Source organism: Protomyctophum bolini, assembly GCF_963924005.1.
Source record: "Protomyctophum bolini genome assembly, chromosome: 13".
NCBI lineage: Eukaryota > Metazoa > Chordata > Actinopteri > Myctophiformes > Myctophidae > Protomyctophum > Protomyctophum bolini.
Window position 1 is genome coordinate 10,843,152 of NC_137874.1, and position 288,358 is coordinate 11,131,509.

Sequence of the window (288,358 nt, forward strand, 5' to 3'; positions counted from 1 at the left end):
GCTACTGTATGTGCACGCGCGTGCACGCACGCACGCACGTACACATCTGTTCTCATTTACAATAACATTCTGTGTTTGTTTCCGCCTTTCTAGCAAACTATAATATGCATAATTATAATCTTCGCGCATCTGAACAAATGCAAACTTGTTTGTTTTGTCGACTGCAAAGTTGTGAATTGCCACCATTCGTGAAACTGCATAATATTTTGCAAGTGAAATGACCTAACACAGGCACATATGAACTGCCTGTTTGAGGCAGAACGTACTCATACAGGTACATGTACCGTATACAGTAAATTGGTTCCTCAAGTCAAGACTGTGCTGACAACAATCCAGACCAACCTTAATTGATCCCGAGGGATGTTGAGGTTCTCAGGAAAATAATCGATTATCAATAATCGATGATTATAAGGGAAAAGGTTAACAACTACAGTATCATTGGATGCAATACCTTAGAATGTGCTTCTGTACTCCCATACATACACGTACATTTAGTGCGCACACACACACACACACACACACACACACACACACAATAGGATTTCCTTCTTTTTATTACCTTAAAGGCTTTCATAATGTTGAGACTTCATAAATAACCCACCTTATGAAACAGTCGTGGGCCAGGGCCTCAGTGGGGTTTATGTAATAAAAGATATACTGTACATTTGGAACCTTTAAAATAATAAAAACAGAAATAACCCATTGGCACTGCAAAAAAAAAGAGGAAAAAAAAGGAAAAAAACTACACTCCTGCACACCATGCAGTAATATAAATGGAAATAGAGAACATATCCACAGGCAAAAAGTGCAAAAGCTGCCCTTGCTCTGAAGGGGACCTCGCTTTTCAAAACAGGAAACGTTGAACATCTACACCGCTCTGTTTGTGTTTCCTCATGATTTTCCATGACACGCTCAGTCATTTAACCCATTTTGATCGGGAACCCGTTTTGGTGTTAGCATCATGTTATGCTTTAGCTATTGAAAAATAGCAGATCTACAAGCTCATAGCGCGCCACCGAGTGGCGTGCTACGAGCTTGTAGGTCTGCTATTTTTGAAAAATCCAAGAGCGACTGACATAGAAGACATTTTTAGAATCTGATCTCAGGTCAGAATGAAAACTGTCAGGATGTAGAAAACATTTTTAGAATCTGATCTCAGGTCAGAATGGGTTAAAATCATACAACCAGAAGAGCCACTGGGGGCTGCTCCCAGCTGCCCAGGGGTGGATTATTTCAAAAATGATGATACGCAGGTAAAGGCAAATGCTGTGCAAGTGTGCATCTCTCTCTCCACTGGCTGAGGTCACCGACAGTACAATACAGTACAATGCACAGGAACTGCTGAAGGGATCATAGGGAAGTATAGGCTGAATATGATCACATTAGTGTTAACACCAATTAACACAATAATTCCCACCATACCGGTGTCGAGCAGGGCTGCAAATCACTCTCTGCCCAAGTAAAAGCCTCTACAGTACACCACATGTATCAAATTGGACTCCTGGTGAGGTAATAATCGTTTTGATGATAACTGATAATATCCCCTGATCTTGAAGTTGAGGTATAGATAGAGGGTATAATGCGCATGCATTAAGTAAATGGCAAAATCGAGTGGCAAATTCGAGTTTAACATTGTTTAATACATTCAGATGTCTGTTTGATGTATAGGGGCTGTCAATTCCATAAGTAAATGTTTTTGCCACTCAGTAGGTGTTCCGGCATAACTTCCGGGTATGATGATGATGTCACACACAACACCCTCTATTGTTGATCCATTTCTAGGGTCATTTGCTGTGTGAAATTAAAATTGCTAAAAATCACACCCGTGTGAAGTGAGGGGCGGTCTTATCGTCATACATCACATCATACATAATCTCATTCCGGCCAATCAGAATTTGCATTCGTCTTCAATGTTTGTGTTTACGCAATGTTTGCGTTTACACAAGACACTCAAAGCTGGCCATTCATTGTCAATGGCCTTTCATGTTTGTGTTAGGACAATGTTTGTGTTTACACACACCCTCAAAGCTGGACATAGGAGGGGCTAGCCCCATTTCAAATAATGAATGCAACATCTGATCTGACCCAGGGCCTCTAAACACGAACTAAGTCTGTACCATTTAACGGTCCTAATGCTCAGAAATGTCTACTGACGATCTAATCCGCCTGTTTGGGCAACGGATATATTGGACTTTTGAGCTGTACTGTACAACCCGAGGTTCTACCGAAGATTAACATCGCTTTAAAGTCTGGCTGCAAGTTGATTGCTTTCATCCGTCTTTCCATGGACCCAAAGAGATCCTCGTTGAATTTTGCATTATTCATGTTTTGGTTTTTGGCATCTCTCCACCGATGTGACTTTAGCAGATGATACTCCGCAAGATGATATTTGGTCCCTGGTGTCTCAGAAACCCTTTCTCCCCCACCCTGCAATCTGCATCTCTGCAAACAGCACAGCTTTGGGAGCCTGGCGGTGCATAGCTATAGGCATTGTTCATTGGAGCCTGACCATTTGGGTTAAGTCCAAGCAATTACAGTTCCAGGTGAGAAGATGCTCGCTTGCATAATGTGATAATTAGTTAGAAGACAATGGAAATGCACGTAGTTAGGAGTCTAACACCAACTGGTTTACGCATTGGGAGGGAGGTTAAATAATTGTTGTACCTTCAGGAGTCTCAAAACGGCTACACAAAAACACTGCCCCTCACAAATCACACTCGTGTGAAGTGAGGGGCGCCTTTGGGGGCCGCACACACATGACGTCATGGTGGGGCACGCCCAAAGGTAAACATAAAAAGTCCATAGACTTGGCTGCCACATGACGTCATGGGGGGCAAAAGGGCAAACAAAACATGACGTCACGGAGGGGGAACACACACTAGTGCCCCTTAAATAGTTAAATAATAATATGATGATGATGATTGATGATTATTTATTTCCGTGTACTGCACGCAAAGTGCCCAAACCTCATGGGGTTATAAGACAATTTTGTCCGAGTAGTCTGTCTTCTTTTCCAAGCTTGACAAATGAAATATGCCACAACAAAAGCTCCTTTAGCAAAACATATGTCTGAATTATTTCATAATCAATTAACTCACAAGGAAATCCCCACAGATAGAAGACATCTTGTTAACCAGTATTTCTCTTATGTTACCATACAGTATTTTAGGGCAATGGAACACAAAGTGAACCTCGTTTTCAATTTCACCAAGTTTACAGAACGAGCAGTATCTACACTGTACACCAGAAGAAGAGAGATACTGTAGATTCTACAGTATCTCTCTTCTTCTGGAGTGGCATTAAACCTGCCATTCTCCTGACCGACCGTATTTGAGAGATCGTTGTCTTTTGTTTAAATTATACTTCACATGGTTCTACCGTGTATCTGTCTTTCATGAGACAGTAGGTTTATACCATAAGTCACTATACAATTTTATTTATGTTTGGAGAACATTATGTTTCTAATTTGATGAACATCACATTGTAATTTATTTTGGAAAATAAAAAACAAATTATTAGAAAATAAAAAACGTCTCAGTTAATTTGTCCACGGGTGACCACCTCTAAGATCCCAGTTAATGCACCAAGTCTGTGTGTGTGTGTGTGTGTGTGTGTGTGTGTGTGTGTGTGTGTGTGTGTGTGCGACACATGCGTTCCACACCCCCAGGGAGTGCAGTATGGTTGTCCAGAACCGCCACAAAAGGCCTCTGCCCGGGCCAAGACTCCATATTTGGGCATGCCTAACAAAGAACTCCATAATGGGAATACAGGGGGACACAGCTGACATCACTTCTGACATCACTGCATATACTCGTCCCAACGACTTCTGACATCATTCTGACATCTGCATAGCCTCCATATATGGGCATGTCTGACAAAGAACTCTATGGGCATAAAAGCGGTTACAGCTGACATCACTTCTGACGCAGAAATTGGCTAATAGGTGGCAGTTACACGTCACCTTTTTTACATGCCAATATGCCCAAAGGTACCCAGGCCTAGCGCATCCGGATGTGTGACGCACACCAGCGTGCACGGAGAGCTGAGTCAGACCAAGCACGAGGTGCACGGCGAGCTGCGGATAATTATTGTAAAAGTTTAAACTTTATTCCCAATAGAAAAATTCACATTTGTTTGCAATTCTCTTAAATAAAAACAACATATTTGAGAAAATGTATTTTCATATAGGTTCCATTTTGAACCTATGGTATACATACAGTAGGTTAAAAATTGAACCTATACCATATAGAAGGAGGGATCATCCATCATCACAATGCTCCCTCATTCCAAATGATCGTGTTAATAGCAGGTGAAATGGGGTTCAGAACAGATGGCATTGGCTGGGTCTACTTCAAGGAGGAGGAGCAATAACTCATGCGTGATTAGTTAACATAAACAGGTAGAGTACCAGGGACAGCACCTGCTTGCAACAGAGGCAATTTGACAGACGTTTGCGTTTAACCTCAGATGTCATGTGAATGATGTGGCACACATTTTATTGTTTTCTTGTCTGCAAACATTTATTCATTAAAGAGGAATACCACTAATTTTCAACATTGAACTATGTCATAAGAGTTATGTGGAAATAATACAAAAGTCTCCCCACCTCCTACAAAAATGGGAAAAATAGCACATCCACAAACTTGCACTGTGACACTTTGCGACAGTGAGCTTTCGACAGTGTCTTTTTAAAACGGGGCTTATAAGTGGTCACTTTACTGCAACGCTCTATTTCTTTATGAACCGACGCCTCTGCTCCAGTGACTAATGACAGAGGTAAAGCGAGTCCTTGAATACAATATGACAGATTGATTCTGTCTCTTCTCTCTCTTTCCCATTTTCTGATGGATGTGCCACTGCAACAGCTCCCCCACGCCCCCGCCCCATTCAAAACACTGCAGCCATGAGGGAAGCCCAACGTTTGGAAAGTGAACCTGTATCAAGTGCACAGCTATACGATTCGACTGTCGCACAAAGAACATACTGCTCCATCTGGCAAAGGAAACTGGGCATGACATGGAGTGTGTCACATCCAATCTAATTCAAGGCAACACTGTACAGACATTGGAGGCTATACAGTGAGCCTTCTTTAACACTGCTGGCAAGCGGCTCAGGGTGTCTACTCTCTGGTTCCCCGCTTGACACAAATGAATTGCTTTCAGTCCTGCCTTGGTGGTTGAGAAAATAAGATTTGTAGTCCTGTTCCTTTGCTGCCCGCCAGCGACAATGAATAAGTGTCGCTTTACTGTACATGCTGAGAAACATCGGCGCAGTCCGTCACATTAAGACTCTGTCATATCTTGTGTGTTCGCGTTTCGCTCTCCCAGAAGAAGAAAAAAAGGTAACTGTAAATGAAAGAAATCCCAAATGCCGCTATCTATACGAACAGCATCTTGAAATAAAGAGCTATTGGAATTCTGTTTCCCGTGTTTGTTTTAAAGTACTGGCACACAGTCACCCTTGCTTATGGATGAGGACAGCTGATGGTCACGCCGCCTGCACTCGGCCACAGGACGTCAGTTTCCATTTGCAGTGCGGGCATGGTCAGCGGGTTACGTGGGGCGGCTGACCTCTGTGCTCGAATGGAGGGTTGTAGCACGAGCTGCTTGTTGATTGGCTGTGGTGCAGAATACTATACGAGCGAGTGAGCAACGCAGTGTTTGATCAGCACACAGGGAGGGCCCGTGGAGCGAGGCGACGCTGGCCGCTCACACAATTATTTTGGGGAGTGCGAACCTCATGTACAACCACACACACACACACACACACACACACACACACACACACACACACACACACAAATAGCGTAAGAACGCTCAATACACAAAGCACGTATAGTACCTTCACGCACACTAAGCAATGGGCAAAGTCGAATGAACGCATCAAACGATTGATTGTCAGGTTTGATGTGTACTGAACCTCTGGAGGTTGAAATTGAGTTTCCCCCCTTGTGAACCCCAGTCAGATAGCTTATATTAGCTTACTCGCTACATTCTGGTATATCCGAATATATGCTTAGGCAATCCTAAAGAAAGGAAATATCAAGGGCAGGACAGGTAATATAAGCACCTGAGCATCCATGCTTTCAATAGGAGAGATTGCACAGTCAGAGCCAAACCAACCAACCAACCTTGAAAAGTGTGTTTGTGTCTAACACGCTGGGAATCAGTTAACCCCAAGAAATAAATGTTGTCATGCTTGTACAGTATACATCCAAGCCTACGTTTGCATGTATATAACTGCAGTCACTGGCTGTGGAAGTACAATATGTATATTTGCACCCTCATACTGAGGGCTGAACACTACAACTTGAAACTCCTCCTCATTCCCCAATGTCAGAGAAAACCTGGAGGCACCAAAAGCTCCAAAGGTTTAGCATGACTAGAAATGAACAAGGACTCAAACCGTCCACCACTGACACTCCACTGACACAAAGTCTTCATGTGAGCCCAATTAAAAGCCGACGTCTAGAAAAGTTCCACTTCATATCATGCAGTAGCTGCTGCAGTGCCACCTTTAAGGATATCATATCACACCTCTAATTAGAAGTCACTTTGGTTGCACAAACCAAAGTGTTCCGACACAAAAAAGAAAGAAGAAAAACAAACACAAATACTATTTAGACTTGCTCAGGTCCAGTTTCAGATAATCTCTCTCCACATAAAGCCCCATTCAGACCGAAGAAGCAGAAGCTAGCTTCTGCTTCTTGGTCCCATGTTATCTCTATGCAGAACAGCTTCTGCGTTTAAAAGCTGGAAGAATAGCTTTTTTTTGTTTTTGCGTTTGTTTTTCCTCACCGAACCTGAACTTTAAAGCAGCTTTTAAAAGCTGGAGCTTTAAAAATCTGCGTGTAGCCAATCAGAGCACAGCGTGGTTTGAGGAGGCGGAGTTGAGCTCATTTTACAAAACCGAAAACCCTCTGGAAAGCTGTCCGACCCAATTGTCCGCATTAAAAAATAAACTTTTTGAATATGGGCTGTATATGAAATATGAATGGATATTTGGCAAGACCATAGCATATTTAGCGATAGAAATTAAAGTTTATATGAGAAACAAGTTGTCGAAGCGGTGAAAACAGGTTGTGTTCCGTGTTCCGTCGCGAGTGGCACGTTTCTGGGGACAAGTGATCGTGCATTCACCCCCCCCCCTCCGGTTCTCATCGAAGCTATGGATGGACTACTGAACTGAACTCTCCGGAACGCTATCCGTCGCTGACGCTGATTGTGGACTAAACAGTGCACACACACACGGTTGATAAATTAGCAGATATAGATAGATAGACAAACAACTAAACAATATAGTTGTGTCGGGAGTTTTCGCCAAAACCTTCCCCGAGAAGAGGGGCGGAGCAGCCCGCTCTCAGCGCGTTTCTGTGCCGATCCTCGTGTGTCTCTCGGTAGTATGTTGAAGCTTTTGCGCCGTCAATCAATACCTTTAAAATAAATAATTAATAGCCTTTATATCAGTTGTATGTACCCCCCCCCCCCCCACACACACACACACACACACACACACACACACACACAGTACACAGTACAGTAGTCCCCAGTACTGGAACGCCGAGGAGAGCTGTGCTCGGAGACGATTTGCGGGACGTTTCCTCGCACTAAAATTAATTGCCCTTGTCGCGGGACCTCGCCCTGAGCACAGGGCGTTGACCACTGGTGTACGCTCCTCGACACCCAGTCTCAACTTAGGGGGTCCTCCGCGGGCCGGGCCACAGGGTCCAGAAGTCGGTCCACTTTCGTGTGTGTGTGTGTGTGTGTGTGTGTGTGTGTGTATGTGTGTGTCGCTGCATTGTATGTTGATTGTTGAAACGTGGGCACCGTGAATCATACCTTTAAAAAATAATTAATAGCCTTTATATCAGTTGTATGTACCCCCTCTATTTATGCAATATGTTGCCCATGTTTTGTGATTGGTTTGCTGCGTTCTGAATCGATAAACCAATCGCATATATTTATTTGAGGGAATCATTTCAGACAGCGCCGAGATAGGAGCTCCCTTCCACGGGAGACTTGGGACTGAATGTCCGGAAATCGCACGTAAACATAAGCTGTTTTAATTGCTTTTACGACGTGCTGGATACATACAATTGTATTTCTACGGTATGCTCTTTCTAAATCAACATTAACATTACATACAGAGCCGCCATTTAAAACAATGCCCGGAGGGTTTCGCTCGTGGCATGGGGGAGACGAGAGCGGAGTGGGGGGGGGAGACATGAGCACTGAAGACGGAGGATTGAGATCCCGTCCGTTCGGTTATTTACAAACAAGTTTACCAAGATTATATTATTTATTCATCCATACATAGGTTATGATGTAACTAAATATATAAGTATGTCTCCTCTACAGTCGCTATTTTACATTTTAGACTTTCAAATGCGCATCTGCTCAAACTGCCCGTCTCTCGTCTCAAAGCCAGACAGCCAGTCCAGGCAGCTTGAGTGACAGGTACCTTGTACACGCCCACTTTCTCAAAAAAAAAGCTGCGTCTTTTAGAGTTCTGCTTTTGCTTTTTAAAGCAGCTTCTTCGGTCTGAACGGAGCTTTAGAGTCTAAATAAGGCAGAGAATTGCTAAAGAAAGAAAGCTAAGTCTGATGTTGCATGCAGGAACTGGCTCAATCATTCATCTAACCCAATGGTTGTCAAAGTGAGGTCCAGGGACCCCTATGGGTCCTTGACGGGGTTCCAGGAGGTCCCCAGTGAAATGAGAATATACTCTACTGTAGTATCAAAATCAGTTTAAAGGACCACTTCACCACTTTTCAACCTATCTTAATATAATAGGTCCTCACTAACAATCATGATAAAATGGCACAATTTTTTTCTACTCAGTCTGTGTCTCATAGGAGGGCTGTGGGCAGTTCAAAAACTGTCTTCCAGTGACATAATCATTATGCAGATCTTTGTTTAAACAAGATTTTTTGTACAAACATTTTTAGATTTTCATTATCGTGAGAACGCATTGCAACTTTTCAGGACTAGAAAGCCTGCAGTTTCTATTAGCTTGTATTCCCCATCTATGATGTCACTGGAAGACGGTTTCTGAACTGCCCACAGCCCTCCTATGAGACACAGACAGAGTAGAAATAAATTGCGCCATTTTTTCATGATTATTAGTGAGGATCTATGAAGATAGGTTGAAAAGTGGTGAAGTGGTCCTTTCAATCAAATGGACTCTATGCTATATTTAAAAATGGCAATATCTACAAGCTCACAAGGCATCACATTGCAACGCCTTGATCTGCTATTTCCCATTTGATCGGCTAGATTGGCTTTTTGCACCGAAAAAAAGTCTTGAACAAATATGAAACATTTTGATATTCTTAACACAAATTCCTTATTCAGATGGGGTTTCTTTGACATGAAAAAGTTTGAGAACCGCTGATCTAGGCAATATAAAAGGGGTTATGTGTGGTTGTGTGTGTGTGTGTGTGTGTGTGGGGGGGGGGGGGGGGGGGGGGGGGGAGGGGTCGGGACGACACTCTCTCTTACCTGGCTGCGTAAACTAAAACTCACACTGTATTATTCATCAAGCAGCAGATCCGTGCATTTCATGCCCCTCGGGCATGAAATGGCACCATGAATGCCTGGCACAGGCACAAACGGTTCTCACAGACTTTCCGTTGGTAATTATAATGGTGTAATGGGCCCCCGGAGAGGGGGCTGAAATGGCTGGCCAGGACACACGGTGTCAACAGAACAATCATTCGCCATAGATCACCGTTACTATACCGGTGCATCCAGGGGAGCCAAACCAACGCTTCAAAGTCACAAGGAGCATCAGTCAGCAGGACTCTGCGTGGGGCTAAAGACCCCACCCACCTTTGCAGGGGGGTGGGGGGACTTTTGAGCTATATAAGACCACAGTAAGGTTATCAGATCGCAGATGGAAGCTTTGCCTTGTATGCGACCAGAACACTGATCTATAAGGCTTTGTAATAATCTACGGCAGTGGTTTTCAACCTTTTTCATATTATTTATTCATCCATTATTTATTCAGCATTTAGCATTGAGATTTAGCCTAACTTAGACGATGTTGTTATCGTTGGATAATAGTTTGTCCACAATTCCATAGGAGAGAATGGGCAAACGATCAAAAAAAACTATTCTACATTTTTAATTGTGTAGAATTCTCATAAATTAAGTAGTGCAGATGTTTAACAATAAAATGTTTAACAGCGTAAAATGAAAATGTGCACTCTCAAGAGTTAAAGATATGCAAGGGTCCATTTGGTTATGAACTTTCCCATAATTTTGCTAGGGACCACCTGGAACCCCTCAAGGACCACTGGTGGTCCCCAGACCACTGGTTGCGAACCACTGATCCACGGTTTGAAATGCCACAATAGGCCTGTATATGACTTGAAAACGATTCCCCTGATGTATTGTCCCTGCTAGGCAGCATATTTGGAGGATGGACACTAGCAAACAAAATGCTCCATAAAAAGCACAGGCCATCTGGATGCAATGAAAAGTGAAACTTTCCTTGTGAAACACTTTCCTTTGACCACTTTCAACCAGGCACCCCCATTTCCCCATTGCTTAGGGCATGTCATTATAGGTGGCATTTAAAAGGAAATGTCAATTTTATTTTGTATTAAAAAACGACGTCAGCTTGCCAAAATGTTTGCATCTAGTAAAAACTGCAGATCTGCAAGCTGATAGTGTGTTAACTATGCAACACGGTGAGCTTGTAGATCACCATTAACTATACATTTCATACAAGCTCACGGCCAGCCACATATAGCGACAGATTATGACCTTGTACATCAGCTATTTTCAAATGTATCAAATTCAGTATAAAAGAATGCTTCACACCCTTGTGAAGTGAGGGGCGCTAACTTATGTTGATATGGTGATGTAATGGTGATTTAACGAACGGTGCCAACACAAACATTAAATGCCATTAACAATAAAGAGACAATATGACGTAATGAGGGACAATATGACGTAAATCTTCCATTCATTGTCAATGGCGTTTTTAAAACAAACATTGAACTAGAAACAAACATTAAACCTGTATATGGGAAACAAGTGCTCAAACTGTTCCTCATTTTGCTTGGAACGCCCTCAAGGATCCCTGAGGGTCCCCACACCCCACTTTGAGAACCACTGCTCTGTCGCCTCCTTTCCAAAAATAAATAACACGATAAAACGGCGAACAAGGTGACACAAGTTGGCATTCGGAAGACAAGCAATCAATCTGCCCACTTCTACTTGCTGTACAGCTGCAATGTGATGCCAAAGGCAATTTTCTACCTTCGATCCTAAGAACAAAGTATGCCTTGGTGAGGACAAACATCCTTCATGTCTCCCCACTCACTATTCTTCTCTGGTGGCTCTGTGGACATCATTAGAGTGACGGAAGGATGCCTGTGTGTGTGTGTGTGTGTGTGTGTGTGTGTGTGAGAGAGAGAGACAGAGAGAGACGTGCGTGCGGTCCAAATGTGGATTGGTTCTGCACCCCAGTGTAAGGTTCGACCATCCGCTGAACATATTTAACAATGATGATTGGGGCTGTCGGATAACTATATACTCAAGTGTTTCTGCTCCTGAAATATATACGAGATCCACTTGGTGAGGGATAGTGCCATTTGTGGGGTTCAGGAGGAAATCCAGAGGGAGGGTGAGCTCCAAAAGTGTTCTTGGGCATACCACTCTAAACAATAAGTGGTATACAGTATACCACTTTTCAAAGTGGTACTGTACAACCACTTTTCAAAGTGGTATATATACCAGCAGCATGCAGGGGGTGTTGAACGGATGGAGCTAGAATTTTTTCATTCTGTCAAAGTACATTTTGTTTATTCAATATTGTATTATCTTGTAATTATTATCTTTATTTATTTTTCACAGAATCAAATGTTTCACTATGAGCCTGGATGGCTTGATTCTATAGGCTTAAAATGATTGTTATCGATATTTTTGGAAATCCCTATTGGAAAATGGATGAGCTTTGGATCGGTGAAATCACAAATTTGATTTCACCGATCCAAAGCCCATCCATCCTGCAAAGCCCCAGTGGCAACACATAAATACATGGGGAGGCTTAATTGGCGTAATGTGGGAGAAAAAAAGGCAGCTACAAATAATTGGTTAATCAAAGAAAATATTAGGAAAAAGAAAAAAAACGAATAAAGACTTGACAAGATCTGAATGACCGGTGCTTGAACCATGGTGTCCCCCCAGAGGCAAGGTGTGAATCTGAGTGTAAGGCATTAGAACAGCTGCAAATGTAGAACCAGTTGTGTGCCTTGTTGTACACTAAGTAAAACCATGTGAACTTGTGTTGATGCATTGCTGTTGTGATCATGCTGTTTGTGTCCTTTGTAGCTCCATCACAGGATCGACTAATTCATTTAAGCCTACATGCATTAAAACCGGGACAGCATCGATAACATTTATATACCCGTGTGTGTCATATATATACACACACACACACACACACACCAGTAAGACGCCTGAGGTCGAGAAGTGAAAGGGCGAGGTCACGTGCACGCATCCGCCTAGGTGACAGCAGACTGCTGGGCGAGCGCTGGCGCTTTGGCATGGGAAGTCAGATCAACACATGGAATTCTGTACTGGCCATATTTGGAGCATGTATTGAGTGTACCGGGTTTGATGTAGTCAGATCAACATTATGGAATGTCAGAACAGGTCAGCTCCATATACATGGAGATCTAAGGGTAGGGCGAGGTTGCGTGCACGCATCCGCCTAGGTGACAGCAGACTGCTGGGCGAGTGCTGTCAGATTACGGTATACGAAAACGTCTACTCTGGAATTCTCCTTTAATGGGTTAGTTAAGGTTTGTGCCCGTGCACGCCTAGCTGCAGACGGCCTTCTTCTTTCGTGTATCGTCGTCATATGTCCACTCCAGCTCAGTGTCAGAAAGCCACGCCATTGTCTCTGGTCCCACTTGGAAGAGGCCAGCCTCTGAAGGAGGTCTGTACAGAGGACAGGTGGTAATTATGTGGTCGGCAGTCTGCTCAGGCTCGCCACACTCGCATGCTGCAGACGGCCTTTGCTCCCACAACCTTCACCGGGGCGTATGGTGCATGCATACGTGTGTGTTTGGGCCAGAGGACATGCAGAAGATTGAATGACACCAAGGCGCAGGGGGAGGTAGGGAGTAGGGAGCCGAGTGATTGGCAGGTGCTCCTGTTTAATGAGGGATTTCACATGAAGCTTCATGGCCAGGTTCACCATTACAATGGGCCCTAATTGAAGTACAAATTACCAGGCCTCCTCCAGTGGAGAGTCTGACCTCTGCTCGGTGCCGGAGATAAATGATTTTCACTCCTCATTTAGCACCTACTGGATAGGTGAACGTACTAATGATCAACAATGCCACAATAGATCCCCGCTGCCCTGGTTCCCACATGAGATGGTGTACAAATATAGAAGACTTTGGCTGTTGTTGAGGAGGTAAAGTTCTAGAACTATAGGCTGTTCTTGAAATTATTAGGGCATGCATTCACCTGATATGGCGAACATGCATTAAAGTTGGCGAACATGCATTAAGGTTGGCGAACATGCATTAAGGTTGGCGAACATGCAATAAGGATGGCGAACATGCATTAAGGTTAGCGAACATGCATTAAGGTTGGCGAACATGCATTAAGGTTGGCGAACATGCATTAAAGGGTAAGACCACTTTTTTTGAGGTTTGGGTTGTGTAGTTACTTTGCCATGATGCTACTCCAAATGTGGACAAGAAATAAAAAAATACTGCTCCAGTGATTAGAAATTGACAATTCAAAATATGCTCCTCATTGACTTGCATTGTAGCTCAAACAGCTCTCAAAGGCACTCTTTTAGTACGTATACAAACACAAACAAAGTTGATTCAGACAATATAGAGCATCACCAAAACTCATGCGGTTTTATTTTTTCATAAAAATGTTAGATTCCTGTTGATTTTACTATTTGAAGATCTGGATCCGGATCCACGGATCCAGTCCGGGTTTTCTTCCCAATAAAATGGACAAATCAACAGGAAGATAACATTTTTATGAAAAAATAAAACCGCATGAGTTTTGGTGATGCTCTACATTGTCTGAATCAACTTTGTTTCTGTTTGTTTACGTACTAAAAGAGTGACTTTGAGAGCTGTTTTAGCTACAATGTAAGTCAATGAGGAGCATATTTTGAATTATCAATTTCTAATCACTGGAGCAGTTATTTCTTATTTCTTGTCCACATTTGGAGTTGCATCATGGCAAAGTAACTACACAACCCAAACCTCAAAAAAAGTGGTCTTACCCTTTAAGGTTGGCGAACATGCACTGCTCCCGTGCTTGCGGTTATGTTTAGGTCAGTGTTAGAGATAGGGTTAGTAAGCTTAGTAATGGTCGAACTAACAGAAGGTCGTACCAATGCCAGTCTGTCCCGAGAGACTACTCTATGTCCAACACACAATCGACCCAAACCCTGTGGAATGCACTCCCCAATACTCTCCCCAGTCCCCAGATAGCTCATCCCACTGCTTTTATTGATTTTATTGCTTCATCCAATAAAATGGTTTTTATTTGCTTTTGTTTTCTCATGCTCCCCACGTAAAGCACATAAGTATTCATATAGACTACTTAACCACCTGCCCAATCCCGCCCACCCCCCTCTCCCACTGAGAGGGGGAGGGCAATATGACAATATGACTTTATATTGCCTCTTTCCTCTCGGTCAATCCATCCTGCTCATCTCCTCCTCCTCCTCCTCCTCTTGGGATTTGCTCCTGTTGGACAGGCTTCCGAACCAGATGGTGTTCAGGGCCGCGAGGTTCTGACTGACTGGCACCGCTTCTGAAGGCCTATCTGGCGGTGACCTGGCCAGCGTGTGCCGACCAAAACATCCGGGGGCAAATCATGGTTCACGTGTGTTTATCCGGAGCGAACTGGACCTTAGAGACCCACCCCACCCCCAGCTCCTTACAGTTCACTGTGCAGGGGGACAACCCCCCCCCCCCCCCCCCATTCAGTACGTACAGATGCAGCCCACAAACACCCAGCACAAACGTATTGTGCTTATACACCCCGTATACGGGATGCGGGATATTTAAACATAAACTGCATCACGTGCAGTTGAAACACTATAAAGTTGATACCGTGAGCTCGTGTGTGCGTTTATTTATTTCCAGAAATGTAACAGATGCAGTATGTTGCTTGCCAAACATACAACGGCAACATTTTGTTCTGGCAACAGGGTTGACAGTATACAAATTTTACCTGCATGCACACGAAATACAATCGCCACACGCACACACACACACACACACACACACACACACACACACACACACACACACACACACACACACACACACACACACACAGAGCGTATAAGTAGAGTTCTGACTCGACTCAAAGAGTAAACCACTGAAATGAATCAATTTAATATCATGCTCTCCTGCAGTTCTGAGTTTGTCTTATCTCTCTAGTCATGCAGGCTGCAGAATCGCAGTGGGTGGCTGCCTGTTTTCATAGCTCTCCTGTGTCCATATACTGTTTCTCTTTTTACAGCCCTTTTTCGATATTTCTATAACGTAGTTCTTTGTCTAAGTCAGTGGTTCCCAAACTAGGAGTCCCAAATTTATTTTGGGGGGTCCCCAGGTGATTTGCTTAATGTGCAACATAGTTAAAAGGATCCCTGACTAATATGACACATATGTCTTAAAACATTATAATTGCCCTCTATGTGACCAGGGACAGTGGTTTGATATACAAGGGGGCCCTGGTCATTTTTCAGTTATTTACATATTATGAAACTGCACACTGTAACCTTTCATATGATGTATTGCTCATTGAAATTGGGGTGGAAATGAAGAAGATATGACCATTTCATTTGAAACCTAGTGAATCAGAAATGTCAAAATAGAGCATTCCACCTTCAAAGAAGGAAGAACTCAAACTAGTGAAAATAGGCGAGGTGGCATACAGAGAGGAAGTCAGTGTGCTGGCTGTATGGCGCAAAGACATTAAGACAACGACCTGAACCTGAACAACAAAGAAGACTAAGGAGATCGTCATGGACTTCAGGAGGGCAAAGCCATGTCACAGGGGTCTGAGCACCGGAGGGGAGGAGGAGGTCGAGAGGGTTTCCAGTTTTACATTTCTTGGAGTGAACGTCTCAGAAGACCTGAGCTGGAGCCTTAACACCTCATGTCTGGTCAAGAAGGCCCAGAAACTCCCGCAGAACCTGCTCATCAACTATCGCTTCTATCGCTCTGCCATTGAGAGTATCCTGACCTACGCCTGCACAGCCTGGTGCTCCAGCTGCACCCATGTGGAGAGGAAGGACCTACAGCGAGTGGTCAAGACCATCGGCTCTCCATTACCACACCTGAGTGACATTGACTCAAGCCGTCTCCACAAGCGGGCCTTAAAGACATCCAAGGACCCCTCACACCCCGGACACCACCTGTCCGGGGTGGCATCCCGAAGGCTGAAGGTCATCAAGGCCAGAACCAACAGGCTGTCCAACAGCTTTTTTTTCCTAAGGCTGTGAAAACACTTCTCAGTTCACATACGCGCACACGTGCACTGCACACACACACACACACACGTGCATAGTGAAAACACTGCTCGGTTCGCATACACACACACACACACTCGCATATGACTGTCCTAACTGGCCAGTGCAATATAGACTATGGGCAAGTGCAATAGCATATGGGCAAATGCAATATGATATAGTATATCATATGCAATGGCATATGGGCAAGTGCAATAGTATATAGTATATAATATATTCCCCCATGGTGTCCCCCCCCCCCCCCCCCCCTACTGATGATGAATTTGCACATGAACTTCGGACTCTGTTCCATCTATTTAAAATTGTGATTGTGATTTGTGTGGTCCCCCTTATTTTATCTACTTGTGGAAGTGCATTTATTGGTGTATTTGACTACTATTTTAGCGGTGCACTGGAAATTCTGGAATTCTTATGAATAGATTGAGATGACTTGATTGGACTGGACTATGACGGTTGACGGACTAACAGTTTTATGCCATGAAGTTGCCCCATTTCTTGTGTCTCTTTGTGTTCTCTCTGTTGATACTGTTATATGTTGTGGTTGCACTAAATGGAATTTTGTTGTATGTCTCATACAGTGACAATAAAGATCTTATCTTATCTAGTCACCAAAATTAAACCTGCAGCAGCACAAGGTACTACCCAACCAAAACGTCTACCCGTGCCCTTGTGCTTTTTGTCACCTGCCTGTGATACAAGCGAGATTTGCTGCATTCCCCCCCACCTCAGCAGAACACAGCCTAATGACTAATGAGGCTCATACAGACATGCTAGTCAGTTGGTGTCAGGAGGCATTGCGCCACCTCCAGGGAAGGCCTATTCAATGGTGGTCTGGTTGAGGAGGAACTAATGTTCAACATCTGGCTCCGATGATGGAAAACAACGCACGTTACCATAATTATGGAGAAGACATGTACATTTACATACATTTACATAACGACGCGGGACGGGACTATGCTTCCATAATAGCACAATGTACATAAATACATTGAACAAATCGACGATTGGACGTGTCAGAATTTGCTTCACTTAAAATGAGCATGAACAAAACTGAGATGATATTGAGCCAAGGAAGAAACGATTTTAAAAGTCAATCCTCAGCTTTAAACGAGGGTAAAGTCAAATGCCCGCATAAAGACCCTAAAAAATAGATCAGAACAGCTGCAGTTGTACGGATATAACTAAACTTTGCTGTTTCATAGCTTCGCTTAATCACTGTTTCAACCCTCCGCAAGGGAGTTATAACAAACAGGTTTCTGAATGAACCAGGAAAGAACACATTCTGCATCATGCACTGTGTAAACACGCCTCTTCCTCCTTTCTCTGTCATCGGATACTTCCTGCCTCTCTGTCCCATACACCATGTCTTATAATGTGCACCAAGCATCCCCGATAGTAACACATTTTACCCCCCAATTAACCATATTAATATCTACATCCCTGAGATACTGTAATTGGTTGATAAGAGGATTTCTGTTCTTATATAACACAGAGTATTTACTGTATAGGCAGTGAACTTCTTAATAGCACCAACATCTATACATAAACGACACAAACATGAAGTTACAAATATTATAAGCTGGGTCGGCACTTGATATTATAATGAGGCCACTCGCGGAATAAACGCGACAGTTGATTCAAACACTGTTGCACTTATTAATACCAAGAAAGTGTATCATAGCCTACTCAAAGTTTTCAGATATTTACACTTGCTCCCTGCCTGTCAAATAATTCATTTCAAAATTCTACTTTAAGCATTGAATGGCTTCGGGCCAAAATACATTTCCAGTATAGATGATCAAGATGAGAGAGATTTTATGGGATGTCAGCATCCAGACTCATCTGGGACAGGTCTTCTTTTTTTAACCCAGTGTCTAAGCTAAAGAAGAAGAAGAAGCTGTGTGTTCAGTGACAGTTGTTATGCCCAACTCTTAAACACGCAAACTCTCTGTTCCTTTTTTACATCATCTGAAGACCTTTCCATTTGCCGCTGCCTGTTACTGAGGATTTGAACTTATATTCTGTGCTGTAACTGTATTATCTTATCTTTCAGTTTTATTTTAGGTAGTGAGGCGACATAGTACCCTAGCATTAATGTTGTGATAAACGTGTCCAAACAGGACACAGGTGACACAAACTAACCAAATGGACAGCTTGGAGAGCCAAGACTAGTAGTCACAGGTGAACTCATTGATCAATCAACACAAGATCGGCTGCGGACACAGTGGAAAGGAGGGTCCGGTCGATAGTCGAATAGTAATGTGGATCTTGCAGGGATCCTGGAGAAGGCCTGGGAGCATGCATAAATTGCATGCAAGCACCCCTTTTTGTCCGCGAGCCATGCTTGCGCCTCGCAACGCCTCCTCTGTCCTCTCACCCCTCACTCGTAGTAACAACAAGGAAGTCAACAAGAACGGCTGCAGCCTGCAGTCATGCCGTTCAAAAATAAATCAAAAGTATGGTTGCATTTTAAAATATGCCAAGATAACCGAGAAAAAGTGGTGTGTCAAATATGTGACAAGAAAATGGCGTATCACAAGTCCACGACGGGTTTGAAGAATCACTTGCAACACGTAAGTATCATAATAAACGAAACGTGCTTCGGAGGCGAAACATAATAGCCCATGGCTAATGTAAGGTTAGAAACGTGGCTAATTGTTATCATTATGCTTTTAGGTGCATGAGATAAATCTGGATGGTTCATCTGCCGGTTCCAGCATGACACAAACAACATTGGAGTCAACAGTGAGGACACTTACGGAACGCAGAAAGGGTGCCTTAACCGCTGGACGTGTCTCAATGATTGCCATGGACATGAGACCAATAAATAAAAGGAAAAGGGTTTAAACGTTTCATGAAAATAGTGGAGCCAGGGTATACTTTGCCCAAGAGAGAGTATGTCTCAAGTGAACTTACTGTAAAACACAAAGTCATAAAGAATCAAGTTGGTAGTGAAATTGATGAGTGCGCTGCAGTTAGTTTCACAACGGATATATGGTCCAGTATAAAAATGGAAGGATACAAGACGGTGACAGCTCACATGATAAGCAGGGACTGGGAAATGAAAAACTACGTGCTAGAGACCAAGATAATGGAGGAGTCTCACACCGGTGTAAACATTGCAACAAGACTTGGGTGTAGCCGACGCATACGGTATACCTGCAGAGAAGAGGGTCACTGTCGTTAGCGATAATGCATCTAATATGGTTGAGAAGAGAGTTGGGGGAATGTCAAGGGGGTCCGTTGCGCGGGGCACACAATGCAGCTTTGCATTAATGCCTTTAAAAAGAGTTGTACCAAAACTGCGGCCTTAAAGGGACACTTCACCCTTTTTGCAAAAAAATATATGTTAATGACGTTTAGGAGCTTTAGAACACTTTCCTGGGGGTCTTTATGTGTGTAATATGTGGTTTTAGATATTTTAGATTGTAGCAGTGAGCCTGTTGTCTCTGATGTCATGGACCCTGGGCTCACTTCCTTCCTGGACTACATGTTGTCTCAGTAAGACAGCTCTCCCCCCTATCCACAAGGAGGAGCAGTGCACCAAATAATTATGGGAATTGTAGTCCAGGAAGGTAGTGAGACCAGTGTCCATGACATCAGAGACAACAGGCTCACTGCTACAATCTAAAATATCTAAAACCACATATTACACACATAAATACCCCCAGGAAAGTGATCTAAAGCTTCTAAACGTCATTAACATATATTTTTTTGCAAAAAGGGTGAAGTGTCCCTTTAACAGAGAAACAGCAGAGTCAGAATGTCCTAGAACATTGCCTCATTCAAGATGTTGCAACACGCTGGAACTATACACGTATTCTAATTCTATGCTAGAGCGTCTCTGTGAACAAAGGTGGCCAATCTCCGCTGTCCGGTCTGATCTAAACATCACCAGAAGAGCAGACCGAGGTCTCGAACTGTTACATTTAGGCCTACCATTATTAGAATAGAAGTTGATAAAACTATAGCCAAATGCCATGTGTCATTGATTGATTTAAGAGTTCATTCATGTTACGGTCGGGTGGTGTTATTCATCTGAGTTTCACTTAAATTTTAAGAGAAGCAAAATGCCTTTCGTTTACAATTGCTGCTTTGGAATATATATTTTTTTATTTGAGAGGTAATGCCTGTGTCAGGCGCTAGTGTTTCATTGTTGACTTGTTAGCCCAATTCTTTGTGCGTCACTGCTTTCATGAAGGCTGCTACACATCTGTGAAACGAACATTTAGTTCATGTTTATTTTTTAATAAAATAAGCTTAATTTAATCAAAACCAATCCAAGTATGCGTTTCTCTGTAGTCTCTGTAGTCTGTACTATTTACCAGTATAAGTTCTAGTTCATGTTGTTTATTTTTAAATAAAATAAGCTTAATTGAATCAAGACCAATCCAAGTATGCGTTTCTCTGTAGTCTGTACTATTTGCATATTCTGCTATATCGTGCATCTTCTGCTATATCGCTGTTTTATTATAAGCCTATAATTCATTCATACTTATTTTGAAATTGTGTACTACTATAATGTGTTTTCATCTTTATGCTTTGTGAAAAGCACTAGAGTAGGTCAGGTGAGGGGAGCTTTGTAACCACCAAAACATTATGCTGCTTTTCCCACTGGAGCATTGGGGACATTAAAGTCTTGTTGAAGAAGAGGGAATTCAAGGCCGAGGACGCTACACTGAGGAGGCCAAATTTGTTCAGAAGGAGCTGAAGATGGAGATGGCCAATGACAGTGTGGTGTGCGTGTATCTGTCTGTCTGTCTGCGTGCACCCTCACAAGCACTGCTGTTGAGGGGAGTGTGGTACGTGCAATTGAACAGATTCTGAATTACCAACCGTTTTGACCAACCAATTCCCACATGCTCAGCATGGCAGCCCGAGTCCCCAGCACTCAACCATCACCAGTGGCCCCATTCACACCTCTGCCTGATCTCCTTCCCACGATTGGTTTGATATGCTGAGCTATGCCGCCTCACTGAAATACATCTTTTGAAATTGTGTACTATTATTTATAATGTGTTTTCATCTTCATGCTTTGTGAGAAGCACTACAGTAGGGGAGGTTCTATGAGGGGAGCTTTGTACGCACCAAAATATTATGCTGCTTTTCCCAAAGTCTTGTTGAAGAAGAGGGCATTCAAGGCCGAGGACGCTACACAGAGAAGGCCAGATTTGTTCAGAAGGAGCTGAAGAAGGAGCTGGCGGTGGCCAATGACAGTTACAAGGACAAACTGGGGGTCAGCTCAAGAGAGTGGTGTACCTGTCTGTCTGTGTGCACCCTCAAGCACTGCTGTTGAGGGGAGTCTGGTACGTGCAATTGAACCGATTCTGTTTTTCCCAACAGTTTTGACCAACCAATTCCCACAAGCGCAGCCCCAAGTCCCCAACACTCACCATCACCTGCAGTGGCCCCATTCGCACCTCTCCCTGATCCCCTTCCCCAGAACCCCTACCCCAGGAGGCATGCTGCCCGTCCTCTCCCGAGGATCACAGCCCTAGCATGTCTCCAGCACGTGGAGACAGACCGTCACCGGCCCACTCACCCGGTTAACGTGACCGAGTCCTGCCCAGGAAAGGTAAGCAACCAACTCAAGGGCAACGGTGTGCCTCTGACTCCCAAAATAGCACCGTCTTCCAACTGTGTGTGTGTGTGTGTGTGTGTGTGTGTGTGTGTGTGTGTGTGTGTGTGTGTGTGTGTGTGTGTGTGTGCGTGCGTGCACGTGTGTCTGCACAGCACAGCGGTTACCTACATTTTGACTCTGGCCTGATTCGCTCAGGTGCTCAGGCGTTAGCGTACTTGGCCGCTCCATGCATCAAGCCTAAGCGAAGCAGCCCATCTGATCTCACTGGAGCCGGGAAATAAATGGACTTTAAATGCCCTTCAGCAGAGCGACGCCTTATAGTGACAGACTCTGGACACACCCCGAAGTGGCTGAAATATACTCTGGCTTTCTCGAGGGGGCTGGATAAGCATGAAAGTGTGTGTGTGTGTGTGTGTGTGTGTGTGTGTGTGTGTGTGTGTGAGAGAGAGAGAGAGAGCGTGTGCATGTGCGTGTGAGTGTGCATGGATTGATGAGTGGGTGGTTGGGGTTTCATGCATGTGTGTTCACCGAGCTGTTAGAGTATTATGTGTAACGCATACGTGCTATTGTATCAGTGAGGGAGGATGGAAACATTGGTGGGGAGGGCGTGTCTCTGCTACCGCAGTGTGCAGGTTTGTCTGTGCATGCACTGCCTATTCATGAACGTCTGTCCCCTCAAATGGAGAACGATCACAGCTCACACTGCAACATCAATGAAACAAAAACAACCACAGCGTGGTGTGAGCCTGTACTGTAGATTTTGCACTAGTATACCGGTATACCTAAAGTTTGGACAGATACTGTAGGTCACACAGTACTTTGACTAACTGTATTGTTGTCTCCACCCGGCCGAAGGCATGGGGAGACAGTATGTTTTGACCTCCTTCCGTGTGTGTGTGTGTGTTTATGTGTCCCTCCGTCCGTCTGTGTACAGCTAATCTCTGGCACAGTTAACCCGGTCGATGCCAAATTTTGTACACACACTCCCTAGATGCCAACGATGTACCTCTGCCACAAAATTTTCCAGAACGGTCCATTATAGCGTCACCAGGAGGCCGACTTTTGTAAAACACATTTTTGGATATTACTCCTCCAGATTCTTTCCAAAAATCCCGCAAATCTATAGTCATGTGTTCAAGACAGATCTGTCTGATATTTCCTAGTCCATCCTAATTGGCTAACATTGGCTTTCAAAGTTTGCAGGATTGAACAAAAAGCAAATCATGAACGCAGCGTGCAATTTACGTGAAATCTTTTCACTACTACTAATATATAGATATACTAATATATCCCAACCTTTTCACATTGGCCTGTTATAGCACCACCAACAGGTGGATTTTTGCAAAACACATTTTTGGAACAAAATGCCTCAAATCATCCAATTGCCATCCAAGGCGTAAAAAGAAATGGCACCCTTTTCACATTGGCATAATAGTGCCACCAGGAGGCCACAACCTGACCTGCCCCGAGGGGCACTCCATCTAGTTTCATCTCTGCTCACAGTGTGTTCACGAGCGGGCGTGTGTGTGTATGTGTTCTTATACTGTATTGTATGCGTGTGTGCATGCTTGCGTAGACACATTTATGCTGGTCTGTTCCCTGAAGCATTGGCCCTCATTCTGTCAGCATGGCCTTCAGCTCTCAGCCCCAGACATACCGGTAGATATTTCTCCTTTCCCTCCATCCATTGGTGATCCATCCATCCATCCATCCCAGGTTAGCCTCATCTCCCCTACAGGCGTGCAGTCCATCTTCTACACTTTCCATCTCAGCCTCTAACGTTCCCTCTGCACATGCGCACACACGCACGCATGCACGAGCACACAAAACCTCAGTTTACCGCTTTATCTCTTTAAAACACACATACACACTCACACAGACATGAACACAAATAACCCATCATGGTTCAGTTAACTGCAAAAATTCCTTCACCATTAAAACACTTTGTGTGCCCACGCAACACTTTCAAAAAATCACTTTCACCTAGAAACTCCATTCACACTTTTTACAATTCAGCCGACTGTGGAGACACATGCTGGAACTTTTTACTTTCAAATGTTTTATAGTTTCTGAGTTATTTAACTTAAACGCCCAATGCATTCTCAATGGCAATAGCACAAACTTTGGAAACACGTTAAAAAAATAAAAATAAAAGTGTTAAACTAGGCCCACGAGTATTTCCCTCTAGAACAAAGCTCTTTGCCGAAAAATAGCTGTTCTACAAGCTCACAACGTATTAGGTAGTGATGTTTTGTTAGCTTGTAGATCTGCTGTTTTTGCTGAATGTTCACCCAAGAGTAGCGACGCAATGGGACATGTGGTTGAGACACTCGTGCACTGCACATATACACACGTGGGCTGGCCGTTATGACTTCAAATCAATATAACGAATCAAACGATTATTTCAAACCGTTATCGGTATCGGGAAAAGTATCGGATCGGCCCTTATTTGTCATATCGGGTCATATCGGTATCGGCGAATATGCCATGTGTAGTTTGCTTTGGAGTTGCCCAAACTGCAAGTGCACATTTGAGTGAGGAGTCTGCTACAAACACAACACAAGATATATAGCTAGATAGCTACAGTATAAACACAACATGAGATCACAACACTGGTATTCGGTATCGGCCAACACAGAAATTGAGGTATCGGGAACGGATCGGAAGTGAAAAAAGTGTATCGAGACAGCCCTACAATTAACTATTATTAAATGGTGACAATAGCAGATCTACAAGCTCACAACAACGCATTGCAGTGTGAGTGTATAGATCAGCTTTCCCACCAGTTATTGCTTCTAAATATCGGTTTCAATATATTTGTGGTTAATTGCCAGCACACGCACACACATGCACACACACACACACACACGCACACACGCACACACACACACACACACACACACACGCACACACGCACACACGCACACACACGACCATCATGGGCAGCATGTGCTTCATTCACCTTGGAGTAGTAGCTGAAGGTCACAGTAATGGGGCCAGTGGCAGGCCAATGGAATTACAATTTAACACAGGAGACAATTAGACAGTGATCAGAACACAGACCGGCCGTGTTCCCACAGGGACGTCAATCCATTCCCCTCCGCTCCCTGGCCTCATTCTCAGTCATTCTCTCTCTTTCGACTCCTTCTCGCTCACCCATTCCCTTTATTCCCCGTGGTCCCCCTCTCTCCTTCACTCAGTCGCACTGACCCGTTCCACTCATTAGCTTCTTAATCACAGTCAAACGCCAGGACGCCACACGCCGGGCTGACTCCCAATGACGGAGTCCCGGAGCTTGATCTGCAGCAATTCAAAAGGCAATTCAATGTTATGGTAGCACTTATCAGAGCCATCTCAAACTTGGCAAAAGCAAGTCTCGCTGGGCTGTGTGTGTGCGTGCGTGCGTGTATATATATATATACATATATATAAAACATAAAAAACGTTCTTTTGTGAGCCATGAATAATTTATTGAAACATTTATACCGGTATTTTCAATATCATTTTTGTATCATTTTTGCCTAGAACGCTCAAAAGAGGCACCAGGGTTAAAGTGGTTAATTACTGTAAATGTGTTCATTTCATCATTTTTATATATCTTCTTAGAAATGAGACTCCAGGTTTTCAAATGATCACATGATCAAGCAGACTGCTAAAGTACAGCCCCCGGTTCAACAACCCCAGAGTGTAGAGTAGGAGAGTATAGCGACACGCTTTGATCTCGCCGCAAAGCAGGCGCCTATAGGCTACAGTTCCAAACATTGCTCCTATGGCTCCAGTCAACCACGGCGTACCACAACGTTCCGTACCGCTCAGCTCCCCCCTCAGTCCCTTGTCAACTGCCTCACTGAAATAAAAGCTTGGATGACCACTAGCCTTCTCAAACTAAACAGCTCAAAGACAGAGCTCATGGTCGTGGCTCCCAAGGCACTGCTCCATAAAGTTGGACATTTCCTGCTTCATGTCGACCGCAGCTCCATAACTCCATCTCTGGAAGTCCGCAACCTGGGCATCATTCTGGATTCAACCCTCTCCTACCAGTCACATATCAAATCCAGAACCAAATCAGCATTCTACCACCTTGAGAACATCTCCAGACTCCGCCCTTCACTCTCCGACTCCGTGGCCGAGACCCTCATCCATGCATTTTGTTACCTCCCGCCTGGACTACTGCAATGGGGTCCTGTTTGGGGTCCCAAACAAGTACCTGGACAGGACTGCAGTATGTCCAAATACTGCACCAAGCCTTGGCAGCACATCACCCCCACCCTCAAACAACTGCACTGGCTTCCTGTCAAGTTCCGTATCAATTATAAACTCCTCCTTCTCACCTACAAATGTCAAAAAGCCCTGGCTCCACAGTACCTCTCAGGCCTCCTCCATAAACCTCCTGTGACACGGAACCTGCGGTCCACAAATTTGGACCTCCTCTCTGTCCCCAAGGCAGTCAAGCGAACCTTCGGGGACAGAGCGTTCAGTGTGGCAGCCCCCACCCTGTGGAACTACACTCGTTCTCTCAGGCTTATGGCATATAGTTTTTTATTGTTGTTGGTACATTTTGTAAAGCGTCCTTGGGTTCATGAAAGGCGCTATATAAATTCAAGCTAATGCTATCATTATTATTATGGCTGGAACGCTATTCTGTATTTAAGTCCGACGTCATTCACCTACTACTCGAAGGTGAATGAAGTGTCCATGACAAAGAAAATATATGATGTGGAGACAATAAAGACTATTATTATCATTATTTTTGAAGGTTATAACAGTCCATTTGCTCAGTAAAATATTCAGGGCCATATTTAGAATGTGTGCAGGAATGAGTGTGTTGAATCTAGTTTACAATTAATGAGGATTTAGTTGACACAATGAAATAAAATGGCCTGTCACAGCCACATTTGGGAGAGCAGCAGCTTTGTTGTTGCGAGGAAAGCGGTAAAATGAGACTTTCGTGGTTGTTTTCGTCTCAGATTTAGTCCGACGGGGAGTCACAGCATAACTCTATGGGGACACAAAAGCGACACAAAAGTAGGACCCGGAAGTATCTCTGGAGGGGGCGCTCACGTCACAGCTAAAATACTGAATAGTTCCAAACATTGCTCCTATGGCTGGAACTATCCCAATGAGATAGAATGAGCACTTCCGCATTCCATTGGAGTCAACGCCAGTGTCGCCACTCTCTTATACTACTCTGAACAACCCCATCCTCTGCCAATCGTTCTTTAAATGTCTATTATGTTGTTCAAAGATCTGAAAATGGGCAGGAGAGAGAGTGCCCCCCCCAACAGCAGGCCATGCCGTATGCGAAGGATTATTGCCCTCTATCACAAGCAGCCACTTTATCTATATCAATGAACGGTATAGTTTCTTCAGTATAGGGGTCTCCCCGTGTCTCCATCTCTTTAGTGAACAGAACACACACACACACACACACACACACACACACACAACCGGGAGGGAGAACTCATACACCGGATAAATAAGTGGAATTGGAGGTGATGAGTGATGACACAGCAAAAAAATAACTGACCAAATTGGAACTGGAACACTATCAAATTGATGCTGATGAATGGGGGTTCTCTCTCTCCTGATTGGATTAAATTGCCAACCCATCTGAAAATGTATTTTCTGTTCATTAAAGAGCTGGTGTGACGGGGAAACCCCTGTGACTGAATGAATAAACACTCTATAGCAACTATATTACAATCACAACATAATAGCCCTTAACTCTTTAACAAAGTTGTAACCATAAAATATCACTAAGAAAGAAATAGCCCAGTGGAGTTATTAGAGTGGTATAATGGTAGAGATATAATGAGTCAATGGAAGAGGGCAGAGAATGGATAAAGCAAGGAAGCCCAAAGGGGAGGAAAGTGTGAGGCTAAGCTTGTATGTGAGCGCATAGATCCTTATTGACTGCAGTCTTTTCGAGTGACTTAAACCTCTGTAGGCCATTTCTCATCTGGAAAGCCAGAGTGGCACGCAATCTAGTGTTTTCCGGAACAGCACTCAGACACGACTGTCTTCATTCGAAAGGCATCAAGGGAAGGAGGCAAGGACAAGGCTCTCACATTGTCAGACACTTGTGTGTGGGTGTGTGTGTGTGTGTGTGTGTGTGTGTGTGCGTGTGTGTGCGCGCGCGTGCGTACAGGCATGCGTGCCTGCGTGTCTGTCTACCTGATTGTGTGTCTGTGTCTCCATGTGTGCGCACGCGCATGCACTTAACATCGGCGTGTGGCTGATGAATAGTTTAGAGGAAGTTTCATTCCATCTCATTTAAAGGCATAACATGTCTCTCCCCAGTTCCGGATGCCTTCTAATTTCATTACGGCAGTCAAGACGACGGTCCGGAAGCACAGGAGCCTGAGAGATAAACCTGCCGTCGTAGCCCTTTATTGAATGAAACGGATGGCGTCTGGAAAAATACTTCACTCGTCCCCGCCGGAAAAGTGGTTTTCAGCACATTATTCACGCATAACATACACATTGTGTATGCCGCTATACCTGACATCTTGCAACAAATATGGCTTAAGGAGGGGAACAAATAGGTATGCTGGGGCAGACTATAGTCTCATATTAGCCACATGATTCGTACATAATGGATATGCAGTATCATATCTGGAGTATAAGAAATCAAATGTGACCATCATAAGCCAAAATATGAATGTCAGATGTAAATTGAACAACCTCAGACTTTCATTATAGCTCTGCCAGATTTTTCTCTTGCAAAACCTGGACATGTAATGATGACTTGTCATTCAGATCCGTCACAGGAACTGAAGACGTAACGCATCAATGACCACGTGGTACAAGGACCTCATTTATGTGCACAAGCAAGCTCTAAATGCACAGACAGAAGTCACGGTCATTATTTTTCTCCATCTACATCTCCTCACATCAGAATAACAGGTTCAAAATTGGCAAAGTGTACTGTTAACTCAGTAGCCTATACAAATGCATCTAATTGCTAGACCAGGGGTTCTCAACACGCGGGTCGCAACCCCTCGCGGGGTCGCCAAATTATTTTGCAACTGAATGGCTGGATGGCAACTGAATGGCTGGAAAATGGAAAGTTTACATAGTACACATAATACATGCATACACCTTTCCTAATGATTATATCTGGTTTCAGTATATATTTATGGCATATTGTCTCTATTATTAAGGTTATTGTAGCAGTCAATTTATATTGGGGGTCGGGAGGGGGCAAGGCGGGGGTCCCGAGACATTTCCAAAGCATGTCCGGTGGTCCCCGGCCAAAAACGTTGAGAACCCCTGTGACAGACCACCCTTATTGCCCTGTGTGTCATTGCGCATACATAATCAAATAGACATTAGACATAGGGTGCTCGGGCGTCTAGATTCTAAGTCCACTGTGGTGCATCCGGCTTGGCGAACGTCTATACTTTGGCCGTGTTCAGGGGGGAGAAGCCAGGAGGGGAGGGTGAGGTGCTACTGAAGCTCCCCCCTGGAGGCGAGCTAGTTGGGTACAACAGCAGTAGCAAGCATTGGGAGGAATGCATGGGCATAACGATTAAATTGGAAGAAAAGGCGATAAAACAAAATGGCTATTTCTCTAAATAGATCAGACAGACATATTTGCACTGACGATTTTAGGGGGTGATCAAACAAAGACACATTTCTAGAGGCACAGACGCTTCAAAACCCCGGAGGCAAAACAAAACAGTTGCATTAGGCAACAGTGTGGCACCTGTGGAGCTGACCTGTGTGCATAACCAAGTGCTCAGATAATGAATCATGGGGAAGAGATATTTAAACAGACTTTGAGTCTTTGCATTGTCCCACCGTTCCTACCCCATCTACTGACATCAACACAGGAAGGAGCAGTGCAAATCCATACTGTAGGTTACTGTGCAAGTGTGCATTATTATATTGCAACATTATAGCATTTATGTATACTTCACTTTGCAAACTCATCATCACAGGAACGCACCCAGGGTGCCGGCCCGATTTCGGCGAGCCGCCCCACGTCCGAAACGGTTGAGAAAAATGACAGAGTTACCGTGTGGGTAGTCTAGGAAAATTGGCCTCAGATCCTGTGCAGCAGGGGCGTGGCCCAGTGCGTTGCGTTTCAAATGAAATGCGAAACAAAAGACAGGGGCGGGTTCCACATGGAGTGGGTGCTACATCTAAATAAGACGGAACGGAAACAATTGCTCCTTGAGCGGTGGTGGCCTACTACAATTCAATTTGGAATTGGATTCCCTTCTGACTATTTTCATGGTATGCACAGTGCTTCAGACCGGAAAGGGGAGTGTCCGCTCAGATTCTGAGCGCAACGTACTTCCCTCACAGGGATACGTTCCTTTTTTCCCAGAAGTTCCTTTTTTCTCGCCCGCCTAGTGGCGAAAAATAAAACTTCTGGGAACTCAGATTACCGTGTGGGTGTCCCTCTACTGTACCCTCCACTGTACTGTACTGTCACTGTACTGTACTGTACTGGCACACACGAAATCACCATATATACAGTTAGTGCGTGTGTTTGTTAGGTTGCGCACAGGTGGTGAAAAACAATCATGCTGTTTTCATGCTCAGACGCACCCAGCCAGCCAGCCACCCACATACATTGTCACTTAAGGAAGTGGTTGCACCACTTAAAAAGTGTGGGCACCCCTGCTACAGTGTATATATATAGGAAAGAAGGAGAGGAAGGTAAAGACTGAATAGACTAGATATGATTTAAAGTAGAGAATATAATTTTTAATTGGAGAGGTTGTGGAGATGTCTCGTGTATTCTGAAAATACAGTGGCTATGTTAGTCACAAACTAATCTCCACTGCATTTAATCAAAACTCGTCTCCCCACTTGTAGACCTGTTTCCACAAGAGAGCTTTCCACCTCAAGAGACGTAATTATAGCTCAGTAAAAATGACTATGAGAATTGACTATGACTCACATAGCCTACTTGACATTACTGCCGACCATTTTCCAAAGCATACTGTGGCTTATTTGATCTTCAAAGAAACCACTGGATTGTATCAATTTCAGTATGGTAAGAAACTCAACTTAACACGCAATAACACACAGTTTAATTGTGTAGAATGAACTATGATTTTTCTTTTTTTCATGTGTTGTTAAACAATGCGTATGTGTAATGTTCTGAGTGATTGTGTATTCCAACATGTCAAAACAGCTAGCAAGCCTCATCTGAAACCAAGCTATATATACAGTACTATATCCCGGCTTTTCATGATTCACGAGCTGAGCCTTAGCATCAAACATAACTCAGTGACCTCCTGGTGTCATTCAGACACTCATAACGCAACCGTTGGATCTTTTATTCATTAATTTCTACATTGCTCATCCCAATCACTTTGTGTTTAACATCGACTGTAAATTACATTAATACTCCATTACATACCCATCAGCCAATAAATAATGAGAACATTTCAGCCAGTGCCTCTATTACATTTTTCCAAGCGAGAGAGAGAGAGAGAGACAGCTATTTAAAGGAAAATTGTCATCATAAAGCTGCTCATATTTTGTTCTCGTAATGCGGTGAAACAGTGATTAATGTTATGAATTTAGGCGTGTGAGAACATGTGTTATGTGACAATTCCAGTAACACACGCATGATGCACCACGGGCAACTATCCTCTAGTTGACCTTCAAACAACCAAGAGTGAAATAACAAGCCCCAGATGGTTATCTGCAAGCTCTGAGGAAAGAATGCCTTTGTACTATTGTACTGTATGGTGTATCAATGGGTGCTGCCTGTATTTGCAATTGCCAGGACGAGAGCATGTGGCAGCTGTGACCATACTGTACAGGTTACTCAGTAAGTTTCCTTGTGTATACAATTAGAGATCGAATTTAAAATACTGGAAAAAGACACAAGGGATACAAGGAAGAATCAAGCAACATTTCCAAAGACCTCTGGGGGTGCTTGAAACACACGTAATGTACTTCTCCTCTCAATGAGAAAGTCTAGATTAGTGAGAATGGGTCCTTCACAGTATTCTCTCAGCGTCACCATCTCACGGCCTTGTTCAAAGACACAATCTGCTACACTAGACTCTCTAGTCATACATTTACACTGATGGACTGTAACAAATGTACTTTTTTACATTGTACTATTTTACTTAAGTCGATTGTATGAGTAATCTGTATTTTATTTCGAATTTTTGGATACGTTTGATTCCACTACATTTCTAGGAAGGGAAAAGGTGCATTGTGAATGTTGATGACTTGAGTAGCTACAGTATATTTGACTGTGGTTGAGAGTACTTGGTTCCACCACCGTTAGGGGCTATGCATTTACCTGCTGCATTGTATTGATTTTAACATTGTGTTTTTGACCTGTACAGTAAGGATGCTGGTGTGCTACACATCCAGATAGATGCCCTCTCAGATCTGCTTTCAGCCAGCCGGTCAGCGAGCATGGTGATATGCACTAGAACACACACAAAAGGCCAAATCTGGGGTCCTTGAGCCGCTACCACCCAGCTGCCACTGCTCACCCACCCAATTCGACCCTTGACTCAGTGATTCATCCCCTCACCATTCCAACGTTTAGGTTAATCCTCGACTGACCCCTATAGACTTACAGTATACCACACCATCCATGACCCCCAATGGATCCATTCATTTTCAATCCCCATTTCATCCATCCTCGACCCCTTCTCATTCCTTCATCCCCTAGTCCTCGACCCAATTCCTCCCTCAATGCCGTTTTCAAAAAGGAACTAATATAAAGACATAGTGGTCTGGTCTTTGTTTAGTATATTCATATAACATATTCAAACTGGCTGACATTGATGCAGCGACATCTGTGCACATTACAGGATGCTTCAATATGAAATTGCAAAACATGCATAAAGAATGAACATGTAAAAGTGCACAAGCAGATATAACAAGAATAATTGCCTGTTTAAAGGGATTAACAGTGTATTCTGCAGTACAAAGGACAATGACCACATCTGCACAGTTTCCAACATGGCAGTGGACTTTAATTTACACTGAAAACACTTCTGGGCTTGTGTCAGCTCTCCACAGCCTGTGCAAGGCCTTAGGCCCTGAAAATAAATAAAAAGCACAGGCGGCTACGTGCTACGGTAGCTAAACATTAACTGTGTGGACCAGATAATCCAACCTGAAATGTGCAATTTGCAACTATGCCCCCAAGTGCTGGCTGATCCAAATGTTCATGAGAAATGCCAGCCGTGCTCACAGCAGTTGGCAAAACTCGGCCCTGAGCTCCCGCCTCGAGGTATGAAATAAATATGAATATTCTTAGACAAGTTCTTGGACAACATGTCAGGAAAATGCGGATAAAATAAACCCAAACGTGCGTTAACAACACCTGGTGCACCGATGGCCCCACTGAGCTCCACAGAGCCATTACAGGCTCTGGTATCTTGCCTGCACAGCTACAATCCTATCACTAGCTTAAACTGCACATTAGAATAATGCTCATGGAGGCACAATAAAATCTCTGAGGTCATTACGCACCATGTGGCTAAAGATGCCACGAAGGTCGATGAAGGTATTACGAAATGAAAACATATTATACCGCCACAAAAGCATCATTATCAATAATTGTGATAACCATTTCACACTGTCACACACCCATTCATGCAGGAAGCAACCATGCGAGGTATACTACTAACCTGCTCATTGGGAGAAGTTTCTGTATCTTTCTCACACTTCCGTCAAGCAGCCAGGATGAGTCAGGGATGGATCCCGGAAACCTTAAGATCACAAGATAGCCACAGTAAGGCATTGAACTGCATTTGTATAGCACATACATTTCAATAACAAGGCCATTAAATGTGCTTTACACAAAACATCAAGAAAAGAAAACACATTATATTGTACCTGCTGAGTCCCCCCCCCCCCCCCCCCCCGCACCTTTCTCGTGGCTGTACAAGTTGATTCAACACTTGATTCAATCTCGAGTCAACTGTCAAACAGTTGACTCGAACAGTTGACTTCTGTTCCAGTCAACTCAAACAGTTGACTTCTGTCAAACAGAAATGTTTGACAGAAAGACTTGCGCTGCTTTCCATCCAATCACCAAGTAAAACCAAAACAAACAATAGAAAAGCTCTGTATGGGTGGAGAAGACAATGATGCTCGGGATAAAATAATTTGGGAGATTACAGACGTGGCCTTCTGCCTGAAAGGTTTGCTAGATTGAATCTTCAACTTCAAGATCAAATCTGGGTCAAAAATAAAAATAAATAAAGAAATAGAAAGAATATCACAATTGCTTGTGCAAGTAAAGAGACAACACATAAAGTATACCGTTTAAATAGCAGCAGAATATCTGTCTTATGCAAGTAAGATACATACAGTAATATACAGGTGGGGTGGTACAATTCGGGAGTTTACCGGAGTTATATGTATCACGTATGTATATGTATCGCATACGTATGCATCGTATGTGTCACTTATACGTACAGTATAAGCCTATACGTACGGTATGTATTGCCTATTTGCCTGGTGGCAGGCAGCATGCAGGTAAACAGAATGTGTCTGTCTGGGGTGGTGAGCGCCCCTGATGATCCACTCAGCCTTTATACCCAACTCTTCTCTTATACAGTACATCCTGTATGGCTTTTTCATGCCCATGATTTTACAACAACAACATATTAATTAGGCTTAACCATCCCTCCCATCACTCCCAGAGTTGGTTAGAAACAAGGATTTGGAAGAATGTGGCTTGTGGAAGCCTTGATTTTTTTTTTTATCAGACCTGTCTGATTAAACTGTACTGTACTGTACTGTACTGTACTGTACTGTACTGTACTGTACTGTACTGTACTGTACTGTACTGTACTGTACTGTACTGCACTGTACTGTACTGTACAAGCCCTCCTCCCTGGCCTGTGTGTGTCTGTGTGTTAGGCTGTGCAACAGTGACACTTGGTGGTGAACAAAGGCTATAAAGCTATTTTCGTGCTCGGACACATTTTCGCGCTCAGACACAGGGACACAGCCACACACAAAGCTGTCTATACTATAGGAGTGGTTGCACCACTCAAAAATAATCGTGTAGGCCTAAACCCACAAATGGCATTTGATTCAGCACACTCGACGTAAACTATATGCACTCCGAAAAATATCTAGATCAGTCCTCAGCTCAGCATGACGCTGCAAGAAGATAACGATGAAGTCCATCCTCGTCAAGTCAGTGGGTGAAGGAAAGAGTGGGATTATTAATAGCAGGTTCGCCATCTACAGCCTGCCCTCAGTCAGGGGACTACATGCGATGTACAGTGGAGCTGAGGCAGATGTTATATGCATGTTCATCAACCACAGCACGCCTTCATGTGCCCTGGAAAGCACGTGTGGGAGATATACGAGTGCTCACTTACGCATGCACGCACGCACACACGCACAGTCAGACACATTACGCAGCGGTACACTCCTACACAGGTTAACTAATTCAACTTCTTCCAACTGGGAAGAAAACAAATCAATATGTTACCCTACTCTACAGGCAGAAGATCAGTAGCCAAGTTAAGGCGTAAATAGCAAGCAATGTACTGTACTGTACAAGCTCACAAGGTGTTTGTATGATGAAGTATAATTCGTCCTTGAGACAGAATAATGTGTGTGTGTGTGTGTGTGTGTGTGTGTGTGTGTGTGTGTGTGTGTGAGAGAGAGAGAGAGAGAGAGAGAGAGAGAGAGAGAGGCAGTAAGTGTGGGCAGGTGTGCAGCTGTATGCAAGCATGAGGGTTAACTGTAAATAAATATTACACAGAATGTTCAATAACTCTTTATGTTATTGTTTAGCGCTAATGTACTTAACCTTTATTTAACAAAGAAGTCACACTGAGATTAAAAATCAACTTTGGCTTAGCCAAAACGGAACCGAAGCAGTATATAAAACTAAACAACCAATAAAAACAACACTAGAAGTACACAACAGGCCGTGCACAGACTAAATTGATAAACTAAAAGTAGTGCAGGGTTTAAAAGCAGGTCATATCAGCAGCATATCATTTATAAGGTGCTCAAGTTGCCTGTAAATCATTCCATGTCCATGACGGAACACGCTCTTCTTGCCTGCGTCAGTTCTGACAACAGGTTCCTTACAATGCTAGCACTTATGAGATTGTAAGTCGTGACTACCTTTCAAAAATAAAAACGCAGAATTTATGGACATGGGCGGTGTACCAAGAATAGCGCTGTGCTGCATAATGCTTTACTATAGCTATAATGTAATGAAAGTCTGTGCTCCGCCAACACACTTTTGAAGAGGCAGCCAACAGCCCGTCATCATCATGTATTTGTGCTATTCTATTATGCCGTCATATCATTAAAATCCTATTTCCTGTGCTATGTGGTGACCGGAATGGAGAGCAGATGAATGAATCTTTTTTTTTATTGTTCTTTTTCCCCCCCAGTGGTGAAAATAGTCAAAAGAACGTTCAGGATGTTTACATTTATATTATTATAATTCTTCAAATTATTTTCCTTTTTCCATAAAAGAATGCCCTATTTTATACTGCAAGTGCATCATATCGTATATGGCAGTGTTGCACAAAAGGAGAGAGAATAGTCGATACAAGCTCACGTGTGGTGATCTCACTAAGTGGAGGAATGCTCTCACGTGGAGCACACTGTACATCAGAACCATCATATTCATTCCAACCTCAAGGCTTGAAACCCTTCCAAGAACCTCTGGCTCCCTCTTTCCCCTGATTCTCATCATCTCTCCACCTTTCATCTTGCTTGCCCTCCTCTGTTCTTTCTCCTCCTTGTCTCTAGCTCATCTTCATCCTCCCACTTCTCTCATCCCTCGCCAGCTGTGCAACAGTAGTGCAACAGTTAATCGAACAAATCGATTTAACATCATTTATGGATGTAATACATTTTTGTATGCCACGGTTTCATGACAAAAGTATTAACCGATGCCATGCCACCACTAGAGGCAGTATTGTGCAGCCAGTGCCAGTGAAATGCGCAATAAACCAAAAAGAAGAAGAGCCCCATGGCTACTCAGGAAGAGATGCAGTCCATCTCTCTCACACTCGTGAATCTATTTTGCGCATACTAGAGTATTAAAAGGATAGAGACTGATCTGGCGCGAAGCTCAGCAAGGGCGAAATCCATCTGAGCCGACCGGCATGTCGGTCCGTGGGTCCAAATGACTATTAAAGTGCACAGATTCGGATGTATAGGCTAAGTACATCTTGATGACATCATCAAGATGTACTTCACAATGTTAATGATTTTTTTCAGACCTTCTAGGAATCCCCCTTTAAGTCGTTACAATTTCAGACTAATCAATGTAGTCAATTTACTCATGGATATAATTATCACAAGAATATAAGGTTGCAGCCCTGCTTCTTCCCCTTATGCCAGTTTGTCCAGAGTGTGTGAGCTGAATGAGTCGAATTCAAACAAGCACCGCAGCTCTGCTACCCGTCCATCTGAACACAGGTCAGGTGTGAAATAAGAACAGCTCAGACAGAACTGTGTGTGTGTGTGTGTGTGTGTGTGCACACGCGCACATTTGTGCGTGCATGCGTGTACCATCATGGACGAGGCCTGCACCAGGCCAAGAAATGCACCTTTTTGAGTGTTGCAACCACTCCAAGGAACAGCAATGTCCGTGTTCAGTGTTCACCTATGTACCTATGTGGCCATGAGCACCAGTATAATGACTATTAGTACCAGTAGGGGCGCTGTTTGCCAGAAACAGAGAGAGAAAGATATAGTGCTGCACTGTTGCTTGCTAATGAGAGAGAGAGAGAGAGGAGAGGGGGGGGGGGGGGGGGAGAGAGGGGAGTTGCACCACTCAGTTCACACGGGTGTAATTTTTAATTTTAAACCTGTCTCATGGTGGTGCTCTAAGAGGCCAGTTTGCATTTACATATAACTGCAAAATTATATGTATTAACTATTTGTCCACCGACCCCATCTCAAAATATTCTGTTCCAGGGATCCCCAGAAGCAAAGATTTGAGTTTAAAATGTTTGCACATATATTTGCATACATTTTTAGAAAATGATTTGGTGAGCGATTTGGTGTACTGTAGAGTGAAAAAGGATAGAACCCCCAGGAACCCTGTCAGTGAAGTACAGTATAGGGTTGTTATAGCATTGTTCTTTACGTTAGGCATTTTCTACACTGGGTTCCCACAGTGCCATCACCCTGCCTGAGGTTATTGCAGTGTGAAAGGTTTATTGATTGATTAGTTGTTTTCATATGTCCCAAGACGGTATGACCTTATGTTCCTCCCTCTGCTGCTCCGACAATGAAAGGCAAAGTCACCCACAGTCAGTCAAATCGTTAAAATAGGAATGGGGGTGGTTGTCAATTCGCAATCTGTATTGATTCTTTGACATCAATAATCAATCGGGGCTGTGAAAAATAGGCATAAATTACTTGTTCATTACGCTTATGCAAATCCTTAATTATGGTGTAGTCAGAGGGTGGGTAAGAAAAGCGACGCACATCCTCCATTGGTACTGAGCCAAAATTGTAGAAACAGTGAACAATGAAAAGAAAAGCAGGGGCTCGCCAGTCGCAACTCACTTTATGATGCTCCATTATTTAGCGATAGGCAGGCAAAAGATATATATACAACGTTTCGTTTCAAGTATATAGTATATAGTATAGTAGTCAGAGAGTGAACTCTCAGAACGGAGACCACAGCTAAGCTCATAGGTGGCTACTGCAGAAGAACACAGCAGAGCCAGACCTGGATATTAATAATTTTACTGCTAAGTACGAACAGTTTTCCATATTCCCTACATTCACAGACTACATATACACTGAACGAGATGGACATGCTGAGGATGTATCCAGAGCTCTAAAGCAGATGCTACAGGTTACAACCATGTCAGAGGAGAAGAATCTGGTCGTTTCAGTTATTGCTCTGCTACACACCCAGCTGTATAGTGTCGAGTGACACACAGGACTGGTCTGCTTGTGAGAGGCCTTAAACAGTGTAGAACAACCTGCACACAGCTGCTGCTTTGTAACCTGACGCTGCCAGATGAGGGCGGTATTGCGGAAACATATTCCCCAACACAACACTCATCTGGGATCTCTGACGGAGTTGAGCCCTGAGTCAGATCTGCTTCGTACCGAACCAATCAGCGTGAGCTAAAGGCGGGATGCGGATGTGACGGTATATAGACACGTCGATATGATTGGTTGTGTTTGCACGCCCACACGGTGATAGACAGACGCTCCCATCCAATCATCTACCATGTATCTTGAAAAAAAGGAACAGCCCCGTCATCGAATTTGCTTCCGCGATCCCAGATCCAAATAAGCTGTGAAACAAATTTGTGTAGCAAGCTTTTTGGATCTGGCAGCGTCAGGTTAGCTGCTTTGGACCCAAGGTTCAAAACCTTAACATTTGTGTCCACAGAACAAGCCCAGGCTTAGGTCTTCAGGTAATTTCATATGTGAGAGAGAGAGAGAGAGAGAGAGAGAGAGAGAGATGTATAATTTATTATTTAGTTTCATACTGTATTTGTACCAATGTACCATTCATACTGTATGTAATGCTTTGGCAATATAAGAATGCTTGTCATGCCAATAAAGTATATTTGAATTGAATTGAAAGAAAGAAAGAAAGAAAGAATAATGCAATCTGAGAACCCATCAGAAAAAAATAAAGGAAAAACAGCGCCCTCTTCGAGTCAACAGTCTCGAGAGACTACTATAAGGCCGCGCAAAATAATACATAAGTCTCCGGTTGCCGACCGACTCTATTAAATATGTGCAACCCAGATGATTTTATTGGCATTTGGTGAAAAAAGAAAAGTCAAAATCCGACCGAGTCACTCAGGCCAAAAAGGTCTTATTATATATGGATATATATGCAGCCCAACAAAACGTAGCCTACACCTGCCCAAAGCCAAAGTTTTTCAAGTTGTTTAACGACGTCCTCGACTTAGGCTACTACGAGAGAGGGCAGTCCGCCCTCTATCCTTTATAACTCTATGAGTGAGCTTCGTCAAGGGCCACTGAGCAGCCTTTACTAATTACACTACTTAATGCACAACGGAATTCGGGTGGGCGCTCGTATTTGATATTCCGATTCTCTCCAAAGTTGAAATTTGTCACCACTGTTGAAGCAGCCATAAACTAAACAGGATTGTCCGGATGTTCTGGGCATCTTTATGAAGCTAGTGTTAGTAAAGAGCAGGTAACTTTGAGTAACTTGAGAAGACGAACAGCTGTCACTCCCACTTCCCATTGACTCTAGCTGTAGCTGCAGTGTTTTTCACTGCAGCCGCCTACAGGAAATAGCGACTTTAAGCAACGACGGCTACGGCTGTCGGATACGGCAACCGGGAAATGGATCAGTGCTCGATACATAAACCTGCTCTCCGTCGCAGCCCTTTCTACTACGGGAGAAGCTACACTTACACGTAGTGTCTACAACGCCATGTCATAACCATGTTTATTGAAATTATAGCTGTCATACATTTACACCGATTGCTCCATCACCTCTCTTATGCTGTGTAATGTGTTGGCATGCTCTGAATGAAGAGATAACACTAATACCATATATGTCATATTAACCACTTTTATTAAAACGGGTTTAGAATAATCCAGCACCTTCCTCTTTCCACTGCTGTCCAGCGCATGTAAGAATTAAGCAATATCGGCAAGTTAGCTGACGTGCGACGGGGTATTTTTTTAAATAATAATAATGTGTTTATGTTTGACACATGCTGCATGGACGCGTCACCATGGCAACCAATGTCGCCAGAGGCTGTTTGCTTCACGATTTTGACAGCTAAGGCGACGGCGTCAGAGCAGCCGTACTTGCGCATAGCGTCGCCGTCCTGAAACAGCCATTGCTTAAAGTCCTTAAGAACATGGCTGCGCGCAAGGCACCTCTCTGTGAGAGAACCACTGGACCCACCAGGTCACACAAGATTGAAATTAATAAACAGTGAACACACACAAGCAAACAAGTCTAAGTAATAGCCTTGAAAACTCTAAGATTTGTTATAACGAGTGGGCCCATTTATCAAACTTAGGTAAAGTCGAACCACACAGTGGGGTTGGCGGGAATGACAGGCACCCCTATTAAGTTCTAAGAGCTCACTGCAGTGCATATTGATTTGTCCCCAACCACAATGGATGGCAACATGATGGGACTATCGAGTAAAAATAAAAAGATGTTCTTCTTGCATGCTTTTAACCAAAATGACCTTCTGCCCACGGCTGCCTGCAGATCACAACTGGTTTGTTTATCAAGCTGTTGCACTCAATGCATTTAATTGATGACTTTATTAGTCAGAAATGTAAACAGCACGAGGTAAAGTCAGACATTAAGGCTGAAAAGGATAACACAATAAAGCGCTGGAGACACACTGTTCCGTATTCAATTGATCAACATTGAGCACATCCTTTTGGAGTTTTTTTGAGTGGTGCAACCACTACAAGGAACAGCAATGTCCGTGTCAACCGTGTGTTCATGTTTGTTTGTCTGTTTGTGTGAGACTATGAGCACCAAAAGTGGCGCTGTTGTGCCAGAAACAGAGAGAGAGAGAGATAGTGCTGCACTGTTGCCTGCTAATGAGAGAGAGAGAGAGATTGAGAGAAAGGGGGGCACCACTCAGTTCACACGGGTGTGATTTTTTTACCAACCTTTCAAGACCCATAAAATATTTCACTCTAAAAGGCGGACAAAAAATCGTGCCATTACGAACGATGCTCCGTTCCCTAGTTATGGTTGAATGTTGCTTGAAACAGAAAGCAGAGAGAACATGTATTATTATCAATCCTTTAACATTACACCCGGAAATGACGTCATGACAACATTTCCCAGCCGGGGTATTCTTCTTCGGGGGTTCTGGGTTGACTCACATTTAGCAATGATCTACCCTCTATCGTAAACCACCTAAAACACCACATGACTCGTGAACCTAGAGGGAAGCTGTTCTACAGTCAATTAACTTGTGTAACTCGTGTTCAGGAGTCAAAGTGTTAACACTGATTTTACAGTGTATATTTGGGACCCAGGGTTTAAAAGAAAACTCATTTAAATATATTCAAATTCAATATCAAATGGGTGCATATCATACTGGGGGTCATCGGATGTGAAAACAACAACACGTACACCGTGCAGAGCATGTCTGCAAGTTGAAATAACGCGGTGTTCACAAACATTCTGTGCACGTACAATCAATACCTGAAGAAGCACATGCAGGCCTCTACTGTACACACACGCAAATTAAAAAAAACCTGGCGTTATGCACAGACCTATACCTCTCTAGCACAAGAATACACTTTGACATACACATGCTATGTCAAACACAATCTACAGCATATCGAAGCAGACATGTCGTCCTTGGAAAGATGTACTGTATTTGTACGGTGTGGATCAACACCATTGCTCAGATGGTAGAGGGAGGTTAGCCAAGGTTTCACACGGATACTTGGCAACACAATGACAGTTTCCATTAGAAGGGAAATGCAGATGACAGCAGTATTTTATTTGTCTGATAATTGAATATTGTGGCCACAGCCAGCTGTTGCCTTTTAACTATGATACAATCCATTACTGCACATCCACCAGGCACATTGTTCCTGAGGGAGAGAAACTAGCCGTCCAGAGAGACCTCCTCCCGCCACAGGTCAATGCCTCTAGCAGAAGATTATATCCACTACATTTATCATAACTCCTTCCATATCATTAGTCCATGCATATGAGATGTATGTTTTTTTGTGCATGTATTGTGTCCTGCATACCAAACAGTTTGCTTAAAGGGTGCTTGGATGTAAGCAAAGCTTTTCATTGTCTGTCTACTAAATAAAATACAAAGGTCTGCAATTAGGCTAAAGAGGCTAATTCCAGCTCCTAATCCAGACCACAGTCTTGTCAAAACTTGACTATTGTAACTCCCTCCTTACTGGCCTACCGGCTTGTGCACTTAAGCCTCTCTAACTGATCCAAAATGCCGCAGCTCGCTTGGTCTTCAACAAGCCAAAATTCTCACACTTCTCCCCCCTCCTCCGCTCCCTCCACTGGCTCCTGGTCACTGCCCGCACAGAATACAAAACTCTGATGCTGGCATTCAAAGCAACCAAAAGGCATGTCTCCCCCATATCTTACAAGTCTGATTGAACCCTACAAACCCTCCCGCGCACTCAGATCAGCCAACGCAGGGAAGCTGGAAGTACCTTCACTAAAAACGCCGGGACAACGCTCCACACGTCCCAAACTCTTCTCCCTTCTGGCTCCAAAACTATGGAATGCACTTCCCATTGCAGTCAGAACTACAGCCTCACTCCCAACCTTCCGCCGTAGTCTGAAAACCCACCTCTTCAGACTCCATCATGGCCCGTAGGACTTGCCCTAGCCCCTTAGATAGCACTTTATGTAGACTTTAGATAGCATGTTATACAGACTTATAGCATGTTACGTAGAAAGCACAAAAATTGCATTTTATGTAGTCATAGCACTTTATAGTACATGTGTATAGTATAATATAGTATAGTTTATATATATAGTTTCATTATATAGATACTCAACTGTTACGTTCTTAGCTTATGCATGTTTCATGATAACTACTTTGTATGTATGTGATGTATTCCATGCTTTTTGTGATTGCCTAATATAAATCGCTCTGGATTAAGAGCGTCTGCCAAATGCCTAAATTGTAAATTGTATTCAGGGCGATGCCCTAAATAGCCTCTTGTCAACAAGAGCGCAGGGGTTCTCAACGCTTTTGGCTGGGGACCCCCGGAAATGCTTTGGCCATGTATCGCGACCCCATGTATGGGGATTTTGAGTGATACACTGCCCGACTGACGGGAAATGCATGATTCCATAGTTAACTGACTTTTTAAAAACGGCACCTGCAGCTGCTATATCTCACTGCTGACGCACTGGCTGTGTGCTCTCAACTCTCTCTCTCTTTGTGTCTCTCTCACGGGTGGGCGTGTGCAATATCTTAAGGCTGTTTTTAAATCATGATGTGGGCCAACCAAAATACATGGGTATAAAGGCTTGTGTGTGTGTGTGTGTGTGTGTGTGTGTGTGTGTGTGTGTGTGTGTGTGTGTGTGTGTGTGTGTGTGTGTGTGTGTGTGTGTGTGAGTGAGAGAGAGAGAGAGCACAGTCAGTGTGAGCAGTGAGATACAGCAGCCGTTTTTAAAAGGAGATTTAAGACATTTATAACTCATGTCATCATGTTAACGTCGCCACGCAAATAATACAAACTATGAAAAACCACGCCATCAAAATAAATAAACAAATTAAATAGTGTGGATTAAACTTTAATCCTACAAAATCATGACCGTACGTTCACTATGAATGAGTCGGCTGGCGGCCGGAAGTTCAACGTCGGCCCAAGCTGAACACGGAAGACTTGGATGCCTATAGCTCATTGTCTAAGTTATATTACATTTTATTCATTAACATAAAGTTACATATAGTGAGGCTTTGATTAGCTCAATTAACTGTTGCACCTTTACACAGCTCTTAACGTATGCAAGCCAGAATGTTACGGCTGTAGTTTAGCGGCTAGCCGATGATTTGCAGCATACCGTGCGCAGTACTGATAGGCTTCGTGAGAATTGTTCATTAACCTTTTTTTATTTCAGCCATGGGCCAATGAGACCTTCAGCTTGGCTTCTCTGACATCATGCCCTGCACTTGGATGTCGCAATGCGGAGCCGAGACTCATAAAAACCTATTTATCGTGCCTCTGAGATGTGGCACGCTGCAATTAGCTTCATGTGGTATGACTCTGCAGATGGTATACATTTTAATGAAACCCCATATACTTCATTGACCGGGGTCCACCAGTGGTAGTAATCCCTCTATATGTATGTATATATATATATATATATATATATATATATATATTTATGCTTGCTTATGCTCCATGTGGTTAAATCATCTCAGAATTCATATACAGTACACATGCTCCCACATAAATCACACAGCATGGTACACGTGCAGGCGAGAGAGTGCACCCCCTTTTGATGAGACGTTGACACATCGTTGTATCCTGGAGGAAGAGGCTGCATCCCTGAACGTGGCTGATTACTGATGATGCCGATTTAACCCATTCTGGGCGCGAATCCATTTTGGTGTTAGCACTATGTTATGCTTTAGCTATTGAAAAATAGCAGACCTACAAGCTCATAGCGTGCCACCGAGTGGCGCGCTACGAGCTTGTAGGTCTGCTATTTTTTGAAAGATCGAAGAGCGACTGACATAGAAGAATCTTTTTTAATCTGATCTCAGGTCAGAATGAAAACTGTCAGGATGTAGAAGACATTTTTTTAAATCTGATCTCAGGTCAGAATGGGTTAATTACTGTTCAGAAAAACACCCAGAGAAAGGCCCGCAAAACTCCATACGGTAACCCTGCATCATTCATTTTTTCTTTTTTTTTTACATTACTAATCAAGGTGCTCACATGAGTTATGACACTCAAAAAATAATAAAATCCCATAGCACCACAGCAGTTTGTTAGTGCATTCATAATTTCCCAAGACCAAACATGTCCCCACCGGCTTTATAACAATCCAATTAGTCCTATGTTTAAATGCAGAGCCTGCTAATTAATCAAAGTTTGCTGCTTTTTAAAGGATTGATTCATTCACCCAACACCTTTACTTTAATTAAAGCGTCTCGCCCAGTTTTCTTATTGTTTTTCATAGCATAGCGAGGTTAACACTGCCTCTGAAGAGTGTCCCTCTCATTCCCCTGGCAGCACCTGAAAGAAGGTTACATGTTATAATTAGTTTCTTGATTGGCTTCTGTAGTTTGGGTAATTTGTCCCTAGAGGGCTGATTGAGGGCTGAGCACACCCATGTTGTTCAGCTCATCTCCCTCACATACATGTCGGCGAGCACTAAACCATCCCTATTCTGGGAGGAACATTCGGCGAAGATATTTAGTGCAGAGCGAAAGCAGTTGAGCGGGCCTTATATAGAGCCCCTGGGAATCTGGTCAACTACATATAGGGTTTAACCCATTCTGACCTGAGATCAGATTAAAAAAATGTCTTCTACATCCTGACAGTTTTCATTCTGACCCGAGATGAAATTCTAAAAATGTCTTCTATGTCAGTCGCTCTTCGATTTAGCAGACCTACAAGCTCGTAGCACGCCACTCTGTGGCGCGCTATGAGCTTGCAGATCTGCTATTTTTAAATAGCTAAAGCATAACATAATGCTAACACCAAAAGGGGTTCCCGCGCAGAATGGGTTAAGTGGTTAGATAATAGGACACACCCATGTGCATACTGGGATGCATCTTCTGTTTCCCTGAACACCATAAGCTCTGCATTTGCATCGGCTAAATTATTTATGCAACAGTGTTTCCTCTGAAACCACATCACATCACATGGAGTATTTAAAATGCACTAACGTACCATGCTTTTTTTTTTTGTCCCATAGGAATAGGCCATTTCTTTGAGACCAAGTTCTAGGAACATGATGTGATTACAGTAAGTGTGCACAGTGACAATGAATGGATCACCCTCCCTGAATAAACGCTTATAATCTTTCAGAGGAAACAAAAGTATATTCAAAACAAGGTGGTCTGGGTTTATTTCGGGCCAAATTGCATTTCATTGTATTTGAAAGGAAACCAACTGAAGCAAAATCCTATGATGGGAGGTCTTAATGGATTTTTCTAATTGAAAGATAGCAAGGAAAATGCAGCAATGAACTCTAGAGGATTTCTATGCTAATTAAAGCCAGAATGTCTTAAACTAAAGTTCATTATCTTGCAATTCTTTCATTCTAGCAAAGCAAAGGATGTTGATGGCCTCTCAGATGTCATCAACACAAGGTGGTCATCAACAGCATGAAAGAATGACATGAGATGGAAGGCAGAGCTGTGGTTTGCTAACACAGGCTGGCCAATTCAGTCTTTCCCCTCTGACCACGAAGGAATGAGTCCGGGCTTCCACACAGCCAGTGTGTTTAAGCTTCCAGAAAATAAAAATGGTTATCTACAGTGAGAGAAATTAAGAACACGAGAGAGACAGGCAGCATGGGAAGCTGAAGGTCATTCTTTGTTTCATAAAGCCAATGTGACAATAGGAAATTAAACGAGGCAAGATCTCTTCCGAAGTCATTTTCTTTCCATTAGGGCCAGTCAAAGAGAATACAAAAAAATGCCAATTCATACAATGAAATGTAAATTTCAGTCAATTAACTGGTCTCTCTTCACATCAATCATCCTTCAACAGTTTGCTTCTCTCTTCCACCAGAAAATAGATGAAGAATTCCACTAATCATAAACAGTTGTGGCTTGAAGTAATTATTATGCATAAAGGATATCTTGTATGCTTGCTTGAACAGGATCAATAAATTCCATACTGTTCAATAACCTTGAAAGACAAATTATTATTCTTTGACTTCAGTAACGTAAAGTCAACAAAGAATGACATTAGGCTACTTAATTGAACATTCATTTATAACAAGCAATTGACAACTGAGGGTCAATTTGCAGAAAATACATGGAGCTCCAAATCAGAAGTTAAAAAAGTTAAAGGTTAAAGTGCTATTATTTGTCACATACTGTACAGAGCGGTGAGCCGCAGGCATGCCGTGCTCCAGAAAATAATTTATAGTTGATCTAACACCCCAATCCAACCCTTGATGCTGAGTTCCAATCAGGGAGGCATTGGATCTTTGGTATGACCCGGCCGGGGATCGAACCCCGACCTCCTAGTTTCAGGGCAGACACCGTAACCACAACACCGCTGAGCTGAGCTCAGGAGCAGGAATTCACACCTATACATTGAAGCCACCTCCAATCAAGTGGCTTCCCTTCACCTATAAAAGCTCACCTAACCACCTTCCCCCGATCGATCTCGCATTCTGCACTACTTTCATTATTTCTTCTCTCTACTCCTTTCTGTCCGGCCCTGTGGGGGTTCGATTTGCCCGTGAACTATGGTGGGACCCCTTTGCAGCTTCCCCAACTCAACAAGTTTGGCGTCAGAGACTCGGCATAGGAGACTAAGCATTGAAGTCTTGGCATCGGAGACATCACATCAAAGGTAACTTGCCCTACTGCAACAGTTTAGTTTCAGTGTATTGCTCAAGGACACTTCAAGATGAAGCCAGGAGGAATCAGGAATTATAGACCTCAGTCCTGCATTGGGATCACACCGGTCCCACTGGGCCCAAGTCAAATCTCCCGGGAGTGTTCCTGTGGGCAGGAATGGGCGTAAAAAAACAGGAAAGAAAAAACTGTGGGGCACCATGCATCCCACACATCCTGCAATAACCTGGATGTAGAGGAACTGAAGCATGCAACAGTGTGGGTGTAGCACTGTTGCAGCGTGGAGGAAGACAGCATGATGTCAACAAATGACCTTGAAAATATCAAAGCGAACGACTACCATACAAAAGCAAAGCGGATCTGACATTTGGTTGCATTTCTCATTTTTGCATTACTCACAAAAATGGAAACAAACTGAAGGAGAAGAATGTAATTTTGAAACACAGGTACTGTATATGCATCGCCATCTATATTAAATAACATACTGTAGAGCAGTAAGCCAGCACAGTGTCACTGTCCATGGTGCTGAAATAGCCCATTGGACGTTTTTGTAATATATGCAAAGCATACATAAATCTAAGAAAAACACCACGGTTCTCGATTATTTGAAAAAGTAATGAATAAAATATTCATTAATATTATCATCAATAGCTGCAGCCCTAGTTTTACCCTGTGCCCGTGGGAGTGAAATCGGCAAGTGATCTATGAATTGTTTGACAAGAAAGAAAGCAGTCTACCTCTAGAAGTCCAAGTGGAATATGAGCACAATGGTGTAATGCCCCACCTCAATGCCACAGTACCAAATCTCCCATGTAGTTAGATCTCCTTTGCATACAAGAACATCAACGCCATAAAACCACCATAGACCATCAGAGAACAGCGGCTGGGAGCCGTCTGTGTTTTAATTACTGCACAAAACAAACTGCTTTCAGAGACATTTCAATAACGCCATCCCATGAAGGGCTTTGATTCAATTTTCTGACAACCCCACCGGGTATTGACTCTTCATTATGAGATGTCTTATTGAAAGCCTTGTCCTCTCTATGAGACCCGCAGAAAAACACGTTACGACTAATGTAATTTCTCTTTCCGAGTGAGACACACTGGGGAGGGTGTTTCACAAGAACATTTCACAAAAAGTGAACTGAACATAATTTTGATGTGTCCCATCCCATAATGACACACGCAGCATCTGAAACAAGGATGACTGCTGCACGGAAGATAAACTCGGCATGCCTTCATGCCGAGCTCTTTGCCAAACAAAATAGCAAAACTGTAGATCAGTGGCTCCCACTTGCTTGGGAGAGTCGGGACCCAAACTAGTGAAAATAGCTGATCTGCATGCACACAACGCATTGTGAGCTAGCAGTTCAGCCGTTTGCTGTGACACGTGAATTTGAATTGAAATCCTGAAAAGTACTTACTTACTTACGCCTACTGGGGTACAGGCCATGGACAAGGATCCTCCAGAGTTCTCGGTCACTGGCGTTCGTCTCCATCTGCGACCAGGTGCATCCCAGCCTCTTGGTGTCTGCCTGGAGATGCCGCCGCCAGCTGTTTTTGGGGCCGGCCTCTGCTTCTCTTTCCCTGAGGGTTACTGAAAAGTAACATGTTTATTTAATTTCATGTGCATTTTAGTTATAGGTTATACTGATGTTAACTTTATGAACTAAAATGCAAATACATTGGACATGAAAAAAAAGACAATAACATTCTAATTCTAGTCATTCACCTACTAATATAGACTGAAGTAATTAAAGCGGGTCGTGTTTGCATGTTTGGAAATTTGAAATAAATAATATATCAATATTGGGATATTAACCTGTGGGCCACATTAAGTGAAGGTGGGGGCCGCATGTGGCCCCTGGGCCATCAGATGCCCATGTATGCTGTAGAATCGGATGCTGAAAGAATTATACCAAAATAAAACAAATAAAATAAGTCAAATGTGTTTTCTGAGTAGGATTCTTATCCAAAATACCAGATGAACAGTTTTGTGCCTTGCTGTTGGATACAAGATAAAACCCAATTGTCATATTCCCTTTGCTTTTGCACAGCATACATTCACATACTATACAGTATAATTATCCAACATGCATTCTAGTGGAAAATGCATTGAAAGGCAATGGCCAGTAAATGAGAGTTACAAAATGATATAATTGTATCACAAGGGGATATGGAGCTCTACAGTAGCATATATATGATGTGATTAGCTAGTCAATGTTGTGCTGTGGTCTGCTTATTAGTGTCAGTGTGTGCATCCATTGCGAGAATAGCTTTGTTTTGTTATCGCTTAAATAAACAGTGAGGGATCGATCTGTCAAGTCCTATTAAAACCCTCAGATACCCCTCAGCCTTCAGAGAGCTACCTCCAACCATGACCTCGGCATTTTAATTAGCAACACGAAACTAAACATGTTGAATCCTACAGTGCGTAGCCATGAATATAGTGATGCTAGGTGAGATTCCACGAGGAGTGTACACAGAGTGAATCGCATCTAAAGCTCCTCGCCATACTTCTTATTTTAGACTCCCGCGACACCCTATACTAGGGACGAACAAACAATTGGAAACATCATTTCCCATTCATAGCTATAGATGCTAAATCTGGGAAATGACTCAAGGCAAGAGACTAACTCTAGAGAGACTGTAACGATGCGGTGTTCCCCAGGCTGCTGTGTCTCGCCCCACTGAGAGTCATTTCAGGTTCGGAGGGTAAATATAATCAACAGCAGTCTAAGTTCTGAGTTCTCACTTCTCATGTTATTGGTAAGCGAAATACAACGAAATGTAGACGGCACCCGGGTGAGCAGTATGGGTTAGCGCCCCAGCCTATGTCCTCCGTGAGGAGGAAGCCCAAAAAGGCCTTTAGTAGGGCCATTATAATCCACCACTCCTGAATGAAGTGCCTGGTGCTGGGAGTCTGGTGCAACACACAGGTCCTGGGCCTGGTGAGAGCAGGAGTGGACCTGGTGAGACGTAGGAGGGGCCCGGACAGGAGTCAACCCACAGAGCCTAGTCCCTCCACGAGCCAGAATCGGTTCTCCCAGTCCTGGCAGAGTAGTTCCCGAGCAACGGATTGTGTGGCCCTGGTTTTTCCCTAATGGGACTGATTGAGGGTACCTACTGGGACGTAAGTCGGGCGTATATTCTTTCTACGTCCGAGCATAGACATGGTAACGCCCCGCCTGCCTCTGATTGGCCGACACTGCCAGTCTTGCCTGTCCTCCTAGATGCAAGGCTACTCTGTGGTGGGAAATAATACAAGAGAATGGCAACACACGACAGTAATTTGTAACTTACATTTTTGTAGAAGAGGCAAACTAATAGTTTGTGCCGTTTGCTTAGATTGAATAATTGATTGAACACGTAGGCCTATGTGTACTATGATTTGATTTGGCTGTGTTCTAAATTAAAGTGTTAGTGTTGATTATCGTGTATTAATCTAAACTAACACTAAACTAATACTATTATACTAATAAAGATCAAGGGAAAATATACTTTTTTTTTTTTACAGTACAATAATGTTTAAAGTTTACACATGTATACAAATAAGCAGGCCAACGGCATAAACACTATTAGTTTACCTCTTCTACAAGGTAAACTAATATTGACTCGACTTGTATTATTTATTTCCCACCACGGAGTAACCTCGCGCACCAGACTATCCAGCATTCCACCTCGGAGACACCGGCTGTGTCGGTAGGCCAATCAGAGGCAGGCCGGGCGTTACCATGTCTATGCTCGGACGTAGAAAGACTATACTCGTAAGTCGGGACTTGATCCCCCCGGCTGTGTCACCTGAGTGAGGGGTTTGCTATTCGAGAGACCCGAAACCCTGATGACCTTGGGATACATCACTGAGGATACGTCCCAGGTGCATCCATGTGATGTTTTTTGTTACAAGGTTCACTCCCACTCCTATGCCACATTTCGTGACTTCGCCCAGGCTTATTTTTATTTGACCTCTGTGTTAATTTGACTGAGAGTTTAGCTGGGGAATTATTATAATTTTTATTACAGAATGAAATCATATCGGCATTGGTTATGCTGATTATCGGCCATAACATTAATTATATCGAAAATCGATATTGGCCAGAATGTCTCATCGGTACATCTCTAGAAGAAGTAGTCCTTCAGGATCTAACAGTCAATGCACCTTTCCATGATCCGAGTCAGACAGTTACTGGATCCAAACAGCAGAGAGAGCAAATTTAATGATAATGGCTCAGAAAGAAATGTGAGTAAATCTGGGTATGTGCAGGTTCTCTGCGAGAACTAATTGGAGTCAAAGGCTAAAGAGTGGCATGGAGTTGAGCCGTTTTCTCTTGGAATGTGTGAGTTGTGTTTACAAGAAAGAGGGGGTCAGAATGCTACAGTACACCTTTAAAATGTGTCCTCATGTCCCTTCCTTGCATCACTAACTACCGTATTTCCTCTATCATCCATCATAGTACAACATCTTAGAGAGTATTATCATATAAGAATGGCCCATTTTTCACACTTACTCAGCGTCAGTGTCTGGACTGGAGTACCCACTATGACAGACAAATTAAACCTCACTAAAGCCCTTGAAGAGCCATTCCATCCAGGGAACTTCCTAACAGCATGAGGGCTCAGTCAGTGCAGTATTTAATGGAATAAAGGAATGATGCATACAAAATTCAATACCATACAGTACATGGCCATGGACAGAGGTACACCTAAAGTCATTCTCCATCTTAATCACAGTAACACCCTCAGAGCTAATTGAACTAACTCCAACGTGCACGTCCATTTGGTTCCCAACTATAAATCATTTAGCTGGGGACCCCCTGGAACCCCCTCAAGGACCTCTGGTGGTCCCAGGACCCCTCGTTGAGAACCAGTGTCCTAGAGAAATGATTTATAAAGATATTCATTTTTATAAATGTTTCAGTAATTACTGGTTTAAATGGAGGGAAAATAAGATGAATTACAGCCTATTGTAATCTTCTAAGTATAAATTGAAATTGGAACCGGCAACGGCTATGGGTGCCCTGCCAAACATTTAAAATTTATTTTTATTTTGGACAGACAAACACTCATCCCATGGGAGCCACATGGTTCTGCATCTCCATATAAATAGGCAATAACCAATCTAAAACCAGTAGAAAACAATCACTGCCTCCTGGAAGCAGGAGTGCTCAGACTGACTATACAGACGTGATGGCTGACAGGAGGATATGGAAGCCTGCTGTTGCTGACGACCTTAACGGAGAGGCACATGATGGGAACCATCTGTGCTAAATGGCGATGCATCTATCCACCATCTACCATCATCAAATGGCCTTTTGGGAGGAGCCAAAATGTGCTGGCAAGCTGCCATGCTGCCTGACTCAGCCAGCACCACATGGATTAAACCAGTGCTTCTCAAAGTGAGGTCTGGGGACCCCCAGGGATCCCCATTAAATGTGTTAATATACTGTAGTTTAACCACATTAACCCCAATATGAGCTATTTGAAAATGGCCGATATTCACGAGATATTCACTGATATTTTCAAAAGAATCTTGAAAATATCTACATTTTGGAAAACATTGAAACATTTTTAACAACACAAATCTTATATGGGGTCCCTAGGCCTGAAATATTTTCAGATGGGTGCTCATATAATACATATTAACCGTTTGGCCGCCAGGATATATTAAAGAATGTAGGATATCCCCCCCCCCGTGACGTCCAACCCTTATTTTGAAGAAAAAAATGTCACAATGCCATGAACTGGGGGTAATCACTTCAGACAGTCTACAGAATGTGTAGACTTACGAAAAGGGTGAAATATTACTTAATTATAAGTGTGAGAGCTCCTGAACAAGTCAGTCTTGCCAAACCCCCAGCTGTGAAGTGAATATCTGCTGTGAGCACGTTTCAGAGACACTGACTTACTTGAGTTACTTGACTTAATCCTCTTCACCCCGTCGAGGGGCATACGGCGTCCACCAGAGCTCTCCATCTCACTCTCTTCTGGGCCTGCGCTTTTGCTTCCTGCCAGCTCATTCCAATGTCCTTTAGGTCCTGGAGAGTGGAACGTCTCCAGGTGTTTCTTGGCCTACCCCGTTTCCTCTTCCCCTGTGGATTGTCAGAGACACAGACACCATTCATTCATTGCTGTAAATCATTTCTTCATGATGTGCAATCATGATAATGCCATTTCCCACTGACGAAGGCCTGCGCGCCGAAACGCGTTTGTCTGTCTGGTATATGACTGCTGCGGAGCACTATCTGTATTAATAAAGACTCTTACTCGACTGGAAGTGCAGATTTAATTAATTTTCTATATGTTCTTTTGGAATCTGCACCCAGCACACGCCTGAAACTATATAAAACTGTCTGAGTAGAGCGTGCCTTTTCCCCTGAAGAGAAATGCCATTTCCCACACATTGTGTCAGGCAGATAAGGCAGATTTTTTTGTTTTGTTATCCCACTATAGTCCCACGAACGATCAGCCAATTTTTCAACAAGAGTCTTTTAAGACCACACATCCTGCGCTTTGTGTTTGTTTCAATTGGATTGTTATTTTTCTTTTCAGTTTTGTGTCTGGGCCAGGTGGAGGGGCCACGAAAAACAATTGGAAAATCACTGAGACAGGTCACTGACTTACAATACAGGGCTGTATTTTGCGTGTCTTATAAGTACCATGTCTTATTCCCAAACTTGAGCAAACTAAAGACCTGGAGGCGTGATCAATGCCATTTGGCTATTCTGAATGTCCAAAGAGCATTGACCACGCCTCCAGGACTTTAGTTTACTCAAGTTAGGGAATAAGCCAATCGAGCCGAGAGCTGCCGATCGAACGAGAGCCCCGATCTGCGGTAAGTCATCATTATAATGATATTAATAGGAAGCTAAATAACACATACAAATCTATATTTGGCGCTCCGGGATTTCATGAAAAACATGATAAATCAGTACTTGGCGTTCTATTAAAGTGTCATACACAAAATAAATGGGCGACATTAAAAGGCCATAGTTTATCTTACTCAAAGAATAGAGCATCATAATGCAATAGGATATTGTGACATTGTTCAATATGACAACCTTTCATTTTGTGGGAGGGGGGTGTGTTCCATACTCTTCCATACACATGCAGGCAGACACAGGCAGTGATGGGCGATTCTATTCCAGCATTCCATCAATGTCGCGACGGAAAGGCTGTGAATCTTCCCAGCGGATGAGGTTCCCTGAGCTTTGCATATCCCCCCCTCCCCTCCCATATAGTCTCCAATAAGTCATACAACATGCACGTTCCTTTTGTTCTGGTGTTGGAAAACATAAGATTTTAGTTTGATGAAAAACGTTGGCATGTTACATCTGTTACCGGTCATGTTTATTGGAATAATCAGATCATCGGCATAGGGAGAGGAAAACCTCCTATATCAATGCCAGATGTAACGCCGGAGGAAGACCATACATCACATAAAAATGATTAAATGAATCACTATGAGACAACAAATAAAAATGTATGTGTATACTGTACTTTACTGTACTGTACTGTACTGTACTGTACTGTACTGTACTGTACTGTATGTACTGTGCTGTTCTGCTCTCTTCTCCTACCGTACTGTACGTTACTGTACTGTACTGTACTCCACTGTACTCAACTGCACTCCGCTGCGTGGATGCAATGTAGTATAGCTGGATTCTGGAAGCGTGCAGATTTTATTTTGCATGGAGAGATGTGTGCCAACAGTGTGGTTTGTTAGGAGAAGGACCACGGATAAACGGCCATGTGCTCGTGTACCCCCTGTCTATTAGGGTAGAAGGATATATACAGTAGCACTCTACTGTAAACTCTCAAAAACATCTGATTATATATGAAGAACAGATGTTCTGCATGGCCAAAACTCATTGCATAAGCTATGGGATTGTTTTAGCAAAATATCTGACTGAATATAACTAAATGGCATTGTGTGTGTGTGTGTGTGTGTGTGTGTGTGTGTGTGTGTGTGTGTGTTTGTTTGGTATTGTGCCTCCGTAGTCTAAATCCCCTCCCACGCAAACTCCTATTTTATACGCTTTGTTGTTCTCCTCTATCCCTCTGAAATTAAATCAATCACAACAAGCTGTCTAACTTACAGAAATATTTCTGGCTGTGCAAAGGGATTTCGTAAGAATAACAGGCTGTGTTTAATAACTCGACATCAAAAAAAAGGCTATACCTCGGCTCTGCAGATTACTGAATATCAAAAATGTAACATTTATATTTCCATCTTATCCCTTTTAGGTCAATTTGTTCAACACATAAACACAATCTAAAGTAAAGCCGTTTTCCCCGATTGGAGACTAGGGTGTAGAATTTGCGTTAATGTTTATCGGCATCGCTCAAATTGATGACTTTGAAAGTCTGACAACAGTAAGTAATGGACTAACAAGGAAGACCTAATGAAATGATACAGTACAACCAGACACAAGACAAGGAAGACCTAATGAAATGATACAGTACAACCAGACACAAGACCAGGAAGACCTAATGAAATGATACAGCACAACCAGACACAAGAACACTTGCTTTTAATACAAGCATTTTACTTTTAGTTTATGTACTTTATCCAGCCTACTGTATGTGGTTTATGGCACTCATAGCTTAGTGCAGAGTTCCCCAATAGGCGGCATGTGGGCCATTTGCAGTCCGCAAGGTCCAACTGTGTCCCTTAGGAAGCATCTACACCTAACTGCCATTTTTACTATGTTTTTATTTTTACAGGTGTCAACAAACACCCAGAGGACTAGTCAATAATGGCGATGTAGTGCCGAGATTTTCAACCAACCAGTCGATTGCGATCTACAGTACAAGTAGATCATCAAGCCAAATAAATATATCGTAAGGATTGAAGGCACCTTCAGATTCGACCTGACAATGACATACGTCACAAAACCTCACCAACAAAACTGCTTTTCATCCTAAACAATTCTGTGCCCAATTGAACAAACTGACATCACAATTTGACCGTAGATTTGTTCAGGTACAAGGCATGAGTCAAGTAGCTGCTTTTGTATCAAAGACTTTCCTCAGTACTGACAAATAATGAACAGCTGTCTGTTAAAATGCAGGATGTTTGAGCATTAACTAGTGTTGAAATGGAGATTTTTTTAACTAGTAACAGACTATCAACTGAAGGGCAGAGCTAGAGACCATACAGGACTTTTGGTCACTTGCGAGCGTAGAGACGTATGCCTGATTGTGTCTTGTGCACTTAAGCTGCATGCCTACTTTGGCTCCACTTACTTACATGGAATAGAAAAAAAATGACATCCAAGTTTAGAAATCATATGACTGACTCACATCTTAATGACTGCCTCAGACTGGCAATCACTATCAACCAGATTTCCAAAGGCTTGCCAAATGCAATTTGGCTTCCTTATTTTGATCACTTCATAATATCAACAAAGGATATTAAAAAACAAGATTAAAAACAAGATTAAACAGGGCAGGCATCTGATCTGCCCAACAGCTACAACAACAATATAGCCTATGAACTTTTAACTAAAACAGAGAAAATAGACGAACTACAAACCAAATTATTTATTATTATTATTGTTATTGTTTTTAGCAGCAGCTTGTAGCTACTATGCTCTTTTCAAAGACCTTTGGGGCATTTCCAGTACTACAGGATTTGAATAGGCCTACTTGTATTAAAAAAAGCTTGTTTTTACCTGTAAATGACATTTCCTTTTTTTTTAATTATTATTGAGGATTTGTTTTTTGTTTTTTTAAATTGTTTAATCTTAAAAAAATGGGGATATTTACTCGCAACCCATTCAAATTCGACCCACTGTGGGGTAAACGATACTTGCTAATCTGTGCTACGGTTACGGGAAATGAAATTGGTGCCTGCATGCGTGGAACACTGAGAAAACACTGCTTGGTTCTTATCGATCATCAGTGGCTAACAGCTAGTTTACCCCCATTTTTATGGCCATGCTATAAAAACAGACTTACAAGATACAGACCAAGAGTGAACATGTTTTAACTGCTCACTTGGTGTGCCAGCCCATTCACTCTGTTAAAACATGCCATTGCTACAGTATAATGTACATCCAATGAAGTGGTACAAATTAGGTCATTGCGACCGAAGGTTGCAGTTAACTATGGAATTGTGCATTTTTCATCACTCAAAATCCCCATACATGGGCCGTTTTTCGTCACTCAAAATCCCCATACATGGGGAAAGCCCCCATATATTGTGCCCTGGTCTCGTGCCCGAAAATTAAGTCTCTGCCCTACCTGGGCCCTCATCAAACCCTGTACACTCAAGACACTGCCCCCGCTGCCACCCTTAGATCTCCATATACAGAGCTGACCTGTTCTGACATTCCATATGTTGATCTGACCTCATCAAACCCGGTACACAAGACACGTTCCATATATGGCCGGTGGACACGACCTCGCCCTTTAGGGTGAGGCAACTTCTCGCCCTCAGGCGTGTTGCTGGTAATTGGTGTGGTTTATAGTAATATTTAATTTATTGTCTGTCGCACAACAGAGTCGCATGCTACTAAGTATAGAAGATTTTCAATCTCCCAAAATGTCACATCGTGACACTTGCAAGCTTAAAGAGATTGCCTATGCTCAGCCTGCAGACAGAGCCTTCATACAACAAAGTACAAATGATTCTTTGGGAACTTCAACTGTTCACTGTGCAGTGTGAGCCCCTGTCTCCTTTCCCTGTCTGCACTGGCAGATTCCTACATAATTATACAACATTTGTGCCCAGCGAGGGTGCCCAGTGGGCCCCACCTGGCACAGGCAGCCCGTGGCGGGGCTCTCACAGCACCTCTCTTCCTCTGCACATGCTACTCGCAGGAAATGGAGGTCATTCAAAAGATGACCTAATCGCCGCTGTACGTCCTGCAGTGTCATGACACGGAGTGATGTCACCACCTTTTTCATATTTTCCATTGCTAAACTTTTGGTCCATCTTGCCTGGATTAGTACCTGGGAATGATTTGTTACATTGATCTCTAACAGGAACATTATTTAAGCTGCAATCAGGGATTCTTTTTACTTTCTTTTTTATAACACTGTCAATGCAAGCTTCTTTAACCCATTCAATCCAGGAAAGCGTCGGTGTCATTTTCGATTTTAGCTATACAGTAGGACACCCTTAGATCTCCATATGGAGCTGACCTGTTCTGACATTCCATATGTTGATCTGACCTAATCAAACACTCTGTACCCTGTACACTCAAGACACACTCCATATATGGCCAGTTGGTCCCTGTCCTCTACGCACAAAGAGATGCACAACACTGATGACTGCTGTGCACAAAACAAATTTCCGAAAGGACAAATAAAGTATCTATCTATCTGTGAACCTAATTATTGGCTGCACACAACCACAATAAAAAGCTGCTGGACAACGTAATCATTTTTGAAGGTCATACTCCTAAAGTAAAACTGAATGCAAGACGCACACACAAAAATCAATACACCACCCACCCACATACATTATGTGAACAATTTTCTGAGACACATCGTTACTGCAAACGTGCAATCATTAGAATGCCATTCCCCACATACTGTGACAGTCAACAATAACAGAGAAAGCAACAATGATTTTTATCTTGTTATCCTACTATATGTGAACATCATCGATTATTTTATCATTTAAGCCTGCTGCTAACAGAGTCTCTATGTGTGGCATGCTAGTGTAGCCTACTTAACAACAAGGCAATGTATATGCTTTTCTTCCACAAGAATAACGAGTTCACACGCACGCAGACAGCATTACTTTCACAGAAAACCCCCCAATGATGGAACTGCAGAATTTTTTATTAATTGCAAACCGTTTATTTTAATAATTTATTAACAGCAATTAATCGATTAACAATTAACATCCCTACTTGACACACTTGCAGTAGTGATTAATAAATCCTCTTGATTCTTGAAGGCTGACAAACAAAAACTAGGCTATGTTTTTCTCCGGCCAGAACACTATAGTGAATTATAGATATGGAGTTATCTGAATATCATAGGAAAGACACAGCGGCAGCGCCTACAGTAAAATCCTCAATTGTTGAGCTTAGTTAACTGAAAATGAAATACGGTATGTCTGTCATTCACCTAAAGCCTGTCTTCCTGGTAAGCCTCCCAGGCATGGTGGCTTGGATGGAGATACAGTAAGAGACTACTCTGGGCAAGGAAGGGTTAATTATCTTAATGCTGGCAGCTACAAAGACAAAGGCTATCATTCTATTTCAATGGAAGCCAGCGACATGAAGATACAAAGACATCCCAGGCCCTCGGAGCGGCTGGGAAACGGTGAAGCCACGCTACCCAACTGGCCAAAGCTGGAACGGTATGTGTTCTTGTTAACCTTTGGTGCCCTTGCCCAAATTGAGGACAGAACAACTGGTGGAAGAGACCCTATATAGTGGAGGAGCATAGGGAGAGATAAGGGTGATATTGTTCTAATTAGTCTAAAAACGCCAAATTCTGCACAGATGTAGCCCAGGGCATGCTCGAACGATTCGGTGACCCGGCGACCTTCAGGGTCGCCAAAGTAGCCAAATCCATATCGCCACCCTAAAGAATCTATATAAGGCAAAATGTTCTAAATTTCATTATGCTTTAGTAGCATCATGTGACGTGTCAAACTAGGGGGTTTTCATGATTCTGAATCCATTCCATGCATTAGTTTTGAACAAAAAACAATCATTGGGCTACATTCGGCCATAACCACTTGGCCCAAATGTGATGACCTCATCACATTTGTGATGACGGCTATGGCTATGGCCGTTTTTTTGTGCAAAACGAATTTTGGTGAAATTTGGCCTTTTGGTGTGGTTTGGGTTTTAGATAAATTAGCGCGAAATAGTTTACATATTCTTCCCAGTTTAGAAAGCACGTTCTTGCAGACATAGCAACTTCATCATTTTCACCATGTTCAGTGGTTGCAGGAGGGTGAAAAGCAGATGCTGACATCATGACCTGTGCTTTACTGTGTGTGCGCGTGCGTGTTCTGTGCCCAATGGATTACGCCTATGGATTGCCATGGGCATTTCTTTGTTAATGTGACTCGTACTACTGTATGTACCGTATGTATGGCACCCATGACACCTTTTTAGTCTCACTCAAGGAACATCTGTCTAGCAGAATGGCTGATCAGTGTTGTACTTAGCCTGGAGCAGCCCCCAGACCAATGCCGTTTGCAAACACTCCAACTAGGTTACACCTCCAGATGTGGTGTGTACTGGCTAACTATGCTCACCTACAGTACGTTGCCCTACTTTATGGAATATGTGCATCACTGCAGTCGCCCCTTTACGGTAGAATGCACAATGCTACTTTTGTCAATACTGGTTGCATTGACCCGTGTTTAGTACGGAAATAGAAATAAGCTACATGACAAAAAGGTGCCTATAGCTAATCGCACTAGCATAAGAAAATGTGTAACTACCCGGCCACAATGCGGTAACATGTATCCTGGAAATCAATCTGGTGCCATTAGAAAGGCTCTAAGCTCATTCATTTTGTCTTCCCTCTCCATTTTCATCGTCAGCTGATGTGCAACAAAACCTTATGGCTGTGTGTAATGTTTCTTGGCTGTTTTTTCGGAGCTTAATGCATGGAGCATGGTAATAAAACCAGACAGGTTCAGTGTGTTTTGATTGCCTCTGGGACCACCCAAATTAACAATAAATGCCTGAGTAAATAATAAGAGTAAAACCCACATGGTGAGTCGGTGACCCATTAGCGAACTGAATGACTGAGATCCAGAACCAGTTGGGATCCAGAACCGGAGGAACCGGATCCAACATTGATCCATCACATTTGGAACCGTTTCAAGAACCGGTTTTATCACACTGTCAGAGCTGGTATGGACTTCACGTCTGCTATGAAATTACAATACCGGTGCTTCTCAAACTTTCCATGGACCATCGTAACTCATGTACACTCAGAGTTACAGACCTGTAACGGCCCATTTGGAACCCCCTGGCCTATTGGAATCATTAAAGGGAACTGTTAGCGATTAATTACGTCAAGGACAATGATGGGGTTAAGGAACCAGAATCGTTAAAATCCTAAACGAACACAACCCTATAGGAATGACAGGCGCACACGTGCACACACACACGCACATAGCTTCCAATCTCCTTGCATATGGACTAAAATTAGATCTACAAAGAAAACAATTATTTGGGCTTCGGCTGTAACCACAAAATGCCAAAACGATGCCTAAACCTATAAAGAAATCTATGACACTCACTCAGACACACGTGCACACACCTCATGCCACACCTCGTGATGACATTTTGTTGGAAAATGTTAAGAGGTTTACGACAAACGGATGCAATGATCCTGAAGGAGGGTGTGTGTGTGTGTGTGTGTGTGTGTGTGTGAGTGTGTGTAAGATACACCATAGCAGATGGTTGAGACAACAGTGGTTGAAATAATGGACGGACACACCCCTGCCTACAATTTTGTGTACTTCAGGTGTGTGTGTGTGTGTGTCATGTCATGTCATGTGAATGTCTCTTCACAATCGAGGGGTCATTGCGTTCCCAAATATCTCCATCTTTCTCTCTCTCAATTCAAAGGATCTCTCTCTCTCTCTCTCTCTCTCACTGTCTCTCTCTCTCTCTCTCTCTTGTCATCAAGCATGACCTATTTCCATAAACTCTCACAGCAGCTAGCTTCCATGGATGGTAGTGCATATATAATACTGAGCATGCTGCTGCATTTATGCTTGTACCATGTGCATCCACATTTAACATCAAAGGGCATATGATTAATATGCATGACCGAAGCAGCATGGGACATTCCTCTGAGAAACAGTGAACTGGAAAGACCATCCTATGAGGGAGAGGGAGTGTGTGCGTGTGTGTGTGTGTGTGTGTGTGTGTGTGTGTGTGTGTGTGTGTGTGTGTGTGTGTAAGTGTGTTGTGTCACGTGTATGTATAGTGTGTATGCAGTTGCCCTCAAGTCTCTCACTACTTGATAAATGAACATTTGGACTCATGCAGTCACAGCCTGGCGTTCATTCATGAAGAGGATAGAGCCAATATGGCTATTAGCCTGTTTTCAAAAGGCATCTATCTTGTAAGGCCTGGCCTCTCGGCTGGCATTTACAACACAGCAGCCCAGAGTCATTTAAAATAGAACCGATTACCCTTATTGAAATTCATATTGGGGTTCCCCCCCCCCCCCCTCCATTTCATTTTATGATGAGGATTGTGCTGTCAATCTGAAGGGTATGGAGGATTTCAGAGGGGTTTATGGGGAGGTGGGGGTCTACTTCGCGGTCATGAGCAGACGACTTCAAATGGCTGTGACAGCTGCCTGGTGACAAGACAGCATGACTGACTCAGCACGCAGCGAGGTTGGAACGGAAGGAGATGGAGCCAATTTTTGGATAGCTGGGGGGAAATTGTGTGTGTGTGTGTGTGTGTGTGTGTGTGTGTGTGTGTGTGTGTGTGTGTGCGTGTGCGTACGTGCAGGCGTGCATGTGTGCGGGCGTGTGTAGGCTACATGTATGTGCACAACTGCACACGCATGGGCAATGAATGTGAGAATGTATGAGAAGGAACAGGTTGCAGGGCTGCAGGCCTAATAATAATTAGATCAAAGGCAAATCTTCCCTTCAAAGAAATCACACCTGTGTGAAGGCACTTTACCAACATCACATATGACATATGACATCAATTTAACATCACAAAATAGCAGTTTACAAGAATCGTGGTCCCTATTGGCAGAGGTTTTCCTCCGACATGCATATGCCAATTTGCTCAGTGACAGACAAAACAAACATTAAACTCTGTTCATTGTTAATGGCATTTAATGTGTGTGTTGGAGACATAAACATTTAACTCTGTCCAATGTCAATGGCGTTTGTAATGTTTGTCTAGACAAGACACACATTAAACCCGTGTATAGGAGGGCCCCTCAAAAAGAAAAAAATCAGACCAGTCTGAAGTGCCCCCTGTTGGTAGGCTACTCTAAACATAGGGATGAAAATAGGGACATTGATGTTAAAAAAAAGTCCTCTAGCAACGCCCCACCGCAACCCTATATACTAATGCCACAGTGCCACAGCCAGGGCTCAGTAGACAGACACTGCATACACACATATCACCAAATAAGCCACAACATTAACAGGAACAGAGAATTTAGAGTAGGTAGATCAAAGAAGTATACCACAGACAGAAGTTCACAGCATGTTCAACTTCAAAAACGTGTGTGTGTGTGTGTGTGTGTGTGTGTGAGAGAGACTGTGACTGTGTGTGTGCGCGTGCATGTACATGTGCGTGTGTGTGTGTGTGTGTGTGTGTGTGTGTGTGTGTGTGTGTGTGTGTGTGTGTGTGTGTGTGTGTGTCCATGGTAGTCCTGTCCCGACATAAAAAAGGCAAAACATCGACATGAAGGATGCTTACCTCATGCATTCTTCTTGACTTTATTGGTGCAGCAAAACCCATTATTCCGTCTACGGCCGCGGGATTAATGTTCCATTCCATTAGCAATATCGTCTTTTTTAGGTTTAAATGGTGGGTCCTGTGGCTTTTGGTCCGTGATTTACACGGACCAAGCTATAATAGTAAATACTTAAACACGGTTTGACCAAAACAACAGCTCACTCATTGTTTCAGAGTTCAGACGTGAAAAAAAGGCCGCAGCTGCAGGCAATGGACGTCGTTAACTTTGAGAAGCTATTCAGGTGAGTCTAAAATAATTTAGATAATAGCCTATACGCACGCATGCAGTGTCCATAATTATTTGTATAGCACCAGCCTGTGTGTCATGTTGCTTAATTAGCAGTAAACTTTGAATTCTAGCCTGCCCATTAACCATAGAGTAATATCGGAATGTTTACAAACAGGGTATATGCTTCCGGTACATACTTCCGCAGCCGCTCCCGCCTCCTCCTGTCTGTGACCACGTTACCGAGAGTGACGATGGGATTGGGTAATAAACATCAACCTGTCACGCACGTGGACGTACACGCCCACAGTCAGTGGTGGAAAAAGTTTCTAAAACTCCGGAAATAAAAATCTAGTTTTTAAATAAAATGTGTAAAGATCTTTTGAAAATAGTAGAGCTACAAGCTCACCAATGTGTCATCATAATTGTATTGCATTATAATTGAGCTTACATGGCTATTTTTAAATGGACGAAATGTGTATATAGGCTATATTTAAGTGGTTAACCATGTGTTTTGTAATAATAAGAATATACATAAAAGCAGACAAGCAGTAGGCCTACTTGTCTCTGAGGTCACGGTGTAGTGGAATGTAGGCCTACTGAAAATTGGAAATACTCCAAAAGTACTGTAATAGTTACAGCAGACATTTCTACAGAGAGAAAAATATATTGAAATTGTCAGATACAAAATAACCTACTTTTACTTTTATACACATAATTACTCAAATAATTAATTATTCAAGTGATTAAGTATGCCAATGAATTGAGTAAATCTGTGAATGTCTCACTCAAGTCAGCAGTTTCACTCAGTCAGCAGCGTATAGTTCTATATAGCAGCTATTTTAGAGAGGCATTGATTGATTGAAGTATTCATTAACAGTTTGTAGAATTACAGTAGGCCTACATTTCAAGCAAAACTTAATACAAAAACTGTCACTTGTTTACAATAGGGTCCACCATTTTCAATTAATCAGAACATTAAGACGTACCTACAAATATACTCTATGTAATCAAAAACAGGAAATCATCCTAAAAAGGGTTAAACTGGGAAAAAAACATAAACAGTGAGGGGAAGATGGTGGGGGTGGATTGAGATTTTACGGGGGCCAGGTTCGAATTGCAGCCGTCCGTAGGTGCCCTTTGAGAGCGGTTTTGAAGGAGTACGGGATTCACATCCATGTTGGTGGGGCATTCCACATTTTGGTGGCATAGGAGCGAAATTAATTTAGTCTTGTTTGTGCCGAATCTGGGTTGCACATGGTTTGTTGAACTCCCTCTGGTGTTGTGAGTGTGGACTTCGTTGACAGACAGGTACATGGGTATCTTGGTGGTGTAGCGAATCTTGTGGACCAGACGCATTGCAAGATGCTGTACTCTGTCGTCAACCCTAAGCCATTCCAGCCTGTCAAAATGGGCAGGGGTGAGGTGGATTCGGGGAGTGAGGCCAAGTAGTAGCCTGACCAGGTAAACACAGCCGAAGGTAATACATTATTGTGCTTGTGGATGTGTTTTATTTAGTTTTACTGTGGATACATGGACAGCTCTGTACAGTTCAACTTCATGCTGGCACAGATTCAGCTGTTTGCCAATAAAAATTCTCAAATGTTGAGAAAATACATTTTTACATATTTCGCTTTTTCAGCAAACCCTGTTATTAATAATTGATACAAAGTATCCTGTGTGAGCTGTGCTTCTGCAGTATCTCCTGTCAGAGAGTGACTTAAGTTCCTTATTTGTATTCATTCAGTTGTATCCCCTGAAATACTCACCTGGCATCAAGAAAAGAGCATTGACTTTATTGGCGGGGGGGCCATTCGTGTCATACTATATAGCCTACTGTGTACAGAAGACCCACTTGCTGTTATCAACTTGATGATTGTGTGTGCGGATTGACTATTCTTGTGCTTTTACCTTTATGGTGTCTTTTATTTTTCTGCCAAGCCTGTGAAAAGCTGAATGTCATAAATAAAAGTACAAAGAGAAAAACAGAGGGGTAGATCTACAGTAATCAAGTACTGTACATGGAGATCAGGTGAAGAATTATACAAAATCACACCAGTGTGAAGTGAGGGGCGCTCTTATCATCGTACATCATCCAATAAAACTAAAATACAAATTAATTATTTATTAATGAATTACTAGTCTTCTGTTCTCCGATAACCTCTTAGACTGCATCCTCTTTGCATTTATTTTCTTAGATAACTCCTCCATTGTCCTACCTATTGTCATCAGTCATCCCTGATATTCCCTTCTGCATGTACAGAAGTGTTCTAATCACAACGTAATTCTACACTTTTCCTATCAAGAGCTATCTTCTGTGTCTTATCCTGTTTTCTCAAATTGTACTATGTTCTCTGTCTCTCTGCGTTCCTTTTTCGGTGAAGTAGAGTTTTGTCTTGACTCCCCTCTTTGATTTCATCCACCCTACTTGTCTTTGCTTAGCCAACTGAATCTTCTTGTCCACAATCTCTCTGTCTGCTTGTTTCTCTCTGCTTGACGGTCCCTGCTTGTCGTTTTCTTTCCCACTACACAGCGTCCCAATGCACTTATATAAAGATTTGTCTTCTGGATCCCCACTTTTAATTGATCATCAATGACATTTAATGTTTTTTAGGACATAATCTACACTAGCTGCAGGAGGGGCTATAGCGCCCCTCAAAAACTATAAGCAATGAATACACTTCTAAAATGCGTTGGCATAAATTATTTTTTCATTGTCAATGGCATTATAGGTTTGTGACTGTTAGGACAAAAAGCTGATTTGCTCAGACACATATGCCGTAAATTCTCCTTTCATTGTCAATGGCAAGTGTGACACGAGTTAGGACAAAGAGAAAAATGTATGCCAATTTAAAAAATTGATTACACTGAAGCATTGTGGGTCTGATAACAAAGTGCTTTGAACACACTTTTTGAATACAATACTTCGCCATCTGGTGAATACCTACATAAGTACGCACACGCACACACACGCACGCGCGCGCGCACACACACACACACACCAATGAAATGAGTTGTGTGCAATCTCAGTGCACCTGCAAAAGCAGCACCTATTGAGCTGCAATACTTTGTTCCTCATGGCCATCAATGTCAATCTCAATGGCTCCCACTTCACTACAAAGCCCTGTGTGCAGGTTGGCTCCTCTCCTGCTTGCAGACATATCTTCCATCATTCCATGACAGGTTAAAAAGGCTGGTACAGTTATTTGTAAAAGCAGAGTGCATAACTCACAGAAATATGCTGTGTCTTTGTTGTCCGTTGCTGGACACTCTTGGGAGATGCTCTCTATGGGAAGGGAAGGGGGTCAGAAAGAGTAGAGAGAGTGAGGCTCAGAAGAGCCCAAGCTTTCTTGTTCATCCTCTCTCTTTAAGGCAAGCCACGCTGGATGTGCAAGCTGAGGGATACAACCATATATTACCACGAGTTCTGACGAGTACATGGACAATATACTGGACGGGACTGACAACTCTGAAGCCTTGTACAGGAAGGGAGTGAAAGCTGTTCTTCCTGAGGAGGCTCACATCCTCCAATATGTAACCAGGGTCCTCTGTAATTACATATATTTGTAAATATATCTTCATGAATGTAAATGACAAACAGATTCTCAACTAGCATTCGAAGATTGAGAAATAAATTATGCTAGAGCCTGGCTTGAGATAATATTATACCTAAACTTAAACTCACGATTGTCCGGTAAGAGCGGACTGGACCCAATCTGGAGGTGACTCTGGAGGGGAAGATGAGGAGACTGGATGCTATCCTCGAGAACCCCTCCCATCCCCTCTATAATGTGCTATAATTGTTTAAGCAGAAGGGAGTTCCAACCGCGCCTCTAGCCTATGGCAGGCCAGTCTGGTGCATCTCAGAGGCAGGACAGGTTACAGGAGGAAAGGAGGCACTGGAGCAACTCAGACAGTTTAAGCCCTTATTTTAATATCAGGGTGCAAGTTAAAAAGCCGACAACGCTTCGATGTATCAGTCACATCTTTGTCAGGTTGTACACTGATAACAAAATAAGGTCTTAAACTGTCTGAGTTGCTCCAGTGCCTCCTTTCCTCGTGCTATAGTTGTTCATTTTATTGTATCTTTATTATCTCCCTTACCTAAACTTCTCCGTTGTTTCATATACTGTTGATGCTACAACACCTGCATTTCCCCACGGAATAGATGGAGGTGTATCTTTCCGCAGCATTGAAGAAATTGGAGATTATGTGTGCAGGTAAATTTATAGCTTCAAATTCAATTCATATACGTTGTAATTCAAATCAACTGTATAACAGTGAGTAACCTTTTTTGGCAGGAAGGATTTCAGTGCCCAGGCAGGTTATATGTGACTTTATCCTTAATTTACGGTATTTAAACATATTTAATTTTATTTTATTGAATACATTAGTAATCCCTTGTACTTTGAATATCTTTGCTGTTTGGAAGAAACCACTATAAGGGTGTTCAATTGTAGCCTGGCTAATAAGTCAGACTCGTATCACACTGTCGTGTGCCGGCAGGGAATTTTTTTTCTTCTGTGCCAACGGCTGATTCGCGCCTAGCTTATTAGCCAGGCTAGTTGAATAGCACTGATTTATGAAAAAGAAAAAGAAGAAAGAAAAAAGAAGAAAAAGAAAGATGACTAAATGGGTGGTTTGGCAGATAGTTTGAGGATCCAATGGAGTTAGGATGTTTTCGCCAAAGCACTTTTTAATACTTTCCATTGGTTAAATATTTTTGTAAACAAACACACAGACGAGACAGGGAAGGGAAGAGAGATGAGGCGGGCGATGACATGTAGTCATCGGGATCGAACTCGCGGCACACTGCCAAACTGGATAGCCAGCCAAGGTGCCTGGACCACTGAGCCATGGCCCAGGCCTCTTCCTGATATCCTAACTGGAGAACAATTGATATACAGACACAGTAGCTTGTTCCTGTTACCCAAGTAACAGGACAATCTCTCTCTCTCACACACACACACACACACACACACACACACACACACACACACACACACACACACACACACACACACACACACACACACACACACACACACACACACACACACACACACACACACACACACACACACACATGTTAACTTGCTGACAGTATCATCACTCTAATCAGAGTCCTAATTAGTCTGCTGGCGGCGTCCTATTAACATATATTCCTCCTAATTAACCAGGGCGCGCGCACACACACACACACACACACACACACACACACACTATGCGCTGCTATACATTATTCCATTGGAGGTGGGGTGGTATAAAACATGCAAAAACAGAGGAAATAAAAGAGCAAAGCCCGTGTGGATGGCTGTACTATCTACACAGAACGTTTTATTTCCTCCATCTACACAGTTTGCCACAGTGGCTTTCAGGAGGCGGCGTGATTGAAAGCCGACCTGGAGCCACCAGCTTGTAGCACATGGCTCAGTGCCTGGCAGATGGTCAGCTCTACTAAGACAAGATAAGATGAACTGGTATTGATCCAGGCGGAGGAAGACTCAGGTGTCACGGCAGCAACAGCAGAGAGGATGAAGCACAGGAAGAGCACAAGTCAAGAACCAAACTAAGATAGATACATAGACTAAAAAATGGAAAATAAAGGTAAAATAATTAAATACTGAGCTGCTGGGCCCTATACAGATCAGATATACTATTAACACACTCACGTTATCAAATGTAAATAGTTAGTGGATCATTTACAAACTGTTAATGTGTTAATATCACTTGTTACATGTTTGATAATAGTTATTGTAAAGTCTTACTGTACTAATAATTTCTCTGCAATAATTTGCTCATTATAGATGACCAACGACAGTTCAATTAAATACTTAAGCAAACATATTCTCATACAAATGTTCAGAGGCTAAAGCTAATGAAACACACATGTGGCACATGCACCGCACTACGTATATTGCACACACATACAGTACCTAGTATACATGGTTACTCAGATGGGTAGAAGTGTCTTGCAGGGACATTCTCACACGCATATTGAGTGACTGGTGGCGGATTCTTCGACACCCAGCCTTTTTCAGCAATAACAACCATACATACACCCTATATTCACACTGATGAAGGCTGTATAGCCGAAACGTTTGTCCGACATGTGATGTAGAGAATAAACCTTTTGAAAGTATATTCTTGGTGTGTGTGCAACCTCTTCACCTACTCTACAATGTTGATTTAAGCTGACCATAAGTCAGACCGCGGTGGTCACAAGAAAGTTAACCCTATATACAACAAATCACTGTTAGAATGACATGTTTCCGCTTCCAGTAATCCTGGTTCTCCATAAATCTGGCCAGCTCATCGTTGGTATACTTTGTGCTCCTGCATCTTTCTTGAGTACATCCACGTAGTGTATGTTAATGTTATGACCTGTTATGACCGGTGCCTGTTTGTTGGTTCACACAGCATTTGATGGCTGGCAGCTCTTTATGTCTTTGGCATTGACCTAGTAGTCCAGACTGCACTACCACTTTCACATATTCCCTATACTTCTCCACTTCATCACCAGCCTACAGTGCAAAAACAGAGGGGTAATGTTTCTTAACCACTTATACAAACTCCCAACACTTGTAGATCGGCTGCTTTGCAATTCTTTAATTAAACGTATCCCCACCGGTGATAAAAATGTAGTGGTGGGGAATAGGGGGGGGGGGGGGGGGGGGGATATCGAAAGCAAAGAAATGGATTTCCCCTCCATCCACCCCAGCAAATCAAACCCTATTATCATTTCATTCCAATAGTGTGTGTGTGTGTGTGTGTGTGTGTGTGTGTGTGCGTGTGTGTGTGTGTGTGTGTGTGTGTGTGTGTGAGAGATACAAATTAGAAGTAATGCTGATGTGCTCAGTTTCATTATTACAAACCAGAGTGTTAATTTAACTCTGAAAGTTATGAGTCTCACGAGTCATTTGTATGTAGACTACTTTCAGAATGACATTTACACTCCAGACAGGACTGTACATGAAAAATAATGCTCACTGAGGAAAACAATAGGGTCAAGCATAAGAATATAAATATATATATTTATATATATATATAAATATAGGTATAGCCTAGTCAAACAACCTTTTAAGATTCACGATATAGGCGGTAACGTGAGGCTATAGTGCCAGTGAAATGCACGACATAAACAAAGAAGAGAGCCCTCATCCCGGCCGACCCGGAAGTGATTGCCCTCCATTGTCACGCCAGGCTCGCTCATGGCCATGATCAGCCGCCCGGGCTATTATTTTGCACGAGGAGATTTTGGATGTTCGATTACTACACACCATGGGAGCTATACAGCGTCGCAGTCCCGCCCCCTTTCATGACAACGAGAGACCCGGAAAATAATGCCCCGTTCATTTTCCTCATTGACTTTTCAAAACGTATTCATTTAAAGACGTTTACGCCACAGACAAAGCCAACTCGAGTTGTAACAAATCATGACAAACACAATGTTTTGGGCCGATCAAATCATTTGAAAGAAGAAGAAAAAGGCAGGTTACAACACTATTTGTTTTGTTTTTCTTCTTACAAATTATTTGATTTGCCCAAAACATTGATTGCCACCAGTTTGCACTTAAACCCAGTGAATAAACTTCACCGGGGTCTGCCTTGTTGTTTTAAACATAAATCTACTTTCAGCAAATGTCCCCTCTCAGAATACAGATGCTATAGGGTTCAAGTGGCTAAATGAATAGTCCAGATTCTTGGTGTTCTATTCCCCTGCTAGGTTGGTTCTGCTTAGGGAACATTGTTTGAATAGTGTGGCAGTGAATGTGGGAAGGACGTTCTGCTCGGAAACACCTCAGTGGCTTCTGGGGAAGGGTCATAGGTTAAACCAGTTGCCTTCCCAGTTCCCACCCCAGGGAGTGAACAAGAAACACAACAATCTATGGATGGAGTCCGAGCCTCACTGTTTGGGCCACAGAAATGTGGGCCAAAGCGCCTGCCCTTTTGCCCCAAAGTGCCCTTTCCCTCACAGAAAAAACATCCAGTCAATCTGCGTGACATGTTATTTAGACTTTAAAACAAGGAATTTGTTAAAGTAGTCTTGCATCCTCGATCCACACTTGTAAAGGGGTTATGATTATTATAATTGAAAGCTGAAGATGAGCATAGCCTCCTTCTCCCAAGAGAAATAAAACAGGTGTGCAGGGGAATTAAAATAAACAGGGCCGTTTCTCAAAATGTGTTTCAAACCATCATAATCAACAGACACAAATCTCACAGGTGCCTTGCAGTTGAATGAGGTGCAACTTATTATGTTTGAGTGGTTTAATTTGTATGTGACAGCCATCTATGGCTTAGTGAAGGCATGCATGCTGTGCCAGCTGTCTGAATCCTCTGCCAACATCCTTCAATGTGTTTGGACTAGGGAAGAAGATGATCTTGCATCTGCAAATCTCCCTGGCAATCCTATGGACAACTCCAAAAAACGATTGACTTTGGTACACAGCAAAAAAAACCTGCCGTCACCTGATAAGACATCACATCCCATATGGGCCCACCACAAAACACAGAATACGGACCTCTAAATGATGATGTCTCCAGCCACGAGCCTCTCCTGGTGAAAAATGCTTAGAAAACTGTTGAAATGCTGAAGTCATTCTTCACATCTGTGTACATGGCTATTCAGCCGGACATATTGGGTGGTGTGCAGAATTTAGAAACTCCAAATAAATAATTAATTTATTGAAAAGGATTCAATGGCAAACCTCTACAAATCAGAGATCAGATATTTTTTTCACTATACTGTTTTGACATTATTAAATGATGTTTTGGCAATTACCACTCTGTAAGGCAAGAGTCTGAAAGATGTTCAATAATCAAGCGAAACAGGCAGCCAGTCCCTTAAGTAAAAAAAAAAAAAGGAGGAATAAAAAGATAAGCTGTCCCAGACAATTATTTAAATCATAACAAGCTGTTTCAGCCACTTGCATTCAAGAAGCACTTAGTGTACACTCCATCTACATACTGTACAGTCAAAGTGGCTTTGAATATGGGCTCTATTATGGAGGATTCTTCTCAGACTCCTTCAGTGGTTAATGGATCAGTGTACGAAGCACTAAAGAACGCTGACCACTTTGATATTGAAGTTTCTGATAAACACTAAAGTAAACGTAAGAATTCTTCTGAAAAGTAACCTGGCAGAAGTTGACATTTTGTCTGATGAAGATGTGGGTAAACATGATTTTTACCTGCAGTGACTGCCAAGGCTTTAACATTTGAACAAGTTGTGAATATTTAAATTGGTGAAGTCAATTATAAATGACACAGCATAAACAATTTGAATTGTGATGAAACAAATACATTGGAACTGGAACACAGTGTAAATCAAAGCCGATATGCAAGGGAACGACGTATATGGCACCTGTGCTGTTCAGGAAGAAAACTGAAATGGTTGATCTGAGGTGTTGTAAGATTTAATGAGCTTCAAGGATGAATAACTTCTCTCACCTTAAGCTAATGTCACAGCGAGAGCGAGAAGCAACCCTGAGAGCTATACGTACGCTCAAATTGGGGTAGATGTCAAGGGCATTTCCCTGATATGTATGAAGCATCTCAGATGGCGATGAGACGTGTGTGGAGAAAGGCTCTGACAGCACCCTTAACCTCCAGCACCAGATTCTCTGCATCAATGTCAATCAATTGTTTTCTCCAGTCTCTGGCATGCAGCATTCATCCAGTTTCCCCAGTGCACACTGCTTCTCATCATGCCATGAGAGTAGAGAAAACCATACCTGTATGGCTTATATAAGAAAACCTCTCTTCCACTGCAACCAGAGTTGTCTATAAAGGGACAGGGAAAGACTTTTTGAAGCACTTCTCTGCCGTTGACACAGTTTGTTCTCTTCCTTCGTACTCAAACTGTCTAATTCTGTTTTGCTGGCACCCTTCTGGCCAACTCATGTCCAACTTCAGTATTCTGCTACCTCTCTGGCATTTGTTTTGGCAGAGGTGAGACCATTCTAACGATATTCCTGCAGGTATTCTGACACTATTCTGACACTCTGACCCACGGTATATTTTCTCAGTGTCACGAGTCACGGCTGAAACATTTGGGCCCTGCAGGAACTTGCTCACTTAGTTGATCTGGAACACAACACAACACATCGCACCGTATGGTCCTATAATCACAAAAGGCTGGCAGATGCTGAAACAACATCTGCCTCCAGTTGTCGCGCCACACGTTCCTTATTAAGTATGGCTTTTGCCTCTATTCTCCACAGAGAATAGATACACTTTGCATCCTCAGGCCAACGCCTAGCTATAGGTGCCCAGGATGCAAAAGCTTGATTGCCAGAGGTAATGCGTGGGCGGAACAACCAAGAGGGCCCTGTCGAAGGCTGCAGGCTGTGCTCAGGCGAGAACAGGATATCTAAAATGTAATTATAAGAGCGTGGCCTAGCAAGGCTTTAAAGGTAATACAATCATAAAAGCCAAACTCCCTGGCAATGTGTGAAGAGAAACTAGTGGTCATGTTTCATAGAATGACTTCTATAGCAGCTGACTTTTGCACCAGTTGGAGCCGTTTTACTGTACCAATTAACCCATTCTGGACGGAAACCCCTTTTGGTGTTTTAAGCATTATGTTATACTTTAGCATCGTGAAAATGTGGCACAAATCTTTGAATATATATACTTTCAGAGCGAACATTTTTAACTCAAATCTTTGCTTCTTAAGGGACGGTCCCTGGTGTTACTGGAATAAAACTGTAGTTTTGCAACAACTTTATTGTCGGCACGACGCCAGACCCAACACAACACCTGACTTGCAGTATAACAACATCCGGTTTGTATACACCGGTCTTCCCTTAAAGTCACAGTGCATCACATAACACATACACTCAGTAGAAGTAGTAAGCAGGGAACAACATTAACTTAACACCTGGAACAACATATTTTCAGATGGGGGTCAGCAGCCAAATACAGATAATTCTGGGAGTCCTTAACATGAAATAGTTTGAGCACCACTGACATAGAAACATGGGTTTTGCAGAAAACTGTCATGATTTAGAAGACATTTTGTAGAATCGTCCTCAGGTCAAGTGCAGGGAGTTACAGTTTTCTAAGACTGGTTTACAGCCAAGGTGCCCAGACAGCTACGCCAGCCTCCCGCGCGGCCTCCTGGCTATTTTTAAACACTCTGCAAACCTTTGACGAGACCCCTTGTTCAAGCCAGAGATCACCACGTAATGTTTCCGTCAAACCAACAATTCCCCATTTGACCTTTACAACGGTACATTTCTTTCAAAACCCACCTTTACCATAAGTCATCTTTGCTGTGCTAAATACAGAAAGTGACAGTGGATGTCAGCAGTAAGAGTTGCCTGTCACCATGAGCCTGAACCCCATTAGCAGGTGCCTGGAGAACTCTAACAGAGTATCAACAGAACGTCTACAAACACTGATTAGATGCAGAGGCAATCATTTCAGAAAAAGTGGTGGCAAAAAAAAAAAAACATAACACTTACATAACACATTACGACCTATTTAAAAGATAGCAAAATTAGCCTGTGTATGAGTTCACAATTATGCAACACATTCCCAAAATAGGTATGGTTGCAGACAAGAAAACGCTTATAATGTGTCAAATGTCACACAGTCTTTTAGGTTGAAAGCCTACATTAGACGGTGGCAATTGCTGTCCCCATCAGACCCATGGTACCCTAAACGAAATGATATCCCGAATTAGATGTAAGGAAGGCACAGCGGAAGGACAGGAACAGTGGAAGGTACAGTACTAGGAAGAAAGGGAAGGAGGAAGTAAAATAAATAATGGACTCCCAGATGAAGAACTTTTAGGTTCTCTCTGCTCAGATTCACAATGATTAAGAATATCACAAATATCTATATCGAGAAAGAAAGAAAGAAAGATGTGTCCTCTCTACTTCTGGCATTTAGCTTAAATGCGCATGCTGAACTTCCTGCCCCTATGCTTCTGTCCAATGCACTTTCATTTGCCCTCATGAAATAAAAAATAATTAGATTAAGTAGCTGGCTACAGCATTTTCCTTTATGATGGGCACTATACTCTGTCTTAGAGGTTTTTCAACCTCTATAACTTTAGTTTAGTGTAACTAAGCTCAAGTACACATTTTAGGTAGGCCTACTTGTTTGTTGGTTTTTACTTTTCTTCAGTGTTTCCATTCCACTGCATCTCAGAGGTAAATATATTGTAGTTTTCATACTTTGGCTATTTTCATCACAAATGTCATTCCGAACAATCACTTTTGGTGTCTTCACTTTTCTATCATCAATTTCTACGAGGCAGCCAATCAGGACGATAGGTTGTCAGTACAGCCAATGAGAAACATAGGTCTCAACTACAGCAACTGGGCGTGAAAGCACCGCAGTGACCAGCTGTGCTTACACAGCAGCTGGTAAAAAGACTATACCTGAAACGTTATTTTATTCATTCTTTTTTAATTATCCCCATAGAGAAAGATCAAAAAGCTATACAGATGAGCAGTAAAGGGTACCATGTGTTGCTCTGTGATTCACTTAACATTTTCAGAGAGATGGGAGTCAGATACGTCTCCACCCCTGATGGAAAGCAACACATGGTGCATGCATCTGAAAGGCTGCTTTGATCTGAATTCCTGCAGGGAAACGGACACACCTTTGGTGGATGTATTAACATAATCAGAATACATTTTATTCACACACAGACACACACAAACAGGCGAGTGAGCGAGCATCCGCGTCCGTGTGTGTGTGTGTGTGTGTGTGTGTGAGATTATCCACCTGTTCCATGAGCCTTTGGTTGTGTGTTCACAGTGTTGCCAGATTTAGCAAGAGAACCAAGTGAAAACAAGCACAATCTACAAGAGCTCACAGTGACTGAAACAGCTGAGCCAAGGAAGGAACTCAATTCCAGAATGAGTAGGACTAGCCAATCACTCACTGCGACTAGCCAATTTGTTCGGCAGAAGCCGTGCAACTATTGCCTTGTCGTTGATAGTCTGTGCATGTAAAAAGAACATCAGGGAACGACAGTTTTCTACCTCTGGTCTGCTTTGAGGCAGGATTCCAGAGAAGAAGGGAAGATATAACCTATTAACCTCATTGTCAGCTCTGTAGCAGACTGTGTTCTTCTGGATCGGAGTAGTGAAGAAACACAGGGAAGGTTGCCATATACTATTATATTGCCGTAGTCCTAATTTAGGTCCTGCACACCTATGACTCGCACACATCTGCACGTTCTGTACAGTAGAGAAGGTGTTACTGCTTCAGACTCTAACATATCTATCTGTGTGTACAGTATGTAAGCATTCCACACTGTACATAACAAAATAAACTATCATCAAATCACATTAAATTCCGTGAAGGTATAGTCTGTAACTACAGGTCCATTTGGTTCCAACTCTCAGAGTTAAGGGGGTCCTAAAAGTTTAAAAGATCTGTACTGGACTCTGAAGTTCATAGTAAGTTGATCAGTTTCATACATATTCTGAAGAAAATTTGGACACAAATAACTTTTGCTACAGGCAAATGTTATTTGCACACATTTGTCTGTGTACGGTCATATTGATGACCACTGAATGTAGAAGGATGCAATAAGAACTTCTCAAGCCATTTCACTTCCCTGCATTAAGTTTCCTATACATTACGTAAAATAATGATCAATTTGCGGTTTAAGTTGACGTTGTCTAGTCTTTCTCAATTTCTCTGAAGCACGGCTGGCAACCTTTCTTTATTAGTGTACAATATTAGCTCATAGTCGAAGTCAGGCTTTTGGTGTGACTCATTTGGAAATTAAGTTGTTGGATTTTTACTGTGTGTTATGTTCTGTGTTGAACTTTTAACTAGAACAATAATGCTCTTCTCCATTCTCTCTGCCTCCTCTCAACAAATCAATTGGGCTTGCTATACTATACAGAGAACACATCAAGCCATGCACATGTTTAGAACTATATACAATATTTATTGACAACATACTCATCTCCATATTTTTTCAATGTAGTAAAGACAGACTTTATTCTTGGGTTTATATTTAGGAAGGTACAGCTCTGGTTTCTCTGGGAATGTTCTAGTGAGTGGCACATACAGAAGATAGGTAAAGGTGTTGTGGGGGGAAGAGGATAGATCCTGCTCGGCCCGGAGTGAAGTCCAGGGCAGCAGGAGGCTATTGCTTAATTTATACTCTGTTGTAAGACGATGTCGCACGACAGAAATAGCTGATCCACAAGCTCACAATGCACCGCAACGATGTGCGTTGTAAGCTTGTAGATGAGCTATATCTCGCGCACGTTATCAGCATACAATGAAGTATAAATCGAGCTTAAGGCTTCTTTAGTGAGTGTGTGCAAACATACACTGGAACCAGGAGGTGTCATTTAGGCTTTCTTATGTCGTTAAACTCCATCCGTATATTTTGCCCTAGACGAGCACTATTTTGTTTTACTGCTGCCGGGCAAAAAACCTTGGATTTCCAAAATATCAACTGTTAGCCAATTCGACAAACCACTGGTTTGTCAAATCTCTATCTTTTAAGGCAGTGGTTCTCAAAGTTCCCAGGCGTCCTTGAAGGGGTTTCAGGGGGTCCCCATAGCTAAATGTGTTAATACAGCATAAACACACAGCTGCTGTTTGGAAATACCAAAATGTAAACTCAAAACACATGGCATCGTGAGCTTGTACAACACAAGTCTGTATGGGGTCCCTGGCATAAAAATATTTTCCGATGGGGGGGGGGGGGGGGGGGGGGGGGGGGGGGGGGGGTCTCCCAAATCAGTATTAGTTTGTGGATCCCCGACTTGAAAATGTTTGAGAACCACTGCATTAAGGCGGAGTGATGCAACCGACGACCCAATGCCATCCGACTTGCTTAGACAGTTATAATCTACTTTGAAATGATACAAAATAGCCTACTTGATATTGGAAATCTAGTCCACATGATCCGCATTGGGAAAGGTAAATACTGTAGTTGATGTTCTTCCTTTTCTTTCAAGAAACGTCAACATTCACCCGTGTTTTCTCTATACCGACCAGACTGTAAATTTGAACTCGGCCCACTGAGAATTGTGTGAACGTTCTATATCGAGCAAATCTGTGAACTAGGTGCTAGTTTTTTTTTCTTTTTCTTTTACCAACAGTATTGTTGCTTTAGTACATAGGAGTATAGAAGTATAAAAATATCTGACAGAAATAAAGTGGTGAGGTACAAACACAAAGTGAAGGGCCTTGTTTTATGAAATACAACTTTTTTTCTGCCAGTTTGAGTAGCCTCGGAAACCCAGACGTTTGATGCGTTTCTGAAACACAACTACTGGCCGACATACATACAGTATACTCTCTCCGACTCAAACACACTACATAATACAGTATAATCATAATAACAATAACAATAATAATAATCATAATAATCATACTTATAATAATCATAACATACTGCAAATGTAGAAATGAACAACAGTTAATATAGTAGCATTACTGGGCAGTGATTGAGATTGGTCTATTGGCAGCATGGGTGTTATTGTATTTGGAAATCATTTAAAGCAAATCAAGGTTTAGTCGCCGTCGTACCCCAACCCCTACTAATCCAAGTTCAAATATTCCCATGAACGATTTCCAAGTACTTCCTAAATTACAATTCTGGTTTTGTTAGAGTGACTCATGCTAACCTGAGATGGGAGTAATTCCTTCATTCCTGCTCTCTGTTACAGTAGATGCATTATCAGTCTCTTTTTCAAATCACTTGTGAAAGAAAGTGTGTGTGTGTGTGTGTGTGTGTGTGTGCGTGTGTAAATGTAGCTCAGATTGTGTCATTTAGCTGATCATTGGTAACAGAAATGCTTATATTTTACTGACACATTATATTGACAGCTTATATTAATAACTACATTCTTTATAACATTTTATAATTTGGCAAAAACAAAAGATGTGGTTAGACGACGGTATGTATAGAGCAAAATAAAAAATAATATATTTTCTGTAGGTGATCACGCTTTCTTTATAAAATATGTACATTATTTGCTTTACAACATCTTCAACCATGACATTGATTTGCATTCCCTTTACATAAATGACTTGGAAATGTCCTTGTATGTTTTCATTAGAAATCTCTGGTATTTATCTACAAAGCTGCTATTCTCCAATTAATGATTAAGACACTATTTCATATAAACCTGGGTTCAACCAGTTTTGGGATGTGTTATGAGACCGACTCTAAATAAGAGTCCGACGCATCCCTATCGGTAGAAAACCTTAAAATGTTACAATAGGCCTAACAATATATTTTTTTAAGAGTCTGGAATGTTGCTAGCTAGGGTGTAGCTGTGTGACTAACAAACTGAAAGAATGTCAGTGATGACATCTGTTAAAATAATAACGTGCACTACTAATTTGTTAGTTTGTGCAGTTTGCTATTAATATCGATCAACACATTCTTGTAGAAGCTGATGTTGGTTTGCTTTACGATGAGTAAAGTAACACAGTTAACTGTGTTAACTGTGATATCCGTGTCAGGTGTTGAAAAGAGTATGTGCTGGAAGCTGAGTTGAGTTATAATCATATGTGGAGCAAATGCAACAGTTTGGTTTGTTTAATCATAGCAGATGTGAGTGAATGTGATGATAGTTGTACTGTGACCGTTACAGAATGGCAGCAGGAAACAAAGTAGCTAATAACGTGTACTATATGAGGATCAAACAATAAGCAAAATCTCAATTGATTTGTTTATACTAAATTCGTATTTAAATTATGAATGAATACATTGTCATAGATCCAATAGAAAACCGAATTCATACTGTAGTTTATATTTGGTTTAAGGAGACTATGAATGAATAAATTGTTCCTTTGAGACAATTAGAGCATGCATATGCAATTGGAGATGGCATGGCTACATTTAAAGTATTTTAAGTACAATGGAAATACAAATATTTACGAGTGAGTGTTACTCTTTTGAAATGGCTGATAATGACTAATCTGCTATGATAAATCACTATTGTTTTAGGTAGGAAGCATGTGAGACAAGGCTACGGTTATAATTGTCATTTCAATGCAATTCTGTAAGATCTGTCAAAACGTAAAATCCCAAGAAACACATTGGGCATTATTAATTTTCATTATTATTCAACGGAAGACACATTACTTCTCTTCTCTCTCTTCCTTTCCATGTCACATGAATAATTCCAACATTTTCCATGTTGCCATGATGAAGCTGTGACTTTTTCTTTGTTGTGCCCACAGGTCATGCTTGTGGTTAAAATAGCAAGTGTAACCATAGCCATGTTTAATCATGCTCATTCACAGGCAGACTCCATAAGGAACGCACAGGCCAAGGGCTCACCAGCACCAAGTATTAGAGCAATGACCATAGAGCCACTATGGCTTTCAAGAACTTATGTGCAACTTGTGTGCAAATTTTTATATAAAATCTACCTATCGTATAGTAGTTAAAGGCAGAGCATCATGATCATGTTCTCAGCTGTGAAAACTGTCATTTTGGGATGCCAACCCGACTGTAATTTGTAATAGCAGGACAAACAATATAGGACTATATATACTGGCTATCGCTAATTATTATATATAAGAATTGCAATAATCTGGCAGGAGAAGAATATATATGACCAACAAAAAGGAACATGTCATCTGGCATAAAAAGATGACACTTTGTCAGTAGATATAAGAAATATTGTGCTTTTTCATGCACTCTGGTCTTTTCTGTGGATCAAAAACAGGCTTTTCCTTCCATAATTAATACATTACATTAATATTCATTGGGACCTATTTTAAATAACAATTGATATCCAAAGTCAGAGCTGACATAAACGTTACGGGTTACATTATCAATATTTATAAAATCTTAGACAGAGGATATTTATATGTACAGTGGCTCAAGGAATGAGGCAATTCATTTCTTTCACATTGATAAGTGCTGGCGCAATGGGTTAGTCCTTAAAAAACAATATAGGTACCGTACAACAATGTGTCACGTATATGCTTAGTAATTATTTCCTATATGAAGTAACTTTCTATACTATATATATATATTTATATAATGTATTCTATATAACAATTCGACACAGTGGACAGGATCACCCTTCTAGAAGGGTAGATGACTAAACCGATGCAAACATTGGTTTGTTTTATAGTCATCTCTTGGCTTTTCTGTATTGAGGCAATTAATTTGCTGACCATCAATGGTCTTGAAGCCTTGAATGCTAGTTGCACCTACACCTGGAATGTTTAGAATGGTCTTAGTTTGTTACCTAATTTCATCATAAAAACAATTCAAAATGCTTTATGGAATTGAGTTAAATGTTAGAAATAAATGATGCAGTGTCTTCATTATAAGTAGAAAACAATGTTTGCGTTTCACAATGATTTAACTTTACACAGCATTGTAAAATGCAAAACAGCTTCAGAATATCAAGAAGAAAACAATTCTAATATAGATTCTTTTCTGTCTTAAATAATTTATCTTAGAAAAAAAGAAAAAAAAAACATCAAATATTGTTGTACTTGTATTCTCATGTGTTGATAAAAAATATTGGATTATCTAAAACCAATATCTATGTAATTTATTCCTTACTAAGATTTTGGCAACAGATTCTATTTTCTGTAGAGTTAGCAAAATAAAAAACATAAAAATATATGCAAACAAACATTGTAAAATGGCAAAATACACAATTCACAAAATAATCAGTGTAAAATTATAAACGGTTACTCAGAAACAGGCACCATGTATATGTTTTGAATCTCTCCTATAAGGTTTCTATGTGTTAGCCAGCAATTGTGGTGTTCCAACTTAACCCCTCGAACCCCAGCATGCCCATTCTGGGGGGGGGGGGGGGGGGGGGGGGAAGCCCCATATAGTTGAGGGGAGTCCCTCAGGGCTCTGTACTAGTGTTTCGTCTGTTTTCTGTTATGGTGTGGGGAAAGCGTTAGCTGAAAATAGCCACTCGACAAGCTAACAAGGCGATGCAATGCGGCGGGTTGTGAGCTTGTTGATCTGCCGTTTTGGTGGGGTTTAAGTGGTTAAGGTGGATCCAGTCCTGACATTGATATAGTAAATACGTCTCGTCTTGCAAGATCGCACACAAACAAAACAAACCAGATACAAAATGGAAACAAACAACATTTTCTTGTTTTTGTTTTTTGCCCTCATGAAGTTAACACCCCCCCCCCCCCCCCCCACTCCACCCTTCCCTAATTAACGTAATAAAGCCAATACACGACGTTGAAGAAGGAGAAGACAGTGGGGAAGATGATCCTCGACCACTTGTCAATAGAGTTCACGTCGGCCAAGTCGGGGATGTTGACTTTGAGCTGCGAGGCGTGCCTCCGTAGCCGGCCCTTCTTCTGGGTGACGTGGCGCTCCAGCGCATTGCGCCCAAAGTTGTGCCTCGCCAGCCCCGCCTTGCGATACTGCAGGGCGGAGCTGTCGTACGTCAGCATGGTGTTCCGCGGGTCGTTGAGGCCGAGGGCCAGCTCTGATGGCCCCATGTCGTTCTTAATGTCCAGGGTGCCCAGGAGGATGTTCTCATGCGAGTCCATCTGCCGGTGCAAAATCAACTCATTTATTCATACTCTAATTGCCCGGGGTTATTTAATCCATTAAATGATAGTGCCCAATCGGTTTATAGCAACGGAGCACTTTTACCGACGGACCGGATGTTGTTCCGGATGTGGCTGTAGCAGCTAGATGTAGCCAAAACACTCTAAAGGATGTGGCTGTAGCAGCTAGATGTAGCCAAAACACTCTAAAGGATGTGGCTGTAGCAGCTAGATGTAGCCAAAACACTCTAAAGGATGTGGCTGTAGCAGCTACGTAGATGTAGCCAAAACACTCTAAAGGATGTGGCTGTAGCAGCTAAATGTAGCCAAACCACTCTCGTTGCGATCGACAACAATGGGAGGTAAGATAAAATCGAGCGCGACTAGCGACTGGACAGCGGGGGCTCGTCTAACACGATCTTTTCTTAGAATTGGACGGGATGATTTAGACCGCGAGTCATTAACGTTTTAATATTTTCGTTGCCGTCGGCTAAACAGGGGGGGGAACGTTTACGATGACGTCTCACTGTTGCGCAACATCGAGGATTGCTGTGGAGCGATGCGATCCGTTTTCATATCAATAAACTTCGTCTTTTGGATAAAACTTCGTCTTGGGCGCTGGGTGTTACTGATAGAAAGGACGGTGAACTTCGTCCTGGGCGATTGGGATGTTAACAAACTGGAGCACAGTCGTCACTGAAGTGGGGCTTGGCACGTGCACTGTGTAATCTATGAACAAGACTACAAAGTCGGTTTTAAGACCAGAAGACACTGAAATAAAAAGGGACAGAAATTGCAGCTGGCAAAGACAGAATTGTGTCTTTGCTACAGTGAAAACTGTATTGCCAATCATAGACAATATACCACTTATTGCAATCCAATACCACTGTATTTGTATTTGATTTACGCCTGGCATTATTTATGTTTTATTTCAGATGGGTCATGGTCATGGTAATTAGAAAGGGCACGGGCGGAGGAGAGACGTTTGAGACAAGACCAGGGGTCGGATTCAAACCAGACTTCATCGGGCTTACGAGTTACGACTAAGGATTATGGTCCATGCACTAATTGGCTGAGCCATCAGGTACTCTGGAAAAGTGTTGTGTTTTCACTCTTTTGAGTTTCAACCAATACCTTGTTCTTTTGATCGCTTAATCCTAGTCCTGCATCATCCACAAAGATGGGCTCCCACATTGAGTCATGCCCATCGAGATCCCTCTGTTTCATTCTGGCATACAAAGAATCATCCCGCCCGACAACATTTCCCACCAGCCACTGTAAGCATACAAAATGTGTCATGGTTATTTGACGTTGCAAAGGGTAAAGGAATAGGGATGGGTTTGGAGAGCTGCAGTTATGAGTGCATTCAAAAGGTAATTGCTTCATCATCTCTGAGGGTATGGAGATTATGTTTTCACGCCGGCCTGTCTGTGTTTTCTGAGTTATTCTTGATCATAGCACAACTCACACTATACTGGAACTCGGGCAGGGACTATTCTAGATTAAAATTGCCCAATGGGTGGGTGGATGGGTGAGTCATTCAGTTGCCCCCCCCCCCCCCCACGTCAAATGCACATACAGTATATGGAGTCAAATGCAACATGCACGTTGCATGCAATGCATCATGATGTCAGACACAACATAAAACAAATTGATTGGGGACCCAGGCAGTCAAATGCACATGGAGATTTTCAACATGCATTGATGTCAGACAATATAAACCATCCAATCGTGAACTGATGTCAGACATAACCGAAACGGCAGGGCCCTGCACATACACGGAGATCGATCATGCGCCGATATGTGATATGAGACACAACTAACACATAGAATGCATGCTTTGAGGGCCACAAAAGGAGCTGAGAACAGGCAAGACCAGGCAAGTGACACTGACCATGCAGTGATGTGCCCAAAGCAGTCAGATCAACGTGCACTGATGTCAGACACAACATGAACTCCAAATAGAAGGATCGGTGTTGCAACATAGGTGAATGAACGCCAGTTTGTAAATGCACCCACAAAGCGCTTTCCCTTCTGACCATAATAGAGAGTGACAGAGACTTTACACAAGGATACAAAGCTATTCTACATCTGTAATCACTGGATAGGTGTCAATGGTAGCACAACAATTATGAGTACAGATTCAAAATCAATGGAAAATCATGGAAAACTGTCTAAGCATATAATCATAGTGAATCATAAATATAATGAAAAGAAAAATGACACAATTTGAATCAAAGCAACATTCATTAAAGGCCGTGTGTAAACAAAATCACAATAAGACTTTATATAAAATATAAAAATAAATTAAATACTGCTTCAATGTCTTTTTAATCATTGTTATTATCTTTTACAAATTATTTAAACATTTTACTGAACTCAGATTTTTGTTCCACTGCTCAGCTGCCTTGACTGAACTATATTTATATATATATATTATATATTTAATAGCTTCCTCCGTTACTGACTGCAACCCATGACTTATACATCTCTGGGTAGGTCACCCTGCCTGCCGGAGATATACTCCACCGAGCACACCTTTCTAGATGTATTTTGGCTAGGCTAGTATCCATCTATTATATATGATGGGAGAAAAGTAACTGCTAGTTCACCAATAACTGCTCAGAACTACGAGCTCATACTGTTTGTATTATGTATTCCATATACAGTAGGCATTCTGGCATTGTAATAATATTGCTCTCATGAGAGAAAACTCTGTTTTTCTACCACTTTTTCTTTCTATCGGTGTATAAGCCAGGGATTCTTTAAAAATAACGTATTTTTGCTGTCCATAATCCATCACTGTGCTATGATTCGGTGAGTGTCCTTGACTTTTTTTGAACTTATTTGGTTTAGCTCCAAAAGGAATTTAAAGTGGACTATGAGCGTAATACGCTAAGGCAATTGGCAGATAGAACTTTCTACCTCTCTTTCAGATGCCCGCGTGTCTCATCTGTATTTCAAACATGGGCTGTAAAAACGTATTACCCGCATACTGTTTTTCCTTGACACAGGAGGACAGTCACTAACTACTACCGTACTACATTTTACTTAAGACAGTTGTGCAACGAAAAGAAAAACCAGAACAACAAAGTTACTCAAGATGAATGTTGTACTGGGCAGTTTATGAAGAAATCCCCCTCGTTAAACCCTATGCAGTACTGTATTCATGAGAAGGAAGATGTTGCTGTCCTGTTTTTGTGTTTTTGTTTTATGTTTGTTTTTTGCCTCCTGTTTTTGTCTGTATTGTACTGTTATTGTCTGCTTCTTGTGACTTTATCCTTTTTGAAAATATATTTTTCAATAAAGTATTCAATCAATCAATGCTACCTACCTTGTTGGGATCCATCCTCAGCTTCTCGTTGTTGGCCAGCGCCGTCTTCTCGGCCGCCTTCTTCTGGCGCTGAGGGCCCCGTCCGAAGAAGATGTAGTTGACCAGCGCGTACTCCAGGAGAGCCAGGAACACGAAGACGAAGCAACCCATCAGGTACATGTCGATGGCCTTGACGTAGGGGATCTTGGGGAGCGTCTCTCTCAGGTGGGTGTTGATGGTGGTCATGGTCAGCACCGTAGTGATACCTGGTGGAGGGGGAAGAGACGGGCCACGTTCATTTCAAAATGGGTTAAGAGAGAGAGAGTTAGGATCTATATCGTTTTGGGATACTAACTGGCACGGAGATACAAAAAAAAGTTTTCCCCACTTTTTGCTCTATGTGTGCGTGTGTACAGAATTCAAACTGTAGCATTGATTATTGTCACGGACAGAAGTCATTCTTTCCCTTTGCATATATGCACCAGAGGGCACTCGCCTATTAGTTTGCATTGCATTCAGAACGCGCCCTTAATTAAAAAACAACTGCAGCATACATGTGGCTCTCGGCGAGCGGTGTCGCACTATTGACTGGCTGAATTTGAAGTTTGAACTACACTGTGTCAGAGAAGTAACAGATGGAAGCGCGCAAACTTTATCCCCAAACGATATCCCCCCCTCACCTCCGTGCTGGAAATAAAACATCTGGGTTTCCGAGGCTACATCCGTGCCGACGCAATGACTGTCCTGTTTCTGGTTAAGCTTTACGCGAGGGGCACATGAACCGCTCCGTCTCCGGTCAGTGCGGGTTGTCGTTTATTTGCATGGCTCAGAAAATAAGTAACAAACTAACATGAGAACGTTATCGAGTTGCTGGAGGAGGAGAAGGTTCACGTGGAAGGTAATGCAGATTGTATTCTGATGATGTGCCAAACTGCTGCTGGCTGCTGTGATGATAATAATAGACCTATGTGTTCTATATTGTCCTACCTGGATAACATCATCTTTTCATTTTGACATGAAATAATAATGGTGTTTGTTCTCTCTCTTTTCTCAGTGTTTTCAAATGGATTTTTAGGTTGATTTGCAGGTTGGTGCCTTGCATTGTTTCCTCCACGATCGATGAATGTGTGTGTGAATGGGTGAATAAAATACACAATTAAATCTATGTAAGTGTAAGTGCGCTACATAAATGCACCATTTACAACCTACTCATCAAAATGCAATAGAGGACATACAGTAGACAGTGCATTCAAATTCGTTTCCCCATGAAGAGTATTGCGGTGGCGTAACCGTCTGGGCACCCGACTGGTAATCCAGTCGCAGTGTGCCACGGGTTCGACTCCCGACACGGCCTTTACTGCATGTTTTCCCCCATCTCTCTCCCGTTTCCTGTCAGCCTACTGTCTGTCCCTTCAAAAAACCGCAAAAATAAAAAATAAAAATAAAAAAGGAAGAAGAGTATTATAATGATGAAGTTGTAACTTTGTTTCATTAGGAATGGGTCCTCTCTTCAATCTTTTCTGTTCTAAGTTAATGAGATGTTGACATTGCTGAGGAGTTATGAACAGTATATGACACTCCTGAATGTGAAAGCACCTGTGTGGTTCACACAATAATAATTCTCCACCTGATTAAGTCGGCCATGGCCAGTGTAATCCCTCAGTTTGCCCCGCGAGTTTAAACTCTGCATGCAACGTGGTGCACCTTAAGTGATTAAAGGATTTGAAATTCATATCTAAACCTTGGTCTATGCTCATTAGCAGCGAACCCCTGCAGAGAAAATGTGTTGCTCAAAACCTTCAAAAGCCTCAAGCTTGCATGCCCTCGGTGAGGGCAAGCCGAGGGGATAGTTACTGTCAGCCTGTCTCTGCAATTCGATACATTGACTTTGTAGTTACTCTGACTGACACCATACGAGCCCCCACTGACTATCGCAGGGCTGTCGAAGGCCTTGCTTCATGCTTCAAACTTTAATTAATCTGTAAAATGAAAACTGAGACGGAGTCCGTCACTGAAGTTGGCTGACTTCACAAATGTGCTAGTCATCAAACCTGCCTCATTACTGCATTTATTTTGCGTGCTTTATGTTTTATGAGATAAAAGTATGCCTTCTTGGCTACCCATAATAAGATTATATCATCCAAAAGCTGTATAAATGAATTCTACCAGTGGCTATAAATCAAGTCATGTTAAACCTCCTTCAAAATATGCTATATTGGTATAGCGGCATTCCAGTGTTTTGAATTCCAGCTTATTCAAAACAACTTATTTGTTTTACCTCAACAAATGTGAGCAATTGTTTGGTTAGAACATTAGAGTAGAATAATCTTTATTTGCCATTTGCACAAGTGCATATAGGACATTTTAGAGCTCAGCTCCCAGGGTCCAAAATAATACTATTATTATTATTATTATTATTATCGGTTTCTGTGACTTTGGAAAACTCATTTACACATGAAGGCAATACACACTCTCAAAAAGTTTGGTTTCAAACGAATCTTTGATGCATAGTTCTCCTATGCCACCTGCATAATTCTACTGGAAGGCAGAGGCGTACTGGGTGTACTGGAGCTGTCTGTGCAGTGTCTGAGCAAACAATGACTCAATTATTCCATGACTGCTACAGCCAACAGGCATCAATCTTCAAAACAGGATTCTACAACAGGTCGTTTCGAGGAAGCAATCTGATAGGTTGTAACGGCTTCTAGCCGTGGATCAAACCAGCACCATTCACCACCTAATCAAAACAAATAATTCAGCTGCTCTGTTTTCCCAGAGCGCTAGCAAACTCGGTGGCTAGGCTAGCTAGTTTCTTGGGACATTTGTGGTCGTAGTGACTACATCTGTCATTAAAAAAACATTTTTTCAGCGATTTTAACTGTTGTAGAATTGCAATATTACACTTGAGGGTGTGGTTTAACGTGATTATTGCCACGACAGTGATGCGGTAAGGAACGAGACGAAGTCGAGTTCCGCAAGCATCACTGAAGTGATGGTTAAACCACACCCTCTCGTGTTAAACCACACCCTCTCGTGTAATATTTCTTAATTCAACTTTCCCCAGCTGTGTCTGTGCCAGCTCAACAATGACAACAATGGGGTTGGCGGTGCACACTGCGGGGCACGCGATCGAGCCTCTGCAGAGAGGCCTTCCAATGCCTGAAACTGGGTCAAAACAACTCCTGTTTGGATCGGAGGTGACCCAGCATCTCCCAATATCGCTCCGTTCACCAACCCGGCCCACATTATGGAGCATTACTGCTATTACGGAGATGGAGAGGCCGGTGAAAGGGAGGAAAGGTAAGAATCTTCCTAAACACAGACCCATAATAACACAGACCTCACCCTAACCTCCCATGGGGCAGCACACCTAAACCTAACCTTGACCCATGTCTAACCAATGACTAGTCTAAACTAAGTATGCACCCCACAGCCTACTCCATGCAGTTCTTAGGTAATCGAGGATGACCCGGCTGTGGGCTGGAGTGTGGGCTAAATGCCCGGTGTATGAATGTGTGTGTGAATGGGTGAATGTAATGCACAGTCTACATAAAGCGCCTTGGATAAAGGCGCTATATTTACCATTTACCACAAGCTCTTTTCTTTTGTTATAACCACACACACTCTTAAGGAAACTAGGGGTCATGTAGTTTTGTTGAAAATGTCCTTTTTGTTTTTAACCTCAATCCCTGCACTACTCTCACTGTTGGCCTGTAGAGGCTGTATGGTGTGTAGACAACCACATCTCCGATATACAGAGTCCCGCCAGCTGCCTCTCTTCAGTGGCAGCCGACAGTGAGGAATTTCATAGGGAGAGTGTAATGCACTCGCACGTTCCTTTCCCAGTCCTGAAAAGCAGGGACAATTTGAAGTGGAAGTGCTCAGAGGCGGCCGCGAGCGCTCCTGAATCATTGAAAACGGATGCCTCGTGGACGCATTGCCTTAAGTGTGCTTTTGACCACATGCTCCAAAATGTACCGGAGAACCTCACCTAGAGCCACCCTCGCGGCGGATGCATCGTAGTTGATCCAGAAGGAGACCCAGGAGAGGATGGTGATCAGGATGGAAGGCATGTAGGTCTGCAGGATGAAGTAGCCGATGTTCCTCTTCAGCTTGAAACTCAGGGACAGACGAGGGTAGGAGCCTAGCGAAGGAAGAGGAGAGGAGAGGAGAGGAGGGAGCGGTGTAACACGAGGGGGGCGGAGGGAAAGGGAGAGAGAGCAAGAGAGCAAATAGAATCACCGTTAGATGAAAGAATATTTCCACTGACCTTGGGTCTCATGGGCTTTATGTATCCAGGTTATGCAATCTCAGACCCCCATCACTCTCAATATATCCGACCTATCAGAAGCCGTTATTGACTTGCCCGGTACACTAAAGACATAACCAGTGGTATACTGTGCCTGCCCAGCCATGCCCTCAACACATCATCTCTTATCACATTTTCAAAAGACGTGACACTGCAGTAAGGTTTATTCTCTCCTATAAGTAGTATCAGCACTCACCAGTTTTGCCAACACTTGTGTTTATGTACAATATTGTGAGAGAGGGTTGTGGGTTTTTCTCTCTCTCTCTCTCTCTCTCTCTCTCGGGATCCTTTTTGTTTTCTGCTTATCTGTGCTCAATCTGAAATATGTCCCTCGGCAGGTCCTCGGTTAAGGCAAATTGTGTAAGTTTGCACCTTTTCGGTCCTGTGGGAATTGATGGGACTGTGGTGTCTCTTGTCTGATCGAATCAACCAAGCAGAATTAAACCCCACCGGGAGGGCATTTTTAAAAAGTGTCCAAGCATGGCGCAACACAGCGTCAGCGAGCTAGGCAGAAACTGAAGAATGAGCACGACTAGAATTGAATGACAATTAATAATAATTACCTTTGGGGTAATTTGTCACTGTTCAGTTGCATATGGGAGCATATCTGCTATTTTCTGAATAGACAACCCTAAAATCAGGTTTTAACGGGTTAACACATTTTGTACATAATACGTCCTGAAACGTCATAAGGATTGGAACCGAGAGGTGCCTTAGACGTCTGTGGACGTCCTAGCGACGTCCAAACGACGCGGGGCGAGATAATAATATTCAGAATAATTACTTTTTTTTTTTTTGGCATTTCGCTTTTCGCTTGCCGTATGCTAACGCTCTGTGAAACTATTAGCTTGTCATTGACTCCCATGTTAGCGCGGCGGAAAGAATGACTCGTATCTCCTCATCCAGGGCGCTCTCCGTGGTGATGAATGGATCGATATGCTGGCGCTGCGTTTCTGCTCCTCATCCGTCTCTCCCGCAAAATATGAACTCTTTTTGGAGCGTATAAATATATTAAGATGATCGGAGATTGTGATGGCACTTTGTCAGTCAACTTTTTTAAGAAAGTATTTCCGGTTCATGGCTTTCAAAATAGAAGCGATCACTACTCTGGCGATTACTCTGGCGCAAGCAGCGCCTTTATTTTGATGCAGTTCCGGTACTAAATGTGTTAATTGACTTTTAAGTCTAATTCTGCTTGTTACATTTCATGACAACTGTGCTCGTCACCACTTCGTCAATGAAGTCCTCCCGCAATTGAGAGGGGACAGACATAATCCGCCTAGGGCAATATGCATTGCATTGCAAAGGCAGATGAAGGCTGGCTATGCGAGGCCGACTTACAGTAGCATTTGTAATTTCAGTTAGGAAGCTAAGTATGTACACCAGCTGTGTCACTGAATGATGTCCCGCGAAGGTAATGGGCCAGTGGGACAGTGAGAGGGTGGCAGGATGCAGACGCAACAGCCAAGCATTATTATTCATGAGGCAACAAGGACATTGTCTGTCCTCAGAGTCAAACAAGGCTCAGGTATTGGATTAATGCCAGAGCGCTTCTGCTGACGCCTGCCTTTCTGCGCGACCCCAGGGTCAGTCCCTTCACTGTCGCAATAGACAGCACACTAAATGGGAATACCCCCCCCGCCCCACCACCGCCGCCCGCCCTCCCTCCACATCCTGGCATAACATAATAGAGACTATACTACACAAGACGACACATGTACGACACGCACAAACACACACGTGTCCAACGAGCACCCACACACACAGTATACACACAGTTCCTATGCATCCAGAAGCATTGTGTTATTAATGTGGGGGGCTGCATAGACAAGGTTAGCCCCCGAGACGACTGCCAGAGATGGAGTGCGGTGCCGCGGCTATGGCTAATTTACGCTCTGTCGCACGCCAGTGCCGTGCGGCGAAAATGGCTGATGTACAAGCTCGCGACACGCCACGCCGGCATAATGGGCATATTCAACGGAGTATGAATCATGCCTTATTGCCTTTATTGTGTTAATATGTCGCTCTCGAGTACAAACCTCGGCCACCCACACTGTGCTCAGCAGAAGCACTGACTGACCCTCTATCCTACAACAGCCCGTATGAATATGAAAATGTAAAGGGAACTGAATAAGTCATGGTGTCAGACGGCATTCTTTTTTGTTTATTGCTGTTAAATAAGTCATGAAGGTCCTCCTGTTTCTGAGGCGGAGTGGTTTCATCTAATCTACATTCACGCAGTTCAACTCTTAGGTAATTAGCTAACGCTCTCATCCAGAGCAATAAGTGCAGATGAATATGGAGAATGAGTAAGCATTTGCATACTGCCATCTTTGCAAGTAGTCTGGTGGTAATAACATTACCAAGCATAATGTGATGGGTAGAGGGAAAGATTATTTGTTAACCATTTGTTAAAAACAAGAACAGAACTCTTTGTGCGTGCTGTTCTCAGTCACCATGAGCGCGCGCACACACACACACACACACACACACACACACACACAGTGTTGCATAATACATTGAACATGACGCCTCAATTCCACCAGGCGCAGAGTCCCGCAGACGCGTTGCGGAATGTATGCAGGGAGAAGCCAAAAATACACAGGGAAGACATATTTGAATATTATAGCCACACCTGGGAGTCTATTAGAGGGTTAACACCATAGACACATAGGCCCTCATTTATCAACCGTGCGTACGCCAAAATATGGGTGCACGCCGAAATTACCGCAATTGTCGGCATTTACCATTTCCGCCAAAGCTTGAAATTGAACGTGTGCCAGGACAAAAATCACGTCTGGTCGGGATCTGTCGTACGCTTTGTCCTCACGCAGCGCAAGTGGGGACTGCATCTTTTTTTTGTCATATGGAAAATCACGGGGTGCCAACTTTGGACCTCCACCACTAATAATGTCATAAACGTGCATGCAGGTCACGACAGTGACAGAGACGGACAGAACAGGAGGAGGAGATGCAGCTATTTGCAAAACAGCATTTGTCACGGGCTGTGTGTGTCCAAACTCATTCCAATGACGTGAGCAATGTTATTTAATTAATGCTTCACAGAATCACAGGTTCAGGTTTTCGTTCACTAATCTTGTTGTATATTAAATGAATAAACATTTTAATAATTGTACAGTATATACAACTAACAACAAACAGTGACAGTTGCTTGGTAACCCAATAAAAACTATTTATGGCATCGTGACTACGAGCTGTAGTGCGACCCCTCCTTTCAATTTTAAAGTGTGTCTCCCGCGGTCAGCACCTCCCTACTTTTGGTGTGCGCTCCTACCTTTTTGTTTGCTATTATGTCCAATTTAAAATGCATTTCCTAGCAGCGCAGAGACCAGCTGAGTCACAGGAGAGAGAACTCTTTGCCTGCATACGCACTATGGTTTATGGAACAACGTTCAATATGCATATTAGGGCTTTCTTGCACATTACATTGTATCAATGTCTTTCTTTCTTTTTAGTTTTGCTTTGCATTTTGGCACCCCTTGTCTCTTAACAGTGTTTTTCACCCTTTTAAATTTCAAGGACTAACGGTTTGAAAGATGCATTAGACCCCAAACCTCCATTTGATATATATTTTTTGGAACCCACATGTACGTCGTAGAGTGTTCATTTAACTCTAATTTAAGAGTCCATTTGGTATTTCTTCACTCAGAACAGACATTTGGTTCACATCAGGCATATAGGCGGGCACTCCCTGGAACCCACCCCAAGGACCCCTGGGAGTCCACGGACCCCACCTGCTTCAAGAACCTGTGTCCTAGATGTATGGCATCCGGTGTACAGTATATACAACTGTGTAACTGTGAGGGGGGGGGGGGGGGGGGGACATCATCAAAAATACTTGCCATGGAACATTACCTGTGGAAAAGACTTCAATCTTGGAAATGAGATTGTGGTCCACTATAGAGAACTGGGGCAGCTCTATTCTCTCCACGCCAGTCACAGCATTGTTCCCGCCTCGCCAGTGGAACTCGATGTCGTCTGTGGTGTAGCCATCTACGAGGGGAAGACAGAGGACAATCATTACATGAAGAAGCTATACTGTGTATTGTGTTCATTCGTGCAGGTCAGAACATAACAGGGAGATATGGGCAAAAAAATCTGAAATGATGAAAGGGAGATGACAAACCAGCATATAGAAAAAAAGAGAAAAAAATAAAAGAAAAGAACACACATAATTGGGCCAGAGAGAGAGAGAGAGAGGGAGTGAGATACCGGAGTGGTGCTAAACCATTTTCTGCCACATGGACCACAATTGCGACAAGTCTTTTAATTGCAACAGGGCTTTTTGTGGTAGCCCTTTAGCATCATTGTACAATACACAACTGTAACTGTACGTGTACTTTTTGCAAACTGTTGATAAAGTATTCAATCAATTCACACTATCAGATCTTCAAGATTGTAGTTCTACATGGTTGTATAACGTAGACCCACAAATGTAGACATTCGACTTGGTGGAGCAACACCGTCGCACGGAGACGGTGACCTACAGTATACATCAATGGTAATCTATTACATAGCATGGGCTCACTTCAAAGAGAGTATACCCGTCAATTAATGTGCATTAAACAAATACATTCTAGATGCTGTTGACACCCAGTTGACCCCTCATTATAATAGTGCACCAAGCCACAGCCGAGGGGGACTGCAATATCATTATGCAAGGTATGTCGTTTTTGGAGTGAATTATGGCACAACCTGATTGAATCGTTAGCATCAATATTGTTTCCGTCATCATGTCCACCATCATCGCCGTCTGTTGTGTTGAAGGGCATATTCAAGGCTCAGAATCAATTTGTTGATTGAGCTGGGGCTGCCGTAGTAGCGAGTGGGTACACAATATAGGGCACGGTCTCCCAAACAGTGGGTCGGGGATCCGTTTTTTTTGTGGGTTGTGAGTAAATATCGCCTGTACTTTCATTTCCAATAGTTTTCATCAACTTTTCATCAATTAAAAAACACAACGTATTTCATGAATAGAATCAAGAACAAAAAAAACAAACATGTTTAAGTAGTGGCAGATCTACGTACAAGCTATATGAGCTTGTAGATCTGCTATTTTCACTAGTTTGGGTCCCGGGCAAACATCTATAATTTCTCTTTTGGGTCTCGAGCTAAACAGTTTGAGCTAAACTGTTCGACCATCAAAGAGAGAGCATGTCCAGTCTATGTGTCAAGGTGGCACATAACCCTCCAACAGCTCCCCTATGCCGTGTGTGCTCATCTGAGACACCTGAGTAACCATCTGCTGGGCAAATGCAGGCCTGCGGACCGACCGGTAAATACACACCTGAATAATAGGGACGGAAAAATGCAAAGTGATCATTTATTAAAGCAGCTTTTCACAGGCGGTCATGGCGTGACCACAGAATAGCTGCAGGAGCCCTGAATGTACGAACATGACCCAACGCACACGGGAGCAAATCTGTGTTCTAGCTGTGTTTTGTCCTGCGTGCTGCTAAATGTTTAAATACGAAAACCGAGCGCCTATCCTCCCCCCCCCCCCCCCCCCCCCACTGGAAAAGAAAGGAATGAAAGAACGAGGAAAAACAAACAAATCAGTAGCCCAAAGACATGTACATGCGCCACACACTCCACCCCCCTGTGCCTTTTCACTCTCGTTGCACCCAATCGGTGGTGGCCATGTCAGTCAGCGGGGCTGCAAATTACACACTGGGAATAATAAATGATTGAGCATCGTAGAATCACCGATGACGACGATGTACTGTAACAGAAAATAAATAATAAGACGTCATGGGGGGGGGGGGGGGGGTAGTGAACTCTCATCAGGCCGTGAAGCACGGGCTCTTGCATAATCCCCTGGAATGTCTGTGTGCTGGAGGGCATGGCGCGGTGAGCTCAGAGGGATGAACGCACGCGGCGCAGGGTGGATGAGGATGAGGATGATGATGATGCCGAGGCCTCTGAAGAAGGGGGTGCCTGGCCGTGCCCGAGCGTTTCTTAAAGTCTCCTACTATATACACAGAAAGGCAAATGATGCACGCGAGTGTAGTATGTATACAGTATATGTGTGCTTCCGCGGCATGTGCTGAAAGGGATCAAATATGCAGGGGCTTGAAACGTGGCTGCATGCGGCTCTGTGGCAGTGTATAGTTTTCTATAGCCTATACGGAATGCAAATGAACAACTGTGTTTTTGTTCCATCGATACGTGTAAGAAAAATCCCAGCGCAATTATTTGTCATGCTTCTAGCAGATATAAACATTGTGTGTGCAGTGTTGGGGGGGGGGGCGAGTGTGGATAAAACAGAGTATGCTGTATATGAATATACAGTGCATAGAGTTTCAGTTAGTGTATACAGTACACATACAGAGGTGTGGTGGATAAGAGATGTTTGATGGGGAAACTCCCTGCAGTCCCATAATGTATAGCCTATACCGTTTCAGTGAATACTCCTGAATTCACATCTCCATTCCTGTCCTTATCATTCTATCTATATTTCCCCGTCTCTCCCAATCTCTACCCTCTCTCCCGACCCCCTCCCTCTATTTCTCTCTCTTTCTCCCCCCTCCCCCCCCCCCTCCTCCTCCTCCCTCAGTCTCCACCTCTCCTGCCTCTCACATGCCCCGTTCTCCTTAATTAATACTTGTGTGACCCATTTAGCTGCTTTGAATTATTAAAGCCAGCCCTTCGCTGACTGCATCCACCATCCTCACACGCTATGACTGCCTACTGTTCCCGTTGGCTAGCGATGAAAGTATAGCGGAATCCTAGGTCTGCTATTTTTGAAAAATCGAAGAACGACTGACATTTTTAGAATCTTATCTGGGTTAATCAGACCAGTGTGTGTCCAGTGGAAACCTCGTATGAATCTGATCTCAGGTCAGAATGGGTTAAATATACCCTGTAGGTAGGGCTTAAGTGGTTCACGCATGGGCTTTTTCAGCACAAGAATCCATGTCTTGCAGTATATTCACCTCAGCATTTTCATGTGAAAACGTGTCGGGGTTGAAGAGTGACACGCGCGTCATCCCCATTTGAAATCCAAGCTGATAATGATGAGGCATCTCTTCTAAAACGAAAGTAGTAAAAGGGACTAAACCTCTTAACTCCATTGGACCCTCAAAATGTCTGCTAAAGCAACTAACTCCACCACCTCTCTCCCTCTCATGCAAGTAATTGACAACATATAAAGTTACAACACCAACTTTGATGAGGCTGTATTGCTTTGTTATATATATATATATATATATATATATATATATATATATATATATATATATATATATATATATATAAGGTTTTCTTAATTTCCTGAAAAAAGTATATTTTTCATTTCCTGAAAAATGAACAGCAGAGGTATTACAATTGGCTTGAAACCCATTCTGGGCGGGAACCCCTTTTGGTATTAGCATTGTGTTATGCTTTAGCTATTGAAAAATAGCAGATCTACAAGCTCGAGCTTGTAGGTCTGCTATTTTTGAAAAATCTAAGACATTTGTAGAATCTGATCTCAGGTCAGAATGGGTTAATAATGAAACTGTCAGGATGTAATAGACATTTTTAGAATCTGATCTCAGGTCAGAATGGCTTAAAGGGACACTGGCCCCCTATTGGTTCACCAACCTATTATAATTTATGTCCTCTGTTCATTGCAATGTGGTAAATATTAACGACTTGTAGATTACAAGCCGACACTTAATGATTATTTTTTATAGCACTAAACAACAGATGCCACTGTTGATTTGATGGCAGTGACAAACAAAATATCTGTCTTGGAGACAATTATGTGCCGTCTGTTTACAAGGACAAATCACTTTCATTATCCTGGAACAATTATAAGCCATTTCCAAATAATGAGCGAGATGTGCAATTCTCCTGACTTGTGAGCACATCAGAAACCCTTTTCTTAAATATCTTCCCTGGTCTTTGGGCTGGGATTGTTGAGGTGTGCCACATGCACTTAATTCCATTGTTTCTATGTCACTGAGCCTCCATTCTCTGTCATGGTTATATCAAGCATGATATCAACCACAAAGAGAGAGGAAGAGGCAGAGAGAGTGGCAGTAGCCTATGTAGTACGTAATACATTTATAATACAGTACTACCATGTCGCTTAATGGAAGTAACTGATTTAAACAACAACTAGAACTGCACTCTGTCGAGTGCCTACTTAAGTCATAAATGGCTTTCGATGGTGACGTATGTATGTCGATCAGTGTCGGGTGGATTAAAGGAAATGCCTCTATGTACTGTACATGTATTTGGTAGGATGATTAGTGGTATACTGTGGTTACTTTGCGCCCCGTTTGATGCGTATGTATCGTAGCAGCATACAGTATGACGTCAGGGTATAACTGGTACAACTAGCTCTCAATGATGACCTAATAAAGATGTGGATTAAAGGACCCAATGCCAGAGTGTAATTGGTTTTCGACGATATGTTTTAGTGTTGGGAGGATTAAAGGTAATGCCCTTAATGTATACATGTATGTAATCTGGCACCAATGCCGTATCAGGCACAAGTAGTCATTACGTCATACGCTGGGACGGCGCATACGCATCAAACATCGTCCTGGACGAAAACTATTACTTGCGCGCTTTGCTTGTGCAAGTAATTAACACAATGACGAGATGCTTCCAAATTAGCCATAACTACCTGAACCCTAACATCTCTATTAAGGGGGAAAGATTTGCTGAAAATAGCTGATCTAAAAGAAGAACGCAGTGCATTTCAACACGCTGCGAGCGTTTTAATCAAAGTTTTTTTATATAGAGGATGGGGGGCGGGGGGGTATTATTAGTTTACCGTATAGATGGTTTAAGTGGTGAGGGGGAAAGCAGAGTGAAAGCGAGAGAGAACTCTCCCCGTTATGTAGCAATGTCAAACTGTGAACTGAATGACAAGTGATGGCAGATAAGAGGGAAGGTAAACAAGATGGAGTGAAAGAGAGGGAAAGGAGAAGTCTCCCAATGCACTGCCAGGGTCTCCTCGAGTCTGTCAGTGGGGAGAGATTCAGACCCAACCTATATAGACTTGATGAACTCAAAGTTGTGATGTGATGAAATAGCAGCGTTTCCCCATGTAGGAGACCAGGGGACAGTCGAACAGGGCCTACGTATACGAGTCTGTCAGTCAGTGGCAAGAGCCAACACAGGCTGAAAGATGTGATGAATTAGCCCTGCTTGCTTGAAGACCATGCAGAAGCCTACCGCGGACAAGGATATGATCAATTCTCATTTGGATGAACATTAGATGTTTGGTTTCCCATAGGAGACCTGGGTTCAGATCCATAGGAGGCCTTGCTATGTTTCACCAGTTTCAATTGAAACGGGCCTCCAACCTCAGGGGGGCCTCCGAGCTCCGACTGTCAGCCACCCCCGTTACACTTATTTCCTGTTAATAACCTGGGTAAAATGTGCAGCATTGGGAGGTAAAGGGGAGACACTTTATTGTGAAGGGACGACAGGATGAGGAGAGGTGTTGTTGCTGCGTATTTGTCGAGAGTAATGGCTGTGCGTGATATTGAACAGTCAAAACTATTTGTAGCAACAGAATAATTATGTCATATAGTTATATTTGGGGGCCTCATATTTGGTCTTGAAACGGGCCTCCAGATTCCTAAGGCCGCCCCTGTTCAGATCACAGCGGTCTGCTACACTAGCAAAAAACATTCCTCTCAAGGATTCCAGAATCTGGGAACAATAAATGGACCTAAAAATAAATGGATTTGTTGGTGATAGCATCAGCCGAGATAACAACATAGGACGGAAAAGAGGGGGAAAAAGCTATTTCACTTGGATCCTGGCATATCTCACTGGGTAAATCTAACTGCAGGCTTCTTCTACAAAGCTTATGCAATAATGTCTCAATTGATTTGTTTTAATGGGCAAAGGAGGGTTTTAAATGGAGATAATAAAGAAAAGATAATGTAGCTTGGGGGGATCCGTTTCTTTTAAGACACATTTCTTTCCAAACTACAAATGAACAACATTGAGATATTGACAGATTATTTATTGTCATGTCATGCAATAGCAATCTCAGCTGTAGTAACAGATTAAACACTTCTTCACTTGCAAACATAATGGCCTTTTCACTCAAAACTGAGTGTCAACTTCAGCAGAAAGCAACATCCGAAAATCAAAGACCCACACAGCTGGCTTGATTCTTTATCATCTTAACATGTTTATGCTGTGCCAACAACCAACTCCCTGAATTCACCTGGAAAGTCGAGGTTCGGGACAGGGAGAGCCATTGCAGGGCATATGGCAAAACATGCTAAACAGAACAAGAGATGCTGTTGAAACATCCCAAGAAGACTTGTAGTGTTAACAGTGAATGCACTGGGAGGGTTTGTTTCCACAGTAACCAGCTGTACAGGCACCGACTGAATGCGTAGCAAGAGACTATAGGAGTACACACGCACACACACACGCACACACACACACACACACACACACACACACAAGTATGCACATCACACAGTGCCATGTGCATGTTATGAATCTACAGACAATGGATCAATTCAAACTGGTTCAACCTTCCGAGTAATCGTGTGTGTGTGTGTGTGTGTGTGTGCGCGCGTGCGTGCGCGCGCGCACGCGCACTATGGGGGAGGATATTCCACTTCTAAACAAGGCTCAGATAAATTTTTGATCACCATGCAGTTCAAAGCAACTTTAATGTTATTCTTGGTGTCCAATTAAAAGTATCTCCAAACTTTGTTGGTGTGCGGTGAGCACAGCCGGTTTGTGTGCCTGGGCAGGAATAGGAAAACATCTAAAGCCAAAAACAGATAAATAAATAAACCACACAAGCCCCAGGGTGTGAAGCAGTCGCTCCCGGAGGACGTGTGCAGTTTCCAAAAAAAACTGTGTCTGATAGCAATGAGATAGCAGGCGGGGAAATCGGTGGAGGATCTGTCCATATGATGTGGGTCACTGGTGTGGAAAATGTGACCATTACTTGGTGGGGATGCTGTGATGAGATGATAGCTTCACTGCAACAACACTGACAGCTAGCGCTGTAAACTATGTGTGTGTGTGTGTGTGTGTGTGTGTGTGTGTGTGTGTGTGTGTGTGTGCCCATGACCTCGCTTGTGAGCATGTGTGTGGACTGTCTATATTCATGGTCCGATACTACTGTGGCTCTCACTCTCTACTCGTCTGAAAGCAGTCGTGTTTGAATGTCACTCTCTCCGCCGAGCGGCCCCGTCCGTCCCCTCAACAGTTATTTAAGCCATGCAGCATTAACAACATGTATGGCAGGGCGCCTCGGTGTTCTGTTGTTAATGGTTGAGTGACCTGCAGGCTCATGATGATTTATTGAACAGGTGCCCAGCTGCTAGACTTGTGAAATCAATGTTGCATCCACTTTTGCCTTGAGCCAGCCCACTGTGAAGGTGGAGCGACAGCAAAGCATATTCGTCGTAGACTACATTATCGTAACACTGACCCAGACCACCAGGAGTTTAACATGTTTGAATGATGCATGTGTGTGTGTGTGTGTGTGTGTGTGTGTGTGTGTGTGTGTGTGTGTGTGTGTGTGTGTGTGCGCGCGCTGTAGGCAAAGTCTTGCATATGACCTACTGCACTCACTGGAGCCCCCAAATGCGCATGCATTATGGATATTCTGGGTAAGACGAAAGTAAACAAATGCGGGCTGAGAAGGCTAAGCATGCCTAGAAGCATCTCTCTCAGCATCCCAAAAACCATTCATGGTTCTTGTGCGGGTCGTTACGATAAAACTTGGACTACACCTGCTGTGCATTACTGCGAGGTCTATGTCAGGTCAGTGGAGTTGGTCAAACGTTTGCATTTCAAGGATCCTCAGTTTTATGCATAGGCCACAGACGGCCATTTTATGTTTTCTCTTTCATTCCATGGGACTAATCACTGTAAAGTCCTGGGTCAAGGACTCTTACAGGTCCATTTCCATTTGGACTCTTATGGGTCCATTTGGGTACATTTCTACACTCGCTGTGTTTCATAACGGTTATGGGTCCATTTGGTTCCTAACTGTCAACCATTTAGCTGCCAACGCCCTGCAACCTCCTCAAGCACCGGAAAACCAATAAGTTAACCCATTCTGACCTGAGATCAGATTCTAAGAATGTCTGCACATCCTGACAGTTTTCCATTCTGACCTGAGATCAGATTCTAAAAATGTCTTCTATGTCAGTCGCTATTCGATTTTTCAAAAATAGCAGACCTACAAGCTCACTCGGTGGCGCGCTATGAGCTTGTAGATCTGCTATTTTTCAATAGCTAAAGCACGACATGATGTTAACACCAAAATGGGTTAAACATGCAAACATGCCACAGGTCAGACTAAGGTATATACCGTAGATGGATTTCATGTGGAGAAAGGCTCATGGTGTTAGCACTGCAATGGATCAAAGCTACAGTTTGTATAATGAAATGTCAATATCTAGGCGTGAACAAGTTCAATCTATGCTTACGCGGGTGTCTGAACTTAGTTTGCAAAGATTATCATAGACCACAAGTGGTGGTCTATGGCTCTCCAAAATTGGGATCAGAAGCGGGCCCAAAACTCAGTCTGGCAGCAATATATTATTGACCCATTTTGGGTGTTTTAAACATTACGTTATAATTTAGCTATTGAAAAATAGCAGATCTACAAGCTCATAGCGAGTGGTGCGCTACGAGCTTGTAGGTCTGCTATTTTCGAGCAATCGTGAAAATGTGGCTCAAATCCTGACAGAAATCTGCCAGGATTTAGAAGACATTTTATGAATTTTAGACGTGAAGTTGGAGATCTTTTTGGATTTCCAGACACACTCCATCCTTTGGCATTTGTGCCAGAAGCAACAAATAGCGTCATACATCCATGGGAAAGATTTAGTAGGGGGGGTACCAGGGGGATCTAATCTAGTTTTTTTTTTTTTAAGACTGCACCAGTAAATCTACATCGCCATGAGAAATCAGAACCGAGCTTGGATCAAAGGCTGAAGAACATTTCCCAGCAGAGAGGCTGGTTTAGAATGTGAGGCGCGAGTAAACACATTTACAGGGGTCGATTGTCTAACTTAAAAGACCAACCAAGCCGAACACATTAATGGTCGGTAAACATGTCCTCGGAACAAAGTCCAACCAGTTGCACTTCACCTCACATAGTCTGTCCAGACTAATAAAATGGCCACGTTATAAGAAATGTAGCAGTGAAAGCGTTCGTATAGCATCACCCACATGAAGGTTGTTGAAAACAATAATAATTCAGGTTAGAGGGCAGTCTCTGAATTCCCGTACGAAGGAATGATTTGTGCCAGGAGGGACAGTGAATTAAAATGCGATAAAAAAGGATTTCCGTGTCCAACTTTAGTCATCTGTAAGTCGGATGAGGAGAAGAGCCCACAGCTCACTACCAGACATGAAAAGCAGCTCTTTAGGCAACACAGCACGTCCTCCAACCGTCCTTCATTTCTGGGAGTGCTGGGGGGGACCATATTCGACGCTTCTACCAGGTTTTGAGTCAAATGGATCAGTGATTCTCAAATCTTTTCAATTTCAAGAACCCCAATTTGAAATGCATTAGATTGATACATTATTTATTGTACCCCAGTCTATTGCTATGCAGGATTATGCTTATACGAACACCAAAGTACTTGTAGCGGTGCCAGTCCACGGGAGAATAAACTAAGAGAATAAAACAAGCCAATTTATTTTTTCTTTCTTTTTTTAAAAGATTTCCTCTTCACCCGAGTCTATTGAACATATTTTATTGTTAAGATATGATTTGGTTCGTTATGGTCTGTCATTTGGTCCAGAATTCATTTAGCCCTACTGTCTATCAGTAAATGGTTGCATTTACATAGCGCCTTTATCCAAGGCGCTTTACATAGATTCACCCGTTCACACACCGATGGCGGCGGAAACCATGCAAGGCACCAACCAGCACATCAGGAGCAATTAGGGATTCAGTGTCTTGCTCAATGACACTTCGACACCAACTCTGGGGGAGCCAGGGTTCGAACTGGCAACCTTGCGGTTACCATCCAGCCACTCTACCCCTGAGCCACCGCCGCCATCAGAGAAATGTAGGTATAGATGTGAAATAGCCATTGATCCCAGCTGTATTTATGTACTTGTGCAGGTAATGATGCGAAGCATTGTGAGCTTGAAGATTGGTTACTTTCAAAACATTTTGAAATAATTGAAAAAAGAAAAAGAAAACATTCGGGGAATGGGACATTTTCTGCCTACTTAGTACTTTTGCTTTACTTCAAGGACATTTTGAAGCCAATACTCCTCAAGTAAAGTTCTGAAATCAGGACTTCTACTTGAAACAGAGCATTTCTACATCGTCAGTCATGTTGACACTCGGATGACACATCGGAGAACTTCTTCCACCACTGAAGAAAGGCACTCGTCAGTTAGGGACAAGGTCAAAGGCAGGGCAATCTGATGATATCTCTGGGAGAAACCATCCACTTGAATCCTTCCAAAACTCACACAGGAAACCTTGGTCGAAGTTTCACAATACCCTTAACTCTCCTCGGCCTCAAATTCAACCCCGCCGGCCCGCCACCCCAGTGTGCTGCAGGTCGCCAAGCAGAGGGCATGTCAAGCAGAGTCTGGTGATCAAACACCAAGCGCATCAACAACAGCATACAGTACAGATCCTGGACGAACACGAGTGCAAACAACAACACAACAGGGAACGGAGGAGGGGGGGGTCAAAGCCAAACACGGGAGCCATCATGCTATACATCAGCAGCACGGCAAAAAAAAAAAAACTGCAATCCACAAATACACTCTGCAAACAGTACACTACATCTGACTCAATCCCAGAGGGGTGGGAAGCTCATTTTGATCTTTTAAACTCATCTGCCCAAGTGGGAGCGGGAGCGTGCCGTTGTGTGGCAGATGTACAGTATTTTATTACATTCCAATCACACCCTAGAGAGGGCTTAGTTACTCTAGATAAAATACACACAGCGTTCTAATTGTGTTGCGCCTTGAGTGCTCTCATAATGCAGATTACTGGGAGACGTTGGGCCAGTGATTGCTACCGCTGTGGGCAACGCTTTGGTCATCACACCTATTCTGCAAAATGACATTTTTTAACCCATTAGGACTTCAGGCCGATTCCACAAATGCCTTCTGAATCAGTAGTTCTCAAGCTTATTGTAGGCTACTATAATTCAGAATGATTCAAAAATGTTTTAAATATCTTTAAAGATATAGCCGTAGAAAAATAGGACGCTGAAGTTGAGAGAAAGAATACCATACAATTAACATATATATTTCTTAAAGAAGGCATTTGTAGAACCGGCCTCAGGTCTTAATTGGGTTACCGATTAAAACCTGGAAAGCATCAACTGTCATTTTATTCTAGATTTGAACCACATTAACCATTCATTTATACTTTTGCTATTCAAAAATATCAGATATACAAATAAACAATGAAGTTCAACAAAGACAGGACATTAAAGCTACAGATATTACATACTGTACAGTACTGTAGGCTGTAAATACAACTGGAGAGAATTCTGCAGGACATTATGTTTTGCTCTTTGACTCCAGGGACTGTCTACTAATGTACGATGTGCCCTTTAAGCTGTTTTCCAACTTTATTTTCCTCCTCCGCGCCTCCTCATTCAACAGACCATTGAGAGCAGGCAAACAAGAACATCCTCAGCATGATTCATATTCTATTCTACGACTTTTGTCGCATGTGCTAATTTGACGATGATAACAAACGCGTGAACTTTCTTGTGGAACTGAAACATTGTGGACTCATCGCTCCTTGCATAACATACCGCTGCCGACTCAGCGACAACCGCCGCTGAGACAGCTCGTTTTCAACTTTTGTCTCAAACAACTGGAAAAGGTCAGAAGGGAATGGATGAAAAAGCCTGATCCATAAGTGAATGTTGCATGGAAGTTACACTCGACCTGTCAAAGCTTGTTAAAACAGACGTTGCAGTGGCTCCACTCCAGCATCTTTGAAGGCAGACTAAAGCCAAGCAAAGTGTGTGAACCGCATGATAACCTATAGCGTCCCTATTCTGGGGCATGTCATATAACAGGCGAAGGTTAGGTGGACTGGCCACAGTACGTACCGAGCATATTCCCGGTTGGGAATATATAGGTGGGCCGCGACCGTAGAGGGCCGCTCAAGTTATGATATGATAAGATTCTTTTGGCAGGCAGGCAGGCCAATAGGCGGCAGGCCAGTGGGAAAGGTCCCGGCGACAATAGTAGATCTACAAGACAATAGCAGATCCGAACAGAACACAACACGCATCGAGCTTGTAGATCCGCTATTTTAGGGTGAGCAGCTTTCGAACAGGGGGAAGAAAGGGAGGGGGCCTAGTACGAACGCCCTGAGGGATTCTGGTCAACAAAAGAAGAAGAAGAAGAGAGGCAGACAGAGACAGAGAGAGAGAGACCAAATTAGACATGTGTCCCCAATCAACTGGTTTGATTAAATGTGGTCTAATTAATATGCACACAAACGCACGCACAGAATGTTTCAAACTCGGTGGAATGTTTGTGACCAAGGTGTCCCAGAGAGACAGGCAACAAAGCTCATGGCTCATTTCTAACCTAGAATGTTTTCAGATTAATTTGTATTCATGCGAGGCTCGACACGTCATCACGCATCACGTTTCCGTTCTAAAAGGAAGTAATTCATTCATGATTTGTATGGACTTTTGATATGAAAATAGTAACAAAAATGAAAATTTCCATTCCAGACTCCAGATATGGTCTAAAGGTGTGAAGTGTGGTTTCACTAGGTCTTTAACCAACTGTCAAAGACGCTCTTAACCTATTTTGGTTAAGAGCGTGCTGGAGGTAACATTTGCAGTTACAAGCAGTCCACAATCTCACTCAATATCAGATGGCCCATTAGCCATTAGGTTGGATCAAGGGTTCTTCTTACTGTTCCCTGTGGCAGGAGAAACAATAGATTGCAGGCCAGCCGTCGTGTGTATAGTTATGTCAGCCTGAAGGTCAGCTTCATTAGGATAATGTCAACATGGCACAGTTTCCCAGTGGTGGAAAGAAACTATAAGTACATGTTGAGTAGTTTATTATTTTTTACTTTACTAGTATTTCCAATAGGCCTACTTTTACTTGTACTCCACTCCACTATTTAAACTTTGCCTAATTCAAAATAGCTGATCTAAGCAAAACACGACGTGAGCTTGTAGATCTGTTCACATTTTAGACAACTTGTGAAACATAGTACACTAGCACTTTTTGTTTTGGTACTTTGAGTATTATTTTGATGCCGATAGCTCCTGTTCTCATCTCTCACACGGTTTGTGACCTCGTGTGTGTGTGTGTTTGGCATTGGGTGTTTCTAAAGGTGTGTCTGTGTCCGTTTCATTGTTTGTTGAAGAAAATTGAAAGAAAAAGTTAAAAAAATAAAAATAAAAAGTACATTTGTATAAACTTTGGAGGGAGAAGACACACCGGAAGCAAGCAGCATGTAACAATATTTCCATTTTTCCTCGAGAAGAACACAAAAAACAAACATCCATCATGTCAGCGGCTGACCTTGACAAGAAGCCGCAGCACTCCTAAAACCTACCCAGGCCACAAGGGGAATTAAAACAACACTAATTAAGGAAAGTGTGTAGTTCAGCTTGACCCTGGAAACTACAGTGTTGTACAATGTTGTGGTCCAATTCTGTCCGGCTGGAAGTTGAGTCATTTTTCGAAAAATCTATCTAAAACTATCTTGGCCATTTTTACTTTTTGAATTGAGCAGCATGCAGGTGCAACAAAATTATGCAAAAACATTTTTGAATTGTCTACCCCTTTTGATGTTAGCATTATGTTATGCTTTAGCTATTGAAAAATAGCATATCTACAAGCGCAGACCTACAAGCAGACCTACAAGCTCATAGCGCGAAGAACCACTGACATAGAAACATAGCTTTTTCAGAAAACTGTCAGGATGTAGAAGACATTTTTTTTAATCTGATCTCAGGTCAAAATGGGTTAACCGTGACTTACTGTACGTGCTGCTTCAGGCTATACTAAGCTCCGTACACCAATGTCAAATGTTTTTTATGCCTGCATATCACCGACAGTGGGAAAATGGTGATTCATTGAGTTAGGGATACAGGTAACATTGTTGGCTGAAGTGATGGTTGGTTGTCTGTGCGTGCTTGCTTCAACAGTGGGCAGTCTGCCATGCAGTAACAGACATTCACTTTTATAGGTCAGCCCCAGGGTCTGGTAAAAAGAAATGAACAAAAAAAAGAAGGGGAAACAAAAGAAAGTACAGACAGAATGAACAAAATAAACGGATGACTCACAGCTCTCTATCTCCAAAGTGCAGTTCTGCTCGTCCAGTGGATATCTCCTCAGGTCCATCATGCAGGCAGCAGTGGTGGTGATCCTGGAGGGAGACAATTAAGCACACACTTTTAAGACTAGTAAAAGTTTAAAAGTTAACATGAACTCTAGCATCCCCTGGCCATTCTACATTGTGCCATGTCATAATAGGTGAGCGTCCAGACCTCACACTCATTTTTGAAAAATCTTAGAACCAATGACCTAGAAACATAACTTTTTCAGAAAAATGTCAGGTTGTAGAAGACATTTTTAGGATCTGATCTCAGGTCAAAATGGGTTAACAACAAGTTGTCCAGTCATGTTGTCCTCAAGTGATGACAAAAACACCAGGCCTATGTGAGCACCTAGAGAAGTGCTATATAAATTGTATGTGTATGTATTATTATTAATTGCACAAGTGCAGTGGATGGTCAAAGTGGCATAAGAGCCCCCCCCCCCCACCTCCACCCGCCCCCCAGCCCTGACACAATCATCATCTCAAGCCTTGCTGCCCTGGGCAGATAACTGCACCCTCAGGGCTGATGACTGCACCCTCAAGACAAGGGCACATGCATGCCACTTAATCGCTTTCCGCTTTTTCATTGCCTCGTTGGGATTGGCCTCCTTGGCGTGCGGCGTGCGCCATGCCGGGCCCATATCTTGTCACTGCATGTAGATAAAAGTTAATAGCACGATGAATAAGACGATAACGCTGTTGGTGAACCTCAGCTCGATCGTCATCATCGAGGAGGCAGACGCGTTTAGATAATCGCCGCCCTGTTCCACAATCACAACTGCTACGACAGACACTTATCACAATTAATGAGATGAGTGAGTTTAGACACGAGCGCACACTCCTTCAAGCTCCTCCTCGGTGGCTGCCACATTTCACAAAATCCTTAAAACTTTGCGACGAGTGGTGGCGAGGTGGACGTGCAAACGCACGTCCCCCAAATCGGAGGAACGCCCTGTATCCGTGAACGTGAATACCAAGTAAACAAGCCCCTACATGGTTCATTCTACAGTCACGTGGAAGCCTGGGAGAGGGGGGGGGGGGGGTTCAGGGATTACAGGGCAACAGCTATTGCCTGTCCCAGTTCCAGCATTGTTTGGATAATCCCACACTGGTTCTCCGTCGGGCCCTACAGTATACCTGAGAGGTGAGGCTCAGCTTGCTCACAGCGGGGCAAAGACTCCCAGGGACAGCAGCATGGGGAACGAGGCTGGAGATAACGGCAGCCGTGACGATAGCACTATTAAATTGTGCTCTCTGATGATACAGTACACACACACACCAGGACCTTCTGATACAGTACGTCACACACACACACACCAGGACCTTCTGATACAGTACATACACCAGACCATGGACTGGATAGTCTTCCAAGTTTCCAACATGGTGATATTTCCTGTTTTTTTTTTGTTAAGAATAGATTATCGGAAGTTGTGCATTGGCCAACATTTACTTTCAGGAGTCGGCTGACTTTGTTTCACTTCTGAGCATGTGCACCATCGTAACTCTCCTACAATATAATATAGGACTACTAAATCTGTGTGTGTGTGTGTGTGTGTGTGTGTGTGTGTGTGTGTGTGTGTGTGTGCGTGCGACAAACCCGTCACGTTATAAATCCAACCAAACTAGGAAAGCATCTGTGTCATTTTAGATGTTTGCGGTGGCTATTAAAAAATGGCACCTATACAAGCTCACAGTGCGGTGCCGTGCCACGCTGCAAGCTTTAAGAAAAATCTTCAAAGGGTGAAAACTACCGATTTAGAAAGCATTTTGTAGAATTGGTCTCAGGTCTCAATGGGTAAAGAAAGAGGTCGGTACCGGTAGTATACACAGTATCCCTTTGCTAGTAGAAATACATATATTATATAACTTGGCAACCTATGCTATAGAAGTGCTTGTTATTTATGATTAAGTCAATTGTGTCTGTGACATTGTGGTGGACGTTGAGTTGCATGTGCTGTCTGTTTGGCCAAGTGAGTAGGAAAGAAATCCTTCTGGTACTTTTAATCATACAGCACAGACAAACACATTAGACACGGATGCGTTTCGGCAGTCAGGACTTCTTCAGTGTGTATGGCCAAGTGAGTAGGTCACATCCAATTAGGAGCATCAGCTGACAGACTGGCTGCACCTCGTATGAGATATCTCGCCTCGGCCTTCATTTTGTTTCCGAGGGGAACATGTATGCCAGTAGCAGCTTTGATTATAGAGAATGAAATGTTTTCTGGTATTTATATTCACTGTTTTGACAGCACAGATGTCTTAAATAAACAACAAACATGTTTTCATCAATGTCAGGCATTTGGACATGTAACTATAAAGACAATACATCCAATCTAAAACACATAACACTTCTCAGATATAGTAGAATTAAGTGGTCCATCACTCCCTCCATCTGTGACTCACAAAGTGTGTTTGTTTGTGCGTGAAGCGCATGGAATGTGAGACACACGACAGTGGGAGGTGTTCTTTGTTATGTTGCTCGGGCTCAGAGCTGAAGCTCCTTTCAACTGCCAAGATGACTTGAGGAGGGACATGGTCGACTGAGGTGCTATAAACAATATACTAGGCTACACAATATAGCATTGTGTATTTGTTTCTCAAGACACTAAAGCAGAGTTATATAAAACGGTATGGTTTACTGCATGCATATTACTTATATAGTGCCAGTGAGTGCCTACATTGTGTCATAGGATGTGTCTTTCACCGACCCATATGGTTACAAACAGTGACAACTATGGTAACTATATAGTCGCTATAATGGTACAGTGGCAACTATGTTAACGAGATAAATAGTCTAAACATCCATCCATCTTCAAACGGTTATCTGTAGTCGGGTCACGTGGGCAACAGCTCCACCAGAGAGCTCCAGACTTCCCTCTCCAGAGCAACATTAGTGACTTCCTCCTGGGGGATCCCGAGACGTTCCAAGGCCAGTGAGTCGAGTATTCCCTCCAACTGCGCCTTGGTCTGCCCCGGAGTCTCCTCCCAGTGGGACGTGCCTTGAGGACCTCCCTAGGGACCAAATGCCCGAACCACCCAAGCTGGCTCCTTTCCAGGCGAAGAAGCAGCGACTCTACTCCGAGTCTCTCTCGCGTGACTGAACTTCTCACCCCGTCTCTAAGGGAGATGCCAGCCACCCGTCGAAGAAAACTCATTTTGGCCCGCTGGTATTCGTAACCTGTTTCCGGTCATGACCCACACTTCATGACCATAGGTGAGAGTAGGAACAAAGATTGCTCGGTAGACAATGAGCTTTTGCGAATGACTGCACTTCACCAAATAAATAAACAAATACATACACACACCCATTCTGTAACAATTTGACAGTTCTTGTATGTCACTGCTGTGATGCCCTACTTTACATCTGCAGTGAGGGTTTTTGGCCATGATGCTGCTTATTGCCGTTAATCATGGTGTCCAACTTTAGAACTAGAATTTTGGTCCAAATAGAATTCATAAACAATAACAATTGGATTTTCCTTATGTCAAAGCTTTCATTGACAACAAAGCTGAGGTGCGGTAAAAGCCTGCTCCTCCCCCAACAACTGTGTAGATTATACAACATTGTAATAATTTCCATGTCAACACCTGGACCTAGTTATCACAACCCTGCAGTGTTAATTAACTAAATGTCTCAGAGTTATCATTTTCTCGACGAGTTTTCACGGAGGCGGGCACTCAAAATGACAAATGGAAATCCCATTATCCCAGGCCAGGCCGAAATGGATCTGTCATCTGAAACACCCGAGGTGCCCATTAAAACCTCTCCGTACCTGAATCTATGAAGTGTGCGGAGAAAAAAGATCAATACGTCTCCAGATACTTATCTTCGTTTCAATGGGTCGCCTGGAGGGGTATTGTATGGACAGCTCCTACAAGCGCTTGACCCTAAAGGGACAATATCCTATGAAGTTGACCCCTTTGACCAAGCTATTTTACTTTCTCACCCGACAGACTACATCATGGGACACAATATAGGTCTTCTGGGCTAATAGAAAGGTCAACTCAATTTATGAGCAGTCAATTATGAGCAGACTGGGGCTATTGCTTTTTAATACTCGGACCAGAACAATACAATACACCTGCAGTGTTTTGATTTTTGCCCTGGTATACAGTAACTTGCTTCTTGATGCTGTCACAGTGGAAAGAATTCGCCCCTCTGGGCATTCTGTGTCATCAGTTTAGCAGAGTTTTCTTGACTGAAACCTTATCAAACATGTTAATAAAAGCTGCCCACCAACCATGGAGTCTGGGGGTTCCAATCCACCGCTGTGCAACCAGCTTTGTCGAGCGTTTATGCATGCGAACACAATTGGCCCGTGTTTGGGGGAGGGGAGCCAGGCGGTGAGGGTGGTATTTAATTGTCACTACACATAGCGCCATTATTTTTGAAGAATTTTAATATGCAAATACATACAGTATGGAGACCTAATCTACTGCTCAGATCTGCTGTGCTCTGCTATCTTGGCACCTTAAGTATCTGTGGGGAAATGGGATCTACTGTATGTTAGCACGGCAAATACGACTAATAATAAAACTGGCTAATAACTACCCTATATAATATTATCTGCATAATATATTGGCACAAGGCAATTGAATCCGCCCCATCGTTATGAACACAAATTGTCTGGGATGACTGATAAGGGATAATAACTCCGGCCCAGCCAAGAGAGGAGATCAATAAGACAAGTTTGAATTGTCCATCAGGCTTTGTGGGGAGAATATAAGGCAAAGGCAGTGTGAGTAATAGTCTGCCATTCTTTTCCCAAGTTCTGGGCTTGTGGGAGAATTTGACTCCCCCTGCGAGAGCTGCCACAGAGCTGCACAGCATGGTGGGTAATCGTCTAGGCACACCTGACAACATAGATAAATTTGTGCCAGAGGAGAGGCTCATCTTGAGTCCAATCCTCTGTGTTACACTGCCGAGATAATCACCCTCCAGTCTCCTTTATTCTCTCTCCTCATCTCACTCTCTCTCTGCTCGTCCCATGTCTCTCCTCATCTACACACCTGTGCCTGGAGCCACCATCACACGGGACAGTCTTCTACACACCTGTCCCCCTGCTATGAAACAATTGCCACAAATACGCCCCCCCATTTCTCCCCTTGGGAATGAACCTTCTGGACAGCCTCTCTCTTCTTCTTTTTTTTATCACTTTTTGATTTTCACATAAAGATGAATCAAATGTATAGATAGTGAGACAAACTAGAAAGGTATAAATTATAAGCACAATACACTAAAACAAAAAGCACAGAAACAAAACGGCGGTTATTCATTAGGGAAAAAATAGAAATATATATATATATATACATACACAACACACATGGGCACATCAGAAGGCTAATTGCAAGAGTACAGCTGGGGCTCTCCAATCCAATGAATCACTTCCTTTATAAATCACAGCAGATAGATCCCTGGGCAAGTAATCTATCCGCGGCTGCCATATATTCATTAAGTTATTTTCTCTCTCTTTGAATTTGGCACTGAGCCTTTCCATTGGAAGTACTCTGTAGATTTCTCTATACCACAGAGTCCTGGACAGCCTGTCTAAATATCCTCTTTGTAACCCTACAAACAAAATTGTATTAATAGCACCCACTGCTCTTAATAGTTAGGCTGGCTATTTACAGAGGACACATTTCATGTAGGTGCACATGTACAGTGACAAATAGCCCAACAACAACTCAATGTATACTATCATTGAGCGACTCAGCTGTTTATCGAAATACTAATACTAGAGAAAGACATTGTGGCTGGCCTTCGAAAAATAAATGGGAAAATTGGCTTATGGGAAGTCTGGGAATGTTTTATTGCTTTGCTCTGTGATATATATATATATATATACAATATATATAGGAGAGGTGTCAGCAACATGAGATGAGAAAGTCTTGTCACTACAAAGTCAGTTAATAGCAATACAGAAGTACAAATTACACACATCAAGGGTCTCTGCCGCGACGTAGCGAGGCAGGTGAGCTCCTGTGAGCCGACATCAAAAGCGGTTACTGTTGCCCTCCATCGCGGCGTCCCCCCGGTCTTTGTCAGCGTTTACTTCCACCCGGACGCGCTTGCTGCAGGTGACGCGGCTGCCTGACTTCCAAGTGTTTAACCAAGGAGCAAATTGTCGCATTACTTTCTGGCAACTTTCTGATCTCTGTGTCAAGATGGAGCCAGTGGAGTAGAACTTTAGAGAGCCAACGCTGCTGGCAGAGTGCGTTGCTGTGTGTGTGTGTGCGACTGTGCGTGTGTTGCTGCGTGTGTGTGTGTGTGTGTGTGTGTGTGTGTGTGTGCGATATGTGATAGTAAAAGTAAATAAAGATTCAGAGTGTGTGCGTGCGTGCATGTGTGTGTCTTGAGCCCGTCTGCTCTCCTGTCCATTATACATTGGGGTCAGGTGGAAAACCTTGTAAGCCTAAAACCATTCCCTTCTTATTACTAGTGAAAATAGCCGATCTACCACCATGTATAGAGAGCTTTTTGTGAGCTTGTAGACCCGCTATATGTCCACTGCTTTTTGTGCAACACTCGTATGACAAAGTATAGCTCACTAATCTACGAAAAACCACCAACGTAAAAAGCTTAAACTCTGGAGATACAAGGTTTCCGCGCCTCGACATAGCAGCGAAACAACACATGGCAGCGTCTCTTGCACACAGTCTTGGCACAATGCTCTCTCCGTTGCTTGGTTACTGCCTGAGCGAGCGCTGCCAAGCGCTTGCCAACGTCGTCGGAGGAGGAGGCCCATATGCTGGATCACCTGCAGTGACCCTGCGTATGTAGCAGACTCTCCTCTGCCTCTGGGGAACCGGGGTGGAAGGGAGTTACGGGGGTCAAATGAGGGCCAAGCTACCCCCCCGGCGGGGACGTCCTGCAGGTACATGCGTATGTGGGGTTGGAGAGTGGAGGTTGAAGCCTTCACCGCTGCTCGGAACGCAGGCGTGGCTACACGCATTTATCACAAGTTATATCAGCCATAGTGTGAGACGAGGCAGATCACGGGTTGCAGGGATCAGACCTGTGAGCCTTTTGTCTCTCCGCGCCACCCCGTCTGGGTGGAGACGCGCGGTCTGGGCGGAGACACGCGGTCCGGGTGGAGACACGCGGTCTGGGTGGAGACACGCGGTCTGGGTGGAGACACGCGGTCTGGGTGGAGACACGCGGTCTGGGTGGAGACACGCGGTCTGGGTGGAGACACGCAGTCTGGGTGGAGACATGCGGTCTCCAGAATCAAATAAACATTCTATTGCCTTCCTTGGTTAATTGAAAGTGTGCACAAAAGGTGTGTGCGTGTGTGTGTGTGTGTGTGTGTGTGTGTGTTCGTGTTCTGTCCTCTAAACTCTCTTTTGCACATTGTTGTCCATCAAAGAAAGATTGTGGAGTATATGACACCCTGGACCATATTTATTATTATTATATGCTTGGGATTTGGGACAGTTCATTTACTTGTCTAGTATCTTGGTTCCAGGACCTTTATGGCTAAATTCAGGCTTTTCCTGTCGCATTATTTTTATGATCAGAATAACAGTGGAACCCATGAGGTTACAGTTTCCTCTGCATCCAACATAACATACAGTAAATTAGATGAAATACTGTGCTCGTTCTGCTGGTACATTTCACAACGAAACTGATGCATCCTCGTTTGTTTACCGATGTTTGCCGACATCTCACAGTGCCTGTTCCCGCTTGCGTTTCCCCTATATGACTGCTATTCCTCTGCGACAGCTATGAATCCCTTCAACAAAGGCTGTAGTTATGCACTTATTGCGACTTTTCTAGTTATGCACTTACAGTCCTATAGGACTAGCAAATAGCCTAGCTATAAAGACAGGACTGCTGTTATATGCTGGCTAGGCTATAGTGTGGAAAATCAAAGAGCAGCACTTTTCTTATTTGTACCATTTCTAACCATTGGCTTTTACACAATTAAAATCCTTTCAGAAGTGTGTGTGTGTGTGTGTGTGTGTGTGTGTGTGTGTGTGTGTGTGTGTGTGCGCGCGTGTGTGTAAATGGTTTATTCAGATTTGAATATCAATGAAATTACATGGTATGGAAAAAAAGGAAACACTTTTACTACAGTACTGTATATCGACATAAACATTCATATTCAAATCAGTGTTGTCGCTTTGTGTGCCTTGTATAGCGACCAGAATTAAGCCCCAGGCTGAATAGCAAACATGTAAATGAGTTTGTATGTGTGAATATTCATTGTTTTGGTTTTTTTACACTCTGTGACTGGCTATGTCCGTTATCGGCATCTATGGAACCAGCACATTCAATTGCACCTCAAGGGAAGGGCTTCAATGAAAAGATTCCCCTCTCCCCGATGTCCTCTGTGCATGTGGATAATTACACTACAGTTTCCTGGTATTGTGCCTATTCCATTAACGTGGTGTCCATATTGTGGGAGTGTCATTATTTATACAAGCTCACAATGCATCACGTTGCAAAACGTTGCGTAGATTGGCCAATGTCTATTATTTGTTAAGTGGTTAATGTGGCTTTTGTCCATGTACTGCAAGACTTCATAACAAGGGACACCAATTAACTGTTATACTTAACCAATAGTGAATGGTTGTTAATCATCATTCTACTCTTTTATTGCCGTCATGCATACAAGTGACAGGATCGCTATTGGTCATCGTCACAATTACATTTTCAATTTTGACATTTAGCAGAGGCAATTATCCAGAACGACGAATGACACGTACACAATGAGAGTAAGCACAGACGTATGGACAAGGGAAAGAGTCTCACACTTTCAGTAGAGTGAAACGAGAACAATGCAGTGTCTCAAATCAACTATAGGCACCCGGTAAATATCAAACCTAGCATCTTTCTAAACATGCTTTCTTCGTATATATTCATATATCATGTATATCATATATATGTGATAGCCTATACAGTATACCAGTATGTGTTGGCACAGTATACCAACGCATACTGTATATCTGCCTAGAAAACTAGCATCTATCGAAAAAGATGACAAGAAGGGATACAAGGAGAGTGGAGTGTTGGAAGAGGCGAGTTTTTCTGACTGCAAGGCAGAGTTTAGTCTACAGTTTGGGAGCAAGGAGTCTAGGACACCGTTTCCAAACAGTGTTTCACATTTCTGAGTCACGGACCAATTTGTATGGGTCACAAATCATTATTTCCCCTACATTAAAATATATAAACTGGTATACAGTATACATTTCAAAAGATTTTTTTTTAATTTTTATATAACATTTATTTTTTATAATTAAGAAGCGAAAAATGTCGACAAGCTTTCAACGCAGCGCGGCGCGACACGCTGTGCGCTTGTAGATCGGCTATTTTCACTATGGTTTGTGTCACAGGCAAACCCTCTAAACTCTTAGTTTGTAGGACCACTGGTCTACAGGTAGCGCAGTGGTTCCCAAACCTTTTCATGTCAAGGACCCCCAAATTGACACTTACTGTATCAGCCATAAGGGTCCACATGGTACTGAACCCCCTCAAGGACCCACGTTGGGAACCATGCACTGGTCTAGGACATGTAAAGTGTTTTAACCCATTTAGACCGGGAAAACACGTCAATTTATATTCGAGCTAAATAGCATAATTTTTTTAATATTTTGGCTATTCAAAAAATATCAGATATCCATTCATAGCACGTCACCACGAACTTGTATTTAAACCATTGAAAAATCATGAAAATGTGTGCTAATCTTTGAATATATATATATATATATATATATATATATAAAAATATATCTATATACACACACACACACACACACACACACACACACACACACACACACACACACTTTTAGATGGGGGGTCACATAATTTTGGAGCTCCTTGACATGAAAAGCTTTGAGGAGCACTGATATAGAGCAACATACATTTTTTGAATCGGCCTCAGGTATTAATGTGGTACGGAAGGCTCAAACTGATCCGAGAGCAGGGGAGGGTTCTGGGGTTGCATCATGGTCTTAATGTGGTACGGAAGGCATCAAACTGATCCGAGAGCAGGGGAGGGTTCTGGGGTTGCATCATGGTCTTAATGTGGTACGGAAGGCTCAAACTGATCTGAGAGCAGGGGAGGGTTCTGGGGTTGCATCATGGTCTTAATGTGGTACGGAAGGCATCAAACTGTGGTGATGGTGATCCCACGTGATCAGTCTGGCAATGCCAAGCTAAGTCATTCTGGCTTTTCATTTGCACACATGGATTGACAGCCGGCACTGGCTCTGCCTGTCACCTGTTTGGACTCAAATGACCCAATGACGGTGTCCAGATGCCATGCTGTCGCGGTTCTATTTCAGAACAGTCCGACCAATCTACCAGTGCCTCTTTATATTCCTCTCACACGTTTATATTTGAACTTGCAATCAGTGCATATAAGATTGGCTCTGAAGCAAGTGAGGAGCACTTCAACAGATTGACAGCTCCAGTACCTGAATGGCTAATAGTGGTAGCTACTACAGTCGGTAGCAGAGGTTACATTGATGTACTAAGCCAAACTAAGGTATCATATTAACACATTGTGGGCGGGAACCCCTGTTGGTGTTAGCATTATGTTATGCTTTAGCTATTGAAAAATAGCAGATCTATACGAGCTTGTAGGTCTGCTATTTTTGAAAAATCGAAGAACCACTACATAGCTTTTTCAGAAAACGGTCAGGATGTAGAAGGCATTTTTAGAATCTGATCTCAGGTCAAAATGGGTTAACACATTCCCTCCCGTTACCATAGGCCATGTGAGTAAAAGCAAAAGAGGCGGTAGGCCTATATGGAGATTAAAACGGATTCTCGCGTCCGTGGTTTCTATTGGGTTAAAAGGTATCGCATTATTGGTATAGCCTTCAAGGGAAAAGGCTCTAATCCGACAGCCTTATAACTTTTCAGGCGTGTGCTGGGTGCAGATTCAAAATGAACATATAGAAAATGAATATAATCCGACACTCTCAGTCGAGTAGGAGTCTTTATTTAATAATGATAGTGCTCCGCTGCAGCAGCAGTCATACCAGACAGACAAACGCGTTTCGTCGCGCAGGCCTTGGCATTTTGACACCGACATTGTATTCATTATTGGTACCATTTATAGTACAGGTTACAGTTGCTTTGTTCTTTGAAGCATTTAGCAGTTGCTGTTTTTGTAGTTGGTTTATTTATTTATTTGCATTTTGTGGTGGACCTCTAGTGTGCTACAGTTTGTAGTAAAAAGGGTTTTTAGATTTTTTTTTACTTTTCATTTGTCTTTGGTTTAAAACAACAACAACAACAACAATAATAATACTCTGAGCATTTTGCTAACTACATTCTATACATGTTCTCATTGTTTTGTCATCACTGGACAATAATTAATTGACTGAGGTAATGGCATTCCACACAACTAATTTCCAATGTATTTTCAAAGCAAATGCATCTTTCACAGCAAACGCAGCTCGCACACAGATAATAATAAAATAATGTGAGAGAGACATTACATCATTGTGATACACTCAAGTATAATTGGACACTTTGCTAGATTATAGTGTGAGCTCCTTTCCCCCTTTTCAAGGATATACATGATTAAGGGCCCCAGGGGCCAATTACCATGCCTTTGTTTGGCACATAAGTCCTCAACTGGCTATAAAGTGATTGTTAGAAATGCCCTTGTTAGAAATATAGCAACTCAGTGTCTTTCTACAACAAGCTGTTGACGACTCTTGCTCTTGGCTCCGCTCCTTTTTCCCATGAAAGCCAACATTTAGCTATAGGCATTGTTGACGGTGAAAGATTAGGAAATCAGGCAGAGTACAGATTACCAGAGAGCTGTACCCTCTTGCTACATTCATGATCTTTCTTTCTACTCCTCCCCGTTCACATCTTAAATCCATTTTGCCTGCATTCTCCGAGCCTCCTTTTACAATCTATACTCAAATCAAATGCCATTATCACACACAGCTCGGCACGAGCAGCACAAATAACCTCGGACCCTCAGTACCTCTCATTTGGCCCATACGTGGGCAGAGATGATGCTGTGGTTGATATGTTGTATTAAACAATTAAGCTTTTCCTGAAACAATTGGCTAATTACTCTCCCTCGCTAATGAGGGCAGATAAAAGAGATGTTGCGCAACAGCGAGGGAGAGCCCCCGAGCAATCAGGAAACACATCATTTAGACAATTTCTAAACTTTCAAACTCATTCCTTATCAGACGTCTCTATCCCTCCCCTTCCTTTGACTCCACTATCCCAGGAACTGTTCTCCCTCTCTTTCTGTGCGTGTGTGTGTGTGTTTAATTTGACCCCCTCATAGCAGTAGTGCCAACTACAATCTACCATTATAGATATTGTGTTATGGTTTTCAATATATATTTATAGAGTTTGGGCATCAGAGGCCCATTAGAAAAATGAACTGATGAAATGCCGATGGGGACGTTCTGTGGGAAGCATGCCGTCATCAAATTGACGGGTCAAAACTAAGTGGTGATACTGTATCTGACACCTTAACCCATTCTGACCTGAGATCAGATTCATACGAAGGTTTCCACTGGACACACACTGGTCTGATGAACCCATTCTGACCTGAGATCAGATTCTAAAAAATGTCAGTCGTTCTTCGATTTTTCAAAAATAGCAGACCTACAAGCTCGTAGCGCGCCACTCGGTGGCGCGCTATGAGCTTGTAGATCTGCTATTTTTCAATAGCTAAAGCATAACATGATGCTAACACCAAAATGGGTGCCCGGTCAGAATGGGTTAATGGAATTAAATCAGTGCGGGCTAGGCTTTTTTTGTCGAATTTGTATGGTTCATGTAAACTGTAAAATATTAGAACTGAAAAGTATGACTAAAGCCCTATTAAACCTGTCCTCCCGGTTGTAATATAATCAAACTGTTTTGAGATTTGCTATACGAACGTCAGATTCCCGTATCAGTCGATTAAAAGCGATCCAACGGTTCATTCCAGTCCAGCCAAATGCACCTTCCTGACCCGTTGCTAATCAAATGGTATTTCAAACTCATTGGTTGAATCAATTGCTACTTGCTAGACATTTAACAAGTTTATGGAAAATGTGCTGTGCTCACACAGGGCACTAAAATGGCTATAGGAAGCTGAAGAAAATGACAATCATGAATAATAATAATAATAATAAAATCATTGGGCTAGCACTTTCAAAGGTGTGCCCAACTTTAACATAATTATATCTCTGCCTGACCTTAATGTCAAAACTATTCTTTGAGTCAACATGGCCTTTCTGCATTCCTGTGTCAAAGTTGTCAACATAGTAGGCAAAATGTTGCCTTTGGTGATCATCATGTGGTTGGAAAAGGTATGCAAGTACCCAAGGGGCAAAGTATTATGTAGGCTACAGTGATGTGAGCAGGCATGTATCGGTCAGAAGAAGGTTACACCATATTGTTGTTTTGTTAAAAAAAAATGGAGAAAAGAAGAAAAAACCCACCCCACCCTTCATGGATGAGGTGTTAGTACAGAAGATGACCGCTGTCGTTGTCTGAAGAAGTCAACTATTACAGTTTGAGGAAAAACAACACGCGATCTGCTCCAAAAGTACAGTGTCCTACTTGAACCAGTGACTAAGATGGACGGCGACGTCAGTCACCTCCAGTTTACATCCAACAGTGTGCTTGGATGAAGTCACGTCTTTTATGCCTTGTCTTGGTTTTATTTGGGTTCTACAAAGATTTTGTCCTGAACGTGCCCTGTGAATTTGGATGCAAGTAGGGGCCCCACACACACACACACACACACACGTCTGTAATCCCGTAACTCGATTACAGTTCGCCCCCGCCGACTTCAAATTCGACAGGCGCGCGGTGTTCCACACCCCCACAGGGAGTGCAGTGCCCGGTGTCGAGTCGAGTCGGTCGGATAGCCGGTTGGTTGTCCAGAACCAGCACAAAAGCAGCCAGCGTTTTAAACGAATGACTTTGAGACATTCACGGTGCAAAATAAGTCAAGGAGGATCAATTCATTTCTAAACAACAATGACCACTATTATCTTAAGAATTACATCATGGCATTTATTGTGTGTTCATTTCAAATGTACCCCCCCCCCCACACACACACACACACACACACACACACACACACCATCTCACCTGAGGCCATACAGTACTGTCCCATCCGGGTGTAGCCGGATCATTCGATTCTTCACCGTGACGCCGTGGACAAAGGATTTCTTGTCATTGAGGAAGTAGGTGTCGGGCACCCACAGCTGGTCAGCCACTCGGTTATCTAAGGTCAGGTTGAGGGGGATCTCGGAGTAGGACAGACGCTTGTCTCTCCAGGCTTGCTGGAAGTACATGGTCAACGTGTAGTCCTGTATAAGAGCATGGCGAGACGAGAGAGGGAGAGAGGGGGGGGGGAAGACAGAGAATGAAAGTAAGAATGAGTTACAATAACAGACATTCTTCAACTTTTCTCTCGGACTATAGACTCAATATTGGGTGAAATCAATTTAAGAGCAAACCAAACGCATTAGGCGTATGTGACAGACCGGGACAGAAAGAAAGGGTCTTTTGTCTCTAGACCAGACACTGCTTTTCATGCACAACCACAAAGAGTCCGACTGCTGAGCTGGGGGCCTTAATGAGGTTCTGAAAAGGTTCCGTTTCGGGAACAAAGTGTACTTTAGGAAATATGGGGTGAAACCAGGACTTGGGCTGCGGTCCATGGTGCCGAAATGAATGAATGGTTTATTTTGATCTTATGCCGTTAGAACATTACAAGAAGAATCATGTATTAAACTCATTTGACATGATCGAAAAGGTATAGGCTTATTAATGCCTATCCTTATTACATTGTTCAGTTATAACTAAGAGAAAATTGGAACAAAAAAACAAAAACATTAAAAAAAACCCAAAAACAAACAAACACGGGAAATGAAAGAACAGACAAGCAGAGAAGAAGAACAAACACAATTTCGAGCACAGTAATCAAACACCAAATTTCCCTACGGAGATAAAAACTAAAACAATTCAATCAATAATGATTCGGTCATTATTGATTGGCTTTAATGTTGTTTAGTCTTCCTTCCTAAATAAAGTGTTGTTTTTTTTAAGGGGTAACTATAGGTAACATTTAGCGGCTCCTATATATCATCTTTTTAAATATAAGCATAAATATTTTAGCACTCATTTCCCTCCATCAGACACAAAATAAAAGATCAATTAAGAGCAAGGGTGTAGAAGTGGGTCTTGAGCTGTGCTTTGAAAATGTCTACAGGAGGCAATAGGAGGCATATTGGTGCAAGGAGCTGCACTATACGTTAGACTGGCAATGTCTACAGGAGGCAATAGGAGGCATATTGGTGCAAGGAGCTGCACTATAAATGTCTACAGGAGGCAATAGGAGGCATATTGGTGCAAGGAGCTGCACTATAAATGTCTACAGGAGGCAATAGGAGGCATATTGGTGCAAGGGGCTGCACTATACGTTAGACTGGCTGCAAGCCTGTAGTAAAGCAGAGCTGCACGCACCGGAAATAGCCAATTTAGAAGCTCACAATGAGCTTGTAGATTGGCTATTTGGGTTTTGTGTTCCCTCATATAACAAAGTATAAATCAGGTTTAACCCATTTTTAGAATCTGATCTCAGGTCAGAATGGTTTAAACACGTTGAACCATTTCCCATGGTCGCATGTCGTCCGCCTGCAACCACAGCATACAGATAGCAGGCGTCGTTCTGACGTCCTGTGCACTCGCGTCGCATCAAGTCAGACGCAAGACAGCTCAGTTACACGTGTGTGTGTGTGTGTGTGTGTGTGTGTGTGTGTGTGTGTGTGTGTGTGCGCGCTGCGTGGCGGAGCCCCCGCTTTAACTGTGCCACGGGGCATTACATAACGTGCATGTTTCTGGAGAGAAGGGGGAAAAAAATGAAATGGAACTCGTGCGTCACAGTGTGGTCCTCCTACCTACAGTGTGAGGGAAGAAAAGCCGCAGCCTGCTGTGTGCGCTCCGGGAGCTTTCTTTAACCCATTCTGACCCGAGATCAGATTCTAAAAATGTCTTCTACATCCTGACAGTTTTCATTCTGACCTGAGATCAGATTTTTTTTTAAATCAGTCAGTCGCTCTTCGATTTTTCAAAAATAGCAGAAAAAAGGCTTCTAAATCAAAACATTTTTCTGAAAAACCTGTGTTTCTGTGTCAGTGGGGCTCAAGCTTTTTCATGTCAAGGACCACGGACCCCCATCTCAGAGTTCCAGGGACCCCCCCAGAAGCCAATATTTTAGTTAAAAATGTTCCCTCTGAAATATATATATATTCAAAGATTTGTGCCACATTTTCATGATTTTTCAAAAATAGCTAAATTATAACATAATGTTTAAAACACCAAAACGGGTTCCCACCTAAAATGGGTTAAGAGATGTCAGAGAGAGGAGAGGAGAGGAGAGGAGAGGAGAGGAGAGGAGAGGAGAGTGGCAGTATTTAGCCCTTTCCAAACCGGGGTATGAAAAATGTATTCTTGATTGATCGACGACGTTTGTCAAATATCCCTGGGCAAGAATGCCCGACAGAGAATCACAAGATGGCAGCAGAACAATCTGGTCAGAGGAAATCCCATACGAGCACTCGTCCCATGCACCTTGTGCCACGATGCCCTGGTGTTCCCTATACTTTGTTTGACACACATGTCCCTGCATTCTCTGCACTATATTTCATCAAAAACTCATTCACTGACTTTTTTTTTTAATGATATAGTACTTGGATTAAAGTGACTCTGGTGTACCAGTTCTTCCACCAACTTTCAACCAGATATTCCTAAGGCGTAAAGGAATTTAAGGAAGTAAATTACACTGGTTTGGCTTGATTACAGACTTAAAACACTTTTTTCTGAAAGGTCTGTGGAGTAAAGGAATGGAAGATTCTCTTCGGGAATCAATGCCAACACAATTAATAATATGGTTATCAACATCATAACACACATGCACACCCATAATGCATAATACCCAATAAACAAAGGTTCAACATTAAATAATTCACGAGGAATGACATGTAGTGGTAGTCACTGGTGGAAAAAGTACTCACATATTGTACCTGAAAAAAGTATCAATGCCACAAATACTATCCGTTAAAAGTACAAATTTGGTGTTCAAAGCTTACTCGAGTAAAAGTACAAAAGCAGTGGGCCCAGGCATCAAAAGTACTCAAACATACTCATCATGCAGAATGTCCCATGTATTCATGTTTTTGAGTGGTGCAACCACTCCTACAACCAGCAATGTCTGTTGGTTTACCCATGTATCTGTCTGAGCACCAGTATATGACTATTAGTACCAGTAGGGGGCGCTGTGCCAGAAACAGAGAGAGATAGTGCTGCTCTGTTGCCTGCTAATGAGAGAGTGAGAGGAGGAGGAGGGGAGGGGAGGGGGGGGGAGTGCGAAAGCAAGTGTGAATTTGGGACACAATAAAAGAGCAAAACCAGCCAGTTGACTGCTCGTCACCGACTGAAACGCAACATTGCATAACAATCCATCAAAAAAAAAGAGAGTTAAGAACTTGCTGCCTGGAGGAACTTTTTGTCACGTTTGCACATCTGCTTCCTTGTGGCGAGGCTGAACATGCAGCTGGGTCTCTGTCTGGTGGCTCACACAGTGGCGCACTGAGAACTGGAGGCTGCTGGGTTATAGAACTGGATGGAGACGGGTGAAAAAAACAGCTTTTGGAAAATTAAGCCCTTGTTTCCATGGCAAATAAATAATAATAAAGATGACTCACAGCGAGTTCGAGATGATGGCCAGTCGAGGCTACAGGATGGCAAATAATGCTTATTCAATTTCAAACCACAATGACTCTGAATACCCTCAGAGTTTTGAAAAACCTTCAGCCACCAGACAGACAAGAGACCCATGGCTGCATGTTCAGCCTCGGCACAAGGAAGCAGATGTGCAAGTCGTGACGAACGTGACAAAAAGTTCCTCGAGGCAGCAAAGTTCTTAACTCTCTTTTGTGACGGATTGTTATGCAATGTTGCGTCTCAGTCCGTGACGTGAGCAGTCAACTGGCTGGTTTTGCTCTTGTATTGTGTCCCAAATTCACACTTTTTTTGAGCAGTCCACGTCAGCACAGGCATGCGGTCGCAACGGGTTCCTATGTTTCGACCAATGACAAAGCATCTAGGAACATCTTTGTTACATACAGATTGTGGCCCCTAGATGTGTCACAGAGACTACTTTTTTTTTTGGGGGGGGGAGCGTTTTACTCATTGCTGGCTATTTGAATACCAATGAAAAGTTATTAAAATGTTGACATATTATTGCTTATAGCGGCTTTAAGTACATACAGTACAAGTAAATGTACTTGTTACTTTCTACCACTGCATGAAAACATTGTGTCCCCATTCTGGGAATGTCAGAATATAGGCAAGACATTGAACGACATTTTAGTTTTTCCAATTATTTTGTATACGTTACGTATTGTGGGCCTTGAGCCTGTAATAAAGTTCATAATAAGCAAACATTCAGCACAAACAGCAGGTCTTCAAGCATTGTGAGCTTGTAGATCGGCTCTTCCCAGCGAAGAGATGTGGTGTAGGGAAAGAAGGGAGGGGAGTCAAATGTAGACATAATAAAACCTATAGGGTTTAAAGTAAATATTTAAAGGATATCCCAGGCCCTGTGATAGATGCATGCCTCATTCCTTGTGACATACTGTACCGTAAGATACCCAATGTGATTTGGGGTTAAGGAAAGGGAACAGTGCATTCAGGGACCAGCGAAACGCCTCGTCTAACTTGTATTATTCATCAGTTTTTAATTATGATTCAGCACACGCTGACCTTTTGAGCTCGATTTGCCAAAATAAATAAATAAATGAAATTCTCGAAAGGAATTGAACAGAGCTTCCATTTACGGGAACAGATCCTTCAGCTTACTGTCCTTGGCCTGACGGGACCTACACGTAAACTCCAGCATGGTGGCCCAGTGGGATGCTGTGAAAAGTGGGCCTGAAACACCCTCGCGTGCCCTTTGCAATTAAACTAGGATTTGTACACAACCTTGACTTGAGTGCGAAAATCGGTCAAGTGACCAGTTTCCCCTTGCATAGAATTATAACATTATACCTCTCAGAGATCGAATGTGAGTGACTTAGAAGTAGTACTATTGGTTTGACAAGAGGTTCCTTTAAGCTCTTGTGAGGCTAATTGCTAATCTGCAACCACTGACACTAATGCCAGATTGCCCGGGGCACGTACAAAAAAAAAAAAGAGGGTTGCTACCCCCCCCCCCACCTATTTTCTCCCTCTCTTCTCACCAGCTGCCCAATCATGCACTGCCAGATGAGATGGAAAACTCCGGGTACAACAAGAGAACATTAATGAATTACTTGCCCATGCCGTGGGCCAATTTGGATAGGATCTTTGCATAAAAACAAGAAACATCAATAGAGGTAGCTGGGAAACGTCAGCTAAAGTATTATAGTTAATTGTTAATTGTTTAAAATTGATGACAATGTTATTTTTCAGGCAAGTAAACATGACCTTTGGGGCATTAGAATAGAGCATACTGTCCCGTACTTGGCCCGATGTGGGTTAAGTGCTTTGGAGACCATTATAGTGTCCACCAAGTTCAAATCTTTCAAAAGTCCTTATGAGAAAAGTTCTCATGAGCAAATTGACCCTCAGATCTCCTCTTAGGGGAAAGACAGACAGTCCTCTGGACACCCCCAGCACTCAGGCAGAAATCCCTCCTCTGCTCGCCCCGGGGGAGTCTCTGTACTTCCTCAATTATTTGGGTGTCCTGTGAGGACAGCAGACGTTCAGAGACATGCATAGAGTGCGAGCACTGATCTATGCAGCTATAGTGATCTGTGCAGTCAGTGGCGGAAGTAGGCCTACATGTATAGCATGTGAGCTTGTATAGATCTGCTATTTTCAAAAGATCTTTCATTTAGAAAACTGGAAGTGGGACATTCTTGCATGATGCCCTTCTACTTTTGGTACCTTTAAGTACATTTTGATGCCATTACTTTTGTACTTTTACACGAGTAAACTTTGACTACAAAATGTGTACTCGTAACGGCGAGTATTTCTATATTGTGGTATATTGATACTATAGTACAAAATGAGAGTACTTCTTCCACCACTGGCATTCCTCACTTGATCCGGTCACGCACACACATGCTGCGTCCCCGATCCTGTACCACCATCATTATCCCATTCTGACCTGAGATCAGATTCATACGAGGTTTCCACTGGACACACACTGGTCTGATTAACCCATTCTGACCTGAGATCAGATTCTAAAAATGTCAGTCGTTCTTCGAATTTTTCAAAAATAGCAGACCTACAAGCTCGTATCGCGCCACTCGGTGGCGCGATATGAGCTTGTAGATCTGCTATTTTTCAATAGCTAAAGCATAACATGATGCCAACACCAAAATGGGTGCCCGGTCAGAATGGGTTATCCACCTTGTGTTGTGCAGCCAGACAACGATGGCAAGCGGGTGTGCTTTTTGGCATGCAGGGCACGTCAACAATGTGCTCCTGGGCAGAGACACACTTGTTGTTGCCGTCTATATTCCTCTCTGTCTATTTCCTCGTCATTGAAACATGAAACGAGCCAGGGCTTTCCTTATGATGTATTAAATATCAAAGACTCCTTCTCCATCATCACCCACTCTTCATCTCGCCGCCTCACGCAGGCACGCACTGACGCATGCAGGAATTCTCTTTCGTCGTTTCAGAAAGCTCCGTCTCTCGGGCATACTTACATCACTGTAACCCATTTGTGGGAAAGAGTGTGTGTGTGTGTGTGTGTGTGTGTGTGTGCGCGCTTGTGCGTGTATTCCTGATACAGGAAATGTTTTGTTGACAAGTTCTGGACCAGTTGGACACTAAATTGGTCTCCCCATGTGATTTTACTGCAGTCCATGCAATCGTCCCTAAAAGTATGTGACGCATGTGCGTGCGTGTGCACGGTCAACCCGGCATCCCAATTCTGGCGACATTTATCTAATCTTTGAAGATGTAAAAGGAATTCATAAAATAAAAATAAAAATAGAGATAATTGCAGAACTAACTAGCTCAATGTTGTGAGCTTGTAGATCAGTGTTTTTCCAGCAATTAAATATATAGGAGCAATATGTGCATGCTGTACATCAGCTGTGTGTGTTGTTTTTCCAACAATTATATAGGGGCAATATGTGCATGCCGTACGTGCACAGAGTGTGTCGTTGCGTGCAGCCTGTGTCCAGGTGAGTGCAGGTGGTTGGACACATCTGTCTCCGAGTGATCCAGAAAACAGGAGCTGTCAGGCACAGGGCGATTGCACCATCTCTCCCCCCTCTGTTACGAAACGGCTCGCAATGTGGAACAGCCAAGGGTTGGATAACAACCATTGTAACAGTCGCCGTTACATCACATCCCAGCACTAGTTTCCTGCTAACGAGCTTCATTACAGTGGCGGATGCGGGCCATCGGCTGTCCCGAATCGTGCGCCAGTTCCTTCACACGGCGAGAGTTCAAATGTCTTTTTCTCCTCCCCGAGGTGCCCTCAAGTGGCTGTCAAAACTTTCTTGCCGAGACCACGCGCAGCCGAGCCGAGATGAGAAACACAAGCACCTTGTGTGACGTGCGTGTGGAAACGAGGCACGCTTGTTATGCCTGGCGCGCGTATACCTGCAATTGTTAACTCTGAGGAGTTATTGTCGGGAAGGGGGGCACACACACACACACCCCGGTTTGCCTTGCCGGGTGCAGAGGCCTGCCGAGGTGCCACTGTGGCCAATTTGCTGCGAGTGCACGGTGGAACAGGCAAGCGCCTGAAAGACCCCCGCTATAGCTCTCCATTCCGCTCTCCCTCCCTCCCTCCTCCTCCTCCTCTTCTGTGTGGGAGGATGAGGCTGTAAATCAGCGGAATAACTGCGATGGCCCCTGTGCATGCGTAAGTGTGAGGGAGGATGTCATAACAGCAGTCATAATGAGCATCAGAGCGAGAGAGAAAGAGAGAGAGAGAGCCGAGCTGCCAAGGAGAGCACAACACACGGCATTCATTACATTCTTACACCCACACTGAAAGCTATTTAGTGGCCGTGCATGGATCTTCTTGATAACTCACTTCCTATGCCTCAACACGCTCCATACCACTGACACGAAGGGCCTTCTTTTAACCACATGAACCCTAAGGTCCCCGTTCTGTAGACTTTGCATCTTTGTTCAGCTGCAACAGGATACATATACGAATGGGTGCCTATTGACCATTGACATTCAACCTCGTCACTTTTTTAAGTCCAAGGAAGGCCACTCCCTCTCAAAAGGCCGTCCACACCTAGAACGATTACTAATAACGCTAATGCTACGAGCATCCATTCCACACCGATGAACGACAGCACTCCGTAAACACCGGTAATGAGTTCAATGTGACGGCCTGCACATTTTCCTCATTTTGATTGGCTGTCAGTGTTTCTATCATCGAAAGATCAAAGATAGCGTCCACTGCCATCGTTTTTAAAACAAGTTATAGTTATTGGTCTCGGTGACAGCCACTTCACTCTCTTTGATGCGATACGTTCTTGGGTTACCCTTCAAACCCCTATGGACCAGGCTAACATCAATTGCCATGATAGGGGAAAGGCACAATAGACATTGCTCATGGCACTCTAAAATACAGCCGTCAGAAACACCACAGCATCACTCATGCAAACTGACAAACTTTGAAGTAATGAGAGGCAATCAGACTTTCATTATCTGTCTGCTTGTTAAGATCAAATCACACACACACACACACACACACACACACACACACACACACACACTTTACAGTCTTGTTTTCATACAATATCTCTTCGAATGCACAAACTGACTTCAGAAAACCTTGATAACTCCCACATCATGTAATTGTATTTTCCGAGAAATGTTCTTGTGCGGTTCACATTTGAGGCCCCAAGTCACACGTTATATTTCATTTCATATCACATCACTTAAGCTACTGCAGATGCACTTTATCATGGACATGATAAGCAGCAGTCTCATTTGTGATTCTGCTAGTGAACTATTCCATTAGCAACTTTTTCATATTGAATCAAAGTTCACTCGTTATTTAATCAGCGCTGTACCGATGTTTCAAGGTTGTACTTTGTTACATCTTGTGTACACTACAGGTACTGTACATAAGAGTACAACTATAGACACTCTTCTACAATGAGGCTTCATGCGTACATAGATTCACTGAGTTAAATTGACAAGGTTTCACATGCAGTCATTTGTTTGTGAAGTCTCCAGTCTTAAAGCTGCATTATAAAAACCTTATTTCTATTTATTGCACGGATGGCTTGATTCCGATTGTCAATCACTGAATTCAGTGGTGTGTTATTTTTGAATAATGACCGCAGAACTCAACAACAGACAGCTGTCTAATGAAATACTCGGAACACCTGCTCATATCAATCTGCGTGGCTTTATTTTTGCCGTATCCAACTTGGCATAAAGAAACACAGGATCGATATCATCACAGCTATGAACATTGCTTACAAGAATTTTTTTTTAAATGTTTTTTCTTAGAGATAGACAATGCAGTAGCCTATCCAAATTTATCAACACTTTGTAAAGTTGCTCACTGTAAAATGATCTATATTGTGTGTGCATAATATGCATTTGCTTGTATTAATGTAAGGCATTTGCAGTATTCGAAAATGTAGATGCATTGTAGAATATTTGTTTTATTGTTAACATAATTGAATTGTAATTGAATCAAATTGCGGGTTCAGTGAAGATTCACACCTCAAGTATTGCAGAACCAGAGCATCAATAGTTTTTAATCATCTTCTAATACTGTATTACACTAAAATCACATATATATATAAAAATCAGTGCAGGGAACAGGACTCAGAGACACTGTGGTAACACATGCTGCCTCCTACAGTCCCCTCAACCTGCCACATCTTCACCACCTGCACATAATATAATGAAATGTGTTAATTAGTCAAGTCTGAAAATAAAACCATGCAGTGACATCTCTCACGCAATAATTACTCTCCATAATCTCAATAATATGCAGAGCAACTTCACCGTAGCAAAACTTAGGATGCACTTTGTTCAGCTATCAACTTTCAAATGACATCCTGGGATGGGGATACCACCAATTTCCGTGATCATTTTGCCCAGGTGAGAAACAATGAGTCAGAATCGATGTTTAAGAGTCCCAATTAGCCGTTCTCTTGAATCTATGGGCTGGACGGGGCCCAGCATTAAGGCCTTACATTTGCACAGAGAGTCTGATGTGATTTTGTATTGGTCAGTTGATCCGTTTTAAAACCCATTCTGGGCGGGAACCCCTGGTGTTACCGGTATGTTATGCATTATGTTATGTTGTAGCCTGTTGAAGTATGCTTAGCTATTGAAAAATAGCAGATCTACAAGCTCATAGCGCCCTCCCTCTTAACGTTTTTATCCCACGATTCTGTAACCCATTTTCTCACCCAGTGCCAAATGCCAACGCCGCCCTAAACTGTAATCCTAGGTGCTATACTCTCCCTATTCTGCCAACCTGGGCCATTCAATAAGCTGAAAAGCAACGTGACCCAAAAGAGATTGCAATAGTAATCGTTCAAGGTTTTTATGATCCATTCCTTATAGGGCCATCCAAATAACATTAAAATTGATTATTATGACACCATGGCTGGTAATCCAGCCTGGCAGTGTGCCGCAGGTTCGACTCCCGATCACAATGGCCTTCACTGCATGTCAAATCATAGATTGACTGGCCTATTCCTTCAATGCATGAGTGAGCAAGCAGGCCACTTCTCATCACCTGACAGACATGGTATAACTGGCAATTGGCATAACTTGAACATTGTAAAAAGTTGGTACGTACATGCCAACAGAGTATCATCTATTCTGCAGGATATCTTGCAAGCACGAGTGGCATAAGGCAAACATGACATGTGTGATAAATAATTAAATATTCATCAGGTCTCGTCTTGACTGAGCTCAACACATTTGAAGCCCTCCACCCATGGCTGTCAATGTGTGCTGCGCTGTTTTGGTAACAAACTTTGCCTGACAACTGATGGAAACGTGGAGAGAAATGGAAACAATATAGCCACGGGAGGAAGCAGAAGAACACTCTTCTAATCATTCATTCATGCATGCATACCACAGTGGATAAAATGGCAAATTGTCATGCAGCAACAAAGCATGTAACAAAAGTTGCAAGAATTGGTAGGTTGCCATTATAGATCACCAGCTGGGCCCACCTGGTCCACTGTCCACGCACAGAGGACCAGCTGGGCCCAAGGTGCCACCTGGTCCACTGTCCACGCACAGACTAAAGGTTTTGTGCTGAACACAGGAAAATAAAAACTATTTCAATATGCTTTCCCGTTTTGTTGTTGTCGTTTTCAGATGGCCAAGCAAATTGCAATATTGGTCAGGTTTGTCATATTGTGTCAGGTTCGCCCAACATTTCAGATGCTCACTTTGTCACTTTGTTCTCTGGGCAGCCACTGGAATAGCAAAACCTTGACTTGAACCTATACTGTATGCAGTCACAGCACACAATGGCTTTCCTGAATGACTGCTATAGTCCTGTCCGCCAGCGAAGGAGCTTAGGTGGATCTTTCAGAAAAGAGGCGGTGATTGAAAGGACAATGACAGACTAACAGTGGATCAAGGCCGGGTGCTCCAGAAAAGGCATACGTTTACCGTCCATACTAAAAGGAAAAGCCTAGTGAGCTCAGGGCATTACAAAATGTATAAACATGAGAGAGAGAGTGTCCTTAAAGAGATATTCTGTCTTTGTGTTACTTTTTACAAAGTAACAGTGGCTATACCAGTATACAGCATAGAAAACATCAAAAGTAATGATAATAACAATGACAGCAACAACAAACTATAAACATATGCTATTGTATGTTACCCTGTACTGTAGTGTGTTCTCACACACACACACACACACACACACACACACACACACACACACACACACACACACGTTTCTGTTGGACAGTAGAGATCGATTACAGAGCATCTCATGCCACTTCTTTGCGACTTGAAAGCAAGATGAAAATATACAGATAAAACACAAACAACTTTAATTGAGTTCATGTATGTGACCAAACTGGTATCCCAAGGCCAAGTTAGAGAAACACATTCCGGGGTGAGCGTGAACTGTTCAAACCAACACTAAGATTGCAGCGGTAGAATGTGGCAGGTTAATTTCGAAGTATCGCGATCCCCGAGGCGCTGGATGGATTCTGAAGGGGCACGCCGAGAGATTGGATTTGAATATAGCATCTGTGTTATGTATACATGCGACGTTAACTTTGGTTGGAAAGGTGAGAAACGTTTAACGTGGCATTTTCACAGCTGTAAGCAGGTCACGATTTCTATTTAAAATGAGAGCGTGGTGCGATTGAAGCTTTCAGAGAAGCACGGGGGAACGGGACAAACTGCATGTCTCTTTAAATGATTTCTATAGTGCACCGACCTTGAGGAGTGACAGTGAATCCTAAAGCAGTGTCCACCATTTGCTCACTCGGTCTTTCTCTTCCTCGCTGTGCCTGTTGTTTTTTTTGTCTCCACTTCCTCTTACCTTTCTCTCTCACAAACTCTGAAAATGACACGGGGTCGCTCTCTCTCTCTCTCTCTCTCTGAAATTAGTGAATAAGGAAAGTGATCCCCTCTGCTACTGTGTACAGTATATGTACCTATTGGACTCTATCATGTGTCCGTGTGTGTGCGTGCGTGCATGTGTGTCCGTCCGTCCGTGCGTGGCATGATACCTAACAGTGTGAGCTTGTTGCTGTTCTTTTGAGTAACTAGAAGGGTGTGTCTCTAAAACAACAACAAAAATAATCTGACTACTATATCTGATGCCCCTTCAGACCATTTGCTTTGTTTACAACATGGCAACGGTGACGGAGTGCAATAGAGGACACTCTTGCTTGTTTACTTTATCTTTACCCCCCCACACACACACACTCTCTCTAGCGAGTCTCCCCAATGAAGGTGAATCAAATTTAGGAAGGCACTCTTTTTTAGCTCCCAAAGGCAGAAGTCCATAGTCTGCCAGTTGGCAGCTGTGCAGTTAACTGACTACACGCAATTTATTAGAGTCGAGTGGAGCATCTTGCAGTCCCTTTCTCAGTCCCCGGAGAGGAGAGGAGAGTGGGTAGAGATGGAGAGAAAGGAAGATCGAGAAGAGGGGGTCATCTGTCCAAGGATACAGGGAGTGTCCATTTCACCTCTTGCATGTTGTGCGAGGGTGTTCCACTTAATGCTCCTCTGATCCACAGTTTGATGTTGTCGTTACCGTTTGTCTGTGCGTGTACTGCAAGTCATTGTGAGACTTTGTCTACTGGGCTGTATGTGTGAGCACGTGTGGGTGTGTGTTTCTAAAGACTATTCTGCCAGGCCTCTGCCTCCCGCTGCTGCCAACACACAAACACACACACACACACACACACACACACACGGTGGAAAGTGAGTCCCTCGCCTCATGCATTATGGAGGACGGGAGAAGTGAGGAACTAGCTGATTGCTATTCTGACAGCGTACCGAGAAGCACAAGCTACATCTCCACGTTGTCAACACTGAAACGGCACCATATATAGACATGTGTGGATCGATGCCAGGTTAGTGTGTGTAGAAAATAAGTTATCAACAAGACAAAGAAGCATCTTAACCTACAAAATCTGGTGCGTGTATGTATGTGCATGTGTGACATACAGTCGTGTTTGTTTGTGGTGTACATGCATGTGTGTGTGTGTGTGTGTGTGTGTAGTCCAGATTTGATGGCCCACATTCATCCTTGAGCAAGGACACCTGAGAAGAAGCAATATCCTTTCTCAGTTGGAGTGACCTATAATAGACACAGGGGTGCTTTAGGGAGGTGTGATTGCGGCGGTGTGTGTGTGTGTGTGTGTGTGTGTGTGTGTGTGTGGTGGTTGCATGTGGCAAAGACGTACAAGGATAATGCTGGAGCCGTGTTATTGTAAGAAGTGATTCAATCCATCTTGCTTCTAGCGCGCCTTTCAGCATGACACACTACTGGTCAGTAGCAAACGGAAAGTGCAAGCATAGATACGGACAAGAGGGCATTTACACAGCTATATGCAGCCTAAGAGTCACTCTTCCAAACAAAGATGAAAAGCAAATCTATTATATTGGACATGGGCAGCATGTATAATAAAATAAAATGTACTACCAGCCTACAGTACGTGTCAGTATGTACAACTACTGTTAGGAGTCGTTATGATGACACTTCCAAACCTCTCCCCCCACGGCACGCTGGATAAAACACCTACATACCAGGCCTGACACACTGGGTACACAAATACTCTCATGCTGCCATACTTTCCCGTGTGAAGTGAAAGCACACAGCATGCTGGGTGGGGATAGAGCTGTGCACAAGTGGAACACGGTGACTAAATGGGTCAATCTTCCGTTTAAAAGGGGAGAGAGTGGTCACATGTCACTGAACAATCAGATGGAGGTTTTGTCCACGGTTGCTCTCAGGGCTTTGTTCCGGCCCTATAACGAGGCTTTATAACTGCCTCACTCCATTCCGTTCCACCAAACCTCACATGTTGTGGAGTTTGTAGATGAGCATACTCATAAGCCTGTTCCGACATCACTACACTCCATATTTGGAGCATGCCTGACACAGAACTCCATATAGGAATAAAGGGACGCAGAGAGACAGATACAAAAATCTCCATATATGGGCAAAAAAGACGGACGGAACAGGTACTCTGCACAAAAGCCTCATTTGGCATGCCTGACAAAGAACTCCATATATGGGCAGAAAAGGGACACATGCATATCCTGTTGTCCAGAACCAGCACAAAAGCCTCTGCCCGGGCTCTGGACCTGATATCTCCATTTATGGATCTGGCCTGTTCCGACATCACAACATGGACACCGCTCTAGTATCATATATAAATGCACCATGTCTCTGTACGTCTGAAATACACATGACTTAAACCTTCACTCCACCGACTTCAAAAATCGACACACCCCCACAGGGAGTGGTGCAGTGCCATTTTAAAGTGTGTGCAAAGTTACACCAGACACAAAGTGAATATTATATTTTTTGCCACATATACAAAGTCTTTTCATGAAAAGATGCAAATAGAAACAGGCCAACAGAAATGACACAATGACACATCGTTAGCCAAAACATGATCAGAGAGTCGATTTGGATGGAGGAAATAAAAATAATCTGCATCGTGTCTGTTACGAGTGGTTTTGTGATAATTGCCATGCCTTCTTACAGGACATATTTCGACTTAACCCATTCAGCCCTGACCTCAAAATTAAAAAAAAAAAAATCCTATTTTCAAAAATAGCAGACCTACAAGCTCTGTATTCACTTATCGGCTTTATTCCCATCCCATCCGATACAATCTGGTACATTTTCTGATTGAGAGGACATTCAAGATAGGACAGGATTCAGGGTTTGCAACATGCAACAGCATGCATCATATCTAAAGAGAGAGCTGTGGGTAAATAATGAGCTGAAGCCCTTATTCACATATCCACTCCTCTGGTGCGATGAAGCATACTCTCTGGCAATACACAATACATGCACACACACACACACACACACACACACACACACACACACACACACACACACACACACACACACACACACACACACACACACACACACACACACACACAATGTTATAGACTAATCCTCTCCATTCTAGAGCTACAGTATACTGACCATTCAATAACACCAAATATGACTACCTTCACTAGCGTAGGGAAACAGGATAGCAGGCATTTCACCATTTCCGTTGCGTGTGGTGACTGTGGTCTGACACTATGCACAGTGGTATACAACCATTTGCAAATATGCACAACTTGTAGCCGGTATACTGTAAGCCTAAGTGTCTATGCGGAACAGGGATATTGTGTATTTTGACCTTTTCATCCAACGCAATATAGCTACCCTGCTCATCTGCAGGACAGAGGGAGAACGACTTTCGAAAGGCCATGGTCTGTCTCTCTCTCTCTCTCTGTGTCGGTCCCCTCTGCTCACTCCCACATTCCATCCACATCACCCTCAGTCCCCACCTATTCCTCCTGGCTTCATCAGGACTGCAGTACCCCACCCATCTATTCAAGCGTCTCCAATCCCCTCTTCAGCTTGCTTCCATACGTCCAAAGTAAACCCTTTAAACTCACCCGTTGCCAGATTGGGGTTATGTTACCACACGTTTGGTGTCGCAGACATTTCGGTAAAGTAATTGGCTATGATCTTAATGCAATCAGCGCCGGGATTTCTTTCAAAATAGCAGCTCGGGGTGCCACGCAGATATGGCAGCTTTTACTCTGAAAGCCCCCCCCCCTTCCGTTCCGTACAAAAACCCGGTAGGCATAACGTTGCTTGCTTATTACCTCGCTAGGATTACGATAAAGTCGCTGGATAATCCCTCGCGTTCATATTTTGAACGGGAGGCATGTTGAAGTCAGAAATGAAGAGCTTAGTATATCCATCTGGTGAAAACCACAGAGAGCTCCCTAGATTAGGAGATAGGAGCCTTTCTTTCTGATCCGTAAACAGGGAAGTGAACGGCAGCACGCACGCGCGAACAGCAAGGAGTATGGTGCAGAAGGAGAGGCCAACCCCCCAAAAAAAGAAAAAATATATCTGAAGATTTTTCTCTTTTTTGATATCAATGACAATGCGCTATAGGTCGCGTGTACACGTCCGCGCAATCCATCGGTTGGATTAGCTATGACGTTTCCACACGTTCCACTACGGTCTAAATGGGATAATGTCAAAGCCGCTTTCTCAAAATAAACAGTTTATGATAATATTTAGATTCTGTATATGACTTTTACATCACATTGGAATTTAGATTTTTGCCTTAATTCTTTGGACTATATACTTTGCCTGTTCGTATTCGTTACCTATGGTGTGACCCCTGCTTCACCACTTTGTATAAGCCTGCTCCCAACCTTATTATCTTTTTTACACAGTTTGAACTCATTCTGACTCTGGTTGTCTGCACCTGGGTACTATTCTCCGGACCCAGCAGAGCAACAACTCTTCCAAAAGGAAAATAAGTAATTGAGTTTGACCGAGCAGCGGCTCGTCTCACTGCCTCTTCACCAAATCTAGTGCATTAATCACCAGGGGAAAATCATAGTCCAGCGGTATGGTAGTGACCATTCACTTTGTTCCCCACCATGGGTGTCGTCCGTGGAAAGCTCAAGGGAGCAGTTAGGGGGTAGTATGTAACCACTTGAACCCTATAGCGCCCCCTATTCTGTGGAACAGTCACCAGGAATAGCCGATCTACAAGCTTTGCAACACATCACAACGTGAGCTTGTAGATCTGCAATTTTCTGGCGAATATATTTGGTGTAAAAAGAAGAGCAGACCAAGAGAGGTCTGTTTCACCAAGTATAGAGGGTTTAAGTGGTTAAGGGACTTGCTTAAGGACACTTCGACACATAGCTGGGGTGTGAACCATGCAGGCAGGGACCTTCTGTTTCCCGGCAGCCACTCTGTCCATTCAGCTATGACTATGACTAGGCTAAAGGAGGCTCTTGTAGTTCTAGTCTGCCGGGCTCTCCTTGCCACAATGTCTAGCCGGTCGCCCAGGACTATGGCCTGCCCCCACAGATTTGGGGGTAACACACACACACACACACACACACACACACACACACACACACACAAAGAGATCTAAATAACTCTTTTGTACACCAGTCTGTTCTGCTTTTAAACCAAACTCGGTAAACCAGAGGATAATTATGTTCTTGTTCCCGTCCGTTTCTGTGATTCGTGTCCTGCAACGTAGCTTTTTGTAATGTATTTTGTCTGTCTTGTCTGTATCTTGAACGGTGACGTAATGGACGCAAAAACGAATGTCAGTGCAAGCCGACAATAAAGTTGTAATCCTGTCGCATCGTAACATTCGTGAAAATCTTGGCCTAGAATGACACGCTCAAAACAGGGACAGAGGCGTTAAGACTACTTTGCACACACTGTCTAGCTGCAACTTTGACCCCTGCCTGCTTCATCACGCTGTAAGCCTTGTCCCACCTGTTGTTTATTTAATACATTGAACGTGCTCTGCCTCCGGTTGTCGGCTCCTGGGTCCCATTCTCCTGACACGCCGTAACAAGGAAGGCTTTTCTATATTCGGCGTGCACCACTTCCTGTACTTGGTTCTTTGCCGACACCAACTTCTACCGCCTCTAGTCTAAAACATCCACTTGTGGTTCAGCAATCCCACAGGCATGTGTGGCAGACATGGAAAAACTTCTAGAGTCATTGTGCATCAGTGTTCGTCACATTCTTGTGCACATAAATAGTGAAACGGTACATGCACAGTTGCACACACATATCCATGCACGCGCAAACCAACCACACACACACACAGCTTCCGCGGCTCTGAAAAGCAGCGAGTGAGAACTTCTGTGCACGGAAAATAACTATTTCTCAACGCCACTCCGGTTAACTTACTCTCATCCATTTTTCTTCGCTCTTCATTTCCTTGAGTACGCTCCCCCTGGCTGCCAGTGGAAAGCTGAATAATTAATGGGGTGGGAATTTCTGTGGGAATCTGACTTTCAGCGGCTGTGCTGATGTAGAAGCCGACGCTCCTTACAACTCAGCCCCACTGCCTCTGCACCCTTAACGTCCTTCTCTCAAGGGAAGGAACTAAGCACTGCAGGATATCTGAAGCTAGCTATATATATATATATATATATATATATATATATATATATATGGTCACATACATCTCTGTCCACCGTGCAGAATCTCAGGCTGATCCGTCAGATACATTCCATTTCCCATGATGTCTTGTAGGGCAGTGGGGAGCACAGACAGAATGCCCATGTTCTGGTGCCATTTGACTTGCGATGGCGTTTTGGCTCACTACAAGTGAACTACAAGTGAAATGGCTGCTATAAGTGTGTTCACCGCTGTCCTATTGGTTGGCGCACAGTCATGGTTCATCGATGTTCAACCTGAAATTATTTATTTATTCGATTTGGCCTTTTTGCCTTTATTGGGAGATTGCAGTAGGCCGACAGGAAATGGAGAGAGAGAGATGGGGAATGACATGCAGCAAAGGTCGTCGGGATGGGGATTTAAACCCACGACACGCTGACGGGCTGGATTAGCAGCCTATCGGTGCCCAGACGTCTACGCCAGCCGTCACGGCCTAGGCAAGGCATAAAACATTGCCTTTAGCAAGCACAAATGTGTGCCTATTAAGTATTATTATACGTTAAGTTCAAGTTCAGTGGTCAGATCGGTGGGCCGCTAACACTTGAGAGTACCACTAGCTAATCTAAACTTTATATTACTTTACTTTCTTGCCGATTGTAATGAAAATACAGATCAGTGAAGTGAGGGGAGTGGAGAACAGAGCAGAGCCGGGGACCTCATGAAACGGCACGCACCAACGATTAAGCCATTTTGATTTGAGAATCAATGTAATCCCCACCGCCTTCAAATCATAACAGAACAGTGTGTGTACGTACGTATGTGTGTATGTGCGTGCACGCAGACGTGCGTGCGTGTGTGTGTGTGTGTGTATCTGTGGGTATTGACGGCAATAAGCCTTGCTCGTCTTTATTGCCCAATGAAGTCAGGCTTGAAAGACGTGCCGTGCACGTGTGTGTGTGTGTGTGTGTGTGCATGCGCGCGAATGAGCGTGTGCGAGAGACGGCGACAGTGTAGTTTGGGAGAGCAGGACAGGTGTGGGGATTATCGTGCGGCAATGAGCTAACGGCGCCACGGCAATATGTTGTCAATTCCCCATGCGTGGCCTGTTGACAAGCAAACAAGATGTTGTGCCCTGATGCTTATAGGCCTGCAGCTGGAGGGAGAAAACATCCAACTCATCACTCACTGTCACTGGCATACAGCAAGTCAGAGGGCCTAACTAGTGCACTGCTTTAACCTGGGGGAACCCATGACATGTCTGCCTACCCGTGACATTTTCTAACATTCACTAATTTCGCGATGAATAGGGTTCCCATAATTAATAATGACGTATAAGCGACATCTTTAGCGCCTCTGTCAAGGATAACGTCTATGATGCATGCTGGGATGTATGGCTAGACCATTCATTAGGAAGACGGATTAAATACGTCCGCGCCCCAGCTCCAAATCGGTAATGTTAAAACCCTTGTGGTATGTTAAGCACCAAAACAACAGTTCTACCTTCAAATAACAAACAAAGAAGGAGTGGAGTTCTTAAAAACAAACAGGCAGAGAGATGTATCGACGCAGGCAGATGAAGTTCTCCTCGTGTTGACTATTTATTCATGGATCAAAGGCGCAAATACGTCGGCTTATGCTCCAAAAGGTAATTAAACAAATCGGCAGTGACCGTGGCTTGTGATATTATAGGCTATAACGCACGGAATGTGTTAACCTGCGTCTCTATATCTCAAGGGACACATGCAGGCTGCCCGTCTTCTTATAAAGTTCGTCATTTGAGATTTTATTTGGCCAGAATATGTTGCAGATTTTGCGTAAGTAGCTATATGGAAGACGTCAACCTTTCTCATATGTCCTCTTTCATTTCTCTCCTCTTGCCTGAAAGCACCACTTGCTTTGTTTTTGTCTTGATGTATTTTTGCATTCCACTTTCTCTGCTTATGAGGCTTCCAATTGGTATGTGAAGTCTTCAACACATTCCAATGTCTCTCCATCGATGGTGTTGATGGTGCTGTTGGGGTGTTGATGCACATCACCTGGGTCTTTTTCTGGTTAATGTACAGACCAGTTAAGCCACAAGGAAATGGTTGATTAATCGTGTGTGTGTGTGTTTGTTCAGTATACTGTACGTGCGTGCATGCATGCATGCATATTATTAGTATTACTACTACTACTACTACTAGACAGGCGGCACCAGCCTACTCAGACGATGCAAATCTGGAAAGATTAAGTTGGAAATGCTTGCCCCACCCAGTTATGCAATATCTGTTGGATTGACAGTTCTTTGCATTATAGAATAGTGTAAAAGTCATGAAAGTGAGGGCCGCAACAATGGGGAATAAAACACTATCCGGTCAGCCTCTAGCAAGGCCACTGGTGTGAAGGTTTTATGTCCAGGTTTTTTTTTATTACTTTTTTCATTTATTTTTAATAAATGCTTTTTTACTTTTTTATGGAGCCCTAACCCGTTTCCCTGATGCTTTTCCTCCTAACATACTTGTACTATTATGGTGGTGCATGCAATATACAAGCGGACGAGTTCTAGTAGTAACTAAATATTATCCCGGGCCGCAGGCCTAAGATAATTAAATTCACAGGCCTGATTTGGCCCACGGGCCTCGAGTTTGACATATAGTATGATGTAGCCCATCTGATGATCTGGTAACTAGGTTTGTGCGACTAGTTCATCAGCCTCTAGAACCTATGCCTGAGCCACGTAATGCTCCTCAATAACTCCTTTTTACAAAATTGAAAACATAAAAGGTATAATAAAGCAATAAGCCACAACAGGTCTCAGGTTACCGGGTATTTTATAATCACATAATGGCCGAGAGGCGTAGTAAGACACAACACGTAGCGGCGTGGCTCCGACCCGTTCAGCCATTAGAAAATATCCAGTAAGCTGGGACCTCGAGTGGCTTGTTGCTTTTCTAAAACGGTTACAAACATATAGCAATATTAACCTCAAAGCGATTGCCAATTCACAAAAGTAGCTACACTTTGCGCCTTTTTGCGAGCCACACTTCCTTGATTTTACTAAGACGGGGGAATAGGAGGCGCTTGCTGTTTTTACGAGGCCGCCCGGAGCCACACATTCACAGTCATATGAGCGTGGGCGGTGCTTAGACGCATTGTTTGTAAGGCAATCAAGTGCTCCCCTTCCCCAGTTCAGCTATAGAGCTGAGGGATCAATGTAACGCAGCTGGGAATGATATAAAGTGATTGAAGGTGTGGATTATTGTGAGATTTACCGTGGCATAATCAGAATAAAAAAATCAAAAATCAGAATAATCAAGTATTGGAACTAACCGTTTCAGAATACTCTTTTATTTTATTTTTATTGTTTCTTTTGCTGTCGTTTATCTCTAGACGTTCGAATGTTTATGAACCACAATGGAAACAAGTCTCTGGCTTATTTTGTGACCAACTTTTTTTTTTCTTTCAGAATACTCTTTTATATACGCAAACCAATCAATTATAAACTAGCCTGCTATTAAAATATTTTTAAACGAGTGTATGAGAAAGGCAAGTCATTCGCAAAGTTATTATAAACAAAGGCAGAGAAAAGTCATACTGGGAGATGACCTCTAAATCGCTGTGGAACTTGGAGGGAAATGTAATTGTAAAAGATCATCCAAGGAACAAATAGGAATTTTATGCTGTATGGACAATGTGTTCCAGATCCCAGGCTACCTGCTAATAGAAGAGTTATGATGGGGTCTAAAGCCTCATTCAACATTCACCCAGACATTACAGCCCTGGCAGCTTATGAGTTTTTGATTGCAGTCTGGCCCGTGGGTATCGGCAGTGATCTTTATGCTGTGCTCTGCTCATGTTCCCATTAAGAATAAGACACCTGGATTTAACTACACTATTCTGCTCCAGGTTTAAGTAGTTATTAAAATGCATCCATTCTGGCCGTACAGCATACAGGTGCATTTCGATGGCTTCTGCAAGAATTAATTCACTTGGAAGCTAGTGGCAAATGGTTAAACTTGTGTTAAACAGCCCAACAATTCCTTTACAGTGAAAAAGGATATCACTTAGCAAAACAGGCCCCCAGGCAGTAGCATAGCATCAGACCACACACGCTAGTAGCCATTATGAGTAGGCTGCCCGGTATCAATACGCTTTGGACATATCAAACCTGTTAACGAGCATAGCAGCCCATGGCGTCATGTTTAAACAAGCAAGACAAGAGGTGATGAAGAAATAAATCTAATCACGCATGCTGGCACAGACATGTTGGTCTAAAACTGTATTGATACCTGCCAATCAGTGCTGCCCGGGTAAACAACATTACGCTTTCAAAGTGACGTTATACATTACACACATTAACCAGTTAAGTGTCAATATTATTCGTCAATTGCCTTCCGTCTGTTAGAATATTACTGTAATTGAAATAGTAAAAGATACTACTGTAGTTCTGTTCAGAATGTATTGTTGTCTCCCATCTTTCCACAATAGAATACAATAGAAAATGCTTGATAGTGGGCTCGATACAGAACCCAGCTTGATAAGCCTGATCAACAAGGTGTTCTATATAAAAAATTACACCCGTGTGAAGTGAGGGGCACTCTTATCATACGTCATCTCATTCTGGCCAATCACAATTTGCGTGCTCACTTTTGTCTTCAATGTTTGTGTTCACACAGACTCAAAGTTGGACAAAGGAGGGGCTAGCGCCCCTCAAAAATCAACGAGCTCTATACCCAATTATGGGTGGGGTAATATACTGTAAATAAGCAGATAAACACCACTTGATTGCGTTGTACACAATAGCGTTTCCAGGAATTACATTTTGGGCAGGCAAAATGTAATTCCCCCACCCTCCCCAGAAGCACTAAAGGTTTTCAAAGAGATATACCTGCCAGACGAGCAGGCTACAAAGGCTGAAAGCCATGCATTTGCCTTCCAACGGGTGATTGGAGGGTCGCGCTCTCAGTCCGCTGGCCACTAATAGTTCTCAGGTCTGGTGTTTGTCATCTTTTTTTCTCAGTGTATGGATTTTGGGCAGGCAGAAATGGATTTGGACAGGCTGTCCTCTCCTTATTCTACATAGGCCACTGGTTGTACATTGTGATACAGTGTAATACCAGTCATGGCACAGGGGCACACTGGACCTCACAGGGGCCCTTGCAACACGCTCTGACTCTAATGAACTTTGACAGGGGTCCTCTTCAGAGCAGGGTGGACAAGTGGCTGCTCATGGCCATTGCAAGTCAAGTCGGTAATTACAGTCCTGGCAGAAGAGCCCCCGGTGTGAACGGAGAGAGCCACGGGTGTTAAAGACATGAGGGATTCTGCTCCCACACATACTTCACACTAATTACAATGTCACAGTTAAAGTGTGCGAGAGTAATGTGGTGGCTAGAAATACCACCCTGATGTCCTGGTGCTTGACCATTGAAGGTTTAACCCGTTAGGACCTGAGGCTGAGTCTACAAAATGGCTTCTGTATTTCACACACAAATTGTACTTTTGAATAGGCAGCCAAAGCAGAAATCTAAAATGAGATGCTTTCCCGGTTTAACTGGGTTAAGTGGAAAAGGGGCGTAATTGCAGTAGTGTTTCACTGTTCAGGGAAATCAAAGATATGTCTTCTTCAAAGCTGCAACGCACGGTAGATGTAAACCTTATTACGGTACATCTACCGTAATCTCCAAAGGTTTTAACCACTTTCAATCTGGCGTCTCTTATTCGGAGGATTTCATTATAGAGGATTTTCATTATTACATTAAAATGCGTATCTTTGAAAAACAACTGTCAGACACTTGCCAAAACAATGTTGCTCTTTATTATAATTATTATTGGCACACAAATAGAAATGCCAAAGGAGAAGAAAGAAATGATCCAAAAACAGATCTACAAGCTCACAATGTTTTGCAATGCAACGTGCTGTGAGCTTGTAGATCCACAAAGTACTTTAGCCTTAAGCGCTTGAATGCTCATACTGAGAAATAGCTGAACACAGTGGTTCTCAAGGGGTCCACAGAGACCCTCTGTGTTCTAAGGGGGGGGGGGGGTCTAGATGTACCTCTAAGGGTCTGTAAGACTGACAGTGTAATAATACACTCTCAGGGTTATGGGGGTTCTTGAAATTGTAAGGTACTTTGAGGCCCAGCGGCCACAGGCATTAGATCACATTGCCGGTCCGCAGTGTTGCACTCGTAAATGGTCCATTTCAAAAAACTAAATAAATGCGCAAGGACCATTTAGGCCAGTGTTGTTGTGCCAAAATGACTTATTCATAACCAGCGTATCATATTATTCCCGCTGTTGTGCACAATGTTCTTAATATGAAGGGTCAGCAGGCTGCCTGCGCTGTTCCATTAGAAAGCAAAGAGTTGACTCCCCAAAGGAAGAAACTTTTCAATTAACCACTGAGTGCAGTGAAGCACCACGCCGATTCGGGATCAGCGGAAAGAGCATCATCTCCATATAATGTTCAGACCACGAACAGCGAGAGTTAAACAATATGGGATCCGGAGAGACGAGAGGGGTCCCTCTGGGCCACAAAAAGTTATGGTATCAATTTAAGAAATGTCCCTTATAGTGGGGGGGAAAAAAAGAATATCACTTAGCTAAATGGGCCCCAGGCAGCAGCATCAGTGCAACCTCTCACATCTTTTTATATTCCGAAAAGCCAACTCCTGCACGGTTCCAGGCCTTTACTTTAAATGATATTAACCCATTTAGACCTGAGGCCGATTCTAAAAACGCCTCCTAAAACCTAACCTATGGTTTTCTGAAAACCTTCAAATTCATATTAAAAACATATAAGACAGATGTATGTGACACAGGGGGCGCAGCTGAAATGTGAAATGCGCAAATGAAAAGTGAAATGCGCAAATGGGGCATGGAAACACTTGCGGAAAAGATTTCTAATTAGAAAGCATTGAACTCGCATTATGTTGCTTTTGAACAGTTGGAAAAGAAGATTGTTTGATCATGGAAGTTAGATGAATATAATTCTCCAAAACACCTCGGAACGGACGAGGGGAGACTACTAAAATACGCTATAACGCCCATAGAGAATGTATCACCACCAACTATAAGGATGCTTTTAAACGGGTAGGCCTATTGCCTGGCATTGCAAGCAACCGTGATGAAACTACGAACGTTCAAGTTACAAGTTCAAGCCTGCATATGGATTACCTTTCGTCGCACGTTGGCGTCGTGCAGGTAACAATACGATGTACAAGACCAAGTGCCCGATGAGACGCGTTGTCAGCTTATAGATCAGTTCTGAACTTCTAAAAAATGTACTGTGGTAAATATTAAGAAGCGCATATCAAGCAACAGTCTGTAGCCTACGTGTGTGTTTATTGCGAGGCAGCAGGGGGTGGCTGGCTGTCGGGGGAAAAAAACCCACACTTTAATATAGGGACGAACACCACACACACACACACACACACCCCAATGAAATGCTATGCTCCAATCGAGTCCCGACGTAGGCTACATCATGCGCCCCGAATATATTATAGCCTGCAACTTGGATTGCTTTTGTCGCACGTGGCGCAGATAACATTCATGTAGCCTAAAGCCTACAATATCACAGCGGATGAGATGCGTTGAATCAGTTCTGTACCGTGGTAAGTAGCACAAACCAGGCAACAGTAAGCTATAGGGTGGCTATACAACATGCATGTGTATCTGTTTCTGTGTGTGTTGTGTGACCTGCGAGGAGCAGCAGGCTGTCGGGGAGAAGAACATGTTTAGGCTATTATTTATTAAAGCGTTCGGCTTATAGTTAAATGTCCCTTAAATAGAAAGTCAGTTATTTAGGCTACAATCTAGTGATTCTAGTCTTACCAGCTATAGGCCTATAGTTTAATAGTTAATTAAATTCCTATAGGAGCCAATTGCCAACCAGACAGTCCGATCCGAAAAGAACATCAAAAAGAAAAATGTATGTCATATACCGGTATGGCTCACTTTACTGGCAAAATAGTGCCACCTACTGCTTATTCCATGAACTTATTGATCCTGTGAGTCGAATAATCAGTGGATGGAAACAAGAGACACTGCGCAGTTCTTACTGAACATACGCTTCCTATTTTCGCAAAGGCTTAATGGAATCACACCTGGTGTGTGACTGTCTGTGCATGCACTGGTGACGTCACCCCACCAACACGAGTGAGTGGGATCAGGGAGGATATACGCCCACTGTGAATGTCCAGAATGGCTCTGTGACCGGAGCGAGCGTATAGCGATGCTAATATCACTGCGTGCTATATGCATTACAAAGGCAGATGAAGGCTGGCTAGTGGCTACGCGAAGCTAAGCGAGACAGTGAGTGTAAAGGCGAAGAGACAATTACAAACCTCCAAAGTGTGGTACATTAACAGAGAGGGAAATGACTGAGCATGCAACGTGCAATAAATGCAATGCCATAGTTTTCTGCAGAAGTGGTTGTAACTTGCACGTCCACAATGAACTACTGACTTTTTATTAGGCTTATATTGTACAACTGTTGTTTATGGTGTTAATTTAAAACGCCAATGACTCGATGTCTGTCTGATTTTATGACTCACGTTAACTATATAGAGCCATAAATCAAACAAAGTCATTTGTCTGCACTTAGTTCCAACTTACATTGCACCTCAACTGCTTTTAAATTGGCTCTAAATTCATGTTCATGAGGGTAGGTACCTTCACAAAAAAAAACATGCACTAATCCTTTATCCACAATTCCATGCTGTATTGATGTTGGTACCATTATACAGTAGGAGAGATAACAGGCAAACGATCAAAATAACAATTATTTCAAATTATTTAATTGTGTATAGACTTCTTGTAAATTAAGTAATGCAGATGTTTAACAATAATGTAACTCTTGAGATTGTAACCAAACCAAATGGACCTATAAGGGTCCATTATGGTTTCATTATCCCCCTGGCCTGGAAAGGACCTGGTTGGAAGGAACGTCCAACCAGGGAAACTCCCCCCCCTGTCGGGTGAAAAGAAGCACTTGTACTCCTCATGCGTTGAAGGATGAATGAGGTCAGTCCATTGCTCTCCCCAGGTTGGCTGAGGGAATGTAGTGCCCAGGATTACATTAGATAATTGACACTGGGTGAAAAAAAGAAAAGTTCAGCACTCGTGCGAGAGACCCGGGCTTAGAACTGGGTATAGGACGCAAACCTGTGTGTGCCGCGCATGCGCGCATGGATGAATGCAGCACACAGTTGTGCAGTGCTTTACAACCACTGCCCGCCATCATCCTTTACTTTCAACGGTGTGCTAATGAACACCCATCTAAAACACCATCATAATTAATGACATAAAGTATCTTTATCAATATGAAAACAACAACAACAACAACAAAAGAACAGCCCGTAGTCTTTCTGCTTTTACAAGGCACATCAGTGTTATCTAAATGGATTACCATGGCTCTGCATGGAGACCCATGTATCTAAACAAACCAGCAATGAATAATGCAAGATGGAGGTGGGCTTGTTGCTGTTTACGCACACTCCCTCCCCCCCCCCCCCCCACCCGCACACAATCCATCCATTTCTCTCTCGCTCCCAATATCCCTCCCTCCACACATCCCTTGTGACTTTCCCTCCGGAGGCCCTCTGAAGGGCTTGCTACATTCTCTCTCTGAATGATGTATGACCCGGCTACATGTAATGTATACAGCTTCTGTTGCGCGTGGACTTCTTTCTCCTTTCCGAGAGAAATGGGTTGATAAGCCCAGCAGGTTGCCAGGCCGCAAAGTTCCTCAGGTGGGAGAGAGAAAGAGAGAGAGAGAGAGAGAGAGAGAGAGAGAGGGGTAGCTGGGATGTTAACCCATTTAGGCCTGGCGTCCAAATAAAATAAAGTCTTCTGAAAGAAAATTATATTCAAAGATTTGCGCCGCATTTTCACGATTTTTCAAAAATAGCAGACCTACAAGCTTGTAGATCTGCTATTTCTCAATAGCTAAAGTATAACATAATGCTTAGTTAAAACACCAAACCACCCAAAATGGGTTAAAATCTAAAAGGTGCAAGAGTGAAACTGGGCTCACATTTACGTGTAAAGGGGGCACCGAGACTGTTCTATAAATACAAATGCGTGACGACAAAATCCATGAGAATTTTGCATCTGAACCGAGACATTTGCGTCACGATGGCCATGGGAGGTTCATTCGTCATCAGCATACACAGTATTCTCTCTGCCAAGCGATGAAGGCTAGGTTGGGGACTTTCTGGTTGGATGTAATATAATGGACCAAATCTGGATGGTCACCTTGACACATATGACACCACACCCATGGCACATGCCCCCATATCATGAGGGACGATATGGTCCATTGACCCGAAATACATGGGTGTACTCCCGTGCCACATATAACCACCGGCCATCTGTGCACGTGTGGGTTACAGACGACTCACTGGCGATGCTACAAGTCTCTTATGATATGCTAGGATTACTTACAAGGCTATTAATTCATACCATTTCACACGGCCAGTTGGCAGCAAAGATGAACAAAATGTGTAACAGTGAACATTAGGATAGAGGGAGTGACAAAAATGCTGAATTGGATCTCTCTCAGTGTTTCCACACCTGAGCGGAAAACGGCCGACAGCCGTGGACAGAAGAAGCTGTCCGTAGCTTATTTTCCGAGTTTTTAGACAGCTGGTGGATGGAAAAGAAGCTCCACCTCCGCGGCTGACTGCCGCGACGGACAGATTCCCGGAAACGCTCTCCTCCGCGGCAGTCAGCCACGGAGGTGGAGCTTAATTTCCATCCACCAGCTGTCTAAAAACCAGGAAAATAAGCTGCGTACAGCCGATAACGTCCACGGCTCTTTAGTAAGTGTGGCAGCACCTTCTCTCTCGAACTGAGACTAGTTGTCTTAAGCAGTTGTTTACGCAGTCGCTCGAGCAGACCAGTGCTAGATCACCGTTCCTATTCTTAGACTAGGCTGGTTTCCTTCCTGTATTCTCCATACCACAATCCACCCCCCACCTCCACGAACCTCCCCAACCCCCGGACCCGCACTGTAGATAGACGTTACATAACTTGAACAGCCACTTAACCGGGGGCTAACTTCACATTACCAAGCTTGTGACGAAACATGACTGGAGACGAGCGAGAAATTAGGGTTTATGGTTGTGTGTGTGTGTGTGTGTGTGTGTGTGTGTGTGTGTGTGTGTGTGTGTGTGTGTGTGTGTGTGTGTGTGTGTGTGTGTGTGTGGGGGGGGGGTACAGTACATGTGTGACTACGGAGGCTTCCTTACTGTTCAAGTTCTTCCATTTCTGCTCTATCATTATGGGATTCATATTCAGAAAAAAAATAATGGTTCACAGTTCACACAATATATAAATGATGCTGATGAAAGCTTGATGCTGAAACGTCTTCTCCGCAGTATACTAAGCCAACTCAAATGTATGTATTAAAATCACACCCATGTGAAGCGAGGGGCGCTCTTATCATCACACGTCATACAGCACAACATCTCATCTTGGCCAATCACAATTTGAGTCCGTCACTTTTGTGTCTGTGTTTATACACATTTGTGTTTACTTATAAACCCTCAAAGCTGGACATAGGAGAGGCTTGCACCCCTCAAACGTGCCTTAAAAAGGACAGTTCCATGAGTGCTGGTATTCTCTTATAGAGTGTAAAGTAACTTTTCCAGACCGCTCAGTAATAGCAAAGAGTTGTGCCCGCACCCTTGATTTAAACAGTCACGTACACCGAACATTCAGTTCCCTATAAAACACCACCATAGTATATCACCCCAGCCAATATACCTACTAGTGCACAAGATTACCACTTTAGCACCACCTCAAAACCTTCTCGACCTCTGTCTACCCTCAGGAAAAAGAGTCCATTGAGGAGTTTGATTGACCCCTGGGGCCCCATTTCCCCCAGTGCCTTATACCCCTCTAGCCAGGGTCACAAAAACTGTTGGCACAGTATTTAATCTGAAAGAAAGGAAGAACTTTTTTTTTTTAATGTGAAATAAATAAATTGGGTTTACGTCATTATCCAGCTTCCCAATGGGTTGCATGTCTGACATGCCATTGGCATTCAGTGTGTGTGTACTTGAGTGAATGTCCACCTCTGAGTCATGCGTTATGAACCCTCAGTAGGTACGTGACCTTCCCTCCAACACCATTATGATCTCTTCACATGACAGGGTGCTAATGGCAGGACTCTCAAACAAAAGACAAATACTGCTGCTAGACCTGACCCCTGTACGTCTAACATGACTGCGTCATACATTATCCAGCCCCTTGGAGTTGGACGCCCGGGAGTGAAGGATCTTTCGTGGGTACGTAACGAACCCAGACAGCGTTTTCTCACTCCGAACCCGGGCTCCCGGGCTTCGCTATACACTAAGTAATCTGTAACTTGCTGTATGCCATATGACTCAGTGGAGCTGGTAATAACCCCGAGGCCTGGAGCTCCATACACCATACCTCATTTACATTTATACATAATTCACATTGTGTTCGTTCACTGCGCACTGTGCCCAGGTGCCTCCCTCGGCCCTCCCTCGTTTGAAACTTGGTTTAGGGGTAGGGGTGAAACGGGGTGAGGATCCGCTAGTCTGCACTGCAGAAACATAAGCACCGTTTGTGAAGGCAGAGCTTTAGGCCACTTATCAACTCGACACCTGAAGAAAACACTGCCGGTTGGTCGCTCATGACACTTACTGTAAGTTATCAGTGTCACTTTAGAGCCCTGTCAACCAATGTAGAGGTAGGAACAGAGGAACTTATCGGCAGTCTATTGGTTTAAAGCAGGGGTCCAGGACCTCTAGTGGGTCCTCTGAGATTCTTGAACGGGGCAGGGGGGCTACCACTTGAACCCTTGCATCACTATTCTGGGGTGCGAGAGCACATAGCAGATCTACAAGATCACAATGCGTGTAAATCGGCTATTTGCGGCAAAGAGGTTTGCCACAAGAGCCAGTCCTACTCCAAGAGCGGACCGAGTAACATCCCAAAGGTCAAGTTTACAAAGGATTGGGGGTTTTTAAGTCATTAAATGTCTGAAAACACACATTTAATATGAATACATTATATAGGGGAGGGGGGTCCATGCTTCAGCTCTCTCTCACCGAAAGGGTCCTTGGCCTGAAAGACATTGAAGACCCCTGGTCTAAACAAACGCTACGAAGCAACTTGATTGACGCCGACACCTCAACCTGACAACAGTTTGGCACACAGCATTCAGCAGAGGTCAGGGAGCAGTTATTTTTCGGCAGCAGTCCTCCTAACTGCTCTATCTCGGGTTCCTATTCTTTGGCCGAGTCATCAAGGGCGCTACAACAACAACATCTTTGCAACTGTAACATTGCAAGCACGCCTCTGTCCACACACACACACACACACAGACACACACAGTGATGTTACTGGTAGCCGTAGGGGCCTAGCACTCCTCCATAATGGTCAATAGTATTCCGCTATATCGACTGAACCTCCTGCATCATCTCCCTCCCGTAGCTTCCGTGGGTATATCCACAAAGAAGTGAAGAGGGTGGCTCCATCTTTTCACCAAACTAAAGGGGCATAGAGAGAGGGAGCCATATGGAGAATGACCAGAGAAGACAGGAGAGTGATCTAGATGCTCTACACCAGCTGCCATTAGGTGAATACATTACAGTCATAGGAGAAGATCAAAGACGCTGCAACACACACACACACACACACACAGTGTAACCCAGATGAAAACAGAGCTGATGATGCTGAGACTGTACCAGAACTGCGTTCCCGTCTAATCTCCACAACCTGTCAACATTTCACACCAAAATAATATCTCCAATCTACAACTTCTTAGCCTGTGTACTGTAAACAGGACCACATGCCTACCAACCTTATGAGAAAAGGTGGTGGAATTGAGGTTAGGTTTAGGCACATTCTCTCTGAGTTCATATACTGTTAGGCATAGTGTTATGAGAACAGAGTTGTAGGGTTTGGTTTAGGCATAGTTTTAGTGAAGTTAAGTGCTAGGGTTTAGACGCAAACAAGGCGAAACACCAATGAAAGAGGGAGTCCCCACCCGGAATGCCCTTCAGTGTAGGACAGAGTAGGGAGAGCTGAAAAGGGACATTTCACAGCTGGAAGAGCCTCCAGTCACACATGTTAATAGTAGATAACAGTAGCTCAATTAGAAATGTGCACTCTATGGCCAGAGAAATAATGCAGTCTGTGTGTTTGACTATAGGGTTTGACTGGATTGCTACAAACAGGAAAATGCTTGTCTGCCAAACATCACTAAAATAAGATGTGGTTGCAAAAGGGGTGAAGTGGCCCTTGAAGACCCTGCATCACACCTGGGGTTCTGTAACGACGCTGGCTCAGTACAGACAGGAGTGGAGATCCTTGCTGCTCTTGCCAGCCAGCCAGGCATAAAGGGCAAGTAAGCATTAAAGTATGATGGCCAATAGTTCAGATGCTACAACTTTTAAGATTGACATATTCTTTGTGCACACACATTATACAGTGTGAAGGCGTGCCACTTTTGCATCACACACGTGGATGCCCTCCAACACATACACTACTCCCACTCCAACAAGGTTGACCCATAAGCGGCCATTTGGTTCCATCCGTAATCAAATAATTTAGGTCCATTTTAGGCCGGATGCATATGAAACTGCATGGGGGTCTTTTAAAGAACATACAAATATTGAGAATCACTGATTTAGTCCATATGAATGCATAAAGAGCACCCAATAAATACATTAATGTGCAGCCAGGTCATGAGACCCTCTGTGCATGTTGTCCTGAAAGAGTACAGTGTGTGTATCAATGTATGTATACAGTATGTGTGCGAGTTTGCATGCAACTGCATGTTGCTTGGTCACGAGTGTGCGTGCGTGCATTCGTGCATGTGTCTTGAGGTGTTTAGACTCTCCAGCAACTCCTTCTACACGTCAATGCAAATATACATGCATGCAAATGCACCACTGCTTCATCCTCCTCTCATCTCGCCACTCATCAACACGCTTTGCTTCAACACAAAGATAACAACGAGAACAACAGCCTTCGGGTATACTGCTGCCAGAAATACTCTGGCGTGTAATCACTCTCTGACATCACGTCATGACTCACATCACAGCTAGAATTACACACAGAGAGAGAGAGAGAGAGAGAGAGAGAGAGAGAGAGAGAGAGAGAGAGAGAGAGAGAGAGCTATCACCAGTTTGTAAAAACTATAGCCACTGAAAACGTGATGAGTGCAACTCCAATAAACATCATCCAAGTGATAAATAGACAAACAAATCTGTGAAATTGTGAAATAATTTAGTTGACAATGGTTCCATCAGAATCTTATGATCCCCCCAATACATAACATTGGGTCTTGGGTTGTTTTTTAATGCCAATGTCAAGAGGAGTGACTTTCCTTAAAAATAGGCTATATAGGCTATATATAATGTTAAGTTATTTTTAACCTAATCTAAGGCGCAGTACCTAAACTCCATCACTAGGGGGTGCTCTTGTATGAAGCAAAACCTGATCTCCTCATGCCACTATCACACGTTTCAAGTTATAGTATGCCGACATGTGAACAGGGAGACGGTCCACGGACACATTTTATTAATCTTGATCCTAATGTTACCTGCTTGAAACGTTCCAGGCCATACATGCTGAGCGTATGGCATAACGACACCCATTTTTTATATGAGACAGCCCAATAAAAAGCCCACACATGCTCACACATTATACACGCTCACTCTCAAAGCAATCATCTGACACGGTTATAATTCGCAGCAGGTGCAGCATGCATCACGAAGCGGGCTGATCCTTGACAATAGAAAAGCGTATACGTGCACGGCTGGCTCTTTTCATCTGTGAGGTTTCAATCATAATCTGCATGCGTCAGAACAATACAAAAGTTGCATGTAGCCTACTAAATCATATAGCCCAAACATTTTGACAACCCAGCAGTGGAAGGGGGTATCCCGTGTTCCCATGGGGCTGGGGGAAGGGGAGGTGTCCCCCGCGGTGTGGTTATGCACACTGTCACTGACACACTGCACAGCAAGTGTCGTGGGATAAATGATTGGTCAAGTAATAAAAACAAGGATCTCAACTTACCATATTGACTTCCGATACCATGTCTATGCTTGATATGTCTATATTCATTCCAACAGCCACAGGAGGACCTGAAGCGACCCAAAACGAGAACAACAGATTATATAATTAATAGTCAGCAAACACGGTGTCACGACTCATTTGAAGACAATGACACTCGTAATACGTGTGAAATAAAATGACTATTGTTAGCCGGGATACATTTTTGCAGTGTCGCGCACGCAGCTGCCGATAGTCGGGGATAATGAGAAGTTATCCCCATATGGGCTAATTGGTAGGCTACTCAAACATAATCTCGTTAAATGTCCACCAGATACAAATAATACGCGACTATAACAACATTTTTACACGAATGGACACAATTCAATTCACAATTAGCCTAGAGCAGTTGCAGCTGCGACTCACATTGTAGTCCAATTCGTATATCGTCCAACAACGTGTAAAATCCTACAGTGAGCTATTCTATTTTAACCATTCATCCACAAGGCATGGTTTAATTGTGCTAGTAGCCTATATTATGGTGTCGAATGTGTTTATTAGGCTACATTATTAGCACATGTGGAACGAGCTGTCCCCGATCAGGTGTAAAAAGGTCCTGTGTATTAGCCTACCTAAAGAAGCGGAGTGGAAAATGTAGCCTATACTATCGTCAAAAAGCTACTATACTTAGTGGTATGCCGGCTGACAATAGGACATAACGTCAAATTAAGGAGTTGGTAAAATACGAGCTCGTTTACCTCCGAAATCTGGCCTCAATCGAATATCATAACCTTTCAACAGTCTATCCACCGTTTCTTTCACCACAGACATATTGCTCGGGTCGTTGGCTGCTCTGGGAGGACTGCATGGGGAACAAAAGAGATCAAAAGAGGAACATCAATGCTTAAATGCGAAACGTTGCTCAGGTCTCCACATGTCCAAGTAACGTCCACGGTGTCTATAACATCACACACACAGAAAGTAAAGGAGCGTGGAATAGCAGCCACTTACCTTTGTGCACATGCCACAGCCACGATCAGAGGAAAGGACCAGAAGACGCCAAACAGACGGCTCCTTCTCCTTATTCTAAACACTGCCATTGTTGTGATGATGTGATTTTGGGATTTTTCTTTTTTCTTTTTAGTGAAGACAGACAGACGAGATAGGCTACAACTTATTCTGGCCAGTGCGGTAATTCCAATGTCGGGCGCATGCGCAATACTCGACCACAACATGAAGGAGTGGTAGAGTTTGCTCCCATGTTCGGAGGAAAATTTAAAGGGGAAAGAGGGATTCCGAGTTTCCAAGATACACACAGCGGTTAAACGGGAGGGGGGGATTCCCCCGTTTGGCATGCAGCGTAATTCAAGTAGGATATAGGACCCCCTCTCCCCAGAAAACCTGACGGTAAAATCCGCAGTAATTTAACTGCAGGGATGGAAGAAGTAGGCTAAGGCTACTAGTAGGCTACTCACAGTCACATGTTTAACTGAAGTAAACGCATTAATATTGCATTGTAGATATATGTACTCTGTTACAATTAGAAGTCCTGTATTCAAAATGTACCCTATACTTGAGTAAAAGTACAAAAGTATTGGCATCAAAATATAGCCTAGCCTACTGTAAATATACTGGGACGCTACAATACTTAAAGTATAGGCTACCAAAAGTAAAAGTATAGCATAGAATTATTTTTGAAAATAGCATGCAGGCTCACAAGTCACAACGCATATAGTGGAGTAGAAGTAAAACTATTGAAAGTGGTAGGCCTACTGAAATATTGGAAGACAAAAAAAATCCCAATTATATACGTACTATACCTTATACACCCCTGTTTAACTCAGTACAAATGTAGCTATAGGGCTACCTCAGAGTTAGGCATTTACCATGCACTGGTGATTTGACTGTGAACATTAAACAACCACGTGAAGTTAACGTTACAAACTAATAAGGGGAATGAAGGGATGCAAGAATAAACTATTTAATTTCACCTTTTGTGTGTGCTGCATGGACATTATTGTTGAGTTTTGCTCGCTAGACATGAACTCCTTCCTTTGTATGCGCGTGTACGTGGTGCGCACGTGGAAGAGAGAAGAGAGACGTGGGTTGATACCATGCAGTGATGCACACCACCGCGGAGCCATGGGTGTTTTTAGATTCATGATAAGTCGGGGCTAAAGCCCTGAAGACGCGGGTCTTAAAAGGTTGGTCAAATTACATTAATAGGCCTATATATTTCCATTATTAAAGATCATGGGCTATTCATGCACTAAAGCCCCCTAAAATATCAGCATAGTCTGCTTTTGATCAAAGAGAGAGAGAGGGGGAGAGGGGGAGGGGGGAGAGACGGAGGGGGGCACATATTTACAGTGCTTGTCTGTGTTGCACTAGTGGTATACGTATAGAGGACATTAAGACACCTTTAAGTTTTCAAGTGAAGAAAAATAATGAAATATAGCTGCAAGCCCCGATAAGGCGGGACCAAGCAATAAGCCATTTTAGGCTGCTCAACAGTGCCACTTTAGGTCACCCAGCAGTATTGCAGATGTTTGTACTCCAAACAGACAGACAGACATAAAAATAAATTGCTATAGCGCCCCCCTATGGCCAATTGGAGTAGAACTGGTTTCAGTGCTATTTGGCATGACCCACCATACTGTAAAGTTTCATAAGCATGTGACGCTGTATGCATGTATTAGGGGCAGAAGAAGATTTCATTTATTTTTTAATTGTCCATAATAGGTCCAAATTCACATGTAGAAATGTTCATGCATGAGCTATGCGCGTTCAAAGTTAGCATTTTCAATTGAGTGCTATAGCGCCACCCTTTGGCCAATGGGCCATGGGCTTTGCGTTCTCACCATTTGGCATAGCCCTCTACCATATTGCCAAGTTTTGCAAAAAACGACTGCACGGAAGAAGAAGTGAGAAGAAAAAATAAAACAGACAGAAACAATAAAGGACCAAGAAGTCCCTTCGGGCTTGGTCCCTTAACCCATTTTGTGCGGGAACCCATTTTGGTGTTAGCATCATGTCGTGCTTTAGCTATTGAAAAATAGCAGATCTACAAGCTCATAGCGCGCCACCGAGTGGCGCGCTACGAGCTTGTAGGTCTGCTATTTTTAGAAAAATCGAAGAGCGACTGACATAGAAGACATTTTTAGAATCTGATCTCAGGTCAGAATGAAAACTGTCAAGATGTAGAACACATTTTTAGAATCTGATCTCAGGTCAGAATGGGTTAAAAGGGCAATGACAGTGAGGTGATGCTGTTGTTCCTGCCACTGTCAGGTTGGTGATGTGTGATAAAAACTCACTGTTAACGCCAGATCATTTACTTCGTCTTGTGACGGTGTGTCGCAGATGTACTCTCAAGACCTCAACAAACGAGCTCTCCACCATAGTGTCTTGGATAAGTAGGAGTAAGAGTATAAGCCTACTTAAGAAAATATTTAATTAAGAAAATAAGAAAAATAATTATCATCTCTGTACGTTTTGAACACTCTCCATGTTGCTGAATCTGAGAAATTATGTGGAGATAGTTCTCTCTCTCTCCCTCCCCCTCTCTCTCCCTCTCCCTCTCTCTCTCTCTCTCTCTCTCTCTGTCTCTCTCTCCCCCTCCCACCCTCCCTTCCTCCCTCCCTCTCCCCCTACACTCAGCATGGTTCCCTTTCTACAAGGGTATATTTCAGGTATAGGCAATATAGGCATGCATTCCAGCTTCACTAATGGATCCCCTCACATTCGACCCTTGGACATGCGCAAAACGAGAAGCGTGGCTGAACCCCTTTGCGCCTGAAGGCGCAGTGGATGAAAGTAGAGATAATGTAGCGAAGTGACCGCTGATGCATGTATTCAGCCGTTGTGTGGCTCCATGCTGGATAAGCAGGATGTGCGCCACTGCACTGTGTAAAACTCCGATATGCATGGTCACGGAGAGTAGCCTACATATTTACATGTGTGTGGAAAGAAGGGGTTTAATGAGTGTTCATATAGCTCTACTTTAATGTAGGACAGTGATTCTCAACTAGACCGCCACTCCACTTTAGCATGTGGTCTTCAGCACCATGGACAGCGCCCCTCCACTTCAGCATAGAGTACTGTAGGGTTCAGCACCATGGACAGCGCCCCTCCACTTCAGCATAGAGTACTGTAGGGTTCAGCACCATGGACAGCGCCCCTCCACTTCAACATAGAGTACTGTGGACTTCAGCACCATGGACAGCGCCCCTCCACTTCAACATAGAGTACTGTAGGGTTCAGCACCATGGACAGCGTCACTCCACTTCAGCATAGAGTACTGTAGGGTTCAGCACCATGGACAGCGCCCCTCCACTTCAACATAGAGTACTGTGGACTTCAGCACCATGGACAGCGCCCCTCCACTTCAACATAGAGTACTGTGGACTTCAGCACCATGGACAGCGTCACTCCACTTCAGCATAGAGTACTGTGGATTTCAGCACCATGGACAGCGTCACTCCACTTCAGCATAGAGTACTGTGTATTTCAGCACCATGGACAGAGCCACTGCATTTCAGCATAGTGTACAGCGGTATTCAGCACCATGGACTGAATGCACACTCCCTAGAGGCCAAGGACAAACCTTTGACCTGCATTTTTCACAACTGCCTTTTATAGCGCCACCAAGAGGCCGACTTACTCAGATTCTGTCCAAGAATCCCACAAATCAGCAAAGTCAGTGTGGGAAACAGTGCTCTATGAGTATCAGACCGTGCAGCAGGGTCAGGTAGTATCTATCAATCATTTAGGTGGGAGTGGGGACCCCCTGGAAGCCCTCCCAAGGAACCCACACTGACAATGTGCAATGACAATATATCCGGAAGTCAGTGTTTCGGCGTGGCCGGTGTGGCATGCGTGTGATGGTGAATGAGCTGGAGGGCTTGTGGACAGTAGCTGTGGGAAGTAAAGAGCAGATGTGATGTTCCATATGGCCTCTGAGATACCATAGGGGGTGGAGAAGTCCTTATGCCCTTCAATTTACGTCCAATGATGTATGATCATGTAGAATAGATGATTCTTTTCTTGTTGTTATTGTCTGGGAGAGTATGTTTTGCACTCATTCCGTCCATGTGTGTGTCCCCGTGTCGCACGCATATTCCCGCATGCATATTCCCACTCGGCTTTTTTCAAATCAGCCTCATGGTGGCACTATAACAGGCCGAGTTGCATCTTTACATATCACCAATCTGCATTTTTCAATTCTGCCTTTTCGAGCGCCACCAGACTTATGTGCAACACTTTTTTTATATTAGTCCTTTACATTTTATCCATAAATCAATCCTGGTGGAGACCTGTACCCCGAGGGGCACTTCTTCTAGTTATCATTAATACCGTTTACAAACGCTTGCTACCGTTTACGAGTCTCCAGAAGAATAAGAAAAAGGTGCCAAGTGCAATATCCACTTTGACCTGATGGGGGCTTGCTTCAGTGTATTACTATTAATATTGCTAATTACTGCCTTACACATGTCATACATAGATGACACATCTTGCATTACAACTTGGACAAACCTGGTATGTGTCGTATTATGCTATGCATTCTAAAATATATAGCCAAAAAGAAAGAAAAAAATCACACCCGTGTGAACTGAGTGGTGCAACTCCCGACCCCCCCCCCTCTCTCTCTCTCTCTCTCTCTCTCTCTCTCTCTCATTAGCAGGCAACTGCAGCACTCTCTCTGTTTCTGGCCCCTACTGGTACTCATTCTCGTGCTCATTAACGTCACAGACACACACACAGATTTGTCCAAAAATGTTTGGATTGAGGGGAAAAATCTTCTGAATGTAGTTGCAAAAACGTGTTCTGTGGACACAAGTGGACCAAGTATTGCTGTTTTGGTTCCCTGGATTTCCCCATACACACTCTTCTGAGGTGCCAAGATGTCACAGTGCCCACTCTGTTTTCGTGCCCGGATTTCACAGTGCCCACTCTGTTTTAGTGCCCGGATTTCACAGTGCCCACTCTGTTTTGGTGCCCAGATGTCACAGTGCCCGCTCTGTTTTGGTGCCCAGATGTCACAGTGCCCACTCTGTTTTGGTGCCCAGATGTCACAGTGCCCGCTCTGTTTTGGTGCCCAGATGTCACAGTGCCCACTCTGTTTTGGTGCCCAGATGTCACAGTGCCCACTCTGTTTTGGTGCCCAGATGTCACAGTGCCCACTCCGTTTTGGTGCCCAGATGTCACAGTGCCCACTCTGTTTTGTTGCCCAGATTCCCCTAGTGCCCAGAATGTTTTGGTGCCCACTCTTCCGGCTACACTCTGGAATCATTCAATAGGGTTGGATGGAGACACTAATGTTTACAGGAATAGATCCATGTGCATAACAGGTTCCAGAAGTTTCCTTTCCCCCAGCTGTATTGTTATCACAGAATGTCGCTTAAAATGTCACTTCACGTCCCAACCTCCATGCATCCTCGGTGGGAAGACGACGCAAGTGAGGGAGCGTTCATTTTAAGGACCTTAACCCATTCTGACCTGAGATCAGATTCCATACGAGGTTTCCACTGGACACACACTGGTCTGATGAACCCATTCTGACCTGAGATCAGATTCTAAAAATGTCAGTCGTTCTTCGAATTTTTCAAAAATAGCAGACCTACAAGCTCGTAGCGCGCCACTCGGTGGCGCGATATGAGCTTGTAGGTCTGCTATTTTTCAATAGCTAAAGCATAACATGATGCTAAACACCAAAATGGGTTCCCGTTCAGAATGGGTTAACGATGCACCCTGGAACTACAGCTCTGGTCTGCACAGATGGACGTGATTGCATTGAATTACTGTCTATGTCTGTCTGTCTACCATTTTGTCTATTTGGCAAACTGACATCCTGGGATCAGAATGGAAAACAAACCTAATGGAGTTGGAACGGGGCTGTGTTTATTTGTGTGCATGTGTGTAGCATGTATATACGTGTGTGTATATTTACCCTGTCTGTCCTTGATTACTTTCTTATGTATACACGTCTGTCATGTGTATTTGTGCATGTCTGCGTGCGATTTGTGTGCGTGTGTGTGTGTGTGTGTGTGTGTGTGTGTGTGTGTGTGTGTAAATATTCATGTGTTTACATATCTACTTGCGTGTGTCTGTCATGTAAGCGCTTGTGCGTGTGTGCGTGTGCGAGTGTGTGTGTGTGTGTGTGTGTGTGTGTGTGTGTGTGTGCGGCGCGTGGACACTGTGCCTGTGTACACAGATGCGATAGCACATTGCATTACATCCTCCGCCATGACATTGGCTTTGATTTGACAACAAACAGGATGAGTAGAATGGCCAACAGAATACTGGAGCACAGTGCTGCCTGCTGGCTCAGTGTGTGCTCCTGCTTTGCACTCAAAGATGTTTCAATGTCACAACTTCCAGTTTGCCTCGGATGAACGCTCGCACAGGTGCACACACTCTGAATATTACCCTACATTTTAGAGCATGGCCCTTCAACATGGGGTCCGGGACCCCGATAGGGAGTCCTCAGAATTACTGCAGGGGGACTGCCAAATGTTTGTGTGATAGGAAATCTTTTCTTTTCTTTTCTTTTTTGAGGGTCCCTAGCCCCTCCAATGCATGCATGGCTTTTGAAGATTACCATTACTGTATGTCATATGGCAGCCAAGTCTATCGAATTGGAGGATGTGGCAATGTTTGTATGACACAATTGTTTGCCAGCCATTTTGTTTAGGGCACTATGACAACGTAAGACGTTATGTGGCCGATATAAATACAGAGGGCGCCCCTCATTTCACTCAAGTGTGATTTTTGGGGGGGCGCTAGCCCCTCCTATATACAGCTTTTTGTCCTAACTCGTGTGCCATTGACAATGAAAGGAGAATTTCCGTCGTACTGTATGTGTCTGAGCAAATCAGCTTTTTGTGCTAATACAAACATTATATGCCACTGACAATGAAAGGACATGTTACATCATGATGAGGTACGATGCTAAGAGCGCCCCTCAATTCACACGGGTGTGATTTCTTCTACATTAACCACTTGAACCCTATCCTTATTCTGGGAGGAACATTTGCCAAAGTAGAAGATCTACAAGCTCTCACTGTGACACGTTGTGAGTTTCTACATCTGAGCTATTTGTGTAGACTTTAGTCATACACAAATTCAATTCCCATTGACAATGAATGGAGAATTTATGTCATATGTGTCTGATCAAATCGGCTTAGTGTCTATTTTTGTCCACACAAACATTAAATCCCATTGACAATGAGTGGAGAATTTACATCATATGTGCCTGAGCAAATCTGTATTTGTGTACTTCACAAAGATGTAATTCCAATTCGCAATGAATGGAGGATTGTACGTCATAGTGTCTGAGCAAATAGGCATATGTCTATTTTGCATGTACGATAAGAGCACCCCTCACTTCACACGGGTGTGATTTTTACCGTAGCATTTGGTGCAGAGGGGAAACGAGCACACCAAGTATACAATGCAGTGCCAAAAGGTCAAGTTCCGTATGCATCGAGGCTTTAAGTGGTTAAATATCTGAAAACACATATTAACTAAACATGATATTCAGTGCAACACTGAATACTACCTAACATTTTTAGAGAGAACCAACCCCTCTGACATTAACCCATTCTGAACTGGAACCCATTTTGGTGTTGGCATCATGTTATGCTTTAGCTATTGAAAAATAGCAGATCTACAAGCTCATAGCGCGCCACCGAGTGGCGCGCTACGAGCTTGTAGGTCTGCTATTTTTGAAAAATCGAAGAACGACTGACATTTTTAGAATCTGATCTCAGGTCAGAATGGGTTAATCAGACCAGTGTGTGTCCAGTGGAAACCTCGTATGAATCTGATCTCAGGTCAGAATGGGTTAAAACACCGGTTTCATACATCTATCATTTCATAATTACCTGCAAAGGCACGGGTGCACGCTGGGCCTGCACGTTCAGACAGAAAATTGCCTCCGCCCACCCAGCATGTGGGGACATTCATGAAGAAAAGACCCAGCGAGGTCTCACACAATTAAGCCTCGCTAATGCCGCCATAAACCACCACCAAATATTACTAAATCCCATAAACAATCAGTCTTTTATTCCTTCATAAGACCCGCTCCCACAGATGGGGGTCGGCAGCCAATTACATAATAATCTTGTTTTTCAGAAAACTGTCAGGATTTAGAATTTGTAGAATCTTCCTGTCAGGTCTATAGATGGGATAAAGCTCTTTTGTGTCTTGTTGTGGTGCCGTGCAGAGTCTGCACCTGGTCTGCGCTCTGCAGGTATAAGACCTCCGAGTCCAAGTCCACCCCCAGCAGACAGGCCCTCTGACAGGGCAGCTGTCCGGCAGAGAGAGAGAGAGAGAGAGAGAGAGAGAGAGAGAGACAGCTACAGGGGTGGACTTCTGCTGCTCCAACCACATGGCCAACATACTAATGCAGGATAAGCTCTTTCTGCCTGGCTATTTATTTCGAAGGCAAGGCACGTTTATTAGTATGTAGTCTATGGACCGTTTAATCGAGGCCATTTAATGTGCTTTACACGAAGCATTAAGAAGCAACGTGTAAATTAAACACATTATAAAAGGACATTGAATTCCCCATCGATGATGTCACTGGTAGGCGGGTTTGTGAACTGCCCACAGCCCTCCTCTGAGACACAGACGGGGTAGACAAAAATGTTACCATTATTACAAATGAGCATCAGTGTGGACCAATTGCATGCAGATATATAGGTTGAAAACGGGTCAAGTTGTCCTTTAATCAATCAATCAATCAATTAATTAATACATTAATTGGGTCCCGAGGTGAAACGCCACAGTGGTGGGCTGGTGGCATCGACCTGTGAAGTGTAGATAAGCAGGACAAACTGAATCCATCAGCCAACCTTTATGCCTCATTAACCAGCTGTCACCAGAGGAGGCGCCACCACCTGCTGCCACCTCAAGGTCGCTGTGACCTTCACTACCACAGAGACTGACGGACAGCCAACTCCCTGCCCAACCGAATGTGTTTCTCCTGACCTCTCTCTCTCTCTCTCTCTCTCTCTCTGTCTGACATTGTGGCATTCTAACAAAAACTGCCACAATGGCAAAGATTGTTCATGCTCTCCAAGAAAAATAAAAAATCATAGTTTTTGTTCTTGATGGATCAAGCAAAAAAAAAACATTTATAATTGTAATCGTCTAATAATGTGGAAAGGATAGCAATGAAATGTGTCTCCATCTACCTATACTACAGATCGCAATGATTGATTACACACCGTCTTTGTTTCCTTTGCTTCAAGGGGTCTCTCTTATTCAATGTATAATCTATGGTCACACAATATATATGTATACTGTGTGTTCCTTGGTCATTTGTCAATTTGATGTCTCTGTTTAGTTGCGTATGGCATTCAGTTTTGGTTTATGATTCAATTCGAGTGCTCCAATTTATATTTATATTCTAATCTACTTAATTTGGGGTGCATCATGACTCTGATTAAAGAGTAATGAGCTCTCTAAATTTCCCACATTGTGGACAATAAATTAAACTAAACAAACTAACTATAGCTGATCGGCATGCTGGCAAAGATGGTCCACATTATGGGTGTGGATGTTATAGATATATAATATATCTAGAGCACCAAAGACTTCTTATATCGTGTCAAATAATAACTTGACTGTTATGGATATGGAGAATTAACTGACAGCAAGAAATGTTACAGCCTGCGAAATAGTGCAATTTTCACCGGAAAAAGTATCAAATATGAGTGACTTACTATCGTCAACGATACAGAACCACCTCCCCGACAGTTTGTTTTTTGTTGGGACCACAATGCTTATATGAGACGATTCTCAGATGACCCAATGTTAAAAACATCCGCGACCCAGTGGATGAACTAGCGACGTCAGGTACTATACTTCAGTACTCTGTTATTCAAGAGTATTTTGTTGTGTCGTGATCCGACTGATTCAAGTGTAACTAGAATCTCACAGAATTTTGTTTGCACTTGAATGTGCAGTGGCTAGAGAGAGAGAGAGACCATGTTTTCTTGCTTCATTCTATTTGTCCAACGGGCTGCAGGGGTGGGTGGTGCCTGTCAGCAGCGGCAGGGGGTGTTGAACATGAGGAAAAGGGAGGTGCCACTATACCTACGCCCTCCCAGTGAGTATGCGGGCTCCTCACCGACAGGTAAGCCTGTGGGGGCAGCAGTGACAGGACTACACTGAAATGTGTGTGGCCTTAATGACTAAACTTTATTTTAAAGGGGAGAAAAATCACACCCGTGTGTAGTGAGTGGTGCAACTCTGTGTGGGGGTCCCCGGAACTTCCAGACCCACAGGAACGCGCCCAGGGGGCCTGGCCGGTTCAGGGACCCAGGGAGGAACCCAGGCACACACAAAGCTCCGTAATGGAGTGGCTGCACCACTCAAAAGTAACATAGATAAGTGAGTTAAAATGTCAATGCTTACAGAGTTGAGAGGCGTTGAGAGGACTTTTGAATGTGCTCTTAAAAGTACTAATGGAGCTACAGCTCTTTCATGCTGCTATAGCCTGGTCATTCCACTGATTCGTGGCATTCAGCTGTGAAAGCTGACCTCAGATGATGAGGCTGAGGTCTAGGTCAGTGAAAAAGAACCCGCCGCATGGTGTCCTAAGTGCATGTGAACAATAATATAAAACCTTCCTAGTAGTCGGTCTCTCCTGGTCCAGTCATTCTCCCTGGAAATAAAAACGTCTGGGTCTCCGAGGCGTGTCTTTCTCGAGTTGCAAATACTATACCATTGTTGCAAATTACTTATTTGACTCAGAACAAAATGTTGAAGTTATATAAACAGCATTGGAGAAATTAAGGTCCAAAAAAAACCATCCATCCTGCCAATGGGATCTGGTATCTCCAGCTATTCCGATCGATCTCGTATATAGGCAGGCTCACACACACACAACTAGTAGTGGTGTCTCTGTTAAGAAGAGGTGACAAAATCAAACTCTTTTAAAGTTGAAACCCCCCCCCGTATCAAAACACAGTTTCTCTCAGTAAATCAGGGGGGAAAAAAAGATACAACCTTGTAATAGGCCGAGTCTCACTGTGTCACGGGTGGTATTATATATAGCCCAGACAACCTGGCAATCTGCCACTTGTGAATTTAATTTGCTCTGACATATTAGTCTGGCGACGTCAGGCTAGAATATGGTATATTGCACTTCATTAGGAAGACTAGTTTTGATTGTACGGCATAATCTATACTCAGCCAGATATATGAGTTGCCTCATTTTATTAGCTGCGTGGCCTTCTCTAGTTCTTCTTTAGGCCCATACCAGGGATTCCTCCTGAAGTGTCTGCCACTTTTGATACGAGGGCTTTTTAAGTGAAGGTACTTGAATTTCCATCTAGCCACACCAGGACAATGGATGGATGTTTCACCTTGATGTCATGCCGTTATAATATGAAGACATCGGTTTTTATACTAGCTGGGTCTGTACGTTTGTTAACACATGTGGATAGTACTAATAAGGGAAAAGGTAACTCTGCACACTGTTCTGCAGCTCCCAGAGTATATAGTTTATTTGAAATAAACAAAGTTTCGACCCTTCTTCAGGTATAACATAAAGTATACTCTGGAAGCTGTATAGAACAGTGTGCGGACCTGCTTCCTTTTCCCTGTACGTATCTTTTTGTTCAGCACCTAAAGATTTTCTTTTATAGGTGTGCGTGCTTCCCTCTGGACTCTATTTCGACATGTTCCAGTTAGGCTTACTTATCTTAAATTCATTAATCGGTCACTGGCATGATATATAATACATAATTTGTAGAGTATTTTCAAAGGTTATGTTGCTTCTCTTCTATTCAGTAGGCTATACAAGGTGAAACATCCATCCATTGTCCATAATCTTTATACAATGCGCGTGACATCATCATCAAACCCGGAAGTTACGTGGGAACGCCTACTGAGTGGCAACAAACTACTTTCTGGCCTTGACAGCCCATACATCCAAACAGAAAGTCCTCTCTGATTGCATTAAACAACATTAAACTCACTTTGCATGTTGCTTTGCCACTCGATTTGCCACTCGATGTGCCATTCACTTTAAGCATGCGCATACCCTCTATTTCAATGGTTTATCCATAATGTAACACATGTTTACACATCGACAGTAATGATAACTTATCCAAAACTGTTACCTTTCAGGATTCAAATTCAAAAGCAGCCAAAAGAGCTCAAACCACCTCGCTTCGTGCCGTGTCTCGAGCTAGTGGATCTGCTACTTTTTTGTTCTCTTTTCTGTGAATCTGCCACTTTTGCAACGTGTGACAAAGTGTGACATAATTAAATATAAAATCTAAAATGACACAGATGCTTCCCCAGTCATAATGGCTCAAGAGAGACAAGATGATGTCTCTGATCTGGCTCTGTGGGTCGCTGTACGGGGATGCACTGACAGACGCTCAGCGCCACACACAGCCAGGACCGCCGGCAGGGACCCGGGGTGTTGCCTCGGCTTTGCACACAGTCAGAGTCCGTGTGGGAGGGATGGTGGGAAGGATGGTGAAGAGGGGCTAAAAAGATTGAGGGGGATTATAGGAAGGACTCCTGCCAATAACTTCTCTTTTGGTGCCTTGGCATCGATTCGCGCGCGGGTTTACACCGCGACACGCAGCGAAAAAACACCACACTTGGCAAACTACAAATATCACGACTCGCGGTCGTCACAGTTAGTATGCTTTCAGTTTGACCGACTCCAAGAGATGTGTGCCTCTTTGGAGTTGCCATACACTGATCCGCAGTGGTGTAAAAGTACTTACTCGAGTACTGTATTTAAGTACAATTGTAAGCTATATATTTTTACTTCACTGGAGTAGGCCAATTTTCAGCATTTTTACTTCTACTCCACTACATCTCGGACACAAATAGTGTACTTTTCCTACCACTACAATCATTTGTGATACTATGTAGATTTTTTTTATCATTAAAAACGTTCAGCACATTGTGAGCTTGTACAGTAGATCAAAAATGGGTATTTTCTACTTAGTACAATTTGATTCCAATACTTTTACTCAAGTGAATTTTGAATTCTAGACTTTCTAGACAAAGTATTTCAACATTGCAGTATTGATACTTTTATTTAAGTAAAACATTTGAGTACTTTTTCTATCACTTCTGATCCGTAAGACATGCCTGACACATGTCTGTATCTGACACTATACGCGCATTTTTCTACAATGTTGAGGAACTGGAGCCAAATGATTTGACTCTGAGACATACTGTAGCAACTACAAATATTGAAACTTGAATTGATGGGTAGTAGGGAAAAGGAGAGAGAGAGAGAGAGTGTGTGTGTGTGTGTGTGTGTGTGTGTGTGTGTGTGTGTGTGTGTGACTGTGTGTGACTGTGTGTGACTGTGTGTGACTGTGTGTGTGTGTGTGTGTGTGTGTGTGTGTGTGTGTGTGTGTGTGTGTGTGTGTGTGTGTGTGTGTGCGCGCGCGCGCACACGTGTGTGTGTGTGTGTTTGTGTGTGTGAGTGTGTGTATGTGTGTGAACTGACTTATCTCTTCTTGAAAGACACTTTGAAACCATGGTGATGTCTGTTTTTCTTCCAAAGAAGTAGACAGGTCCACCAGACACCAGACAGACATGTACACTTAAGAAAACAACAAACACAGGACCTTAAAGAATATACTGCTAACGGGCTGCGTGCCTTCCATGAGGCCCTGGCAGCTCTCCCCTGGTGTTCTTCCTGCATGGCTGGCCTCAAGTCAAAGTGAACTGAATCCCCTCGTCTGCAGCATGCCTATGCTCTTATCCCATTCTGACCTGAGATCAGATTCAGATGGAGGTTTCCACTGGACACACACTGGTCTGATTAACCCATTCTGACCTGAGATCAGATTCTAAAGATGTCGGTCGTTCTTCGATTTTTCAAAAATAGCAGACCTACAAGCTCGTAGCGCGCCACTCGGTGGCGCGCTATGAGCTTGTAAGTCTGCTATTTTTCAATAGCTAAAGCATAACGTGATGCTTACACCAAAATGGGTTCCCGTTCAGAATGGATTAAACACGTGGGACAAACCAAGCACAATCACAGTCAATGGTATCAGTAACTCAAACAACAGGCAAACCAATAAACATGCAAAGTAACAGGAACCCCTCGGGGGTCGCCAAATTATTTTGGCAGTGGTCCCCACTCCCAGATTATTAAAAAATAAATCTCCCGGGGTCCCCCAACCAAAACCGTTGAGAACCCCTGTCTGCAATACTTTGCCCCTTCCAATCAACAGGATTAGATTGCCTGCACTGCAGAGGAGAGACAGGTGGGTGACCAACAAATATTTTAACTTCACACGGTGACAATCCTTTCAATCCTGCATGTGTGTTACTATAAAATGTCAGATGTACATACATACACATGTCCCTGATTGTGCATGTATGTGTATTACGTTCTTAGCTTATACGTATGATTCATGATACCTACGTACTTTGTATGTATTATGATGTACTGCCATGCTTTTTGTTCATGCTTAATGTAAGTCGCTCTGGATTAAGAGCGTCTGCTATAAAATGCCTAAATTGTTAATTGTAAATTGACACAACCCGAGACACTGCAATCCATTTAAAGATATCTACTATGTGTCATCATCGCCCACGTGCAGGGGGAACCTTCAGTGGGTTGACTTCTATAGAAGTTTGGCATGAAACTCTACGTCCTGAAATGAAATCACTGGGCGGGAGAGACCTTGAGCCCAACCTTGACAGATGAGCTGCGTTTTGAAATGTCCACCAGGGTCACTATGAATCAGATCAGTCCTGTCAGAGGCGTGTCAGCCAGCGAGAAAACTTCTGCACACTCCCTGACTTTGACTTGACATTAGATGCCCTCTTTGCTTTTCCTCTCCTTAATGATGAGCGGTAACCATAGAGACTGTATAATTATAATACATCTCTATTCTTACATCTGTTGTAGGAGGTGAGGAGAATTACATGCAAGGCAGCACACAGCGCGATGCAAAACAGCACTGGCTGCTAATGCGTTTGTTCATTTTACATAATGAAAATTAGAAATGCATAGATGACGCCATTGACCATAATGTAAGACCTGAGACCTGCGTGGAGACTTGAGACCCGCATAATCCAGTCAATTGTTTAAATTATGAATATTAACTTAGGTCGTAGTAAAGTATATACATTTGTATTCATTGTATTCATTAACTACATTTCAATGACTGCTTGATTTGTTTCTTTAATGTAGCCCAGGTCTATATGTGTGTGTGTGTGTGTGTGCATAGAGTATGTGAGTGATTATGTGTGTGCACTTGTTGAGTGTGTGCGTCTGTTTAGTACTATTATTAAAGTATTGTTAAGAGACAAGAGCTTTCACTGAATAAACTTCCCAGCACTAGTAAACTATTTGTTTTCCATATATTCATAATTGTGTTTCAACTTTCAAGTCACAATTTCCAATGGTTGGAATGATTGAAAAAGCATTTGAAATGGCTTACTCATAAATGTCCACAAGCTTGTCTGCCAAGCTTGTCGTCATTTTGTAGCAAGGCTAATGGAACCAAATGCGGGATCAGCATTTACTGGTGAGTCAGTACAACCACCCACCCCCGCCCACACCCTATACAATATTACTCTTATTAAAATATAAATATTAAACTCTCTCTGCAAGCCTCCACGGCATCCGGTTGAACCGCGGCTGTGACTTGGAGTCATTGAAAACCCATGCAGCTTTACATTTAGCTTCTGGCAGCAGTCCAGTGAAGCAGAAGTTTCCTACACAAACATCACTTTCTGTCGGTGGGTTATACAACCGGTTACAACAGGTCAGCAGAGGCGGCGAGAAACGACGACAAAAGTTATCTCAAATCCAACAGCAAACTTCGTCTCATGCTGTAACGGGCTTGCCGTTACCATGGAAACGATATTAGAATATGATATTTGATTCCACGCTATAGTGTGGGCGCTGTGTTTGTGTAGCATGTGTGCACTGTGTGCATAACACATCGTGGGTGCATGTAGGCCTACAGTATGTGTGTGTGTGAGTCCCTGGGCCATGGGTGTACACGTTTTTGTGTGCTTTTCCCACAGAAAGCAACAAAAAGAAAGCAGCGTGTGCATTGCCAACAGCTCTGTTATTTGTCTGGAGAATTAGAGGATGAATCACGCAGAACCTTTTTCTAGACCAATAGCGATGACAAGCAGTGCAATTTTCGGTGCGGCGTTCTCTCTTCTTTTGTTACCGCCAGCCGTGGTGCATCTCCATCTATTCTCATTGCCTTTGCGTTGTTTGCTGCCAGCAAATGGCGGCTGGCCACCATGGTGCAAGTTGTGGGCAAACTTTCTGACTGTTTGGGCAAGAAGGTCAGGGCAGCGTAAACAGTATGCCCGCAGTCGCGCACGCACGCACGCACGCACGCACACACGCACGCCATTTACTTTATCAGCACACAAAATGCTGCGGTTGCCATAGAAACTGTACTGGAATGAATCTAGATGGCTTTTTCCCTTTCTGTTCCTGTTTTTTCAGTTTTGTGTGTGTGCGCGAGAGAGAGAGAGAGAGAGAGAGAGAGAGAGAGAGAGAGAGAGAGGGTGGGGGGTGGGACTGGGTGAGGGCAGATGGTATTAAAGTTTTCAAATGAAACTTTTTAGGGAGGTAGGTGAATTCCCTAATAGAGATCTGTATGAATTGTACACACATCATAACTTGACACATACACACACACAGTCTCACACACAGTCTCACACACACACACACACACACACACACACACACACACACAGAGAGAGATGGGCAGTATTTGAAATACATGTATTTGAAATACGTATTTGAAATACTTTTTTGTATTTTGTAATTTGTATTTCGCTGGGATGGAAGAAATTATATGTATTTTGTATTTAGATAAATTTTTTGACCCAGTATTTGTATTTTGTATCAAAATACATTTTCAATGTATTTTGCCCATCAAAGATGGGCAGTATTTGAAATACATGTATTTGAAATACATGTATTTGAAATACATGTATTTGAAATACGTATTTGAAATACTTTTTTGTATTTTGTAATTTGTATTTCGCTGGGATGGAAGAAATTAGATGTATTTTGTATTTAGATACATTTTTTGACCCAGTATTTGTATTTTGTATCAAAATACATTTTCAATGTATTTTGCCCATCTCTGCACACACACACACACACACACACACACACACACACACACACACACACACACGTTCCATCACAAGTGCAACAGTAAGCGGTTACCATAGATACAACACATGAGGCGCGAGGAGTTGAGAAGGTCCGTCCCATGTGGGCGGCATATATTTATAGAAGCACTGCTGTACTGTGTTCAGAGTTTGGCTACGACAATACTTATGCATACTTATAGCTTAGGGGATTACTCCAAGTGCCACGCCCCTTAAGGGGGTTCCAAGGGCTATACCTATAGCAAAATGATTGATAGTTAGGAACCAAAAGGATCCGAACAGGTCCATTTGTATCCATTTGCACACCCTCAGATTTAAATGAACACTGAGGAGTTTACAGTGCATATTGAAGTCGTATGAGAATTGTCTCAAATGACAAAGGTCTATCGCCTAATGCATATCAAACCGTGTTGATTTTGGTTTTAGTCGTAGTCTTTTGAATGTCAGTTAGTTTTAGTCATAATATTTCAGTCATAATGTGTCGTAATGGAAGTTTTTGATGAAATTGGCAATTAGTTTTAGCTACGTTTTTATTTAGTTTTCATCAGCGAGAAAAGGTTGTCGACAAACATTATTGTCAAACTTTTCAGTCGATGAAGTCAACATTGATATCAAACTGAGGGTTGATACTGTCCATGGTGCTGAAGTAAACTGCATACGCTGTCCCAGGTGCTGAGGACTATACAGTAAATGTACAGTAATGTTCAAGTGGAGTGGCGGTCCATGTATTTTTCAGCCATTTGAATTAGAATGTTATATATTCCATGGAATATAAAACGTATAGAAATAGGTATTACAAAACTAAAATATTAACTGATTCCAGATTTCCGTTTAAGCGGTACGGAACACTGTGGTCCGTGGCCTTCCAACCAGGAAGCCCCTCTCTGGGTCTGGGGGTGCCGGGCGGGGTCCCCGAGGGTCCCCCGCGAGACCCACCGTCGCCTCCGGGGGACCTGTCCGGTCCGCCCCGCGCCCAAAACGTCAGGAAAATGAGAGAGTATAACGACCCTGGGCCCCGCTCCCCTCTCCCCCCTCTGCTGAGTATAGCTCCGGGGGGTCGGGCAGGTCGGGCAGGGGCACGGACAGTTTTCCGAATGCTACTTATCAAATATAAAATTCAAATGGCTGAAAGAATGGCTGAAAGAATGGCTGAATACCACAGTACACTCTGTGTTGAAGTATAGAGTGGCGCTCTCCATGTTACTGAAGGCTACAGTACATTGCATGTTTAAGTGGCGTGATGCTGCCCATAAGAGTTGATCATTTTCTGATCTCAAGAAAGAAATATCTCTTGTCCCCCACACCAACAGTATATGTATCCTGTCTGTCTGTCTGTCTGTCTGTCTGTCTGTCTGTCCACTTTTTTGTAAGAAAAAAAAAGAGTTTTTGCAAAAAGTCTGGAATTTGACAGCCACAGCTTTGTGTTCTTTCTTCCCCATGTAATGCTGCAGCACGTTTCACAGTAACCTATCCAAATGTGACGTGTGCATCACGGTCGACTTAATTAAATCCTATTCTATTGAATAAAGAACTAATTAACCAGCGCTCCTATACCAGAGATGTGCTTTGTCAACACTCTTTGGGTTCCAACGGGCGTCTCCTTATCTTTTGAAGGCAATCACACTTGCTTAACTGACATAATTGAATTGCTTCCAACCCTGGGCATGCGAGGTATATTGTTCTCGTGGTATAAAGCACGACTAATTGCAGTCCTCCATTATGACCATGTAATTTCCAGCACATTTCAGATGTTTATCCTAATGAACAGTTCCTGGGATCATCCTTTTTTTAGAAACGCGTGTCGGTGAAAGCTAATGCTCTGTCCTCACTTAACACTTAGACATCAACTGGAAACTAATGACCATGTTTTCTAATTGGTCAGAGAGAGGGCAGGCAGACCGGTCAATGGGGAATACTTGCTATGGCGCCACAGTGGAACATCACAAAAAGTGTGGACAAAAATAGTGGTGTTGGGGAGGAGGGGTGGTGGTGGGGGGGGGGGCTTAAGGGGCTTAAGGCTTGGAAATTGTGCCAAGACTCTGATCTCTTATTATAGTTTATTTATTGTTGTATTTATCTTAAATATTGTGATTTTCTTTAAAAATCATATTAAATGCTCCCCTCAGAGATTCGTCAAAAGAGTGAAAACAAAGCTTATGCTGATTATATCGAGATTATGGGTTAGGTTGAAGACAAGAGCACAGCAGACTGATTCATATACTTAATTTCTTGTAGATTGGCTATTTTTGACGTGTGGCACTTACATTTAAATTATAGGCTTCATAGTCTATAGTTAAACAACCCAGTGGAAAACGCTGCTAAAACTGTCCATATAGCTTTGCCTCTAGGAAAGGTTTCAGTTTATGCGTCTGTTCAGCTGCTTTTATGATCTAAACAAACAGCATTAACTCAGCTCATCACAATCCTGCCTTCTAACCCTCCTTGACTGCCTTCCACTTGGAGCCAAACATTAAAACATTTGAAATGAATTAAAGCCACTTGTCCGTCTGTGTCTCGGTCAGACAGGTACTATAGGGAATAAATATAGTGGACTTGCGGTCAACAACTCAGCCGGTCACTCAGTCAGTTAACTGGACATCAATCCATATACAGCCCACAAGTTATTCTACAAGTCAGACCATGTTCAATGTATACTTTATCATAATGACAATGTCGTTCTGATGTGACTTATATAGATTTAGGCATTTAGCAGTTACAGTATGCTGATCCAGAACTGGTAAGTGAACTTTCTGTAAATTAGCCATTCATCATGCAACTATTCATCCTGCCAGGATGCAGTTTGTTTGTGTTCAGTTTGTTGGTCATCCAAATGGCCATTCTGCCACCCTGCATATCTTTCAGATAGAACGTACAGACTGGAGACCTGAGATGGGAATGCAGACAGACAGGCCTGCGTGTACGCGGAAGGAAGGAAGGAAGGAAGGCAGGCACGCAGAAACCGTGCTTTCAGTTGGCCAACCACAGACTGACCTTAATGATGTCTAGTTTAAGACCACTTTCTACATGACATTGTATACTGTGTGAATGGATGCATGCAGGGACAGCCATTCATAATGGACGATATGCCTCATCAAAAAGGAATGGAAAACGCTTGTGTTTGGCAAGGCATTATACCCACTACTGGAACAATGAGATGTCTGTTTCCTAAGTCCCTTCCGAGCTCATCCTGAGCAGTTAAATGAATCAGGTCAGACACCCGCCAAAGGCCAGTGCCATTGAGATCAAAACACCAGCTCATCGCAGCGGACGGGGCACAATGGACATAATACTCGGCTGATTCTACAATGCTAATTGACACAGAAATTGCAGATCACAATTATGCAAAATTACATTTTTTAATTAGGCTCCATCCAGGGCTCTTTACTGTTGTGCTGTCAGGGTCCATGTCTCAGCCCCATACAGCAGTACTGACTCCACTGTCAGGGTCCATGTCTCAGCCCCATACAGCAGTACTGACTCCACTGTCAGGGTCCATGTCTCAGCCCCATACAGCAGTACTGACTCCACTGTCAGGGTCCATGTCTCAGCCCCATACAGCAGTACTGACTCCACTGTGAGGGTCCATGTCTCAGACCCATACAGCAGTACTGACTCCACTGTCAGGGTCCATGTCTCAGCCCCATACAGCAGTACTGACTCCACTGTCAGGGTCCATGTCTCAGCCCCATACAGCAGTACTGACTCCACAGTATACACTATGAACGGCCGCCTCTTAAGGTCTTCTCCCATTGTCTGATTTCCACACTCTCCTCAACCCATGCAAGGCATTCCAGGCAAGTGCTCCCCAGACCTTTGGGTCCTGTTCTGTTGAGCTATAGTCCAGGCCCCAAGGTGTTTGAAGCCCTTGACTGGCTCGAACCTGCAGTGTGTCTGCACTGCAATGGTTTTGTCCTCTGTGTTATTTATTATTTATTAGCTTCCACAAAGTGGTCGCTATAGTCTTCCTGGGGTCCACACAAAAAATTATACAATAAAAACAGATACTTGAAATTGAACAGAGACAACAACGACCAATAGTATAACAAATACAGTGTTTGTTTACACACAAAAAAATACAATAAGAATAAGGTACAAAAAATAGAAGAAAAAAAACGTCATCAATTTATGTTTTTAGCGAAAATCTGCTGCAATGTAATAGTGCAAAGTCCAAAGTTCAATGCCAAGATCAAGTCCATTTTCAGTATCCTTTTAGGGGATGGGGGGGTGGGTGGGGGGCAGTTCAGCAGCCTGACAGCCTGTGGGTAAAGGCTGTTGGTCAGTCTGTTGGTTCTGGACCGGATGGATCGGTATCTTCTACCAGATGGCAGAGGTTGGAAAAGGTGGTGTGCTGGGTGGAACTGGTCCTGTAGGATGTTATTTATATGGCATAGGCAGCGGGAGGTGAAGACTGTGGAGATCTCTGGGAGACTGCATGGTCCCAATGATCCTCCCTGCAGCCTTGACCTGCACTCTATGGAGGGCCTCCTTGTCTCTTCATACTACTTTGGTCGTGGTTTGGCTGTGGCACCACCAGATTGACTGTCAGTATCTTCGTTTTCTTGGCTTGCTTGTTTCTTGGCTTGCTTGTTTTGGAAATGGATATGTGTGTATGACTCAGCAAGATACACGTCCAAACTATGTTGAAAGCAGAAGAGTCAGCAACATTATAATAGCCACTCTCTAATCTTGTCATCATACAGTGTGTATATGCAATAGTTATTTGTGGCTGCAGGTTTGCATATGATTTAGATCATATTCCCAGATCATTATATAACTTACATTTGCGTTGAGCAATAAGAGATGAAGGATTAGCCTACAGTATACGTTGCATAATCCACTGATTTTAATGCTGCCAGAAGAATACCCTATATTTCTATTTCCTTACATGAATTATAGATAATGTGGCAATTGTACTCCTTGTGATGAAAATAAAAGAAGGAAGGGGGGAAAAGCGCAGAAATGAACTCTTCTGACCTATAATGACAAAGGCTATCCCTAAACTAATTTGCCATTTTTTACCATCTTAAAAAAACCTTTTAAATTTGTTCAAATAGCCGATCTACATACAAGCTCACAATGTCTCGATGTAGATCGGCTAGTAAGTTGAACTATTTTAAAATGTTTTTCAAAATAGTAAAAAATGGCAAATATGTTTAGGGATAAGGGAAGATGGAGCCCACATTATGTTTTTGGAGACTGCCCCAACCCCTCAATAATGAATCAATGAGGAGAAATATAATAATAATAATAATAATAATAATAATAATAATGGTACTATTAGCCCATATAGCCTGAAGGGAAGATTGCTCTGGCTATCTGTTATAGGCCAAACGGCTGACCAATGGTGTAACTTCATCACTCAGTGACATTTCCATTTGACACAGCCAAAAACATAAATGTCACATCTGTTGACAAAACTCTAAATGCATTGTTGTGTCAGGTTCATCAAAACCTTCCTCAGTCAACAATCAGGGTCGATGGCTGCTGTTGGTTGAGCTGACTGAAGAGAAATGTGAAAATGATTGAATTCCTTCCTTTGGTGCCACTGAGTGCTCTATCACTTGTTGAGTTGTTGTACGCTATAGTAGTACTGTATATAGGCCCGTGGGGTGGGGTAGCATCTGCCTGCCTCCCACTCTATTCCTTCAGCCATTTACTGAATGGCACTGGTCCTTGCGGTGCTTTAGCTTAATTTAAATTATTAGTACTGCGGTGCCCAAAACAACTGATTTAAGCTAAACACGTGTTGTCTCACATTTGATTGAATATGATCTGTGTGAGTGACAGACTGTCACAAGTGGTCTAAAGGTCACGGGGTTATAAACCATAGCGCTGCAGGTATAGCCTATATAGTCAATGTCGCCTCTAAGCCCACTTAAGCTTCTCTCTCCCTCTCGCTCTCTCTCTCTCTCTAGCCATGTCTCTTTCTCTTCTCTGCTCGCCCGTTAGCCAAATAGAAATAGAATCCATCTCTAGTGAATGGTATCTATTTTTGATACGGCAGTAACCTGTTCCAAATATTCAAAAGGTCTCTTATTTGACAGACAAGAGGAATCCAGCAGTATCTCGTAGCCTATAATACATCCATTGTTCATCTCTTCGCTGCCGCTCTTCACTTTCACCCTCTTAAAACACTTTCGTTTTAGTTTTGTCGCTCGATATCTCTCTCTCCCTCTCACTCTCTCTCTCTCTTTTTTCCTTTACTCTCAACAGAGCGATTCAGGCTGAGTCGGACGCAACCGCACTAGAGGGGAAGTCAAGCCATACTGGACTGGCGCAATAATAACTACGTAAAAAAAACCCAACACCTTGCATTCACATGATGGACTATGCTGTTTTTAAAAGTTGACCAGGGTTTTTTAGTTGTGGGGTGCTTGCGAGGCATGGCTTTCGTTTTCACCTGCTTATTCCTGTCCTGGTGAGTAGCCAAACTATTTCTTTTGTGTGTGTGTTTATCCGACTTTTACGCACGGTAACTATAGACTGTTGTTGATGGACGCAACATTAAGAATCATCGCAATCACGCAATGACTCGTTTTAACAGTTTAAATGTGCATTAATGATGTGAATATGTACTTTGATTACAGTATGAGCAGCGTTTGGGGGAATCAGTCGGCGCCTGATCAGAGCAGAGCAGAGATCTATTTGGACAACATAACGCGCATATTGGATAGATTATTGGACGGCTATGACAACAGGCTACGACCTGGATTTGGAGGTATGGCAAAAGAAATATCCGTTTTATGTTTCAACAAGTTGATATAACTTAAAATGCTCGATTAACTTGTATTAATAATTATGCAATGATGTCCCTTTCCTAAGTGCGCACAAGTTTTCACTCCGCATGGATCTGTGTGACTCTTTGTCTCGCATGGTGTCCCATCTTCGTTGAGTGCTTTTGGTGAAACCGGTTACTTTATAGCCCATAGGCTACTCGCCTTTGTCTAAGCAATTTAGGTAGCCTACATTTAAGACCACACACGTCTTTTACTTTATAACAGCCCATGGAGTGATGGTTTGGTCTCTTCAGAATGGACCTCATGCTTATTTGCTGAAAAAACTACTTTTTGTTCAATTTCATTTTCATATAACTTTGTCTTTAACATTGTTTTAACTTGTAATATTTGTTTATCCGTATCAACCCTATCGCTTGTATATAGGTCCAGTTACAGAGGTCAAAACTGACATCTTTGTCACCAGCTTTGGACCGGTTTCAGATGTTGAGATGGTATGTATACAAGCGACAGTTTAACTTTGCATATAGCGCTGCAGGCGTAATATAATTATGCACATGCTGTATAATAATTCCCCCACTTCATTATCTCAAGAGAGGTGTCATTGCACCCGCTGTCAGTCTCTCTAGGGCCAGGTCTAGTGCAGGTGGACACGCATAGCTCTCCCTAGTGCACAGTTTGCACACTATACCTTCAAGTTTGCAGACCGCCCTTCACATGACCAGCTCTTCATTATTACAGCATTTGAGCACGATGTCATTAGTGCAGCTTAGCATTTTAATCTGGTTGACAATCTCCCCCATCCCAGAGAGAGAGAGAGGAGAGAGAGAGAGAGAGAGAGAGATGGCTGATACAGGCATGGGCTTTTCTCTCTCTGTCCCGGGATAGGCTGAGCGCTTTATTTCCCTAACACACTATAATGATATTTTTTTCCCCCTCCCTCATGGCACCTAAAGCCTACTTGCCTCACGATGTGATATACTGGTGGGGCAACCCTATATAGGCAAGCGTGCGTCCGGCTATCTCTGAGGCACTAAAGCCTTCCATTTGATCTAAAAGCATCAGTGATTGAGCCACACCGCATATACTTCCTCCTCATGCTGTAGGGCTATAGTATATACTCGTTATGTACACAGTGTCAAATGGGCCTCGGTGGGTCCATTTGGTTACATTTTGTACACTCAGAGAGTGACACATGGATACATGAACAGAGGGTTTTAGTTTTGTAATATTCTTTCTTTTCTTTTCCTTTGCTTTGTTCCCCTCTGATTGAGATAATAATCAGAACATTGGGTGTGGGATTGCTGTGAATACACTGCACTGTCAAATTCAATACATGTGATGTACAAACATCACCCTCGGGGTGACTCTGAGAAGATGACATCATGCATGAATATTGTTACAATGAAGGAGCTAGTAGTAGATGACAATCAATGCGGTGCATTGCAAGTGAATCTGATCAACAATGAATTCCGTGACTTCAATTCTTGAACCTAAAGTTGAGAAGACCAGTGAATATCTGAGGGTGAGATGTTGCACTGATACTGTTGATTTAAATGTGTTGTAGCAGCAGCAGGCAGTAGTAGTATAGTTCATGGTACGTGGCTGTGTACTTTAGTAGTAGTAGTAGTAGTAGTAGTAATAGTAGTAGTAGTAGTAGTAGTAGTAGTAGTTAGTGGTACTGAATCAGATGGAAAATGGACCCCGACAGGACCAGTGTAAAAAATGTATGATAATATCACCTCTCACTTCACATAAGTGTAATTATTTTTACTTTAATTAACCCCCAGGATTGTGTGGGTGGTTGCACTGAACCGACAGACTTGTGTGTGTGTGTCATCTGTCCTCTCTCCCCAGGAGTACACCATGGACGTGTTCTTCCGTCAAACGTGGATTGACGAGCGGCTGAAATTCGAGGGTCCCATTGAGATCCTGCGGCTCAACAACCTGATGGTCAGCAAGATCTGGACACCGGACACCTTTTTCCGAAATGGCAAGAGGTCCATCTCGCACAACATGACCACCCCGAACAAGCTGTTCCGCATCATGCAGAACGGAACTATCCTCTACACCATGAGGTACAGTGTAATGCTGGACCCTCCCCCAGCCAGGACCAGAATAGAACACAGACCCGGGAAACAAATCAAACCCGACGAGCGTCTGCAAATACACGGCAGGTTTTGAAATGCCATGGGAGAGCTTTGTGCCAAAACAGCAAGACGGCCTCCGCTTGAAAGCCAAAAAATGGCAGGCTTGTTAAAGAAAACGATGGCTATAGTGAGAACAGGTGCATGATTTCGCTAAAGTTTCCTTTTTATGAGCTTTTCTAAAGCATGTTAAAAAGCACAGCAAGTCCTATTGACTTCCTTACAAATAGGCTAGCTAAAATAGCCAAACTACAATCTTACAACACATCCACGCTACAATGTTGTGATGCTTGCTTATTTTCATTTTTTCTGAACATTTTTAGAAATACATTGAAAATGTATGAAATTGTGTGACTATATAATGACATTCCCAAAATAAGGTTAAAATAGGGATGCTTATTATTATTAATAATTATTATTGCAAGTGTAAAATCGCCCAAAGCTCACTGCCACACTGTAGACATTAGGGCTGACCTGAATATCAGCCAGAGTTGATTAAAGGTCTCTCGGTTGAATGGAGTCCAGTGCAGATGAAAGCATGCCTGAGTTGGGTACTATAGGCTTGAGGTGCGTTATTGTCTACCGTAGGTAGCTATAGTTCTGTTGCCCTTGGCAACTGTAGTTCAGATGAGCATTCTCAAACACCAGCATGAATTTGTATGATCGGAACTCTTGACCTGTGGAAGTATCATTCCATATTATATCTTGTCTTATCAGAGTCCCATAAATCTGTGGGTTTCTGTCTTCCCTGTAACAAAAGCATATTGTTTCAGGCTATTTTCAGCTGGCCCACACCTTTCTATATCTTTTTGACAAAATGTTGTTATGATTTGCTCAATCCACTTTTCTGCCTTTTTTTGGCCACGTCAAAGAAATTGCATTTCCATACATGCGAATGGAATGGTTATGGGACTACAGTGTTGACAAACAACCCCTTCAGCCAATTAGCGTAAACGAAATAATAAAACAATATACAGTACAATATAATGTCATCTAAAGGCTCATTGTGTGTATTGCGTATAGCTTCCTTTTTTTGCAATATAGCTGCAAATATAGCTGCTTGCATTTTTACAAACACACAAAGCTATAGGCACAGGCGCCCCTCAAAAAAGAGAAGAAAAAAAGGAAAACAATCACAAAAAACCAAAGACTTGTTACCATTGTGGTCCATTAACTATGGACCACAACTAAACCCCTTGATGTTATGTGAGAACAACTGGGTATGGGGCGGCGGTGGCTCAGGGGTAGAGTGGCCGGATGGTAACCGCAAGGTTGCCAGTTTGAACACGGGCTCCCACAGAGTCAGTGTCGAAGTGTCCTTGAGCAAGACACTGAACCCCTAATTGCTCCCGATGTGCAAGGCACCTTGCATGGTTTCCGCCGCCATCGGTGTATGAATATGGGTGAATGTAATGCACAATCTATGTAAAGCGCCTTGGATAAAGGTGCTATATAAATGCACCATTTACCATTTACCCTGAAAAGCATGCAATCCTGTGTGGCTGGCTAGACGTGGATTCACATACCACAGCTCACTTGAGTGCAGTTCATAGTGCTCATTATTTTATGGTGGAACCATTAATAAGAATGCTTCTTGTTTGGTAATGCTACACTTCTACTTCTAAAGATGCTTAAACACCGGGAGCGTGACAAATTAACAATTTGAAAATGCTTTGTTGAAAATTTCACATCAAACTATGGATTTGGTATTGCCTTCAATTATTTGCTGTGATCTGTGTTCGGTGTGGATGAAATCAAGCAGAAGTTAAAAATGTATGCTAATTATGCATTAGTCGAGAAAGTAAAAAGTCTAAATAAACGCATAAACATCGGTGATGAATGAAGGTATACATCAAAAAGTGTTTTAAGTTCTGGTCTTTCTTTCCTCTCCTGCAGACTAACTATAAATGCAGAATGTCCTATGCGACTGATGAACTTTCCAATGGATGGCCATGCCTGCCCGCTGAAGTTTGGGAGCTGTAGGTTTTCAATTTTCTTTCATATAATTTATATATTTATATTCTTTATCGAGTCCAGATATGCTGTCACTATTGATGTCTGACTTAATAATAAGTTGGGATGGTATACGATGGCTACACACACACACACACACACACACACACACACACACACACACACACACACACACACACACACACAACTACATATAACATAATGGAACTTCATGCAATCATCTTGTGCATTTCAGCGTTCCTGTGGCCTATATCCTATAAAAAACTAGCCCAATTTAATCTTCGGTAAATGTGGGCAATCCATCATTTCACAGGAGCACACACTTCTTTTCATAATATGGAACAAATCTCTCTGCTCTCTCTCTGTGTCGTGCTCATCCCGTGGCTGTCTTCGCCAGATGCTTATCCCATGAGTGAGATCGTGTACACATGGAAGAAAGGCCCCCTGTCTTCAGTGGAAGTGCCGCAGGAATCCTCCAGCCTGCTGCAGTACGACCTCATTGGCCAGACGGTGTCAAGTGAGAGGTTGAAATCCAACACGGGTGAGTGTGGGCCTTCCTATACCATGTCGTTCTCAAAGTGGGGTCCACCGGTGCCCTAAAACAATGCCTTGACAACATTGTCAAAGGTTTGAGAATTATTGTGAAAATGTTCTCTGGCACAACATCTTTTCGGTTGGCTGTGAAGAATGAAGATGTTTGAGGACCACTGTTAAACACTAGAGTCTGTTTTGTGTTGTGTGTGTGTGTTTTGTGTTGTGTGTGTGCGTGCGTGCATGCAGGGCTGTGTGATGCGTAGTGCAGTAGGACTGCAGTAGTGCTTGTAGTTAGTGCATGTTGTGCATGTTGCTTCTGCTTGCTACTCTGCTTTCAGCTACTGCCGCCGGCTAGTCCTCCTCGCGGGGGGTGAAAAGAGGAGCTGAGTTGCGTAAGTCTCCTCCTGCCGGTACACAGCCTCTCCACCGCCAAGACTTCTGCAGTGCCTCCCCGTGGCCACACACGGTAACTGGGTACCTTGCGGTCCCAGGCCAAACTGTAGAGGATCTCGGAGCAACAGTGGGCCCCAGAGGCAAGGCGTGCAGGCCCACCGGTGTGTGGACACGCCCTGGCGCCTGCCAACCACTGTCCCAGCTATGGGCAAATAGCATGGGCAGGTGGGGCTCATAGCCGTGGAAGGCAAGGCAACCCATCTAAGAGAAGGACACTCTGAATTAAAACCAGGACTGCGAGGAGTTGCGCCCCACAGTCCTTAATTAGCATTGTAAAGCCAACCATGAAGTACAAAGTCATCCCAAATCCTATACTTCCAGCAGCGGGAGTCTGCAGGAACATCGCAGCGGACGGTGGTGTTGGTCCTCCTCCCGGAGGACATCATGACGATAGGACCTTAAACCCGCGAGGGAGGGCCCTGTCCGATCACAGCACCCCGTCCAATGCACTCTTGCGTTGTCGGAGACCATTTCTTATGGGAACCTTCAACGCATGTACAGTAAGAGAAGATGCTAGACTGGTGGAGCTAGCACACTGTGCTGAGGAAAGGGGAGTGGAGATCCTGGGGATTCAGGAACACAGGAGAGTGCACACTGAAGACCGGATCGTGTACCGCAGAGTGGAGAGATGCACGTTCATCACTTCATCCGCGTGGCGAAACGAGGCCCAGGCTGCAACAGGGGGCGTAGGGCTACTGCTGGGTTCTCGGGCGCGTAAGGCTCTCCGTCGGGCGTACCATCACACCGACAGGATCCTTATCGCAGAGTTCTCAGGCAACCCAGTAACAACAGTCATAGTTGTGTACTCGCCCACCAACGTGGCACCACCTGAGGAGGTGGAGAAGTTCTACGAGGACCTTTCAACAGCGGTTCAAGACGTCCCAGCGCACAACTTTCTGGCAATCCTGGGGGACTTCAACGCAAGGCTCGGACCAGAGGACGCGCCCTTCCCATATCATGACTCTACCAACCGCAATGGTGCACACCTTGCCTCCCTCCTCATGGAACACCAGCTACTGGCAGCGAACACCATATTCAGGAAGAGATCAGGCAAGAGATGGACGTTCCAAGACCGAGCCTCAGGTATGCTACGACAACTGGATTATATACTTGTGAGGCAAAAGTGGAGGAATTCCATCCTGAATGCTGAGTCATACAGCACGTTCAGCTCTGTGGGCTCTGACCACCGCGTGGTCTCCATGAGGGTGCGACTGAGCCTCAGGGTCCCCAAGCCAAGCCCTAAAATCCGCTATGACTGGAAGGCATTCTCAACAGACCCTGGCCTGCAAGCCAGGTACACAGAGGAGGTCACAAGGCGCTTTCAGCTGCTGGATGAGGGTGAGGAGCCCAACAATGAATACAGGCGCTTCGTTGTCGCAAATGAGGAGGCAACCAGGCTGTGTGTGCCCGTTCTGGTTAAATCCAGAACCACCCTGTCCAGGCACCCGGAGGTCGTGGTGGCACGAGGAAGGGTGGAGGAAGCACGGCTTGGCTTTGTGCGAGAGCCAACTGCGGAGACACGTGGGCGTTTGAATGAAGCCAAACAGCTTCTATTCAGAACCTACGATAACATCAAAGGGGAGGAACTCATGGAGAGGGTGCATAGAGTCCAGGAAGCGCAAGGTGAGAGGCAGTACGGTGAGGCCTGGAAGGTCATTAACGAAATGACTGGACGGAAGAGGACCAAGGAGGGACAGGTGGAGGGGCTCAGCCCTGAGGAAAGGGTGAACACCTGGTTCAACCATTTCCAAAGGTTGCTGGGAACAACAGTTGAGGGAGTGGAGGAAGACATACCACTATTACTCCAGAACCTTGACATCAATGATGGCCCCTTCACGGTCAGTGAGTTAGCCAGGGCGAAAGCCACACTGAGAGTGGGCAAGAGTGCTGGGCCGGACGGCATACCTCCAGAAGTGGTAAAGAACTGCGGCTTTGACAACGTCATCCTACAGTTTTGTAACCTCGCCTTGCTAAACAACAAGCAGCCTGACATTTGGTCTCTGTCCAACATCATCCCTGTGCCTAAGGCTGGGGACCTCTCGAAGCCAGACAACTACCGAGGCATCAGCCTGACATGCATCTCCGCAAAGGTCTACAACCGTATGATCCTGAACCGGATAAGGCATGCCATCGACCCTCATCTGAGGGAGAACCAAAACGGTTTTCGAGAAGGGAGAACTACCGTGGCCCAGATCTTGGCCCTAAGGAGAATCATTGAGGAGGTCAAAAGGAACAACCTGACTGCCGTGTTGTGTTTTATCGACTTCAAAAAAGCATTTGACTCAATACACAGGGGAACGATGATGAAGATCCTTAAGGCCTACGGTGTCCCTCCCAACTTACTCCGGGCAATAGAAACCATGTACGCAGGAACAAGGGCCAAGGTGTTGACTCCAGATGGCAACAGTGAGGAGTTTAACATCGTGGCTGGAGTACTGCAAGGAGACACCCTAGCCCCCTTCCTCTTCGTCATAGTCCTGGACTACGCGTTGAGGAAGGCCATCAATGGACGAGAGCAGGACCTTGGCCTCACCATAACACCAAGGAGGTCGAGGCGACACCCAACAGTAGTCCTGACAGACTTGGACTACGCGGACGACATCAGCCTGCTCTCTGACCACGTGGAACAAGCGCAGGAGCTCCTGACCAGAGTGGAGTCAGAATGTGCCAAGGTTGGCCTCCGGCTGAATGCCAAGAAAACTCAAGTTATCACTTATAACATCCCATCAGAGCATCCACCTCTAACAACAACAGAAGGCACTGCTTTGAAGGAAGTCAATGACTTCAAGTACCTGGGCTCATGGGTCAACTCCACCGAACAAGACCTGAAAGTGAGGAAGGCCCTTGCATGGAGGGCCCTAAACGGCATGGCCAGCGTATGGAACTCCAACCTCCCCCGTCAAACCAGACTAAGCTTCTTCTACGCAACGGTAGAGTCCGTTCTCCTATATGGCAGTGAATGCTGGACCTTGAAGCCAACCCTGCAGAAGTCTCTCGATGGTTGCTACACCAGAATGTTGCGGGCAGTACTCAACATCAATAAGAGCACACATGTTACAAACACAACTCTGTATGATGGAATGCCAAGGGTGACCCAGAAAATAGCAGCCAGGAGAATGAGACTAGCAGGACACTGCCAAAGACACCAAGAGCTGCCAGCCAGTAAACTAGTGCTGTGGGAACCAACACACGGGCACCGGTCACGAGGACGTCCAACGCTAACATACGTGGATGTACTCAAGAACGACGCAGGAGCACAAAGTACCAACGAACTGGTCAGATGTATGGAGAACCGGGAAGACTGGAAACGACGATGGAGGGCTCGTCTGAGGACGACCTAGAGAGTCTGTGGGCGCTGGGGGCGTGTTCCCTCCTGCGCGTCATCAGTGCCCATACCCGAGGCGGGGTTGGCGAAAGAGCCTTTCTGTGTGGAGTTTGCATGTTCTCCCCGTAAACCCTAGGGTAGGTACCCTCACAAAAACATGCAGCAATCCTGGTCTCTAAAACTACCTCCCCCTGGCCAGCCGGGGTGCCTGATGGAGGGGAAAGGAACTGGTTGGAATAACGTGTTCCTTCCATGTGCTACGTCTGGCCCAAGGACTATTAAAAGAGGACAGGAAGCGAAGACCCAACGGTGGACTCCATGTTGCTCCCTGGAAGGAAAGAAACATGCGCAATGGGCTATATGCAGCCAGTCCTTGGTCCGTCCGGGGAAACTCTCCCCTGTCAGGTGAAAAGAAGCAGCATGGACTCCTCATGCATAGAAGGAAGCATGAGGTCAGTCCGCTGCCCCCCCCCCCCCCCCCCAGGTTGGCAGAGGAAGTGTTGCGCCCAGGATTACATTAGATAATTGACACTGGGTGAAGAAACGGGTTACAAAATCGTGGGATAAAAATTAAGAAAAAAAAAGTAATAAAACACCCTAGAGTCAAACACACTCCAGCTGTATTTGGCAGCCGGTCTTTCGCAGTCCTTAGGCTTTAACCACAGCCATGCACTTATGTAATAATGTATTATAGGCTTTATGCATACGCATAAGGCATGGGGGTAGCCCGATTCTTTCAATTTCTCAACACGTTTGATGTGTACAATTGGATTTATGTATAAGGTAAACCTTGCATGCGTGAATATAATACAAGGCATTGCTTCTCATTTTCCCAATGCCTTTTAATCCTATACTAAGCATTGTCGGCACTTGATGCCAGCATTGCGCGTATGCATATATTATAAAGGCCACAGCCTTGCACACTGTACAAAATATGCTGTACATTTCACATCTTCATCAACATTGAATGAAGAAGAAAAAGGGATACAACTGATTGTGCATACATAGATTCATGTTTTCCGGCAGTATAGGCTATTGAACTCGTTATATTTTGTACAATATGTCACCCAGAATAATCTTTGGCTCAAGCTGAATCTTTCTGTGTGATCAATGGTTGTTCTGATAAGCCTCACCATTCACATTGTTTGATGGGACGACGTCTGTGACATGACTGCAGGCACGGCAGAAAACCAGTGTGCATCATTCACCTGACGTTATGATGACAGCATTCTGTAACATGTAATCTACATAGATAGATCTTCATTCAAAGCAAAGGCAAAGGGGCGGGGCCAAAGCACTCTCACTCACTCTCACACAGACACACACACACACACACACACACACACACACACACACACACACACACACACACACACACACACACACACACACACACACACACACACACACACAGAGGCATTGCACATTTCATTATGATGTAACTGAGCCAGTATGTGTGATTAAATGCTGTCTGTTCGACCCTCTGTGCCAGGTGAATATGTCATCATGACCGTACACTTCCACCTGCAAAGGAAGATGGGCTTCTTCCTCATTCAGACCTACATACCCTGCATCATGACCGTCATCCTGGCGCAAGTCTCCTTCTGGATCAATAAGGAATCTGTCCCGGCACGCACCGTGTTCGGTAGGCCTCACTTTTAACCCTATATATTTGGTTGACCCTCTGGGCTCCATTTCAGTTCTCTGTCTATATTAAATAATCCCACAATGTGTCGCAAACGTTGACACATTGTGAGCTTGTTGACATTTTCCACACAATATGGATGCTGGGGTTTAAAGATGGAGTGCTGTGATTTTTCTGTCTTGTATGTGTCTATGGAGTTAACATTACTCTATAGACCCCCATGGTGTAGTTAGAATATTGAAATGTGTCTTTTGGTTTCTCAAAAGGCCCAATCGAGGCCCAGGTCAAAAGGCCCAATGGGAATGACAGTGATGGTGACATCACAATATCATCCCCTCCCCTAACCCCTGCCCCTTTATCATACAACAACAGCTATGGGTGTGGCTTCAGTTCAGGTGGATCACCACCCATCACCACCCACCAGGCAAAACAAGCATACTTAATGGGACTGGTGTGTGTGGCCACAAAACATATTTTTAACACTTTCTGTACACTTACATTTTTTAATCTTTCTCCTGATATAATCATAGTAGGTAGGGTGGTCATGTTTTAGGGGGAAAAATCACGGCACTCCATCACTAAGTGGTTAACACCTTCAAGTCCAGTAATTTAATTGTACAAGGCATGTTTAAAGGTATATTCAGTGATTTCACTTAATTCAAATATAACTTATTTTTTTGTTTTGTTGTGATAATCCTCCCTACTATAGAGTGTGCTGACCATATAAGGAGTTCCTCCCTTTCCCCAGTTAACCCCTGGCGTCAAAAAACCTTAGGTTTGGTACTAATTAGTCATAATACTGGTGCTCAGATACACAGGCATACACATACACAGGCATACACACGGACATTGCTGGTTGTAGGAGTGGTTGCACCACTCAAAAAGAACACAGCTCGTTACCTTTCCAGAATAAATAGAGCAAGCTGGATGCATACTAGCAATGTGAGCATTGCCTGCATTGCCTGATCCACTATGGCCTAGCAATGATGCCGGTGTGTAGGATTTTCGGTTTTGGGTGAAATCAGCTCTCAGCTATTCCTGTAAGAAATACTAGGAGGGGATGGGGAGGGACGCCTCGCCCCGAGGCTTGAGGCTTCCCCTCCCCATCTCCTCCCTTTACTGGGCAGGGCTTTTCTTCCCTCTCCCCTACTGGGTGGGCTTTTTCTTTTCTTTTACATGAGTTGGGCGTGTTATAATCTAGTATAGGCTCTGGAAAAGCATTCCAGCAGCCAGCTTGTAGCATATGGCTTGTTAGGCAATACTTTGTTTTGGTGGATAAAGTAAAGTTTGCCTTGGTCCGACATGCGTTGCGTCGTGCTTGCATTTAGAGCTAGGTTTGGGGTAGGGTTAGTAATACTAATGTCTGACATACAGTACATGTTCACCCATGGCTTTGTGTGGTGCCACTCAAAGTGACTACTGGGTCGGGCTTGCTGGATGCATGGCCCAACCCCTTGTATTTCTTATAGATGAAAACACCCACATGCAGGATTTTCAGGCATGATCCCTCACATAGTTCAAGTTCAGGGAGCTCCCCTGGTTGGTCGAGAGACACATGGGAGAGATGAGTTATCGGAGCATCCAAATGGAGAAGCAATGACAAAGCTGTGTTTTGAATCACTGAGAGCTGGCAGAGTTACGGCTGTTGGTTACGGCAGGGGTTCATAATGTCGGTTTCTGCGACCCCTATGGGGTCCTTGGGGGAGTCCAGGCGGTCCCCAGAAATTAGTTAATATAGCATCAAAATCAGCGTAACCACTTTTACCCTATATATTGACTACCGGTATTTTCAAATAGTAATCTTCAAAAAGGTAGATTTTAAAACTTATTTTTGGGACATTTTAAGAAACCCAAATCTTGCATGGTAGCCAAAATGTGTGTGGCCAAAATAAATACACCTCAATTTGGGGGAATGTTTGAGAACCACTGGCTTACTGCACACATTATGAACAGGTTTGTCTCAAAGTGTATGAGCAACGACGTCTATAAACAGAAGCAAACACAGAGCGAATGCCGGACATGCTGGGAGGAATTGTTTGAAGAATCTCTTCTTCTTGTTCTTAATCTGCCAAAAGACGACTTCTATGGCCGAACAACTGGCTGTTAAAGATAACTTTAGCTGTAATATTCTGTTCTTGATAAAGGCTCGCAAGTAAAGTGGGAATTTACTGAATAATGATAAAGTGCTTTCTATCGAATAGAATCGATAGAATACTTTGTTGTTTATTAAAATGTTCACAGAAAGAGCTTTTGCAGGGTCTCCGTAGGGGTGAGCAATTACTATGCTGTCTACTATTCTTGTATTTTTTAAAAAATATCACATTTTCCTCCTGACATAGTAGACAACAAATCATGGCGTCACCACAGCAACAGCAAGAAAATACTTCCAGGTGGGAGGATAACGCCGGCAGCGTCGCAATATCCACCAAACCTCATTTTTTTGGAAGAACAGATCTACACTTATAAAATATATATATATCATTTTGTTCTATACGTTATCCGCAGGTTGACAAACTAGAACAAGCTATTGCACATTATATTATACATAATAATATATCCACCCGGAAATAATGCTACCACCCACCCGTATACGCATTCACTCTGATCTGGCCTATAGAGGTCAGCACCAAGATGTTAAAAGCTCTTGAGTTTAAATGCCAAGATTTCACAGGTATATTAATTTATTTATTTTCTCCCCAAGTGTACAAATAATAAATCTGGATTTACTGACTCACCACCCACAGCTTTGCGTACTGTAGCGAGGCGCGCATCAGACAAAGCTCTCCTCCATTTTGTCGCTCTCATGGGCAGAAACCTTCTATCTCCATATTTTGTTTCCTTTTCTTGTTTTACTTATAACTGTCTTGTGCAGAAGTTGTAAAAATTTGCAGATCTGCAAGCTCACAATGATATGGTTGAAAATGGTTAAGTCTGTGTAGTTTTTACATATATATTAACATAAAAGGTTCCAGCTGACAGCAACAGTTTATTGCTCAGTGATTATTTTGTTGGGGGGCAGAGGCCCTTACCATGTACCTGGCAAAGGATTGAATGAATGGCACACACAATGTGACATCCCAGCAGAACAAAGAAGTACAGGAGCATAGTCACATTATTACTTCTTGCTTATACTTCCTTCATCTCTATATTCGTCCTCCACTGCAGTGAATTAATTGGGAATACATGTGCCTTTCTGAAATTGGTCATGCCAGGGCAAGGGAGGCGGGGGGAGGGGAGAGGATGTTTACTTGGCCTGCCTCCGAACACTTGCAGGTTCCGCTTGCTCACATTACACCACGCTACACTTGACACCAAGCTCTAGCCTCGGGTGCCAAGAGAGAGTGAGAGAGGAGACGAGGCCGGGAGTGGGAGAGGGAAAGAGACAGAACGCGACTGAGGGAAGTTAGAGACTGAGAGACAGAGAGAGAGGGGGGGGGAGACGAAACAGCGGTAGAGGAGATGGAGAAAGAGATGGAAGAGAATAGAGGCACACAGAGAACACTGAGGAACAGAAAAAGAGGGTGAAGGAGAGCAGGGCAAACAAGAGAGAAAGAGAAAGAGAAGAGAAAGAGAAGGAGGAGACGGACAGAAAGAGACACAAGTGTCCATATACAGTATGTCCTTTTCCGTACCCCGATTCCAATTTTTCCTCTAGAACTTTCAACAAATAGGAGACAGCAGGGTCACTCTGCTGGCCTTTGTAGAGTCTAGCCTCACATCAGTGCACGGAGGGCTGCCAGTGCAGCGGGAAGCGCCCACACTCCTTCAGAAGATTGTAGCCAATCATCATTTGCCGAAGTTGAGGCCCCCATGTGGACCGCACATCTGTGTCAACTCATTAACCTCACCCTCCTGCTGGTGTTCATTTCACACCATGTTGGGGATCAAATATTAAAGTACACATTCCGTGGACTGGCTGGTGCCGCGCAGGAACGTGGGGTCAACTTGTTAGAGCACTGGACCCTTTAAGAGTGGCTGTGTTAATGGTGTGCGGCCACGAACTAATGAAAAACCATCGTGAACCAACATGAACTTTATCGTCATGCTTCAGAGAGCTCTGGCTGTGAGATGATAAATGGCTTCTGTGTTTTAATGGTTTACTGCTGAAATGACAAGAAGTCATATGGAATCCAGAAAGCCAGCAGCTGCATATGTCTCACTAATGCTCTGGCTGATGGATGTACAGTACATAACAGAAGAGAAGAGAAGAGAAGAGAAGAGAAGAGAAGAGGTTGAGAAGAGAAGAGAAGAGAAGAGAAGAGAAGAGAAGAGGTTTAGATATTAGCAGTAATGCTAGCAAGAAGTGTGATAACTCGGACTAACAGTCACATACGTAATGATCACTATGAACAATCCAATTGTGATACAGTAGGAGACTACATCACATCAGAATTAAATAAACGTAGTGTTGTCCCGATCGGATATAGGGTGATCGGAAATCGGCTCCGATCACATGGTTTTCAAAAGATCGGAATCAATCGGGGAGAAAAGATCGGATTTTTAATTGTCTAATATAAATCTCAAAGAAAGATGTATAAGCAATGAGATTTTGTAAAATCTGTTGTGTTTATGCTTGTCGTTTTCCTTCTGGTACCAGTCAGAGATCATCAAACAAAGACTATAGTAACACTCGCACTCAAAACAAAGAAAATGCAACCCACACTATGCATGATGGCATAGGTGTCTGTAGTACTCTCTCTGAAGGAGAGAGATACTCTTTAAGAGTTTTAACTAAGTTATATTATAAGCTGTATAAGCTGTTTCACTCTAATTAACCAATACATCATTATTTTTGCTATGATTCCATGCTTTCATAGAAAGAAAAAAAAAATACACAATGACAGTCATTCTAATAAAAGTATAGTGACATTTTGCATTTCAATAAAAGGCAACACAACAGACTACATTAGAGTGATATAAATTAGGATATTTGCTATTGTGATATGGCATAAGTGTAATCTAAAAATATAAAGATCGGATCGGGAAACATCGGTATGTCTTAAAATCAAATGATCGTAATCTTATCGGGAGCAAAAAATGTGGTCGTAAAAAGAAAAACTTTCAGAGTTACATACCCATAAGGGTTCATTTGGTTCCTAATTATCATTTAGCTATGGGGACCCCCTGGAACTCCATCAAGGACCCCTGGGGTCCCCGCTTTGGGAACCACTGTTGTAGACGATCGATTGATTTTATTCTAAATGATTCACTTTTTAGTTTTTATACATAAATGTTGTACAGGAGGAGCCTGACAAAAAACAAAGCGACAAGGCTTAAATTAATCTATGTCTTCAGAAGAGGATTTGATCATAATTGTTTTCAATAGTCTTTGCAACACACTATAGAAGTCATCGCAGAAGTGATGAATTAGCTTAGCATCAATTATTTCCCCTAGGCAGATTATCGCCTGTGAAGGACTGTCAAGGATCAACGTCAGAATGTTTGCCAACTATTGTTGGTGGTCGGTCGATTACATCGCTCTATCACCCAGGCCTAATCCTGATGATGTAACCATGCCAATGATGAATACAACAACATCCAGCCAAGCAATCCCTTTCCAATTCAGTGATGCTCTCTTTTCTTTATAAAGCTTTCTGAAAGGTTCACAAGGGGAAAGAGTTTCAAAGCAAACTTAAATGGAATACCCTGCTGATGGTGTCCTTGACAGCATCATTGTGAAATATCTGTAATTCTTGCCTTCCGTCAAAAATCTGCTTAAGCCGAAGTAGAATGACTTTGGAGTTTATGAGAAAGCTACTGAATTACAATAACAAGAGTACCTGAAATGTGTTATTTCACACCCCCGGAGAGAAGAAAAACAGGGGCAAGTGAGTGAGAGGTGAGGCCAGGGGAACAGAAGGAGACAAACGTTGGTGGAGAAACAATAAGAGAGGTACTGTAAGATAACGCTAGCATGTTGGAGAAAATCTGATAAAGTTATACGAAGCGCGGGAATGTAGGCAGGAGAGTGGAGGGAGGAAGGAAACGAGGGCATGGCAGAGGAGAAAAAAGACGAGAGAGGGAAAATAGCTGTATAGTGGCACTCCGGCCCGACATGGTACATTAAGCCATTGTTGTGCAGCGCATTGTCAACAACCTCTCTTAAGAGCTCAAAGTCCCCTGAGCACAAGACTCACACAGTCTTAATTGATAGTGGCCTAATTTGTACCTTTTCTTGCTTCTCTGCTTATAAAAGCACACACATGCCCCTGAGTACTACTTTTCTATCCCGTCTTTATACTTCAAACCCCATGTCCCCCCCCCCATCCCTCCAGCACTCCCTCTTTATCTCTGTCTTCTTCTCTCACAATACTTCTGCCTCCTAACCTGACATGCCCCACACCCCCCATGTCTCTCCTGCCCAACGCCATTTAACTCAAGCTGGTTTAAGATGGTACGCTTCGGTCTGGGGTGCATGGTGTGGAGTAGGGGGGGGGGGGGGGGGGGGGGTTAAATGCTGTGTTGTTACAGACAGTAGCTCTGGCAACCAAAGCTGCCCGCCTGCCATTATCAGTTGCATTAAAAACTCCATCATTCCCTTTCTGCTAATGAACTGTACACTGCTACAACGGCGTATATTTGCCTTTCAATGGGCCTCTTTTCCCTACTTGCTTTAGCTTGATGGAAGTGTATCGGAATATATGTGCTGATAATGGCCCATTAAGTAGGATGTTCACTGTTGATGAGTCATTATCTGACCTCATCTACTTGAATGAAGATGGAATCCAGGAAGAGCATGTTTTTTGTGTCAGTGATACAGTCATCCCTATCCCATGAGAAAATTAACTATGGATATTTAGTACATTCAAAAGGGCCGAGTTTGCATGTTCTCCCCGTGTCCCCTAGGGTAGGTACTCACAAAAACATGCAGTAGTCCTGGTCTCCATCTATACTGCCTCCTCCTGGCCTGATGGAGGGGAAAGGAACTGGTTGGAATAACGTGTTCCATCAACATCCTACATGGTGTGGTGGTGACGAATGACAATCTGACAAAACGACAAATGACAAAACGACAAATGACAAAACGATCTTTGACGAGAAACTATTAGTGTAAACATGGTTATCAAACTCATGTCTTTAGTAAATAATTGTTTCAATTTGGGGACAGTAAAACCTTACGCTCATTCAGTGTGCCAATCAATCTTTTTGGTTTCAGGGTAAGCCAATCAGAGACAGAGTTGGGCGGATCTTGCGTTAGGGTAACCACACACACACAAATACTTGCCGAACGCGCGCACACAAAACGCCGGCAGCACGCCCACCACCACACACTGTACAATGGCAAATGCAGGTGACAGCGGAAGCTTTTCAGCTTGGAAATAAACATTTTGAATATGTGCAGATAACGGATGCTAAAGATATTGAGGTAAAATCACATTGTGTGGAGGACAGAAAGCATTGTCCACATAGCGATAAAGAGCAATGTCAATCCAAGTGAGTAGATTCAGAATCTGATTTTATATCAAAATCAGAATACTTTATTGATTAATGGGACTTGACTAGCCTCGGATACCCAGACGTTTTTATTTCCAGGGAGAGAAAGTCTGGGGCTGAGTCCACTTCAATTTGGCATACAGTCCACTTCAATTCAGCATACAGTTGCACAGCTCACTCTCTGCTGATTTCTGATCGTCTGCACCTTTGTTAAATTGACGCACACACAAACACACTCCTCTCTCTCTCTCTGTCGCTCTAATTAATTAGTCTCCTATCCAGCAGCTCAGCTGCGCCTTTTCTCTCCCGGCGGATCCTGCCGGGAGTTGCCTATGCCATAAACAGCATAGGTGAGTTACAGTCTAGGACTTGACTTGATTGCTTCTAGTTTGCCAATACTGTATATGAACTGCATCGATAGACAGCTGGTTGATGTCAAAATGATGTCTAAAATGTGAAAAGATGGTTTCTTCAGCGTGAGTGTGTGCAGGACTGAACTGGGACAAAAATTTGGCCCGGTCATTTTCGCGTTAATTTGGCCCAGACCAGCCCACCACAACCAGCACGCAGATAGCAGAAACTCTACCGCTTAATGATACAAACCAACAGACACAACCCTTTGTAGAGTGTTTATTTGTCACTCACTGATCAGGTAGGCTACAGTGAAATTATCATGATGGCACTGGCAGAATGGCAGCACGCCCGGACCTTTTCCTGGTGGCCTGCCGCCTATTGGCCTGCCTGCCTGTCCAACATTTTTTAATGATGGCGGGCGGCCCCCTACGGTCGCGGCCCGCCGGGAATATGCCCGGTACGTCCTGTGGCCAGTCCAGCCCTGAGTGCGTGTATATACCTGGCACGATAGTCTGAATTGGAATCTGGGCACCTTCATGCTTTCCAGAGGATGAAGCCTGCTGCTTTTGGTGACTCCAAGTAGTCCATTGGACTCACCATTGGACCAGAATGTTCATTTTGTGCACAAGATATCTCAAAGCCCAATGATTAGATTACCATGAAACTCGCTGAGCCCATTAACGAGTGAACCTATGACCCCTATAGATATCTCAGAATCACATACTGTACGGTATAGTCTGCCGTTTTTAGTCCCACTAGGAATGACAATGTAATTTGTTTAAAAATACAGTGGGGCTTTTAACCCTCGTTTTGATCAGTCCAAAACACTTTGGGTGTGAGGAGAAGCACAGCTTCTAAAGGACTGCTATAGCTTTTATAGGTTCTTCCTGTTGTTTCCTTGGAGTAGATGTGAAATGGCACGGCTGTTATCCTTATGGTCCGATTAGTATGCGTATGCCCCGGACAAAGGACAAAAGGAGGAGTGAAAATGCTACTGTACGTGGCCTGACACTCTTATCTACTGAACATGGCATGGAACAGAAGCTAAGCTGTAAGCTGCCAACATGGCAAATCCACGCTTCTAGAGACTGGCTATCACCATGGATAGATTTTGTTGGGTTAAATGTGTTGTCCTGTAAGTGTGGAGTGTTTTTGTCAGTATTAACAGCTTTGTGGGTCATAGGATTAAATTGGTGCATTACATACAGTACGTCCACGTCCATCCATGATTGCATAAGCAGCCAGTCACGCAATTTACTTTAAAGTGTCATACAGTAGAATTAATATAGTCTACTATACGGCATGCGTAGTCACATGAAAATTTACATTTTGATTAACGGTTTAATTTATTTGTCTGCGGACTTCCATGTGAAAAGAGTTTGTGCCATGAGGAACCCCCCACGCAAGACTTAAATTATTTTTGAGGGCCCTCCTATGCCCAGCTTTGTGTGTCTGTCTGAGTGTGTAGGCTACCACAGAAATGATTTGATTGGCGGAGCATGGAATGTGATGTACGATGATGCATTATGATACGCGCCCCTCACTTAGATATATATATATTTTTTCAAATAGTCCAATGTTGCAAAATGTTAGCTAGCTAATCTAGAGACACGCAATGTGTGTCACGTGTGTGTCAAAGTGGAACCCAAATGCAGGCAACACATGCAGGCAGAGTAAGGTCAACAAATGCAATAGCGACCAAACAAAGGATAAGGCTTACATCAAAGTCAGGCAGGCAGATGTCAAAACCATGAAAGCAGTCCAAAGGGGCAGGCAGAAATAACAAAGTCCAAAAACAGGCAGAAGGTCGAATAACTAAAGTCAAAGAACTCTAGGAAATAAACACGGAGCTCAGAAATACACACAAGAAACATATAGGTTATAGTCTAGCAAGGAATGAGGCATAATGAGTCCAGTTCTATAGTTGGTGGCTATAGCCGATGTATAGGGTTAAAGTGGTTACATAGATTGTTATGCTTATTAGCATATTTGTTGTTGTTTTTTTTTTTTTTTGGGGGGGGGGGGGGGGGGGACGACGACTCCCTGGAACCCCCTCGACCCCACTTTAAGAACCACTGATTTGGATAATCCATTAAATTCTACTTAAACAATGTGTGCAGGAAATGTATTTGACTGCAGACTACACTTCACAGGCCACTATTACTTTAGTATGGGACAGCTAGGCAACTGGTCAACTGTCAACTGGTGTTCAGAAAGATGACCTGAGCTGGTATCTGAAAGGTCACAGGTTTGATTTCACCCATCTAAGACACAGAGCCTATACTATCTACTCTGTTATCATCCTCACCGGAGACTATATTTGCCTTCACTGTGTCCCCCATGCACACTGCAGTGAAAAAAGAAAGAAAGGAAAGATTTAGAACTAATCTAAATGATTGATTTCTTGAGTTCTGTTTTATTGCTTACTGAATGCCTTATATATTTTTTAAATAGTGTAAATAGCCAATCTAAATCATTCCATTTTTTGTACATTCCATTAATCCCGGCCGAATCCGCCATTCCTTTGCGGGGTAAAACAGCACATAGCTTTCACCATTGGAGTTACGGAACGTACACTGACTATAACTGTACGTTACATTTTATGGTTTTATTTCGCCATAGCGCAACACATGGTGAAGTATTGTAGTGCAGGTAATTGCAACAACCACAGATCCTGTGAAAATTTTAAATTGGTCCGCTAAATATTAAAAACTTTCCGTGATTCTGCCAATATCATATTATTTTAACCACACATCAAGGTTTTTTTTTGGTTTTTTCACGTGACATTGATTCCCTTACTCTATTGGCTCAGATGACGTATGTTGTGTAGGCAGAAGAAACTTGTGCCACACTTGCTTACTTTTTGTACATCTGGATATACATGAGCGTCCTTCATTTTCTGGATTTGGATAACCAATTTATGTCATTCATTAATATTTTAACAGCACCATCGTATACATTGCCCCATTAATAGTTGCACGATTTGAGTAGATGCTGTATATCTTGAGTTCCTTTATTTCCCGGAGATCCAGACTTTTAACAAGCGCGTCAAATTGAAGACATGATAAACTGAACGTTTACCCCTTTGGCAAAGCAAGATGTTTCAATTAACGTTTGAATTATGGACGAGATCTCAATATGCGCTGTGCTTTACAGGGGAACTACAAATCTGTTTTCCCATTTTGTATGTTTTGATATGCAGTGAGCCCTGCAGAAAATGAACGTCAGCTTATTATTCTTTCGGGGGGGGGGGGAAGTGAACCGTCCTATTCATTTTTTAATGGAAACCAGTGAGGCTGAGGGCGTAGCTATAAGACCGGGGCATTGGAAGTGATGAAGCATTTCTACTGGAACACTAAAAATGGAAGATGATACATTAGTTTTGTGTTCTTCTCTTCTTCTGATTGGATAAAGTTGGTATCCCAACCCTGAAAATGTATTATCTGTTCGCTAGAAAGCTGGATCCCCTGTTACTGAACAAACACTAGCAAGCACTGTGCAAAAAGCATGGAATACGGATGTGTATATTACAGGAAACTCCCGTTAAACTTTCCAACAAACTCCGGTAAACTCCCGAATTGTACCACCACACCTGTATATTACGTATATTAACTGTATATGCCCGCTAAACTTGAGGTTTACGGGCAAAATACAGTGCCCATAATTGCGTGTGTCTTGGACGCCACACACATCTTATAATGGTTGTGTGATGAAAATAATATAAGTCATGTTATTACATTGTGGTTTAGCAATAAGCATACAACCTGCATCAGCAAAACCACATACCGTCAAAGAAAGATGTAACATCGAAAATACAAATTTTGCCAGACAGGGGGAAAGTAGATCAAAGACCATATTAGCAAAAAAAAAAACCCTCAATGTATTACTTTAAGGGAACTGACATGTTCAGTTCTGTGGAGATTCTAAGGTTGCAATTTCCATTTAAATGATAAAATAGCTGACATGGTGTCATCTGCAGAGAAGGCATGATCATCTTTGATATATTGGGTTCAAGATCACCATTTGAGAGAGAATGTAATGCCTGAATAGTAACCATTCACCCCGAAGCACTTCCCTCGCATGCAACTATCTCTCTTTGAGTGTGTGTGTGTGTGTGTGTGTGTGTGTGTGTGTGTGTGTGTGTGTGTGTGTGTGTGTGTGCGCGCATGCGAGAGAGAGAGATACAGTATTATACAACACACACACACACACACACACACACACACACACACACACACACACACACACACACACACACACACAATTATATGGTAGATACTAGATCAGGTATTTTCACTGAATGTTCGCCTATTATGTTAGCCAATCCGGTCTGCTCAAAGGAATCAAATATGACACAATATGACGTAATTGGAGGAATAAAGCCGCTCACCGTTCCAAACAAGCTAGCTGGAAAAACTAAGCTAAACATGACGAGTTAGCTTTGAAAGCCTCTTATCAAGTTACATGGAAGGCTTTCTCAAAAGAAAAGAAAACGTTTCATATGACCTATATGATACCAGCGGTTCCCAAACCTTTTTGACCATCATGCACCCCCTGTTACCTCCTGGCCTAGCTGACACACACCCCCACATGGAAATATAAATTGCATAAGCTATATAGAGAACTATATGTTTCCTATTTATCCACATATGCACATATGAACCTGAATATGGCATATATATATGCAGCATAGGCTGCATATACTTGCAATGTAGTGGGGGCTGGGGGGGTCCCTGCTTCATCTCTGTGTCTATTCTGGGTTCCTTGGCCTGAAAAACTGTGACAAACCCTGGTCTAAATGATTCATAGTTAGTTAGTTAGTTACCAGATGGACCCTTTGGACACTACAGTGACATTTTACAGTATGTGGCCGCCGCCTAATGCATATCAAAGTGGGGTCCTTGAACTTAACCCAGTAAAATGGCGAAAGCATCTGTGTCATTTTAGATTTCATTACATCATTTGGCTATTCCAAAATGGCAGATCTACAAGATCATAGCACAACACGTTGTGCCGTGCTATGAGCTTGTAGATCTGCTATTTTAGATTTTTTTCCCCCCCAAATGTGTGCAAGTATTTGAATATATATATTTTAAAGCGAACATTTTTAACTCCGATCTTTGCCTCTGAGGGTCTCTGGCACAAAATATTTTGATATGGGGTCGGTGGTCAAATTTATTTATTATTTATATGGTCTTTATTATTTGTCTCCCGAGGAAGAAATTTGTCTTAGACAAAGGGCTTTATTATTTGTCTCCCGAGGAAGAAATTTGTCTTAGACAAAGGGCCTGCATGCAAGCGTAGCCCTTATGTCCATGTCGCCACAGTGCAGCGCCAAAATACATCTTTCTTGCATCAAAGAAAAAGATAAAGAAGGGGTGGCGGGGGCTTGGGCCAGGCACAAAAAAGCTCTCTTCCTACGCAAACCATCGAAAGGGATGAGCTGCGCGGGGGGAGGAAAAAAAGATAACCTAGCTGCAGGGGACAGACAGCGAGGGAGAGAGAAAGGGTAGAAGGCGGCTGTGTGCGACCGCCCTCTTCAACCGCCCTCTTCAAGAGGCAAGCCAAGCATAGAAGAGGCAAGGGAAGAGTTAGGGTTCCGAACCTCATGTAACGCTATAGCAGTGTTGATTTCGTCGACTAAAATGTTCGTCGACCACCTTTTTCCACCGATGAACTAAATGGAAACTAAATAAAAAAACAACACAATGCGTCGCAGCGCAACGCATTGTGAGCATAATCAGCTATTTTCAGCAAGTGTAAATAAAAAAAACCAGTCATTACGACGGCATCAATGCCGCCAAAATACATTTTAGCCTTATGATATTGATTCAGTCGACTAAAGCTAGACTAACACTGAAACATTCCAGGTGACTATAAAATGTGACTGCCAAAAAACAACACTGAACGCCATAGAGTACAGTATATGGGTTGGAAGCTCCGACCTGGTCTAACGCTACGGCATGGCCACCTCTTTAACGACCTCGTTAACGACCTCTTTAACGACCTCGTCTAACGCTACGGCATGGCCACGTCTTTCTCTGCAGGCATCACCACCGTGCTGACCATGACCACGCTCAGCATCAGCGCCCGCCACTCGCTGCCCAAGGTCTCCTACGCCACGGCCATGGACTGGTTCATCGCCGTCTGCTTCGCCTTCGTCTTCTCCGCGCTCATCGAGTTCGCCGCCGTCAACTACTTCTCCACGCTGCAGGCCAACCGGGAGCTCCGGAAGGTGGCGGCCCAGAAGGCCGCGCAGGAGGCCGCCGCCGCCGCGGGGACAGCCGCCGCGGGGTTCGACTCGGAGGTGTCCTCGGTGAGTGGACTGTTACAATTCACCCTCCTGTCAGCCTCCTGATTGGTCCCTGACTGACAAACCATGAGCAGGGTCTTTCTGGCTTGTTCTTCCCCCGGTTCCGTTGAATTTGCTAAAACGTGACTTTTGGAAAATACTAAAAAACAAACATGATAATTGCCCAGTCACCTTGCTGCACTTGTGATGTTCCTCTTTTTACTGACACCACGTTTAAAATAAGAATTGAATGGACAGAATATCAATACGAAGCAACTGAAAAACATGTGATTTCAAAGGTAGTGGATGGAGAGAAATTATTTTTGTCCAACCACGAAACGGCAACCAATGGGTGCGAAGAGGGGCACAATCACGGGCGGGACTTGACAAAGGGGGAATTCACAAGTAAGAATAACGGACGCTCTTTTCCAGTGTGACACTATAGAATGTGCAACGTAAGCATAAGCGCCATGAACATTTGTGACCGCTTCTGACCGAGGCTAAGTCATTGAAATTTATTTTCATGTCAGATGAAAGCAGGGAATCATAGCTTCAAATTGACATATTGGTTGTTCAGTTTGACCCACCAGTTTTGGAGATATGGCTTATAGAGTAGGCTAATGTCTCGCAGAAAACAGTGAGTTTACAAAACAGGCTTGAAAGGTTCACTTCTGTGGGCTCTAACTTTATACCTAGCTACATGTTTAAGCATTTATTTCATATTTACAGGTTGATTTCAGCTCTGACATTTATTTCAGACATGCTCTAGTATGTGAAGAGTCTGCCTGGCAGCCTGTGCTATTAACTCATTTTTGATTTAAAAAAGAAAACAGTTTTTCTCCTCTCCTGAATAGTTAGTCTTGCCGTAAAGTGAAAATGTTAACAAACATGCTTGATGACATACAGTATACACATCGTCAATGCTGCCGCAAACATCTGCTATTCTTAGCAATGCGTTAGAATAGAGCACCACGGCTCCCGCCATTCAACTGATATTGAATATTTATTTGAATGCATGTGGATACAAAATATTGTTGGGTTCATGTTGGAATATGGCTTCGTTTCAACCTCTCTCTCTCTCTCTCTCTCTCTCTCTTGCTGGCGTATGATATCAGTCACAATGCCATGCTCCTGTGCTTTCATGTATGCCTCATACAGTGTAGGTGAGAACGTGAATATCATACCAACATCATAATTGGATCCTGTGTGTGAATCTAACTTACCTCGCTGTCTTATGCCTATATAACCTGGACAGAAAATGAAGTCAAGTCACTGCTATATTAAACACACGCGCGCACGTGCTCGCGCACACGTACGCACACACACGGACGGACACACACACACACACACACACACACACACACAGAGAATGAAACACGTTCTCATTCTGACTCAACCTCTCTACTGTACCTTCAAACGCTGCACACGCACACACAAGCACATGCATGCACCCATGCACGCGCGTGCACACACACACACACACACACACACACACACACACACACACACACACACACACAGAAGAGAGAACATGATTCTTTTCCTATGTTCTGGCCCCCTGCTGTGCTCTTGATGTACACCCACTTCTGCACCCGCCACCCCCCACACACACACACACACACACACACACACACACGCTCTTGCTACTGCATGCTATACATATACTCCAATCCATTCTCAGACATAATCCGCGAGGGCCAGCTGCAACACACATGCGCACATACTGCCACTGAATTTACATTTACACATGCACACACTGCGCCATCCGTCCACCCACCCACATAGTACATACCCACCCATCCACCCACCCACCCACATAGTACATACCCACCCATCCACCCACCCACCCACATAGTACATACCCACCCATCCACCCACCCACCCACCCATGTATATGCCATGGCTTCTCTTCCTCCTGCATGCTGTGGCCCGTGACGGTGTGATAGGCAGGGTTAGTGACAGGAGGAGACAGCCATGCAGTGGCTCTGCATGGGAAGCGCCTCTCGCTGCAGATTATGTAAGGGCCATAGATTAAGGGAATATCCAGCCAGATCATCGCACGGGGCTCACGAGAGGACGGGCTGCCCCCCCCCCCCCCCCCCCCCCCCACGCTGGGACGGAGGCAGACTGAGAGGCTGGCCCCGCATCTCGCGACATGCAAAGAGACGCCTGCGACTGCGTGCGTCATGTGTGCAGTGTGCCTCTCTGCATTTGTGGTATGCTGTGAATTGTGCATTGTTGTAGTACTATATATGTGCGTGCTGTGTTTATTCCAAGCAGCGTGCATCGCAGTCCCGCCCCCTCGAGTGACCCGGAAAAGAAATCCCCGTTCATTTTCCTCATAGACTTTTCAGAAAGTATTTATTTAAAGACGTTTACGCCGCGGACAAAGCCAACTCTTGTCGTGACAAATCATGACAACAAACACAATTTTTCGGGCCAAACAAAGAATTAGAAAGTAGAAAAAAACCCGGCAGGTTACAGGTAACACTTTTTTTGTTGTTTTTCTTCTTTGTAATTATTTGTTTGGTCCAAAATGTGGAATGTGTGTTGTTATGATTTGTCACGACAAGAGTTGGCTTCATACGACGTCTTTAAATAAATACGTTTTGAAATGCCTATGGGAAAAATGCATTGGGATTCATTTCCTGGGCCACTCGTCGTTCTGCGACGCTCTATAGAGCAGGGGTTCTCAAGGTTTTTGGCCGGGGACTCCCAGGAAATGCTTTGGCGATGTCTCGGGACCCTCGCCCCACCCCCTCCCGACCCCCAATATAAATTGACTGCTACAATAACCTTAATAATAGAGACAATACACCATAAATAAATACTGAAACCAGATATAATCATTAGGGAAGGTGTATGCATACATGTACTATGTGTGTACTATGTAAACTAAAAATGCAGTCGTTTTTTTTGGACCCCGCAAAATAATTTGGCGACCCCCGAGGGGTCGCGTCCCACGGGTTGAGAACCCCTGGTATAGAGGCTTCCATTTATAAATTAAATCCATATCTGCACTGAATTCCTGAATTGTATACCTCTCATGGATGAATTGTACCTCTCATGGGAGTGAAAAAAATATTCCAATAACACCCAGGAGTTCAACAAATGTTCTATAATGTATTAGAACAGGGCACCACTTCTCCATTGAACTCAATGAACCCTATTTGCTTCAAGCTCGATATATACGTTCTCTTTCAGCAATGTCTGCCTGTCAGTCTTGTGCTGGAGAGGAGCGGGATGGTGAGAGAGAGTGGAAGAGATGCATAATAGAAACACCGCCTGCACCAACATGTAGGAGGAAAGAGACGCCGATGTTATGCAGTGATGGGAACAAAGTCTTTACAACATAGACGGCGATAATCTGTAGTGGCTGAACCCCACATTGTTTACATCTGTTCATTGGTGTGCGTGTGCGTGCGTGCATGATTCAGCTTGGGGTTAAAGGAGTGTTTTGTGTCTCCTTGACCTAAGACAAGGAGTGTTTTTGTGTCTCCTATTGACCTAAGACATGGTTATCAAACTATTGGTTCAGGACTAGAATAGAATCTCCATGAATTCAAGGCTTCATGGGGCGTGTAATGGTTAGAAAATAAGTCGTTTTTTGGGTGAACTACTCCTTTAAGTTTAGGATCAGGCATTTATAGGTTTAGAGGTTTTGGTTGGATTAGACAAACTACAATCTAGCCAATCTACTTGTAGACGGGCTATTTTCGGTTTACTGTAAAGTGTTAGGGTACAAAATGGCAAAGATAGTAATAATTGTGTGTGTGTGTGTGTGTGTGTGTGTGTGTGTGTGTGTGTGTGTGTGTGTGTGTGTGTGTGTGTGTGTGTGTGTGTGTGTGTTCTGTCCTCTAAACTCTCTTTTGCACATTGTTACAATCCACTCCAATTAGATCACCTGCTCATGTGCTCATATGCACATTTGTGTGTACACACGTGCACAACACAGACACTATGGGCGATTTGAGGCTAGTTTAAAAAAAAAAGGCGAAATGTTTATATTTTCCTGCAGATAAAATAATTAAACAGAGTGGCGCTCAGTGATATGTACTCAATGCCACGCTAGCTGCTATTTCCACAATTATACACCCACACAACACGAGTGTGTAAATATGGGAGAGAATTCAGCCTCCACCCACACACACACACTTCCTCCAAACACACGTATGTCGATCCACACCAACACATGCGCACAGCATACAGTACAGCATGTCACCCACTCACCCCCCAAAGATTAGATATTGTATACAAGACCGAATACCCCCCCCCCACTCATGTACTGTACACTATGTATCCACCACACATACAACCGTTCACTTACCACCAACTCACATGCAGATACTCTCTCAGTACACAGGCACACAGTCACTCATGCATGCGCAATTAAATCCTCAGTGCAACCAATTTATCCACTTGTTCCCTATTTCCCTGAGTCACGTCTAACCCTGAGAGCCAAATGGACACACGCACGCACACACGCACGCACACACGCACGCACACACACACACACACGCACACACGCACACACACACGCACACACGCACGCACACACACACGCACACAGAGTACATGGTGGAATCGTCAGTCTTCAGCTCATGCAGCCTCTTGTCTAAGTGGGTCTGTTGAAATCTAGAGCAGTGGATAAAGAGAAGAGAGGCTGATTCCGCTGGGATTTGACCAAGAAGAAGCCATCCCGAGCCTGCTGTCATTATATCGAAAATAGCTCTGGTATATCGGAGCAGCTGTACGCGTGCATTGTACGCGCACTCATGCACATGCACGCACGCGGCGCGCACACACAGTCGCCACATATGTCACACACACACCGCATGCACTCTCAGCTTGAATTCTCACCTACGAGGGACAAGCAGCTGACGGTTGGACCTGCAAGCTGGTGCTACTGGTATTGTGCACCGGCCAGTTCAAATAAAAACACAAACGCCCCTCCAAGTACTATACTTTGTATTTCATTTTAAACAAGTTCTTCCTCACAATTTGTAGGTAGCTTGCATGCCTTGTATATGAGAAATGACTTACAGATGTCATTTTCAACTGTGTGGCTGTGATAGGGTTTAATCCCAGCAATGCGGGATTCCCGGGAATGCCCATATCTCCATATCCAACCCATTTTCTGGGAAATAGTTCATAGGAAACTGGGGGAGGTATATTTATAGGACATGGAAAAGGCCTATATTAAGAAAATACAGTATGTAGGTCTCCAGTAGACTTTTTTTATGCATGATGAAACTTTCTGAGAAGGTAATAACAATCAATTAAAGCAGCCAATTAAACCCAATTCATGAACGGCAAATGGACTACGTGGACCTAAGCAGACGAAAGGGTCTGTTACATCATCAGAGCGGGCCTGTACGCTCTGATGTGTTACCGCATGAAAGGCACATCCCACTGACAGTCCATCCGTGTAAATAAGCACCTTAAGAAACGCTTAAATTATGACTAAACATACCGCTAGAACCTGGCAGTATAGTGTGTGTGTAATAATGTATATGGTTGATCAATCAGGAAAGGGGTGGTCACAGCTGAGTGACCTAGATCGAGAGAGTCCCTGCAGTGATAACTCCCTAACCGTTTGTGGGTGCTGTAATAATGGCCACCACTGCTCCTAATTGTTACTATGAGGAAATGCAGAGGACAAATTATATAGATGTGTGCAAATGTACTGTAGCAAATACCACAAGCAAAATCAGCAAGTATTCACTTCATAAGCTACAAGTCAGTTGAGATTCAAATATAATTACGGTGTATTGGTAGCTTTTAATCATGGCTTCCGTAACACGTTTTTCTTTTTCACTCTGTAAATGAAGAAACTCACTTTTCAGACAAGACATAGAAATGCTAATTGGATTGTGTTTCCCTCATTCACGTCTCCTTGAAAGAAAATTGACTATTATGTCACTATTATATCAAGATTGTTTTGTATCATTTTATCATAGTATAGCATCTCTCTTGTTTTCTGTTCATAACATTCTTTCACTTTCTCTCTCTCTCTATTTCTGTACTCTATCTGAATAAACTGAATAGAACTTGACTTGGAAGCTGATGACGCAAGCTAGTATGCAATAGTACAAAAAGCATTGTACTATTCTATCCATGAAGTAATCAATGGAAATATAATTTCCATCTGCATCTGTATTCTGGATATTGCACAACACCGTGATGCTGTGTGTTTGTGAAATGGTTCGATTCAAATTGCATCTTAATTACCATGGCAACAGTAGAACTATAGTAAACTATGGCACTATACTGTACATTAATTATTACTATAGAAGTCTTACCTTCAAATATGAAGCGCTTTGACATGCTTATAAAGGTTACAGTTTTTTGAGGAAATACTTGCCATCAATATAATGTTTGCAAAGGTATTAATTGATTGCCTTAATCCCGCGTTGGGAGTTCTGGTCTGGTTTTGGTGAATATTAAGTAGTTCCGGTCACTTGGTGGGGGGCACTGGGGGCCACTCAATACAAATAAATTAATCCACAAAACTATAGCGTCATTTGTATTGTTGACCTATTTCTACCATATAGTCTAGAGTAACTTTCGTTCAACTTTGACCCCTCCCATGGAAAGTTTCTGTTTCTGTGCTGCTGCGGCGTAGTGATATACTGGACACAAAACATAGTTCCATGTGACAGAGGGGTCAAAGTTGAACGAAAGTTGCTCTATATCTGGTATAAATGACACTATAGTTTTATGGATTCATTTATTTTTAATGTGTGGCCCCCAGACCCCCACCAAATAACCGGAAACGACTTAATATTAACGCAATCTAAGCCACGGAAATCCGTCTTTCTTTAATTTCATTTAATTCAGTAATTGAAAATAAGATTTTAAAATATTTGTATTTGTATTTATCTCTCTTAAATGAGTCAAGCGAAAGTGGTGCTCTCAGGTGGGCGGGGAGGGAGCGTTCCAAAGTTCGGGGGGTGACCGGGCAAAAGGCCCGCTCAAGTGGGTTAGCGTTTGAGGAGCGGAGGTTGCGAGTTCAGGGGTTCCTTGAGGTAGGACGCAACGTTGCCGTGGATGCACCGATGGGATATCTTGTATGCAGTCCCGACTCCGGAATGAGACTCCCCGTCTCATTGCCAGTGGAGTGAGCGGAGAGGGATCCCGATGAGAAGTGCGTTACAGTAGTCCAACCTGGAGGAGACAGGCGTGGACTATAGCTGCTCAGCATCAGTCAGAGTGAGGCTGGGGCACAGTTTGGCCATTATGTCCTCGAGGTGGATTTAAAAAATGATTGCAGAGATGTTTGATGTTAAAATTGAGGTGAAAATAGCTGATCTACAAGATTTTATACATTCTAAAACTTGAAATGGGACGTTCTGCTCTGCAAGATACTTTTGTACTTTTTACTCAAGTAAATGTTAAATCCCGGACTTTAACTTGATTGAAACGGAAGCATTTCTATCTTTGCAGTATTGATATACTTGATTGATTGATATTTACTGTCCCTCCCCAGCTGGATCCCAGCAGTGCTCTGAAGAAAAGGATGAATTCGGCCGGGTTTGACCGCCCCGCCAAGACGTTCCCCAACCCGCCGGTCAACGCCCAGGCCTTCCTGCAGCAGGGCTCCGCCGTGCCCGACAACACCATGCTGACGGGGACCAGCATCATCGACAAATACTCCCGCATCCTCTTCCCGCTGTCGTTCGGGGCCTTCAACCTGGTCTACTGGATCGTCTATCTCACCAAGGACACCATGGAGATGTCCAGGTACTAACCGCATGTCTTATGCGAGAGACAGAACAGCCAGGGGCTCAATGGTGATACAAGTTGAGTTGAAAGTGTAGATTGGTTCTAGGATCAACGGGAACCTAATCTCTTAAATTATCCACATTCTATTGGGCGGCGTCGCCAGAGGCAAATTCAAGGGAAACAAACAAACAGCAAAACTATGAATTGATATATTAAATATAACGGAGGAGAGGGCTCCTAAAACTATGAATTGTTTGCAAAAAGTGAAAAACATGTTTCGATGTCTTCATCAGACGTGTGTATGCTAGACATGAGAACCAAGGCCAGTTGGTCAAAACATGTTTTGACAAACATTATTTTTCAAGTGCTCGGCTCTCTCTTATTATTTGCACCCGGGGCCAAGAAATGGTTTTGAATAAAACATTTCCTTAGACTTTATTGGAGTAGTGCGACCTTGGAATCTGAATATGGTCTCGACCCTCGGTTCAGACCTGAGGGCGTAAAGGAATGCCCTATACTGTACTTGATAATCCAACAGCATCACGCCAAAGCAGCAGATCCACAAGCTCCAAACGCCAAAAGTCACAGTTTTTTCCACAGAGACGATATAAATCTAAAATCTAGCAAAAATCTAAAATGAGAGATCTTGCGCCACCCTTATCCCTTATGCCTAAACGTATTTGCCATTTTTTGCTATTTTGAAAAACATTTTGAAATTGTTTAACTAGCCGATCTACATCGAGACATTGTGAGCTTGTAGATCGGCTATTTGAACTATTTTAAAAGGTTTCTTTAAATAGTAAAACATTAGTTTAGGGCAGGCTTTCCAAACTGTGGTGCGCGCACCCCTAGTGGTGCGTGGACGACCTGCAGGAGGTGCGTGACATGAAAAGGGTAATGGCGGACGGTTTATTATAGTGTTATTTAACACAAACGTCAAAATACGGTAAAACACCATTTTTGTATAGAGCTGACTCGAGACGGGAGAGCAGCAGCTCTCTCTCTCTCTCTGCAGTGACATTCCTCCCCACAGCCCCCAATTTCCAAGTTCCCTCACATATCCAGCAACACAGTTTCAACTCAAGACAAGACGAAGCCAACTAACATTGTCTGTCCATTATTTGTCCACGCTTTGCAAAGTAAAATCCACAGGGTGTACTGTAGCATTAGTATTTATAGTAGGCTGTGTTAACCAGCAAGAGCTGCGCAGCGCAAGCCAGGTAACACCAGCCAGCTGCAAATGATTATTGGTTGATGTGTGTGTGTGTCGCTCTCAACCCAAAAAGGTTTGAGAACACCTGGTTTAGGGATAAGGGTTAAGGGGTGGCGCAAGATATAGCCCACAATGCAGTCATCTGAGCAGCCATACGCTGGGTAAATGCAGAAAAGTAATTTCTGCTCCTCCAGGGACCAGCAAATAATCCCTTTCCCTTTTACTTACTGTATGGTTGTGTCTCAGCCCTGTCAATGTCTTAGAGATAATTACTAATCTAATTCATTGCCTAAGAAGGAAGAGTTTTATAGTATAGACTATTGGTATATAGCCTGGGATCAGTACATAAGTAAGTACAATAATTTAACTGGAACATATCTTCATAAATCGGAATCAATTAATTGCATTTCAAACCACCTACTGTAGGAATGTGGTCCAAGATTGATTCACACACAAAAAAACCTCAACAGCTATCAGAGTCCAATCTGGAGGGGCCAAATGGTTGCCAGGAAGAACATAGTAGTCCTGCAACTCTAAAAGCTTAACACATTTTGGACGGGAACCCCTTTTGGTGTTTTAAACATTATGTTATAATTTAGCTATTGAAAAATAGCAGATCTACAAGCTCGTGGCGCCACTCTACCGAGTGGGGCGCTACTAGTTTGTAGGTCTGCCATTTTTGAAAAATCGTGAAAATATTTATTTCAGAAAACTGGAGGTCAGGCCTAAATGGGTTAATGAGTTATGAGCGTGTGTGCTGCTGGAGATATTAGCTGTTAGTTCTGTCTGTCCAATGATGCTGAGGCGTCCCTCATTAACACCTTATGTGTCGCACCTGTTCCAGTATTCAGTGCACGTGTGCACATGCACACTGAATGCACACGTGTGCCTGTGTTTGGACATGCATCAGTGTGCGTTTGTCAGGGAGTTTGTGCGGGAATGCACGTCTGTCTCTAGTTTGTGTGTTTTGGCATGCGCGTGCTACAGTAGCCTGATAGCTCATGCATTACGCAGAGACCACACAGAACCTGTACACTTTTGAGTTGTAATTATTTACCATGTGGCTTGTCTGGCTCGTGCCAGCAAACTAGAAGAATGGTCATTGGTTTGCGCACCGGGGGTATGTATTTTTAATTGTGAAACCAGGCCTCCCGGCTACTCTGGCAATTTAGTATTTGGCAGCGTAGCCGGCCAAAATGGGAGGCAGCAGTAGGCTACTCCTTATAGCACTTTAGCCCTCTCTGTATGCTCCCCATTCTCACACAACAGGACAGATACACTTGTGTTGGGCAGAAACCAGCCAACTCTAAAATGGTGATTATTCAGGAAATGAAAAAAAAAAGAAATGTGCATTTTCAGAAAATGAATAGAACCTTAAAAGCAATAATACTGCCCCAATATACTGTCCCATCAAAGTTTGATGATTCTTTGTATATTGTCAGACACTTGCATGTGTCATTATATTATCACCAGTCACCACTTATCCAAATCCATCTCTAATGGTGTTGTCCGTCATTGATAAGAACAGCTGACAATGTATCTCCAAGCTCACAATGCATCACGTGTGAATGAATGCCCTTAATAATATTTGTACATTTAAAAACTGTGTACATTGGTGACTATAATCTAGCATTCTAGCTGATCTTGAGGCCTACAAAAACGTGTTTTCAACTAGTCAACTATCAACTATATAAGTACCAGCAATGTCAACTTTTACTAGTCGACTAGTTGAATAGTCGACTTTAAATATTACAATAACTTCTGCAAAGAGGGGTTCACGGTGCAGTTTCAGTAGAACTACTGTAGCACTGAGAGAGAAATTCTATATAGCCTATGCCTGAACACATTTATTTTCATATTGCTCTCCTTAGAAAACACTACATAGATTTTAGAAATAGAATTAGAATAGAAATAGAACTTAGCACTGATGCTAATTAACGTTATGAAAACAATTGTCATAACATTAGCATCAGTGCTAACAGTTACACTGCATAGTTATACTTTTAACAGACTACGGGGAAAAAACAATCAGCGCCCCTGGTTTGTTTATCTTCCGCTCTCAGCTTCTGGAGCGGTAGTGGAGTTGGTTTCACAGACAGCTTGAGGATCCGATGGAGTGGTCTTTTTTCATTGGTTCAATATTTTCTTAACCTACACAAATACAACTACAAATGCACTCTGTGGAAATGCCAACTTGCACATTGCACACAAGGAGGCCATCTATGGCCTACTTGTGCACAAGCAGAGCACGCCATGAGGTGCAGTCACCACTGCTGGTATGACTGCTGCTCTGAGTCCTATAGAGCTCTCTGCTGTCTGGATACGACTGCTGCTCTGAGACTTAGAGCTCTCTGCTGTCTGTCTGGATACGACTGCGGCTCTGAGTCCTAGAGCTCTCTGCTGTCTGGGTACGACTGCTGCTCTGAGTCCTAGAGCTCTCTGCTGTCTGGGTACGACTGCTGCTCTGAGTCCTAGAGCTCTCTGCTGTCTGTCTGGGTACGACTGCTGCTCTGAGTCCTAGAGCTCTCTGCTGTCTGTCTGGGTACGACTGCTGCTCTGAGTCCTAGAGCTCTCTGCTGTCTGTCTGGGTACGACTGCTGCTCTGAGTCCTAGAGCTCTCTGCTGTCTGTCTGGGTACGACTGCTGCTCTGAGTCCTAGAGCTCTCTGCTGTCTGTCTGGGTACGACTGCTGCTCTGAGTCCTAGAGCTCTCTGCTATTCTAAATCCTTTAGACCCGTTATTGACCTTATACCAACCTTGAAACGTACCTTAGTTACGCCACCAAGAATGGTGGTCCTTTATTGGCTGTTGGAGGACACATACATGCATACACACACACACACACACACACACACACACACACACACACACACACACACACACACACACAGGCGCATACACACACTAGCACAAAGCGCATACTTGTGTAGCCTAGATACTGAGGCCCACTTAGGATGCCATTTTGGAACCGGAGATGGACTGCAGTCTCCAGTCAACTGAATTTGGCCAGAGTGCATTTAATTCCCCTAGCCTCCCTAGGAAGGGAGGCTCGATTCACTGTAGATGCATGCCAGGAATGTAGAAACTTTTTACAATTGAATTGGACATGTTATCAGTTATCAGAAGTTTTTGGACATAATGTCACTTTTTAAATCAGAAATACTCTGAACACATACTCTCTCTCTCTCTCTCTCCGCTGGCTTGGGGCCATTTTGGGTCACAGCGACTCACAGCACCTGCCTGCCGAGCGGAGTATTGGTGGTGTGTGGAAGGCAGAGTGCTGGAAGCACACTGCGAGTACAGAACAACCAATACATTAATGTGCTTGTCAAGGTGAATTGAGAAGGCCCAATGGAACATTTACAATATGTCAAGATAAGTAGGATACTTATACCCCCCCCCCCCCCCCCCCAATGAGTGATGCATTCTCTTCAAAGAGATACTAGGCCGGGGATTGATAAGAGGCACATAAACTGCAGTCATCGCTGTGTGCGGTTGTTATTGTCTAGGCAGTGTGTCTTTGTGCAGATAAAATCGTGTTATATAGTGTTTTGATGACATGAAATGATTTATAACCTACGGAAACCTGCACTCCTTCGTTGCCCCTAAGGATCCTGTAGGATTTGTCAGCTAGAAGGATTGCTAAGGGTTCTTTTCCTGTGAAACGTGCCTGTGTGTGTGTGTGTGTGTGTGTGTGTGTGTGTGTGTGTGTGTGTGTGTGTGTGTGTGTGTGAGAGAGAGAGCACACCCGCACACAGTAAACCATTGAAAATAGCTTATCAAGCTCACTGGAGTCGAGGGGAAGCACCCCACAGCCATTACTCCCGCCCCCCTCCACCCCCTTACCATCAACTATGCGAGCAGGTGTGTAACTAATGACAATTAGGAAAATGCACGGAAACAGGTGCTCCCAATCCCAAAGGGGCAAATCTACACCTACACACAGACACAGAGACAGACAAAGACAGAGAGACCAAGTCAAACTGAATTTGTACTATTTATACTGCAATTTATGGGGGCTTGCAGCGAGCCCACAATATTTTTTCTAGTTGTGGTATTGCAACTTTTACGGGAGTAAAAACTTGGGAGTCACTACTGTCAATGCACGTTTGCAGCAGCATAGTGAGCATACGCAGACTTTCACCTGCCAACATGTATCCGTGTCATCGGCCCGTATCACCCGTTATTCTCCTCTCATGCCCCCCCCCCCCCACCCCACCCCCATTAAGGCCTCGTGGCCTTAACGGAGAGACGTCACATGACATGACATGACAGTGGTGGCATGCGTCAGGGGGGGCTCAGTGTCACTAACCCTCCATGTGTGACACTATTCTCTTTGGCTGTCGCTATTATTGATAAGGAGTGAAAGCAAGCACCAGGCACGTCCTCCTCCTGACCCACACTGGTTGCTACAGAACACGGTTAGGAGGCCCCATAAAATATACAGGAGAACATACTGTATACTGTACTGCCACAAGTGGTGGAAAGTAACTACTACAGTGTAGTACACGCACATTTACTCAAGCACTCAAGTACTTAACGCATTGAAACCAGGAAAGCATCTGTGTTAGATTTTAGCCATATAGACGAATGCACAGAGCAGAATACTAATTTTTTTTAAATAGGAAAATGGCTGATCTACAAGCTCACATTATTCGATTATTCTAAATAGATTACGATATATTTTTGGTCCAATTGTCCATGTATATACTGTAGATAATGTCATGACAGTTAGATGACTACTATATTGTGGTGAGAATGTGTGATGTGTTATAGGCCTATAGTGTGTTTGTCTCAAAGAGGCGTGGCCTAATGGCTCAAACCCCAAAATACGGTTTCACCTATGTGACGTAATTATCAGACAATACAAACGTGGAAAAAACAAACCATGTCATTAGAAAGAAGAATATAAAGGCAGGAGACAACACTATTTGTTTTGTTTTTCTTCTTATAAATTATTTGATCGGCCCAAAACATTGTGTTCTTTGTCATGATTTGTCACGATCCGAGTTGGCTTTGTCCGCGGCGTAACCGTCTTTAAATAAATACTTAAAGAAAATCCTATGGGAGAAATGCATTGCATTTCATTTCCTGGGCCACTCGTCGTTCTGAAAGGGGGAGGGACTGCGCCGCTCTATACAGTGCTATGAGGGAAGAACATTCTCTCCAGAATTACATTTTCATACACACATACTGTAGATCACTGACACCCGCTTTTACAAGCTCTCCCAGGTTATCCACTTTATTTAACTGTGTTATATTTCTTATGAATGCTTTCACCATTGCACACACCGACACAAATGACCTTTATGTTGGCATATTGGCTTTCATCTCAACCCAATATGCCATCTGAAAGCACCGTGGCTCTCCGTCAGAGGAGATAAACTGCTCCAAAGGCGCCCCGATTCAATGTAGATTCAATGCAACAGGCACTTTCCCTCCTCGCTAGCTTGGTTTTTATTACAGCTCGTCCTCCAGGCAAAGATGAGCAGGACAAGAAGAAAAACAGCCCCTTCAGAGTTACCTTCAAAGGACAAAATTGTATAAATAGTTATCTCTCTCTCACTAAGGCTGTGTGTGTTTGCGTGTGCTTGTGCCTTTTGTGGCACGAGCGCGCGTGTGTGTACTATATTGTAAGGACGTGTGTGTACTATATTGTAAGGACGTGTGTGTACTATATTGTAAGGATGTGTATTTTTTGTTCGTTTGTGAATGTACCGTATGCATTACTGCAATGTGTTTGCTTGTGTGCGTGCGTGTGCGTGCGTGTGCAGTGTGTGTGCACGTTTGCGAGTACACACACGTGTAGTTATGTCAAGCTCTCACTGAATGTGTTCGCTTTTGTGTGTTGAGGGTGTCTGTTTCTCCACTCAGGATATAGACTTGCAGCCAAGCAGGCGTGCATGGCAGCACTCAATGAGCCTTGCTCGCATGTAAGCGTGCACGTGTCTCTGCGAGCCATTGAGGAGCAGTGGTATCGGGCAGGGCCGCGCGACTGCGGGCTATCTCAGCGAATGAATGGAACCATTCAGCGTCTGACATGAAGGAAACAGATTGGCTGAAAAGACTTCCTTCCATCTGAAGGGCCTCAGCTGGCTCACTGTCTGCTGATTGGCTGTATGACCGGCTGGCAGCCCATTGTTATATGTGTCCGTCCGTCCGTGTCCATGTGTGTGTCTGTGTGTGTATCCGCGTGTGTGTGTCCGCGTGTGTGTCCGCGTGTGTGTGTGTGTGTGTGTGTGTGTGTGTGTGTGTGTGTGTGTGTGCGTGCGTGTGCGTGTGTACTGGAGTATTTCAAATTTTCAGTGCTTTTACTTCTACTCCACTACATAACTTAAATATTGTACTTTTGCTACAACTTCAGTTACCAGTTTCTTTGTAGATTTTGATTATTATTACAAAACTTCAGCCATACACATTTTCGGCTATTCGAAAATAGCCGATCTGCAAGTGTCGCAATGCGACGCATACATTTGAAAACTTGTGAAATGGGACATTCTGCATAATGAGTACTTGAGTATTTCAGTAGGCTACACTTTTATACTTTTACTCAAGTACATTTTGAATACCAGACCTATATTTGAACAATGTAATGTTTCTACATTGCAGCATTGATACTTTTACTTAAGTAAACAATGTGCCTGCCGGCAATAAGCCTTGCTCGTCTTTAGTCTTTATTGCCCAACTGAGTGCCAGGCTTGACAAACGGCTTCCCCGATGCCGCTCGTAAATCAAAACCACTAAATGCCGTTTCTAACTCAATTCCTACTTTGCACCGCGGGGCCGCGGCCATAACTTTGGTGTAATGATCATTCAATTACGGGCCCTCTCAGACGGGGAACGGAGAAGGCTGATGCGAGCTGCGATCCCCTATCTATCACATTTCTCTGCACGGCCCGAGGGAATTGCCAAATCCCGTGTTTGTTACCCACCATCGTGTGTGTGTGTGTGTGTCTGTGTGTGTGTGCGAGTTAGTGTGTGTGTGCGTGCGTGCAAACATATGTGTTTGTATTAGTGCGCTGCGTTTACCTTCACGTCTGCGTGTGCAGTCAGGCGGTGAGAGAGGTGAACTTGTAACAATCCATGTATAACAAATCACTATTACTGCTCTCTCTCTCTCTCTCTCTCTCTCTCTCTCTCTTCACTCTTCATTTTCTCCATTTGCCCCTCCCTCTGTCTTTGTTCTCTCACTCTCTGTCATGCTGACTTCATCCTTTATGTAAACCCACATCCTTCTCTCTATTTACGCACGCACGCGAACACACACACACACACACACACACACACACACACACACACACACACACACACACACACACACACACACACACACACACACACACACACACACACACACACACACACACACACACACACACACACACACACACACACACACACACACACACACACACACACACAATGCTATATTTGACTTGCCCAATCAAATTAGTGCACAGGAATCCAACTAGTACAAAGCAATGTTGCTTTTGCTCCCAACGTTTATGCATCAGTGGAAACACAAATCAACCATCTGGGCTGATTAGCAATTAAATGGCTACGAATGTACACCCTCTCTCTCTCTCTCTCTCGCTCGCTCACACACACACAGTTTGGAAAATAACCGGCCCGACCGCTCATTAAAAAAGGACACGGTGGAAAATAAGCCACAGCTCTGACTTGTAAGAAGCACATTCCATCAAACCTTTTGGCTGCAGTGCACAATGTAACGTGCTCACTGTTCAAACACGCGTTTCCTTACAGCCTGTCACTGTGGCTACCATGTGTTGTTTTTGGCAGCACATTTCCATTTTAGTTTAGTCATAATAGTCTTATTTACTTTAGTCATATTTTTGTCACCTGGAATGTCTTAGTGTTAGTCTAGTTTTAGTCGACTAAATATCATACGATTTTAGTCGACTGAATCTACAGTTGATTTAGTCAACTAAAATGTGTTTTGGTGGGCCTTGATGCTGTTGTAATGACAGCGCGACGTGTTGTGAGCTTGTAGATCGTCTATTTTCAGCATGCAAACCAAGTGTAAAATGACTTATACTGGATCTCGTGTCCACTAGTCCCTTCATAACATTTTAGACAAGTTTTTATTTGTTGACGAAATTGTCACTATATTTAGTCTTAGTTTTAGTCATCATAGCTTAGTTTTCATTCAGTTTCCATGTAGTTTTCGTCAGTGGAAAAAGGTAGTCGACGAACAATTTCTCGTCTTAGTTTTAGTCGACAAAATCAACACTGGCGACTACGTCATAATGAAGTCATGACAGTCATTGAATATAGCCTTTCTACACACGAGCCCACAACATTGTCCTCACTCCATAGACTTGACTGGATTATTAATGTAATCTTGAAAAGCCATGTATTGGAGAGGCTATAGTGCCCCTCAAAAACAGGAGCCCATATGTCCCAATCCATCACTTCACACAAGTGTGATTCTTTTTTAAATGATATCATGACCATAGGTGTGCAATATCGAGTGGTATCCGATATGCTCTTAAACCAATAAAACCGGGAAAGCATCTGCGTCATTTTAGATCTCACATTGTAGAAACACAGGTTTTTCAGGAAACGTAGAAGTTAGAGCGGTAGTTTAACTTTAGATTAGAGTAGTTCTAAAAAATAAAAAGTAGATAATATACAAGCGCACTTTGTGCAAACTCAAAGACTTCCGCAGGCTTTAACAGAGATGTGGTGGCCATGTTTGGTGGAAGCAGGCCAGGCTCGGCCACAGCATGTACTCCTATTAGCGCGGAATGATGAGGAACGGGAGGAGTTGCACAGAGGGTGATAAGTTGTTTACGACAGCACTGGCCAATGGGAAGAATTAATTCATATAAATGACAAAATTAGTCACTGAATCTGCATCAGCGTTGAAAATCCTGAATGACCTCAAATTTGGCAATAATTGTGTTATTGATTAGTTTGATTAGTCCTATAGACCCCATGACGCCACATTGAGCATAAATCGAGCACGCGGGCGTGCTGTGTGAGTAACAGGAGGAGCTGAGGGTTGGCGCTCACCTCGGAGCACCACTTCTAACGCGAGGCCGTGATGGGTGTGAATGACCCGAAAGAGGCACATCCCAGACAAGTGGGCTGAAGAGCGAGCGAGAGGCAGGCTGGTTTCACAAGGTCTGGCGTTGAGGGAGTGAACACATTCAATATTCTAATGAGCGGCAGTGCGTGTCGGCCTCGTCAGCAAGATCAGATTACAACAAGCTGTTATATTGTGTGCGCGTGTGTGTTTGTGTGCGCGTGTGCGTGTTTGTGTGCATGTTGAATATGCTAATACTGCCCCCCCCCCACCATGTGATAACAGGAAGGCCTTATTTGTTATTTTTGCAAACATGATGCCCCCCGCTAAACTCTGCTCAGTCTTTTACACACACACACAAACACACACACACACACACACACACACACACACACACACACACACACACACACACACACACACACACACACACACACACACACACACACACACACACACACACGCAAACAGGCACTGCACGCACATGAGCACACACGCACACGTCACAGACGTCATCCCCATCCGTGTAAACAATTCTGTCTGATTCTTTCCCTTTCTTCTTCTTGTCTTCCAGGGACCCAGTCTAATCCTGGAGACCCTCCTGCTGGAAACTACAGGACACACACACACACACACACACGTACGCACACAGCTAACCACACGGGACACTATTTCCTGCCGCCTCTGTGCATTTCTGCACATTTCTGTCTCGCACCCTCCCTGCTGTGTGTCAGGTTGCATGTAAAATGCACTGTGAAATACTCAGCGTTAATGTTAACTCAGAGAGCACCATATATATACACAGGTCCATTTCTACTAGACTGAGCTCTGAGTTAAGTTGACGCAGAGTATTTCAGTGTGTAGAGTCAGCTCCCACTGCCAGTCTCAGCGCTTTGACTCATATGGCCTGCAGGCCTCTAGCCGGGCCCTACGGGCTCTGCTTTCAACAAAGGCACTCAATCTCCTTCCCAATGGCCTCTCCTGTACACTCACTCACACTCTCTCTCTCTACCCCTCCTCATCAGTGGTGGACAGTAACAAGAGTATGGGCCATATCTTGTGCCAGCCCTTATACCCCTAAACTTATTTGCCATTTCTTTACGGTTTTGAAAACCTTTTAAAATAGTTCAAATAGCGTGTCGATGTAGATCGGGAAAAGGAGTGGACCAAGATATAGGGCCCTATATACTTTACTTAGTGTTTGTATTTTATTTATTTTAAAGTGGCCTTCACTCGACTATACATTTCCAAGACAAATATTGTATATTGACGTCACCAGGAAGGGGGGAAAAGTACATTATGACTTAACCATATACTGTAAGCCCTATTTCAAATGTTGTGTACTTTTGACTGCATACTTAAGTAATTCAAAAATCATGCAAGTATTTATAAAAGCAAGTATACTGCCACACTTTAACTCAAGTACACATTTGACAGAGCAACGTTATTTGACCATCTGTACATCTATACTTTGACTTACTGGAGTTGAGCACTTTGTCCACCACTGCAACTATCTACATCTCTCCTCTCATTCATGCCTTCGTTTCTTTTTCCAAACCAATGCAGTGTCCTTCCCCGGTCCCCTGCCCGGGTTGTCCCGCACGATAGCTTTGTGGCCAAACTAGGTTGAAGCCTTCATTTTAGTGTGTCTGTGTGCGTGCCACAGACATTAAATGTTCCCCCTGCTTCGGTCCTGAACATGTAGAACTCAACCTGAGGGGACGAGTGTGCTCATTGGCTCAGCTGCACTGTACACTACAAAGAATGAGTGTTCATTTAACTCGTCGAGCATGAAAAAAAAAGAATTCAGTCCATTTATTTGTATTTTTTTGTACTCCCCTGAGTTAAATGAACACTGAGGTTTTGACTGTGCAGAGCCACTGGGATTCTCCAGATCCCAACACTCCTTCTCCTCGCCTCCGCCACTTACTGCTCCGGATATTTCACCCTCTCCAACCCCACTCCATTCTTCGGTTCATTGGCTTAATTTCCCTCTGCTGATGGAATACCACAGACCAATCTTCAAAGTTCTATCTTTCTTTCTTTCTTTCTTTCTTTCTTTAATAGTGTGTTCATTCCTCAGCTATATTGGGGTGATTGAAAACTGCCACTCATGCACACGTACTTGCGTGCGCACACCCACACGCACACGCACACACACACACACACACACACACACACACACACACACACACACACACACACACACACACGCACGCTCGCGAGGAGAGCCAAGAGTCACATTTCTTGTGAAAAATGGCCATCATGTCACAATGGTGTAAGGTCAAGATATGTCAGGCGGCTTCACCTGCCTGCAGGACACTATAAAATCCAGAGTGTTAATGTATCAAATGTACAAATTGAATCAAATATGGCCCTATGTAACTCTGAGAGCGGTCCATTTGGTTCCATTTTCACACTCTCAAGAGTTAAACTAACACTCAGGAATTTACAGTTATAGCAGTGAGTCACGGTAGGACAGAGGCGCCTTTGAAGTGCGTGAAACAGCCCTCCGGGTCAAACACCACCGTGACATTTACAACACATAATGCAACTCTTTTTCATTGCATCGCAAACAACAACAGTCTCAAAAACCTGTTCTATTGAACTAAAGCAGCGAATCCCAACCTATGAGCCGTGGGCTCCCCCAAATAATTACAAAATGAATGCAAAGAAAAGTGAAAACCCTGAAAATGTTATTTTCATTGTGATACCGATAAGTATCCGCACCCAAGCCGTGATACTCATTATGCTGAGTTGGCTGTGCCGGGATCAAATCAAACCCATGACATTGTTGTTCAAAGGTGAGAGCTCATACCAACCAAAAAATAAATAGGAACTACGTTACTACGTTAGTTACAAGTTAAAAATAATCATGCTCTGAAAATACATGTGGTGAGAAGGGTGGGCCGAACCAGAGCCTTAGATATAGACAGAGTTACGCAAACTGCGTTCACTTCATGGGGCTTCAGTCCAATGGCGGCTCTCCTACATAGACTACACATTGAGCGTGGGGACAACCAACTGGGCCAAGTCCTGGACCGGAAGTAGGCAGAAATGCAATGGACTCTGGCAACAGCCCAGCTTTAATGATCTTATAAATCCCTTTATTTTAAATTGTTTTGTAGTAATAGTACAACATAAACATTAAAGAGACTTTAGTTGTTGCTGTACAATACTTTAAAACTGTTGTCATGTTGCACACATGCTTAAAATAGCTCGTTTGCGTCGCCCTCGTTGAAAACAATGTATTTCCAACTCCAGCTTGGCTCAGTTCAGGCTGCATGAACAGCACTCGAGCGCTCGGTTTCTGCCCCCTCAATATCATAACTCTTCTATTAGATGGCTCTGGGCTGAACCACTGCACTAAAGGAAAGCGAGAAATACACACGCGCACGTGTGCACACGCACACACAGCCTGTCTGATACAGTAATATCCTCTTGATGACGCTGTATCCTGGCAACAGCTGGGCAACCTGGCAACTCTTGTGTCATTTAGCTTAAATCTCTATCTGTTTCTATCTTTGTTGTGTTGTAATTATAATTAGGCTTGAAAGGGGTCTTCAAATGGTTGCCAATAATTAATAATTGTTGGCCATAGCTAACATTTTTTATTTAACAATCAATGTAAGGGTGGGGGGGGGGGGGGGGGAGAAATCTAAACCTATTGCAGTCAATTATGTGTAATGTCAAAACATAGTCGTTAATTATCGACTTGCTCTCGGTGGATTTGCATACGATTATGCGCGGATTCCAATTAAGTCAGTGGGTAACATGTGAAAAACACACAATCTAAATATAAGATGTGCATTTTGCATTGCATCCGTTAGACATGGTATTATCCATCATCCACTTACGGTATAGTGCCTCATTAAAATTAAAATGAGATGCTATTCATATGGGCATCGTTTCAAATGACAAGCCTCATGCACGTGCCATGTATGGCACTAAAACATGCAGTTATGCAAGTATTACCTCCTCTATGCAGTGTCAAAAAGGCGGATTCCAAAATAGAAAAGGTCACAAAAGTCATCGCGTTTCGCAACTAATTAAATTTGGGTTTTCATTGTTTAATGTTTATAGTTATTTTAATGATTTATATTTTACACTAAGCTTTGTATTAAATGATAAAAGTTCAGCATGGAAGAGCAAGTTGCAACACTAAAAGTAGTCATTCAATGTAAGGGACAGGACAGAAAAGCCTTAATCTGTAGAAGAAAATCCCAGTGGTGGAACATAGTGAAAAATGCTAAGATAGGTGATAGTACCATTCACAACCTACATAAGACAACATTTTCAAATGTTCATTTTTGCATGTGTCATTTTTTTTTAATTCTCAATCCATTGCATGAAAAACACTCCTTGGGCTAAAATATAATAGCCGTCATCACAAATGTGGGCAAGTGGCATTCTAGGGCTATATAGGGTTCAAGTTGGACAAATGACTGCACGCCTCAACACAGGGGCCATCGGCACGCCATGCGGGCTTGTGGTGGACATATTTGTCAATATTACATTTTTGCCACAGACATACAGTACACAATGAGTGGATACTAATGTTACCAGAAATATACATAAAGAGCTAGCCCTGAATGACCATTACAGGTCTGTAACTCTGAGAGTGTTCAAATGGAACCAAACGGATCCGCCCGTTTGTACAGTTAATTTAAGGGGGTCCTTGCAAATGAAACATTTGAGAATGAGAACCACTAGCACTTGGGCTCCTAATATGCCATAATGTCATAGTAAATAAGTGTGATACATATATTCTGACGAAAAGCTGGAGACTTGGCATTCAGTAACAAAATAAGAACATCATAATGGTGTGTAAAAAAAGACAATCAAACCATTGCCACATTTGCCGAGACACATAGGCCCTTTGCAATTTGCACTACTGAATACTTCTCAGTATTATTTTTAAGCATGTGTTTTATTTTCAAAAGCAAGTACTCCAGTACTTTAACTCAAGTGCATCATTTGGCAGAGCAACGTTCACTTTGACCAGGAGTATAGCTACAGTATACTTTGACTCAAGTGTACGGTTTGAGTATTTTCTCCACCACTGGCTGTCAGTCAAGTGCAGAGCCTCTGGCTTAAAAACCCATCAGAGCTTCACAACATTGATGATGGAGAGATAAGCCTGATTCACACTTGGTTGTGCGGAGAATAGTCGATCTAGAAGCTCACAACGTGTTGCGCATGCAACGCGCTGTGAGCTTGTAGATCTGCCATTTCCAGTCAGCAATGCCATCGCACAATGGGAGCATAAATCAGACATTACATAACTGCTCCTCCGTTTGCGCCGGGCTAGACGCTGGGTCGCTGTGGCGAGGAATGGGGTTTGCGTGTGTGTGTGTGTGTGTGTGTGCGTGTGTGTGTGCGTGTGTGTGTGTGTGTGTGTGTGCGTTTGCATGTGCGTGTGAGTGTGCGTGTGCCTGTGCCTATCTACTCTGGCTTTTGTGTGCACCCCAGAAAGTTGCTTTTAAATTGCTTGGTTCAATATTAAGATATTTGTAAGTTCAAACTCCATTTTAACCACATTGGACTCATTGGAAACACGTCCCACATGGTTCCGCTGACTGACATTGTCCTTCTAATGCGTGAGGGGCCGTGTTTCATTCAATTACCCCAGAAGTGTTTTAAAATGAAATTAACTGCCTCTTCACTTAAGCAAAACAAACAAGTGGAATGCGTTTGTGTGCATGCGTGGGCACATGTGTGTGTGTGTGTGTGTGTGTGTGTGTGTGTGTGTGTGTGTGTGCGTGCGTGCGTGCATGGGTCTGACACGTACAACAAGCACGAGCGTTTAGGAGCGCACGCTGTGCGAACAGCCACATTGATCGGCTCTTTGACTCCGCCTGCACCTCTGGGGGAGGGCAGCACTTGCATGACCCCTGTCCTGACCCCTCGTGTGCTTGTTATAGGGCTCTCGAATGTAGAAGGTCAGAAATATCAGAATTGTATTATTATGGTGACTGCGGTCCTATAGGAGCAGCCCCTTTTTAGCCCTTTTAGTCCATTGTACGTATACGGGCATAATATTATGGATTCTGTATGGATTATTTGACTATAGCAGTGGTTACAAAGCAGCGTCCATTTAACTCTTAAAGTGTAACTAAATGGATCCGTAAGTGGGTGGGTGCATTTGGACACTTTCTCAGTCAAATTGACACCGGATTTTATTGTGGACCTTTTTTTTTTATTGTTCACTTACTAATAAACTGTAGACAGACGTGTCAGTTTAGGACACTGGTTCCCAGCGGTCGGGTATATGACGATTTCATACAGTGTAGATTGGAGTCACAGCTATACTTCAGTTATAATTACAGACGCCCAGTTTGCATTAGGCCACGGACCCACCATTTGATACCTTTTTTTAAATCTCTGGGACCCCAATCGACACTGTAAAAACTAAATGGAAGGATCCATTTGGTTCCATTTATGCACTCTCAGAGTTACAGACTCTGGGGGTTCATTTGTTATCAACCTTTTCAGGCCGTGACCCCCGAAATAATCATATTCGAACGGGGAACCACACACCCTGATAAGCACGTGGAATTGTAGGAGTTGAGGCATTACATTTATTTTGACTCGTTTCCACTAAATATTGGCAGAAAGAAATATTACATTTTCTCTTTCTTATATTTGACAATTTGGCCAAAGTTTGACCAGTTTTAGTATAGTTTATTGATTACTCTCGATGCAGTAATGGTCTTTTTTCATTTCATTATTATTTTTTCTCTCTTTTGGGTATAAAAAGGCATTAAAAGTCCTAAAATTGTCACTAAACTGCATCTGAGGATCACCGCCAAAATCATGTGTGGGTCCCGAGCCCGACCAACAGGTTGAGAACCAGTGGTTTAGGAGACAGTGAATGCTGTGTGTATTTTTTGTGTATATTTTGTGAATAGGATGGACTCTTTAAGAAGGCTACTATTTGTATTTATGCTATCACGACAGCCCTGCTTGAAGTCTGGCTGTACTTTGTTATTAACTATTTGAATAACAGACTGCAGCTTCTTTATATTAGATTTTAGCAGCTTCTCTGTGTTTCCCTGTTTTACACAATGGAGTTCCTTTAGTTTGTATTGTCTTGAGGACAGCCTGTTTATATTGCTTATGAAAAACAATATTTAGATATTCAAATGTTTTTTGCTTCCCCCTGCTAATAAATGCACTCCTACTGTATCTACCCCCCATACACGATTGTATGTATATTACTACGTTCAATAAAGCCAAATTATGTATCTATCTATTCCTTTCTTTTGGAAATACTATAGCCATGTTCCTTGTGGGAAAGAAAACCTCCTTTGAAGTCAAATTATAGACTGTTAAGCCCATTTTTTGTAGGATCTCTTCATAGTAGCATTTTGCAAAAAGGAAACATTTCTTGTAGCCTGTGTTATATCTACCCACAGACTATGTAAGCAGAAACTCTCATTTCATAAACAGTTGCTACTTGTTGCTGTCAGGCAGAAATCATATACATCTTCATATTTTATGTATGATCTCTCTGTCTCTCTCTCGCACGCACGCACGCACGCACGCACACACACAATAGTGTTACACAATAGCAGCAAGAATAGCTGATCCTGCGATCCTCTTGTAGATAATTTAGCTATTTTTAAAGATCTTTTAAATACCTATTTTGGTTTACTTTGCGCCCAAAATAGATACAGCAGGATGAAAGTGCATGGTTGTCTGTGGGTTTTATATGTAACCGATGAAAAGTACAACAAGAGCCTGTGACTAAATAATCACTGCATTGATTGGACCCATTGGAAATGCAGGTACATTTTTTTTCCATTTCAAAGATAAAAGCTTATGGTTTTGGACATACAAGGTTTGTTGCTCAACAGTGATGATATAATGAGCACTGTAGCATTTCCTGTGGTAATAGAGCACCGAAGTCTGACATCACTGACGCTAGAGGGCAATAATCCCCCTGGATCACAGAGTTTATATTTTGCATTGGAATTCCCATTGGGGGATCTTAGAGATTGTGTCCTAAACAGTAAGAACTGAACCACCCTGGCGGCTTCTGCTCACTCATATACGGAAGATCAGCTAATGGTGAAGGAAATACTAATTCATCGAGTAAGAAACACAGACATTATCAAATGCAATTCAATATCATAGAAGGGACATCTCCTGTGGTGTGTGGTAATGGTGGTGATAAGGGACATACTGTATGTGTTAATGGTGATGATAAGGGACAGCACTGGCACAACATCAGTACAGTTGTAGCTTGGTGACTCAACTCTTTATGTAATGCACGCCTGAATGGGCCAACAGTGTGCATGGCAAGTACTGAGTACATATACATTTACTCAAGTCTTACATTAAGTACAATCTTGACACACTTGTAGCCTACTTTATACTTGAGTGTTTAAAAAATATATATCTTTATTCTTCTACTTTGCAAATATTATACTTTTATTCCAATTGATTGATTGATTGATAGTTGTAGTATTAGTCAGAAACAGTACAAGGTAGGCTACAGTCAGACAAGGATAAAACAAAACAAGCCCTGGGCTGTTGTGATCTTATGTCATACAACTTAAGTATTTGGTCTCTTTGGTTACAAAAAATGTATAGTTACTTTGCAGATTTAGATAATTAACACCTATGTTATACTTCAGCTATATATTCACAAATAGCTGATCTATAACCTCACAATAATGTGACGCATGGTGAGTTGTAGATGTGCCATTTACAGAAAATGTGTAATTTTACTCAAGTAACATTTTGAATACAGGCCTTTTTACAGGCATTTTATTTGTTTCATGGTGTGTGGCATTGCTGCAGTACTTTTACTTAAGTAACCCCCCCCCCCCCCTCCCTCTCTCTCTCTCTCTCTCTCTCTCTCTATCATTAGCAGGCAACAGTGCAGCACAATCTCTCTCTCTGTTTCTGGCACAACAGCGCCCCTACTGGTACAAATAGTCATACTGGTGCTCATTAACGTCACATACAGTAGGTGAACACGGACATTGCTGTTCCTTGGAGTGGTTGCACCACTAAAAAAATGAATCTTCCACCATACACACTAGACAGCATTGTTGGATCATCGCCAGAGGCCACGATGCAGTGCACTTCCTCTGCGCTTACACAAATGCTGAAAATGTATTCAACAGCGACCACTCCCCCCCCCTTCCAACATTCTCCTATCTAAGTAAAGATAGATTTTTTTTATAGAGGGTTTTTTTCATGCCGTTGGGTGGATGCTTTTATGCAAAGCACCTTGGAGTACTGTACCGTGAATACATACATTTTATTACGGGCAGCGTTATAGAATAAATCCTGACATTGGTGCTATATCTGGGAGTGTTGTGCTCCGCTGCATACCTGATAGAGTCTGCATGCTGCACAGCAACAGCATCTACAAGAAACAGACCTGTGCATGTAAACAGCTCAGCTCTGAATGTCTTTATGCAAGGCAAGCCTGCAGCATGTGGTCCAAACCTGTCCCTGAAATACTTTCTGTTATCAATTTCACACCCCCATGAAGCCTTGAATTAATTGAGTTATGTCTGTGTTTTCGTCCCATTCCTAAGCCGATAATTTGATGACTGGGTCATCGGTTAGTATATAGGGGACTGCGTGAGACTCAAATTATTGTCTTAGAAAAATGTGGGATGTGCATTTATTAGCAAACAAGTCATTATTTGGGTGAACTACTCCTTTAATACACCGGACCAGAGTTGCAAACGTACTTGGCATGCTCTTTCTTTCATTCGACACCAATCTATAAAAGCTCACAACTATTCAATTATGTAGATTGGCTATTTTTGCTGAGTGTTCCCCACAGAATAGGGATGTGTCTCCACCACCCACCCACTCATATACCACCACCACCACCACCCTCCCATCCACCCACCCACTCACCTACCACCACCAACACTCTCCCATCCACCCATCCACCCACCCACTCAACTCATTCTGTTCTCTCGCTCCATCCCTCCATGGAAAACGGCTCTCAGACACGAGGAGAGCAAAAGTGGATGATTGAGAAAAATGTAAAGATCTTTCTTCCTTCCCTTTTTTTTCTCCTTTCAACCCCCCCCCCCCTATTCTTTGTGTGTTTACATCCATACTGTACACAAGGCCCTCCTCCTCTGGACTTGTCTGGCTGTTGTCTCTAGTACAGTCACTAAAGGGTAGAGTGCCACCTATTGGTGTACAACCCAAATCCTCTCCTCTCTTTTCCCCCCCGCCCACTGCTCCCCGTCTGTCACAAAATGATTTTCTGATCGCATGCTACATCATGAGCCATCCTCCACACCTGCTCCCAGGTCACCTGGTCAGGATTTTGTCCCCACAGAATCTAAACTGAATGTGTAGAATTTTTATGCGCCACAAATCTGTGACAAAGTCCCAGATAACTGCACTCCTATGTTGTTTAGTTTTGTTGCTTTTGTAGCATGATTGTTCTCTTAACTCTGTAATAAAATATATTGTATCCAAATGTCCTTTCAGAATGAGTTTCTTAATGTTTCGCGTGAAGCACTTTGAACTGCCTTGTTGTTGAATTGTTGAAATGTGCTATGCAAATAAACTTGCCCTGCACCCATGCACCCCCTCCCTACACAGTTAAATCCATAGTGTTGATTTAAATCAGTTCAATTAACACTCAAGATTCCACTGCGTATCCTCCCACACACACACACACACACACGCACACACACACACACACACACACAGGCGTGCACTCTGTTCCTACGCACTGACTCACCATATGTGTAACATGCCGACGGAGAGACTCAGAGTTTGTGTGTGTGCGTACGCGTGCGTGCGTTTATTTTAGATCCCCATTAGTCGCTGCCTCAGCAGAGACTATTCTTCCTGGGGTCAAATTACAATTACGAACTTTTACACATTACATTACAATAAAAACTAAATGTAGCAATACAAAAATAGCTAAACGTGTATGTGTGGCTTGTGTGCATGCATCTGTTGCAGGGAAGCACATATTCACAGTTTCACACAATCAACATGAGACAAAAGCAGGCGTTAACAGTATAAGAGGCACATAAAACAAATACAATACCAATACAATACACACTTGTGTGTGTGTGTGTGTGTGTGGGTGTGTGTGTGTGTAGGAGTAGTTGTTTAGTCAACCAAGTACTGTACTGCTTGAGGGCATCTTAATGTCGGAGCATGCCTACACGTGCGTGCATGCGTGCGTGCGTGTAGGAGTACTTGCTTGGTCAACCAAGACTCTACTGCTTGAGGCCGTCTTAGTGTGGGAGCATGCCTACACATGTGTGTGTGTGTGTGTGTGTGTGTGTGTGTGTGTGTGTTGGGGGGGGGGGGGGGGGGGGGGGGTGGAAGCACACACACACAAACACCCTCTCTAGAACTCGTCGTAGCAGAACAACTAAAACATTTTTCACAACAGCAGAATCAGCATCAACCTCAAGCGGATCTCATGTTCCATGTTAGATTAGAGTTGCGGTATAGTACTTAGTAGGTAAGTAATAAATCTACGCAGTAATAGCCCACAAGCTTAAAAGACCAAAAATACAACACAACAGCATGATCACAAACCTGTCTAACTACTGCACGATCTGTTACCCCCCCCCCTCCACAATCATGGTAAATGGTGCATTTATATAGCACCTTTATCCAAGGCGCTTTACATAGATTGTGCATTACATTCACCCATTCAGACACACACACATTCATACACTGATGGCGGCGGACAACCATGCACGGCACCAATCAACACATCAGGAGCAATTAGGGGTTCAGTGTCTTGCTCAAGGACACTTCGACACTAACTCTGGGGGAGCCCGGGTTCGAACTGGCAACCTTGCAGTTACCATCCCATCCAGCCACTCTACCCCTGAGCCACTGCCGCATGGGGACATTGAAATTCATATTCTACTATTTCGTCACCATAATGTGGACTTATATGCTCTGACATCGTCCATTAAGGGATGTGATTATCACTGGTTTCTTTCAAAACTGGCTTGAAAAAGCATCTAGCAGGAAACGATTAACAGGTTGAATGCCGACAATTTAATGCCGTCTTCCAGGCTAGACTGCCTGTGTTTAAAGTGACTTTTGAACAGCCAGTGCACCGACCGCTGAGTTGCTTGTCATGAAAATCCACTTCAAAACGGTGTAATCGCTTGTTGTAGTGTTGAAAAATATGTTGAGAAATAGTTCCATAGTGTCTATAGTGTCCTGGAGAAGTTTTTGGTGTTCCTTTTGATTTCAAAACCATGTATCTTGCAGATCTGGAAGGACTTCAATTAGCAGGATCAGTGTCTACTGAGGGTATTGCTGGTGGCATCCAAAAAAAAAGCCTTACTAATGTTATACCAACTATAAATGAATGGATTGATTTAATCTATAGTATATTTATTATGGAGAGAATTACATTCAGCTTTAGAGGTCAAGTTGAAGCCTTCACAGATAACTGGTTTAGATGGATTACTCATGTCTCTACCATGCGTAAGACCTGATTTTGTATAAATTCAGTTAAACCTGTTTAGAGAAACAGATGCACCTGTTTGAGGTACTTATGTATTATGATCATCAATAGAGAAGAGAGGCAGATATCTCCCCTTGTGTGTATTGTACGTACATTGTCTTGTTTTGTTTCGGTTGTATGTAGTCAATTGTCAGTCATCTCGTTTACATGTATGTTTGATTAAAATTCAATAAAAAGTAAAAAAAAAAAAATGCCGACCACAACAACAGACCGGACAGGGCAGCCGCGCGCTGCTAGGCAGCTCTCCCATTGTAAACAACGGGGACTCAATTTCCCATAACCCTTTGCACGCCGCAGCGACGGACATTTTTGTCACCAAAACGCGTCTCATATCCCATTCTGTCCCCAGGACTTTTAGCCCGACTGTTTTACTGTTTTAATCAAAAGCATCCAAAAATGTGTTCCCCTTCACTGGCTTCCAGTTGCTGCCCTGCACCCAATTCCAAACACTGCTGATAACTAACAAGGCAATTATGTGAGCAATTGTCAATATTATCACAACTACAACTTGTACTAAATGTACTGCATGGCTGGAGAAAGGCTGATTACCAAGGCAAGAGAAAGAAGTACATGTATATTATTAGGTGCCCAATATCTCATATTGTCCCTTTGACTGAGTGGCTGATGTTTGGTTTTCTACGTGGAAGACCCAGGGTACAGGGTCTTCAGACCCAGATGGTGACACATGTCAGCACTGTTGTTTCCTCTCGCTTCTTGGTAGAAGAAACAGCTGTACATCCCATAATTATATTAATACTGAAATGTATCCAGTCTGAGAACTGCTGAGCACTGCTAGAGCAGCAGTCAATAAAGCCTACAGAATTGTTCACCGGCTAATATATGTTTGCACAAACACAAGCACACATACTATGAACATCCTACGACAAAGCGCAACAACCCAAAACAGTGCATGAGAGAGAGGGAGAGAAAAAAAAGAAACGATCTTGATCTACAAGCCTGTATTGACTATTTTAGGTGCATGCCATTGTACAGCACAAAAATACATAATGGAGCGGTTAGGCACCGCTCAAAAAAGATCTGGGAAAGCATTTTATACTTTGACTATTCAAAAATAGTAGATACACAAGCTCATAGTGCATCACTTGATGCCGCGCTATGAGCCTGTAGATTTGTTTTAATCATGCAAATGTGTGTATTTGTATACAGTATTTAAAGTGTGCATTTTTAACTCAAATCTTTGTTTCTGGGGGTCTCAGCTGGAACTAATTTTGAGATGAGGGTCAGTGGCTAAATACATTTAAATTAAAGGGTCCTTGCCAAGTTGCCATGAAACAGTTTGAGCAGCACTGACTGACATTCAGAAAACTATAGGATTTAGAAGGCATTTGTAAACTCTGCCTCATGTCTCACCGCGTTAACTACGGTCCAGGGCCTATAGCTGGCTCTTCTCACTGCTGCTGACAAGATCCACATCGCTGTCAACAGCCACCATATTACCCACATCATACTCACTCTAACACTCCACACTGTCACATGCAGTCCCAACCATCAGCTGCCCGGGAGAGAGGAGAGGAGAGGAGCAGGAGGGGAGAGGAGAAGTACGTTCAGGTGAGTGACAATCTGACAGGAGGAGGAGTTTGAGAGCAGACTGACACAAGCCGGAGAAAGATGCATAATTTAAGGGGCGAGAGGGCAAAAGGGAAGGAGTGTGAAAGAGAGAGAGAAAGGTGTGGTGTCGGTCAGTATTGCTGCTATATTATTATATCACTACAGAACTGTCTGTACTGTCTGTACCTAATGTTATATCATTGACCTAAATAAATGGCATTATACCATCAACAAGGATAGGATGCAAAATCTATATGTCCCATTATAGACTATACAGTAGATAAAGACAAAATTATTGTCTGCCTGTTTATTTACGGTCCAATAGTCTTAGTATTTTTTAATTCATTGACGTCATGAGGCATATGTGTCGTGCTTGTACAGTACTTGTTGCACCTCAGCAGTGTGCGTTCATTCGCTGGGTGCACGGAACGCACCCGATATTGTCCGATTAATGTTTCGGGGGCCCTTTGAAAAAAAGAAAAGTGAAACACTGACATTTATGCAAATTATCCACCACATAATGGTCAAATGGGAGGGCCATGAACGCTTTCAAGATTTCCAAGTGGGCCCTGATCCAGAAAGGTTGGTAACCTCTGGTCTAGAATGACATGGCTACTGTAGAATTAAGTTTTCCATTCAATCGAACAAAGGGCACCGATTAGAAACAGTAATTAGAGAGTGTACAATGACCATTTGTCCTTGTAATCATAAAATCTCACTCTTAATTTGCATTCATTTTCGAGGGGCCCCTCCTACGCGTGTGCGACTGTGCGTGTGTGTGCGCGGGTGCGTGCGTGCGTGCACCTGTCCCATAATCGATGATTTGATTAGCTGAGGGCTTAAAAAGTGAAGATAAAAAGTGAGGACAGTAAAGTGAGGACGCCAAAAGTGATTTGGCCGAAATGTGATGATGTATGATGATAAGAGCGCCCCTCACTTCACATTATTTTTTTAATTGATGAGTAATGTATGCGTCTTGGCATCTTGGGCTTCTACTGGTGAGTGAAGACCCAAAGAAAAAAAATCCAAAGATGGTGGATTTGTATTCGCTAAAATAGTGTCCTGAAAACAGGTCTGTGGAAATCAATGGGTGACGTCACCCACCCCAACACACCCACACCCACACACCCACACACCCACACACACACACACACACGAGTGGTGATAGAATCTCATTCCATTCCGTCTTCACTGCTTCTGGAGAATCTTTAACGTAGGAGTCAAAAGCTCGCAGGCCTTCCGTTCCATTTGCTTCTCAGTGGTGATGCGGCATGACGGCAAGATGTGGTTTAATAGCTTGCACTATATCCACCATGTTCACCCGACCACAACCGCCCTCACTTTAGCAAATTCGAGCCCATTATCTGAGAGACTTGCCTTATTGTTGTAAATCAATGTCGCATTGGTGACTTTGTGAGTGTCACACGATATGTTTTGGTTTAGAAATAGGGCTTACAGTACATGGTCAATTCATAAAATACGTTTTCCCTTCGCAGAAACGCAGTGGAGTCAAACGTACAATATTTGCATTTGAAATGTAGCAGAGTGTAAGTCATTAGTATCACACACACACACTACAAATACTCAAGGTAAAATACAAATACTCACAAAGGGTACTTCACAGTACAGTACTCAAGTAAATGTACTTGATTACTGTCCACAAATGATCACACACAAGGGAAAAGACCTTTCAAGAGCAAACATGGAGAACAAACATTGTAATGATGTCATGCTAGCCCTAATAGGATCCAGTGACGTGTTATATCTATATACTCTTGGAGTTAAATGCTTCCCGGTGTCATTATAGTGACACGGTTTTCGCCTTCTATAACCATAAACGTCTCAAGACTTTGTGCACGGTAATTTACTGTATGTACAATAATATCATTGGAATTCTTACCGGTACTTCATTGGAAGTACCAGTATATATCTCAAAATGAACGTCCTCTTTGAATTTGATATTCGCTTTATGCCTCCACTGGCAACAGCCGTGGCCAGAGGCTGTAATGTTGTTGAGTTGTTGAGTTCAATATATATGAAAATACACAAGTATCGGCATCAAAATATACTTAGTATGCATTGTGCAGAATGTTCCATTGCACAAGTTCAAAATGTATAAAAAAACACAAATAGTCTAAGCATGCGTAGGGCTGAAGTGGTTAACACAATCTGCATGTTTTGTAATAATCGAGTAGAACTTAGTAAAAGTATTGAAACACTCCAGTAAAGTAAAAAAAAATCCTCAAAAGTGTACTTAAGTTCATCCTTGTGAACATGATATCTCAGGAATGCCATTATAGGGAACAAGTGACAAAATCAAGTCCCACTCTTGACTTTGCTACAACTCACGCTCAATGCCCAGCCTTGTAATGCATTCCTTACTCTTTCCAGCTCTGGCAACTGGACATAGATATCTACATTTATCATTGGAACTCAACAATATTGACTTAACTCAAGCTCACCCACAATAAACATCAATAGGGCTGTAACCATGAGGTCTGGAATTTCTGTCAATTCTTTGAAGGCACAAAGGTCAAAATGCCGTGAAATCAGCTGGGACAGTGTGGGTAGCCACTGTGGCCACACAGGGTATAATCTTTTTTCGAGGAACATAATAATCCACTAATTAAAAGAATAAAGTAATAACAAGCATAAAGTAAATATATGTGCTTTTCCAACATTGCGCCTTGTCTGGGATATCAGTCTGTTTGTGTTTTACATATCATAAATACCATTGTGTGTTTTTCCTTAACAATATGCTAATATGCATTTCCTTTGTAATCAAGTGGAACAGAAATGTTGTTACAAATTAAGGATACTTTCTGCCGGTTCAGCGCCTTCTTGATACAAAACTTGGAACAGAAGTTGGACTTTTCATTTAGCATTAGTGTAACTGCTGGTTGTGTTTAATTTACTCTGGATTAATTAGTTCAGTATGAATGAACAATACACATCTGCCACTGCATAAATACACAGTCAATAATATGGACTGTTATGTACAGTATGCAGTGACAGATGTTTGATTTGATTATGTTCAGGTCCAATTCCCATTGTATCGTTTCGTGTAGCTGCTTCTTCTTTTCTCTCTGGCTTTGTATACGTCCATGTATTTACTTTGCAGCTGGTAATTATTTGCAGAGGTAGTTCTTTTGACCGAACAATGTTCACAACCTTCACCTTAAAATTAGCAAAATATATATATTTTGTTGTGGTTGTACTTGTGTTGCTCTAAGAGGACCTGTTGACTGAAGGTGAGTTTAACCAGTTTATCCGTCTCATCTTGTCCTGTCGATCTCGTCCTTAATCCTTACCTCAAGACATGATCACTATCTATTAACACCTGTTCTCGGTAAACGACCCCAGCTGGCCACATTAGGATGAGAGCATTAACCCTGTAACACCCAGCGTTGTAATAATACAACATATTTTTATTAATTTTAATAAATTAATTACATTTTTATGTGTTCTTTTTTTCACCTAAACGTCATCATTTATGTTCATTGCAATGCCATTGGTCATGACATCGTGCATATAAATACCCGCCACAGAGGCTGAAATTCACACAAATTAAAAATCTCTGGACTCAATTGCAATTTTGAACTATATTTAACCTATGACCTTTGACCCTTTAACCCTGATAAAAGTAAGTAAAATAACTGTAATATATGTTTTTTTTGTGATCATTAAGAATGTCTAGAACATGTTTTATATATTATTGTGAAAGATATCCCCCAAATGTAAATTATTAATTTATTATTATTATTTTAATACTTGTAATAAATGTGAATACAATTTGCATTCAAAAAAAAGTATTTCCTCTGATAAGTCCTATCGTAGTAAAAAGTAGTAGTAGGTTGAAATCTCTTTTTTGCAAGTAGAAATGAATCGGGGTTTTACAGGGTTAAGAGACCTACAGACCCCATTTAATTCCACGGAAACATATTTCCTGGTTAATTTGATCCTGTTCTGATTAGACAAGCGCAAAGGGAGCCATGTTAAAAATAACCCACAGAATCAGTGACAAATGACCTCTTTCGCTAGGCTCCAGCGCCTCATGCACTCTGTTGGAAAGGGACCTATACGCTAGCCAGTGGAGGAGGTTAACTGAGGATATTCCATTCAAGATCCAACACAGATAGCGCTTGGTATAATTTCATTAGAATTAATGAATTGTTCTTGGCTGACTCTAAAAGCTTAACGTTGCGTCTGTATTTTCGTACAATTTACAATTTAGCCATTTAGCAGACGCTCTTAATCCAGAGCGATTTACATTAGGAACTTTATTTAACCTGATGGCCGACACGCAGCCAAAAGCCCAGCATCATTACACTGGGGAGTGTTGCAACAAGAAACTTTTAACAATGCACACTCTGGCTCAACGACAATCGACATCACGTTGTAAAATGCATGATGTAAAAATGTAAATCCATAGTTGTATTGGTAAATGGTGCATTTGTATACAGTATAGCGGCTTTCTCCACAGTAACAATGTGCACATGCATGCATACAGTACACTCACACAGACCGCGGGGGAAACATGCAAGGCCCAAAGTATCTTCAAAAGTACTCAAATATTTAAGTGAAAGTATACTGCAATTTTGAAAAACTCTGTACTGTTGCAGTACAAGTAAAAATTTCACATCTTTTGAAAATAGCAGATCTACAAGCTCACAATGCATTGCGGTGTCACGCATTGTGAGCTTGTACCTTGTACTGTAGATCGCCTATTTTCAAATGGGAAAAATGTATATAGGCTAGGGCTGAATGCTTTGTCATAATAACCAATAGCTACAAAGTAACTCAAAACTAAAGTTTTCAAATAAATGGAGTGGAGTAAAAGTACAATATTTGGATCCGAGATGTAGTGGAGTAGCAGTAAAAGTATTGAACATCGTGAAGTACAAATACCTCCAACTTGTACTTAGAGTAAGTACAGTAGGCCTACTTCAGTAAATGTACTGTACTTAGCTACTTTAAGTTTACGCCACTACTCGCAACACGCTGTCATCTAGTAGATCTGCAATTTTCATAGTATGTTTGCGCCAGAATTCGGACGCTATAGGGTTGATGTCGTCAAGAGTCTTGCTCATGAGCACTTTTGATACACAGCCAGGAGTCGTCGTCGAGGATCGCAACAGCAACCTTCTGATTCAAAGACCACCACTCTACCTTGTGCGCCACTGCCGTTATCATTCTTACTCTATAGTAACAGTTTACACACATGCAGTGCATCTGTGCACGGGAAGGCCTGTCCAGGCAAATAAGTGGTGGATGCACAGGGGAGCTATTATCCTGTTACGGTGGAGGTTACACACAAGGTCTCGTCTCCCTAGGAAAAGTCCCATTTGTCTCATATTGTGGTGGTAATGGCCAGCCTCATTGTTAGTGCTTGCTGTTAGCCCACTGTCATCTCCACAAGGACCAGTTATGTTGCTTTTATTTGGAATACCGAACAACCAGGATATAAATGTATAGGCCTTGTGTGTGTGTGTGTGTGTGTGTGCTGTAATGGGAATTTTAGAATGCCAAATATATGCCTTCCAGTCAGTCTCTTTGCTCACCAATGTGCTCAGTCTAATTCATGCAGCTGTCAATCTAACAGCTGACTTGACTCCTCCACGCTGTCAGCAAAGGGATACTTATTTGTGTTTAGCGCAGATCCGTATATGGATAAGACAAGACTATAAGGACTGTCTGAGAATGGGGTTGAGGAGGCTTGCGCCCGGAGGGGCTGCTGGAACAGGCCTAGGAGGCCTGTTCCTCACTCTCTGTATATGTTGTTACTCTGCCGAATCTTCTTAATACATTCTCAATACTTCACCCTGAAGAACTTTGTCATTCCTTCATCTTTGGAAGATTATTTAATCTACAACAGTGCGTGCGTGCGTGCACTCGCGCAATGACTGTCAGATAATAGTTATTCCATTTGTAACTCAGTGAGTGTACAATAGTGTCCAATTGTCCATTTTGGTTCCATGCGCAATCTCAGAGTTAAATAACTGTACCACTGAGGATTAGACTGTGTACAGTACATGAGTCACGACAATAGTTATGCATATAAAGTAACTCATATCTTAAAGTAGACCCATTTTGGGGCGGGAACCCCTTTTGGTGTTAGCATTATGTTATGCTTTAGCTATTGAAAAATAGCAGATCTACAAGCTCGGTGGCGCGCTACGAGCTTGTAGGTCTGCTACAGACCTACAAGACTGACATAGAAACATAGCTTTCATCAGGATGTAGAAGACATGTTTTAGAATCTGATCTCAGGTCAGAATGGGTTAAGCTTGGAGCTATATAATGATGCATGCATTCAACTGACAGCGGATAAAGTCTTCCTGCGGTCAGCAGTGCACTCAGCAGCACATAGCAACACGTCGCTGTCTGGCAGAAACCTTGCATCTCCGTAGTTCAACTTCCTTCCGTATTCTGCATATGCCCTACTTTATCAACTGTGTCACATGAAAGTAGCAAAACTATCCAATTGCCGAGACACATTTTGAGCTTGTAGATAAGTGTGCCTGCGGGTTTTAAAAATACAAATATGTACTACCTTGGATCCATTGAAAGTTTATTTATTTTTCCTGAAAAGTAGCTAGCTGTTTTGCTCGTACAAGGTCTCCACCCGGCAGCCACGGTACAGCTACAGACCGACCATTAAAGTCCCTCTGGATGCCATGGCAACTGAGGTTTTTCTCATTCTAGCAGGGCGGTGGGTCAATTGGGAGCATAGCCTGGGGAGAAGATAGCAGAGTATCAATGCCAGGGTCCACCACACACTGGCAGGTACAAGGTCAGAGGCCAGCCATGCACATCTGTGTTTGTACTTTGTACTGTATACGGGGGGTTCACACTGGCAGCTAGCTACAAAGCCACCGTCTACCATTAATCTTTGGCTGCTACGAAATCTACCTTTAAGTCACGTGACAAGGTTTTTCACAGCTGTTATCTGTTTGGATAAATTACATGCATTTTGATTGGTTGTTTATACTTCCTGAAATGTATTTAGTGACAATGTCAGCCCATTCTTGAATTAAGCCTGAGGAAGGTCGCAAGACCGAAACGTTGCTCAATAAAATGTCCCTCCTTTCACATGATTATACTCTCTGTCATCATCGCACCTGCTCCAAATTGCCTGCCAGGTGTGCGGAAGTCTTCTCTCTACTGCTACGAAATCTACAAAGCTATACAAAGTGGAGCTGGCTTCAGGTGCAGCTACAGAGCTAGAAAACGACCGTGAGTGTTTTCTTACCGTTCACCCCTCACCTCACGCGCTTCACACAATTCCTGCTTGTAACGATGGGAAACAAATGATTTCCGGCAGGCAGTTCTGTGTTCTTCTTAACTCACGACACTCACAACAAGCTCACGAGAGTGCAGCTTGAAGATGTGCTATTTTTGACGAATGTTCGCCCCCAGAAAGGGAACGCTAGGGTTCAAGTGGTTTAATTATTTAAAGGATAATTCCGGACCAACCCTTTACCTTAATCTGATGTTAACGAGTGGTACAGGTGGAAATGCAAACCGCATCACCGACCGTGTGTGCTGGGTTTACTGCTAAATCATTTATTTTGTGTGTGTGTGTGTGTGTGTGTGTGTGTGTGTGTGTGTGTGTGTGTGTGTGTGTGTGTGTGTGTGTGTGTGTGTGTGTGTGTGTGTGTGTGTGTGTGTGTGTTTTCCCCAATTTTCCAAAGTAGGGCTGTACAATCAATCGAAAAATAATCAAAATCGCATCATCTGCATTGAATATGAATGTGGTGAAACTGCAATTAATTGCAATTGAATTATTGTCTTCTGGCACAATTAACGTAAGACCAACACATTCATCCATCACATACATTTTTTACAAAAGAACTTCGTTACCAAAAAGATAGAGGTAGATTAAAAGTTTTTCTTTTATACCTTTTCTTTTACAATAACTCTGCCCTGCGGCCCAGATGTTTTCTTTTTACTCTGAAGGTGTCTTATCTACATTTTCCATATAACACCCTTGCTATAAAATACATGTACGGCAGCTCTGTGTTGGCAGAAGAATATCACATAACCATGTGTTCCAAACTGCAATAAAAGTAAAACTGTAACACTTTCTTGACTTGACAGACTGAAGTTGACTTGAAGTTTCAAACACCTCTTTGAGTGAAGGATGCTCGACAGAATCTAAACACCTGCAGGTCGCTTGACACTTAAGCCTGTAGGCCTCTAGAACTTTTGAAATGGAATGATACAAACTTAAAATGTTTGTACCTTTTGGAGACAGTTGATGAGCTTAAAGGATTATCAGAGAATGCCTCTGAGCATAATTTGAGAGCATCAGGCGTAGTAATGCTATGTTTATTTATTTATTAACATGCATTAATGTTGTTTAGACAGATGCTAGGTTTGATGTGTATACCTGGTATGCTAATTATTTTATAGCAATAGTCTTAAAAGGCCTACACTCTATTTGCATGACCATTTCATCATGTTGTTTTGCAACTATAGCGTTGATCCTGCCATGACATGTACTCCAATCTTACACTTTGCAAGTTGCTCTGAGCATCTGCTAAAATGCCCAAAGCTCATAACACCATCCGACAGATCGACGTTGGTAAGCAAGAATGTGTTGTGCCAAGTGGGAATTCGGTGGAAACAGACCAACAAAAATCACAAGCTCTGTCTGTGTCCCATGCATTCCATGCCAATATAGAGATCCTGTGTCTGTCCGTGTGTCCATCCGTCTGATGTCCTCAACATGTCATACAATAGTGACGTGTTACAATCCCTCTAGGTCTATAGGGGCATAAAGGATTGTGACATAAGGCTGGGACGTGAATCCTTGTATTATCTGATGCCTTTGACAAGGTTCTTTTCAGAGTTCACATGCAATTAAACATTTGATAATGCCAGTACCCTTTAAGCAACCATGACGTATACTATACAGTTGAATGGGTTTCCAACCAAAGAAATATAAGGAGATGAGCAGATTGAGCACTCTGCTCGAGCCACGCCGTTACATTTTGAGTTTAACAGAATTTTAACCATAAAGAAAATTAAGGTAATAAGGCTATATGGGGCAACACAAAGAAACAAACAAAACAAACTAAAACTATAACTAAAAGCAATAACTAACTAATCCTAACAAACATAGAAAATAAAGGTTACACTATGAAGACTAAATAAACTAATTACACTAACATAATCTGACCAAAAGAATGGCATTTACAAAAAGCAATCTCCCATACTCTGTTAAATTATACCAAGGTAATTCTTTGTACAATTTAAGCATGACTACAGTGTAACTTTATCACTACTAAGGCAGAGAAATACACACACACAATGTCATGTGATGTCACGACCTGGGGTGACCAACCGAACAACACACTGACGGGAAATGCGCGATTTCATAGTAAATGCGACTTGCGGTCGCAATAATGGGCAACGGGAATGGAATTGCAGAGGCATAAGGGCATACATTCCCAACTGGCATCAGCCATGGTTACACTAATGAATGGTACGGGTAAAGAGGGCTCACAGAAGTAGGAGAGAAGGGTGGGGCTTTGAAGCTAAGAGACCACGTCAATTAATTCTGCCAATGCTGCAATATTAAAAGCTTAAATGTCACAGTTGGCGGGCAAATGACAGAACAATAGGCTACCACTAATCTCACAGACGTGGCTAATTGGTTAACCCCCTCTGCTAGGTAACATTAGCCTCCCGTCCTAATGGGACATGAAGGAGGTATTTCAGAGACCTGATTGAGCATACCGATGGTGCATCTAAACGGCCCCAAACAAGGCTGGCTGGTCGGTGGTAATCACAGGGGGGAAATAGCAAGGTGTTCTTTTCCCACTGGGGATGAGGCCATTTAAAGCAGATTAGTTTTATTGATCCCCCGGGGAGCGCAACAAGCACTATTAGTCACTCAAAATGAGTTTGTTGTCGTTTTGTGACTGCCCTTTACGTTTACTTTCAACTTTTTAAAATAATGTATTTGTTACTTATATAGATTTGAAGGCCTTCAAATGCCATATGCGCAACTGATCATGGCCATTTGTAATGTTAGACACTGCTGTGACACTGTTCTAGGGGCCGATTTATACCGAACCGAATAAAAGTCGGTTCGGCTCTGTAGAGCCTACAATGTGACGTCATTTGAGGTTCGGGGGGGGCGGGTACGGTTCTAAAGTCGGCTCTTCGGTGCTACAGAACATTTCTGACGAGCCGAAATCATTTCGGCACTACAGCGCCGAAACAGAGGTAAAATAGGAGTATGAATCGGCCCTAACACGTGCATGCGTGCGCCAAGTTTGGTGAGGATTGGAGCAACCAGGCCTGGGTTATTGCGAGTGTAAAACTCTCTAGGTATGCATCATAACCAACTGTAATCATCATATTCTTACCATATACATTACTACCAAAATGATGGATACAAGGATCATCATCCGGATATATATGATAACATATGATGATGACTCGATGAGTCATGTGGATTGTGTGGCATGGCATCTGTGCATGCATTGACGAGTCTTGAGCACCTGCATGTATACTGCAACAGATTAGCTGCATGTTGAAGCATACTATCCAAAAGCCACAACACTATTAAACGTACTATCCTATAAAAGGTGTGTGTGTGTGTGTGTGTTTACATGTTGGAAACAGCAGTAAATCAAGCAGGGCGCAACCGCGCAGCTGGTGCTCAGAGGGTTTGATTAGGCAGAGGTCTGTTATACAGCGGAGTGGTCATTATGACGAGATAACTCACCGCTGAATTAAGCGATTGACCAATCAGAATCAAGCATTCGACCAAGCCATGTAATAAACACTGATAATAACTTTAATCACAGCAGTATTTTAGCATATAACAAGCTCTTAACGTTTCCACCTGTTTCTCTCACTCTCATAATGTCCCTTTTAGACCCACCCCCTCTCAGAACATGACTTGGACTGAACAACTAGCTCCCCAATGGCCGTGTTGGTATAAGCAACAGAATAGATGATTAATGTACTTTTCCCTTCAATTCAATTCTTCACTGTTAGTTGGATTCATGGTAACCGGCACCTAATAATTTACAATATAGCACTGGCAACACCTGGCAATGCAGTTAATAATTTACAATAATAATTGTAATAATAATGTACAAATTATAAGCACGAAGAATAAGAATAAGAATAAGAAAAGACAGTAAGAGAGAGAGAGAGAGAGAGAGAGAGAGAGAGAGAGAGAGAGAGAGAGAGTATAACGGATGATGTACAAGGGGAACCAATGCTATTAAGCAGCTTATAGTGTGACCTTAAGACCTAGATTATGGATACAGTATAGATCCTGCCATTAATCTGTGAGACTAGAAGTCAACCGAAGAGATCACCATAGTCCATCAGTAAAGGCTGCATTGGTCACGCATGAAACTACATACAAATGCAGAACCTTATACCACAGCAGAATGTCAAAATCAGTCTCTAAACTAAAAAGGGGAGCTCCGTAGAGTGCAAAGCACGCCCAGGCACGCCCATACCTCCCTCCCTTGTGTGTGTGTGTGTGTGTGTGTGTGTGTGTGTGTGTGTGTGTGTGTGTGTGTGTGTGTGTGTGGTGCCGCGTGCGATGACATTGTTTGGACATTGTGCACAAATGTAAAGGCTGCTGATTGATATGATCTTGTGCCAGTTGTTTGCACAGGGCCAGCCTGGGAACACAAATGAGGGCAGGAATGAAAATGACAGCAGGCATGTCTGTACAAATTGACAGAAAGAAATAACCAAGCAGCAGGCCGCCAGAACACGTCAGGCAGCCAAAGTACAGCAGCAACCATGCTGATCAGTCTGTCCGTCTGTCTGTCGGTCTGTCTGTCTATGAACAAAATACAAACTAGACTATTTTGATGAATTGCAAAGCGCTATTTCCCAGATGCAAGCCATAGGTTACAGCCGTCGAGACCTGAGGAAGTCAGCAGGGGATGTTTTCATGACATACTGTACAGACAGTTCAATGTTTCACATTCTGGTGCACACTATACAGGATATTCAGAAGTGAAAGCGCTTTTTAGGTGGGCACTATAGGCCCCAAAATATATGATTCAAATGTGGGGTTGATCAGACTATGCGGGAAGAAGATATATATGACCACAAATACTAGTAGTCATCAACCCGTTTCAGAGGAGTGTTGTTAAGTGTTTTCATAATGTGGTTATTGTTGGATTTGCATTATGTCAAGAGACTGAAGGAGAGCCTATTCCAATGATTGACTGATAAGCGCAATGTCATCAGCGAAGTCAGTGTCGGTTAGGTATTTAGCAGGATGACGAGAGCTTCTCCTAGGGTGTAGTTGGTAACCCTTTACCATATCATTGATAGCATCAACTGACATACGAAGAACATAATCAACAACAATAATAAATAGAAGTGTGTCACCTTGGAGAATGCCAGCAAGGATGGGGAATGATGGTGTTTCTCCGTCAGGAGTAAGGATGATCGCTGAGGTATTTGTATATAGAACTTTTATGGCATTGATCATTTTGTCGGGGATACCCTATAATTTAAGAATTTCCAGCATTTTGGCTCTGTCCACTGAATCAAAAGCCTTTGAGAAATCAACAAAGACTAGTGCGAGATCGATGTTGCATATACAGTAGCTGTGATACCTCAATAACCCTACTGTACGTATAAGCATAGGACTGGCTCAAAGTGGATCTACCACATCTAAATCCGTTTTGATTTACAGCGTGCTCCTTCCACCCCAGGGAGGCACAAAGTGCATGCCTCGCAGGGCCAACCACGGTGCCAACTGTGTCCACACTGACCAACGTGTAACATGACGAACAAGGGCAGACACATGGAGGGAAGGACAGTTGGACACACCAGTCTGTGCTCTGCCAACGGCCATTTGACTCTCTACCATTCTCCGTTGCCTTTTGTGTGCTTTTTCTCCTCCCCCCCCCCCCCCAGCCCCCCACCTGTCCTCTGCTCCACGTTTGCATATCTTAAGTGGAAGATTGATGACAGGCTGGTATGCTGTGGACAGAACCTATGCTAATGAGGAACACAGGAGGCCTCCCCTGGGCCTGGAGGACACGCTGGATGCGGAGGCTAGGCAACAGTGACTCAAAAGCACTGCGGGTATACTGCCATATTCTGCTTCCTCAATGGACAGGTGTTGGCGTGCTTGTCTGTCTGTGTGTGTGTGTGCTTGCGTGAGTGCGTGCCTGTAAGCACTTGCCACAGTTGCCAGAGCGTATAGTGTGTGCCGGTACTTGCATTTATTTTGTGCGTGCGTGCGTGCGTGCGTGCGTGCGTGCGTGCGTGCGTGTCAGCGCGATGTGTCCGTACACAGTATAATATATCGCATTTCACAAGAAACATGACAGTAAGTTCACAAACTGGTTGAGTCACCTGGCACCCCAAGATGTGTCCATATGTGCACGCACAGCAATCATCTTCATCTGTGTGTGTGTGTGTGTGTGTGTGTGTGTGTGTGTGTGTGTGTGTGTGTGTGTGTGTGTGTGTGTGTGTGTGTGTGTGTGTGTGTGTGTGTGTGTCTGTGTGTGTGTGTGTGTGTGTGTGTGTGTGTGTGTGTGTGTGTGTGTGTGTGTGTGTGTGTGTGTGTGCCGTGTTGTCGTTGCGGTTGAGTACGTAATGGAAATATTGGACGTGACTAAGGTCAACTTGACATTTCCGCGGTAACCCCACCACCAGAGGAGGGATATACTGCTCTGCTCCATCTGTTCTGGGGCCGATACTGTACGTTTTTTATTTCTCCGACACCTCGTGCCAGCTGCTGCTGCTACGCTCACGCAAGATCCCCGCGCTCGTCCGGGCGGCAACACACTGTGCCGCTTCGTTTTAAAATCCTACACCTCAGCGTCTAGCTTTTGAAAGTGCCCTATACACTTTATGTGTCCACTTCTTTTCTCTTGTTTTCTTTCTCGAGAGGAAAAGAAACGACTCGAGTTCATGACTCAGTAGCTGTAGAATACAAACGGCCCTGGCCATTAAAAACGTCTCTAACTCAAATCCTTATTACCTTCCTTTAACAAGCCACGTCTAACTCAGTGGTTCCCAACCTTTCCTGGATCCGGGCACACTTGAAAGTTTTGTAAGTGTTTGTGGCCTATACCCATCTGAGGGGGAAGGTGGTCGGAATGTTTTATTTTTAAGGGGCGCTAGCCCCTTCTATAAACAGCTTTTGTCCACACACGTCTCAAGATTCGCCATTGACAATGAACGGAGACATTAGGTCAACATTCCGCAAAATATGACATGAATTAAACATCGAAACATTAAACGCCATTGACATTGAAGGGAAAATGTACGTCATGTGTAAACGAGCAAATCAGCTAACCAATCACAGGCAACAGGCATTCTGACTGGCCAGTATGAGATGATGCATGAAGATGTACGATGATAAGAGCGCCCCTCACTTCGCACGGGTGTGATTTTTAATGATCAAATGACTGTGCTCTGGTTTGTGTCAATGTAACTAATGTAATACACTTTACGTTTGTTTTATCGCAATGTTACATTCGGATATGTGAATGTGAATAAGGGATATTGCAAGCGGGCCTTCGAATAATTGGCAAAAAAAGGCCGGCTTGCAATATCCCTGGGGGGCCCCGCTGTCCCACAGGTTGGGAATGGCTGTTCTAACACAAACTCCTATTACCATCACTTCCTTCCTCCACCAAGCCGTGTGTTACATCACAAAGACGCTGTCCCCTCGCCGAGAAGCATTTAATTTGTTTTCAGAAAACATCTTCTGTCAGTGCGTTATGCTTTAAGAGCTAGCTTCAGGGCCCAGTAAAATAAAGCCTTCCTAATTTGTCCTTGCTGTATTCTGGCCGTCGTCCCCGCCGCGCGCTACGGTGTTTCCCCCGCAGCGCAAGCAACACCAGGGTCATCGTTGTGTAACAAGGCTGGCTACAGTGTTTCCAGTCTGCATGTCAAATGGATGTTTTTCTGGGTAATTTATCCCAGGCTAGTCTACCAGTGGCTCCAGAACAGAGGAACGAATGAATTGCCTATAATATACAGTACAGCGGTGGAAAGGGACTTAAACAGTGATATAGTATTTTAGTCCTGGTAAAATATTATTCAAAATGTCAAGTGAGTACTCGCTTAAACTGCCAGATCAACCATGATCCAGATCCATCCTTCCACTTCGATGTCTCCCTTTTGACTGATACCTGTCCATTTAAACTCTAGCTGCACTAAAGTTATTAGTGCAGCCGCACTCGGCAGCCGGCGAAAACTAGAGTTCTCAACAGGCCAGAGAATTAAGGCCCGGTCCTACCTGGGCCCTCATCAAACCCTGTACAATCAAGAGAATGTCCCCCACTACCACCCTTAGATCTCCATATATGGAGCTGACCTGTTCTGACATTCCATTATGTTGATCTGACCTCATCAAACCCTGTACACTCAAGACACGCTCCATATATGGCCAGTACAAAATACATTCCATGTTGATCTGACCCCCCTCCATGCCAAAGCGCCTGTGCTCGCCCAGCAGTCTGCCGTCAACGAGGCGGGTGCGTGCACGTGACCTCAGGCGTCTCACTGGTATTAGCACTTCTGTCTATTAGAACTTCAGGCGAATGGAATGTCCATGACATCACATCTACGTTTTTGTTCATCATGAATTGAAATACCGGTATATAAACTTTTATGCTTTTGACATTTTTTGAAATCCTAATTTTCGATCTATCCATTATTTTTATAGTTGCCATGTCTTAATGTTTATGGCTACTATATGCCACACAGCTTATCTTTATATTAAACAGATTATTATTATTATACAGTATTCTAATTTTGATATCACCTATTCTATTGCAGCATGTTATGAAACATGATTCATGGCACAGAAATATATGCATATTTCTTCAAAAATCACATTTTCATAATGAAAACACAATCAGCAACATTTCACAACAGAGCCCCTAAGAAACAGACCCTCCTTACACTACATTATAACGATCAAAGTTGCATGCAAAGTATTTTCTTTTATTATTTTTTTTGAAAAGAATAATGTGCCACAAATCAGCAATGTACCTGCATCAACTTAACCCCTTTTTGGAGGGAACCCCTTTTGGTGTTAGCATTATGTTATGCTTTAGCTATTGAAAAATAGCAGATCTACAAGCTCATAGCGCGCCACCGAGTGGCGCGCTAAGAGCTTGTATAGGTCTGCTATTTTTTGAAAAATCGACCTAGAAACATAGCTTTTTCAGAAAACTGAAAAAAAAAACTTGCAGACTCATGCTACCATGACAGCCGTTTCTCGTCTCATCATGCCTGGCCGCTGTGGCCCCGCACCACCCACGACGCTAATTATCGCTGAGAAATATGGATGCTAATTTATTCCCAGCTTCTAATATCTGCGGTAACAATATGATAATGTGCTCCCGACTGTGCTAACAGAGCACATACATATTGTGTCAGTGCACTCGTGATTGCATTGTTGATATACTGTAGTGTACAGTATATGTCAAGGAGATCAGCTCCGTCGATAAAATGCCACATTTCTGAGTGCAATGGCCGTGGGCTGTATATGTTACCATGGTATGTCTTATGTAAGACCTGCACGTTTATCACCAGTGGGCGGTTTTGCGCAACGTGCAGAAAAGCCAAACGTACGTAATCCTGTTGAGCCTATATGGAATAATGATTTTGACTGCTAATTATTATAATTTATTTATGATTTATTATACCAGCTAATACATTTGCATTGCACTGAGTCACAATATCCTTTGTTTGCTTTGATGTGTGCCAGGCTGAGCTATATGAGCCATGACCTGACGTCAAGGCAGAAATTGGTTTCTCACTAATCTCACTTGATACCAACCCTATATAGTCACACGATGGTGTCACACGCCGCGAACAGCCGATCTACAGACTCACAACACGTCCCGCCGTGACGCGCTGTGAGCTTGTAGATCGACTATTTTCAGCACAGAACACCATCGTACGGCGAAGTATATAGGCTACAACACAGGCTTAATACAATCAACATTTTACACTAAATCAACAAAACCCATTCCACCCAAAATGTGGTTTTATGCACTTGATTTATGAATAATCTTCCCAGCGGGGATTACCACACAAATCAAAGAACGGGAGTTCGAAGACCCTGATTGTTGCTTTTTAAACCATGCATGCTTTACCATATACTGTACATAATATTATGCTCTCATAGCCATGATGCACTTCTCTGAGATGTATACTGCACTGTAGTGTGTGTATATATAGCACAGGCCTATATCTAAGCACAATGGAGGAACATAAAACTGCCATATTATATCCATGTGATTTATGATAATCTGAGGACTGTAAGCTCACAATGCACACGGTGTGCGTTGTGCAGTGCAGGGCTGTCGATAAAAAGGACTTCCCCAGTGATCTGGCCCTTGTGAGAGGCAGTGCAGTGCAGGGCTGTCGATAAAAAGGACTTCCCCAGTGATCTGGCCCTTGTGAGAGGCAGTGCAGTGCAGGGCTGTCGATAAAAAGGACTTCCCCAGTGATCTGGCCCTTGTGAGAGGCAGTGCAGTGCACGCTAGAGGGCATGTGACCACTGTGGGACGATGACCACACTGTGACACCGAGGAGAAAAAGAGGATGGATTGGGTGGGAGGAGTTTGTTTGTGTGTGTGTGTGTGCGTTGTGTGTGTGTGTGTGTGTGTGTGTGTGTGTGTGTGTGTGTGTGTGTGAGCGTGTGAGTGTGTGTTTGGAGAAGAAACACAAGTGGGGGAGGGAGCAGGAGAATTTGGGAGGGCATTAGTGTCGGAGGGGAGGGTGATGAGTGAAGAGCGATGGAGCTGTGGGGAGAGCAGGCTGGAGGAGCGATGTGAGTAAACGGTGGAGGAGATGGATGGAGGCGCGGTGACACAGGGGACCGGATGGATTGGACACGGAGGGAGGGAGGGGGGGAGGTCAGGCGAGGTGAGGTGAGAGAGACGGGGAGAGAGACAAAGCAAGGGGGACGCAAGGACACTGCACGGTGAAGGAGGGAGCGAGGGGAAGGAAAGGATATCCCAGTGGAGACATGGGGGGGGGGGGGGGGGGATGGATGGATGGATGAGAACAGAAAGGAACGGAGCAGGGTGAACGCACAGGGAGCAAGAGAGAGAGACAGAGAGAGACAGAGAGAGAGAGAGAGAGAGAGAGAGAGAGAGAGAGAGAGAGAGAGTAGTGGCCATATCATATCATACATAAACGACAGTGTTTCAGAGTGTTTATTTAACATAACTTTCATATACTCTCCCCCCGGGGATTCAAAACTGGGTCACCTGCATAGGTCAGGAGAGCAACTATGAGCTTTATAAGCAGCACTACGTATCAATCGGTATAGGGAAGAGTAGGGATACCCTATAGCCACTGCACTATAGTTACAGGGTTAGGGACATAATCTATAGGCTACCAATGCGTTTTCTTCCATTCCCATATTGCAGTTTATACCTGAGAGTTAAATTAACACGTGTTTTTCTTTAGCCTATGCTATTTGCACATGTTTATATTTCTCTCCTTATAGTCATTTAAGCATTAACGAACCGATAAAAATCACTCCGCGGTGGTTAAACCTCGCGGCGCTGCGTGTAATCAATGATCCTTCTGCAAGATAACATTTAACCCATTCTGACCGGGCACCCATTTTGGTGTTAGCATCATGTTATGCTTTAGCTATTGAAAAATAGCAGATCTACAAGCTCATATCGCGCCACCGAGTGGCGCGATACGAGCTTGTAGGTCTGCTATTTTTGAAAAATTTGAAGAATGACTGACATTTTTAGAATCTGATCTCAGGTCAGAATGGGTTCATCAGACCAGTGTGTGTCCAGTGGAAACCTTGTATGAATCTGATCTCAGGTCAGAATGGGTTAAAGTGCAACACCTGGAAGCAAGCGCTTTTTCCCCCCCCAAGGCGTATTACAAAAATGATGCTCAATCATCTCGTGGTACATCGATGCGCAGTCGCTTTACTGGAGATGACGTGTCTCGCGGTGTGGTTCCGCACCTTTTAACCCATTCTGACCTGAGATCAGATTCATACGAGGTTTCCACTGGACACACACTGGTCTGATGAACCCATTCTGACCTGAGATCAGATTCTAAAAATGTCAGTCGTTCTTCGAATTTTTCAAAAATAGCAGACCTACAAGCTCGTATCGCGCCACTCGGTGGCGCGATATGAGCTTGTAGATCTGCTATTTTTCAATAGGTAAAGCATAACATGATGCTAACACCAAAACGGGTGCCCGGTCAGAATGGGTTAAACATGAATGGCGTTGAGTGTACAGTACATACACACACACACACACACACACACACACACACACACACACGGGTGGGTGATCTTAAAAGGGAAAGCCACTCACCACCACAGAAACGCGCGTCATGTCTATCTATGCATGAGGCCAAAGCAGTGAAGGGACAGAAAGTGACCTGCAACAGGAGATGACAGGATGAGGGCAGAGAAGCGACACAACGGAGGTCAAAAGACTGCTGGGAGAGACATGGAGAGAGAGAGACTGGCAGAGAGAGAGAGAGGGGGGGGGGGGGGGTTGCAGACAGAGAGAGAGAGAGAGAGAGAGAGAGAGAGAGAGAGAGAGAGAGAGAGAGGCAGTGCTCAGTGGCTTGGAGAAAGACATCAGCACTGGAGAAGAGAAGAGAAGAGAGGAAGGAGGGTGGGAGATGGGAGGCCGAACAAGGAGACGAGTGAGGGGGGGGGGTTGGACACAATAGACTCTGTAGGCAGACGATAAGGGACTATAATGAATGGACCAATGGTGGGACGGTTGGATACCGACACGTGAATGAAATAAGGGTTTGTAGACGAGAGAATGGGCGGAGTGACAGGAAATGAAATAGGGTATAGGCCAGTAGCGGGGCAGTCAGCATCAATGGCCCTGAGACAGATAAGTGAACGGACAAAAGGTATCCGTGTCTAGCAGGGGGGAGAGCCTTGTCGTCTGCCGTCGTTATTGATCACGCTACTATTGATGACGGAGATGATGGTGGTGGAGATAATGGGTGTTGTGATTGCCTCTTCAAAATCCAGCCCCGTTGTCTTTCCTCCGTCGCCCTGCCGGGGGCGCTCAACTCCCCAAAGAGCTTCCACTGGTGGTGGAGCCATAATATTCACCATCAATCACTTCAGAGTCTATAGGACTGACGTGACGACGGCCCTCAAGTTAATTCCTGCTAAGAAGATGACTTTCAGGCTGTCGTCAATTCCACATAATTCACAGGAGAGGCTTTTGCCAGATCTATGCCAACAAAACAAACAAGCTGATCTACCAGCCCTAACTCTGTACCGCCTGATTTAATAATGGCAGCATCAAAGAACAAGATTCCTTTACAGGATCTCCTCACTGGTCAACAAAAACACCTTGAAGACCTTAACAGGAGCCCTCGTACAAGGTTTCTTTGACTATGCATGCACCTCTTGGTACCACAGCACCTCAAAGGCCCACTTTGACAGGCTGGAATGGCTTAGGGTCGACGACAGAGTACAGCATCTTGCAATGGGTCTGGTCCACAAGATTCGATACACCACCAAGATACCCCTCTACCTGTCTAAATACTTCCTTAATGTTAACGAAGTCCACACCCACAACACCAGAGGGAGTGCAACACACCATGTACAACCCAGTTTCGGCACAAACAAGGGACTAAATTATTTTCGCTCCTATGCCACCAAAATGTGGAACGCCCTACCAACAGTCATTAAGACATGTGAATCCCTTGACTCCCTCAAAACCGCTCTCAAAGGGCACCTACGGACGGCTGCAATTCGAAACTGGCCCCCGTAAAATCTGAATCCCCCCCCACCGCCCCCCCTTTTCCCCTCACTGTATATGTTTCTTTTCCCTTTTTACCTCCTTTATGATGAATTCCTGTTCTGTTCTTTGACTATATAGAAGTGTCTATTTGTACGTCTCTAAATGTTTTGATGAATTGAACATGGTGGACCCTCTTGTAAACAAGTGTAATGCTTAATTGGGTCGTCCACTCACAGTTAACAGTCTTTGTATTGAGTTTGTGCTTGAAATGTACTGTAATTCTGCAAACTGTTAATAAATATTTCAATCAATCAATCAAAAAAGCAACGCAATTCTTGTGATTTTTAAACTACAGACATTGTGGGGTTTGTTATTATTATCATTTTGACTGGCACCCAAGTGATTTGAGCTTAAATCAAAGAGACAATGAGGACCTTACACACTGTGAGCATGACAAAAAAAAGTTCACATCAAACTAATTTGGTGTTACCTCACTCACTCATACAGTTTGTTTTTCGCAATGAAAAATCTATCTACGGTATTTCAATTAAAAAGGTTTTACGTTGCTTTGTCGCCAACTAATATCCGTTCAGTGTTTGTTGTTTATTGTTTATTAGTATACGGATCCCCATTAGTCCTCACTGCAGTGAAGGCTACTCTTTCTGGGGTCCCAACATTCACACTTCACAATCAAATTAAAACATAATACAACAGAATTATATTATGGTAGTAATGACACAAACGGCAGTCTAAATTAACCGGTGAATAAATGCACGCTCGTGTGTGTACCTTTCACCTAAAATAATTAATGCGACAAAAACAAAGCAATCTCCATGATTTCAAGGCTTCATGGGGTGTGTACTTGATAGGAAATAAGTCATTTTGGGGGGGAACTACTCCTTTAAGAGGTAAAACGCCACGGTTTGAGCACTGCATGGGAACTCCATTCAAGCAGATAATATATCCTGCCTGCCTTGAGCATGTCCAGTAATATGGAGTTCATGATCAATGTGTTGATCTCCACCAAGGCCACGCTTCTCTACAGTATCTATAATGCTGTCACTCAGAATGTTGACTTAACTCTCAGTGCAAACATGGACCTGTAAGAGCTGAGCAGAGAAGCTGCAAAGTCAGATCCTCTGAGCCAGAGGTTCTCAACCTTGCCACCATGCCAGTCACAATGAACCTCAGTAACCACACCCAAACACAAAAAACAACATACATAGCCTACTGTTTATCAGTCTTCAATTGCAAATTAACATTTGTAATTGTTGGCTGTTATGTCAAAGCCCAAAACCTCTAGCTCGAACCGAAGGAAAAAGTAACTGAAGCACTCAAGTGAAGTGATCAAGAGCAACATACTGTACAGTACACATACTGTTACCTGCCACATAACCTTCAACAGCACTATACAAACTGTAGATTCACAGTATTCAATTCCAGAGCCACAAACCATGAACAATATGTTTCATTGCCACCCAGTCATTGGGTCACAAAATGACAGTAATATCACACCAGCTTGAATCACCCTAGTATACACAACAGAAGAAGCAGCAGCAGCAAAAGACAAGTTTTTACCTTGAGCCGTCATCTACTACCTCCAGCGGCGTCTCCAGTCATCTCCATCCTCCATACATCTGGCTAGCTGGCCAGTACTTTCCTCCCAGTACATCATTGGCACCGACCAGCCTCATTCTCCTGGCTGCCATCGTCCTACAGCCTTGCATTCTGGTGTAGTGGTCAGGGATTTAGGCCAGCGTTCACAGCATGTCTCAGGAGAATGGACTCAGGGCTGAGAAGAAGCTGAGCTTGGGGGTTTGGGATCATCACCCTGGTTTATGTACCTGTGGAGAAGGTTGAGAGATATACCATAAGCTTTGAGTGTAAGTAAGAAAGAAAGAAAGAAAGAAAGAGAGCTGACCAAGAGCATTAAGAACCGCTAATGCTTAGCATAGGTAGCTAACTCATCTGCAGAATGAAAACAAATCAACCAAGCAGTTTGTTATGAAGATTAATTAGCTTCTCTTTCAAACTGTCACACACTTGTTGTGACCGAGCAGTTTTCACTTCCTAACAACTCAGACTACTCCACTCAACTTCCATGAGGTGTAAAGTTACATTATAAGTTGTTTATTTCACTCTTTTTCTTACCAAACATAAGGAGCTTGTGCCTGTCTGTTTGCTTGCAGCAAGTGTGTGTGGAAGGGGGCGTGGCCTGCTCAGTGCTCAGGGAGTGTCTACCAATTCACTGGAGTGTCTACTTTCTAGGGGCTAAGGCAGTGGTTTTCAACCCTTTTCAAGGTCCATTATTAATTCTGCATTTAAGTCACGGACCACCAATGACATCCATGCCTCTCAGACCCAAAACCTGTCTTAGAATATTTTACTCTTTAATAAGATGTCCACAATTTCATTCTTGTAAATTAAGTAATGCAGCTGTTTAACAAAAATGTAACTCTTGAGAGAGCAAAATGAAACCAAATGGACCTGTACGGGTTTAATGTTACGCTCTCAAGAGTTAAAGATCTATAAGGCTCCATTTTGGTTACCAACTCTCCATCATTTAAGTTTAACTGGGGACCACCTGGAACCCGCTCAAGGGCCACTGGTTGAGAACCACTGATCTAAGTGGTGGGAGGGCCGATCTAATCGTCGTGCATGATTTTGCACCCTAACCAGCGACATTGGATATTTGATACATTGTGATAAAGAAAACATTATGTCTGTGGAAGAAGCAGTTGGTTTTGTGCTGCGGAGATATTGGAGACGCTCTGTCTCAAACCTCTGCAGGTAGAGTATACCTCCTGTACATTAACACGTTATTCCACACTCTAGTCTGGCTTAAGGACACATTCTTTGGTCACACACTGACTATTATACTGATCTATCTGATCGGTGGCATGCAAGGGCTCGCTACGCTACAAAGGTTTGATGGTCGCTATCTGATTTGTTATAAATGCCTCCTTAACACACCACCACTGCACTGTAAACTAGCTCCTCTTTAAACCGGCCACCTTTACATAGCCGTCAAAATATTCATTGTTTCAGTACAGGCCGACCAAATACAACCAACCTCAAAATGTATACCAGCTTTTGATTTGGCTGAACGGTCCCAATAAATTCTAGACTGGAATTTAAAAAAGATCATTTTAAACCTCGGCACTTTCACTTTCACAAGATGAATGCTGCTGCAGATCGTTAGTCCAGTTCGTATTAACTGGTCTCTGTAGCAATGTGCGGTTATATTTATGGTTTATTTGTATTTTATCCATTAATTGTGTTATTTATTCTACTGTGCTGCCTATGTGTTTTATTTGCTTTTAACCTAATTAGCCCCATATTTCCCCCTCTCCTTCAAAAGGCCTTGCCTTTTGCCAGACCACAATTGTACATGCAATTAACAAAAGAGCAGACACTCCGGAACCGTGACTCATGACACCTTAACCACTTCAGACCGACAGTATACGTAATTGTCTGACGAATACCAAAAATAGCCTCACAACACATTCCGACGCGTTATGCGTAGACGAAATAACAAGCAAACAAAAAAAGCATATTTTTGCAGAAACATTCTAAGTAGGTTAGCATCCCTTTTGAAAAGCAACTTTGTTCTTCCACAGAAAATATCTGGAACAGCAGTTTGGGAAGTTAAACCAAATTCTCCCATTTTTGTTGATATTAGTGATGTTTCAAAAGGAATATGCAAGCGTGTGCGCGCGCGAGCACACACACACACACACACACACACACACACGCACACACACACACACACACACACACACACACACACACACACACACACACACACACACACACACACACAGTACACACAATCTCCCCCTCTTTGTGTTCCTGTTGTGGTCATTGCCCTGCTGCATTGTTACATTTCAGTGCATACAGCCTCAAGGAAGGCAGTAGACCGAAACATTGCCGTTGCTCCAAGAGCACAAATGGTGATTACTTTAGGGACTCTGCAGGGGCCCTAATAGACTAATTATCTAACAGGACCCGTGGCGCACCGAAGTCTGACGTCATTTACACATCTGACGTCATTTACACATTTACACATCCTCCCCCATTGTAAATCTCCATAGACTTGGAGGGAGGACATCGCGTCAAATTAGAACTGTGTTCCAAAAATAAACAAATGAGAACAGTGGTGTGACTCATATGGATTACTATACTAAGCATCAACGGACTACGAGAAAACGCTGATGCTACTGCCGCCGAATTAGTAACATTTTTGCCAAAAACAAGACAAATTGTATCAAAAAACTATGACTAACTATGACTATCTATCGTAAAAGATACAGAGCCACCTCCTTGACAATATCGCCAGCTAGGGACAAAAAGCTCATAGCGATTTCAATTACATATATTTTTGGGGGTCCTTGACATGAAAATGTTTGAGAACCACTGACATACAAAACATAGGTTTTTCAGAAAATGTGCCAGGATTTAGAAGGCATTTGTAGAATCGTCGATCCTCAGGTGTAAATGGGTTAAGCTTTTTTTGTGATCGTTTGATTTCAGAAACGCCCAAAATGCACATCATGAAGGAATGGTGGGGCAGCAAATCTTTCCTTTTGTAGAGGATGCTCCAGTATACCCCATGCCAAAGGAAATAAGAATGGAAGCATTGAAGCAGCAATTTGCTCAGCGTTTAGAGAATTCAACCAACTCTTATCATGGACGCTGCTTCCAGGTCATTTAACTCATTTAGGAACCTTCCAAAGCCAAACAGACTATATATTCAGATGCACCCTAGGGGGCTGTTTACACAGAAAGCATTTTTTGAGCGACGGAACATGTCCAGAGTGCTTCGAAGGATTGTTTATTGATGCCCACTTGAAAATTCCCAAAGCATTCATGGCCCACCTAGAGCTAGATGAAACATCTCAGACTTTACATGGGTGTGGTATAGCGATTCAAAGTCAAGTCGAAAACATCTGACACAGCCAGGAGGGTCAAACGTGCCATTGATGCACCTTGGCTGATAATCAAGTCTGGCAGTGTGCCGCGGGTTCGACTCCCGATCCCAACAGCCTTGTTGTCACTCCCCCATCTCTCTCCCCATTGTATAGAGGTGTATATTTACACCTCTATAAAAAAATATAAAATAAATGCGAAAGCCACAAAAAAACATTTTAAAAAAAATGTTTCAGCTTAAAGCACCTAACTATTACAATCCTTATAGGTCTAGGGGAATAAAGGATTGCAACACAGAAGGAAAGTGAAGTATGTAACACTAACGCACAAAAGAAAGAGGAAAATAAGTGTTGTACGCCGAGAGCACTGGAAGGCTGTGCTGCTCCTTAACCCATTCTGAGATCAGATTCTAAAAAATGTCTTCTACATCCTGACAGTTTTCCATTCTGACCTGAGATCAGATTCTAAAAATGTCTTCTACATCCTGACAGTTTTCCATTCTGACCTGAGATCAGATTCTAAAAATGTCTTCTACATCCTGACAGTTTTCCATTCTGACCTGAGATCAGATTCTAAAAATGTCTTCTACATCCTGACAGTTTTCTAAAAAAAATCACACACGTGTGAACTGAGTGGTGCAATTCCTCCCCCCCCCCCCTCTCTCTCTCTCTCTCTCTCATTAGAGACACAGCACTACCCCTCCCTCTGTTTCTGGCGCCCCCTACTGGTATAAATTAGTAACATACTCAGGCTCATGTGCACACACAGGTACGTACACGGACATTGCTGGTTGTAGGAGTGGTTGCACCACTCAAAAAGCTATGTTTCTATGTCAGTCGTTCTTCGATTTTTCAAAAATAGCAGACCTACAAGCTCGTAGCGCGCCACTCGGTGGCGCGCTATGAGCTTGTAGATCTGCTATTTTTCAATAGCTAAAGCACAACATAATGCTAACACCAAAATGGGTTAACACACAACTGGGAATGTTGGCCGAAGGGTCTCCCAACAGATAAGGTTCTCACTGCTGGCTGGACTGGGAGCATGAATGCAATCAAAACCTTTCAAAGGCACATCTGCACATTAGATCATGAATATCTTGTGTGCAATTTGACATTTTTGGCCTAAAGGGGGAGCTATAGATGAAAGGTCATGGGCATGGGATCACCAAAATCACTGTGTCTGAGGACGATAAAGATGCACGGCGAATTCCATCACAATCCAGCCAGTAGTTTACAAGATTAGTTTTTGAGCTTTACTGTATATCCGCTACTACATGTGGCTTTGTGTGTATACCGGTATGTCTATTCCACCCCCTGTGACATCATGCATGTGTGTGTATGGGCAGCTGTGGCTCAGGAGGTAGAGCAGGTCGTCCAATGATCCCTGGGTCGGCGGTTCGAATCCCGGCTCCTCCTCCTGTCCACATGTCAAAGTGTCCTTGGGCAAGACATTGAACCCCATACATTGCATCCAATGAGTTGGTCGGTGTGAGCATTGGTGTGTGAATGTGGGAAGTGAGGACGCTGGCGTCGACTGTTCGCCGCTTCACCTCCCGATGTAGTGTCTATTCTAGTCTAATATATTTTTAGACTATTGTATCTACCCGCTTGTCAACAGGAGCATTTGCAGAGCCTATAGCCACTATACTACACGTGTTTATATATAACCATTTACCACCACAACCACTGTACCATCACACACACACACACACACTATCACCTCTGTATAATGGCTTCACTGGTCACCTCTCCCTCACCAGATTGGTCCAGCGCTTCTCATCAATCATGCTCAACTACGTCGCTACAGAGAGGTATAGGGGAGGTATAAGAGGCAGAGGTGGAAAGTAACAGAGTACATTAAAGGTCCCTGCACACTGGGCGCGTTTCCGGATTTTTTGCTGTGTTTTTACCGTCGGTTTTTACCGAAAAAAACGTGCCCAGTGTGCAACCACCTTTACTTGCTAAGTACTGTACTTTTAAATTGTACTTTACTTGAGTATTTCTAATTTCCAATACTTTTACTTCTACTCCACTACATCTCAGAGCCAAATATGGTACTTTTACTCCACTACAATTATTTAAAAACTTTAGTTACTATAGTTACTTTGGAGATTTTAATTTTGAATAGAAAACATACATTAACCACTTCAGCCATATATATATATATATATATATTTCAGCCGTTTGTAAATAGCCGATCTACAAGCTCACAATGGGTCGCATCGCGACACATTGTGAGCTTGTAGATCTGCTATTTTCAAATATTTTGTACACATTTTGAACTGCAATATTCTGCAATATGAGTATCTTATTCTTTACTTGTAGTACTTTAGTACATTTTGATGCAGATACTTTTGTACTTTTACTTTGAATATGGGACAGGTCACAGGTGCAGTTGCTCTTTACAAATTCTCTATGGATGAAGACAGCATTGAGCTGAAACTAAAAGTGCAGCCACAGATGTTCCTTGTATTCAGTCTTGAAAATAAGAGTCATTGACCCATTCATTGATTCGTTTCAATATTTGCCAGTATTATTGTTCTCTCTCACACAGGAATAAGAAATACCTTGAGTCAATGCAAAGGTGCATTGTGCTTATTTTCTGTCATGCTGAAGCTTTTGAGGTCTCCCGCTTGTATTCATGAGACACTTACGCACGCACGCGCGCGCGCGCACACACACACACACACACACAAACACCTCAGGGGGAATGGAGAGAGTGTCTGGCAGGGCTTTGAGTTAGGTCTTTAGGTCCATGCTTCATCGGTCACATCCAAGGTCAGCAGTTTGATGAAGATTGATGCTGGTGTCATGGACATTAGATTACTGACGTTCATGTGTGTCACAGTGTGTGCACAACAGTGGGCCTGGAATGAGGAGTAGAATGTCCATGCGAGAATAACTACATTGACGGACAACAAGTGACAAACAACTTTAGGGTAGCACAAGCTGACATGCAGACAAATGTACATAAAACTGAAAAGTAATGCTGAAAGAGGACAGACCGAGAGAGAGAGAGAGAGATATCTCATTGTGTGCACATGCAGAGAGAGAGAGACAGACAGACAGACAGACAGACAGACAGACAGACAGACAGACAGACAGACAGACAGACAGACAGACAGACAGACAGACAGACAGACAGACAGACAGACAGACAGACATGCAGTGCAAAAGCATTCAATGAGACTATATTTAAATCAAAAGGCTAAGCAATCTTCTTTGCAAGTTAGTAAGTTACCATATTTGACATCATACTGGCACAGTCACACATACAGTATGAGTCAGAAGCGCCAGCTGCACCTCATTCCAATTAGAAATAAGCAGGTGGTTGACCCCATGTTAGGCTTTATGCTTCATATTAATTCAGTCTGCAAATCAACGTAATTGACGCGTTCGACGCCTCAGAAAGTGCCGGCTACTCTCCTTCGTGACTTCCTTCCCTATATAGCTTTCACAGTTTCTGGGTGTTGGCAGCGATGACTGTGTGGTATTCTCCCACTTTACATGCAAATGTTCAATTATTATCATCTAACTAAGAGAAACATTTTCACCTCAATTTTAATCTGTTTACATTCACTGACACCATGCCAAAATTAGCCTGAAAATGCCCTGCACCTGTTTGGCAGTGATGAGCTAAGCGGCGCACACAGAGACAGACAGACACACTTGCTATGACACCAGCAGCATTTTAAGTATCTCTCTCTCTCTCTCCCCCCATCTTTCTGTTTCCTTATTCCATTCACTCACTGTTTGTCCAACCCTCTACCTCTCTCGTCCTCATTCCTGCTCCTTTATCTATCTCTCAAGCTGAATGGCAGCAACTCACAGCAAGAAAATAGCAGCAATTTATTTCTGCTTCCTCTTGTAGTGTATTGGTGCACTTTTCAAGAGGGACGTCTGTGACACCTGCGTCTGGGAGCGGGCGGCAATATGAATGTCAAACACTCCACCGTGTCGGCATGGAGGGAACAAATGACAGCAAGGGTTTAGAACAAAGAGTTCTCCTTTTATTTTCCAGTTATCAAAGAGAAGGGCATGGATTGTACAAGCATAGAGCAGATGGAATGTTCTGTCGTGACAGAGGCTCTCCCGACTCCCGAGTGTACACGTGGGGATGGTTGATTTATTCACAGGCGGCAAGGAAGCTCCGCTGTATATGAAGCCAATAAGGAAGTGTTTGTGTTTGAAAAGTGCACCACCACTACAAGAGGAAGCAGGAATATATTGCTGTTTATTCTCTTGCTGTGCCACTGCTATACTATGCCCTACACTGTAGGGCCTAGTGGGCCTACAGTATATATGGGTCTGATTTGGCCGGACATTACACTTGATTTTATTACCTTAGTAATCATTCGTCATAAATAGTGCATGCTTTCTGACTTACCATGACATGCATTTTTGTAAATTATGGTCCCATTAATTTAAAATTTAAAGTAGGGTATGCTTCTATAGGGCTTCTTTACCGGCCCTACTAAGTGAAGATCCACCCTCGCTGCCCTTCCACTCAATATAGCATTCGTTTCCGGTTGCTTGTTGGGACCGAAAACTCCAACATGGTGGATTTGAATTCACCCAAAAACAGTGGGCGTCCAAATGGGCCCTTCAGAACAAATGGACGACGTCACCGTTCCCTTCCGTACCATATCTGTCTCACAGTCTATGGTCCTGACTTGAATCTAATTCGATGCATCACCGTTAAGGCCTGGTGGTGCCGCTCGCCAGGCCCATAACCGCCGGACATAAAAGAGACCCATCACATTTATAGGTCCTAAATCAGTTACGGTATTCACGCCGAGTGGCACACACCGCCGCGCGACAACACATAAATTAGGCTCCACTAATGTGAGCGGATGATCCGTCAGAGACAAATGCAGAGGGAGGATGTGGGAACACGTCCCGTGTTTGGCCGAGATCCATAGCGACCCCCTCCCTCGCGCTGAGGTTCTCCATTAACCTTTCGTCTGCAGTATACGGTCATGCGGCAGACAGACCAGATAAATGGAACTGGATCTGAGCTGGCGCTGACAGGTCTCAGGCGTTTCCCCACATTTCCCATCTCCAGTGGTGGAAATAAAAAACGACTCAAATTCTTTCAATTCTAAACGTATACAGCATTGATACTGTATCTGTATCTGTATCTGAATGTACAGAGAGTACTAAAAGTTGAAAATACACATTATGCAGAATGTTTTAAATGTCAAATGATAAATCTTTTAAAAATAGCAGATCTATAAGCTTACAGTGCGTCGTTTGTAGACCGGCTAATTTTAATTGGCCGAAATATAAATAGGGCTGAAGTGGGTAATGTATGTTTTGTAGACCTAATAATAATCAAAATCTAAGTAACTAAAGTTTTCAAATAATTGTAGTAGAGCAAAAGTACAATCTTTGCCTCTGAGTTGTAGTGGAGTACTGGAGTATAAAAGTAAAAAGTACTGACAACTGGAAAGACTTCAGTAAAGTAATACATACAAAAGTGTACTTCAGTACAGTACTAGAGTAGTTAACACTAAACCATATGTCACTACTAAAAATAATCAATCAGTCATGTGACACCGTATAAACTCATTTTAAGACACTGATATTGTCCCTGAAAAGTTGAAATCTATCCTTCCATAATTATGACAAGAACAATCCATTTAAAACTAAATATACTGTATCTCTTAAGCCCAAACACACCGGTATAGGGACTCCTTGGGACAAAAACGATTTAAGGTCAACCATTTTACCAACTCAATGAGTTGCATTGTTGGTGTGGTTGACCTTAAAAACAGTCTTGACCTTAAATCCCCTCTCCGCGCTCACGCAGCCCCTCCAATCCTGAAGGGTGGCGTGAGAGTAGTGTTTTTTTTTATTGCTGCCCAGACCTACAACCCGCCCTGCCCCCCACCCAAGTACATTCTGCGCCTGCACAGTACAACTAAAATTGTAATGTGGTGTGATGTCTCCGTTTCCCCCTCCCCCCTCCCTCTCTGGCAATACCCCCCACCCAAACTCTGCCTCCCCCCACCGCCCTATCCTTTTTTCTTTTATTTTCTGAAGATGCAAGAAGGCCGGGCGCAGTGCACGCTTGCGACCAGCAGCAATAACTTTGGTCTGATTGATGTATGTATGTGTGTTTCAAGCCTTATGACCTGCTGTACAACCTTTTGCCCTTCGGGGACACTAATAAACAACCTTGACCCTTTGGTGTGGTTTGGGCTTAACACCACACTCAAACCTAATTAGAACATACAAAATATATGAATTCATTCCAAGGACCACTTCTCACATTTCCAACCAATCTTCATATTATTGGGCCTCACTAATGCTCATTAAGAGAAGATGTACCATTTCAACCTGTGAACGGTTCAGAGAGCTGCCCACCAGTAACATCTTCGGTACGCAGGTTTGGTCATGTCAAAGATTTCAAACTTTAATATAAAATGATTAGGCCAGAAGCACTGCACCAGTGCAAAGCCCTATTGAAATTGCACAGAGTGTTCTTTGCACAAATGAAAGCATTTTTCATTTTCAAACGTACTCAAAAAACTGCAAATAAGTGGCGAAAAACTTTGAGAAATTATGTATTCTAATAGTCTCAAAAAAGGGCGTGGCTCAATAGCGCCCCCTACAAAATGTGTCTGCTCTGCATGCATTAATGTTTAATTTGCCATGTGGTAGAAGAATATGACCCATAAACTACCAGTATACTGCATGGAATAAAAGCCCAATAGTAAGATTTACCACGTTTTACAGGCCTGTCACTGTGTGTGCGTGTGCGTGTGCGTGTGTGTGTGTGTGAGTGAGAGTGAGAGTGTGTGTGAGAGACACCTCCTGTCTCCATTTGGTTTGTTGTAGCGCGGAGGCACACTTTCATGGCCATCTGCTAATGGGAAAGCATTCTCTGCATGGGGAGGAAAACTTAACAACAACTTTAGACTCCATATTCACACTGGCACACTGAATGATGGGCTATAATGAGGGTGTGAGCACACGCACGCACGCACACACACAGACACAACTCCAGAAATAGTGGCAGTGACACTCTCGCTGAATCCCTCAACCCACATGTTGATAATGTCACCTTCTCAGTGTTTCATTATCTTGTGCCAACAACCACAGAACATCTCCTTTACTCTCTCTCTCTCTCTCTCTCTCTCTCTCTCTCTCTCATATTTCCCTTTCTTCACACTGTTTACCTCAATCTAGCCTCGTTATTTTGGGATCAGTTTGATTGTCATGCAAGAGAAATGAGCTCGGAAATGGTCCCAGTGCAGCGCAGTGTAAGTCTGCCGTTTCCTAACTAAAATATCACAGGCTCCCACAACAGCCAGCATATCCATCGATCGCCATTATGTCCTGTTGTTGCATCCATAACCACTTAAACCCCTATTAAATGGAGTTGACCGCATCCCCCCGGGCTCTATATAATGTGGTCTGCTCCTTTTTGCCCTCAACACCGGTGGTTCCCAGGGGTCCTTGAGGGAGTTCCAGGGGGTCCCAGAGATGGAAATGCCATCACATGGGGGTCCGTAGACTAATGCAGGTCAAACTGGGGGTGTTTGAAATTGAACGGGTTGAGAATCACTGCTAGAGCCGTCATAATCTTCTCTCATGGGGGTCCCTGCAGCATATCTTTTCAAATGGGGATCCGCGGGCTAATTGGTGTCAATTTGGGGGTCCTTGACATGGAAAAGTTTGGGAACCACTGATATGACAGATATATGAACCAGTGCCTGCCGCATTGTAACAGGCTCTGGGTGAAATAATCTGCCAAAGCACTGCTGCGAGGGCCAATTTAGATTTTATCATACAACTAAGTCACGCACAAAAAAATAACGACAGGAAAACAGCACATCACGAGGACAGTGTGGAGAGAAGAGGTGTACATGAGGACGGGTTGTTATTGGAAGAAATACATATTTGAAAATGTGTCTGGAGTCACTGCTAATTGGGGTCTACAGTCACTGTCAGTAGCTGTTTACTCCTCATAATTCATACACATTTCTTGGAAGCAGGACGATATATACTGCATCGACCAGGAGAGATAAAGAGGCTTTCTGGCAGAAAGGCTGGGGTAAATGCTACTACTTTCTTGAACATAACACTATATATACGTACAGTATAGTTTTAATCTGGTTCTTAAAAGACAGTGAAAGGGTCATTGTGTCTGATCTGTTCAGTTTTCACAGCTTTGGCCGTATCTACTTAAGCCTACAGGAGACCAGTGATAGGCGATAATTGGTCTATTTTTCCATCATCTTCGTGTTCATTTAGATTGCCATTACCATACTTGCGAAACATAATAATGTCAAACATTGACAAAAAAACAGTTCATTTTAAAATAACCTTTACTCCCGGGCTGGGAGTGGAGTATTTTTCAAATCAGTCCACACTTTTAAAATGCAGGTCAAAATAGGGCTAACAGTAAGTGCATGGTTAAATGCAATAACCATGCAAGAACGTTCACTGTGTTGAAGTATACACAGTAACTAAAACTATCTACCAAGTTTAAAGAAAAACAAACACATTTAATCACCTTATATGCTTTGGAAAATGGCTGCATGGCAGTAATATCCAGTTCTGTATAACCTAGGTGATTCAAAAATGGGCTAAACCTACCTTGGAGTATAAGAAACCTACCAGACAATATGGTTCTCGTCGATTATGACTCATGCCTTTATTCAGAATTACACTTTGATCAGTAACTGTTATAATATGCCAGTATCTGCAAATGTTCTTACAGCTATACTTACTCTGATCATACTGTAAAGGTATTACAGTATATACATGACACCATGTGCTCTACTTTATGAAGACACCGCCATGTTGGCCCATGTATATAAAGGATGTCACAGTTGAAGTCAAAACTATGTCACCTGCTTACTAGAATGTCATGCTTCCTGATCTATCTATTCTTGTCTTCTTACTTCTGTATCAGTTATGACTCACATACCTTCCAGTCTTGGCATGTGGCTTTTTGTGCGAGCACATATATATATATATACATGTATGCCTAATAAACTTAAGAAAAAAATGTCATGCTGCCTCTGTAATCCTGTTCTCAGAGCATGTGCTTGTTTACAGATGAGTAATCCAAGTTAAAAGGCACACCATGGGAGTGCCAAATGGAGGGTGCCGGCGGCTTCCGCGTTAGTTCCTCAACTTCGTCGTGTTATTTTCTTTTTTCAGTCTGCTATGTATGCGCTCACGCACCTTTATGTCTCACATCAGGTATACCCTAGTGGTCTGAACATATAAGACTATGTTTTGTCTCCAATGGAAATATCCTAAAAGAAAACGTCTTATATTTGGCAGAATACGGTACTTAAGAACAACTGACATAGAAACATCTATCTGAAGCTTTTTCAGAAAACTGTCAGGATGTAGAAGACATCTTTTTAATCTGATCTCAGGTCAGAATGGGTTAAAGCACCGGATAGATATTCGGTACCATTTTGCGTAGATAATGTTTTGTTTGTTTTGCGCCCCAAACCCCTTCTTCTTCCCTTTCTCTTTCTCGGAAATAACAAAAACGACGGAGCTTGCACAAAAACAAAGTTCACCCGCTGTTTTACACCTGTCAATCTGTGATGCTGTGACAATAAAGTTGATTGTGATGTTTCTATATGTGTCGTTCTACAGTGTGTCGATATGAACAGCATGGCGTCAGGTTTACCATATATCACACGAGTTGTGTGGTACAAAACATATAGCATGATAAAAACAAGCTAAGCTCTGGTCTAAACTGTCATTCGAAATAATGCAAAAATAGCTGCTGTATAGACATTTTTGAGAAATGTGGAGAAGTGTGAGTTTCTACAGCAGAAAAAAGTGGAAAATATAGGTTGATCCCATTAAATAAAATACAAGTTTGAAAGCCATTCGATGCTCATTGTCCCACGACAAGATTGTGTGTATCGAATATGGTGATGATGGGTCTGTGATTCTGACCCCTACGGGTCAACGCCTAAACACGTCTCACACTGCATTCCGTAGAGGCCACTCAATGTGCCATTCCAATTTGGGGTCGATTGACGCAGTCACGATTTTAGCCATTTTTGTCAAACGGGCCCCCCCCCCCCCCCCTCCCATACATTTTAGAAGCCAGTTGCCAATGGCAACCATGCACACTACAAAAATCTGAAACATGTGGAATGCAGATGTCAAACCCCCAATAACAATGTGATGGACACAAGGACGGAGGTAAGACATTCTTTTTTTTGGGGGGGGGGGTGAGTAGGGCAATGGGTGGGAGCGAGCACGCGGCAGAAGAACCATGTGGCTCGAGTTGTCCACGGGAAAAATGATTGACTCGGGAACAGATGGTCAGTGAGACTGTGGGGGCCGGGCCAAACTAAACTGTTCCTCGTTGGTCGGTTAAATCTCCGGGTCATAATCGGTGTTATGTAAACTGACAACTGAGAGCACGCCGCCACGGCCTCATGCCTCAAAAGCCCCCTCCCCTGTCGGCCCGGGTGAAGCGCCACTGTCTCTGTGTGTGTGTGTGTGTGTGACACACAGCCAGGACTTATGAGCGCTTATGTTTATGTGCCACGAAGAGAGAAAGAGAGAGAGAGAGAGGGGGTGTATTGTCTGTGTGCGTGTGCGAGTGTGAGTGTGAGTGTGGGTGTGAGTGTGAGTGAGTGAGTGAGTGAGTGAGTGAGTGAGTGAGTGAGAGAGAGAAAGAGAGCTAGAGAGAGAGAGAGAGAGAGTGTTAGGAGGACTGAAACCGAGAGAGGGAGCAAGAGAGAAGGGGAGAGAGAGATTTATGAGCATCATGGGATGAAGTCACAGACACTAGTCTCATCCATTCGGGGCAGACTGCAGGAGCACTGAAGTCGTTCCGTTCCATATGCAGAAACACTGCAGGAAAAACCAACAAATACAAAAATAACTATTGGCTCTCCTCCTCTCATGTTCACAAAGGCACACGATCTACTGTGTGTATACTGATGCTTTTCAATGGAGCTGGCGCTGGCGTTTCTTCTCGTGTTCGTCTCATGTTCAGACGCTTGTGGGTTGTATTGAAGAAGGACAAAAAGGCAGCTCATTATTCCATTACAAATAAATGGAAGTTGGAATGCCTTGCTGTTATTGGCTCAACCAGGTTATGCACCTAACATGAACTGGTACCCAATCAGACCACTGTCTGTCCACCTAACATGAACTGGTACCCAATCAGACCACTGTCTGTCCACCTAACATGAACTGGTACCCAATCAGACCACTGTCTGTCCACCTAACATGAACTGGTACCCAATCAGACCACTGTCTGTCCACCTAACATGAACTGGTACCCAATCAGACCACTGTCTGTCCACCTAACATGAACTGGTACCCAATCAGACCACTGTCTGTCCACCTAACATGAACTGGTACCCAATCAGACCACTGTCTGTCCACCTAACATGAACTGGTACCCAATCAGACCACTGTCTGTCCACCTAACATGAACTGGTATACCCAATCAGACCACTGTCTGTCCACCTAACATGAACTGGTATACCCAATCAGACCACTGTCTGTCCACCTAACATGAACTGGTACCCAATCAGACCACTGTCTGTCCACCTAACATGAACTGGTACCCAATCAGACCACCGTCTGTCCACCTAACATGAACTGGTACCCAATCAGACCACTGTCTGTCCACCTAACATGAACTGGTACCCAATCAGACCACTGTCTGTCCACCTAACATGAACTGGTATCCAATCAGACCACTGTCTGTCCACCTAACATGAACTGGTATATCCAATCAGACCACTGTCTGTCCACCTAACATGAACTGGTACCCAATCAGACCACTGTCTGTCCACCTAACATGAACTGGTATATATCCAATCAGACTGGAGAACTGTGTTGCAAACCATCCCTCCACTCTCTTTACACTCTCAAATATCAATTACTTATCAGCCACATAATGGCAGGAAAGTAATCCATGATCAATATAAAGTACCGGTCCACTGTGGAGTTTATAGGAGTTTTAATGGGATGGTGGCGGTGACTCAGGGGTAGAGTGGCTGGATGTTAACCGCAAGGTTGCCGCAGTTCGAACCCGGTCTCCCCCAGAGTTATAGTGTCGAATCATATAGCAATGGTCACAGAGTTATGGCCATTTGAAGTGTTAAACACTATACTGTCGTGCAGGCCCATTATGTGTGCAATTTAGTTTTTTGGGATGTGACTTTTTTTTCGTGGCAGACCCTTGAACAGTGTTTGTGCCAAGTTTGGTGCGGCTTGGAGCGACGGGGTATAACAGTAGCCCCCGGGGGGGGGGGCCCCACACGTGGCCCCGGGTATGACTATTCTGATGGCCACTGAACAGTGTTTGGTGTGGATGGGAGGCCTCATGGGGAAACGGTGCGCCTCGCATGTCTGCATGTTTTGACGTGCTTAACTGAAATGTTTGTGACGTCCACCATCTGCCCACCCTCCCGCCCACTATAGGCCATTTGAATTATATAGGATGGGGACTATACGGATGAAGAAAAGCATTCTCGCTAAATCTGTTATATTTACATTATATCATGCTGTTCATTAATATGCACTGTCCTGTCCAAATAAACGAATAAAGTCATGTGTGGGGAGGACAATCTGTGTCTCTGTAGTGGTATGGCAACTCCTAAACTCCTTGTTACTGGCCAACGCACGCACGCACACACACACACACACACACACACACACACACACACACACACACACACACACACACACACACACACACACGAGAGTATGACAAAGTGGTCCACACTCCAGAGTGTGTCTTCTTGTTATACAAGGAATCAATGAGCGCTGTGTTTTATAGCCACGAGGCAGGGATGTATTGGTCTAACCTTTAACTTTGGGTGTCAACAACACAGGAAGCAGCAGAGAACTATATCTCCGCCTCAGGTCCACACAGTCTATCTGTCCTGCGTGTTCCACGTGAAGCAGTGCAGGCATCTTTTAATTCCATATGCATGTTGTAGGGAATGTATAGGCTGTTCATAATTCATAGCATTTTGTAGGCAATCATGAATAATTCGAGTGTGGTGGAGAGATCAATCGGTCGTGTATAGTGCAGGCTTTTTAAGCCTGGTTTATGCATCGTCGCATGACGGTGTCTCAATGCGTTGAGAGCTTGTAGGTCTGCTGCTGCATTGTCTTATTATTAGGCATTATACAGCGCTAGATTCCGTTTATTGTGCAGTGATTTCCTGCGCTGTGTGTGTGCGTGCGTGCGTACGTGCGTGCGTGCGTATACAAGCTCATAGGCTTTGCATGCCACACACAGCCACAGTGTGCATACAGACTATTTGCTCTGTGTGTATGCACATGTGTATGTTCACGTTTGAACAGGAATATTATACAGTGAGCTCGCTCTCACTGATTTACTGATTGACTGACTGACTGACTGATTGATTGATTGATTGATTGATTGATTGAATACTTTGGTTTGCAAAGACAAGCACATGCAGGAGAGTACAGTACAATACAAAGTCTGTTAAAATAATTTGCTTTGAGTTTGCGTGTATAGGCTACTGTGCGTGCGTGCGCGTGCGTGTGTGCGTGCGTGACTGGACTTGGCCTGGAACAATGAGTCAGAGATGCCAGCTGAGGGCTGATTGCAGTGAGCAGTGCCGCTCCAAAAGGGAAGCCCCCTGTTGTCTTTTAGAAAAGCCTGATTTATTCCTCACAAAGACTGATGGAGGCCAGTCGCTGCTAATGTGCCAACGAGTGGGAGCTACACTGCTGCTGCTGCTGCAGAGCTGTCTGAATGCTAAACAGCCCCAGCACCCTGCATGGTGGAGTCATGGACACGGACTCAACACCGAGACCACATCGGACCACATTGTCCAAGAATGCCAACCAAAATGTCAAACACGTGTGTGGGATACAAAATAATAATAATAATAATGGAATCATCGCGATGCACTTTGCGAAGAGCAAAATGATACATATAGGGGAGTCCCTTTGTCCCTGTCAGGGAGATGACGTTTATTATATACAGTAGCTGGTCTATATTATGCTCCATTCATATAGGCAGACACTTTGAATCATGCACGCTCGTCTCACACACACTATTGTATAAACACAGTTCCATCAAGTTGATGGCATCAACCCCAATACGAAAGCATGCGCACGCACGAACACACACACACACACACACACACACACACACACACACACACACACGGCCTCGTGTATGTGATTTGGCCACTTTATCTATAGCCTCGTGCACTACTACCATGCAGCTTTAATTGTTTCATAGGGTATTACGGTATTATACAACTGCATATACCGGTATATTTCCACTATAGCCTACCACGCACGCGCGCGCACACACACACGACCGCGCGGTCCCCGGTCGGTCCGTTTATTGACAATGTCAATAACGCACAAAAGCAGCGTCCGCATATTATTTTAAAATTCAAAAGCACACTTCGCGGGGAGTGATTATTTACCCATAACCGGCACATCCCTCACGTAAATTACCGTCATCCATCTCTCTCCTTTTAGCCGTGCCTGCATGCGCACACCTCTCCAAATTACCACACATACTTCCTGCACTATCCGTCCCTATCAGCAGACTATACGGAGCAGTGAGACCCGGAGGGGGGGACGGGGGGGACAGGGGGGGGCGGAGACGCCGGCGTGTCCTCCCCTTTGTTTGAACGGAGCTTTGATTGATCGCCTGCGGTTTCTCCCATGGGAGCTGTCCACGGTGCTGAAGAAGAATTTCCTTCCGCGGCGAATGGGAAACGCCGTGCGGCGTTATTTAACCGGTTAACCCCATGCAGCAGCATGCATCTCTATTCTGCATGGGGGAGAACATGCGCCCCAAAAAAAGAAAAATAGCCGATCTAGTAAGTTGTAAGTTTGTAGATCGCCCCTCTTATGGGCGGGGGGGGGGGGGGGGGGGGTTGTATACAGATACAACTCCAGCTTGTTTAAGATTAGAGGGTGCAAAGAAGTGGTTAATTGAACGTCCGGAGAGAGATTATAGAGAGTATAGTGGCAGTCCCCTCCACGCTATTATGTGCGTCACTCACGCGCCCAACAAACACACGCGCGAGCACGTGTTCATTACGTAGGCTATATGGCAACACGTGCCCGCGCATACACTCACGCAAAGCGAGCACGGGGGCATATCACAGCGTCTGGAACTCGGTCAGAGAAACATGCTCTGAAATGCAATGGATATATTTATTATATTAGCACCAATATGCATGCTCTGACTGTACGCCCTGAGCGCGGAAGCCGTGCGTGTGTGTGTGTGTGTGTGTGTGTGTGTGTGTGCGCGCGCGTGCGCGCTTGGTAGCGTGCGTGCCACATGTATGCAGCATCAGGTTAAAGCCTTCATGCTCCGTATAAGACGGTGTCGCTTCCTGAAGTGATGTTCATGATGACAACCCGTGACACCCGTCAACGCGTGGTTATTTTCGGCAGGCGACACCTTCGTGCAATGGAGTATAAATTGTGCTTAACGGGCGACATGCGAGCGTTGAGCAGAGTGCAGAACGAGCGAATGAGAGAGAGCTATAGAAAGAGACAGAGAGAGAGAGAGAGAGAGAGAGAGAGAGAGAGAGAGAGAGAGAAAGAGAGAGAGATCATTGAATGCCGTCGCATTATAAGTCCATGACGTGCATGCCTCAACTATAATCGCGCACATGCACAATTTCAAACACGCACACGCACACACACATGTATAGTCTGCATTGCGATGTGTGTGTGTGTGTGTGTGTGTGTGTGTGTGTGTGTGTGTGTGTGTGTGTGTGTGTGTGTGTATCACACACATCGCAATGCAGACTACATGTCAAAGTGTTATATTTGCCCCCCAAAATATACCAGAATCAACTATTGGAATATGTCATGATTTTACGATAATACATTATAGCTTAGGGCTGTTTTAATAAAACTATACCCATAAAATCGGAACTCGTTAGTCTAAGTCTTATAGGCTATAAGTCCACCGACTCCACCATGGTGATGAAAATGTCCCCTGATTTGTAGTTTCACTCGAAATGCGCAGATGACTACAAATAAATATAGCTTGGTATCATCAGGCTTCTTCTTTTTCTTTCCTTTTTTTTTTTTTTTTTTTTCTTCTCCTTTTTTTTAACAGATGCACAAAGCGCAGCGCTGCTCGCGGCTCCGTGCTCAGTGTGGAGTGTCGCGGCTCGCTATAGCAGCAGAATATTGGGCTGTAAACATTGCTACACTCCTGTTGTCTCCATGAGAGACGTGGGCTTTTAGGAGACGGTGAGTGATTCAAGGGGACTATTTTTTTTCCCTTGTTCTTCTATTTTTTAGGGAGGGGGGGGGGGGCTGATCTCATCAAGGCAATCTGGGGAGACAACATGAATGTCTAACATCCTGAAGAGTCTTCTTATCCTTGCGAGCACTGAATCCGATCATTGTGTTTTATCATCATCAGTAAGTAGGCTAGGCTATATATATATATGTGTATATGTCTATATTTATTCGCTTCGTAATTTTTAGTTTTGGGTCGTACTGTAAGTCGTTCCATGAGGGTCATTCTTAACAAAATATTACATGCTTATTTTGTACTGTATTTTATTTTTCTCTTCCCCTCTCTCTCGATGGAAATCGTCGTACTACAGTAGTATGGGGAGAAAGAGAGAGTGACAGAGAGGGGAAAACAAGGGATCCGGGTTGAAAATGTAAGAGGATTTGATTTTGCAGCCACTGAAAAGAGATTAGAGCGACAGCAGTGGAAGTTAAATTGTGCTGCATATAAAATGGGCGGATTGGTCTTTCAGATGAGAGATTGGTGCCACGGTACCTTCCATTCTGAAATAATATAATTCACCGCGGGCTTCCATCACTTTAACTTGGACCCCGGACCGCTGTGTGGTGTGTGTGTGTGGTGTGGAGCCTATCTATTTTGGTCTGCAGATCGTTCGTATTTATACTCAATTTGCCGGTTTATTTATTATATGGGAGCAATTTCGTTGGCGACAGACAGAGTTCAACTCGCCACACAACCACCAATGAACAGTGCGCGAGACCTGCGCATACTCAGCACCGTCAGCAGCCGCGCTTTTACCAAGCCTCAAACCAAAAAAATCGTCAGATCTGAGATCATAGAAGATTTGTTTTCTCCCGTTAAAATACCGCTATATAGAAAAAAGGTATTCACAAAAGTTTGGGGGACATAGGGAGTCGACGCCGAATATAGCAGACTCATCTGCCAGCCGCGTAAGTGATTTGTCGTTGTTTTTCTTTTCTCCTTTTTTCCCTCAAATGTCCTTTTATTTGGGTAAGAGACTAAGAGGGAGAGAGAGAGAGACATAGATAGAAAGAGAGAGTGTGTGTGTGTGTGTGAGAGAGAGAGAGAGAGAGAGAGAGAGAGAGAGAGAGAGAGAGAGGACAGCAGTTGAATTTAGAAGGGGGAGGCTACTTAGTTGTCGTGCAACACTGGTATAGAACAGGTCAGTAGTTTCATTGGGAGAGCGCGGACTTTTACGGTGGCGAATAAAAAACCCTGAGAGGCCAATTCGTGACCAAAGCGAGAGCCACTGAATGCGTGTCATCCGAGGCAGCTGGATTTCAGCACCACGGACGGCGCTCGGGAATAAAAACAGCGGCATCGCACATTTCGGTTTTTAATTACTAGTCGCCACACACGGATTGATGCGCCGTGCGTGCGTGCATGCATGCTTGCTTTAGCAGCCTTGCAGTATAGGCTATAGCAGCAGGGATGCCAGTTGCATGCTAAATATTTCTCTCAAGACTCAAGATAACCGTATAGGCTGTATACGCAGCCTGTCGGATGGGGAACGGGAGCCACGGAATGGTTTTAGAAAGTGTGCCTGGGGGCTTTTGCGGGATTTTGCTCTCGTGTATCTCGTCGTCGTCTCCACTCCATCAAAACCCTGTCAACTAAACGGAATATTTAATAGAGCATCGCATGCCCTTCGACTCCCGGCCGTGTTACAGTGCACCTTGGAAGAACACGAGCAAGTAGTAGGCGACGTATTTTTATTTTTATTTCTACAACACAGGGTATGTTTCTGCTTGATACAGTCTTTAACGAAATAGTGTTTTTCGATTGCTGTTCACAAGTATAATTATTTCGGCTCGATTGCATGAATGAAAAATGGACACCGAATTCGGGTTAACATGTTTGTTCCGTGTCCTGTGCTGCACTATAGCGCAGTAAATTGCCTATATATACTTTGTGCTCATGCCTATTATAGCGTATAGTGATTGAGGAGGACGCGGACACTCTCATTTAAGGGGATTTGTCTTGATATTGCGGTAGCCTACTGTCGTGTTTTGCAGGCTGAGTGAAGCCTATATACTGTATACAGGTGCTACAAGCTTATATGCTCGGTCTTGTGCAGTCGATGCTGTGATTCCTTGTCATTTCTTCACACTTTGCATCCACATAAGATATCGTTGTGTGCACAGCATGATGCAGGATGCCTTTCTGCAATCTAAAACCTTCTACTTACATATACCGTATATAGCCCCCTTTTGCAGCAGTCGGATATAACGTATCTGGCGGAGGATACAGCCCCTGTGTTCGGTGTAAATGCTCAGTTCTTCCCTCGGTGTTGGGTATATAGGCTCAACACATCATTCAAAATGAAACATGATGTGAAGGTTTTGACTGCTGCATGTTTGTTTCAGGTGACATGCGATAGCCCAGCTACAGTGCTTGTGCATGGCAGGGCCATTTGCTTTGATTCATGAGCCTTGCAGTAGATCTAGGTTCTTGGGAATACATGTAATGTATATGGGAACCCAAAAAGAATCCCACATATCCAGCAGCCAGATCAACAAGGCAAAATCCTGGATGTTAAAATCCTGAGAGTATAAAAACCCTGGATTTTGCAGTGTAAGACCTACATATATATATATAGCTTGCTCCTCCATGTTACCATCTGTTCTTATTGCATATGATGCTTAACTTGAATGGAGGCTCTGGGGTCATGGTGGTGTAAAGTTTATTTTCTTTCCAACACTATAGCATAAAATTCAGAGTGTTTCCGTTTGTTCCCTCTCTTTAGAACCTCCAGCAGTGAAAGGTCCTCGTAGTGCAACCATGTGTGGACGGGCCGGGGTGGTCTCGCTGTGTTTGGGGGCCTGCTTGCTGGCAGCCAACATCGTACTTGGTGGCAAAAGGTAAGAGCAAACTTTAAAACTGTGAAATACAGCTGTATAGCACACAGTAAAAACTCAAGTGTTCATTTAACTCTAACAGTGTATGAATGGAACCCAATTGGCACCTTTTGGTTCCATTTATATGTTCTCGAACTCAGTGCTATAAACATCCATTTGGTTCGCCATCATTTTACGGTCTATATACTTTCCACAGTATGTTTCATAAGAATATAGCTATAAGGAGGTCATGGTCAATATTTGCCGATACTAATCGTACCAATCATGTTACAAATATACTAATGTTACATTGCTTTCACGGGTTTGTGCATGTAGCCTATATTATGCATATTTATGCTGATGCATGTTCAAGCCATCATGTATACGCGGTAACATGCACAGATGGGTAGGTGACAGATGCACAGCGGGGCTCTCTGTGAAGCTATAGGTCTAAATATGGCCTATATGGCCATGAGAGACTGCTGCGATGCTCGGTGATGGAACACAGTTATGCACGCCGTGGTCTACTTCCAGAGGAGCCACCGTATTAATCTCTCAAGAGTCCAGACAGGGAGCAGAATTAGAATAGATTTTGAAAAGCGCAGTCATCTTTTCATGGGGGAGGCCATTCTTCATCGCCATGTGGCCAGGCGGCCAACTGGTTAACACACCTGCCGGCGGGCCATGGTCAGTCCGTTTATTCTGTGAGTTAATAAGTTAGTCACTTGGTCGTTCAGTTGGTCAGTCGATTGGTCAGCCAAGAGGATGACAGTAAACAGCCAAGAAACCCAGACAATCGATTACATCTTCATATCTTTTTATATTAAGGACCCCTAAATTCACCCACATTTGAGAAGGTTTTTGTTGTTAAAACGCTTCCAACACATCGCAAAGTATAAAATAGGGTTAAAGTGAAGTTTACGCAGATTTTGATGCCAATTTGGCTGGGTACCCCCTGGAAACCCCTTCAATGACCCCTGGGGGTCCCCGGACCCCACTTTGAGAAGCGCTGAATTAGCGGACCTACCTGGGAGAGCATCAATCATTTCCCACAGAGGAGGGCCTATTTGTTTTGTAATCATCACACCTTTAAGCCAGATGACTAGATTGTTTTTTTTTGCTTTGTTCTCGTTTTACTCAAACACTGTGGTTATAATTGGGGCATCCCTGCATCCCTCTGTGTGAAGTTAACAAGTACAACACAGAGAGAAGACGGGGGATGTTTGTGAACCAAAAATAGCAATTATTATCCTGCATGTTACTGCCGACCGGCTGCTTTTTGGTTCGCCAGCCTTGCGGGTGTTGTTTAAAGTTGTCCGGGTTGTGGCTGCGCCGTCATTGTGTCCAAGACCCTGTTGTTTATGTTGTTTAAAGTGACACTGTTGTAAAATGATGTAAGACCCATACATCAGAAAGGAAAAACATTGCTGTATCAAAAGTAACCAACAAACTATACTAGTTTGTTGAGTCGAACAAAATTGCTTCCTACAATACCACGTGCTTGTCAGGGTGGTGGTGGTGGTGGTGGTGGGGCAGTTCAAACATGATTATTTTGGGGGGTAACGACTTGAAAAGGTGGAGAACCACATGGTTTATGGCACAGATGTTTGACAATCGTCATGGGGATAGTAAGCCACAGTGTAGAGAGTCACACTTCCCAATGTCAGCACAGGGTCTCCTGGATGTGATCCAAGCAGCGACGTACTGTACGAAGAGAAAGAGGCACAGGGGAGAAAGAGAGAGAGAGAGAGAGAGACAGGATGAAAGATGACAGCAATATGACCCATGGTCGCCATGTGACTGCAACAGCATTAATCCGTGCATGCATTCACGTGCAGCACACCTCACATCGTCATAATCCCACGTCCCCCTCCACGGGATTAATGTGGAGAGTTTTGCCACCACGCCCCGAAAATCAGTGCACGGAACAAATCAAACATTCACCACCACGCTGCTAAACAAACCTGCAACATGCAGCGAAACTCAAACGCAGCGCCTGGCTGAGAGCACGCATGCATCATGCAGATAATGTGGGACTCTCCTTTCACGCATCGTGACTGCTCTCGTGAAACATGGAAGAGATCGGATACGACTTTTCTGAGAGGCTGAATAATTCAGCGCCACTGTCAGCAGTTGTCATTGGAGTTGACTCAAACGGTGATCTATGGAGAAGGTCCAGGCTGCTCGCCCTTCTTCTCGGTGACAAGTGCACACGTGCTGTGGAGACACGCGCTTATACCGTACCTGTTTACATGACACGGTCGCGATGTGCATGTGCGCAGATCCCAGATGGCAGGTTGCCATAACGTCCATTGCCCAAGGCGATGGCATCTATCTGAATTAGCTGTTATATCTCCTTTACTGTTGCCATGGTATCAGCTGTGTTGTTTTACTTTATTTTTGTTTTGACTTATTTTTGTGGGGGAAGGGATGGGACTAGCGAACTGCCGTCTAATTTACTGGGTTTGATGTTATATAGTCGAACAACCCTCTTAGGGGATATTTCACACCCAACTGGAGGAAAAAAAGAAGAACCTCACTGATTACTTTACTGAATAACTGTCACCAAAACCTGCAGAGCAATTGTCAACAAAAGATTTACTGTATAATCCCCGACTCTTGGAGCCAAACACAGAAATGCACGCACGCGTGCGCACACATACACCTTGGAGGATTTCAAAGGGGCACAGCAATCAGGAAGAATTAGTGATTTGCCATAATATGTTGCCAAAGACAGAAATGGCCTCATACTGTAATTAGTTATTCACAGACTATGGAGGGAGGGAGAGAAAGCAGAGCGGGTGCAGTGAGCAGCACTGTTGCTGTTCCGATGACCTGTAGATGGGGATGGTGTACTACAATGTTTCATGAGGAGGCTGCCCCTGGCTTGTCAGCATTGTGTGTATTCCTGTCTTTTCTCATATCACGCTATCCCCTTCCTATCTCTCTCTTATACTGTATACCGTCTATCGTTGCCATGACTACTAACTACCCCCCCCCCCTCTCTCTCTCTCCAAAATCCACACCACGTCCCTGTGTTTCTTAAATAATCTCGGTTAAAGTATGTTTTGACTCTTCAACCGGAACAAGGCAGACTAATTATAATAATTAATTCGTTTTTGGAGAACTGCATGGCAATTACCTCCAAATTATACTATGTCAGACTCGCGTGAAGCAAAATGGAGTTTTAGAGCTCATTTCGGTGTCTCTTGTGTTAGTTCTTTTGGCAGACTGGAAGACTTTGGTGAATTATGGTAACGTTGTGGTACAGAGAACGTTAATCCATGTGTGATGGAATGAATGGAGACAATTAGGAGCTAATTTGAAGCAAGCTGCAGACGTTGCCATCGTGGTTTAGGCCATGGTCCAGCCTCCCCCTGCTCCCCCATTTCTGTTCTGTGTCTTTCCTTGCCTCACCCTTAATTTCTTTCTCTTTCACCCATTCTCTTTTCTTCATTTTCCACATTTCCCAGTTTTCCTCTCATTATTCCACTTTCACTCTTCAATATCTTCACCGTTCCTTCATCCTCATTCTTTCTCTGATTCCTTTCTTCTTTCCCCCATTGCGCACCCCCCCTCCTTACACTATCACTTTCTCTTCTCTCTCACGTGTGTCTTTGCTTCCTCGCTCCAACCATC

At 43.4% G+C, this 288,358-nt stretch overlaps 3 protein-coding genes across 4 annotated transcripts in view; 2 read left to right on the forward strand and 1 right to left on the reverse strand.

Moving 5' to 3' along the window:
• Positions 1-83,910: 83,910 nt before the first annotated feature.
• gabrb2b (gamma-aminobutyric acid type A receptor subunit beta2b) lies at positions 83,911-159,958 on the reverse strand (the record flags this gene model as incomplete). 2 transcript variants are annotated; one of them, XM_080780859.1, is made up of 10 exons in its annotated part: positions 83,911-84,258; positions 85,393-85,533; positions 87,593-87,837; positions 91,563-91,715; positions 95,757-95,894; positions 110,156-110,238; positions 124,268-124,488; positions 158,859-158,926; positions 159,593-159,696; positions 159,846-159,958. In XM_080780859.1, 10 exons carry the CDS (start codon positions 159,932-159,934, stop codon positions 83,911-83,913), a joined length of 1,590 nt encoding a protein of 529 aa, XP_080636985.1. The 2 variants fall into 2 exon arrangements, with proteins under 2 accessions (XP_080636985.1, XP_080636986.1); XM_080780860.1 differs by having other exon boundaries at positions 159,593-159,687; positions 159,846-159,934.
• Positions 159,959-183,322: 23,364 nt separating this feature from the next.
• Positions 183,323-215,635, forward strand: gabra6b (gamma-aminobutyric acid type A receptor subunit alpha6b; the record flags this gene model as incomplete). Its single annotated transcript, XM_080781036.1, has 9 exons — positions 183,323-183,411; positions 183,581-183,711; positions 184,154-184,221; positions 185,585-185,805; positions 187,771-187,853; positions 188,246-188,389; positions 193,653-193,805; positions 207,641-207,909; positions 215,375-215,635. 9 exons carry the CDS (start codon positions 183,323-183,325, stop codon positions 215,633-215,635), a joined length of 1,419 nt encoding a protein of 472 aa, XP_080637162.1.
• Positions 215,636-281,939: 66,304 nt separating this feature from the next.
• Positions 281,940-288,358, forward strand: part of gabra1 (gamma-aminobutyric acid type A receptor subunit alpha1) — a 37,416-nt gene continuing 30,997 nt past the window's right edge. The window contains exons 1-2 of the mRNA XM_080780292.1: positions 281,940-282,025; positions 284,629-284,743. Coding sequence (XP_080636418.1) covers positions 284,664-284,743 — 80 coding nt within the window. The 5' untranslated portion in view covers positions 281,940-282,025; positions 284,629-284,663. The remainder of the gene's footprint in view (positions 282,026-284,628; positions 284,744-288,358) is intronic.